The sequence below is a fragment of the Leopardus geoffroyi genome, chromosome A3 (genome assembly GCF_018350155.1).
Source record: "Leopardus geoffroyi isolate Oge1 chromosome A3, O.geoffroyi_Oge1_pat1.0, whole genome shotgun sequence".
In the NCBI taxonomy this organism is placed as follows: domain Eukaryota; kingdom Metazoa; phylum Chordata; class Mammalia; order Carnivora; family Felidae; genus Leopardus; species Leopardus geoffroyi.
In genome coordinates this window covers 132,736,666-133,018,579 of record NC_059336.1, presented here as the reverse complement: position 1 = coordinate 133,018,579, position 281,914 = coordinate 132,736,666, and the positions used below count along the sequence as shown (strand labels likewise).

General features: G+C 54.6%; 2 protein-coding genes, 2 long non-coding RNA genes and 1 other non-coding gene across 7 annotated transcripts; 3 read left to right on the top strand and 2 right to left on the bottom strand.

The window, feature by feature from the left end:
* Positions 1–55,207: 55,207 nt before the first annotated feature.
* HPCAL1 (hippocalcin like 1) lies at positions 55,208–160,320 on the top strand. 2 transcript variants are annotated; one of them, XM_045447746.1, is made up of 5 exons: positions 55,208–55,533; positions 135,461–135,546; positions 153,857–154,252; positions 156,666–156,771; positions 159,439–160,320. In XM_045447746.1, the coding sequence occupies exons 3-5, from the start codon at positions 153,875–153,877 to the stop codon at positions 159,534–159,536; spliced, it is 582 nt and encodes a 193-aa protein (XP_045303702.1). In that variant the 5' UTR covers positions 55,208–55,533; positions 135,461–135,546; positions 153,857–153,874; the 3' UTR covers positions 159,537–160,320. The 2 variants fall into 2 exon arrangements, with proteins under 2 accessions (XP_045303702.1, XP_045303703.1); XM_045447747.1 differs by lacking the exon at positions 55,208–55,533 and adding an exon at positions 74,605–74,807.
* A 9,374-nt stretch (positions 160,321–169,694) lies between these two features.
* Positions 169,695–177,219, bottom strand: ODC1 (ornithine decarboxylase 1). 2 transcript variants are annotated; one of them, XM_045447744.1, is made up of 12 exons: positions 176,805–177,219; positions 174,222–174,367; positions 174,000–174,133; positions 173,541–173,714; positions 173,190–173,362; positions 172,793–172,927; positions 172,597–172,678; positions 172,328–172,411; positions 171,385–171,547; positions 171,190–171,302; positions 170,672–170,886; positions 169,695–170,174 (listed from the first exon to the last, which is right to left on the bottom strand). In XM_045447744.1, exons 3-12 carry the CDS (start codon positions 174,099–174,101, stop codon positions 170,030–170,032), a joined length of 1,386 nt encoding a protein of 461 aa, XP_045303700.1. In that variant the 5' UTR covers positions 174,102–174,133; positions 174,222–174,367; positions 176,805–177,219; the 3' UTR covers positions 169,695–170,029. The 2 variants fall into 2 exon arrangements, with proteins under 2 accessions (XP_045303700.1, XP_045303701.1); XM_045447745.1 differs by lacking the exon at positions 174,222–174,367 and having other exon boundaries at positions 176,805–176,984.
* LOC123581776 lies at positions 175,336–175,470 on the bottom strand. Its single transcript, XR_006704006.1, has one exon. It is a non-coding gene; the product is annotated as a small nucleolar RNA SNORA42/SNORA80 family (small nucleolar RNA).
* An 87-nt stretch (positions 177,220–177,306) lies between the features above and the next one.
* On the top strand, positions 177,307–179,956 carry LOC123581600. The gene is made up of 2 exons (XR_006703847.1): positions 177,307–177,808; positions 179,506–179,956. It is a non-coding gene; the product is annotated as an uncharacterized LOC123581600 (long non-coding RNA).
* A 68,568-nt stretch (positions 179,957–248,524) lies between these two features.
* Positions 248,525–250,744, top strand: LOC123581596. Its single transcript, XR_006703846.1, has 3 exons — positions 248,525–248,993; positions 249,251–249,300; positions 249,481–250,744. It is a non-coding gene; the product is annotated as an uncharacterized LOC123581596 (long non-coding RNA).
* The last annotated feature ends 31,170 nt before the right edge of the window (positions 250,745–281,914 follow it).

Genomic DNA, 281,914 nt, shown 5'->3' with positions numbered 1-281,914 from the left:
TCTGTCCTGGGTGGTAAGCGCTCGTCAGCAGCTGTGAACTTGGAGGGACACTGCAGTTAAGTGTCAGGACCCTGGGGAGGAATCTGCATCGTGGCCATGCCATGGACCTCCTGAGCCCAGGCTTTTCTTCCGTCCAGAGGGGCGATGATAATGTCTCCTCTGCATGGAGATCGAAGGATGGTCATTGAGGTGGTGTTTTGCAAACATTAAGTAGCACAGTAAACAAATACGACCACGCTCAGCCCAGGAGGCTGCAAGGGCAAAGGGCAATGAGAGCTCAGGGTCAAGGTGTGTGTGTGTGTGTGTGTGGGCAAACGTTAGGGGTGGAGTCGAGGCCACCGAGGCCAAGAAGGGGTGCTGATAGCAGAGGCCAGACTGCTGCAGAGACCTCGGACCAGAGTCTTGAAGTTCCTACAAAGCGCCGGGCCTGGGGCGCCTGGGTGGCGCAGTCGGTTAAGCGTCCGACTTCAGCCAGGTCACGATCTCGCGGTCCGTGAGTTCGAGCCCCGCGTCGGGCTCTGGGCTGATGGCTCGGAGCCTGGACCCTGTTTCCGATTCTGTGTCTCCCTCTCTCTCTGCCCCTCCCCCGTTCATGCTCTGTCTCTCTCTGTCCCAAAAATAAATAAACGTTGAAAAAAAAAAAAAATTAAAAAAAAAAAAAGCGCCGGGCCTGACTCCCTGTCATTCGGGAGCTCACGGTGTAGGGACAGGGGGCGGAGACTGGACAAGAGACATAATAAATGAGGAGGCTGTGTCCACGACAGCGGGTGATCGGTGCTGTGGGGAAGAAGGAGAGTAGGATACAGGGGACCGAGTGCGTGCGGGGAACTCAACATTCACAGGCTTCGAGGAGAAGCTGGGGTTTCAGCAAGACCAGGAAGGACGTGAGAGGGAGAGTCTGGACCCGGGCCTCTGACTGGAGCTCGTTCCGCACGATGAGCAGGGACGCCCGTGCTCCACGCCGGTGCTCCCGGCCGTGGGCCTCCCTCCAGTGGGGCGGAGCTCAGGAGCCCCTGGAAGGGCAGGATGGGGGTGGGAGCCGAGTCAAGGCCGAAGCCCGGCCAGGAGGAGAGACGTCCTTCCCGTGACAGGTGCAACACAGCTACTCTCTTCCGGCAGGAACCAGGTCACTGAGGTCACCAGGGAAGGGGTGAATTCTCAGACCCTCCAGCAGGCCTGCAGACCCTGCTTTACCAACCTCTCAGGAAACACGACTCCACGTGCGCGCCCCTCTGGCTACTTCCTGTCTGCTGGGCTCCAGGCCAGACCCTGTCTGCTTTCCCGGGAACATCTTAGAGGGAGGCCCTGGGCTGCCGAGCAGGCCGAAGAGAGTCCTAATCCCCCTTTGACCCTGGGGCTGGGGATTCAACTTTGGGGGCCCTCGGTTCCTTCCCCACCTAAATGGGAGGTCACATCCCACCCTGTGCCATTGGGAGTTGGGGAAGGGGAAGAGGGGGCCTCTTTCCAGATAATTAGCTACCGCCTTGCCCTGTGCTTCAGGTGGATGGTTCCCAGTCTAGCCTTTTCTGGCATCGGATGGGCACTTCCCTACCTGCTGTCCTCCCTTCCACTCTTCTCCTCCTCCACCCTCCCAGGGCTCCCTGCAGCTCTAGCCACCTGCTCCCCACCCTACCCAGGAGTCCACAGGCAGGCACCTCAGCAGATCCCCCACCGGGCATTCTCCAGGGACAGCTCTCGCTAAAGATGTGGATAGGGTTCAACCAATCTTGATCTGCCCCTGGGGAGATCTCACCACTGGGGACCCACCTTCATCCACCCCCGACCCTCGACCCTGGGGACCTACCTTCATCTACCCCCCAACCATCACCCCTGGAGACCCATATCCATCCAGATGCAGAGGTCCAGGACCCCCAAGTCAGCCAGACATGGCCAGGTGCTGCCCCCCTCCCTCCTTTCCAGCCATGTCTAACTCATGGTACCCTTTGTGCAGATGGACCATCAGATGTTCTAGATGGGAGTGCTGGAAAAAGGAGGAAGGGAGCCCCTCCAGATGCAGGCCAAGCCCGTGGGGGGTGTGACGGAGCCTGGGGCCCTGTCTGTTGTAGAAGATACGTCCCGAATCCAAAGAGCATGATGTTCACAGACATCGGAAGGGTCCTGTGGAACGCGTGACTCCTGTCTGCGCTCCAGTAGAGGCCTGACGTGGGTGTGGGTAGGTCATGCGTGGCTCGGGACGGATCCCCGGGCGTGCCCCGGAAAAGTACAAAGCCATTATTTACAGGGCAGCGTGACGCCAGCTTCCTTTGACATCGATTGTTGATGGGGCTGCTGCTGCAGACATGTCTCAGGATGCCTCCGGAGGGTGACATTTATCAAATCAAGTGCTTTCTAGTTTTATTCCCCAAATACATAGACGATTCTCTTTGTAGGGAATGCCGCCGGCCCGCCGGGGCCTGCACAGCGATCTGATCAGAGAGGATGCCGTATCCGCTGACAGCAGAGGGAAAGGAGAGCAAGGCACTGGGGACCCTGCGGATGTAAAAGTGGGTGCAGCTCGTCTTTGGGTTTTTCTTTCCTGAAGGCGACGTGTCGGGGGTTGCCGAGTCCTGTCCCTGCCGGCATTACGCGCAGATCTTTGGAAATGCTCAGGCCGCTACGTGCCTCCGTGCAGCCCCACCCTTGCTTCACGGCACAGGGTACGGGGCCGGGCCGAGGTGGGAGGCATCGTCAGCCTCCCCCCTGGGGGGCACGGTGCTGTCCAGCCTGCTCAGCTGAAGGGGCTCCGCCGTGGGCCGGCACCCCCCTACCCTGCCCACAGCAGCACAGGAGCGGCCGGCCCTGTGAGCCCCACCCCAAACGCATACCCTCTCGCCACCTGTTCAAAGAAGACCTGGCCAAAGGGGGTGTGTGGGAACCAGCTTGCTGCCCCCCTCGGCTCTGGACGCACTCCTTGGGGGGCACAGAGAAACGCGTCCTGCACTCTCCCTGTGTGCCCGGCCCTATGCCCGACTCTGGTGGCCATCCCGTCCACCCCAAGGGGTAGATTTTCATCTCCTGCCTTTTCATGGGCAAGAGTGTTTCCTTAAAGCCCAAGGTCACCATCTGGTGTTGGGCAGAGCTGGGCCCGCATCCCTTCTCCGCCCCTCTATGCTGACTGAGCACATGACCTTGACACTGTTACATCTATCCTTCCTGCCCCCACACAGGGCCCACCCCCAATGTCTGCTCCCTGGGCTGGGCCCCTCGCAGGGCCAACCCTGAACCCCAGGACATGCTGAGGGGTCCTTGGCAGAACCTTGGGAAGGAGGAGCCAACTCGTCTGAGGTCCAACTCTCAGACTCCTCGCCTCTGACCTTGCGGAGGCACCCCTCTTCTCTCGGCCCCTCTGCGAGAAGGGCACCCAGAGGTGGAGATGGTCTGTCAGGCCCTTTGGCTTCTGCTCCCACAATCGCAGGGTCCTGCGATGCTCTGGGAGAGGCATGCGGCCAGTCGTTAGGGGGAAGAGATTTCCTCAGAGCAGCCTGGAACCACATCAGCAAAGCACGGCAGGGCTGCCGAGGCCTGGCCACGCCCCCCTCACTCACTGGCTCTCTGAGGTCCCCAGCAGGTGTAGCCGCCAAACCCCAATGGCAGGTGAGGCAGCGAAGGCCAGGAATGAGAGCCACGGCCACTGCCTCTTCCAAAGGGAGAGAGCACTTTCCTCCTGCCTCTACGAGCACAGGGTGGGGGAGGGCATCACAGACGTGTGGGGTCACCCGAGTCCACCCTCTCTCTGCTGGCGAGGGACTGTGGCTCAGGTGGGTCGTGACTTGTCCAGGGTGTCCCAGAGCTGGTGACAGAACCGCCCAGAAGTTTCGCCATCTTGGACGGACCTCTTTATTGCTCGTGTACATCTGTGGCTGGGTCAGTAATGCTGACGATGGGCCTATCATTCTCCCTATCATTCTCTTGGCTTTCCTAAGGCTCCCTCACTGGTCCTGAGCCCAGGAGGCCTGAGGGTCAGCCCCTCCCATCCCCCTGACCCTCCACATGCAGAGGAAGGTCAAAGGGCCTGAGCTCTGGATCAGGAGGAGGCCTGGTGCCAGGCAAGGCGAGAAAGAGCACAGCTCGTACCACAGGCCCCACAGAGGCCTTGGGGCCAGGTCTTTCTACAGCGCCCCCTGAGGGGACAGTGTGCTGGCCGGGCCTTGCTGCCTGATGAGATATCTTGGTCCCCCAAAGGAGCTGTCCTTTCTCGGTTCTCATAAAGCGTCGCAAAGCCCCCCTCCTCTGCAGCCCAGGGGTCTGCAGAGGCCCGTGTGAAGGTTTTGGGGAGGCAGCGTGGCTCCCACCCCCCCCAACCTCCCACCCCAGGGTGCTCCGCCTGCATTTTCAATACCTACTTAATTCTCTTTCAAATGGAAGGCAAAAAAATAGCAAAGAAAAGGTCCCAGAAGCTCTAAAAGGTTTTCACTGCTCAGAGCACTTAGGCGGCTGGCTGAGCGGCGAGGTGGTGGGGGGAGGGCACTCAGGGACTCAGAGTCACTGGCGGAATTTTCCATCACGGCCTCTTCCCGTAATGGAGCGTGTCCCTGTTGGGGGGGGGGGGTCCCTTGAGACAAGGGTGTCCGGGGCGTGATGCTGATGGCGGTGGCTCCCCCAGAAGGAAGAAGCCCCGCGCCAAGCTGTCTTTGGGAGTCCTTCGGCCCCTGCTTCCGTTTCCTGTGGTGCGGATCCCCAACCACCTACTGTGTGCCCTGCCTCCTGCTGGAGAGCAGGGGGATTCCAGCGCAGAGGGGTGAATCACAGGTGGGCCGGGCTCACCATGCTGGCAAGAAGCGGCAGGTGCCGCGGGCCGAGACCGTCCCCAGAGCTGTTGAGGACCTACTGTGTGCTGCCCACAGGAAGCAGGGGGCGGGGGGCCTGGGGCAGCACCCCCTGCCCCTGAGGAGCCGCGCTTTCTTGGGGGGAAGGGGTTAAAGCAAGCAGAGAGCCCACGCTGAGGCGTCATCCCGTCGGGTACCCCTTAACTCACAGGCCCTGGGCCTCACGGTGCCCCATGCACGCTCCAGCAGACCGCGGCCCAGGCTGGCTGAGAACAGTGAGAGCGACACATTGGCTCACACGCCACGGGGCAGGGGCAGGAGCGGGGCAGGTTCCCCGACCTCCCTGAGCCTCAGTGTCCTCACGTCAAATGAAGCTGGCCCCATCTCCTCCCCGGAAAGTCCGTCTGTGCAGGCAGGGGGTGCCTGGCTGGAAGGAGCTGGAAAAGGCAACTGCCTCTGTGCACACACGTACACACACGTTCGCCCACGCGCGCGTGTGCACACACAGGAGAGAATCGAGAGCTGGGAAATTAGAGGGCTGAGCAGAGGTCTTGCAGGAAAGACCAAGCACACTGAGAATGAACCTGGGGACCTGAGTCAGCATCTCCTGGTGGGGGGGGGGGAGGGGGTCGGTGGGGGGAGAGGGACTGAGAGGTGGGGAAGGAGGGCTGGGGGCCTGGAGAGTGTGGCGTGGCCCCCGCCCCGCCCGGTGAGGAGCCACCATGGACAGGCTGAGGCTCTGCGGCCGCAGGCCTCCATCCGAGCCCATTGTCCCCTGTGTGTCCCTGTCCCCTGAGCCATCCCGGAGTACGTACCCTCCCACTGCGTCCAAGTGAGGAGTATCAGATCTGGAGGGAGCGATAATCAAGCTTCCCCTTGGCCTTGGGCCCTCCCCACCTCTCCGGCCCCTGGTTCAGGGGAGGCTCAGCGGAGGTTCAGACCAGGCAGTGTTTGAGAAAACCCGGCCTGGGTGGCACCTGTAGATGCCAGTCCCTTCCGGGGTGGGAGGGGGGAGCTCAGCCGGACTGCCCCGCCCCCCTGTCCCTTAGGTCTCTGAGTGCCGGGCCGGGGAGGTTCCTGCCGCCGTGGACCCCGGCAAAACCCCTTCTTGAGGTGCCAAGTCTCGGGGAGGGGGATTGTCCTCAGCCAAGAGCGTTTCCCGGGATGGCTGCCTCGTCCCTCTTCAGCGTCTCCCCTAATCAAAAGCCCGGCCCGATATCTGCAGTTTTCATTTTCCAGAGCCGTGGCCTTGGAGCTGAATCATTATTTGCAAACACTGCCTACTCGTCGTGATCGTGGCAGGGCACGAACCGCCGCTGCTGGCAATCCGGAAGGAAGGAGGCAGAGGCCGCAAGGGGCCGGCAGTCTGCTCCCAGGGGCAGAAGGCAGGAGACCTGGTCCGCAGGCCCCGAGCAGGCTGCTGGCCACCACTAAGCACAAACGGGGCCCGGAACCGGCTGGGACGAGGGTGAGGAAGAGCGTGGGGACCCGGCCTGGAGCTTTGGGCCTGTGGGTTGATTCTCACGGCCCTGCTGGGGGTGGGGGGCTAGACCGTAGGTGAGCAAATCCACATTCCAGCCCAACTGGCCACTCAACGAAACCAGTGCCCTCAAAACCCTCCCCGACGACGAGCGCCCAGCCTCCCCCAAGTGTCTTTGCATCATTCGGGTGGCCTCTTTGGGCACAGAGATTTTATAAACCAGATCTGACGCAACCTTGTGTTTCTAAGAAATACGCCGATTCACGGGTAGCATTTACCAGCCACGGACTGGCCCCATGCCTGTGCTGAACGCGTCAACCCTGATGGCCACACCCGGCCCCGCTCAAGCCAGCCATAGTGTGAAGAAACTAAAGGGGGTTGCTGTTTCTCCAAAGTATTTTTTTTTTAAGTTTATTTATTTATTTTTATTTAAAAAAAAAATTTTTTTTTTCAACGTTTATTTATTTTTGGGACAGAGAGAGACAGAGCATGAACGGGGGAGGGGCAGAGAGAGAGGGAGACACAGAATCGGAAACAGGCTCCAGGCTCCGAGCCATCAGCCCGGAGCCTGACGCGGGGCTCGAACTCACGGACCGCGAGATCGTGACCTGGCTGAAGTTGGACGCTTAACCGACTGCGCCACCCAGGCGCCCCTATTTATTTATTTTTGAGAGAGAGAGAGCGTGTGTGAGCCAGTGGGGGAGGGGCAGAGAGACAAGGGGGGAGAGAGAGAGAATCCCAAGCAGGCCCTGGGCTGTCAGCATATAGCTTGATGCCGGGCTCGAACTCACAAGCAGTGAGATTACGACCTGAGCTAAAGCTGAACACCCAACCGGCTGAGCCACCCAGGTGGCTATTTCTCTGAGTTATTAAACAGAGTATTTAGTGTGCTGTGCGTGTTGGGGTGTGTTCAATGCTGTGATGTGCGTGGGCGGGGGAGGGGCCTCGATTCCCTTTCACGCTTCTCCACGCTGAACGGTGGGATCGACGGTCAGATTCAGCTGAATCTTGGCCTGCTCACAACAAGCCCCTCTCCGCGCCTGGTTTCCTCCGTTGTAAGCCGCGAGGTCAAAGTAGAGACCGCTCTGGCCTCTCACAGCTCTGGGCCCTTCTGAAGGACAGCCAGGCCAGCATTCACTAGCCAGGACTCCGCAGGCCATCAGCCGAGCGACTCCTCGCCAGCGATCGTGTCCCACCCCAACCCTGCCCTCAGCCCGGAGCCCCTGCCGCATGGCCAGGCCGCAGAGGCAGCCCGAAGCATCCCTCACTGCCCTGCTCTGTGAAGGTGGGTGTAGAGAAAGGGGGCGGCCCCAAGACACTGCATTCGACCTTCGCTAAAATTAGGTCCCAAGTCCCGAGGGGCAACTGAAATGAGCATGAAAAATGAGAAAACAAATTGAGGGCACTGGAGGATGTTAAAAATACGTGTCTATATTAATGGAAGCCATGAAACCAGGGCTCCAATAGGCAGTGAAATGCTGGTGTGACTGCCATTATTTTAAGAGCAGAATCAGAAGGTGCAGGGGCCGGAAGGGCCCCAGGGAGCACCCTCCCCTCCGTGTCTCTTGTTCTAAGGACAGGAAAGCTGCCCATGGAGGGCAGGGACGTGTCTGAGGTCACGAACAAAGGAGTACTAGGCCAGGCCAACACGCAGGTCCCGCCACTCCTCCAGTAGGAAGGACTCTCAGGCCCCAGCCCGCCTCTCTCTGTCCTTTGAAGGGACGGGATCCGGGAGGGAGGGAGGGAGGGAGGGAAGGATCGTCTCCTCAGCCCTTCCTGGCTCCTAAGTGCTTATCATGTAATAGGTGCCTAATAATCTTGGCGAGCTTGCATGGGGCAAAGGCCTTGGGGAGCGAGAGCCCTGCTGCTTCACCTGGCCCCCTCTGGGCCTCGGTTTCTTCATCTGTGAAATGAGCCCCAAACAACCTTAGATGGCTCCGCCTGCAAAGCGAGCCCAGGATTGCCTTCTGGCACTCTGCAGATGTCGTGCAGCCTCTATCCCCACAAAACAGCCTCTTCTAGAGGCTGGGGCCCCGCCGGATGGGAAAGAGGAAACATTCCTTGCCCCCAATAACTAAACACAGAGACCAGGAGGGCAATGGGGTGCAGAAGACCCCAGCCCCTGTAGGTTCAGGCCCACCTGGAGAGCCTGGCTCCAGGGCTCTGGGGAGACGCAGGGAGGCAGAGGGCAGAAGAGAAAAGCGGAGAAGAATGGAAAGGTGGGGGGCTGTCTCCCCCCCTGGGCCCCAACTGATTTGCCTACACACCCTGGAGGCGTATTGGGGTGATTTTCACCGCAAGCAACACGAGTCAATGCTAACTGACTTACGTGATAAAGTCAGTTTGCTACCCTGGTCTCTAGCTGAAATATTTCGTGATACAAATACAAACACAAAACCGAATGCTAAAGGAATGAACCGCTTTGTAGGTCAACCAAGGAGAGGTAGTGGCTCACCTACAGAAAGCCCAGGCGTAGCCATTTCCAGGCCTGGCTAGAGGGGTTCTGGCTGTTTCTCTGCCGGTCTCTGGGTTCTGTCCTCCCCGTGTGTTGTCACAAAAGGATGCTCTCAGCCGCTGGGATATGTGCATCCTTGCTTTCTCTCTGGGGACCCAGGGGCTTTCCCACAACCTGACTTGGAGCAGGGTCCTCGTGTGAGGCTAGGACAGTCCCCTGGGCATGGACAAGGTTGATCAAACCCGGGCGGGGCTCTCGAAGAAGCTAGAGAGCCCACAAACGAACCTGTACTTTATGGTCAGTGCCTCTGCAACAAAGGAGGCAAAAATATCCAATGGAGAAAAGACGATCCCTTCAATAAATTGCATTAAAAAAACTGGACAGCCACATGCAAAAGAATGAAACTGGACCGCTTTCTTACACCCTACACGAAAATAAACTCAAAATGGATTAAAGACCTAAATGCGAGACCCGAAGCCATAAAACTCCTAAAAGCAAACAAAGGCAGTAATAATCTCTTGGACACCAACCTTAGCAACATATTTATGGGTCTGTCTCCTCAGGCAAGGGAAACAAAAGCAAAAATAAATTACCAAGGCTACACCCGAATAAAAAGCTTTTGCACAGTGGAGGAAATCATCAACAAAACAAAATGCAGCCTAGTGAGTGGGAAAAGATATTTGCAAATGACGTCTGGTAATGGGTTAATATCTTAAAAACGTAAAGAACCTCTATAACTCAACACCAAAACACCAAATAATCCAATTAAAAATGAGCAGAGGAACTGAATAGACCTTTTTTTTTTTTTTTCAAAATGTATTTATTTATTTTGAGATAGAGGGAGAGACAAAGAGAGAGAGAGAGAGTTGTCCCAGGCATGCACCAGTGGGGAAGGAGCAGAGAGAGAGAGGGAGGGAGAGAATCCCAAGCAGGCTCCAAGCTGTCAGCGCAGAGCCTGATGTGAGCCTTGATCTCATGTACCTGAGCTGAAATCAAGAGTCGGTTGCTTAACCGACTGAGCCACCCAGGGGCCCCGACATTTTTTTTTCAAAGAAGACACGCAGATGGTCAACAGACACGCAAAAAGATGTTCAACATCACTAATCACTAAGAAAATACAAATCAAAACCACAAGGAGACGTCACCTCACGCCTGTCAGAATGGCTAGCATCAAAAAGACGAGAAGTAGCGAGTATTGGCGAGGATGTGGAGAAAAAGGAACCCTTGTGCCCTGTTGGTGGGAGTGTGGATTGGCATCTCTCCTCTGCCTAAAACCCTCCAGTGGCTTCTATCACAGAGAAAACCCAACCTCATAACCCAACCTCCTGAGAGGCGTGGGCCTGGGCTGACTCTCCCCCTTCCGGCTTCCTCTCCTGTTCCGGCCCCGTCTTCCTCCAGGACGCCCAGATCTGCCTTATCCTTAGGCGGATGGGTTTTCCCCATCACTCAGATGTCACTGTCACCTCCGTGGAGAGGCCCTCCTTGACAGGAGCCACAAAGCTGGAATGTAGGGAAGATTTGGGCCGATGCAGGGTAATTACGAGAAATAGGTCTATTGGGCAGAGATGCCCCAGGAGGTCCCATGCACCCTCTCCCACAACCCCGGTGTTAACTTCTCACACAACTATCGTGCTTGACCAAAGCCCAGAAACGGTCACCGTACAACCTCGGAGCTCATTCCGAGTTTACCGCTCACTCCCTCATGTGTGTGTGCACGTGTGCGTGGGCCTGTGCAATTGTGTTCCACGTGCAGCCCTGCATAACCATGACCCCCATCAAGATACTCACCTGCACCCTCCCACAGCCCTTTGTGGTCACAATCCGTTTTCCACCTCTAATTCTGCTGTTTCACGATCGCTACGGAACTGGAGGAAGGTAGCGTGTATCCTCTTGGGATCGGCTTTTTTCCACCAAGCATGACTTTCTTGAGTCCCGTCCACCTTGCTGTGTTTCCACGATTCATCTCTATGTATTGGCTGCACGGTATTCCACGGTATGCGTATGGCCGTTTACTTAACCATTAGCGCTCGTAAGAGCACGCGTCGTTCCCAGTTTGGGGCCGCCAGGAACGAAGAGGGGTTTTGGGGACAACCTTCTAGGCTCCCGGGCGGAGCACTGGTCGCAGCGGAGAAAAGCAGAAGCAGGGAGAACACCGTGTTTCTGCCGTGGTCCAGGGGGAAGGCGGGGGGTGGCGGAGACGGAAAAACGGTCGGATCTACGTTGCGCTTGGGGTGGAGTCAATGAGATTTGCTGACAGCGAGTCGGGAATGGGGAGGAATCTTACGGTTTGGGCAGAAAACATAGAGTAGACGGTGGTGCCCAGGGGTTTTCCATTTGTCTGAGCAGGAGGGCCAGATGGAGCTCCGTTTCTCGCCACGCGGAGGGGGATTCGCACACGTTTGCCGACTGCGCAGAGCTGGAAGGCGCTGGGAGGTGAAGGCCCGGGCTTGTGGGGGGTGGGGCCTGCGAGTTCTAGAAAGTATCCGTCTGCTTCACATCCCCTCCCCTGCTGCTATTCCCCCGCGTGGAGGGAGGTTCTCAGACTTGGGTGTGCGTGACAGCCACCTACCTGGGACATTCCAGGCCTGGCCCGAGATGCACCCCCCCCCTTTCTCCCCCCCCCCAAACAAATAAGCATTTAAAAAATTATTTAAAAAAATTTTTTTAATGTTTTATTTATTCTTGAGAGAAAGAGAGACAGAGCATGAGTGAGGGAGGGGCACAGAGAGGGAGGGAGACACAGAACCCGAATCAGGTTCCGGGCTTCGAGCTGTCGGCACAGAGCCCGACGCGGGGCTCGAACCCACAGACCGGGAGATCACGAGCGGAGCCGAAGTCGGACGCTCAACCGACTGAGCCACCCAGGTGCCCCTTGCATCCCACATTTCAAGCAGGTGATGGTCTGGCACAGCTGGGGGTGGGGGGTTGGCTGTGGGACATAAGCCCAGCAAGCAATGAGGCAGAATGCTGCGATGCCCCCAGGCCGGGGAGAGAGCTGGCTCCATAGATCAGACTCCCAGCGCCGCCTCCAAGAAAGAATATTCTTCAGAGGTTGCCCCGCGTGGGGAACGTCAGATCTTCTCCGTCACTAGCACGTGGGTCAGTGGGGAGACAGTGGGAGAAACAAGGAGGCAGAGGTCGGCAGGGGGCTACACGGCTGGGGTGGCCAGATAAAATAGAGGATGCCCAGCTAATCTCGAATTCCAGGGCACGTAGGTGCTCAGTCGGTTAAGCATCTGACTCTTGATTTCGGCTCAGGTGGTGATGTCACGGTTCGTGCGTGAGTTCGAGCCCCGCGTCGGGCTCTGTACTGACAGCTCGGAGCCTGGAGCCTGCTTGGGATTCTGTGTCTTCCTCTCTCTCTCTCTCTGCCCCTCACCCGCTCACGCTCTGTCTCTCTCTCTCTCTCTCTCTCTCTCTCATAAATAAACATTGAAAAAAAAATTTTTAAGTAACCTTAAATTTTGTTTTTTTGAATTTCAGATAAACCCCAACTAATTGTTTTGTCTATGTCCCAGATAATGCACGGACATCCTGTATTTTTATCGGCTAAATCTGGCAACCCTACGTGCAGGATACCAGCCAGGGCATCTATTGAGTACCTTTTATATACGAAAAGCTGAGTAGACACCTTCAACTATGCCCTCTGTTCTATTAGTAAATATTGATGGGGCACCTTTGGTGGGCTGGGACCACTGTAGGGAGAGACAGGAACTCAGTAGTGAGCAAAACAGGCACCAAGTCGGCCCTCCTGGCACTTGCAGCTGAGGGAGGGGGCGAGAAGTAAGTAGGCAGATAAAAATATCACGTCAGGAGGTAAAAGGGCCAAGTACAAAGTAAAGCAGACTGCTGGAGGAAGGGGGGGAGGCTCTGTCGCTGGCCTATGCAGGGCACAAGGAAGTCTACTCGGAGCAGAGATAGGCAGGAGGTGGGTGTACCTGGGGGATGCGCTGCAGGCAGCAGGAACAGCACGTGCAAAGGTCCTGGGGAGGCTGCGCTGGGAGAAGGAAAGGCGCAGAGAGGCTGGAACAGAGTGAGCAGGGGCTGGTGCTAGGGAGCAAGGTCACAGCAGGGCCCAGATAGCGTCAGTCACCATGGGGAGTTTGGCTCTGAGCGAGATGGGAGCCATAGGAGGGCTTCAAGCAAAGAAACACGGGAAGTATGGCACTGTTAGAAGGCTCACTCCTGCCTTCGATATTGGATCTCATTCAGTCCTCACGGCGGCCTTGTGCTCGCTTTACGGGTGGCCAGATGGGTGTTAGGTGCTTCGAGAAGCCAGTACAGGACAAGGACTTAGAGGCAACATCGGTTGGCCACAGGAAGGTAAGGCTTGTCTGCCAGCTGCGTGCTTGGAGTGAGAAGTGTCACTGTCATCCACGGCAAGTCACGGGAGGGACGGCCCGGCCAGGCCGCCCTCAGCCCGGCCCACGCTCACCCCCATTACAGCACGACCGGAGTGCCCTGCTCCGTCGCCCGCCTCCCCTCTGAGAGCAGCTGGGGCTCCCGAAGCAGGCCTTCCTCCCACCTTCGTGACCCCTGTGGCTTCTAGGCCCAGGAAGGGACTCTTTCTTCTTCCTTTGTTTTCTCGCGCGGATGTTGACGGAGCGGGGCTGGCGGGCACCAAGCGGTCTGCTGGCCGGCGGACGCGAGCAGACAGGAGCATCACAGAAGGTGACGTCACTGCAAAGCCGTGGACGGGGCAGGGTGGCAGAGAGCGCGAGAGGGGGGCGTAGGATGGGGAGAAGGAAAGCGTGGCCAGAGATGCAGGGGGCGGTCCAGAGTCTGTGTCGTCTGGCCGGAGGCGAGGGTGCATGTGAGTATCGTGAGACCCCAGTTCCCGGGGAGGAGGCGTCCTGTGGGCGCCAGGCTGGGCTTGAACCTGGCCGCGGGGTCCACGGCCCCTAATGGGCCACTGGGGTGTAAGTGCTCCCAGGAGAGACAGAGTCACCTTGCAGTGGCCGGCGAGGCCCAAATCTCCCAGGCTGCTTCCCGCTGCCCGCCGAGCGTTCCTTCTGTCCCCGGCTACATCCCTGTTTCCGGTCGTGCTCGGCCTGCCTGTGATCCTGGCACCCCAGCTGCCCCCAGGTGAGCCCCTCCTGCCTGTGGTCCTGGCACCTCTAACCCCCCGACTCAGGTGCCAGCCCTGCATTTGGAACCTATTCCAAAAGGTCTTTCCGGGCCCTTTTCCAGCTCGGCAGGGGCAGTCTCAGAGTCCCTGAAGCCCGATGAGCCGGCCCGCCCCGAGCACCTTCAGGTCTGGGTGCTACCCCTGAAAGGCAGAGGGGGGGGTGGTGCTCAGACTGGCCTCTTGGCCCCCCTCGCCCCCGCTCTCCGTGCTCGGCCAAGCCAGTCCTCTCCCTTATTTGGCGGGGTCACTGCTAACTGCAGTCAGGTGAGTCCCAGCAGGCGGGGGGGGGGGGGGTGGGGGGGGGCCTGTGCCCACCGGCCACCTGCTAGCAGCCCTCCCACCGGACGGGCTGGGGGCACCAGGAGGACCCAGGAAGGAGAGGTACAGAAGTGCTTGTCTTCCTTGAAAATTCTCTAGGAGGGAGCTGTTTGCCGGGCTCTGTGTGCACATGCAGGGTGTGTGTGTGTGTGTATTTAGTGTGTGTGCACGGGGCGTGTGTGTGGCGAGTGTGATGCGTGAGGTGTGCACGTGCATACGTGTGTTGACCTCCTGGTAGACACGCGTGACCCGTATAAATGGTGAACACGGTCCCCGAGCTGCAGTCCTGCGGAGCCCAGAGGTGGGGGGGAGGGGCTGTGCGGGCAGAGGTCGGGGACCCCGTCCCCTGCTCCCAGCCTCTGCCCTGGGCCCCCCACGTCGGTCCTCCCGCCCTGGCAGGAGCCACCCCAGTCATGCCCCGCGTCTGCGCTGTCCCCACATCCTGCTCCGCTGGGCTCCTTCCCTTCCCCAGACCGCAGGGCACTGCGGCTGGAAGGAAGGGCTCCCGAGTCAGGGGCTCAGAGGCTCTTTCGGGAAGGGGGTTCCCCCTGGACCTCTTCGCTTCGGACCTGAGGGGACGTGGGCTCGAGCAGGAGCTACATCCCGAGGGAAACCTCAGGAGGCTGTCTGGCAAACGGCGCGGGTTCTCTGGAACGTGCCGGAGTGACGTTACCTTCAGCCCTCCCCAGCGCTCCGCTGGCTCCTGTCGTCCCTGGGACGTCGTTTGCTGGGAAAGAAGTGAAGGCTCGGGGCAGGCAGGCAGGGGCCGCTGAGTGGGACTCGGAGCCGGTGCTGTGGGACGGGGCCCAAACTGGCCCTTCTCTCTGGCTCCCTGCAGAATCCAGATTCCTACTTGGTGACCATCGCCTTCTACGCACCCGGCGGTGAGGGCGCGCTTCCCTGGCCGAGGCCTCCTTGCGATCCGCCCGCTTTACGGAGGAGAAAACGGAAGGTGAACAAGTTAAGGACTCTTAGGGTGACGCCGAGAGGCCAAAGAAGCAGGGTCCGGTCCAGGACGGTCTGGCTCTGACTCCGACTCCTCCCAGAGTCCTCCAGACCAGGTGCGCTCCGGGAGGGCGGGAAGCGCCGGGTGGGTTTCCAGGGTGGGTGCGGGCGGGGGTGCAGGAGGGCGGTGGGGAGGACGGTGTGCACAGCCGGTCCTGGCTGGTCGGGCCCCCCTGGGGCGCGAGCCACCGTTGGTGGGTGCAGGGGGCAGGTCCGAGCAGTTACCCGGAGGGATGGATCCTTCTGGAAACGGTGCTGCATTGGTTTGCTTCTAAGAAAAAAAAAAAAAAAAATCGACCCTCGTCTTAGCCAGCTGAGCGCGTCCTTGGACAACTGGGGACTGAGCCACCACAGAGCCCCAGCGGCAGGCCACACTGCGGTCTGGCAGCCTCCGCCAGTACTCACATCACGGGACCACAGCCCACTTTCCTGCCGGAAAGCCGGCCCTACCTGGGCCGAGGAGACCCCACTCTGGAGCCGAGTGTTGGCCTCTGGGCAAGGTCGAAAGCCTCCAGTTTGCCTAGAAATAGTGTCCCCTCTACGGGGCAGGATGGAGCCCCCACCCCAGGGGAAGGGCAGGGGGCCGGGGAGGGGAGAGGCGTGACGGAGGGAGAGCACATCCAGGGCGACCCCCTCTTGGGATGGCCTGCTGTCACGTGCCCGTGAGGGACGGGAGTGGTAGGTGGCCTGGCGGGGCACCCGCTTTGTCCCTGTGCGGCCGGAGGAGGTCCGCTGATCATTGAACTTGGCCCATCCCGTGGGGAAGGCTTTGAGGCAAGAAGCCCCCATCATCCTGTGCGGCTCTGGCCCAGACGGGTCACCGTTCCCGACCAAGGCCTGGGATCCAAGATTGTCCTGTATTCGCTCAGGCTTCCTTCCTTCCTCCCTGGCCTCCCTGCCTCTCTTCCTTCCTTCCTTCCTTCCTTCCTTCCTTCCCCCTCCTTCCTTCCTTCCTTTCTTTTTCTTTCTTTCTCTTTCTTTCTTTCTTTCTTTCTCCCTTCCTCCCTCCATTCATTCTTTCTTTCTTCCCTCCTTCCTTTCTTCCTTCCTTCCTCTTTCTTTCTCCCTCCTTTCTTTCTTTCTTTCTTTCTTTCTTTCTTTCTCTCTCTCTCCCTCTGTCCCTCCCTCCCTCCCTCCATTCATTCTTTCTTCCCTCCTTCCTTTCTTCCTTCCTTCCTCTTTCTTTCTCTTTCTTTCTTTCTTTCTTTCTTTCTTTCTTTCTCCCTTCCTTCCTTCCTTCCTTCCTCCTCCCTCCTTTCTTTCTTTGTTCCTTCTTTCCTTTCCTCCTTCCCTCCTCTTTTCTTTCTTTCTTTCTTTTAAATTTAATGTATTTACTTTGAGAGAGAGAGAGAGAGAGAGAGAGAATTCCAAGCAGGCCCCACACTGTCAGTACAGAGTCTCCTGCAGGGCTTGAACTCATGAACCGTGAGATCGTGACCTGAGCCAAAACCAAGAGCTGCTCGCTTAACCGACTGAGCCACCCAAGCGCCCCAGGCTTCATTTCCTCGTTCAAAAGCCGTCTCCTGTGTGCAGCACATTTGAAGCCCTGGGGGTGGGGTCAGAGCTGGGGGTGAGGGGGTGGGCGCTGCTCACGGTGGTCATGGGAAAAAACCGAGTGCTGCTGGAACCCAGTGTTCCCCAACAGCTGTTGGGGTGAGAGAGGGCAGCTGAGGATGGGCCCCCTCCACCCCCGGTAAGAGCCCGCGGAGGGGAGGCACTGGGCCTGGAGCTGAGGGGACAGAACAGGCCCTGGGTCCCCTTGCAGAACATTCCGGAATCAGGTTAGAACGAAAGAGCAAAGATCCAGCCAGGTCCTGGAAGGAGGACGCCTGTGGCTTTGCCACCGTGAGATGAAGGCACCTTTGGGCCCTGAGGTGGAGGGATAGCGGCAGAGGGCACAGACACCCAGCCTTCCCGCCACCGTGTCTTGGGCCAGTGTTAGCCAGGGTTCTCCAGAGAAACAGAAGCAATAGGGTGTGTGCACGTGTGCGTGTGGAGAGAGAGAGCTTTTAAGGAATTGGCTCCTGTGGTTATGGAGACTGGCAAATCCCGAACCTGCGAGGTGAGCAGTTACGTTGGAAGCCGGAAGAGCCAGTGTTCGGCTGGAATCTGCAGCCTGCCCGCTGGCAGAATTCCCTCTTGCTCAGCAGAGGTCACTCTTTGTTTCATTCAGGCCTTCGACTGATCAAACGAGGCCCACCCGCCTGGTGGAGGGCAATCTGCTTTATTAAAGTTCGCCGATTTAAACGTTAAGCTCACACAAAATTCCCTCACAGAAACACCCAGAAGAATGTTTAACCAAATATCCGGGCACCATGGCCCAGCCGACTTGACACATAAAATCAACCATCACGCACCCATTAGTTGGTTGTAGCTTTGCTCTGAGACAGAACTCTGACGGAGAGGAGACAGAGCAACGTGACAGAAAGGGAACCTAATGGGCCCGATGCAGAAATGCATCCATCAGGGGGTGGCCGTCATCATGGGGGACCCTGAGAGCCAAAGGGAGGGTGTGGCCACGGTGATAACGGACCCCTCATGTGTGGCTCTTCTGGAATTCACCAGGGGCTGTTAGCTGTCTGGGGCCTTGTAACCGCCCCAGTGCCTCCCACGCCGTCTCCTGCCACCGCTGAGGCTAGCCCACCCTTGCTCCACACAAGCCTGAGCCCCACGCCCTGTCTGCGGCCCCTGTCATAGGCGATGCCCTCTGCCCAGCTTCTGGCTCCTTCCTTTCCCTGAAGCCACCTATAGGGTGCCAAGATCGAAGTCAGGACCTGCGGTGTCAGTCTGTGAACCCGGGGCACGGGGCAGTCCCAAGGCGGGCTCCCGGTGGGCAGGGACACAGCCGAGTCCGGATGCGGAGGGAGCCGGTGGGGACACAGGCCGCATGGGGCTCTCGAGATGGCCTCATGGTTTTTAGGGCCACTCGGGGCGGCGGGCTGGGCCCTGGGCCCGGTGAGGACTCAGAGGAGAGCTGTCCTGCTCCTTGTCCCTTGCCTGCCCCCAGCACCCCATCCCGGGGGTCTGTTGTCCTTGCCTAGCACTCTGCAGTCATTGTCTCCCCTCTCGGTCACTCCAAAGGCCCAAAGAGAAAATGTTTTGCCTTTCTGATCACGAGTAGCATTTGACAAGGGACGGATCGAGCCAGGCCGTGGCTTGGAGGGTGACTTTGATTCCACAGCTGGGGTACAGGAACGTGCTGGAGTCTGCGACGGACTTGTCGTCACAGGGCCGCGCCCGCAAAACCAAGAGCAGACATGTCCGGCTCCATCCACGGTGAGCATTACCGTCCCCACCCCCGCCACCTCCTCCACCGTCCCCACGCTCCCCACGCCACGCTTGTGGCCAACATCTCGGCCACCACCCGCTTGGGACATCCCGTGTTTGCTTTGCACCGTTTTGTACCCTCCTACCCCCATATCTTGTCAGATATGGCCCCGAGCGGCAAACACACCCCACAAACGACAGTGACGAGATAACGTCCGGTGACCCATGCTATGACTGGAGCCTTGCCGGAGGCACATCGCACGGCGACACCGTGGGCTGACAGTGTGGAGAGGGAAGGGGAGAGAGCCCCAGGGGCCTCGCTGTCCGGGGCCCGAAGGAGGCTGGTGGGGAGGAGTGCAGACCGGAAGTCGAAGTTCTGCTGCAGAGCGTTTTACGGACCACCCTGTCCTCACCCGCTCCGGGTCTACCCTCCGCTTGTTTTTGAACCCCACGCAGAAATGGCTCAAGGTCCCACATTGTGTTTCTGCGCCCAGCCAGGGCCTTGACAGACCCAGCAAACGCCGCCTCTTAGAACCCTCCTGGCCTCGACAGAAGAACGCGCCGCTCCCGGGGCAGGAGCCCGCGCGGCTGGTGAGCGTGTCCGGGCTCACACTCGTGAGACGCGGGTTCCCACCCAGCTCCATCGGCACCTGGGCTGCCGTCGTCTCTGGGACCTGCTCCCAACCCCCGTGCCGAGTCGCTTTCAAGAAATGTCAGGGGGCAGGGGAACCCGCGCGTCTCCTTTCTAAAAAGGACACGAGATGCCAAGGAGAAGAGCTCAGCCGCTTCCCTCAGGACCTCGCCCTCGTCCTGGGGGCCGCCACCACCAGGCTGGCCTCGGGGTGACTGCACCCTAGCGGAGGCTGTGGTTCGGCAGCGATGCGGTTTCAGCTTCTCTGAGCTGGGATGTAGGCCTCCGTGACCTTGGCTGCCTTACGAACAACACCTACACCTACCTCTCCATCCTCCCGACCCCGTCCAGGGGCAGGGAGATCCGGGCAAGACGGCTAACCCGAGGGACTTTGGCCAACTGCAACTCAAACAAGAGACCGGCCACGTTGTTGTGTATCGGTCGAGCGCGAGTTTGTTGCTCAGACGGAACTAAGTGGAAGGTATTTATTCGTGCAATAAATATTTGTGTGGCGGGTACCGTGTTTGCGTCCCGGGCGGACCGAAGTAATCCACGCTCGTCGTGTGTTCGGGACAGAGGCTTTTTTTGTAGCGTTGTTTTTAAGGGTTTTCATTGACTTGTTTTGAGAGAGAGCGCGTGCACGCGCGCACGCGTGCAGAAGCAGGGTGAGGGGACAGAGCGGCAAAACTTTATTGCTCTATTAAATTTCCCCAGGAACGCACAGACCTTCCACCAGGCAAGAGAGCCGCAGTCACGGCCGACCAGCCCCACGTTTCTGCAGAGCCCCGCGCAACTCTCGCTGCTGGTAAATCATACCACACTCGCTTTCCGTGGTTCTGATTCCCAGTCTCCTCTCTCCCCTTCGTCATTCTCCACCCCCGTTGCCCTTGGACATTTTTGTTGCTTTTGTGGTAAAACCCCGATGAATAGCGCTGTGCAAGGAACACAGGCCTTGAGTTTCTTGATCAAAAGCTATAGCATTCCAGAAAGGAAATTGGACGAGGATGAGAATCAGGAGCCCAGGCTCAGGCCTCCACCCCCCTATGGTGTCCTGGAGTTTTCTAGAAAATACCCTTCAGCCATCAATGGTAGGATCCTGTGGCTTTTCGGGTTAAAGCAGACAACGCTGGACAAGTCTTTCTGACTGGACACTTGTAGAAGACCTAGAAACCCCGATTGACTCGAGCCCTGTGGCCGGCACTGCGCCGTGCTTTGGAGATACAGGGTGAATTAAACTCAGCCATTGTCCTTGAGAAGCTAAGGACACAGGGAGGCAAGAAACATCTTAAGAACCAGGAGCCTTTCAGTTGCCTCTGGAAGAAATCTAGACCGTTCCAAAGGGAATCGTCTTTGGCCCGCATGGCTAGGGAGTGCAGAGGTGACGCAGGCCTTGAATGATCTTGCCTGGGCTCTCTCCGTCTCCGCTTCTCGGTTCTGCTCGCCTCTGCTGCCCTTGGCATGTCAGCCCCACATTCTCCTGCTTCAGACGTGTCTCAGACTGAGGAGGAAAAATGGCTGCTCCCAGCCCTACGCCAAACCCAAAAGAGAAAAGGACCCTCTCTTTCAACAGGCGTGTGTGTAACCTCCTAAGAAGGGTTGGCCGTTGGTCCTGAGCAGACGTCCACGGAATGACTGAAGTGTCGGCTGAGGGTCAGCTGATCCAGGCTGGGCTCCACTGGGCGCCTCTTCGGTCCTCGCATTTGGCTTGTCTGGGAGGTGTGGGCGCAGGCTAGCTCCCTGTGCGCACTCTCTGGCCAGGCTGAGGGGTCCCCGGGCACCCGGGGAAGCCCTTTTCACGCTGGGGGGGCAGGGGGGGTGCAAGAGGTTGAATGGAAACACGCAAGGCCTCAAGCCGCGTCTCAGAACTGGCACCCTCTTTCTCCTGCCTGGTCCCATGGTGCAATGGTCTGCGTGTGCCCCCCGACCCCACCTTGTGCCGAAATCCTAACCCTCAAGGTGATGGTAGGAGGTGGGGCTTTGGGGAGGCACTGAGATCCCGAAGGTGGAGCCCCATACGGGTCAGTGCCCTTGTAAAGAAGACCCCAGCTCCCTTCTGTAATCTCTGTGAAAGCTCAGAGAAAAGATGGCCACCTAGGAGCCAGGAAGCAAGCCCTCACCAGACCCCAAATCTGCCGGGACCTTGATCTTGGCTGTTCCAGCCTCCAGAACAGTGAGACGTAAATTGCTATTGTTTGTCAGCCCCTCAAACTGTGGTATTTCTGTTAGTGCTGCTCAAACGGACAGACACACGGCCAAACCCAAAGGATTAATATGGGAGGAGAGACTTTGGCGTCTCGTGGCAAAAGGCACGACTATAGGAGAGGTAAGGGGCGGGAGCCAGTCACACCCTGACCCCAGTTATGAATGGCCTGATGGACACACGACATCCCACTGTGACGGGTGATGTCTGGGACGTGAACCCACACGGAGGTCCCCCGGAACTGCATGGAATAGGGAGAGAGGGCAGACGGCTCTCCAGCTGGACGAGGGTGCTGGGTAGACAGGACCCCACGTCGATCGGGAAGGCAAGTCACGGCCTCCGTGGGCCATGGGGCTCTGGGAACCCGGCCTGGCCGGGGAGGCCTCCCTAGAGTGAGGCCCTCAAACTGAGGCTTGAGTGTGGGAGGAGGGGCATTCTGGCAGGGGAACCGAGTGTTCCCAAGCAGGAAGGGCACCTCCGCGCAGGAGCCCAGGGTGGTGCGGGAGGGGCGGCAGTGGGGAAGGAGACAGGGAGGCGGGCGGCGGGCAGACCCCAGAGGAGCCGGTGCCAGGGGAAGGGGGTTGATGCTTGTCCCGGAGGCACTGGAGATCCCCGGGGGGGTTGAAGGAGGGGCGTGACACGATCCCCCTAGCACGTGGGGGTGACGATGGCAGCAACGGCGGGATCCACGGGGGTGGGGGTGCTGGGGCAAGGCCCGCAGACCGGTCGGGAGACTGGAGGTGCTGAGGCTTGGATAGAGCAGAGAGGGAGTCAGTCCAGAGCCGTCAGGCACTTAAGTGGCCCAGAAACGGCTTCTCTGTGATGGGAGATGGGGGAGGTGGGGAGTCCAGAGCGATGCCCGGTGCCCTGGGCAAGGAAATGTTGCTGCCGGAACAGAGGCCCCCACGCATCTCAGGAGCCCAGCACGGAAATCTTATTTGCTGCGCAGGCGATGTTCGACTTGGGTGTCCGGGGAGTGGGGGGCGGCCGTCCTGGGCAGCTAGAGGTAAGCGGAGACTTGGAGACCCAAGCTTCTTCCACGTTGCAGAGCGACCCTTTGGCCACGTGTCTCCCCGAGGTCACCCTGCAGCCTGCCCCCCCTCTGGCCCCTTAGGAGGGAAACAGGAGAACAGAGGACGAGGACGGGAAAGTTGTTACGGGCCAGGCCGGAGAGACCCATAAACACATCTGCCTTCTGCCCCAATTCTCGAGGGGCCTGGCGGACGTCTACGTGAGCGTCTCAGTGAACGTGCTGGCAGGAGGGGTGCCATCATGGCAGGTGGGCAACCTGGAGGAGGACGATCTCTACGGGGGCTCTGAACAGAGGAAGGAGAAAGGAGATCTTCCAGGAGCCTGAGTCCGGGGAGCGCGAACTTTATTCTGGGGGCAATGGGGAGCCATTGCAGATCTTTGAGCAGGAGAGTGACCTATGCAGAAGCCTTTGAAAGGAAGACCTCCCCTGGGGTGGGAGGGGGCTGCAGGGAAGGGAAGGTAGAGGGTCTAGAGGCCAGGGCCAGGTTAAGGGAGTGTTCTCTGAGCCCACGGCACAGAGAGGGGTTTGCTTCTTGTTAATCTTGCACGGAAGCGTATTCCTTTTCTCGAAGCTATTTTTGTTTCCTGATTAAAGCCGAATCCACCGAGAAAATTTTTGTTAAGGGAAAGCTTCAGACATTAGAGCTGAGAGAGAGGAGGGCTGGTCTGGACTCAAGCTAATGGAGGTTTTCTGTTTCAGGTTTCCTTACCTTTCCTGCAAAACACATGACTGCTAATGCTTTAGCTTTCAGTGAAAGCAGAGAATAAGGGATTTAAAAAAAAGGAAATCAGGAGATTAATCTTCTTTTTCCCTAATTGAGACCTAACCTATTTTCCCTTTCATTTTGCTCCCTCATTTGTCACAGACCTCCTTTATTCTATTTTCAGAGTCTTTTGTTTGTCGGTCGCAAACCCTTCCTGAGGCCAAGGCTCGCCATCCCTACGTTGGTGCTTTGTGTCCTCTCTCCCTTGCGACCTGCTTCCAAAGCCTGATGGCTGTCAGGTGCTTTCTGGGGTGCGAGGCGAGGGGTGGGGGCAGGGCGGCCGCGGCCTCCGGATGAGCACAGCCCCGCCCTTCTCCGTCCACCACCAGCACCGCCAGCTCCAGAGGCACGTGATGCCCTCGCCTTTGTTGGAGAACCATTGGCACCCTTGTCACATGGGCCCCTACCTTCTTGGGCTCAGCAGCGTGCTGAGCGGGACGCTCGGCTCTGGTTAATCACGGCTTATCGGGCTTGAGGATGACTTCGCGGTGGAGGGTGTGTTTGTCTCCTACAGCGAAAGTCACACACTGCTACAAACCCGCCGGCTTCAAACAACGCGCGGTCAAGCGGCCGGGAGAAGAAAGTTGCAAGACACATAACAGACAAAGGACTGTTACCCGAAATACACAAAAGTCTCTTAAAACTCAACAATAAAAAAATTAATAAACAAACAACCTGATTTTAAAAAACGGGCCAGGGGCGCCTGGGTGGCTCGGTCGGTTAAGCGTCCAACTTTGGCTCAGGGCACGACCTCACGGTTCGGGGGTTCGAGCCCCGCATGGGGCTCCGTGCGGAACTCAGAACCTGGAGCCTGTTTCGGAGGCTGTGTTTCCCTCTCCCTCCGCCCCTCCCCCACTCGCGCTCTGTTTCTCTCTCTGTCTCTCAAAAATAAACAAAACATTTTTGGGGCGCCTGGGTGGCGCAGTCGGTGAAGCGTCCGACTTCAGCCAGGTCACGATCTCGCGGTGCGTGAGTTCGAGCCCCGCGTCGGGCTCTGGGCTGATGGCTCAGAGCCTGGAGCTTGTTTCCGATTCTGTGTCTCCCTCTCTCTCTGCCCCTCCCCCGTTCATGCTCTGTCTCTCTCTGTCCCAAAAATAAATGAACGTTGAAAAAAATATATATATAAAAAAAAAAATAAACAAAACATTTTTAAAAAAATTCAAAAAAGGAACGGGCCAAAGGCCCGGACAGACACCTCACCTCTTTGGTGACACCCACAGATGGCGACTCCACAGATGGAAAGACGCCCTACGTCCTCTGTCACTAGTGAGTTGCCAGCTGAAACCATGACGAGACTCTGCTACGTGCCTGTTACAGCGGTGAAGGTCCAGGACACCGATGACACCGAATGTTGACGAGGACCAGGAGCAGCAGGAACGCTCGCTCGTCGCTGGTGGGCGTGCGGGATGGAGGACAGATCGGCGGTGTCTTGTCAAACGAACCACACTCTTCCCGTGTGACCCAGCAGTCGTGCTCCTTTTCCCCCAGGGAGCCGAGAACCGACGTCCACACAGAATCCTACACACGGGTGCGTGTAGCAGCTGTGTTCCTAACTGCCAACATGTGGAAGCAACCAAGATGGCCTTCAGCAGGTGCATCGGTAAATAAACCGTGGTCCCTCCAGACGACGGAATATGATTCAGCACGGAAAGGAAATGAGCTCTCAACCCGTGACAAACACGGAGGAAATACAAATCCACGGTCCTACATGAAGTCAGCCAACCTGGAAAGGCTGCATCCTGCATGATTCCAACCGCACGGCATTCTAGAGGAGGCAAAAATCACAGAGACAGTAAAACGATCCATGGTCACTAGGGGTAGTGGGGAGAGGGGAGGGAAGGGTGAGCAGGGCACAGAGGACTTTTAGGGCAGGAGAACTACTCTGTGTAGTACGATCATGGTAACAGACAAGCCATTATACGTGTGGCCAAACCCAAACAACCGGAGACGGACCTTCATGTAAACTATGGACTTTGGGCGACACCGATGATGATGTGTCCCTCTAGGCTCATCGACTGGAACAAACACCCCACTCTGGTGGGGGATGTGGATGATGGGGAGGCGGGTGTGGGAGCAGGAGATATAGGGGGACTCTCTGTACTTCCCTCCTAATTTTGCTGTGAATCTAAAACTGTTCTAAACAATAAAGTCTATCAAAGCCAAGACACCACACATTTGTTCTGTTATGGTTCTGGAGGTCAGAAGTCCGAAGCCAGTTTCACGGAGCTTAATCCAAGGTGCTGGTGGGGCTCCTGGAGAGAGTCTGCCTCCTTGCCTTGTGGGTTCTCGGGGGCTCCGTTTCCTGTCTCGTGGCTCCTTCCTCCACCTTCAAGGGCGGCCGTGGGGCGTCTGCAAATCTCTCTCTGCTCTGTCTTTGCACCACCCTCTCCTCTCTGGCTAACCCTCCCTCTGCCTCCCCATCATAAGGCCACTTGGGGTTGTGTTTAGGACCCACTCTGATAATCCAGGAGAATATCCCCATCTCAAGATCCTTAACCACACCTGCAAAGACCCTTTTTCGAATCAGACAACATTCACAGGGTCCTGGGATGAGGACTTGCATGCTTTTGGGGGGGCCGTTCCTCAGCTGGGGCCCTGGGCTGCACAAAATCCTGACAGGGGGCCAGGCGGTCCAGAGTGCCTCCCTACGGCAAGGGCACCGCGGTCCTCGGCCCCCGCCCCATGCAGCTACTCCCTAGGGTCGGCTTAAGGCTGAACGCCTCCAGGACCCTGCTCTGCCCTTTCTAGTTCTGGCAGATCCGAGTCGGGAGCCAGAGTTTCAGGGTCGGGAAGGACCTGGGGTTGATTCCCCTTCTGGCCACAGGGGACACCATGAAGCTCAGGGTGGGTAGGACTTGCTCGCAAGTGTTCAGCGGGTCAGCGGTAGGGCAGATTTGACCCAGGACCCACACAGCCCAACTGAGGCTCCCCACTCACGCCTCCAAGTCCAAGGCCACATGCAGGCGGGATCTCCCCCAGGGAGGCCGCCACGGACCCCCGACCCGACGCCAGAGGTGCTGGCCTCTTGGGCGGTCCTTTGCCCCTGAAGCTTGTCCTCCTGGGTCCCACCGCCTTCCTCGTGGGCTCACCTCCTCTGGGGGAAGAATTCAGCTCCCCTCCTCTGAAGACACCCTGCTCAAATTGGGCGAGAATTCCTGAGCGTTCCGGCTGCCTCAGCGATGGGTGCCCAGTGGGCTCCCTTTTAAGGAAACCTAATATGGAAAAAGGCACACGAGTCGGTGAGGGCACCCCTGTTCTCGGCCTGGATTAAAACTTCATTTGGCAGTGCGATCACCTTGCAGTGTTTTCCCACAGCCCCCGTTTCCTGGTGTATGTAAAATATTCGGGTCCACGACCCTTATTAGGTGCCAGGTGCCGTGATGGGTACCCTGGTGCCCTGGGGGTCGACGGGTGCTGCCCTGGGGGTCCCGGAGAGGGAAGCAGCGGAATGATTCCCTGGTAACTAGAAGCGGGCGGGGGGGGGGGGGCCGTGTCCAGGGCAGGGAGGGGCCGGATCGGGGCCACCGAGGGGCCTCGCAGATGGAGGGCTTCCCCGGACGTCCCTGTGGCCATAGTCTCCCCAAGCCGCCTTTACGCAGGAGGGTTTCCCGACAACACCCGTCCCGCGGAGCGAGGCTCCCTGCCTGCTGGGACCATACAGCGTGTTTTTAGGGGTGCTGAGTAGCTGCCGAAACAGAGGCCCTCTGCGCAGGGCTACAGCCGGCCCTGCCCCCCAACAGATGCCCCGCGTGCCTGCCCCCCCACCCCTCGCTCTGGCCTCCACTGCTCCCAGGAATGGGCCTTTGGGAGCTAAGGTTTCTTTTCTTTTTTTTTTGTTAATGTTTATTATTTATTTTTGAGCCCAGCTTGGCCCTGGACAAGTTCACGTGCACTAGAAGGAGGAGAGAGGAGACACCCGGCTTTCCGAGGAGGCGGTGAACCCGGGGCCGGGGCTGAATGGATCTTCCTGCGGTCCGCAGGCTGGCCTCGTCGGGGGTCCGCCTCACTCCCGCCTTCGTGCCCGTCCCAGCCTTGGCTGCGTTTACGATCCGGCTCCCGTGTGCCGGCCCTTGGGCCGGGAGCGTCTGCGGGGTCCCCCGTCAATGGTCATTACGAGCCAGGGTCCCGGACACTAACTCTGAAAGGCCCCTTGCCAAAAAACGTGCCTGCAGCTGTAAACCAGCACGGAGGGAGGGACAGCCCGAGTGGAGCTGGGTGAGGGTTAGGGTTTCACAGATAGTATCACGGTGGGGGCGGGGGAATGCAGTTTGGAATCAAGGAGATGTGGTGGCCGAAGATGAGGGGTGAGGGAAGGCAGACCCCAGAGAGCGTAGGGCAAGATCGGTCCAGGGGCACCCCTGGGGATCTCCAAGACGGGCTCAAGGGGTGTGTGCAGATCAAAACTCTTCCCACAATGACAGTGAGGCATTATTTGCTTTCCTTCTTCCCATTGTCGTGAATGAGTTTTCCAGATGTGGGCACCACTGTGATAGGTTAAATGCAGAATCCTCTATGAGCAAGACGTTAAAGACATTTTCAAAAATGTAAAAGAAGGACATTTTTCTCACTATGTTTTGTTTTGAAAACCTAGGGCCTTTTTTCACTTAAAATGTTATTATGCTAACGTGTAATGGATCTTATTTATTTGAGAGGGAGCGAGAGCACGGAAAGGTGCAGAAGGGCAGAGAGAGAGAGAGAGAGAGAGAATCCTAAACAGGGGCTTAGGGGCTCAATCCCACGACCCTGGGATCATGACCTGCGCCGAAATCAAGAGTCAGACGCTCAACCGACTGAGCCACCCAGGGGCCCCTGGACCTATTTTTTTAAAAAAAATTTTTTTTTCAACGTTTATTTATTTTTGGGACAGAGAGAGACAGAGCATGAACGGGGGAGGGGCAGAGAGAGAGGGAGACACAGAATCGGAAACAGGCTCCAGGCTCTGAGCCATCAGCCCAGAGCCTGACGCGGGGCTCGAACTCACAGACCGCGAGATCGTGACCTGGCTGAAGCCGGACGCTTAACCGACTGCGCCACCCAGGCGCCCCTGGACCTATTTTAAAGCGAATTAATAAAAGTATTTCTGACACTGTTGTCCTAATTTCTAATACTGTAACCATCAATAACTATAACTCCCCTGCACAAAGCATCTTTGGGGTCCTCAATAATTTTCAAGAGCACGGAGGTGTCGTGAGACCACTTAGCTTGAGAACGCGGGTCTAGAACCGGCCCTAAAATAAAAGCTGTTGCGACGTCTTCAGAGAAGACTCTGAGCTTGGAGCTTGTAGGCTCTGGGCGCATCGCTTCGTCTGTCTGCACGTGCATCTCCTCTGCCTGGGGACGGTCATTCCAGTCCACGATCAGAGTGTGTGCGGGGGGCGAGAACGCGGCTTCAAGCCAAAAGCTGTGTGCAGATAATAACTTTATCACCTTCCACGCTGCTCCCCGTGCTTCCCTGGGGATCAGGAGCGTGTGTGGCCAGCAAAAGCCCAGCCACGGACAACTATGGAAACTGTGGAAGCATGCAGATGGGGAACCGTTTCTCTCTCTCTCTCTCTCTCTCTCTCACACACACACACACACACACACACACACACACATGCACACACTCCTCTGCTGTGGGAGGTTGCTCAGGTGCTGGCCTGTTTCTGGCCCCCCAAGCCCTCCCAAAGCCCGGTGAGCCAGGTGGGGACTTCGGGAGGCCAGGGACAGAAGGAACAGCAGCTGGCCGGTGCAGTGACCTTGGGCATGTCCTCCTTCCATGGCCTCAGTCAGCCAGCTGTGAAGTGAGAGGGTGGGAGTCTGCTCCAGGATCCGGATCCTCTCTGGGGTGGGGGTGGCCTCGCCAGGCTTCTCCGGGCTTCTCCGGGAGGGAGGTGTCCGGGGACCAAGCCCATAAGGGCCGCCCAGCTCCACCTGGCAGACGGGCCAAGGGTGTTAGCCGGGCCCTGTAAGCCATGCCAGCTGGCCTGTCTGGTGCCAGTCTCCAACCTCGGGCCAGCACAGGAGTCTTATCAGGCCGGCCCTGCCCGAGACGCCTAATCTAGAGTTTGCAGACCCAGCATCTCGGGCTGAGTGGGAAGCATTGTGGGTGCGTGCGTGTGCAAATGCCCCGCCTCTGTTTACACCAGAAGGATTTTTCTATTTTTTAATTTTTTTTTCAACGTTTATTTATTTTTGGGACAGAGAGAGACAGAGCATGAACGGGGGAGGGGCAGAGAGAGAGGGAGACACAGAATCGGAAACAGGCTCCAGGCTCTGAGCCATCAGCCCAGAGCCCGACGCGGGGCTCGAACTCACGCACCGCGAGATCGTGACCTGGCTGAAGTCGGACGCTTCACCGACTGCGCCACCCAGGCGCCCCCAGAAGGATTTTTCTAACTGGTACCTCCTTGACCTCAGGAAAAGGCAGAGCCAGAGGCCTCCCAACACATCAGCTCCTGCTTCAGGGGGAGAGTTTGTCCCTGAGACCCTCCGAGGGTGGGGAGGTTCTTTCTCAGAAGCCTGATCGCCAGGCATGTGGGCTCTAGGGGTTGTGACCATGCTCCCCTACAGAAAAGAGGCTTTGAACCCAAAGAAGACGAGAACACCAATTCGAGGGGACACGTGCGCCCCTGTGTTTACGGCAGCATTATCCATAACAGCCAAGATACGGAAGCAGCCCCAGCGTCCATCGATCGATGAATGGATAAAGAGGATGTGGTCTATATATACAATGGAGTATTACTTGGACGGAGCTAGATGGTATTTTGCTAAGCCACATAAGTCCGCGAAAGACAAATACCATCTAATTTCACCCATATGTGGAGTTTAAGAACCAAAACAAGCAAAGGGAGAAAGTGAGAAAGAGCATCAAAGCAAGAAACAGATTTTGAATTGTAGAGAACCCACTGACAGTTACCAGAGGGGAGGCGGGTGGGGAGCTGGGTGAATTGGGTGGTGGGAATTCAGGAGTGCGCTTGTCATGATGAACACTGGGTGACGTATGAAAGTGTTGAATTACTATACTGTACACCTGAAACCGATATGACACTCTATGTTAACTACCCGGAATTCAAGTAAAAACCTAAACGTCCCCCTGTGTGGCTCAGTCCATGAAGCGTCCGACTCTTGATTTTAGATCAGGTCACGGTCTCACAGTTTGGGAGATTGAACCCCACATAGGGCTTTGCACTGACAGTGTGGAGCCTGCTTGGGATTCTCTCTCCCCCTCATTCTCTGCCCCTCTCCCACTCCCCCCCCCCTCAAAATAAATAAACTTTAAAATAAATAAAAAATTACCCACAGGCAAGGGAAACAAAAGCGAAACTGAACTATTGGGACCTCATCAAAATAAAAAGCTACACGGCGAAGGAAACAATCAGCAAAACTAAAAGGCAACCAACGGAATGGGAGAAGATCTTTGCAAACGACATATCAGATAAAGGGTTAGGGTTAGTATCCAAAATCTATAAAGAACTTATCAAACGCGACATGCAAAAAACAAATAACCCAGTGAAGAAATGGGCAAAAGACATGAATAGACACTTTTCTAAAGAAGACATCCAGATGGCCAACCAACACATGAAAAAACGCTCCACATCACTCATCATCAGGGAAATGCAAATCCAAACCACAAAGAGATACCACCTCACACCTGTCAGAATGGCTCACATGAACAGCTCGGGCAGATGTTGGCGAGGATGCGGAGAGAGAGGATCTCTTTCGCATTGTTGGTGGGAATGCAGACTGGTGCAGCCACTCTGGAAAACAGGATGGAGGTGCCTCAAAAAACTAAAAATAGAACTCGCCTACGACCCAGCAATTGCACTACTAGGCATTTATCCAAGGGATACAGGCGTGCTGTTTCGAAGGGACAGGTGCGCCCCCATGTTTATAGCAGCACGATCGACAATAGCCAAAGGATGGGAAGAGCCCAAATGTCCATCGATGGATGAACGAATAAAGAAGATGTGGTCTCTATATACAATGGAGTATGACTTGGCAATCAAAAAGAATGAAGTCTTGCCATTTGCAACTACGTGGATGGAACTAGAGGGTATCATGCTAAGCGAAATTAGTCAGAGAAAGACAAATATCATATGACTTCACTCATATGAGGACTTTAAGGCACAGAACAAACACCAGGGAAGGGAGGCAAAAAGAAGGGAGACAAAACATAAGAGACTCTCAAATATGGAGAACAGAGGATTACTGGAGGGGTTGTAGGAGGGGGAATGGGCTAGATGGGTCAGGGGCATTAAGGAATCTACTCCTGAAATCATTGCTCCACTATATGCTAACTAACTTGGATGTACATTAAAAAATAAATAAAATAAAAATTAAATTTAAAAAAATGGGGGTACCTGAGTGGCTCAGTCGGTTAAGTGCCGGATTTCAGGTCAGGTCATGATCTCATGGTTCGTGGGTTCGAGCCCCGCATCAGGCTCTGTGCTGACAGCTCAGAGCCTGGAGGCTGCTTCCGATTCTGTGTCTCCCTAGCTCTCTGCCCTTCCCCCACTCGCACTCTGTCTCTCTCTCAAAAATAAACATCGAAAAAATTTTTTTAAATAAACAACAAATTAAAACTTAAAAAAATGTTTTGAGCGCATCCTATTGTGGACACCTTTATTCATTTACATACTACACACAAGTGCGTACAAGCGTTCCTGTACTAACATATTTACATAAATTATGAAACATTCCCTACAGAGAAGTTTTAAAGGGTGAATCATATACAGAGAAGTTGTGTTTTCTCACATGGGTTGTTTCCTACCCCCACCCAGGCAGATCCATCATTTTAGGACCTGAGCCACTTCTTTAAAAAAATTTTTTTAATTTGATTTTTGAGAGAGAGAGAGAGAAACAGCACAAGTAGGGGGGAGAGGGGGGCAGAGAGAGGGAGACACAGAATCCCAAACAGGCTCCGGGCTCCGAGCTGTCGGCACAGAGCCCGACGCGGGGCTCGAACCCACAAGCTGTGAGATCATGACCTGAGCCGAAGTTGGACGCTCAACTGACTGAGCCACCCAGGCACCCCGGGACCTGAGCCAATTCTGCCTGTGGACTCAGGCTTTGCTTCCTGGCTGGCAGTGTCATCCTCACCTGGCCCATACCCTGGCTGTGCCCTGCGCCCCGCCCCCGGTCAGCATTTTGCCAGGAGCTCCGGGCCCCTGCAGGAGCCCCCAGCCCGGGAACGTTTCAACCCGCCGCCTGAAGCCCGCAGTCCTGCGTGACGTCAGGGTCTGTCCCCGCCCCACTTAGAAGCCCTGCAAGAACCCGAATGAGTGGAGGCCGAGAGGATCTGCCGGACCCTGAACCCATTCTCGGTGTGCGTGTGCACGTGTGTGTGTGTGTGTGTGTGTGTGTGCGTACGCGCGCACGGCTACCCTCCCTCTGCTTCCTGTGGGTGCTTCCGCTCTGAAGTTCAGCTCCTGAGAAGGGTCACTTCGAACCCACCTTTTCCGTCCCAGACACTGGAGTCAAACACCCGCAGCAGAACCGGTGTGCGGAGACAAACTGAAGTTGCTTTGGAAGGGTGACATCCAGGGCCGGACTGCATAGACGCGGCCAGCCTGACGGCCTTCGGGACACCTGCTACGCGCGCGCGCGCGCGCGCGCGCGCGCACACACACACACACACACACACACACGCCCCTCCCCGGGCTGCTCACACAGGCAGGGGTGGGGCTCCCAGGGCCCTACTTTTCTCTTTTTCCTTCAGACTGTCTGGCCGATTCATACTTTCCTAAAGTCCTAGTGACCTCACCACCTCTTTATCGCTCCTGTGGTCGTGGCTGGGTTAAGATGTTTTTCCAACTTCCTTTTACTCTTTCCAGCTGATTTAACTTTCCACGCTCAAGGCCAAATGACACCCCAGTTACTCCCAGTTAGCAGCAACACTGGTTCGTGCCTTGAGTGCAGGGTGCTGGGTTCCGGGGGGGGGGGGGGTCCCTGGAGCCCTTTTCACAGAGGTGGGGGCTGAGGCCCTGAGAGGGGAGAGGGGCAGGGCAGGGTGGAGGGGGCGGGCTTCTCCTGCATGAGCCCACATTCGCGGCTGAAGGGCTGGGATCCCGCTTCCCTCCTAGACCCGCAGAGCTCCTCTCCCCACCCCCACCCTCTCTTGGCCAAGAAAACTCCTCATCATCCCTCAGGACCTGGCTGGGGCAGCGTTTGCTCTAGAAGCCCACTGATCTCCCCGTTTACATTGGATGCCCTTCCCTCCCATTGGGGCTGATTTCCGTCCCCTCCAAATTCATACGGTGACGCTCCAACCCTCCCCCCGCCCCAGTACCTCAGAATATGGCTGCATTGGAGGTGGGGCCTTTAAAGAGGTAATTAGGGTAAAATGAGGTCACACGAGTGGGCCCCAGTCCAACCTGACTGGTGTCCTTATAAGAGGAGATTAGGACACAGAGGAAAGACCATGTGTGGACACAGGGGAGAAGAGGGCCGTCTACAAGCCAAGGACAGAGGCCTCCAGAGAAACCAGGCCCGTTGACGCCTTGACCTTGGACTTCCTGCCTGCAGAACTGTGAGAAAATAAATGTCTGTCGTTTAAGTGCCCCCCCCCCCCCCCCCCCCGCACACACACTGTGGCATTTTGTTACCGAGTGTAACACACTCCCTTACTTCTCTCGCGTCTAGGCCTCCCTCCTCCGCCCCAGCATCAAGTTCACACACCCTCAGTCCCCTGACGTTTCCCTCACCGGATGGCCATTTCCCCGGAGAACTCCGTTCCTTCCGTGCCTGGATCTTCAGGGGTTCGAGAAACACTTCTTGGACTCAACTAGCCTCTCTTTTTTTTTTTGGTGCAAACGCACAAACTTTGTACAGCTCCTAGGTTCACCCAGGAAGTGAAGAGTGGAGCCGGGTAAGGAGACTTTTCAACCCTCTCAAGGGTTCCAGGGGCACCAAATGGTACATTAGGCTCTTTTTTTTTTTTTTTTTTGAATTTTTTTTTTTTATTTTTAAAAAAAAATTTTTTTTTTTCAATGATTTTTTTTATTTATTTTTGGGACAGAGAGAGACAGAGCATGAACGGGGGAGGGGCAGAGAGAGCGGGAGACACAGAATCGGAAACAGGCTCCAGGCTCCGAGCCATCAGCCCAGAGCCCGACGCGGGGGCTCGAACTCCCGGACCGCGAGATCGTGACCTGGCTGAAGTCGGACGCTTCACCGACTGCGCCACCCAGGCGCCCCTGAATTTTTTAACATTTATTTATTTTTGAGAGACAGAGATAGAACACGAGCGGGGGAGGAGCAGAGAGAGAGAGAGAGAGACAGAATCCGAGGCAGGCTCCAGGCTCCGAGCTGTCAGCACACAGCCCGACGCGGGGCTCGAACCCACGAACCGTGAGATCGTGACCTGAGCTGAAGTCAGTTGCTTAACCGCCTGGGCCACCTAGGTGCCCCTAGGCTCTTCTGATGGATTTCTGACGACACCCCCAGAGTGCCCCCTGCGCTCCCCTGTAGGCCTGCGTCCTTGGGCTGCTACAACTGGTTGTACATGATCACCTGCCACTTGATTATGTTCCAAACCCGTTTATGTTAGTTATGCTTGTTATTATAATGACATTGTGTAATTCAATACACATAAAAAGATAAAGGAGGAATTCAAAGAGAGGGTTTTTCTATGAACACTAAATTAAATGCTTTGAAAAAGATTCAATAAAGGTGAGTTGCTTTGAAAATATTGCTGTTGGAGGGGCGCGTGGGTGGCTCAGTCAGCTGAGCGTCCAACTCCTGATTTCGGCTCAGGTCACGATCTCACAGTTCGTGGGTTCGAGCCTCGCATCAGGCTCTGCGCTGACCGTGCACAGCCTGCTGGAGATTCTCCCTCTCCTCTCTCTGTCCTTCCCCTGCTCATGTGCTGTCTCTCAAAATAAATAAATGCATAAAGAAAACTTAAAAAAAAAAAAATGTTGCTGTTGGGGCGCCCGGGTGGCTCAGTTGGTTAAGCATCTGACTTCGGGTCAGGTCGTGATCTCACGGTTCGTGACTTCGAGCCCCACATCAGGCTTGCTGCTGACAGCACAGAGCCTGCTTTGGATCCTCTGCCTCTGAGAGATCCTCTCTCTCTGCCCCTCTGCTGCTTGTGCTCTGTCTCTCAAAACTAAATAAACATTTAAAAATAATAATAAGAGGGGCGCCTGGGTGGCTCAGCCAGTGAAGCCTCTGACTTGGGCTCAGGTCGTGATCTCACAGTCCGTGGGTTCGAGCCCTGCATCCGACCCTGTGCTGACAGCTCAGAGCCCGGAGCCTGCTTCCGATTCTGTGTCTCCCTCTCTCTCTGCCCGTTCCTTGCTTGCACTCTGTTTCTCTCTCTCTCAAAAATAAACTAAACATTGAAAAATTAAAAAAGATAATAATACTAGGGGCACCTGGGTGGGCTCAGTCAGTTAAGCATCCAGCTCTTGGTTTTGGCTCAGGTCATGATTTCTTGAGAGCCACGTCAGGTTCTGCCCTGGCAGTGTTAATCCTGCTTGGGGTTCTCTCTCTTTCCCTCTCTCTCTCTGCCCCTCCCCAACTTGTGCTGTCTCTGTCTCTCTCAAAATAAATAAATAACTATTAAAAAAAATTTTTGTTTTCATTAAAAATAATAATAATAATAATAAAATGAAAAGATTGCTGTGGAGGGGCACCCGGGTGGCTCAGTCAGTTAAACGTCTGACTCTTGACTTCGGCTCAGGTCACGATCTCACGGTTCGTGGGATCGAGCCCCGAGTCAGGCTCTGCGTTGACAGTGTGGAGCCTGCTTGGGATCCTCTCTCTCTCTCTCTCTCTCTCTTCTCTCTCTGCCCCTCCCTCACTCGTGCTTACATGCTCTTTCTCTCTCTCTCTCTCTGTCTCAAAATAAATAAATAAATAAACTTTAAATATATATATATATGTGTATATATATATATATATATATATATATATATATACACATTGCTGTTGAATGAAGGTTGGTGGGTCAGCCATTCTCCACACTGGCCCCCAAGCTGGTCGCCTCTTGGCATTCACACCTCCGCGTAGACTCCCCAGAGAAGACGGTGTCAGTGGCATCTCGTGTCTTCTGAGGTGGGGTAAGAGGCTAGGAAGCAGGAGTCAGGAGTACGGTGTGGGGGTCGCTGACGGAAGAGGGTCCCCTCACCGTCTAGCGGTGGGACCCTGCTGGGAGAAGCCTTTGCCCCTAAGTCAAGGTTGACTGGTGAATGTCCTCTTTGGGGATTTAAGTTAAAAAAAAAAAATTGAGATACGTTTGAGTTTTTAAAAATACTTTTCCGCTGTAACCAGCTTTTTGCTGAACGAAGCCAACACCAGTCCCGAAAGCTTAGGAGAGGGCGTTTCTGTGGGATTCTGTAGATACGAGTGGCTGTCTGTCCCTTTGTGCAGGGACCTGCAGGGTTGTACGTCAATCATACTTAAAACATTTGAATGGGACTTCAGGCGTCCAATCGGATGCTTTGCCCAGAAAGGGCTTGTAATAAATCCTTTGACCTCATTTGCGTCCCCGTCCCAAACAGAGAAGCAGGCTTGGCCCGGAAAGATTCCTGCAGAAACCTGTTTTCTGCGGGTGCCGCCGTCCCACCTGCCCTGCACAGCTGCTTGCTGGAGAGTTTCTTCCTCTGTGTTTTCATGAACTGAAAGAGGGTTGAGAAAGGGCCCGGCGGGTCCGGCGGCCACTGGCTCTCTGCTTTCTGCTTCCCGCTGGCATCTGCCCCACACTGCTCCTCCCCAGGCCCAACCACCTCCTCCTGGCCGCCATGCAGGTGTCCCTCCCAAAGACCCGGCTGCTGTGTGTCCAGCCTTGGGCGGGGCGTCTTGCGCATGGCCACGGCTCAGGCAGCGACCTCTCCCTTCCCCAAATCTCACCTGTCCAGTGCTTTCTCCCAGCAAATGGTGCTGCCCTCCACCAGCTTCTGCCTCTTCTCTCCCCTGCTCACCTCCGCTCGATCACCTCCCTTTCTGTTCTCGAGGCCCAAGGACCCACCAAGAGTGGTCGCCTTGGGGCCAGAAGAGCTGGATCCCGATCCCTGATCTGCCAGCCTGGAAGAGGGCCCTCCCCAAAAGCCAAATCTGCTGATACCATGACCTTGGACTTCCCAGCCTCCAGGACTGTGAGAGATAAGTCACCTAAGCCACCCACACTGTGATGCATTGTTGGAGTAGCCCAAGCTGACTACGTCAGAGACAAGCACAGGGTCTCCGGCTCATAAGAGGTTGTTCCACTAGAAAAACAGGTTAGGGGCGCCTGGGTGCCCGACTTCAGCTCTGGTCATGATCTCGCAGTTCGCCGGTTCGAGCCCCGCGTCGGGCTCTGTGCTGACGGCTGGGAGCCTGGAGCCTGCTTCCGATTCTGTGCCTCCCTCTCTCTGACCCTCCCCAGCTCGAGCTCTGTCTCTCTCTCTCTGTCAAAAATAAGTAAACATAGGGGCGCCTGGGTGGCGCAGTCGGTGAAGCGTCCGACTTCAGCCAGGTCACGATCTCGCGGTCCGTGAGTTCGAGCCCCGCGTCGGGCTCTGGGCTGATGGCTCAGAGCCTGGAGCCTGTTTCCGATTCTGTGTCTCCCTCTCTCTCTGCCCCTCCCCCGTTCATGCTCTGTCTCTCTCTGTCCCAAAAATAAAATAAAAACGTTGGGGAAAAAAAAAAAATAAGTAAACATTAAAAAAAAAAAAGAAAGAAAGGAAAATGAGGCAAAGATCAAAGAGCTGCTACTTTCTTTGGAAAGCAAAAGTCCACGGCCGTGAGGGTGAGGGGGAACCCGGAGCAGGCAAGGAAGTGGGGCGGCGGGGGGAGGGGAACACCATGCCGTTGTGCGTGACCATGACTGTGCCAGCTGCTGCTTCCCCCGTGGGCACCCGGGAGACACAGCAGCTGCTCGGCAGGCACCCCGCCTGCCGGAGAGAGAGGAGGGAGACACATCCACGCGGGCCGGTGTCTCCCAGTTTCCGCTGGTCTAGGTCACCCTACAGGGAGCTCCCCAGGCCCAGGGCATGTCACCCTGGAAAGCAGATGCCGAGTCCTGCAGGCTGGTCCTTCAGCTGAGTCCCGAGGCGAGGGTGCCTCCGGCGTGGGTAGGCACCAGGAAAGGGAGAGAAGCCGCAAGAAGCCGGGGGGCTTTGGAGGGCACAGCTGCCCTGAGCTGAACGCTAGTCTCCTCTCCTCAAGTCCTAGGCGGGCCCCCAACTCCAGCGTGGCTTTCTCCCAGGAGATGAGGCGTTTATGGAGGTCATCTGGGTTAAGTGGGGTCATGAGGGTGGGGCCCTGATCGGAGAGGACTGGTGTCCTCATAAGAAGGTGACACCAGAGAGCCCTCTCTCTCCCCCCCCCTCTCTCTCTTCTCTCTCCCTTCCCTTCCAGGTCACAGCAGAAAGGGTGTCTTCTAGCCGGGGAGAGCTTCCTCACCCAAACCAAATCTGCCGACTTGATCTTGGACTTGCAGCCCCCAAACTGTGAGGAATAAGTATCTGCTGTTTAAGTCACCCACGCTGCGGTATTTTGTTATGGCAACCTGTGATATTATGATTTTTAATAAGAATTATATATTTGGCCTCCACTCCTCCTACCCCACCGCACCCTACTTCCTGGCACAGAGCTCCTAAACCTTTGGAATTTCCTAAAGCGATAAGGGAGATAAAGCCTCTTGCAACCACACCTGAGTTTATGTTATCGAGGTGACTTTGGGAAAGCCCCTGAGGATGGGGGCTGGTTGCCAGGGAAACCAACCAAGTGATTAGAGGCTTAGCATTTTCGGTCCCCTCCCCACTCCCCCACCCCCGACCTCTGGGAGGGGACAGGGGCTGGAGATTGAGTCCAATCATCAATGGCCAATAATCTAATCGGTCGTGCCTCTCCCGGGAAGCCTCCATAAAAACCCAAAAAGAAAGGCTTCAGAGAGTTCCAGGTTGGGGAGAGTGTGGAGGTGCCGGGAGGGTGGCACGCACCTTGGAGCCGGCGTGGGACCTCCCCGCCCCTTCCCACTCACCCGGCCCTTTGCATCCCTTCCACCTGGCCGTTTCTGAGTTGCATCCTCTTATAACGAACTGATAATCTAGTAAGTAGACTGTTTCCCTGAGTTCCAGGGGCTGCTCTAGCAAAGTACTCAACCGTAAGACAGGGTCATGGGACCTGCAGTCTTTAGCCAGTCGGTCAGAAGCACAGGTGACAGCCTGGACTTGTGACTCGAGTCTGAGAGGGGTGGGGGCAGACCGGTGGGCCTGAGTCCCCAGCCGGTGGGACCTGCCTCCATCTCGAGGTCAGTAGCGTTAGAAGTGAATTGCAGGGTACTCGGTGATCCGGCGCTGTAGAATTGCTTGACGCAGGGAAAACCCATCCGTCTGGGATACAGAGTATTCCGTGGGTGGACGGCACCAAGGAGTTTTTCCGAGACACGGCCAGGTTTGCGCTCGGTACCGTGAGCAAGGGGTCAGGTTCACCTCTGCTTCCTGCACAGCCCCTGCCTGGGAGCTGCTCTGGCAAAGAGGCTCCTGCGTCTTGCGGGGGTGAGTGGGGATGAGGAGCTTCTTGGGGGGGGGGGAGCGGGGGCTGCAAGGGGGCCTTGAGATCGGCCCAAAAGCGTCCCAAGGAGGGAGTGAACGAGTTGTGTCTCTGGCCGGTCCCGCAGAGACGGAACGGTGGAGAGGAGCCCATCTGTGTGCGGCGAAGGTTCCGTGGCCTTCTCCCTGTGCGTTCCATAAGGGCCGGTGTGTAGGGAGAGGCTTGTTCTTCATGGCCAGCTGCTGGACCCCCAATCTCAAGGCCCCCTTGCAGCCCCCCCCCTCCCCAGGAAGCTCCTCATCCCCACTCACCCCCGCAAGACGCAGGAGCCTCTTTGCAAGAGCAGCTCCCAGCCTGTGTACCTGCGGGCAGGGCACCTGTCACCTGTCTTTCACCCTTGTCTTCCTCATCTTTCCACCATAAAGCTCTACACTCTTCTTGTATTCTCACCTCAGATCCTGGGAGCCTAGGTCTCCTCTCTGCAAACGTCAGGATACCTTAACTTCCAGACACTTCCTGGATATGGGGGGAAACCTTTCCATTTTCTCCCGGGAGGTGCATTCGACCCTGAAATGTGTTGGATCCTTTTGATGCAACAAAGAAAACGAAGGGGGGGGGGTGGGAAAAATTCATAGTTTCCATGTCAGACTAGGTTGTACATTTATTTCCTGTCTCACGTCATTCAGACGTTTGTTGTCGGGCTCTAACAATAAGCTGGGGGCCACGGAGGGCAATGAGACGGGTTCCTGCCCTCAGCTCTACTTGGGCAGAGGCCGGCATCCCAGAGCAGAGGTAGCACTGGTGGAAAGCTCTGGGCCCCAGTGAATCCGGGGCGACGGCCGGCTGGCCCGGCAGGGAGCGGGGGAGGCCTTCCGTGGCCCAGCTTCATGACCCTGGCCTTGAGGCACAAAGCAGGTGGTGCTTCGGCATTCAGTGGAGAAGGGAGAGCTTGGAGATAGAAGATGCCACCCGTCCCTCCCCTTTGGGAAGTCCCGGGACTCCCACGCCTCTGCGGCTCTGAGACACCTGGTGGGAGAGGGGGCCCCGTGGAGTCCCCTGCCCCCATCCAGGCCCTGCTGCCACTAGGGCGCGGGGAGCTGAGGCCTGCGATGGGTGTGCTTTGTCAGAGCCTGGCCCGGACACCGGGTTGAGTACAAAGCCACATTGTGTCCTCTGACAGGGTCTCACGGGCTCCGTGCCGCCAGCCGAAAGCAAGGACGGAGCTGAGGCGGGGCTCGCACGAGTGCGTGGATGCTTCCACACGCTCCATCAGGGGCTCGGCAGCCTTGCCTCCCCCTGAGGTCTGAGCACAGCGCCCCCGACAGACACACACACATGCACGTCTGGCGGACGACCCCCGCGGCAGCCTCAGGCCCCGGATTCTCCAGGACGGGCACCTTTTCCCACCGGCGGTCTGGGTGTCCCGATTCGGGGTTCTGAACATACAGCCACAGACCCCGTGCTGGCTTGTGCCCCAAGACCTCGGCGGGGAAGCCGATCACCTACGACCTCCATGAATGACGTGTCCCATCCCACGAACCTTCGAGAGCTTCCGTCCCACGGAGCGCTTCCTGACGGTGGACACCTTCGTCCCCCACCGCCCCCAGGGGAGGAAAGCCGCCTTCGGAAGCTGGAGACGGTCAGGAGTGAGTGCTCGGCCTCAGGGCTCGGGGCAAAAGCAGGAATTTGTATTTGTACTTGAACTTCAGTCAGTGACCCGCAGTCCTGTGTTTCCTTTGTCACCACCTTGCCTTCCCTCTTGGGAGAAGAAAAACCCGGGGGGCGCCTCTCCAGGGCCCTCCGCGGGGACACGGCAGGGCCTCGAAGGGCAGGGGCGGAACAGACACGCAGAGAGGCGCCGTGGGGTGTCCCAGGGCTATAATGAGGGGGTATAGAGGGCCACATCCCCTCCCATGGGGCACGGGCGCTGGGGAGGAGGCGTCTCAGGGGCCACAGCGGGAAGGGCTGCCTGGAGACCCAGAGCGGGAGCCACCCTGCAGAGGTAAGAGACGGCATGGTGCCTCCAGATAAGGGGCGGGACGTTCAGGGCAGAGGTCACGGTTATTTAATTCTTGAGCCAGCTTTAGAAGGAACTCGAGGCCCAATCCCTACTTCTCAGAAATAAGCAAACCCAGACTCAGGGAGGTTGTGCAACCTGCCCAAGGCCACCCAGCTGCAAGTGGTCTATTGAAAACTCAAGCGTGAAGCCTGACGCCCGGTCCGGGGCTGGCATCTCAGAAACACAGGCCCCAGGCCCTAGAAAGCACACAAAGCTCCCCGCTGGCCGGCTGGCAGGCTGGAGGAAGTGGCAAGGCTCGCAGCAGGAAGCCCGTCCCGGTGCTGAGTCACCCCGGCCCCCTGGCTGGGATGGGGCGGCAGGAAGGTGGCCGGCCAGCAGCCCCGTGGGCCTGTCCGGCTGTGTAAAATCAACCCACTCACCCTGCCTCAACTGCCTTACTGGGTGACGGCTGCTGTGTGGCCATGAGGGAGCCCCCCTCAGTGTGCTCTCGGGACCAGGGTGGGGGTGCGGGCGGGTAACCAGTTATCGCAATGCTGTGAGAGAGGAACACAGAAACCGGGGGCGCAGGCCGGAGGGTCTGGAGGGGCGCTGGTGCTGGCTGCCGGAGAGGTGCTTAGGGAGGTGACATCGAGCTTTGAGACCGGTTCGGAAGGGGGACGGGTGCCTGCTAAGTGTGGAACGCGAGGTGCGCTTTCCCAGCAGGGAGGGGTGGGTAAGGCCGGCACGTGCCGAAGCGGAAGGAATTCCAGGGTCGGCCTCTGCAGACGGGCCTGCAGGGGAGCGAGGGAGAGAGGAGGCCCGTCTTCAGGCTGCCAGGACCTTCCTGCTTGTGGCGGACCCTGAATTCTCCGCAGACGCCACCCTGATCAGGTTCTGGGTGGGTTCTTGGGCCAGGAAGGCCGGTGGGGCTCAGGGAGGGAGCCAGAGCTGGAAAGGTCTGCAGCGTTTCCATATCTTTACTGAGATCAGGAGACATAAGGTCTTGGGTGCAAATCCCACGGGAAGGTTCCTATACCCTGATGGGTAGTCTGATGGGGAGTTACCTGACTCCCCGTGGGCAGGCCCAGCCTCCACTTGTCTCTGCCTTCAGCTGGGGCGGCCAGGCCCTTGGCTTGAAGGGTCCGTGGGCCCAGTGCTCTGTTCACTCTGAGCTGGTGCAGTCTCTGACAAACCAGGACAGTCGGGGCCTCCGTGGAAGGCACTAGAAGGAGGCACAGCCCCTGAATCCCAACCAGCAAATCACCCCTCACCCAGAGCAGAGCCCGGCAACCTTCCAGCTGACCCAGCACGCTTGCAGGCTGCAGCCCCGAAAAGAGAAACAAAGCGAGGTACTTTCCCCCCTGCACAACTTTCGAGTTCCTTTTGGTCCTTCCCCACAACCGACTCGGGTGGGATGTTCCAGACCCAGGCTCCCGGGGCCGCCTCCTGCGAGCCTGGAGACCATGCTGCCCGAGATGTTCACGATAATATCTCAGGCCCCGGGGGTCCTGCTGACGGCCTGCCTGAATCCAGGGACAGTGGGCCTAGAAAGGACCATCTTCGCCCCGAGCCAACACGCAATGCTGCTCAGCCAGCCCAGGTTAGGTCAAGCCTCTCTGGCTTCAAGCAGGTTTCCCCGGGAGCGAAAATGAACTTAGGTTACTTCTCTGTTTTACTTTCCAGGAGGTGCGGAGGGCAGGCAGGTGACTGGGTTCGTTGGCTCTGTTCCTTTCTTTTCTTTTCTTTTTAAGTTTTTGAATATTTATTTTTGAGAGAGAGAGAGAGCAGGGGCAGAGGGAGAGGGGGACAGAGGATCTGAAGCGGGCTCTGTGCTGACAGGAGAGCGCCCGATGCGGGGCTGAAACTCATGAACTGTGTGACATGCGGCCTGGGCCAAAGTTGGACGCTTAACAGGCTGAGCCACCCAGGCGCCTTGGGCTCTGTTCTTTTAGCGCAGAAGGAAGAGCAAGCTACCCATACTTCATTAATTCAGTTCCTAGTTCATTAATTCCACCAGTGAGTGTTTGGAACAGCCCGTCTCTGGCACAGCCTGTCTTGACTCTGGGTATAGAAATGAAAATAGGGGCGCCTGGGTGGCTCAGTCAGTTAAGCGTCCCACTTCAACTCAGGTCATGATCTCACGGTGCACGAGTTCGAGCCCTGCATCAGGCTCTCTGCTGTCAGCGTGGAGCCTGCCTCAGATCCCGTTTCCCTCCTGCTCTCTCTCTCTCTCTCTCTCTGCCCCTCCCCCCCCACCCCACTCAAAAATAAATAAACATTAAAAAAAATATTTAAAAAAAATGGGAGGAATTTTGAGAAGTGTCTGGAGGGGCCCACACTTTCCCTTTGGCCCAGGGCTGCGGTGTCACTCAGGATGTCTGAGTAGCTTCTAAAGGCTAAACGTGTTTCGAGGTGGAGGACAGGCAGACAGGGCCTCGGCAGAGGGCTCAGCCTGTGCAAAGGCCCGGAGGCAAGAATGCTATTCACTCGACCTGCGAAAAGGATACAGGAAACTAAAATCTTTTTTTCTTTTCTTTTCTTTTCTCTTCTTTTCTTTTCTTTTCTCTTCTCTTCTCTTCTTCTCTTCTCTTTTCTCTTCTCTTTCTTTTCTTTTCTTTTTTTTTTTTTTGGTAACAACTTTACTGAGATATAATTCACATAGTATGCAATTCTCCCATGTTAGTGCACAATTCAATGGTTTCTGTCTGTTCACAGAGCTGTGCAACCATCACCAGGATCAATTTCAGAACATGTTCATCACACCAAAAAGACACCTGTCCCCTTTAGCAGAGACACCCGCCCTGCTCCCCCCTCCCCCCATTTCACTCCGATCACTGCCTCTGGCCCTAGGACAGCATGAGTTGACTGAGAAAAGAAAATAATTTTTACTTTGGATGTTTGATTCTGGCAGATCCTAAACGTGTCTCGGCAGTGCAGACACAGATGTGCGCTGACATTCTGACCTCGCGCCTTCACTGGGAAAGCCCTGAGACCTTCGCGTGGTCAGTTTTCTAGCTTGACGCTTTCTTTTTTAAGCAAACAAAATATTTTTTGTTTATTTCAACCACTTTTTCATGGACATCTTTCTAAGATATTGTGAACGTTGGCCCAACAGTGATTCTCCTCCTGTTCCTTAACAGTAGGATCCTAAATTTATTTGGAACTGCAAAGACCCCATTTAAAGACTACACATTTTCCAGCTTCCTTATGGAAAGGTGTAGCCGTATGACTAAGTTCTGGCCAATGAGATGTGACCAGAGGTGTTGTGTGGCACTTACCTCCTCTTTAGAAAGGAAGGGATGGCCCTTTTCCCTCTTCTTCTTCCTTCTGCCTGGACAAAGGATATAAATGCTGGAGCTTTTGCAGCCATTCTGAGCCATGAGGTGACTAGGAGACCAAAGATCATGGAAGGAGGAGAAACACAAAACAGACTGGGTTCCTGTCATCTGGGACTATTTTAATCCCGGACTTCCTGTCTCTGGACTACTTAAAAACAATTTTTTTTTTTTTTTATTTAAAAAAAAATTTTTTTTTTCAACGTTTTTATTTATTTTTGGTACAGAGAGAGACAGAGCATGAATGGGGGAGGGGCAGAGAGAGAGGGAGACACAGAATCGGAAACAGGCTCCAGGCTCTGAGCCATCAGCCCAGAGCCCGATGCGGGGCTCGAACTCACGGACCGCGAGATCGTGACCTGGGCTGAAGTCGGACGCTTAACCGACTGCGCCACCCAGGCGCCCCAACCCTGGGCTGCTTTTAAATGAGAAAGAACTGAATGTTCTGTCTTGCTGCAGCCAATATTTCGGGGGCCTTTATTATTGGCAGCTGATTCTAATGCAGACGTGAATAGACATAGATTACACGCAGCCTCAAAGAGAGGCCCCTAAATACATTGTAACATTGTCTTGACCACCGTTAGATATCCACGTCTTAGACTGTTCCCTAGGAAACAGATCTGGAGATGAGATTTTTCGAGCCAGAGGTTTATTAGGGAGTGCCCTTGGGGACACAGCTCTGTGGCAAATAAGGGGCACAGGGGGGAGACAGCTGGACCAGAGCCTCAGCCATCCCCACAAGGAGCTCCGAGGCTGCGTAGACCTTCAGAGATGTCCTGGGCCTGATCCCCAAGTTACCAGTTACCGGATGGGAGCTGGGCCTGGGGAGCTGTGAACCTTAGGCCACCAGGCAGCTCCTTTCGCTCAAGGGCAGTTCCCAGGGAGGGGTCAGCCAACGCTCCTTGCAGCTGAGGGACGTCTGTCTCGGCTCCGATGGGGAATCTGGAAGGAGAGTCACAGCGGCCACGAGACCATGAATTCCCGGGTTGTCCTCGAGGGTTACTTAGCTGCGTGGGAGCCGCCTGCACCTGCCTGGAAGGCCTCATGCCCCTGATGGCGCAGACGCCCGGCTTGGTGGGTCCTATAGCTCTGTCCCCCCCGGAATCCCTCCGCACATGGCCTCCTCACACCTGGGACACGGTGGCATCAGACGCGTTCTCTGCCTGTCTCCTGGGCTGACCCTTGCCGGGCTGTCTTTGCACACAGTGACTTCGGCAATGCCTCTCCGTGTCCTGGCTTACTTTGAACTTCACAGGGACTTCCCTGACCCTGCTCAAAAGACATGAAAGTTAACATCCTTCTGAGCCACTTAACCTTTCTCCACTCTGGGAACAGCTCTCCGTTTCCATGATCCTGCCTTAGTTTACCAACAAAGCCTGAGGCTCCTAGAGAATTCCGTAAGTACCTGGGCTCCACAACAACCTTCTGGGGAGGGGCGGGGGGGAGCAAGAGCTTTTCCCCCTGCTGGGTTCCAAAAGGTTGACGTTCCTGGCACTTTGACTTTTAAATTAGCTGGGCCTTCCCATAAATTAGAATCCAGACGCTTCCCAACAGACCAAATGAGGGACAAGGGATACGATTCATGTCCCCTTTTTATGAGAAATATTGCGAAATGCAGATAAATACAGAGAAAAGGAATACACGGGACACACATGCATCCGTAACAGAGTTGCCACCAGGGCGCGTTGGCTTTATATTTTTAGAAATAGTGCATGTCAGGCACTGGGGAAGCCCCTCGTAGCGCTACGATCTTTTTCCGCATCCTGCCCTGTCCCAGAAGCAATCACTAACGTGAATCTATGGGCTCTCCTGCAGTCCATTTTGATACTTTGCTATAGTTGTGTATATTTTCACAAATGTGCCTATCTTTTTTTTTTTTAATTTTTTTTTTAATGTTTTTTTTTTTTTTTTTTTTTTTTGAGACAGAGAGAGAGCATGAACGGGGGAGGGTCAGAGAGAGAGGGAGACACAGAATCGGAAGCAGGCTCCAGGCTCTGAGCCATCAGCCCAGAGCCCGACGCGGGGCTCGAACTCACGGACCGCGAGATCGTGACCTGGCTGAAGTCGGACGCTTAACCGACTGCGCCACCCAGGCGCCCCACAAATGTGCCTATCTTAAGTGAACATGAACAGGAACATACCCTTTCGTTTTCATTCCTTGCCTTTTTAAGCATTCAATGCTGTTTTTGTGGTCTATCCGCCTCGATTCAGATGTATCCAGGTGGTTGATTTTCCTGCCATTTATAGGAACTCATTGTAAGGGTATAAAATGCCTTGTGCACCCCTCCCCCTCACGCAGGACCTTGAGGATGCTTTTCTCTCCTCCTCTGTTGTGATGTGTTCATGCATATGGCTTTTTGGCTTGTGCACAGACGTTTTCTTGGGGTGGGTAACTGCAGGGGCAGTTGCTGGGCTGAAGGGTGTCTGTCTCTCCAACTTTACCAGATATCGGCAAATTGTTCAAAGCGACGGTTGCCATCACGCTCTCCCCTCGGGGCCCGTGAGACCCCCTTTCCCCACGTCTTCCTCATTACTCTGTAGCTCTTATGAACAGGGCTGCTATCCACCGTCAGGCCCAAGTCTTGGGGTGGGTATATGTTTTCCATTCTCTCGGCTATGTACCTGGGAGGAGAAACGCCAGGTCACGTGGTAAGTCTATGTTTGACTTTTAGGAGAACTGCCAAGATGCACTCCAAAGCCAACGCACCATTTTCTATTACCACCAGCCATGAACGTGGGTGGGTTCCAGATCCTCCAAATCCCCACCCACACTTGTTATTGTTCGTCTTTTTGATGACAACAGCCCCAGAGTGTGTGAAGTAATCTCACAGAGGTTTTGCTTTGTATCTCCCTGACAACGAATGACGTGGGTCATCTTTTCATGCCCTTGTTGGCCCTGTGTATATCTTCCTTAGATGTCTACCCCAGTCCCTTTCCATTTTTATTTTTTAGTTAAAAATTTTTTAGGGCGCCTGGGTGGCTCAGTCGGCCAAGCCTCCGACTTCAGCTCAGGTCACGATCTCGAAGTTTGTGAGTTCAGGCCCCGCGTCAGGCTCTGGGCTGACAGCTCAGAGCCTGGAGCCTGTTTCCGATTCTGTGTCTCCCTCTCTCTCTGACCCACCCCGTTCATGCTCTATCTCTCTCTGTCTCGAAAATAAACGTTAAAAAAAAATTAAAAATATTTTTAAAAATGTTTATTTACTTTTGAGAGAGAGAGACAGAACATGAGCAGAAGAGGGGCAGAGAGAGAGAGAGAGGGAGACACAGAATCCAAAGTGGGCTCTAGGCTCTGAGCTGTCAGCACAGAGCCCAGCGCGGGGCTTGAGCTCATGAACCACAGGATCATGACCTGAGCTGAAGTCAGACGTTTAACTGACTGAGCCACCGAGGTGCCCCTTTCCCTTTCCATTTTTAAATCGGGTTATTTGTCTTTTTGTTGTGGAGTTGTAAGAGTTCGTTATATATATGCAATAGAAGTTCCTGATTAGATATATGGTTTGCAAATATTTTCTCCCATTCTATGGGTTGTCTTTTCACTTTCTTGATGGTGCCCATTGAAGCACAAAAGTTTTAAATTTTGATGAAGTCCATCTTGTCAACTTTTTCTCTGATTGCCTGTGCATTTGGTGTCATGCTTAAGAAACCATTGCCTGATCCAAGGTCCCAAAGATTTATTCTTCTGTTTTCTTCTAAGATTTTATTTTATTAACATTTATTTATTTTTGAGAGAGAGACAGACAGAGCATGAGCGGGGGAGACAGAGCATGAGCGGGCAGAGAGCGAGGGAGACTCAGAATCCCAAGCAGGCTCCAGGCTCCGAGCTGTCGGCTCAGAGCCCGACGCGGGGCTCGAACCCACAGACCGCGAGATCATGACCTGAGCCGAAGTCGGACACTTAACTGACTGAGCCACCCAAGCACCCCTCTTCTAAGATGTTATAGCTTTAGCTCTTACATTTAGGTCTTGGATGCATTTTGAGTGAAATTTTTGTAAATGGTGTGAGGTAGGGGTTCAAATGCATTCTTGTACAAGTGACCAGCCAGTGGTTCCAGTATGACTTGTTGGGAAGACTATCCTTTCTCCCGTTGAATTGTTTCGGTACCCTTGTCAAAAATCAACTGATTATAGATGTGAGGGTTTATTTCTGGACTTTCAACCTTATTCCATTCATCTAAATAGCTACCCTTATGCCAGTACCACACTCTCTTGACTACTGTAGATTTACTGTAATGAGATAGCTTTCCCAGACGTAAATGATAAAGCACCTTTCTTCTGCCTCAGAAGACCGTCTAGGCCGGTGGTACTCGGAGTGTGGACTCCTGACCAGTGGCAGCATCGCCTGGAACGTTGTTAGAAATGCAGATTCTCAGGGAACAGCCCAGACTTTGTGAATCATAAACTCTGGGCTTCGCAATCTGTGTTTTTGCAAGCCCTTCAGGGATTCCTTTTTTTTTTTTTTAGTTTATTTTTGAGAGAGAGAGAGACAGAGCGTGAGCAGGGGAGGGGCAGAGAGAGAGGGAGACACAGAATCCGAAGCAGATTCCAGGCTCTGAGCTGTCAGCCCAGAGCCCGACACGGGGCTCGAATTCACGAACTGTGAGATCATGACCTGAGCGAAGTCTGATGCTTAACCAACCGAGCGACCCAGGCAACCCCAGGGGATTCAGTTGTACCCTGAAGTTGAGGATCCATTGCTCTATATCTGTACCATCCAGGTGACAGCCACTGGCCACATATGGCTACTAAGCACCTGAATCGTGCCGGTCCCAATCGAGACGTGCTATCAATACAGAACGCACACCGAACGTCAAAGACTTAGTATGAAGAAAAGAATGCAAAACATCTCATTCATAACTTGTAGAGTGACCGCGCGTTGAAGTAAAAGCATTTCCTCTATATTGAATTTACAAATGTGCCATTGGAGCACCTGGGTGGCTCAGTCAGTTACGCGTCCGACTTCAGCTCAGGTGATGATCTCGCAGTTCGTGAGTTCGAGCCCCGCGTCGGGCTCTGTGCTGACAGCTCAGAGCCTGGAGCCTGCTTCAGATTCTGTCTCTCTCCCTCTCTCTCTCTTTCTGTCTCTCTCTGCCCCTCCCCCACTTGCACTCTGTCTCTGTCTCTCTCTCAAAAATAAATGCACGTTTAAAAATTTTTTAAAAATAAAGAAAAAGAAACATGTGCCATTGACATTAATTTTGCCTGTGCCTTTTTACACTGAAAAATGTGCCTGGGTACGTGGGTCACCTTTTCTTTCTGTTGGGGTCTGGACCGCCGGCCAGAAGGCGAAACGGAGACACGCAGGGCTGAGGGGTGTTCCCTCCGCTGCTCGTTAGCCGCCCCACTGTTTCGGGCAGACACTCACCTACCGTCCGTGTGGGCTGGCGCGTCCCCATTTCTCAGGCACCAGGAGCCCTGTTTCCCAGAAGAGAAGCCATCCGGAGCCGAGCTGGAAAGGCAAGCAGTCTTTTCCGGTTCAGATTGGTTGGAAACCTTGGTCAAAGCCACTGTTTGTGTTTGGCTTTTGGTTTAGCAGGAGCGCTGCCCTGCCAAACAGATTCTTGGCTGCTTCCAGTGCACCCTGACCACTGCCTGGGGAGCGACCACTTCGAGGTCAGCACTCAGGTCCCCGGCAGGCACTTCCACAGTGTTCCAGGCCGTTTGCCCATCCCTGGTGCGTCTGACCTTTCCCTGCCCCGGTCGCCTGAGGGCAGCCCGACTCACTCCCGAGGAAACAGACTCCCAGAGCTTAGGTGTCCTGTTCAGGTGACACAACTAGAATGTGCCAGAACTGAGACTGGAACCCAGGTCTCCGGAGATTCGTTAGGATGCTTTCCTTTATGCATTTATACTGAGTCCGTCAGCGCAGTGCTGCTGACAATGACACTGAAGGTAACGTCCTGATCATTTATGGCGTATCTATCAAGCCATAGGCCCTTTGCATACATTGCCTCTTTTAATCCGAGGGAGACATTAACATCCACATGTTACAAATTAGGAAATCAGAGCCCTGGGTTAGGGCTCAGTCGTGATTGCTGAAGAGTATGTTCTTTTTATTTAGTCAGCTAGTTATTTGTTTTTATTTTTTTTAACTTTTTTTTTTTAATATTTATTTTTGAGAGAGAGGGAGAGAGACATAGAGTGCAAGCAGGGAAGGGGCAGAGAGGGAGACACAGAATCCGAAGCAGGCTCCAGGCTCCGAGCTGTCAGCACAGAGCCGGACGCGGAGCCCGAACCCACGAACCGTGCGATCAGGACCTGAGTCGAAGTCGGAGGCTTAACCCACTGAGCCACCCAGATGCCCCATGACCTCGTTAACCTTGATTACTTCCTATAAAGTCCGATGTCCAAATCCGGGCACATGGGGGGTGTTGGGGCTTCAATGTATGAATTTTGGAGGGACACGATTCAGTCCATGGCGGGGTAGTCGCTCGAGGAGAGGGACCCTCTCGTTCATCGGAACCCTCTGGAGCATGCAAGGACGAAGGGGAAAGGGGGATCCATGGGAATGTGCCTCTGAGTCACATTCCCTGGGTAACCGCGGGTCATAGCCTCTGCCTCAGTGGCCATCACGAACACTCGTGGGTCCCAGGGGTAAGCAAGATGGCCAATCATCCAACGTCCCCACCTCGGATCCATACTGGCCCGAGGCAGGATCCAGTAATTCCAGTCTTTCTTGCCGCTGGTGCTGCCGATAAGTTCTCTGACCGTTTCTCCTGGTTTGAGCTTCTGGAGCTGGGGGGTAGGGGGTGGGCAGCCCTAGGTGCCTCATCTAGCTGAAGGGAGCAGCCCCACTCCTCCTCTCTGTAATTACAATGACACAGAGTGACCCAATCAAAAGAGGACCTGGAAACCATGGGGCCTCACTCCCTCAAGCTTCCAGGAGCCCGGGTTTATGACCTAGAACCGTATGTATCTGAAAGAGCCTCTCCAGGAGGATACACACTCAAGTTCACTGAAGTACTACAATTTGTTTTTATAGTGTTTTTTCCAAAGCCTGTGTGGGCCCAGCACAGTGACGCTGAATCCGGCTTTTAGACCCCGCTGCCACTGATACTAACATGTGACCTTGGACATTTCCTTTCTCCAAGTATAAGTGTCTTCATCTATAAAATGTGGGAATAATCTTAAGAATGTTGGAAATAGCATATGTAAAAGTGCTTCTGAAACAGTAACGTCATAAAACTATGTCAGATATCATTATTATTTTATTTACTTTTTTTAAACGTTTATTTATTATTAAGAGACAGAGAGAGACAGAGCATGAGCATGGCAGGGGCAGAGAGAGGAGGAGACACAGAATCCGAAGCAGGCTCCAGCCTCCGAGCTGCCGGCACAGAGCCCGATGCGGGGCTCGAACTCAACGAACCGCAAGATCACGACCGGAGCTGAAGTCTGACGCGTAACCGACTGAGCCACCCGGGTGCCACGATTATGTCAGATATTATTAAGAATAATCAGAATCAGTCCCGACTTTAAGTGTTTACAGCCATGGTATGGAAGACAAATTATATACAGCGTGCACCTGTTATGTGCGGAATTGTTCCCCCATAAAGATGCTGAAGCCCTAATCTCCGGTACCTGTGAATAGAACTCTATTCGGAAACGGGGTCTTTGGCACATGATCAAATGCAGGTCATTAGAATGGGCTCTAATCCAATATGACTGGTGTTCTTATAAAAAAGGGGAAATGTGGACACAGAGGCAGACACACACGGAGGAAGACAGCCGTCTGTAAGCGAAGAAAACACCCGAGGCTACGGAAGCCAGGGGAGAGGCCCGGAACAGATTCCCCCTCAGACCCCTCGGGAGGACGCAGCTTGGCTGACATGTGGACCTTGGCCTTCCGGCATCCAGAGCTCTGAGACGGAATGTCTTTGGTTTGAGCCAGCCAGTCTGTGGCACTTCGGGATGGCAGCCCCGGGAAAGTGACAGAGCACCATACCCTGAAATTGCTTTTCGTTTTACACCAGTTTATCAAATTCAGAAGTACTTATGAAGTAACTACTGCATGCCCTCCCTCCATGAAGCTTGATAAGGCGTGACTGAAAGAGCAAAAGGAAAGGACCAGGCTGTAGCTCATTTGAAGTGAGACGCTCCTCTAGAAGTTCAGGGAAGGGAGAAACGCACAGGAGCTGAGAGGTCAGAGGGTGACGCGAAATCTGAACTGGATCCTGGGGCTAGGGAGGTTCCAGATGGGTGGGACAGAACACAGCCCAGGCAAAGGCCCGGAGGTCCACTGATAGCAAATCTGCTTTCTCACTCTCCCCGAGCTTCCTCCCCCTCCACCCTGCTTCACCCTGGGTGAAGCTTTCCCCGCCTCCTTGTCTTTCAAGGCCCCTGACCCTCTCCCCACGAGCTGATTTTGCGGGTGATCGTAGCTAGCTGTGGCTCAAATCTCAACAACTCTCATGCTTTATGTGTGTGTCTGTCTGTTGTCCTGTGACTGAGCTTTGGAAAACTGTGCTCTGATTCTGTGGCAGGAGACGTCACGATGTGCCCACCAAAACGGCCGTTTTCTCCCGGGCACAGAGGAAGACTATAATTCCAGGACCCCTTGCATCCAGGTAGCACCTCGTGACTAACTCTGGTCAGTGAATGCAGGCCAATGTGACGTATGCCTCCTTCAGGCCTGGATCCTAGTGACCGCCTCCCCCCCGCCCCGGCCCCCGACCCCCAGCTGGCACTGTCTCTTCTCTTATTGCTGGCTGGAAGTCAAGGGGTCAGCGGAGTCCTCAGAAGTCCTGAAGGAAGAATCTCCAGTTGGAAGAGATTCTGCTGGAATCTCCAGCTGGAAGGGGCTGGAGTTCCCCAATGCTCGTGACCAGCCTTCCCCGAGCCCTCCAACTGCAACCTGAGAAGTGAGCCTCACGTGTGACCCCAGCAGAACGTGACTTACCCCGTCGAACCTGGTGGATGGGCCTGGGTTTGACATGTGACCGCAGGCGTCTCACCTGTAACCCTACCCTCTGCGTGGATATACTGCATCACCGTGGCTGCTGGTCTGCTGAGAAGGAAAGAGGGTGCCCCAGCTACCAGAGTGGCTCCCTGTGACATCACCCCGGCCCCCTGCTGCTGACAGCTCAGTAATGATCGCATTTAATCCCCACAGCAGGGCTGCCTAGGAGACTAAATGCCTCTGGGGTGGTTTTGCCATTTGCTTGCCGCAAGAGGGGCCTGGGCTTCGCAAGAGGGGCCTGGGCTTCGACCACCTTGCCTGCCGGCCCACCCTGTTCCCCCCCCCCCCCCCCCGAAGCCACCCACCAGCATTCCTCTCTGCAGCCTCCTGTGTGATGGGAGTTCACTCACCACTTTTGTGGAGGAGGATTTGCGTTTTCCCCTAGAGACGCGAGAGAGACAGACTGTCTCAGCCTAACACTAACGCCCAGCTCCGCATTCATGGCTGTTTCTGTGGTTACCTTTTCTTCGGGGATGTTTGGGGTGGGTGGTGGTGGGTGGGTGTATATATTTGCTTTTCCAGGGCCCAGATCTTCAGGAGCTACTGGGAGGAGAGGCTCTGGGAAGCACAGTCCCTCACTCCCTCTCTCCCAGGCGGGTGCCTTCGGAGGGGGACTGAGGAAGTCTGCAGGACGCATGGGGTTGTCTCTCCCTGACACCCGGGCCACCGGTCCCTGAAAAAGGAGATTTCCCCCAAGTCCCTTCCTCCGCAGAGACTGAAGGCCCAGAGCACGTCTGGGAGGGAAGGGCCCGAAAAAAGCCTGCTCCTCCTCCCGTCCATTTCCTAGGTGGGGAAACCAAGGCCGGGAGTCGAAGGGACTTGCCCAAACCGCCCGCCCGGAATTGGCAAAGGCAACCAGAACTGGAACTCGGGTGTCCTCGGTTCTTCCCTGAAAGAGGCGCGGGAAGGCTGGTGCTGTCTGCCCGGGGGGGCTGGCGGGGAGGATGCCAGAGAGCCCCGGGAGATGGCCTGGGGCGACTCCAGCCTCTTCCCTTTCTGGGCCACCAGAAAGGGCTACACTTCCTGCAGAGGACTGGGGAGGCGGGGGAGTGGGCGCGGAACTGGCCCCTCCCGGTGCCGCCTCCCCGCCTCTCCCACACCCGTAGGCCAGAGGCCAAGGGTTAGGGAGGCGGAACTGGTGCTCGGCCCCGGTCCTGCCCCGAAATCCAGCCGACACGGGACCGGGTTAAGGCCTAGGCCGGGCGGAGAGTGCGCTAAAGGGCCGCGAGGGGCCGGCGCGGAAAGCTCTGAGGCCCCGGGCCGCAGGGCCAGCAAGGGGCGTGGCTAGGGACGGGGGCGCGACCCAAGCAGGGTAGGTGGGCGGGGGCAAGACGGGGGCGTGGTCGAGACGGGGGTGGGTCCGCTGGAAACTTGAGCGCCAGCCCCGGCCGCACGCTCCGCCCCCGGCCCCCGCCTCCGGGTCCCGCCTTCGAGTCCCTTCCTTCCCGGCGCTGGCAGGCGGGCCGAGGCGACCGCAGGCGGCGGACGGGCGGACCGGCGGACAGGCGGGCGCCTCCACCTCTTTCCCTCCCTCGCTGCCGGCTTCCTTTTGTTTTTCTGGGAGGCGATGAACGCAGGGCCGGCGCGGAGGCTGCGGGCGCACGGAGGCCCGCGCTCCTAGCCACCCTCCCGGCCTCGGCGCGCTCGTCCCGGGCAGCGGCCCGCGCCTGCCCCAGCGCCCGCGGCGCCGAACTTGGGCTGGGGAAGCCGGCGGACCGCGTCCTGCTGCGGAGCAGGTAGGGTAGCGAGGGGCTGCGGGCTCCGGAGAGTGCCGGCGTGTGCACTGGCGTGAGCTACGATCGGGCTCTCTGCGTGCGTGAGTGTGTGTGTGTGTGTGTGTGTGTGTGTGTGTGTGCGTGCGCGCGCGCTCGCGTGTGTGTGTTGGGGGTGCCTGTGTTTGTCTGCGTGGTGGAGTTGTGGGTGACCGAGGTCGGTGGCGTGTCCCTGGAATGGCGTGTCCTCGTGGGGATCCGTGTGTGCAGTGGGTGTGCACATTTTGGGCTGCGTTTGTGGAATTGTGTGTCCGGGCGCAGTTGCTGGTGGGGACGGGTGCGGGGCGGGTGGCTTGGGTGAGCGGCTGCGCGTGCGGCGCGGGTGGCGGGGTGGGCGTGGGCGTCCAGCCTTGCGTGCGGGGCCCTCTGTCCCCCGCCGGCCGGCGCAGTGCGGAGCTCCAGGGCCCTGGGAGACAGCTGGGATCCGAGGGAGGTAGTGCGGGCCTTTGGGGCAGCCTTGGCTGGCCCGCGGGGGTGGGGGGGGGGGCAGGTGCGCGCGGCCCACGTGGGTGGCAGGTGAGCTCCGGCCAGCGTAGGGGGCTGGCGCGGTGGCCATCCGCTCCCTCCTTACGGGCGGAAGGGCGACGGACAGAGAGCCCTGCTCCTGAGTTAGGAGCCCTGGTATCGCCGTGACCCGCACTGCGACCTGGGCCAGACACGCCACCTTCTCTGGTTGAGATTTGGTTCTGTATCAAATGGGGACAGTTCCTCCCTTGGGGTATGTCATGACATTTAAAATGAGAACGCGCTAAAGATAGGTCTTGGCCGGGTGCTTGGCACATAGTAGGTGCTAAGTTAATTGAATTAGCGTCTCTCTCTCTTTTTTAAATCCTTTTTTCCCCTTCATCGTGGGTGGGGCTATTACATCCCCCGCCCCCCGCGCGTGTTTTGTGCCTCTCTCACGGCCCTAACTTAACCGCGAAGCACCGAGATTCGAGAAAGTTTAGGCTGCTGGGTGCGCCGCCTGCTCGCCGCATCTCCCGGGCGGCGCCGCCTCGGGTGTGCAGGAGCGCGCAGCGCCCCGCAGCGAAGTCTCCAGCGCCCGAGCTGGGGGTCCCTCTCCTGGCCAAAGGCGGCGGCTGCTGGAGTCGGGAGCCTTTTTGTTCAACAAGTGCCTAGTCCCCGGGGCTGTAGCATCTCACACAGTCTGCCAGCCGGGGCGTGAAGTGGAGCTCCCCGCAGACGTGAATCTCGGGCTCCCAGGGCATCCCAGCCTGGCCTCGTCAAGCTGAAGGCCATACCCCTTTACTCTCGGCCAACACCCATTCCCCCTAGAGGAGGCTGTTTGCCAGGACGGCGAGTCCCGCCTTGGGCCTCGGCATTGGATTCCATCCGACCCTACCCCCCCCCCCCCCCCGCCCCGCCCATGCAACTGGGGTTCTGTTGGATCAGCCTTCCGCAGCAGGCCGAGGCTCAGTGGGACCCTTCCTCCTAGTCCCACACCACAATGTGTAAAATATTTAGTTTGAAACCTACTACTATGTAACATTGAACGGCAGTGGATGTGCACACCCTGTAACCACGGTGCCATCAGTGGATGTGCACACCCTCTAACCACGGTGCCATCTCGGGGAGAGCCCTGCCAACCGCAGCACAGACCCAGCAGGGCCAGCTGGCCCGCGCTGCCCTGCTGCCTTCTCCCAGAGCTGGTGATTCCTTCCCTCCATCGCCGTGGTTTCTTTCTTCCTCTCAGGACCCTCCCCAGTCAGGAAAACAAATAACCTTTCACCAGGGGAGCGGCCAGCCTCATGGTGCGTGAGGCTCTCAAAATGGAGCAGTGGCATGGACTGGGGACGGGGGCATGGGGACCATCACGGGCTGTGCGGAGGTCTGGGATGCGATTCCCGGGATCATCGGCTCTCGGTGGGTGTGCTCCGGGAAGCTGGCATCCTTTGCAGGCTTTTATGACACGGGAGCCGAAACCTCTCGTTTGCTCTGTCTTTTGCCAGCACTGACCGCCGAGGCTTCAGCGGTGATCGCAGGCCAGGGGACCTGGCTAAGCTAAGTTTTCATCTGATTTGGTGGCAGGGGCACACATAAAATGCAACCTGCTTTTTCTGTTTTCATAAAATGATTTTATATCCTAGAGGGAAAAAAGGGCCTTTCATCTGCATCCTGCTCTCTTCCCCGTAATCAGATTCAGTAATCCTGGAAAACAAAACAAAACAAAACAAACAAATCAGGCTGGCTTTCTCAGATCAGAAGATAGACTACGAGCTGGCCTGTTTGTTGTTGTGGTGGTTGTTTTGTATTTTCTGCTTTAAGCCACCCTTTATCTCAAGCAAACCAGTGTTTTGGCCCTAGATCTATTTCTGTTTCACTTTTGCGAGCGCCTGTAATTACTGAGCTCTTGAGGTTTTATTGGATAATGTGCCGGAGGGAAGGCTCAGGGGCTCTGCCTCTTGCTTGCGGTGGGATGTGGTTCGATGTGGGGCGTTTTAGCCTTGCTTGCTCCCTTTGGGTTCCGCTTTGATGCTTTTTGTAAGGTGGAAAATAGATGTCAACGTGTGATAATCGTGGGGGACACTTGGCATTGGGAATCAGAAGGCTGGAAGCTCAGACTTGTGCAGGAACAAGTCTAAACCCCAGAGGAACAGAGATTTGCCCAAACGCTGGCCGGTATCCATTCATTTCCAACAAACCCTCTAGAGGGAAACTCTTAAGAGATATAAAGGAGCTGGGACTCATTCTTCCAGAATTTATGCTAACGCTGCTCTCTGGCCACTGACTGGGCCGTGCAGAATTCGGAATGCAAGCTTTTGAACCCCAAGGAGTGGACTCACCTTTGTGCACAGCCCCCATGTGGGCTTCGTCTTTATTGAGCTCTGTCTCTACCTGGAGATGCTGCGGAGTTTGCTCTTAGTAAGGCAGAAGTACTCTCTTCCCCGGCTGGCACCCGCTACCTTCAGGGCTCCGCGTGCACGGTTACAAAGGTTGCCTTTTCCCATAAAATACCCTAGTGTGCATCTGTGCATTAGGCACTCTGTCTCCCCGTCACGCCTACGGTCCTTCCCTCAAACTTATTCTAAGACCTCGTATTGCCTCTCCTAAGCGGTAAAGTGCTCAGGTCACTGAGGAACCGGTGATAATCCTGGATAGGACTAAGGAGCCCCAGAGTGTATTTGGCACCAAAGAGTAAGCTGCTTGGCAGCTGAAATTTTATCTAGATCGGGATCAGGTTTGTGTTAGAATTTCGCATTCCAGGAAGCCCTAAACCAAGCTTGTTTGTTACGGGATAATGCTTCCAATTTGTGAGTCGCCAGCCCAGGCTTGACTGGGGGGATTAAGCGTATTTTGCTAGTGTGTCAGCCCCAAATGTCATTGTGCTTGTGGAAGGAGGGCACTTGTAGCCTTTAATGACGCTCTGTCTACTTTGGGCCTCACCATTCTCCCGCAGTCTTCGTTGGGTTTCTTTGGCGTTTTCATGCCCACCTGCGAGGCTGTGCCCTCGATGCATCTCAGACAGCTCTCGTGCTCTTTGCTTTGGGTCAAGTTTCCAACCAGGGGGTGACCGGTAATTGTATATGGAGATAGCAGAGGGGGTTCAGGAGCTGTCTCCGTGACTCTTGCTCTATGGGGGGGAAGATGTTTCTTTCAAAGTACTTTCCACCAGAAAAAAAAAAAAACAACCTAGTGGCATGGGTTTTAATGTAACTTCAGGTAATCAATACAGTTTGACAGGTGCAACATTTCTTAGGTGCTGATGAGCAAGTCTAGAGATTTTTTTTTTTTTTTCTTTTTATCATCAGAAAAGCACAGTAAATCCTTTAAGAGAACCCTGCCTTGGCCATGTCCTTTCAAGTATAATTGAATTTCAGAGGCAGAGCTTCATATCTCTGCATTTATGAGGCATGACTAACTAAAGACACTTTCGGGGAGATCTTAGGCTTTCTCCCTGTTGCAACCCTCCCCTGCCAACAGCAGGTGGGCAGAGGTGTCTTCTTGGGGCTCTTTTCATTTTTCTTTATAAGCCGAGTGCACCCCCCCCCCCACCCCCCGCACCTGCTAATCCAGCAGCTGTGTTTTCCAGATATCGGTTTCTTTTCAGCTCTTGAGGTACAGCTCAGATTGGCAGGAAACCAGGAGACGGGGTGGGGTGCTGGCCTCCGCCGTCCCTGCCTCATTGGGTAAATTTCTGAAGAGCGAGTGATGGGTCTGCGACCCTTGCCTAAGAGACAGTTCAATGTACTCCATGGATAGAACTGTCATGATTCTGCAGACAGGAGGCAGGCTTTGGGGGGTGCACGGTTCTCCTCCTGGAAGTCTTCCATGATTGCCTGAGTACCCTGTTGCCGCAGCTGAAATCGTCCCTCTCTCTGTGTCTCTTTCAGCCAGGGAGGTGTCCCTGAGTCAGGCCCCCTTCTAAGCGCTCTCCTTTAACCTGGGCTCCCAGCAGGTGAGCAAACCTGAGTTCTCCCAGTGCTCGGACCCCACGCCGTGGTGCAGGCTGCACGCAACTACACCATCAAAACCGAGCCCCGAACTTCCCCTCCACCTCCAAGCCGGTCTTTTTTTACCTGTTATGATGAAGGACTCTAGCCAGCTTGTTCATGACAGCTGGAGATCTCCTGAGTGTGTCTGAACTCTTTCCCTTTCTTTCTCTGTCCGTAAATCGGTCAGTCCTCTGTTGCCCGGGTCCCTCCTCTCGGTCCCCACGGTTCCTCTTCTGCAGAGTAGTGCTTTCTCGTCCCGTATCCTGGAGCCCGGCCTCCAGTTCCTCAGTCATCGCTGCCATCAGGTCGGTGTTGAAAACAGATTTTGTCATCTAACTCTGTGCTCCGGGCCCCCCCCCCCCCAGTTCATGCTCTTCCTTAGTCAGTGTTCTTCTGGACACCTGCCGTGTGCCTTGCTCGAGCAGGACTCTGGAAGCTGGACACAGGCTTCCTTCCGGCCACAGCCCGGCTTGGGCTGGGGGTTGGGGAGACCACCCACGTCTCCTGAGAGCCCATCTGAGGGCTTCTCAGACCTTGACAAGTGCCCCAGGGAAGCACCACGCCCCCCACCCCACCCCAACTAGGGCAAAGGGGGTCAAGGTTCTGGGGTCCGATCTTCTAAGCTGCAGTGGGAGGGGTGCAGGTGTCTGTGGGGGGGAGACGGGACTGTGAGGGGGAGGGTGGCCGGGCTGCTCCAGCGCCCGCTTTTCTTCTCTCCCACCCAGACTTCTTTATCTGCTAAACTCCTACTCATCCTTGAAAGGAAGATTTGTTTAACTAACAGCTTTATTGAGATATAATTTATATACCATGAAGCGTACCCATTTCAAACATGTCCAATTCACTACTTTTCAGTAATTTACAGAATTGCGCAAGCGTCGCCACAATCCAGTTTTAGAACCTTTGCATCACCCCAGAAAGCTCCCTTGTGCCCATTTACTGTCATTTTCTGTTCCCGCCCCTGCCCCCAGGCAGCCGCCAATGGGCTTTCTGTCTGGAGATTTGCCTTTTCTTCCTGCCTCTTGTTTTATAGATTTGGCCTAAGGACCTCTTCCTTGAGGCCTTCCTGGAGTTTTCCAGGGAGAGTTGATAGCTCCCCCAGGCTGATCAAGTGGCCGGGTGCTTGTTTCCCCGGCTGGATGGCCGGCTCTTTGGCACAGTGACTGCGACCTTCTGGCCCCCAGCCCTCCCCTCGCGCGGCGCTGGGCGCCCGGGGTGCTCCCAGGGCATGTTGTCTGTGCTTGGTGCAGTCACTTCCCTCGTGTTTCTTTTGTCAGCTCCCGAGTTAGAATTCAGTAGAGGGTTAGAATTCTAAATACAGGGCAGGCAATTATGATGTGGGGCCAGAACGTGTGAGGCAGGCGGGGTCAAACCCATTGTTTAAATGAAAGCATCCAGGATGCCCAGAGCCAAACAACTCACCCAGAGCCATCAGCAGGAAGGAGAAGAACCAAGAATTAAGCCAGGTCACTTTCTCTCCCACCCCTGTTTGGAAATCAGGGCACACCTTCCTGTGGCTTTTCCTGGAGTCCTGGTCAGTTTTTCTTGTCATTGCCTCCAAGTCATGTAAACAGACTCCTTGTAGGGTATGAATTTGCCCGACGCGGCCCACCTTCATTTGCCCCATTACTTGGCTCACGGCTGGCCAGGTAGGAGCGACTCAAGCGCGCGCGCGCGCGCGTGTGTGTGTGTGTGTGTGTGTGTGCATGCAGAGAGGTCTCCTGGGAGAGGGATAGAGAGAGGCCCCGGGAGTGCGGGAGGTGCACTTGCCTGGCTTGTGCGTTTCAGAAGAACTTCTCTCCTTGTGTCATTTTTGCCCTTTCAAGGAAAGCAGAGGAGGAGACCCCAGTTTACAGATTGCAAACTGAGTCACGGAAGCCGTATACGCAGTGTATGCAGGTGGATCGGGGTCTGGGGTGTGGACCGCCAGGTCACAAATGCTCACTCTCTCTCCCACCGATGCGCGGAACTTGCATGATAGACAGCAAGAGTGTCTCGTCTCTTTCTGGAGACTGGAGATGTTGGGGTCTGGCAGACCTGGGTTTGAGTCAGGCTCTGCTCTGTCCTTCATCAGCTGGGCGGCGCTTTGGAGCTCCAGTTTGCTCACGTGCACAAAGAGGTTCCATGGAACCGGATCACATGGAACGTGGATGTACTGGACCCAGTTGACTCTTTGGCCGGTCACACGTCTGTGGCAAGTGCGGGTGGCTGTTGCTATTTCAACATTCCTGGGTGGCTGGCGGTGCCTCCTCTGCTACTCAGTATTTCTTTTCTAATTCAGGTTTATTAGGCGTCTTTGACCCAGACCGTAGTAGCAAAGCATTTGAGGTGGGAGCCTGTGAATGTGTGTGACGTCTCCTGGAGGGGAGCCGGTGCGGTTCACGATTTGAAGTTTAGGGAGCTGCCCTTTCGGATGGCCCGGCTTCTCAGAAGCATCTCTGAGGGTCGCTGACCCACTCGTGGGGACCCCGAACGAGGGGAAGCTGCACAAAGAGATCTGCAGGATATTCCTGCAGATGAGGCCCCGATCTCTTGATCCCCTGCCTCCTTGAGCGTTGGAATCGTTTATTGAGTTTGGATGCTTGCGTGCTGGTGGGCCAATGGGCTGCCTGGGGGCTCTCGGGGACGCTGGCGGAGTTATGATTCTGTGCGGCGGTGTGTGTGTGGGTCACAGCCCTTGTTTTCTTCCCCTCCAGCAGCAAAATGCTCAAGTCTCTGCTTCCTTCCTGTGCATTTGACAGGCATCTCCAGACAACAGAATTGATGACAGCTCCCCACCCTGCCCCGTCACTCCCATACTCTCTTTGCTGTGCCGTCATCCGTTTTTGGAGGGAAGTGAGCACCGCTCAAAATCAGTCACCCGGGGTTAAAAACAAATCACTTACAACACAGTACAATTTTCTGTATTTACATGTGGTTCACATGTGGGGCTGGAGAGTCGCTCCTGCCGGTGTGAGCGTGGGATGTCTAGAAAAGGCTGCCCCAGCCGTGGGCCCGAGGCAGGGCTGTGGGTGGGCAGGACCGACGGCTCGCTCACGCTCTCTCTCAGCCCTCTCCAAGGCGTGGGGTGGCGGTGGCAGCAATAAGGCTTTATTAAAAATCCTCAGTCATGCAGTGCCAGCCGCATGCCTGGTGACGCAGCCTGGATGGTCTGGTTCAGCTTCCGAGGGTGGGAGACAAAATGGGGTGGCTGCTCTGGCTTCTTTGGGCGTCTTTCTTCTCAGTAAGTAAAGGGAGAAAGATGCTAAGGCTTGGCTGTCTCTCGGGCTGGGCTTTTGGCACCTGTGATCCATTCTTATTCTCCAGGGAGCGTCTGTCCCTCTTCTCTCTCTCTCTCTGAAGATGGGATCATGAACTGCCGCTTTTATGAGCGTACGTTCTTGGCGGTACGCTGTTAGCTGGCCTGAAAACAACATGGCCCGGCTGATTGTTTTGAGAGCGAGGCGGAAGGTGGCTTATGCATTTGGGAACTATTTTCACCATTGGTCGAGCCAGTGCGGGGAGGGGAAGATGTCGCCCAGGTAAGGGATTCCAGGTTCTCTCGGCCAGGGGCCCCCAAGCACTGGGAAGGTCTCACAGTGGCCCGGTGCTCCTTCCCCTTGCGCTTTGTCCCGGGGCCACTTGCTGGCTTCCCACGCCGTCCACATGATTATCCTCATCATCGCCGCCATCACCATCATCACCATCCTGTCTCCACACTGCTTCCCAGCCTTTGAGTGATTGCTTCCCACGTAGCCCATTTCCGTTGAGTTAGCTGTTCTTTGCTGGCAGGTTGGGGAGGGGTGCCCACTGTTAGGAGGGTAGTGAGGGGAGTTAGCACAAGATGATGATAGGCCTGGAGAACCCAAATGGGTGGGTGATGGGATGTTACTCTAAAAGAGGCCTCGTGAGACTCCCTGGTCTGGAATGTTCTTGGAAAATCCCACCTGGGATGGTTACTTTTATGTGTCAGTTTGACTTGGCTAAGGGATGCCCAGATAGCTGGTAAAACATGACCCCTGGGTGTGTCTATGAGGGTGATTCTTGGAGAGATTAGCGTTTGAGTCAGTAGACTGAGTAAAAAAAGACCGCCTCACCGATGTGTGCAGGCATCATTCAACCATCGAGGGCCCGAATAGGACAGAAAGGCGGAGGGAGGTGGGATTTACTTTGTTTGAGCTGGGAAGTCCTTGTCCTTGTCCTTGGACATCAGCGCTTCTGGTTCTCGGGCCTTCGGCCTCGGACTGAATAACACCGGCTTTCCCGGGTCTCTAGCTCGCAGTTTGGCAGACCGTGGGATTTCTCGGCCTCCAAAGCCGCGTGAGCCAATTCCAGTAAGTCTCCTCATATGTATATACCTCTTACTGGTTCTGTTTTTCTGGAGAACCTTGACTGATACACCAGCCATTCTGCAGGCCCCGGGAGAGAGTCAGTGGTACCTGTTCTGTTGAGCTCCCCTTCGCCCTTCCAGGGAAGATAAATTGCCCTTCGCTTACCCTCTTCACCGGTGCAGGTTGGAGCCTGACCTTGCTGGTTGGGCCCTGTGCTTGTCTGCCTCTCCCAGGGCAGCGGACCTCTTTGCATGCAGGACCTTGCGCATTTCTCTTCCTTGTCCCCCCCTTCCTGGCACAGAGCCTGGAACACAACGGATGCCCAGGTGTGTGGCTGGACCACCACTCTCTTCCCTCCCCTGTTGGATGGTGGGGGGGCGTTGAAGTATTTAAACCTTAACACCTTTGCCAAAGGGCCTTGCTTTGCAGGCCTGAATGTGCGATCAGCAGGTCAGCGCACTCATGCTGCTTTCTGTGCTCATCACTGATTGGCCAGTGTTTTACCTCTTCATTAAAATCATGAGACAGCGGTGTAGAAGCCATCAAGGCTTTCTGGGCTGGTGGAATGACCCCCATCTGATCATTGGTGTCCGGCTTTACCTTGGCGTGAGTGGCTTTTCCTCTCCAGATCTCAGTTTTGTTATTTGTCAAATGGGACTCAGGACCAGGTCACCTCTACAGTCTCCGTCTGCTCTACGATCCGACATAAAGCCCAGAGACAATTTTCCTAGGCCAACTGACTGCAAAAATTAAAAAAAAAAAGAACCTCTTAGAATACACAGACATCTTGGCAAGGGCCATCTTAACAGCCTGCACCAGAATTCAGAAGACGCGGGCGATGTTGAGGAAAAGATCTGTGGAGCACAGATTGGAAGGAAGGGGAAGGGTCAGAGGATACTGAAGTTGGGGAGGTGAACTCTTGTGTGTCCCATCCATCCATCCGTCCCTGCAGCACTTTCTTAGAACTTCCGGTTCCCGGGACGGCGCTCTACGCGAAGGAATGAGCTCGTAGTACAAAGGTAGTGAGTTCAGTGGAGCGCAGAAGGTTGGCCATTGGCGGTGGAGCTGTGGTCTGGGGCTCTCCATCCCGTGTCTGATTGAGAAGCTGTTTGCTTATCCCTTCAGGAAGGACACGCCCAAGGAAAACCAGTCCAGAGGAGGCGGGTGGCCCTCCTTTTTGTAAGAGTTCTTTCTGGGAGGCCCGTACCATACCGCTGATTATCTAAGAAACTGGTGGCTGAACTTCTCATTGAGATTAATCGTGAATTAGAGAGAAGTCAGAGTTAAGGGAGTATCATAGAAGACAAGTAATTGGGTTACTTTCGGACAAAAGTACCTGTGTGTGCAAACTCCTGAATTCACTGAGTTCATGAACTATTAAGAATTCTTGGAGATGAGCACATTTGTGGTCATAGGTCGGTAGGTTTTTGCTATGAAAATCAGAAGCAATTTAAACATTTCTCCTACATATAAGACGGGGAGCAAGGTATAGAACCGTCTGGACGGTGTCATTCCAATTGTGTCGCGGAGGGAAAACAAGGTCTGGGGAAACAGACGAGAAGGGAATACTCCAGGCTCTTAACAGCAGTCGAGTCTGATGGGATCACGAGTGGCTTTTCTTTCTTGCTTTTTCACATTCATCTACACTCTGACTTTTCGCCAGTGGGTGTGTATTACTCTTGGAGTTAGGGGGAAAAAAGGTTTTGAAAGGAACACCAAGAACACATTCCTCTGATAACCTTGTTTACCCTATTAATTTGCTTAGCAAACTTTCTTTTTATAGTCAGACTGGCTGGAACCCACAAGTTCCATACTTGGGATGATTTGGATTAATGGCAATTTAGCATAATACATCATTAGAGTTTGCTAATGCCATCTAAATTCAATACTAAGTAACTCTGTTAACTGGAACATGAAGAAAAATGTTCTGAGTCTTCCTAGAAATCCACCATTTCAACATGGCGGAGGGTGGAGTCTGTGGCCTAGAATATGTTTCTTCTTTTCCACTTGCTCGAATTTGGGCGTTCACTTTGTTTCTTGACCAAGAAGGAGCCTATGTGGCTCCTGCTGGGTTTACCCGGGGTAGTTTGATGAGGTGGTTTGGTGCGCTTGTACGGTTGCACCTGGTCCCAGCTTCCATTGCTGTTTCTTTGCTTTTCTCGTCACGGGTGTTCAACACAGTGGAACCTCTTCCGGAGATAATCTCCTTGCTGTTCGTGGGTCAGGCTGCTCAGTCCACTGCTTCAGTCCACGGCTGCTGTGGACTGAATAGCTTTTTCAGTTCCCCACCCCTGCCCTTCCCCCCATGACAGCCCAAGAGTAAACCTGCTGGTCTTTATCTCCGTCCAGTTGGAGGACTCATGGGGGTGATCCTTCCCCACTCCCTGTGCTGCTCCTGCCTTGGACCTTGGGTTGACTTGGGTTGACGTTGGGTTGGTGTTGGGTTGACATTGGGTTGACTGTATTTACTGGCTGGGAAGCAGGACCCTCTCAGCCCTTGTTAGGGCCATGCCGACTTTTGGTGGCATCCTTCCAGAGCTTCTCAGGCTGTCGTTCCCATCGTTTTTCAGAGGTTTAATCTGCCTGAGTCCAGGATATTGAGTCAGCAGTGGAAAGTTATGAAGTCGAGGCCAATCGTCAGAGAAATTGGCCAATATCAAGGATTAATTTCAGGGTGAATGAAGGAGAGACGTTGACGGCTGGGCTGTCTCTCCAGGCAAATAATGTTGCTGTCAGCTGTTGCCTTTGCTACAAGCTCGGGGTCCGCCGACAGTTTCTCGGGTTAGAAATTTTTCAAAATCACATCTTTATAGTCTGCCGTCCATATTTGTGATCTTGAGAAAGAAAATAATTGTCAGCAAAATTCCACACACATCTGGTAAACGATTTCAGGATCTTACCCATAAGGAAACCATATTTAAAAATTAGGATGGCTACGGTATTCGGAAATTCTTATTTTTGAAAGCTGGGTCCTCAGTTTATTGCAGGATTCCACAAAGAGGCCGGAAGGAAGCCCTCCAGTCACTGGAAGCAGGTAGGTAACCATGGAGACTGGGTGTGTCCCTGGGGTTTCCTGGGTATCCCAGTTGTCCCGGAAAAGGATACATAAGCCTGACTTCTATTTCTGAAATTGTGCGTGTGAGTTAAATTTTTCTAGACAAAGGTCATATGCTTTATTGACTCGACACTCGTGACATTTCGGACATAATTTTGCCCTCCTTTCTGGCTGCCTGATTATTAATGCTGCGTACCCCCTGCCTTTCCTGCCAGAAACATGAAACATTCAATGCACCCCGGGAGCACCTATCCATAAACAGCTGGAACAAAATCTTCTAATAAAGCTAGGGGTCCTGTCTCTAGTGGGAACGATGGTTGCTCTGTACGATTCGGCAGATTAGTCCGATGCTTATATTTTGCGTGCCAAGCTGGGCTCTGGGCCCTGGGCCCTGGGGGACGACAGGGAACAGGATGTGGGGGGGGCCCTGCCCTCGCCGAGCGCATGTCATGGTTGTGACCCATAACATGACGGCGTGAAGCCAAGGGGGGGCCCTGGACCCCTCCGCTCCTGGCTCACTTGGGCAGCCCCAGAGCCAGAAAGAGCCTTCTATGGCATGAGCGGCTGGAGGCCCATGGTGGGCACCCCTGCCAGATGCTTCTTTGTGGTCACTTCACGGGTGAAGTGACAGGCACGTCCGCTCTTTGGCCTCCCTTCTGCAACGCACTGCAGCCTCGCCACCGGATGGCCCTTTTGGCACAAGCTTGTTAACTGGCAGGGACCGGTGTGGGCTTGTCACAGCCTGAAGAGGCTGCACGGGCGGGGAGCAGACTGGACGTCGGCGATGTTGAGGAAGCGGCCGACCCCAGCCTCTGTGTACGCGGTGATTTGACCGGCAAGCTTGGTCTTTCGGCCGCAGAGGATGCTGTCATCTGAACAAGAAAACAGCCTCCGGGCCCCCGATGTCCCGGGCTTAGAGGCTTCCTGCCTTGTTGAGCTGCAGAGGGTGACCCCAGACTAGAGATGTCTCTTCTTGACGCTGGACCGACTTCTGTTCGAACACGTAGTGAACCGGCTGTTCTGTTTAAAAGGAGAAAAGGCACCTGCGTGGCCCCTCTCTCGCTCCCCTTCCTGCGTTGTAAACAGCACCCGCCGTGGCTGTCCCCATGCGGGTCCCTAGGGTCTGCTGGGAGCGCTGCCCTGGAGCATTTGTGTCTTCGTCCGAAATGGGAATTATAAAACCCCCTCCCAGGACTGTTGTGAGAAATAGCCACTGGGCCTCTTGTTTTTGTTTTATTTATTTATTTTTGAGAGAGACACAGAGAGAGCATAAACAGGGGAGAGGGGCAGAGACAGAGGGGGGGACGGGGGGGACAGAGGATCCGAAGCGGGCTCCATGCTGATAGCAGAGGGCCCGATACGGGGCTCGAACCCACCAACCGCGAGATCATGACCTGAGCCGAAGCTGGACACTTAACCGACCGAGTCACCCAGACGCCCCAGCCGTTGGACCTCTTGTAAACTCCAAAGTGCTGTATTAGTGGAGGAAGGACCACCATCACCACCATCGCGGATGTTTTTATATTCACATCCTGCAGCCCCTGACTCGTGAGCGTCTAAACAGCAGGTTTCCTTGCTGGGTCTTTACGGCTCCCCCTGGGGAAACTCTTGGGTGTTGGGCCTTGGGTTTTGGGGAAAGAGAACACTCCCCTCCACTCTCACTGTTTGCCCTCGTTTGAGGAGAGGAACTCTCCCCCACCCCCAACCTAGTGAGCACCCACACATCCTTCAAGAAGCAAGCGGGCCTGGGGCGCCTGGGTGGCGCAGTCGGTTAAGCGTCCAACTTCAGCCAGGTCACGATCTCGCGGTCCGTGAGTTCAAGCCCTGCGTCGGGCTCTGGGCTGATGGCTCAGAGCCTGGAGCCTGTTTCCGATTCTGTGTCTCCCTCTCTCTCTGCCCCTCCCCCGTTCATGCTCTGTCTCTCTCTGTCCCAAAAATAAATAAACGTTGAAAAAAAAAAATTAAAAAAAAAAAAAAAAACAAAGAAGCAAGCGGGCCTCTTACGCTGGTTGATACCTTTTCCCTGCCTGTGCCCTCGGCACCTGTACGCCGCCCTCATTGTTAGGGTGTCTTTTCGACGAAATGGCGTTAAAAAAAATAATAAGTCGGGGCGCCTGGGTGGCGCAGTCGGTTAAGCGTCCGACTTCAGCCAGGTCACGATCTCGCGGTCCGTGAGTTCGAGCCCCGCGTCGGGCTCTGGGCTGATGGCTCAGAGCCTGGAGCCTGTTTCCGATTCTGTGTCTCCCTCTCTCTCTGCCCCTCCCCCGTTCATGCTCTGTCTCTCTGTGTCCCAAAAATAAATAAAAACTTTGAAAAAAAAAAATTAAAAAAAAAAAAATAATAAGTCTTTCTTCCCAGCAGACTAGATCCTCTGGAGGGTGGAGACTGAACACGTTCCCATTCATCTTTCTAGTCCCTGTTGAGCTTTGCATTGGGCCTAGCCCTTGCCCTTGCGCTGGATGGAGGTCCGGGGGCCTTGGTGGCGAGTGGCCGAGGCAGCTCCAGGTGAGGGATCCCACGTGAGCCCCCACACGTGCACCCCTTATCCTTCCAGCCCCAGAAGTACACCACCTTCTCCGGGCTTGTCCCACACGTCACTTAGAATGAAGATGGGAAAAGCACAGGTAACCGGCACTGTCCTAAATGGCACCTTATCTCAGGTTGTGAGAATTGGCTCCCACTCATTCCTTCATTCGTTCGTTCACTCAACAGTTAGCCAGCGCCTACTATATGCCCGGGATTCTAGGCACAGGAGATGGGTCAGTGGGGAAGAAGAATCTCTTGGCGCTCCTCTTGGAAGTCACCCGGGGTTACTACCCCACACACCTTGAACTCATGCACAGAGCATTCTAATCAGATTAATTTTTATTTATTTATTTAAAAAAAAAAATTTTTTTTTTCAACGTTTATTTATTTTTGGGACAGAGAGAGACAGAGCATGCACGGGGGAGGGGCAGAGAGAGAGGGAGACACAGAATCGGAAACAGGCTCCAGGCTCCGAGCCATCAGCCCCGAGCCCGACGCGGGGCTCGAACTCCCGGACCGCGAGATCGTGACCTGGCTGAAGTCGGACGCTTCACCGACTGCGCCACCCAGGCGCCCCTAATCAGATTAATTTTTAAATGTGACGCGAGGAGAGTCCAACGGATGAACTTCAACGTGCAAAAGGTCCTCGTGTCTTCTCAGAGGGAAGAAAAGAAAAAAAACAAAACAGGAAAACTAAGCAAAACGTACTTCCAGAAAGTCAGTGAAGAATTTTTCCACCCATGCAAATGCTAACTTGCTAGCTTTCTTCGTGCTGTTGTAAGGGTCCCCGTATTAAAAACCCACCCACCCTGTTGTTCTGAAGGCTGAGCCCAAGGTGTGGAGTTATGTAAAAGCCAATTAAAATAAAGTAAATGCAACTACTGTGCCATTGTGCTGTAAATTTTGAGAACTGGATCAATCGAGGTTGTGGAAATGCCAAAGTTGTTAAGACTTTGGTTGCCATGACAACAGTGCTCCGGCGGTGAGTAGTCTGTTACCTGGGAATTCTTCTCGGCCAGGCTTTCGTGGCGACTGCATTTCTCTCTGGGCAAGGGGTGGGGTCCTCCGGAGCCAGGTCCCAGTCCCGCCAGGCCACCTGTTTCGTGACCTTGGGAAGAAAGCCGCTTCCCGTCTGCCTCGGTTTCCTCCCTTTGGGGACCGCCACTCCACGGCTGTGAGTGTGGCACAGCCACGCAGCACTTCTCGGAAATCACCGCAGTAATTTGGAGATTTCTGACGGGCCCGCTGGCTTTCAGGCTGCCTTTTGGGGAAACCAGGATGACAGGGCCGAGGGAAGGGGAAGGGACTGCCCCAGGTCCCGCTTTACCTGTCTTACCTGGCCTTAGGTGACAGTGCAGTTCTCTGTCCTCTTGGCTAATGGCCAGCTGGGACCTGCCTGCTTTGTTTCGGGGGAGGGGGTTGGGATTTAAGCCACCGGCTGCCGGGATCACATCTCCTTGGGGCTTTCAGTTCGCAGACGTGCTCTCCAGCCATCGTTTCAGTAAGCTGGCTTAGTCCGGAGCCCCAGCCTCCGGGGCCACAATTATTTTATAGGCGGGGGATTTACAGACGTTGGGATTTGCCAGCGACTCGTCCGAGGTCTCGGGGCCCTAAGGCAGGCAGGCCAGGATCGCCGTGGGCTCCTGAGTGCGGGGCAGAGACGGGGCTGTGCCCCAGGGAGGCTCCGGGGCCCACGCTTCCCCGAGGCCTTGCTCGGAGCTGGCCCCAGCACCCTCCTCCAGGCTCCAGCTGACCAGGCCTCTCAGTTCCTAGCACTGGGCTCAGCGCCGCCGTGATGTCTCTTTTGGGGTGTCCCTGCCAAGAAGCTTCCCAGGCGATACGTGCTTTTAGGACGTTGAGATCCAGAGGCGTACAGGAGGCCTCTGCTCTCTTAGCTGGGACGAGGGCCCGGGAATACCTGCTATGTGCCACCTGGCTGACGCCCCATCCTGCCCCGCGCTCCTGCTTTGCCGGCTAAATTGGGGCTAATTAGTGCCTCTGCAGGGCTGCGATGCCTGCCCTCATTCAATGAGACCGGACTGACCTTTTTCCGCTTGACGGGGCGGTGGGTCACTGGAGGTTGGTTGCTGGGAAATGATACAGCAATTGGGGAGTTTTCAACTCAGTGGGAAATAGGTCGTGGCACCGACATTATTTAACCCTCCGCAGGGCAGCCTGACTGTTCAGCTGAACGTGAGGCCCCGGAGGATGCCAAGGGCCGTGAGATCGAGGGTTGAATGGGTGCCGTGGGCCGCCCCGTGTCCCCCCTCCGCCGTGGCCAGACTCCCTCCTGGTGTGACTGCCCCTTGGGTGCTCGCCGACTGCATCGGGCCGGGAGAGACCCAGAAGGCAGAAGTTTGCTCCAGAGGACAGGTGTGTTTCCAGCCTTGCCCCGGGGGAGTGAAGTTTTTAAAAGTATTTTTTTCGTAATGTTTATTTATTTTTGAAAGAGAGAGAGGGCGGGGGCAGGGAGAGGGAGACACGGAATCCAAAGCAGGCGCCAGGCTCTGAGCTGTTGGCACAGAGCCTGATGTGGGGCTTGAACTCACGAACCGAACCTTGAGATCCTGACCCGAGCTGAAGTCAAGTGCTTAACAAACTGAGCCACCCAGGCGCCCCTAGAAGTATTTTTTTTTATGATTATTTCTGAGAGAGAGAGAGAGAGAGAGACAAAGAGAGAGAGACAGAGCATGAGTGGGGGAGGGGCGGAGAAAGAGAGGGAGACGCAGAATCCGAAGCAGGCTCCAGGCTCCGAGCTGTCAGCACAGAGCCCGACGTGGGGCTCGAACCCACGAAGCACGAGACGGTGACCTGAGCGGAAGTTGGACGCTTAACCCATGGAGCCACCCTGGGGGGAATACCGTTTAATTAACTCAGCCATATTTTCTTGGAGTTGCTTCTCCAAGTGCAGAGGAGTCTCTCCCAGCCTCACGGGGCCGCAGGCCGTGGGGCCACGAGCCCGTCACCTGGAAGGGGGGAGGTCCCTTTAGTACGTGTTGAAGGAGGCTGGTGTGTCACCTTTGTCATCCTTAGGCTCTTCAAGCAGACGGTGGGGACCCTGTGGCTGGTCCTGTTTTGCAGACTGCGACCTTTGAAACTCTTTCCCTTGACCTCCAAAGCCTTGACCAGCCACTCTTTGAGGGTGTGGGGTTGGGACCCGCCAGTGCTGGCTGGACACCTGGGCCGGGAATTAGCAGCTTCGGGGTGCGCTGGCCTGTCACCCTTTGCAGCCCCCCCTCCCCCCGCCCCGAGCCTGTGTCCCCACCCGGGAGTTAGGCGAGGCCACCGGCCCTGCCAGCTTTCTGGGTTAGGCTGTGACTCAAAGGGAGAGTGTGATGTTGGCTTGCAGCCCGCGGTGCCCCGTGTGAAGGGATTCTCTTTCCTTCTCAGCAGCCACGCTGATAAATAGGAGACGCGGCGTTTCTCCCTTTGGGGAGAATTGGGGCAGTGTCACTTAGAACCCATTCTGTCCCTTAGAGAACGCTCGCCCCCCCTCCCCCTCCCGTGCCCTTTGACGTCGGCCGGCGCTTGCTGCCGAGGGCTCGCCGCTCTCAGCCCGGGCCGCTGGCCACCGCGTCCACCCCCGTGCCCACCCTGTGTCCAGCCGGCCTGGACACTTGCCATCCCACAAACACATCGGCTTGCCCTTCTGGCCTCCGGCTCTTTGTCTTTGCCGTGTCCCTCCCTCGCCCAGCTAGAGCGAGCCTTTGGTCCCGCTGGCCGCGGACATGGCACTGAGCCCTACTTTGGCCCGTGGACCCCGGATCGTAGAGGGACGTCATGCCAGGGCCTCTCCGCGGCAGCGTCCCCAAGGAGATGCGCTGCCGGGGCATGGATGGGACTCGTTCCCCCTGCGGCCCCGGCGCCCCGTCCAGCAGGCAGAAGGGCTCCCGTCACCCGAGTCTACCTGGAACCCAGCCTCGCCTTCCCATTACTCCTGTGATTTGCAACCACGGCTCAGGGCTGGAGGGATACTGGGCACTGCTCTAGGTTAGGTCACGATTTTAAAAACGTGCATCTCGTTGGTTCTGTAAGCCCAGGGTATGTAAAGCAGCTGTACCTATCGTGGGCCTGCTCCGGGAGAGACCATGCTGGTTGCCTCGCGATGGCTGGTGGTGGGGTTAGACCCTGGCTCTGTTTCTTGGCCCTGTGAGCCCCACACAAATCCCTTGACTGCTCGGAGCCTCCGTTTCCTCGCGTGGAAATTGTACCGTCGTGAGGATTCTGTGAGCTAGGTGACGTGCCAGTGTGGCATTCGTTTTTAGCTTCTTAACAACAGGGCTCCATGGGTTTCTCTTTTCTTCTTTTTTTTTTTTTTTTTTCTGAAGTGCTTTTAAGACCGAACAGGAACGAGTTTGCTCGTCATCTGTGGGTGGAGGCACTCTCACCTTCAGCCAGGGCCTAATTTTGGCCAAGAGCCTCGTCTCGTTCTGCTTAGAGAATGGTGCTATTCAGAGCCAAAGGATAGGGGACTTACTTCTCTGGGTAGCATTCTCTCTCTGCAGATAGTGTGAACACTAATGACTCACTATATATGTATTCACAAGTGGGTGATTTATGGTTAACACCAGACCCGTAACTTTTCATTTCCTGACGGATGCTGATGTATCAGAAGCGTCATTTGTAGTGGCCTGTAAGATGCAAGATGTGTAAAAAAAAACCAAAGTTGAGGCCCGTTTCTGTCTGCGAGCTGTTCGTGTGCTTCTGGAGCTGCCTGGCCCCACGGGGCATGGCCGAGGGGCCGCCCCTTGAGCGCTCGGCTGTGTGTGTGTGGGCTCTTTGTGTGTGCATCTCCGCAGTGGGCAGGCCATGGCAAGGATCCCATCTCATAACGAGGACACTCAGGCCCAGAGAGGTTAAGTGCCTTCTCCGAGGGTTCATAGCTCCGAAGTGACAACAGGCCTTGGAACTCAGGTGGGTCTGACTCCAGCCTGGAACAGTGCCTTAGCATAGAGCGGGCGCGCAGCTAAATGTATCGTCCCAGATCTGGTTTACTCGCCCACCTGAACACTCTCTACCCCAGATGTTAGGGCCTCTAGCGGGGAGGGGTTGTTGGGGAAGATTATTAAAATGCAACCTCCTGGTCTCAGCCCGCCTCTCCGGCATCAGGGACAAATAGGGGCGCGTGATAAAGGGCCTTGAATGCGATGAAGATTGGGGATCATGACTCCCGGACAGTATCCCCGATTATCCAGCTGGACCCAGTGTCGTCACGTGAGTCCTGGGGGAGGAGCCTCCCCCAGCTGCAGTCTGATGACGATATGACTAAGAACCAGCAGAGAGATGCAGCCAAAAGCTGCGGCTGGCTTTGCAGAGGAGGACAGGGCCACCGGCCAAGAGATGTGGGCGGCCCGTGTAAGCTGGGAAAGGCAAGGCGACGGATTCTCCCTTGGAGCCTCCAGAACAGACGCAGCCCTGTGGCTCCTCCGTCCCAGGGAGACCGGTCTCTTCCTCGTTGCTTCGTACTTTCTCTCCGGCACGTCCCCCCTTCCCACCGCCCCGGCCCCTTGGTCCCAGCCCTGCCCAGGCCCCAGATTCCCGGGCTTCAGGTGGGCCTTGGGCCGGCGTGGTTCCCGGCTGCAGGAACTGTGTGTGAAAGATCCGGCTAACAAAGTGCATTGGAAGCGGGGCTGGTCCCACCCTCTCGGCCTTAGACTTGACGTGTCGCGCTTTTTCTAAATGAGGGGGTCTGTCCACGCGGGGGTGCAGGCCGCGGCTATGCCGAGCAGCGCAGGGTTCTGAGAGTCTGGCTCCTTCTCTCTCGCTCGCCGTCTCCTTCTGCCTGCACACGCACGGTCTGCAGCCCTCAGAACATTTCCTGTTATTTACATCTTGGTCCTTTTGATTTTTTTCCTTTTAAACCCAAGACTTGACTGTACGCGTTTTGTGGTGAGCTAGACATGTTTAATTTTTCCGAGTGGCCCAGTAATCTCCGAATGTGGGACGAGGGCCTTGTAACGGGAGTCGGTGAGGCCCGCTTGGCGGTCCCAGTGTAGACATGGCTGATGAGGAGGAAAGGTGATCAGTCTTGAACTTGAATGCTCTCAGTGGAATGTCCTTAGTCCTTTAAGGACAGTGCTTGAGAGCATTAGCTTTGGAGGGGCCTGGGGGGACTTGGGCCCCATGCTGTCCCTCCTGGCCTCTTACTGGTGGGTTCTTTAATCATGCCAGTCTCTGACTGGGGGTTCTTAAGCCACAGAAACGTGTCTTCTCGCGGTCCTGGGGGCTGAAGTCTGAGATGAGGGTGTCACAGCCAGGTTCGTTTCTTCTGAAGCCTCTCTCCTTGGCTCGTAGACGGCTGTCTTGCTATGGCCTCGCATGGCTGTCCCTCTGTGTGTGTGTCGCTGCCCTGATTTCCTCCTCTTATAAGGACACCAGTCAGACTGGATTCGGTCTACCCATATGACCTCATTTTAATCACTTCTGTGAAGAACTGTCTCCACGTACGGTCACATTCTGAGGTCCTGGGGTTAGGGCGTCTGCGTATGGATTTGGGGCCGTACCAGTCAGTCCGCGGTTGAGTTCCCATTCACCCGGGATTTAGAGGGCTCTCCTAATAAGGCTGGTAAGGGATTAATTTAAATGATGGTGTATTTAAGTGCTTAGCACACTCAGGAGGTGGCAGCCAGCACTAACCGGGGAACATGTGGGGGAATTTTTCTTGAGTGCCCGGCACACGACAGTCTGGGTTCTTGCTAGATGTTAACTTGCTTTCATGCGTCGCTGTCTGCGTCGTGCTTCTCCCAAAACGTGGACCCTGGTCGTCTCGCGGAGACTGTAGATCCCTGGGCCCCAGGCCAGGCATTTGGAGTCCCAAGCTGCCGGGTCAGGGCCTGGGAATTTGCACCGTAAGTGAGTACTCCAAGCACCCCAGGTACCGAGGCAGAACCGCTACGCCAAGCCTTGTCGCTTCTGCCTCGACGGTATGCTCCCGTCCACGGCCCTCTCGCCTGCCGTCTTGTCCTTATCTTCGCTCATCCTCAGCCGACTCCTGCGGGCCGGGCTGGGCCTTTCCTCCTGCTCCTTCTTGTCCTTGTTGGCACGGAGCACCATTTCCGAACCCGGAGACACTCCGGAAGCGTGTGTTGGCCGGGCGGATGTAAGAAGTGATTTTCCAGGGTTTTCCAGGGCAGGAGACGAACTCCCGGTGACTCTTTCGAGGCCGCCTCACGGCCAGCGGCCAGGCTGAGACGGGCGTCCTCCCTTCTTAGGGGTGTTCTTCAGGCCGGGCAGTGCTCGCCTCTCACCGAACGTCCCCGGACCTTTGTGAGTTCACCTACCTTGCGCCATTTGTGTCTCCTTCTTTGTCCAGGGCCCTGCCTTCTCTCCGGCTGCCTCTTCCTCCCCGCCTGATGTGTTGCTGTTGCTTCTGTGGGCTTGGAAGCAAGCTCTTCCCTTAGCTGCTCGGCCACACTGGCCACGCGGTGGTGGCCCGGGCGGAGCTTGCCGCCGTGGTGGCGAAGCGCCCTTGGCAGGGCTTGGCTTGGGGGCCGTGTGTCACCTGTTGTCAATTCAGGAGGGAGCCCCGTGACACCTGTTGTCACTTCGCGCCCTCAGGCCTCTGGCTGTTCCGTCACCCGCTGCGCACCTGGGCTCCCAGCCGGGGCCTTAGTGCGAGCCCTGCTCCGGGTGGGTGTGAGGTCCGGTGGAACCATAGGTAACTGCTTCTGCGGAGGCGAGAGGGAGGGGCGTGACGGGGGGAGGGTGAGGGGCTTTACCTACTATCTACCCCACCCCCCACCGCCACCCCGTGTCTGCATTTTATTGAGGTTCTGGGTGACGTTTCACTTTAAAATCCTTAGCCAAAGTGTCTGACCTCTAAGGCCCTTCCAGGGCTAACCTTCTTGGGCTTTGGAACAAGTCCCTTTGTGACTGCAGGTGTATTCCCTAGAGGTCACTAAGGTCAGGTAGGCCTGTCCTGGCTGTCCCTACGAGCTGTCATCGCCGCCAGGAAAGGGCAGGTGAGGTGTCATGGGGTGTGGGGGGGCCTCCCTGAGGTTGTGGGGGGCCCGGCGTTTGTCCTCCTCTTGGGCATGCCCCGGGTTCCCCTGCTGGTCACTTCCAGGCCAGACGACTGAGCCTTGGGCCGTGGCCTGGCGAGTGTAGACTAAGCCCGAGGGGCATGAGCACAGCTTTGGGGAGCAGCGTGACGTTTGGGGGTCCATTCCGGAGCCGATGGGCGATGGCAGGTGCTGGAGGCTGAGCGCCCTGGGCTCCTGTGGTGGGTCGGAAAGGGCGCCCGGTAGGAGAGAAGGCACCGCCGTCATCCTGCCCACCGAACCCGAGAGACACGTCGCAGCCCACCAGCGAGCTGTGGCTAAAAGTGTCCTACGTCTCATAACGCCTGTTGAGCTCACAGTTCAGCTTTGGGCGTGGATTTGCCCAGCAGTGCGTGGAGGAGACAGGCTGCCGTACATGGACTTCCCGTGTCGTGGGGCGAGCATCCTGAGTATGTCCCTCCTCCCAGAGCAGACGGATGGATGGACGGACAGACGGATGGGAGGGCGGAACTGCTTGTTTTGCGGAGACCGTGGTTCCTTATCTCGTGTCCTCTCCCTTCCTCCTTGCGTGGAGGATGACAAAGGGCGATTCGGGGGATGGGGGGAGGGAAGTGACGTGCCGGAGGTCACCCAGAGTTGAGGCAGCACGGGGACCAGATCCCTGTCCCCTGTCCCGTCACTGCTTCTCCCCACTCTCCTCCTCCAGCTGACTGCCTCTTTGCTTCTCTTTCTTTCTTCCTGCCCCCTCCCCGCCTCCACCCAGTGTTCTCGGGAACTCCCTCTTTGACCCCACCCGGGGGGGGGGTGGGGTCAAAGGTGGCGCAGGTGGCGGGGGGGGGGGTGGGGGGGGTCGTGTACAGTGAGTGACCCCCTGTGCTCACCAGGCCAGGCTGTGGGCTGAGGAAGAAACCATCTTGACAGGTCCCAAGCGGTGGGGGGGGCTTGACTCAGGACTAGTGCACGGGGCTGACCTCTGTCGCAGCAGGACGGAGAACACAGCAAGGACGAGTGGGGACTACAGCCAAGGAGCCGGGGGATGGGGGGGGTGGTGGAAGGTTACTCATCGGCACCTCAAGGGCGGGGGGATCCTCACTGAGGTTGTTGCTCAAGGCAGGTCAAGGACTGATACGTCAAAGGTCGGAAAAGGGGAAGGTGGCCAGGGACCGCGGGTCTAGACGTCGAGGTTGGGGGAGGGGGGCTCCCCCTAGCCTGTCGCCGGAGGCTGGGCAGTGACAGGCACGTGGGGTGCGGGGCCCCTGCACGAGCCGGGTCACGCTGGGCTTGGGCTCTAATGAGCCTCTTGGGCCTCGTGGAGGGAGACAGAGATATATGTCTCTTTTTCAAAGTTCTTTGTTCCCCTCTGATAAAAGCAGCGTGTTTTCACTGTCGTCGCAGGAAGTGGAGAGAGGCGTAAATCAGGGGGTCGAAACCAATTGCAGCCGCTCGGGTCTGTGCTCAGGGGAATTGCTTTGGCCGTTCTCCTCTTGACCTCCGCGAATGTGTGAAGCCTCCGAGTGTGGGGGGCATTCGGCTGTGCCGAGGGCCTGGGAGCCTCACGTTGGCCTCAGCAGCCTCTGGCCTCCAGCACTGGCAGCAGGAAGCCCTTCCCTCCAGGGACGGGCGCTGGACGCACAGTTCCCTGGGACCCTGCCATACAGGTGCAACTTCACCGGCCACCCCCCCCCCCCCGCCTCCCCCCCCACCAGGGCAAGGCACCACAGAGGGTGAGCTTCCCTGGGCCCATGTCTTGTCTTCCTTTTAAATGTTTGTTTTGCACAGAGAGAGACAGAGCGTGATCAGGGGAGGGGCAGAGAGAGAGGGAGAAGCAGAATACGAGGCAGACTCCAGGTCCCGAGCCATCAGCACAGAGTCCGACGCGGGGCTCGAACCCACGAGCCGTGAGATCACGACCTAAGACAAAGTCGGACTCTTAACCCACCGAGCCACCCGGGCGCCCCGATCGAGCAGGCGTTTTATCACTGTTTTATAAGTGGGTAGCTTGAGGCTCCGAGAAGTTGAGAAATTTGCCTAGGATTGCACAGCCGGTGGTGAGGAGAGACCCTGACTGACGCCTGCCCGGGCCTGGACTCTCTCTCTGCCACTCCGGCCTTCAGAGCCTGTGACTAAAACCTCCCCAGGCCCTTTGTTCTCTGCTGCCCCCAGCCCCCTGCTCCTGTGCTCCCTTTCCAGATAAGCCACGTGGCTGTTTGTGTGGTTCTCAGAGAAGCAGCAGGCCCAACGCTGGAGAGGCCCATAAGAGCCTGCCCTCTGAGGACGAGCCGGCCTGGGCTGCAGTGCTTAATCTGCATTAAGGTATCGCTGACCATCTTTGGACTTGGGGAGGGGATTTACTATTTTTAGAGAAACGTAAGGGAGCGTTTTAAATCCTGTTAGTTGGTGGAACGGAAGAGGTGTGTGTATTTATGGAGGACGGTGACTCTTTCTTAGGAGCCGTCGATTTGAGACCAGATGGATCAGTCTGCGTGATGGTTAAGTGCTGAAATCTAGGTAAACCTCACAGTGGGGCCAAACTGCATGACGGGATTCCTTCCTCGGTCCCTCTGCGAGTGTCCAGAGGAGAAGCGGGACCAGGAACAGTGCCTTGTGCTCTTGATTTCGCGGAGATTGAGGCGTCAGGCTGTCATCTCTGAGTCGGGTTATCCATCGTCCCCGGGCCGGTAGTTTGCTCATCTGTAAAATGGAAACTTCTTCCCCGCCTGCTTTCCGCGCTCGCTGTGGGAGCCCGTGAGGTTTCGCAGAAGTGTAGTGTGATTCGTAGACGCCTAGACTATAAATGGATACATCCTGCTGGGATGGCGATGGCTTGGAGCCCAAAAGACGGACGGTAACAAGTGTCGGTGAAGATGGGGAGAAATCCGAACGCTCAGTGGTGGGAATGTATGGGGAGCGGTGCAGCCGCTTTGGAAAAACAATCTGGCTGCGCTCCTCAAACAATTAAACACAGAGTCACCGCACGCCCTGCCTTCTCAGGTATGTGCCCGAGAGAATAGAAAACGCGTGTGCCCACAAAACGCGTCCGCGAACGTCCGCGGCGGCAGTATTCATAATAGCCGAGAGCGGAAACAACCCGCGTGTCTGGTGGGTGAACGGACAAAAAGAGCGTGGTCTACCCGTGCGATGGAATATTATTCAGCCGTAAAAAAGGAATGAGGTGCGGGTTCACGCTTCAACCGGATGAGCCTTGAAAGTATCATGCTGCATGAAAGATGCCAGACGCAAAAGGCGACCTGTTGTGTGCTTTCGTGTATATGAAATGGCCAAGGAGGCAGGTCTAAAGTGGCAGAAAATGCGTTAGTGGTCGCCAGGGCCGGAGGTGAGGAGGGATAGGAGAGGTGGGCACAAGGCGTGGGGTGTTTTTTTTTTGGCAGTGGTGAAAATGCACCGAATCAGACAGTGGTGACGTTTGCACAACCTTGGGAAAGCTGCTAGGAACCACAGGATTGTGTACTTGGAAAACAAAACAAAGGACATGATAACGGACAGTGTTTTGATGAGTTGTTAGGGGCAGCACGGGGACACAGAATGTGAACTTTGGAATGAAACATGAGAAAGACACAGATGGCCAGCAGGGGAGGGGCAAAAAGAGAGGGAGAATCCCAAGCAGGCTCCGAGCTGTCAGCACAGAGCCCGGCGCGGGGCTTGAACTCACGAAACTGTGAGATCGTGACCTGAGCCAGCGTCAAGAGTGGGAGACTTCAGTGACTGAGCCACCACCCCGGCGCCCCTGTGACTTTCCTCTTTTTGAGCCTCGGTCTGCCCTTTTGTGAAGCAGGGGAGTTCCCCCTTTGGGGCGGAGGACCGGCTCGGCTCGGCGATGTTTGTTTGGATCACTCGGCACCCGCGGGTGTTCATGGAGCGATATCTGTGGTTGTTCGCTCACCCTCTCTATGCCCAGCTCTGTGTGGGGGTATGACGACGGTTGACCGTGGGGCAGAACCAGGCACTGGGTCCTCTTGCAAGACTGCCTGACACCGTATACTTGGGGGGTACCGTTCAGAGAGCCCCCTCCATACCGATCTCCCTCTACTTACGATACGGTTGTGTCTCCAATAAACCCGTCGCAAGCTGAAAATATTGAGCGTTGAAAAATGGGGCGCCTGGGTGGCGCAGTCGGTTAAGCGTCCGACTTCAGCCAGGTCACGATCTCGCGGTCCGTGAGTTCGAGCCCCGCGTCGGGCTCTGGGCTGATGGCTCAGAGCCTGGAGCCTGTTTCCGATTCTGTGTCTCCCTCTCTCTCTGCCCCTCCCCCGTTCATGCTCTGTCTCTCTCTGTCCCAAAAATAAATAAACGTTGAAAAAAAAAATTAAAAAAAAAAAAAAAGAAAATGCATTTAACCCACCTAACCTACCAAACATCCTGGCTTAGCCTCGCCTGCCTGGAAGGTGCTCAGAATGCTTCCATTAGCTTCTAGTTGGTAAAATCATCTAACACAAAGCCTCTTGTGTAATCAGGGGTTGGCCCTCTCACGTAGTTTACGGAATGCTGTCCTGAGAGTGAGAAACAGAACGGCCATACGGGTGCAGAACGGTTGTCGGGGTATCGGCTGTCTACCCTCGCGACCGCGGGGCCGCCCCGGGAGCTGCGGCCGTGGCCCAGCATCACGAGAGTCACATCCTGCCCGTCGCCAGCCCCGGAAAAGATCCAAATTCAAGATCCGAGGTACGGTGTCTACGGAACGCTTCTCGCTCTCGCCCCACTGCGAAGTCGGAGGTTGTTAGCTGTGTCGTGGGAAGTCGGGGACCGTCTGTATTCCAGCTGCGCAGCGTACCCACGAGGTGGCCGGGGCAGGGAACGGTGTCGCCGCTGGACGGAGAAAACAGCGATGCGCAGGGGTAGTAGCAGAGGCGGCCTGAAGTGTGGCCGCCGCGGTGAAGCGCCCGTGTTTGCTCGTTCATCTGAGAATAGCGAGGAAGACAAAAGCTGCTGTTTATTGAGCACTTACTACGTGCCAGCCGCTGGTGTCTGAGATGCCCTCGCTTTAATTCTCACGGCAGCCCCGCGGCCTGCCGAAACGGCTAGGGCCGGACCGAGGGGGTGTGTCCCAGGAAACACTGGGTGTGAGCAGGGAGCGTGGCGGGAACAAGATGTGCCACGCGCGGGGCGTCCGAAGCTGGGTGACGGCTACCTGCCATTCACCGTGCTGGTCTCTCTGTTGTGTATGTACTGGGAATTTTTTATAAGAAAAAGGTGAGAGGGGTGCCTGGGTGGCTCAGTCGGTGAAGCGTCCGACTTCGGCTCAGGTCACGATCTCGCGGTCCGTGAGTTCGAGCCCCGCGTCGGGCTCTGGGCTGACGGCTCAGAGCCTGGAGCCTGTTTCCGATTCTGTGTCTCCTTCTCTCTCTGCTCCTCCCCCGTTCATGCTCTGTCTCTCTCTGTCTCAAAAATAAATAAACGTTAAAAAAAAATTCTTTTTTTTTTTTTAAAAGAAAAAGGTGAGAAACCAAGGCAGTGCGGTAAGGCGCGGTTATCTCCATTTTACGGAAAGGGGGGGAATGGAGATACAGCGTGCGGGTTTACCCCGCAAGCCTCAAGAGAGCTCGCCACACCCTTCTGGAAGGTGAGGCTTAGCAACCAGGCTCTCCCCTGAGCCAGTGGTCCTCTGGGGGTTACTTGAGACCGGTTCTTTCTGCTGCCAGAACCCTTGAGGGCCAGGGCTCCTGTGTCCCCAGCCTGATACCCCTCTTTCCTGTCGCAGGAGATCTAGGCCTGATAGGTGTGGGGGAGGGGCTGGAGAGCTGAAAGGCTGCTGGTTCCCTGTGCCCCTAAATGCGGGAGAGGGGGGATACTTGGTTGTTCTGGGCTCCATGATGTTGGGGGCTCATTCATTAGATTATGTTGATCTGGGACCCCTGGGTGGCTCAGCGGGTTAAGCGCTTGACTTCAGCTCTGGTCATGATCTCACGGTTCGTGAGTTCGAGCCCCGCATCGGGCTCTGTGCTGACGGCTCGGAGCCTGGAGCCTGCTTCGGATTCCGTGTCTCCCTCTCTCTCTGCCCCTCCCCCGCTTGTGCTTTGTCTCTGTCTCTCTCTCTCTCTCTCTCTCTCTCAAAAATAAATAAATGTTAAAAAAAAAAAAAAAAGAGTAGCTGTTATGTTGTAGGGCCTGTCGCTAAAAACTGCACAATCTCTGTAAAGGATAATGTTTTCCAGGGGCTGGCAGAGAAACGTTCTGGTCGTTAGGGTGTCTTTAATACTGGATAACTCAGAATATCGCTTGCAACGTAAGGGAGGCCAATTTGAGAGGCCAGCCGTAGGTGGGCACGGGAGGCCCCAGCAGGGATGACACCCCATGTGTCCCGCAGAGGCGCTCGCTCAGAGAGGACTGAGTTCGCTGGGCCCATGCTGCTGCTCCCAAGGCTTTGCTTTTACGCTCTCGCTCCAGATGCCCGGGGAGGCTCCTTTGGGACTTGGTCTGTTTGAGAAGAAACTTCTGAGGCCTCCAGGGCCCTGCAAGATTACACCTGACCCTGATTCCACCCTGCCGTCCCTTTTCCTCCTCTGTACCTGTGTGCCTGTCCTACTTACTGTCCTCTGGGCAAGAAAGAGCTTTTATAATCATGATGGTTGTACTACATTAACCTTCAGACTTCTGTTCTCTGGGCTAAATCATCTCCCCCCCCTCCCCCCCCCCCACCCACCCCAAACATCTGTTAGAAATTCTAGATGCTATATTGGGTATGTAATAAACTTCAAATCAATTACATGTGATGGCCCACTAAACTATAATGCACCTAGAGGCAGGTTTTCAGCAGAGTTATGCTTTAAATGGAATGTCCTGGGCCATTTTTCTTATGGCCTGGGTTGACGACCCAGGGGTCCGGGTTTATAATGGAAATTATGGCAGACATTGAACCATATGCATGCTGTCAGGCCCTCTCTTTTGGGCTTGGTTGTGATTGCGGGGTGAGGGCTTGTGCGGTCCGGGGTCTTTCAACAGGGACTCTCCTAGATACACTGGCAGTTGCCCAAAGGCTCCAGAAACCTGAACGGGAGCCGTTGGCTTTGTTAAAATCGGGAAGTGATTCTGCGGCTGCCTCGGTGGTGTTACAACTTCTGAGGGAGGGTGGGGCCCGGCGGCGAGACAGCAGGGGCTGGTGGGGCCCAGCGCTTCCTGATAGAGGCCACCGTCTTAGAGGCTCTGCACCTTCCCAGTTACCCTGGAGAAAATTCAGATATTTTGAAAAGAGCCGGAAGCTTGGAGTTTAAGGAAGGGGTCCTTCATTTCAAAGTGGTGCTGTTTCATTCAGATGGCAGCTTAGAAGATTGAAGATGGGATTTCAGGGACGCCTGGGTGGCTCCGTCGGTTAAGCGTCTGACTCTTGATTTCAGCTCGGGTCGTGGTCGTGGTCTCGCGGTTTGTGAGTTCGAGCCCCGCGTCGCGCTCTCCGCTGTGTCAGTGCCTGCTTGGAATTCTCTCTCCCTCTCCCTTTGCCCCTGCTCCACCCATGTGCGGGCGCTCTCTCTCTCACTGTCTCAAAATAGATAAATAAGTTTTAAAAATTAAACAAACAAAAAAAGATGGGATTTCATTGCTGGTGAGGAGTCCCTAACTTCACATTGAATGAGTATGGGGGGGGGGTGGGTGGGCAGCTCTGTGCTGCGTTGCCCCAGGGGGCTCACTGCATTCTCTCCTGGCTCCCTGGAATGTTAGGGTCCTACATCCCGTGTGCAAGGCCAGACCCAGAGCTCTGGATCACCGGATAAGGCGGTAAAGAACGCAGTCCCTGGCCTCTAGCCTGGGATCCTGGAGCCTGTCCATAAATCACCCTGTCCGCAGGGATAAGTACCCAGAGAGTTCCAGAAGGGACTAATTAACCTGGCCTGAGGGGCGGTTACGGGAGGCCTCACAGGGAGGTATGCTTGCCTGGGCTTTTAAGGATGCTAGACTTTTGGCATGGGAAGAAATCGGGGTGAGTACATTCCAGGCATAAGGAACAGCATATGCTAAGGCGTCTGGGCTGTAAAGAGCCGGATATGTTTAAGCCACTCGAGAAGCTCCTTTCTGTGGCTCTCCTTCTTTTTCTAGTTGAGTTTTGTTTTGTCACCGGTCAAGGAGAGACGCAATCTGTTCCTGGGCTGGGCCGGCTGCCCTCCAGAGGCTGGGCCAGAACGTTCTGGCCCGCCTCTGACGATTCTGTCTGTCTGTCCTGTGGCCTGAATCCAAGGCTGTGGAGTGTAAGTGGCCATGTCATTTCTCCTCTCGATGTCCTCCAACCCCCTTACGGGCGGGCCGGTGCTTGAGCTAGGGCGTGGCTGAGCCACGCAGCAGAAACACAGGCTTTGGTGACGGCCAGCTACCGATCAGGGTTCCCGATCAGGGACCTGTTTCCTTCTCCCTCCTAAGGTCAGGGTTGAGAATGGCAGACTTTTAGGACAAATTAAAAAAAAAATTTTTTTAATTCCTCTTTGCACCCTCTCCCCTAGTGTGTCCATCCTTCCAAAGACTGTTCTCCCTGGAGTGGAGGAACACACTCCAGTAACCACAGAGGTCTGTCTGACTCCCTAAAACATGCTACGCTCATTACTCAACACCCCCTTCCCTTGCCCCTCCACTGAGAAGGCCCATCCTCAGAGTAGTGGCTCTCTTCTGGAGCAAGTTGAATGCAACCCGCTGGCAATTCTCACTAGCGTGTGAAGGACTGATGGCACCATATCTCCCCCGAGGACTCCTGGGTGGTGGGCGAGCCCTCCTAGCGTCTGCCCGCTGACTTCCGCGTAAGCTATTCCTGCTGTCCCCAAGGTTGTTCTTTCTTTTGCTTCCGGATTTGGAGGTTTCTTGAAGTCTGTAGCATTTTCAGGGGGAGCGGTGGCTTTGGGTAGGGGGATCTGATGAATGGGCTCGCAAGCTGCAGTTGCCTTTGGCCGTAGACCCCGGACTGAGCGAGGCCGCTGCTGGCTCAGAGAGATCCAGCTAAACATCCTTGCCGAGGGGTGTTCGGATTGGCCCCGGATGGCTCTTCTCTTGTTGAGAGGCGGGGAAGGGGTCGATGGAGAGGGGAGGGACCAGAGAAGAGAAGAAAAGGGTCAGTCTGCAGCCTGTCCGTGTCACCAGTGCGGGCTGGACAAACGGCCGTGGGCCGCACTCTTCCTGAGCGAGTAATTTGAGAGCAAGCCTCGGCTCAGGAAGCCCCGGGCTCCTCCGCTCTGGGTTATTGAGAACATTAGCCAGCCAGCCCTTTGAAGTGCAAACCCAGCAACTGCAGAGCGCCCTGACCTGCCGGGTTTTTTTTTTTTTTTTTTTTTTTTTAACTAGGTTATTGAGCTGTCGAAGGACCAGGGATGAAGGGTCTCTTATTAAAAAGTAAACAAGAGACAAAAAAGGCAGAACAAGTCAAGCAGAAGACTGAGTGTTGCGGTGAACTCATCAACCCCGCGGCTTTGATCTTGGAGGATGAGGAAGACACGATCTTTGATGTTCGCTCCCTCCAGGGCCGTCGCTGTGCCAGCCGTCCCCGCGCTGCGCCTCCGAGCCGGGGGATTAATTATGTAACAGAGCTCCGATCCCCGCGCCAGGAAGGGGGCCTGGAAGGCTCTGCCCGGGTGCCCCCAGGTGCCTTGGGATTAGCCTGAGGCCCGTTTATCTGGGAAGCGCGAACAAACGCACATCTGTTCAGCGGGTGCACTGAGCGACGTTTCTTAAATTCTACCGTTATTGTCTTTACGGAACCCCAGAATAGCTTCCTGGATATCACTCTTCAGGGCCCTGCAACGGAGCCGTGCTCAAACACATTAAGAAAAGTATCAGGGCATCCACGGCCACTATTCTACCATCTGGCGGCTCAGAAATATTTTATAATCAAATGAGTAAGACGGACAAGCATCTCGCTTGCCATGCGTCTGCGGCCCGCCTCCCCCCTTCCCTCTCCTCCCAGGGCGCGTTCTCTGCTGTCTTTGGCAGACGCTAGAGAAGCCTTTTCCCGGGTGTGAGGACGCCCACGGGCTCAGCTTTGGCCGTGTCCTGGCCGGGCGACCTTGGTCTGTCCCTTTGTAACATGGAGGCCCTTGTGCTCAGGGCTGCTAGGCGGCTCGAAGTGACACTGATACGTGTGTCCTACCACGAGGCTGTACCCGCTGCTTGCGTTAGACTTTTAAGAAGTTGCGTACTTGAACTTTTCCGGAATATAAATGCGGTTATACGCATGTCTGCCGTAGGCTATTTAGAAAATAAGGTAGAAACGCGTTGGGGTAACGGGGCAACCGAGCTGAGAACCACAGCCCCCCAGATGGGTGTTTCTTTGCATCGATTAGGTGTGGGGAGAGTGTTGAGCGTCTCAAGCACAAGTGTGTGTGTGGTTGAGCCTTGAACAAAATGGGTTTGGACTGCTCACGGGCCGGTACGCTTGTGGGCGGGTTTTCTTCATAAATACAGGACAGCAATGTCAAATGTATGTTCTCTTGTGATTTTCTTCATAACATTTGCTTTTTCTCTAGCTTACTTGATTGTAAGAATCCAGTACGTAAGGGGAAGGCACCTGGGTGGCTCGGTTGGTTAGGTGTCTGATCTTGATTGTGGCTCAGGTCACGATCTCGCGGTTCGTGAGTTCGAGCCCAAGCCCCCCTCCCCGTCAGGCTTAGACACTGTGCTGACGGCGTGGAGCCTGCTAGGGATTCTCTCTCTCTCTCTCTCTCTCTCTCTCTCTCTCTCTCTTTCTCTGCTTCTCCCTCACTCATGCATGCACACGCACGCTCTCCCTCTCTCTCTCCCCCTCCAAAATAAATAAGCTTAAAATAATATAGTATATGATACATACAGCATACAAAATATGTGTTAATTGACTGTTTATGGTATAGTAGGTTTTCCAGTAGGCAATTAATAGTTGCGTTTTGGGGGCGTCAAAAGTTTTACACAGATTTTTGACTCTTGGGAGGTGGGGGTCAGCACTGCTAACCCCTGCATTTTTCAGGGGACATCTGTCCTGTATTTCCAGCAGGATCATGTAAAAATGAGAACACGGCAATCCTTTTTTTTTTTTTAATTTTTTTCAACGTTTATTTTATTTTTGGGACAGAGAGAGACAGAGCATGAACGGGGGAGGGGCAGAGAGAGAGGGAGACACAGAATCGGAAACAGGCTCCAGGCTCTGAGCCATCAGCCCAGAGCCCGACGCGGGGCTCGAACTCACGGACCGCGAGATCGTGACCTGGGCTGAAGTCGGACGCTTAACCGACTGCGCCACCCAGGCGCCCCCACGGCAATCCTTTTAAGTCCCTCCACCCCCACCCAATACATCCACAGGCACCGTCCCTGCCCCCCTCCCTGTTTCTCTCCTCATTGGAGACCGGGCCACTCCGATGACATTTGACTTTAAACCTTTGTTTCTCTCCCCCTCTCCACGACCCCCACCCACCCACCCACCCAGACCGTTTTCTTTTTTTTTTTTTTTAATTTTTTTTAACATTTATTTATTTTTGAGAAACAGAGTGAGACAAAGCGTGAGCAGGTGAGGGGCAGAGAGAGGAGACACAGAATCTGAAGCAGTCTCCAGGCTCTGAGCAAGCATTCAGCACAGAGCCTGATGCGGGGCTCGAACCCACGAACTGTGAGATCATGACCTGAGCCGAAGTCGGACGCTTAACCGACTGAGCCACCCAGGCGCCCCACCCAGGCCATTTTCTAAAGGGATTTATGTTCGTAAAGTGGTGCAGACTTTTTTCATCCTGAGAGAAACAGAGCCCTCACAGAGAAGCCCGAGTATTGCATTGCTGGAATTCATTTTCAGAAGTTTCTTGAACCCCTGCCTCAGGACCCCTGGGATCCACTGTGTACCTGAAACCCAGAGCCCTGGCCACATCCACTTGCTTTCAGCTCCCAATCCCTTCATGTCTGTGTCCCCATGGATGCAGACGGGGTCTAGCTTAGCAAACTGTATTTCAAACATATGAGTAAGTAATCATGAGAATGTGGGGGTGTGGGCATCGGGGAGGGGTTGCCCATTTCAGCAGCCTCTGCTCTTCCGGAAGCCCCGGGCTATAAGAGAAGGACCAGCGTCCCGATAAACTGCTCTTAAGGGCACCATTCATTCCATTATTAGATGCCTACTGTCAACCTGGTGCAGTGCTGGGATGGAAAAGCCAGGGTGGTGGTGGAGGAATTTAGGTCCAGAGTCGCACCTCTTGGCCCTCTTCTGTGTGTAGCAAAGCAGAAACACCGCGTTTCTTTAAAACTGCTCTGAACACTGGCCTTCTCCCAGGAAACCGAGATTTGCCTGGTGTAAGGTTGCTTGAACCTTCTTCCAAAAGCAAGCCAGCCTTTCCAGCAGATGAACCAAAGAGCTCCGTGGAGGGGCCTGTCTCAGCTTCAGCCAAATTAAGGAGTCGATATCAGCGTTTATTAACTCTCAAAGAAAATGGCAATACACTCGAGCCAGGGAGTTCTGATTAGCCTGGCGTCCTGTATCGTTCCTTTTCCATATTTCTTGTTTACCTTCGTAGCCTCGGGGCACTTCGTTGGCCCCAGAGACCGCACTGCCGGCCGGGGCCGTGTGGCATTTCTAGAACCTTTCCCTTTGTCAGCAGGGAGTAGTAGAATCTGAATCTTAAAAAGGACATTTTAGTACACACTTTCCCTGCTGTAAAAGCAATACATTCTCGTTAGGGCGTCTTGAAAAAACTACGTGGTAAAAAGGAGATAACGACAACAACAAAAATGACACCTCATCACACCTGCCCAGGTAACCACCATTGTATCTGTGGACCAGAAGAAGCCTCCTTCTGGTGCCATCAGCCCTGGCCGTGACTTGCTTGGCTGAAAAAAAGATTAGTAAAGAGGAGATCGTGAAAGTGATGCAGACATACCTTGAACATTTTAACCTAAAACATACAGTCATTCCCCCCGCTCCGTCTCCTGGTTTAAGGCCACGGCCTTTCTTGGTTTACGGATCTACTGGATGATGTCCACATTATCTTTTTTGTATGACCCTTTAATGCAACTCCCCCCCCCCCCCGCCCCCGATTCTCACTTTCTGTTTCTATCGAGTGAAACAGGGACTGAGAACCCACTACTTTGCAGATTTTCATATACCCCTAATATCATACGATGATTTTTGTCCACGTCTAGTTTAACAGTGATCTTCCCTAAACGTCCAACACTTGTTTCATAAAAACAATTCCTTTTTGACTCCTCTTCCAGTGGTTTACATAAACTTTAATTAAGTTGCGTAATTACGTAAGTACAACCTGGGTAGGCAGGTTTGAGGACACGCACAGCTGAATCTTCGTGAACTCACAGAGCAGCCCATCCAACGGTTGGGGAAGGCCCTGTTTCTCACAGGGAAGGCTGAGCCCGTCCCTTAGTCCGGGGGCCCTTCAGGGAAGGCACCTGTGCTCGTTTTGCATCTAGAACAGTTTGTGTGATTCTTCACTACTTAGAGAAGTCTCGTAATGTTACCAACTCCAGACTGAACAGTTTGAACTTAAACGCACAACAGCTAATGTTCGACTTAAGGGTGAGATGCTCAACGCTTTCTCTCTAAGATCAGGAATGAGACTAGGTTGGCCGTCATTGCCACTTTGATTCAACATTGCGGTGGAGATCCTAGCCACAGCCGGCAGTAAGGCAAACAGTGCAAACGGACAAATCTCAAACAAAACCCACAAACACCCACGAGTAAATAAAGGACATCGAGATTGGGACGTAAGAATTAAAACTGTTTGCCGATGAGATGATCTTACATAGAGACCATGCGAAGGAATAGCAGAGCTTATGAACAATTTCAGTAAGGTTGTGGGATACAAGACCGATAGAAAAAATGAATTACATTTCTGTATACTTCTGCATTTCTATATACTTGCAGTGAAAATTAAGAAAAAAAATCAATCCATTTGCAGTAGCATCAAGAAAGAATAGAATGCTTAGGAATGAATTTAACAGAGTGCAAGACTTCTCCTCTGAAAATGACAACGTACTTGAAAGAAATTAACAACCTAAGTAAATGGAAAGACATCCCATGTTCATGTATCAGAAAGCTTAATATTGTTAAGATGGCTTTGCTCCCAAATTAATTTACAGATTCCACACAACTCCCTTTGAAAATTCCAGCTGAATTCTTTGCAGAAATTGACAAGCTGATTGTAAAACTCATATGGAACCTCAAGGAACCTGGAACAGCCAAAACAGTCTTGAAAAAGAGACACCAAGTAGCAGGGCTTATACTTCCTGATTTCAGAACTTATTACAAAGCAATAGTAGTCAATGCAGTGTGGTACTGGCACAAAGATAGTCATACAGATCAGTGGAATAGAATTCAAAATCCAGAAATAAACCCTCACATTTCCAGTCAATTGATTCGCAAAAGTAGCAAGTAATTCAGTAGAGAAAGAATAGCCTTTTCAACAAATGGTACTGGTACAACTGAATAGTCCCATGTAAAGGAATGAAGTTGGACCCCTACCTCACACCATTTATAAACATTAACTCAAAGTAGATCAAAAACCTAAATGTAAGAGCTAAAGCTATAAAACTCTTAGGAGAAAAATAGGTGTAAATCTTTTCCTTGAATTGGGCAATTGTTTCTTGAAGGTGATACCAAAAGCATAAATGACCAAAGGAAAAAATAAGTAAATTGGACTTCATCAAAACCAGAAAATTTCGTGCTTCCTAGGACACCATCAAGAAAGCGAAGAGACGGCCCACAAAATGGAACACAATATTTGCAAGTCATATGTATTCTATGCTTGTATCTAGAATAAAGAGCTCTTAGAACTCAGTATTAAAAAAACAACCAATTAAAAGATGGACAAAGGCCTTGAATAGACATTCTCCAAAGAAGATAACCAAGAGGTCACTGAAAACTATAGAAAGCTTATGAAAGGAATTGAAGAAGACACACAAAAAAATGGAAAAAGATTCCATGCTCCTGGATAGGAAGAACAAATATTGCTAAAATGTCAATACTACCCAAGGCAATCTACACATTCAGTGCAATCCCTATCGAAATAACACCAGCATTCTTCACAGGGTTAGAACAAACAATCCTAAAAGACCCCAAATAGCCAAAGCAATCCTGAAAAAGAAAACCAAAGCTGGAGGCATCACAATCCCAGATGTATTACAAGGCTGTAATCATGAGGGCAGTATGGTATTGGCACCAAAACAGACACTCAGATCAGTGGAACAGAATAGAGAACCCAGAAATGGACCCACAAACGTATGACCAACTAATCTTTGACAAAGCAGGAAAGAATATCTAACAGAATAAAGACAATCTCTTCAGCAAATGGTGCTAGGAAAACTGGACAGCGACATGCAGAAGAATGAAGCTGGACCACTTTCTTACACATACCCAAAGATAAACTCAAAATGGATGAAAGACCGCAAGGTAAGACAGGAAGCCATCACAATCCTAGAGGAGAAAGCAGGCAAAAACCTCTTCGACCTCGGCTGCAGCAACTTCTTACTCAGCATGTCTCCAGAGGCAAGGGAAACAAAAACAAAAATGAACTGTTGGGACCTCAACCAAGATAAAAAGCTTCTGCACAGCGAAGGAAACAATCAGCAAAACTAAAAGGCAACCTACGGAATGAGGGAAGATAATTTGCAAGTGACGCATCAGATAAAGGGTTAGTATCCAAAATCCATAAAGAACTTACCCAGCTCAACACCCAAAAAACAAATAATCCGGTGAAGAAATGGGCAAAGACTTGAATAGACACTTCTCCAAAGAAGACATCCAGATGGCCAACCGACACATGAAAAAATGCTCCACATCACTCATCATCAGGGAAATACAAATCAAAACCACAATGAGATACCACCTCACACCTGTCAGAATGGCTAACAACTCAGGCAACAACAGATGTTGGCGAGGATGCGGAGAGAGAGGATCTCCTTTGCTGGTGGGAATGCAAACTGGTCTGGCAGCCACTCTGAAAAACAGTATGGAGTATCCTCAAAAAATGAAAAATAGAACTACCCTATGACCCAGCAATTGCACTACTAGGCATTTATCCAAGGGATACGGGTGTGCTGTTTCGAAGGGACACATGCACCCCCATGTTTATAGCAGCACGATCCACAATAGCCAAAGTATGGAAAGAGCCCAGATGTCCATCAGTGGACAAATGGATAAAGAAGATGTCGTTAATATATACAATGGAGTATTACTCGGCCATCAAAAAGAATGAAATCTTGCCATTTACAACCACGTGGATGGAACTAGAGGGTATCATGCTAAGCGAAATTAGTCGGAGAAAGACAAATATTGTATGACTTCACTCATATGAGGACTTTAAGGCACAGAACAGATGAACACAAGGAAAGGGAAACAAAAATAATATAAAAACAGGGAGGGGGACAAGACAGAAGAGGCTCATAAATATGGAGAACAAACTGAGGGTTACTGGAGGGGTTGTGGGAGGGGGGATGGGCTGAATGGGTCAAGGGCATTAAGGAAGACACTTGTTGGGATGAGCACTGGGTGTTACACATAGGGGATAAATCTACTCCTGGAATCTACTTCTGAAATCATTATCGCAATACATGCCAACTAACTTGGATGTAAATTTAAAAAGAAGATCTCCAAGGGGCCAGTAAGCACATGAAACGATGCTCAACATCACCAGTCATCAGGGAGATGCAAATCAAAACCACAAGATAGAACTTCGCACCCACTACGATTTCTAGAATCAACAAGTCAGATAAATGAAAGTGTTGGTGAGGAATCAGAGAAATTGGAACCCTTGCACACAGCTGGTAGGAATGTAAATGGTGTGGCTCCTTTGGAAAATTGTCGGGCAGTTTCTCACAAGCTTAAACAGAAAGCTACCATATGACACAGTAATTCTGCTCCTGGGTATATATACCCCAAGAAAAAGAAAACTTACATCCATGTGAAACTTGTACGTAAATGTGGAAACAACCCAAATGTCCATCAACTGATGACCGAGGAAACAAAATGTGATGAATCCGTACGATGGAATATTATTTGGCGATGAACAGGGAAGACTGCCACACGCTACAATACAGAAGCAGCTTGAAAACAATATGCTGAGTGGATGGAGTGAGCCACGAAAGACCACGGATTGTGGGATTTCATTTATATGAAGGGTCCAGAATGGCAAATCTGTGCAGTCAGAAAGTGGATTCGTGGTTGCCCGGGGCTTGCTGGGGCTGGGGCTGGGGGCTTGGGGGAGGGAGATGGGGAGTGACTGTTCGTAGGTGTGGGGCTTCTCTTGGGGGCGATGGAAGTGTTCTAAAATTAATGGTGGTGATGGCACAACTTTGTGCAACTACGGCGTTGAATACTTGAGATCTGTGAGTTGCGTGTGAATTCTAGCTCAATAAAGCTGTTATTTTCTTTTTTCTTTTTTTTTTTTTTAATGTTTTTAAAGTTTATTTATTTTTGAGAGAGACAGAGACAGAATGGGAGTGGGTTAGGGGCAGAGAGAGAGGGAGACACAGAAGCAGAAGCAGGCTCCAGGTTCCGAGCTGTCAGCGCAGAGCCTGATGCCGGGCTCGAACTCACGAACTGTGAGATCATGACCTGAGCCGAGGTCGGACGCTCAACCGACTGAGCCACCCAGGCGCCCCAAATCTCTTTCTCTTTCTTAATGGGCTGATTTCCCACTAGGTTTGTGTATGATTCTAAAGTAATTATCCTGGAAGCAATTGACTTCATCCCCCATCAGCTGGTTCCATTGGCACAGTTCATGCATGCTGGGGCAAGACCTGGGCCTGCCCCTTCCTCTCTGGTCCTCTGGGGACGTCCGGGATCTGGTTTCAGTATTCAGGGGTCATGAGAGCTCAGGCCTCCACGGAGAGGTGGGGAAGGAGCTCGAGGCCTGGCGTTCCCCGCGGGAACACCGTTGGAGTCTCCCCGCTCTGCCGGGCCTTCTGCCCAGACATGGAACGTTCCAGCTTTCTGCGCTCTCTGGAGCAGAATGAAAAGAATCCGCTAGTCTGTCTGACCAGCTAGGACGTTCTTGAAAGGCAGGTGCCATTCTTGACCTTTAAAAAAAAAAAAAAAAATTGTGAGCAGGTTAGACACTTAACCCTTTCTGATCTGAACTGGTCCCTGAAAACAAAGACTTCAGGAAGATTCTGTTGCGTCATTTCTGCAGACAGAGGGTGGTTGCATGTGTGGTTGGCCAGGTTAAGATGAAGGCAGAGATTGTGAGCCCACTACCCTGGGCCGGGAGGAAGTGAGTGAGGACACATTCCTCTGCCTTGCAGTTGGTTTGCTGAGAGACGGTGGAAAGGTCACTTCGCCTTTCTTCAACCTCAGTTTCCTCATCCGTCAAATGGGGACTTTTTCTGCTCCGCCAGCCTCAAAGGTTTGTTTGAGAACCAACAGAGGCCTGTGCACGTGTGTCGGGCATGAGACCGTGAGGTCAGGGTCACCTCCCATGGCCTGTCAGGTGCCCCGCATTCCCTTGCCTTCACCATGGGCGTCCTGGGGCTGCAGCCACCTCCGTGTCACCCTCAGGGGTAGCCGAGGACCTGGGGGTGTCACCCTGGTACTTCATGTGGGAGGCAGAGGCTTAGAGGGGTGAGGCTGGGGGGGGGGGAGGTGAAGAGAAGCCTGAGGGAAAGTCAGTTTTTCGGACCCAAAGAAGGGTAGGGGCTCCCGGACTTTAGGAATCTGTGAACTGGCTTAAAAAGAAATCAGGGCCAATATAAGGTTGCTACCTTTCACTTTTGTCGAATAAGGACATAAAACCTTCTCGTCTCCATTATGATTATTGGATGATAGAAGGGACGTTTAAAAATTGTTTTAAATGTTTATTTTTGAGAGAGAGAGTGCAAGTGGGGGAGGGGCAGAGAGCGAGAAGGAGACACAGAATCCGAAGGAGGCTCCAGGCTCCGAGCTGTCAGCCCAGAGCCCGACGCGGGGCTCGACCCCACGGACCGCGAGATCATGACCTGAGCCGAAGTCGGACGCTCAACCGACTGAGCCACCCAGGCGCCCCGAGAGTTTTTAGTCTAAGCACCCACCCGATGCTTGGATTCCTTTTACTGTGGTTTTGTGAAGCCATCTTCCATCTGCTCTCGGCTTGCATTCTTCCAGCGACGGGGTGCTCGCCCCCTCCCCCAGCAGCAGCGCATTCCAACGTCACGCAGATCTTTTCCTTATCGCTCTGCGGCCTTCGGTCCCCGAGCTTCAGCTCACAGATCTTTGTGTGCACCCCCTCAGGCTCAGCGGGCTTCTGCTCCTTCTCCCCATGCGTAGCCCTTCAGCCCTGCACTCAGTCTGGTTCTCATCACTTCCCTCCATCGGTCCACAGATGTTTCCTGTGGGCCTCCCACTGCCAGGCAGTGAAAGCCCTCTTGGGAACCTCCCCGAACCTCCCAGCACCTTCGTCCTCCCTTCACTGGAAGCCACCACTCCACTACTCCACTCTCTGACCTTCTCGGAGATTCTGAGGTCGGGCCGCCTTACAGGTTCCCTTGCCACGGTGTCCTGGAGGCATCACTGTCCTCCTTGTGCGGAGGAGGAAACTGAGGCTCGCCGGGTCCCCGCGCGGCCGGAGGCCAAGGCACCGCGGCTCCACGCCAGGTCTTGGCTGCGAGCCTCTGGCTGTTTCCGTGGCCTCGCACTGTCAAGGCGGGGACGGGCTTCTCACTACTCAGAACCCCCTTGTGCCTCTCTCTGGGTTCTTGCATGGCTCCAGGGGCTGGAGAATGTGGACGGGGGCTTGGTGCCCAGGAGCCCTAGGTTTTCCAAGAGCTTCTGATCCTAAATGTGCAGCTTCACGCCCAGCCCTGGTATGGGAACTTGTGATGCGGTGTGTGTTTTGCGAACTCTTGTCACCTCCTTATAGCTCTTCAGCCGACGAGCCCGCTGAGTCTCCCCCATGTACCAGGCACGGTGTTAATTGCTCCAGAGAACACGATGAGGAAGACAGTGACCTTGTGCCCCAGGAGCCCACAGACTAGTAGAAGGTCAGGAGGCAGATGGGCATGTGCACCCAGCCTTCTGGAAGCCCGGGGCAGCAAGCGGTGGGACCTTCCTGGCCTGGGTGGTGGCGACAAAGGGAGAGGGCATTTGGATTGGGCTTTGAAGGGTGCATAAGAGTTCGCAGGGCAGCCACACAATGAACTGATCACTAAAAAGTAAGTGAGGAGTGGGGGTGCCTGGGTGGCTCAGTCGGTTAAGCATCTGACTCTTGATTTTGGCTCAGGTCATGATCTCACAGTTGATGGTGGGTTCGAGCCCCGCATTGGGCTCTGTGCTGGCAGTGTGGAGCCTGCTTGGGATTCTCTCTCCCTTTCTCCTGCTCATGCTCTCTCCCTCTCTCTCTCAGAATAAAAAAAAAAAAAAAAAAAAAACAACTTAAAAAAAAGTAAGGAGCAATAATGGGGGTTCAGTCATGACAACTTTTCCTGGAGACTGCGACTTTGTTAGTATGTACAGAAACACTGCAGGATTGGCTGCGAAAAATCAATAACTCTCTCCGACTCCCTTTGTCATCTGCTTCCTGCCCGGGGCTCCAGGAGATCGAGAAGCTAGTGTTGCAAAGGCACGGGAAGATTTAATTCCGCGTTAGACGTACACATTTTTGCTAAGTAGATAAATAATGACCTTATTAAGGTTTCTTTTGGCTCTGTGTCGGGGGCCCACAGCCCATTGCTCGCAGGGTCTCAGAAATCGGCGTCTGTTTTCTCTTATTTGGACAGGAGCCTCTGGCTGAGGTGCTGAGCCGTCTTGGAGAGTTCTCTTCCCCGCAGAGCATTAGTCACGAAACAGTAATTTACCGCAGGAATCGCACAAGAGTGGGATGATACTGATTTGTGGGCCTTTTGGCAAAACGTACTCGTTCACAACTGGCCAGAGAAGCAGCCTGAAGACGTTCTGGGCGAAGCGTGACGAGGTCCTGCCCTGCTCTCCGAATGGGGGGAGGGGGGAGAGCTGGAGAGAGGGCTATGGGCTGGAGGGGGGGGCGGTGCGGGAGATACTTAGAGAGCGAGAGACAGAGAGAAAGAAGGTGGGGAGGGAACAGGGGAGGGAGGGAGACGGGCCGGTGCGTACCTGGCCTTTTTCTCTCCTTGGGAAGCATCCTTGGGGGTCCGGCCCCCTGGCCTGGGATCCCGAGGACCCCTGCCTCGCATCTGTGAAGGGACACGGGGTCTCGCAGGTGCAGGGGCTCAGCCCTCTCTCTCTCGCGTGGGGCTCCCCGGCCAGAGTTCCAGCTCTGATGACGGAGGCTCCTGCAGGGTTTGGAAGCCCGCTCCCCCCTCCCTGGCCGAGTTGGTTAAATCGCGTGCGTGGAGGGCTCCCTCCTGCCCTCCCTCCGCACCACCCAGCCACCCAGCGTTAGTGAGCATTCATCCAGCCCCAAACCCTGTGACAGGTGCTGCGGAAGAAAACGCACCTCGGTGTGCGTGTGCATCAGCGTGCCCCCCGCTGGTGTAGGGGGGGGGTGGGGGGGGTCAGTCCTGACGTTGCTCACACCTTTGACATGCTCAGTCTGCACCAAGCCCTTTTCTTTGTTTATTCATTCACTCACTTGCCCTTCTGATTCCAGCAACAGCCCCGTGAGACAGGTATTGTTGTTGTCTTTGTTTTGTACGTAAATTGACGCCCAGCAAGGTTCGGTAACTTCCCTAGAGACACACAGCTCCTAAGATGGTGGGATACCTCTTCTAGCCTGAGGGGTCTGGGGGGACGGCTTGAATTAGGGCCTGGAAGGACAGCGGAGGAGAAGCTTGAGGGAGGGAGGGGCACGCCAGGACAGTGGAGGGCAGCGGGAAGGGCTGCCCTGTGCCCAGCACCCAGAAGCCGCATCGCATACCGTCTCTTTTGTCCTGCAGCCCGTCGGAAAGGCCAAGTGACTGGTCCAAGGTGTGAAGGTAGGACGGGGACCCAGCTCTGTGTGGCTCCACAGCACGTGCGTGCCCTCAACGCCACACCACCCCGGGGCTTGGCCAGCGGGCGGGGGCACCCCGGGGTCGGTGGCACAAAGCGGGCAGTGGCTGCTGTACCGGAAAACCCTCACCATTGTTCTTTCAGCATCTCCCACGGGGTTCTGGGCCCCCCCCCCCCCCCCGCCTTCCCCCAGCTCCGGCTCCTGCCCTGCACTCGTGTGGGCCTCTCCCTGCACACCCCTCCAGCCTGAGCACGTTCACGGCTTCACACCGGCGCTGGCTACCATCCCGCGGACCCTAGCTGGGCATCCTCATCCGCAAAGCGGTTTTAAAACAGTGGTCTCTTGACTTGTGGGCTGGGCAGCCCGTGCTCCCTCGAGGGGCCCGTGCCATCCATCCCGGGAGCCGCGTCCGAAGGTCTAGGGTGGTGGATCGGGACGGGAGGAGGTGTGCTGGGAACGCACGAGCCCAGGCAGCTCGGGGGGAGGGGGGAGGGGAGCGCCTCGGCAGCCGATGGCCACGTGGTGAAATTCACAGCTCCCAGTGTAGCCCGCAGTCGCGCCCGGTCTTTGGCTCAGCTCCTTCTCGTACATACAGGCATCCTCCTTACGACGTCGCAGCGTTTCCTTCTCTTGCTTCTTTCTTCCTCTGCGGCGGGAGCCGTGTGCCTCGAGGCCCGAGTCTCAGCCCTTCTGTGATGCTGCTGTGGCCGGGAGGCCGCGTCTGTGCCAATAAATGACCCCAGACGGGTGGGGGAGGGAGGCTCAGCGCCGCACGGTTGGTTCTGGCCCTGATCGGTTTCACACCGCGCTCGGCTCGCGCTGCGTTTCCTCCAAGGGGAGTGTTTTAGGAAGAGCAGAGATGCCTCTTGGCGTCTTTACGAGATCACCCCCAGAACCAGGATGCTCTCTTCAGCGTCGCCACCTTCCCTCCCCACGCCGTGTCTGCAGAGCAATTGCATTTACTCCCGTTGTTTCCCCCACCTGCGGTGTTGAGAGGAAAGTCAAGCGACCGTGTTTTTCTCCTCCGCGCAGGCCCAGCCCCACCAGGACAAGCGACAGGGCTGTCCTCCTTTCACGCTTCAGGCGCAGGCCACCTGTCAGCGGCTTGCTGTGTGCGGCTCTGGTGGAAGGAACCTCTCTCCGGGGCCACAGGGATTGGCAGCAAGAATAGAAGAGTGTTTGGCTCCAGTTTCTGGCTCAGTGTGGCCCCGATGGCGATGACCCTGGTCCCACTTCGTAAACGGGGGACAGATGTGATGCCAGGCTGTCGGGATCGCTGGGTTGAGCCCTATTTTTTTTTTTTTTTTTTTTTTAAGTAGAAAGTAGGAGGAGAGAAACAGGAATAAATCAGTACCGTAACCATCGCAAGAGCCTTCTCCTATGGTCTTGGGAAATTCCGGGGGACCCGGGGAGAGGCCAGATAGCGGCAAAGGTGCAGACTGGCTGACAAGGGGCTCCAAGCGGCCCTCAGCATGGAGTCCAGCGTCCAAGGCGATCTGGCGCCCCTGGCCTCCTGCCTGCACACTCACTGGGCTGCTTCTTACCTGGCTTCTCCCACGTCTGTTTTCCTTTGTAGCCCCTGCGGGCGAGATACTGCAGAGCAGTGGCTGAGAAGCTGAAACCATTGTTCCAGTGCCTCCTGTCCCCGTCCCGATGGCCGGCATGGCAGTGGTGAGGTCAGAGAGCTGGCACGGGGGACTTTTCTCCTGTCCTCTGCCTCTCGGGGAGCCACTAAGCCTTGGCGAGCGGGGCCGCGTCTCCCTGGCCCTCTTCTCTGGTGGAGCCTCTCACCTCTAGCCCTGGGGCGTGGGACGATGGTTCTAGACCGTGAACCACGACCCCATCTTCCAGGCCCGCTGGGTGGCTGGGGCTTCGGCCTCCAAACCCAGACAAACCACAGCTCTCGTTCCCTGCCTCCCGTGACCCTGACTTTCACATCACTGCCTGATGGGCGGATGGTCAAGCCGGCTCCTCTCTGCTCTGAGTAAGGTGCCCCCTTTCCCGGAGTCCAGCACCCCCAGCAGCGGTGGGCGGTTTTATTTCCATGTGTATCGATGCATTAACACACACAGGAATGCTCCTCTTCCAAGAAGACTGGGTTGCCTGCCGTCTTCACCCAGCTTGGGAGACCCTGAATTTGCCTTTTTACCCGCTTCCTCACTGCCCGTGAGTTTGCACTATGGGCCGAGTGGCCCCACCTTTCACTTACTCGTTGTTCCTTCTTTATCTGACATTCCACCCGGTCTCGTGCTGGGGGGTGTGGGACACCAGCAAGGGCTCCCGGTCTCCAGAGGGCGGTCAGACCCCTAACGGGTGGGTGCACTGATGGAGGAGGCGTGGGGAGAGGGGAGAGGCCCTAATTCCCCACCTGGGGGGGCGGGGGGACAGTGTTGGGGAGGCGTCCCCGGAAGGAACCCTGGGAGCCACCAGGGAGGAGTGTGTGGGCCGGAAGGGGCTTCGGGCTTAGGCAGCCTCATCCAGGGGGTGGAGTTCCCCACATGCCCAGGATCGGGGGGCCGGACCCGTGAGCCAAGGGCTTTGGAGATGACCTGACTGCCCTGTTTCATGAGAGACTTTTTCACAAAGCTACTGAGTGGCCAGCTGTGGAAGACTAAACAATGGAAAGCAAAACCAAAAATAAAACACTATCCTTTCACTGAACTTGCCTTTGGAAAACAAATATTATGTGACAGGAGACCAGCCGTCTTCCTAGTACCAGAGCTGAGGCCCGAGCACATTCCAGAAGAGTTCTTTGGGATCCTTTCCCCTCCTCCCCCCACCTCCTCTCTCTTCCTTTTCCTCTCCTCTCCTCTTCCCCCCTTCCTCCCTTCTTTTCTCTCTCTCTCTTTCTACCTTTGCGATTTCTTTTTTTTTTTTTTTTAATGTTTATTTTGAGAGAGAGAGAGAGAGAGAGCAGGGAAAGGGGCAGAGAGAGAGGGAGACAGAGGATCTCAAGCAGGCCCTAAGAGGCCAGCAGGGAGCCCAATGCGGGGCTCAAACGCGCAAACTGTGAGATCATGACCTGAGCTGAAATCACTTGTCGGATGCTTAACCGACTGAGCCACCCACGCGCCCTTGCCTTTGAACTTTCTTAATTGTACTTTTCATCAGCATGTAATTAATTCCCCTGTCCACCAGCATCCCCACAGTAGAGATGCCCGGGAGCCTGTAACGTGCTGTGCGTTTGCTAAGTGCTGGGGATATGTGCGAACCGGAACTCTATTTCTAGAATACTATCTGTGGGACTCCCCCCGGAAAACCCGGTCTGGCCACCCCAGGGCCCTGTCACATCTCCCTGAAATTTGAATCAGTTTCCCTAACTAATTGCCTTCAACTTATCAGGAGAGGGAATCTCTAACCAAAGTCCTTGACCAGCCCCAGCTGTCTGGGGGTTTGTCTTGTGTCCTCATTGGTGCAGCGAAGCCGTCACGTTCGGGGACCTGGGGTGACCGACTCCCCGATTATTTTAAACGAATTCCCTAAGCTGTATACACAGCACTGACGCTGTGACTAAAGCCCTTCCCATTCTGTAACGGTCACTCTAGCGCATTGGCAGGGTAGGATTTCTCTGACGGTGACTGTTGCCTTTTCGCAATAACATGGATAACAATTGAAACGTTGTTATCAATAACATTGGTTGACATTGATAAGCTCTCGACAGCTTGCCGAGTGCCTTCGTATACTTTAGCTAACTCGATTCTCATGAGAGTCCTATGAACTGGGGTTACGACGTCTCTCTTATAATGAGGAAACCGAGGCTCAGAGAGGTTAGGGGATGTGTTCAAGGTCACACAGCTAGTAAGTGGTAGAGCGGGGTCCTAGTGCTGGTGTGACCTGTTTTGCCCGAATTTGAGTTGCTCAACCAAGGAGTCTTTCTGGAGTGTTTGCTGTGTGCTGGCCTTCTGGAGGAGAGCAGGTGCAGGGGCGGGATAGGCAGGAGCACGTAATGCTTGGGTGGCGGGAGGGAGCATGGCATCCGCGGGGGCTTAGGTCTACATTGTGGGCGGAGTGTGATGGTCGGAGCACCGAGTCGTGGAGAGGACAGGGAAGGACCGTTTCTGCTTGTCCCTCTGTCTCCTTATCTAGACGAGTCTTCGTCCCTGCAGGAAAGAAAGGTGAGCCGTGGGGATGGAGGGAGGCCGAGGCCTTCACCATGTCCTGTCGTGACGTTCTGCCAGCTGGCAGCCTGACGAGGGACGTATCTGCAGACACGGGATCCCATTCCTGCCCCCGTGGGAGAGGAGGGAGGGCAGGCCCCGAGGCCGTGCGGACTGCACGCTGCGTGCAGAGGGACTGGCATGTTCCTTTCCCCGGCCTGGACTCTGAAGTTGGTCCTGCGTCCGAAGGAAGTGCCCAATAATGGGACTGGTTTGAACCGTGGCTTTTGCACAGCCGTGGCCTGTATTAGAGAAGATACGGCCAGATAATTGCTGAGCAGAGGAGAATCTTTAAGGGCAGTATGGCTGGGGAATCTCAGGCTCAGAGAGGGCAAGCGGTTTTCCCAGAGTCACACAGCCCCAGGCTCGTTCTATCCTGTGCTGTGCCTAATTGTTTTTGCTGAAACAGACTAGAAGACGAGAAGGTGTTTATTTTTTATAAAAGCAGCGGCGAGCGGAGCAGCAGAGAAATAGGTTTCTACTACAGCTGTTCTCCTGAGGTCACTGTTGACACCGTGACGAGGAGTATTTCTGACCCTGGAGACCTGCAGTGTGAAGCAAGCAAGCGTGGGCGGCTGGAGGTTTGCACCCCAGCAACCCCTTTCCTGCTGCCCCCCAAATTTGGGTGCTGCTAGAGAGACTTGGGACTTTTTTTTGGCTGTGCTTAGGAGCTTAGAAGTTTACGGGGGAGTGTGGGAGGGACTTTTAGGAGGCGCGGCCCATATGCAAGACCCCTACGTGGGGCATTCCAGTTGTGTGACACGTGCAGGGGCGTCCTGATGTTTCTGGAAGGTATGGCCCACCTGCCATCGGAACCACGAAGCAGCTGGCAGGCTGGGTTCTCCCAGGCCTACTGATCAGAATCTCCAGGGCGGGACCGGGAATCTGCATTAAAAAAAAAATTTTTTTTTTAAGGTTTATTTCTGAGACAGAGAGAGACAGAGCATGAGCGGGGGAGGGGCAGAGAGAGAGGGAGACACAGGATCCAAAGGAGGCTCCAGGCTCTGAGCCGTCAGCCCAGAGCCCGACGCGGGGCTCGAACCCACAACCTGCGAGATCATGACCTGAGCCGAAGCCGGACGCTTAACCCCCTGAGCCACCCAGGCGCCCCGGAATCTGCATTTTAAACAGGCTCTGAGGTCAGCGGCATTATGCGCTGACCCCCCTGCACCCCCCCGGCCCAGAGCCAGGATGTGGTTCAGATCTCGAGCCAGCCTCCCTGGGCGGCCTGACCTCCAGTGAGCTGTTTCCTCCCCCGCCCCCCCCCGAGCCTCGGGTTTCTGGTCTGAAAGGTGGATATGCCACCCCTGCCGTTTTAGGTCACAGTTGCCCGACATGGAGACAGTGTTAGTGCCCAGCAAGTGGTGGCCTTTACTGGGTCTGCCAAGCAGCGGGCAGGGCAGGGGGTGATTCGGGGCCCCGAGAGGGTGCCGGTGTCCGGCCAGGATTGGCAGGGGCCTCCTGCCGGAGTGTGGGCCTCTGGGAGTGAGGAGGAGACTGCGCTTAGGGCCTCAAGGCTGCCGTCGGGGGAAGAGCCTGTGGTGAGACTTAGAAATGGCGCCTTCTTTGCCTTTGGCCCAGACGCACAGGCTCCAGAGGGCGCCCAGGACGGGTGTCCAAGCTGGGCCCAGGCCCACGTGCTTGCCTTTGAGCCCGGGCTCCCCTAGAAGACTGTTGCCGTTTTCCCGAGCGGTGACGGTGGCCCAGCACTCTGAGCACCGGGGAGGAGGGGCCGGTGACCTGGAAAGGGGGGGGGGGTCGCCAGGGAGACAGAGGCTGGGAGTGTGTGTGTGCATGGGCTGGGGGGACACTGGGGAGACGGCTCAGATAAGTCCCGTGGGAGGCACCCGTGGGGCCATCGGCTGATCCCCTTTCCTGTTGACTGGTTTTTAAGGAACTTCCTTTCCCTCCCCTGACTTCTTGCAGACGGGTCTCTTCCTACCAGGCCGGGGCGGTGCAGCACCCCCTTGAAAGAAGAGCCGTTTGAGGGACGCAGGGCCCTTCCTGCCCCCTCACGTGTTTCCAGTGCTTGTCTTTTTGTAGCTGGGGCCTGGACACAGGAAAGCCAGCCATATCCTGAGCCAGACGCTCTATGGGAGGCCACCCGGCTGTCACTGGGCGCGTGCATGCTGGTTCTCCTCCGACCAGCGGCCTGAAAAATGACCCCGACTCCCCGGGAGCTGGATGTGAGGGATTTGTGCCCCCTTCCCCCACAGCACACACACACACACACACACACACACACGCACACACATGCACACACACACACACACACACACACACACTCTCACAGACCCAGCCCCCAGAGGCAGTCATGGACAGAGCTGCCCCCATCCTCCAGGACTTGGTCATCCACGTGGTTTACAGGCGAGGAAACTGAGGTCTCGGAACTAGAACTCACGTCCCCGAGCCCTGCGCTGGCTCCTCTCAGATGCTGTTCCAGGACAGCAGGATCTGGGCTATCTCAGTGGGCTACCCTACCTCCTGTGCACCTGCTCCGGGACCGTGTGTGTGTGTGTGGGGGGGGTACTTATGAGCGACCGAGCCCAACTCTGGGCATATGCTTGGAAATAAATGCACCCTCCAGTGCCAAGATGCCTGGGGTGGGGTGGGGGGGTGTCTGCCATGTGAACAGACAGCCTGTGGTCCACGCAGGGGGGTGGGGCAGAGCTGATGTGGGCCTGGGGAGGGACAGGCAGGTTCCTCGGGGACGGCTGTTTCTGGGGGTTGCAACCAGGAGCCACTGCTTCTCTTCCCACCTGATCTGGATGGTTCTTCACCCCTCCTGCATCTCACGGTGTGCCCCACCCCGCCCCCCAGTCTTCACCTCCCTCCCCTGCTGCCCCTGCCGCGCTGTGCGGGTCACACCCCCCAACCCTCATCAGGCTCCCGCTCATCTGAGTGGCCTCTTGTCCCCGCCTCACAAACAAGCCCCCGGAAGGTGGAGTGGGAGGAGAATACGGAGCGGTCCGTCTGGACCAGCCTCCCGAGTCTTCTGCTTTCTGGAAGAACAGTCTCCCTGTAGAAGTGGCTCGCCTGCTGGATGCCAGTCCCCACCCTCTGTGTCCTGCAGCCCGGCCACGGAGCCCAAGCCAGACTGGAACGTGGACCGGGCAGGGACTGTCCGGCACCAGGAGAACTGGCCATGCCAGGCTCGAGGAGAGGGCCCCTCCTGGCACCCTCCTCCCCAGCCCATCCGCAGCCGCATTCTCTCACCTCGGGGCTCAGGGGTCGCCTCTGGAAGCCTCCGATGCCCGCCCCGCCTGCCTCGGGCTCCCCTCACTGGCCGCTGGCCTGGTTTCCGCTCCCTGGTGTGGACACCACTGTGCGCACCTCTGAGCATCCTTGGCCTTGGTGCGAACACCATGGTTTGACTGTCAGACGGAGGACGTTGGAGGCCGCGGGAGCCCCGAGTATATATCTCACACAGCGCCCTTGTTTGAAGGGGGATGCATCGGCCTGGGACTTTCGGGGTGGGGGGGGGGGTCAGGCAGCTGCAGGGCAGACGCCGGGTCCCTCAGTGTGGGAGGATGGGGTGTTCAGCCAGGCGAGGGGTGCCCGGGGCCACGCAGAGCGTTTCTGGCTCTGGGGCCCCCGAGTCGCAATGGGGAGTCCGAAGGAGACGATTCTGCCTGGCTCTTTCCAGTTGTTTCTCTGGTTTTCCTGTCATCTGCTGGGGCCTTGAGGGGAATTTGTCCCTGCCTGTGCTGCACTCATTATAGGAGATATTTAATCCACGGGGGGCGGGCAGATAGGAGTGTCATTCTCAGGGGGTGCTTTGTTGTCACAATGTAAACTAAAATTTTAGAGGGTGTCTGGGTGACTCGGTCGGTTGAGCGTCCGACTTCGGCTCAGGTCGTGATCTCCTGATTCACGAGTTCCAGCCCCGCGTCGGGCTCTGTGCTGACAGCTCGGAGCCTGGAACCTGCTTTGGATTCTGTGTCTCCCTCTCTCTCTGCCCCTCCCCTGCTCACGCGCTGGCTCTCTCCGTCTCAAAAATAAACGTTAAAAAAAAAAAATAGTGGGGCGCCTGGGTGGCGCAGTCGGTTAAGCGTCCGACTTCAGCCAGGTCACGATCTCGCGGTCCGTGAGTTCGAGCCCCGCGTCGGGCTCTGGGCTGATGGCTCGGAGCCTGGAGCCTGTTTCCGATTCTGTGGCTCCCTCTCTCTGTGCCCCTCCCCCGTTCATGCTCTGTCTCTCTCTGTCCCAAAAATAAATAAACGTTGAAAAAAAAAATTTTTTTTAAAAAATAGTGTAAGCTAAAATTTTAGTATCCCTTATGGAAAATTCATAAACTTTAGAAAGAAACCAGTAAGGCAACCGTAATAATCCCCATAATCCCACGCGTCAGTTCTGGTATAAAAGTTAGGCTTCCTGGCGCAAACGAGTCAAAGCGCCAGAAAAGCCCCTGTCCCATACCGCAGTCCCCCAGCTGAAGCCCCCTCAGAAAACCGTGGCGCTGTCATCCCAGTGAGCCCTGTGTTGGGTGGGGGGTGTCTGCATGGCCTTCCGTGGGCTGGAGCAGCCCTCCGCCTCTCACCCGGGACCACGCGCTGCGTGGGATCCTCAAGCCTCGGATGGCCTTTACCGTCTCTACCGTGGGACTGTGTACACGCACCGCATGTGCACGTGTGTGCATGCGGGCGTCTGTGTGTGCAGGTGCGTGTGTACCCGTGTGCACGCACGCGCATCAGTGCGTGTATGTATGGAAGTGCCTGTGGGGGGCATGCATATATCTGTGTGCGTGCTTGCGTAAGTGTGCGCGTGTGCGCGTGTGTGCACACATGCATGTCAGCGTGTGCATGTGGGTTGTGATGACAGACGGGCGTCCACGTTGACCCGAGTGGGGGGGCGGGTTCTCTGGTCCTCCTCCTCTCAAGGGGTCGGTGAGCTTCGGTGACACTGGCGGCCTCGCTTGGGAGCCTCCTGACGCCCCCCAGACGCAGCGAGCCCTCCTTCCTCGAGCCCAGTGCAGTTTGTTAGCATGTCTCGCGTAGCACGCCTCCCGTGGTGTTGTCGGCGGTCACTGGTGGCCGTGGGCTGCCTCCCGCCGGCCGCGGCCTCCCCCACAACGCCAGGCTCCAGGGCTCGGGGGTCAGTGGCTGCGCGTCTGGGCTTGAACGACGATGTGCTTACGGAGCTTCGCCACCGCCTGCCCCAGCGGCTCCGAATGACAGTTCAGGAATTGAATTACCTTTCGGTTCTTGCAGAATCCAGGAGTAGATCATTTGATTGTGTCTGTTGGAAGTCATGGCCGCAACCGGCTTCATTTTCTTAGCCAACATCTCTCCCGAGTGGGGAGCGACGGCAGAGGAATGCCATCACGGACTGGATTTTCCCACAGGCATGTCTCCCGAGCTGGTGGCGGCCCGTGCTTTCCCCCCAGGCTGGGGGAGGCTGGCACTGGAGGCCGCCTCCGGGCAGGACCCAGAGCGGCACTGCCACTCGGTGCGTGGGTGTCCTGCCTGTCCCCGCGGCCTGCTGAAGATGCGGCTGCTGGGAGAGCTTTCTCCAGCCCTGTGGGGTCGGGGGAGGGAGCCGTCTCGTCTGCCTGGGAAAGTCATGTAATGCCCGTGCCTCATTTCCGTGCCCCCTCTGGCCTTTGAGGGGCGTGTCTCCTCCGAGGGGCTCACTCTTTGCCCAGGCGTCAGCAGCCGTGGCTAGCTACTCTTCCCTCGACCCGTCCGGAATTTCTCTCTGGCTTTCCCAGCCTCACGGTATCGGGAGGATCTTCTAGAAATCTCCAGATGCCCTTCCTGCTGGGCGTCTGCCTTCCTGCCGGCCGAGTGCTTAGTGGTTGCAGGGCCAGGAGGCTGGGGGCTGGGTGAGGGCGGCCACTTGCCCTGTGCTCCCATTTGGGTTCTTTGTGGTGTGAATGGAGACTGCGGAGAGGTGGGGACCGTGGGTCCCCATCCAGCAAGGGGCAGGGAGTGGGTTCCAACCCCAGCGTGCTTCCTTCCCCTGCTACTTGCAGAAACAAGGGAATTTTCCTAAGGAACGGCTGCTCCAGGAAGCCAGCTGTCAGCCCCCTCCGGCTCTTCCTGTCCACCCCGCCCACCCCTGCTCTAGCCTGGTCCTTCTCTCTCCGCCCCTCCGTCCGCCCAGGCCGATGGCCGGGTCTCCGGATTTCATCTCCCGCTAGGGCTCCGGCCCCCGTGTTGGGCATGGAGCTGCCTGGGGACAACCAGGCTTCTTCCCCAGGAAATGGGAATCGGGCCAAACACAGAAGTCAGATAGTTGATGAAAAGGTGCTTCGGTGTGTGGTTGTTTTGACAAGTAGTTCTAGAGGCGTGTGCCCTTGGGCCTCTGGTTGCCTTATAGTTCAGCTCCGCGTGACTTGAATTCCAATTCGCGAGCACCGCTTGGTGCTGGAGATGGTTCCAGAACTGCAGGCGCCCCGCGCCACTCCCCCCCCCCCCAGCCCCCCGGGAGGAGCTCACAGGGCAGGGCAGTAGGGCTCTGGTGTGGCGGGAACCCTCGGAGAGGTCCCTGAGGCCTTGTGGGAGGAATTTTGTCATCGGAAACTGTTCCTTATTAAAATCAAGTAATAATGAATATGCTGTGTTTGGATCCACCAGGGAGAGTTGAAAGCGAGCTAAAAGGAAACGTGAATTCAACCAGGCCAGGATGACTTCTCCCGTAAGAAGTTCAGCTGATGGTTTTGAAGGAAGAAAAGCCTCTGGCCTCATCAGGCCACCCCCAGCGTGTCCTTGAAACCTTCTCGCTCCTTGAAATGTGCTTCTTAACCTTTTGGAAAAAAACAACTTTCTCCTGCTATATATAGCCCTTATCTGGAGGTGCAGACACAGACCGGTCCCCTTGTCTTCAGCAAACTGCTGGGTTGGGCCCCGGGGGTGGTGGGGACTCAGGTATTGGCTTTGGCATTCTGCCCACGTGCAGCTAAACACTGGGCTTTGGGCCCTTGGTGGAGATCGCTGGGAACCCTCTCCCGCTTCCATTCCCGAATTTCTCCCTCCCCTTAGACGTGACCACTTTCCCTTTCCAAACAACGCCCCAGGTGACTCCGTAGAGCCCAGTGGAGGATAGAGGGCCAGCATGCGTGCGTCCCCTTGTGCCCACAGATGCTTGGCGGGGGCAGTCCTTGGGTTAGGATTTCGGCCTGGCGTGTTTCTGGCCCGTCTTGTATATTGTTCCCCATCCGTGGAAGCTCCAGGCCCTCGGGCAGAGCTGGACTGTCTCGGGAGGAAGTTAGTCTGATGCTGACAGGTAGGGGCTCCAAGGAGCGTGGGAGGCGCTGGCCTCGGGGCGGGTCCAAGCAGGGTCCCAGACGTAGGACGGAGGGGTTGACTGTGAGTGGCCCTTCGACAGGCAGCCTGTGATGCCTGGACGCTGAGGTCGGGACATGAGGTGACCACTGGCGCTGGCCTTGAGCCGGGCACAGGGGTCTGCCTGGGGATGTGATCCAGGGGCACCCGAAAAGGCCCGCCGATGCCCCCTCGGCTGCCGAAGGATCCCAAGGGTGAGTTCCTCTGTCAGGGGGCACCCTGTTCCCGGGGGGCTGGAAGGGCGGGCTCACAGGTGGCGGCCACGTCGAGCGAGGATTCCAGGGTTCCAGTTCTGACCTTGCCGCTAGCTTTGGTCTTCGTCCCTGTGGTCCTCGGTTTCCCCACCCGTAAGGCGAAGGGGCCCATCTGAGGCTGTGTTACGGGGCCGACCCCTTTGCCAGTGGGGACTCCAGCTGGTACCTCTAGGGACCCGGTGGTGAGCCAACGAGAGGATCAGGGGAAGGGGTGTTACCCGGGGCCCTGGATGGCCCCAGTGGCGGCCTGAAACTGGTAAGGCAGGGCTAGGCGATTGCATGAGGCGCGTGTGGCCCCGCTGTTTGCATTCGGGGGGGTTGTGGGTATGGCGGGCTCCCGGGTGGGGCAGGAAAACCAGTCTGAGTACCTATCAGCCCCTGGAGCTGGGCAGACAGGCAGAGCCGCTGTCCACGTCTGCCCCGAGCCCGACCCGTGTTATGGTTCTCCTCGGGGTCAAGCTTTTCTTAGCAATCCATTCACCTTGTTCACTTTGTGGCTCTGTGACCTCTGAATGCAGTTTCCCCTGGGCCTTGAGGCCCCGTGTAGCTCACTGGTTTTGGTGCAGGCAGGGGTGGTCTTGGGCGGGATGGCCTCGCTGGGGAAGGCAGTCCTGGGGTTCCGACCCCCCCCCCCCCCACGCCACTGCCCTCAGCCCCGGCCCAGGGCTCAGCAGGGAGAGGGAACCGTGGAGAGGTCACGTCTTTCTTCCTATGGCTGCTGGGTATTAGCCTTCGTTTCCGGACAGGCTTCCACTCCATGCTCCCCTGTAGGGTCTCTCTGTTCACCCAGAGACCACCTGGGCGGCCAGGTGAGGTGCCCGGGAAGTCCCCTCCGTCAGGCCTGGGGGAGGGGGGTCTCACTCCCAAGGGGGCGCCGTGCCCTGTAGGGCAGGGGCCTGGCTTCCCACAGTGCCGCTTTACTGCCCCTGTGGCCCCGTGCCCGGGTTTGATCCTGGTCCCCCCTGGAGACCTCGGTGCACAGGCCGGCCGCCCCCTCCTCGGGCCGAGACTGGGTCTGCGGGCGCTTTGGACCTTTCTCTCTTCCTGCTTCACCGTCTTGGTTTCCTCTGCCTGATGAGCTTTCAAGACGAAGGACTGCACCGTGGCCGTCTTCCTTCTCTTACGCGAAAGCTGCTGACATGTCGGGGGGACGGTGGATGGCCTCAGTCTAGCGCCACCAGCGGTTGTGAGTTTACTTCTGCTTTATGTCTGTTTCTGGTCATTCGCCAAAGATCAGCGAAACCACATCTCCTCCGTGTGAGCCACACAGGAGAGCGGGGTGACGCCGTGCGTGCTGCTGGCCGAGGGGGGAGGAGGAAGCTCGTGAGAGGCACGTCATCGGGGTGCAGTCGGATGCCACTTGAGGGTGCCGAGAGCCCATTCCACATCCTTCATCCACTGTTAAGCACCTGTTGTGTTCCAGGCACTGGGTCCACCGTGGGGCATACGTGACGGGTAAGGCCTGATGCCCGGGGAGCCTCCAGTTTGGAGGCGGAAAGACAGGTGGCTGGGACAGCAGGGGCCCCGTCCCTCCCTGGCCCAGAAGCCAAGGCTGGTCCTGGAGAAGGCGGCCAACTCCAGGGTTCCCTGCCCTGCCTCTGGAGGCCCCCTGGGCGCCCCCCCTCCCTGCCCTACAACTCGTTGGTGCCCTCCTCAGTGAGCAGAACACAGTGCTACAGGGGCTCCCCCAGAACAGGAGTGCTTAACCCTCCAGGAAGAAGGTCTTGAACAGGTGTGCCATTGGACGCCCCAGAGCAACAGCCACGAGCCAGGCCTGAGTGGCCAAGGATGCCCCGGGAAGGAGAATCGCCTGTGGGCCAGTGGGCTAGCAGGCCCTGGGGGTGGAGGGGGGCTGGAAAGCAAGATTCCCTGCCTGGAAGGGGAGGCAGATGAGGAAACTGAGGCCCAGGATGGAGGGGCTTGTCCAGGAAGGGGCAGAACGGGGCCCCCGAGCAAGTTCTCCGTTCACAGCAACACGGGGCAGCGTCTCCATGTATAAGACATTGTGGTGGGCGGAGGCCCGGAAGCATCGTCGTCATCATCTGACTGATAATAGAAAAATGAAAGTTTAAAGTGATCTAAAGTGACGGGTGACAGGAGTGTTCCTAGAAACCGGAGATTGGGTGTAGGTTGGAGCGGGTCTCGGTGTAGATGAGGATCATCACAAAATCCCCCGGAGCTGGTGGGTTTTGAATGTTTCAGAACATTTCAGGCCTCCTTGGGAAACTGGCTCTGCTCCCCCCCCCCCCGGCCCTTGGCCTTCTGGAACCAGAGGGGCCTCCTAGGCCAGTGTGTCTGCATCCTGGGGCAAGCCGGGAGCCCTGGCCTGGCCTGTCGGCACCACCCCAGAGATCTGGGATGCCCTTACTCTGGGAGACCCGGCCACTGCACTCGGGGTCGCTCTGTTTTGTCCCCAAGTTGCTTATCTGAGTCAAACCTTGGGACTTCATAGTCCAGACCCAGCTTACCTGGGCTCTTTCGGAATTGACTCTGTGTCCATTTTAGCCTCAAGGTCTGTGTTTTCCCCTTGGGCCTCTAGCAGAATCCAGCTTGGACGGGTCCTCAAGTCCCCAAGTCTCCTAACTGGCTATTACAGGAGCTTGGGGCAGCCAGGTTGGCCTAGCAAACCTGCCTGTTCCCCAGGATTCCAGGCCTCCCTCCCTTCTTCCCCTTCCTTCTTCTCTTCCTTCCCACCTTCCCTCCCTCCTTCCTTCCCGTCCTTCCCTCTTTCAGGGTGTCCTAGATCTCCCCCCTGGCTCACTGGGCCATGACTTTGAGGTCAGTGGGGCAGAACACCGGAGCCCAGGGGACACTGGACGGCATAAAACCCTTACTTTAATTAGAAAAGTTATGTAACAATATATCAGAAAGTTGGCGAGATATAGGACAAAAAACAAACAAACAAACAAAAACAACCCTGATCGTGGCCTTCCAATACAGGCGCTCACCTCTGCGTGTTCCCTTTGGATCTTTTGGTCTTTGTCACAAAGGGTGGCTCCTGGCTTCCAGGGGTGCCTGCTGACTGTTCTTTCGGTCTTTCCGATTGCATCCGGGAGCTCATTCACATTTTTACGGAGTGCAGGATGCAGAAGTGGAAACCTGCGCTGCCCTCGGGGGGCTGACCACCCAGACCGCGGGCACACTTGGAATTGAGCGCAGCTTCTGGCGCGGCCTGAAGGCGGGTCTGTGCTGGGTGTGGGTGAAGTGTGGCTTTGAAGCAGACCTGCCCTGAAGGGGCGTGCGGGGAGAGGGACACGGGTGTTTAATTCAAAGACGAAACGTAGGACAGGAGTTCAAGTAGAGGCAGGCGCAGAGCGTTGAGGCACGTGGGTGTTGGGCGGAAAGGGAAAGAATGCTTTTGACTGGATGGTTCTGGAGAAGGCTTCTTGGAACAGCCTCTTGGAAGGGACTGGGAACTGAGTGTCCCTTGCAGGAGGATTTGGACAGCGAGGAGGCGGGCAGACCTTTCCTGCCCGATGGCACAGAGGTGGCGTGCTGACCGCGTCTGCTCCACGGGAGCGGAAGCTCCATGGGACGGGGGCTTTGTTGGTCCGTTCCCCACACAGAATAAGTTGCCTTAAAGTGTTGAATGGGAGGATGTGCGCGCAGGCAGGTGTCTATGTAACAGACGAGATTCATGGGCTAACTGCGCAAGGGTGGTCTTTGGGGGAGATCTGGGCCCCGCGGGAAATCAGGATCTCTTCCCTCGTTGGCTGTCTTTAGGGAAGAAAATCCGACCAGAACGAAGAGGTGGAGGCTGTGGGTAGAGAAGAATTCCTTTCCATAACCCTGGCATGGGACGCCCTGCAGGTACATATTCCTAGAGATGTCATTTCACACGTGAGGTCCTTCCCGATCTCCTGTTCGGGGGCCTGTTCTGTTCACGCAGCAACACTCTGTCCTCTGTAGAATTCACCAGGCTGGATGCAATCAATAAGGAGCTTCTCCTGCCTGGACATTCTGTTGCTCGTCCTAGGGCTGGGGGTCTCGGGGGCTTCTCTCGTGCCCGGAAACTGTGTCAGAGCCGCCACGACTGCTTATTAGTATATGATTTTCAAAGGTCCCCTTCTTCTGCTGGAAACGTCACATTGGTCGGTTCACAACGATATACCTTTGTCCAAATTCACTGAACTGTATACATAAAAAGGATTAATTTTAGCATATGTAAATTGCACCTTAAAGAACTTGCCTTTACAAGAAAAGATCCCATTCTTAATGCTGATAAAGCATATGAAAATACCCAGGCCGAGCATTAAGGGGAAATGTGCCCGATGTAGATGAAGAAAAAAACCCGTCATTTAAATATTTTGCTATTGGTATTTTTCTCCTTATTGCAAAAGATATACATGTGAATTCAGCAGGTGTCTCATGAATGCCCACTACGTGCCAGGCATTGTTTTAGGCTCCCAGGGGGAAAAAAAAAGACCCTCCTCCTTCAAGGAGAAGGCCTTTAGTGGGGGACAGATAATAAACATGATAATCAAGCAAATTCCTTCAGGTTGGGAAGGAGTTGAGCAGGGTAATGGGGGAGTGGGGGTGTTGGAGGGAGGGGCTTTCAATTTGAGATAAGTCAGTGGTGGCAGACCTCATTAAGGTGACATTTGAGGGGCGCCTGGGTGGCTCAGTCGGTTAAGCGGCCGGCTTCGGCTCAGGCCAGGATCTCTCCGTCTGTGAGTTCGAGCCCCGCGTCGGGCTCTGTGCCGACAGCTTGGAGCCTAGAACCTGCTTCAGATTCTGGGTCTCCCTCTCTCTCTGCCCTTCCCTCACTCACACTCTGTCTCTGTCTCTGTCTTTGTCTCTCTGTCTCTCTCTCAAAAATAAATAAATGTTCAAAAAGGAAAAAAAAAAGGTGACATTTGAGCCAGTGTGGGGACAGCTGTCAGGGAGGGTGGTCCGGCCAGAGCCAACACAAGACCCAAGATCGGAGTGGGCCTGGCAGGCGCCAGGAGGGGCTTGGAGACCAATTTTGGAAACAAACCCTCCTCGCTGGGCAGGGCAGCCCGGATCCCACCTTCTTACAGTTTCTAGTCTCGTGACTGCCAGAAAATGCCTGTCTCGTTCCAGTTTGCTATAACGAGACTGTATTTTTTTATATGTGCTGTCGTAACCTGTGTAATGTAACTTACTGAATACATCCCACCACGTTATTAAAATCATCCTTTGTGGCCCGATTTTGCGGGCTTTGGCCCTTGTTTCATTCTTGGGCGTGCACTACTCATTGAACCGACACCCTGCTGTTCACCGCTGGGTCCTTCTAGAAGGCACTGTGGAGAGGTGGGGTGAGCTGGACAGCATAGGTTGTACCCACCCACCCTGCATGGCCGGGAGACGCGGCCGAGCTGAGTCACAGCTAAAAGCATGGTGCCCGTGGGTCCAGACGTGCTGGGCCCTTGGGATTTATTCTGCCTTTCCCGCTGCCTTTGCACTTCCCCCAGGCAGGTGTAAGGATAGCACTTGAGACTGTCACTGCCGTCCTGCTCCCGGGGGGTGTGTTTCCCGACACCGAGGATTCTGGCGCCCGAGTGCCCGCCACGCTGGATCCCGCTCCCCGTCGGCGGGCACGTCCCCTTCCGGTCCTGTCGCGTGCCACTCTGAATGCTCTGCAGTCCTCCTGGCCCACATCCCAGCCCGCCTGCAGGAAGCTTCCCTCCGGCTCGGCTCGCATCATCCCTCCAGCCTCCCAGGACGTGGTGCTTGGACGGTATCGGGCAGACGCCCACCTCTCTCCCTTCTCCCGTTCAGCCCAAGCGCCGGGTTGGGCACCGAGGTACCAAAGGGATTCTGCGGAGGCTCTGTTCTGGAAAGCTGTCAGCTCAGTCGTGGACGATAACCAGATCATGCAGAGAGCATCCCAAGTCCCTTCTGGAGGGCAGCGTGCAGGGGAGAGAGTGTCTGAGCAGCTTGCAGGGGTGGGGGTGCCGCTGGAGAGGAGACACAGGCCCAGCAGGCCTCCTCGCTTTGGGCCCAAGGCCTTCGCTGAGCCAGCTGGCCATTTCCTGGCCCGTGGCCTCGTGTCAGCTGGGCTGTTGGGGCCAGGATGACACTGGCTCTTTTGGGGGTAACTTGTTTGGGTCCAGGGCTCTCCGTGATGGTTTGTGACCTGGCGGGATCCTGCGGGTGGATGCAGTGGTCTGAATTCCCCGGCAGATTCCAGTGTGAGCGCCGCGCCTGCCTTGCCCAGGGCAAAGTCCCGGAAGAAGGTGTCACCGGAGCGTCTATGCGGGGGCGCTGCCGTGGGCAGGGCGGGGGTGGATGGGTGTTTGCTGTTTGCGTCCTCAGTACGACCAGCCCCCAGGCTTTTTCCAGCCGCGCCAGCCCTGCTGGGACAAGCCCGTGGGCTCCTGGCTGCAGGCCTCTCTGACTGTGATCTCCCCGGGCGCCTTTCACACGGGAGCTGGGGGCTCTGCCCGCAGCTGCCCCCTGACTGTGTTGTGTCAGGGGAGTGCCTGGGGCCTAGGGCCTGAGGCCCCCACTGCCTGGGTGCGGGAGCTTCTCGGAAAGTCCCCGGCGAGGCTGCTCCCCACAGCCCACCCCTCTGCATTTCCTCTGTCTCTGTCTCCCTCTGCGTGTCTCACTCATTTGCATCTGTCTCTGTTTAAATGTCACCTCCTCCAAGAAGTCTTCCCGGATCCTTAGGTAGGGCTGTAGGCCTCTCAGAGCACATGCCTGCCAGCATCCTGCACTGGCTTTTCTCATGGCATGTGTCGCGTTGCCCTGTAACCTCCTGGGCCACTCATGTGACCTCCTCGAAGGCAGGAATTGTTCCGGAACACATAAGACAGTGCCCGCCGTCTGCTAAGAGTTCAGTTAAATGTGTTCCGAGTAAGTGAACGGATGCCCAAATAGCACTTCGGTTCCAGCTCAGAGACCATCACCCTGACAAGCAGGTCAAATGTGGGAGCCACTCGGCGTCTTGCTTGGCCCAGGTCACCTGGGTCACTGTATGTGCAAGACAGAGGCAGCCCCCGTCCGCGTGGGGGCTAACGGGCCAATGGGAAGGCCAGGCGGGGGGTCTGCTGCATCTGTCTGAGGTGTCTGGGGCCCCTGAGGTGGGCCCTACCTGGGAGGTGCATCTAACTGTGAAATACCAGGTCGACCCCCGACCCAAGCAAACAGCCCCTCGTGGCTCCTTAAAAGATTCCTTGAAGGTTGAACGTTGCCCTTTGAACAGCAACGCAGGCCTGAGTCGGCTGAGCCCGGGGGGAAGTCTTCCCCAGGGTTCCCTCGAATCTCCCTTCTCGCTCACACCAGCCTCCCACCTTCCCCGGCCCAGGTTTCCAGGTAGGGAGGGTAAAGTGACACCGCGGATGTGAGACCCTCTCCAGACCGTAACGCACACTGTAGGGAGTGGATTGTTCCGTCCCCCTCATGGTTTGCCACCCGGTGTAGACTCATCCTGCCGGGCAGGGCTAAGGGACTGCCTTTGTCAGCCTGCCCCTCCTCTGCGGAACTTGGCGGGGGTTGGGGGGTGTGGGCTGACACTTCGAGGTTCCCTGTGCCAACGAAACCTAAGGTCAGCAGAGCTCTCTGATAGAACATTTGTGACTTCCGTCTGCAGAAAAGACCCCGTCTTGTGGGATCTTAAAAAAAAAGGGGGGGGGGCGGTTCCCAGAAGTAAACGGCCCCAAGCCAAGGGTCAGCTAGAGCAGAGGCCCCGGGTGGCATTCCTTGCCCCGCGAGGGTCGAGTGTAGCCTGTGGGTGCCTGCTGTCCCTGCCGAGGGCGGTCTCCACCAGCCAGCCGCAAAGGCCACACAGCAGGCCCCTTGACACTCAAGGCTCTAGGAACAACCGAAACTCGGGTTTCCTAGAGCCCCTCCCTGTTGAAGAGAAGCGAGGGGGGTGTGGGCTGGCCTGTGCAAGACGTTCGGGAGCGGTGGGAGCGTGGGGTGGCTCTGCGCCCTGCCGGACCTCCGGTCCCCTATTTGGGAAGGAAGGGCGGGTGCTGCCTTCAGGGAGCTTCTCGCTCGCTCGGGGCAGGGCTGTGTCACCAGTTGTGAGGCAAACAAAGACGTGACCGACAGGGGGATGCATTTGTGTCAGGGGCTCTGCCCTCCGTACTGTTGACAGTCTGGCTGCGTAATTCTTTGTTGAGGTGGGGAGGGCTCAGTCTTGGAGGGTTTGCAACGTCCTGGGTGCCAGGGGACGACCCCCCGCGCCCCCGCTGTAATAAAAAATCCGCCGGCCCTTCTGGATGTCCCAGGGGAGCAAAATCCCCGCCAGTTGAGAACCCCTGAATTATGTGCGTACGTGTGCATGCACACACACACACACACACACACACACACACACGTGCATGCCTTTTTGTGAGTTGTTCTGGATGCGCAAGCCTGCTCGAGGGCCAGTATCAGCTTCCTGTTACTTGCCCACACACCTAAAAACAAATTTCCCTTCCATAAACAGCCAGATGGGCGACCACTGACCTCTACTCTCAGAGGGCAGAGGAGAGGAGAGGAGGGGGTCCCCACTTCGTTCCCCGCAAAGAGCTGGAAACCTTGTACAGACCCGGTTATGGAAGGACAGGGACAGAGGGACGAAGGCCGCCTGCTCATATCACACGGGACAACTAACTCTGCAAAGAGAAAGCTTTCACACCTCACGCAGACCTTGAGGCTCTGGGCCAGGCTGGGCCCCAGGTCGGCGGGTGGGGGCGGTGGGGAGGACGATCTCAGTCCCTCTACTGTCCCTTCCCTTGTGGGCCCCAGACGCAGATCAGCAGATCCCAGCAACCTGGAGGGGTGTAAACGCCAGCACCGCCTGGAGTTCGGGGCCTCCCTGAGGGAGGGACCAGGCTGGGGTTCCCCCCACCCCCCGCCGCCAAGGGAGGGGGGTTCTCTGGGCACCCAGGGGGCGTTCTAGAACGGCAAGCAAATAGCTTGTCGGTGGGCCACAGCCTGGGACTGAGACAAACCTCACGGGCTCTCCTTCCCAAATGTGACGCGAGCTGAGCGGACTGGAATCAAAGGTATAAAATCGGAGGCAAGGGGTATGCAAAGACCCAGCTGTGAGCGGCCTCTGCCGAGCACCAGTGCGTGAAAGTGCTTTGCAAATGTTCTTTGTTGCCATCCCCCAAAAACCCAGCAGAGCACCTGGGGCCCCAGAGGCGAGAACCTGACCTGGGGCTGCCCAGCCGCGCGAAGCTAGAAGCTAGAAGCTAGAAGCTAGAAGCTAACCGAGTTGTGATTGATCCCGGTGACTCCTCCCGGTGGCCTCGGCTCAGAAATGCAGTGTCCCAGGCTGAGCCCTGGAGACCGTGTGGACCCGGGAATCTGCATGCTAGCAAGCAGGCCAACTCTAGGCTTGTGTCCCTGCCGGGGACGGTGACTCAGACCCCGGAGGGGAGCTGTCAGGAGGCTGTGGGTAAAAGGCCAGTCCTTGGGCGCAGACGCGCTCTGCACAGCAGCCCTGCGTCGCCCGGGCCGGGCCGGGCCGGGCTGTGATTTTCCATCTGATGCTGGGCTGATGTCACTCGTGGCTGCAGAATGGAAAGCAGCAGCGTGGGCTGGTCTCGGGCGAGAGCTGTCTGCAGGGGGTGACGGCAGAATCCGGTGTCTGGTCCGCAGAGCAGTGTCCCTATTAGGGTTCACTGAGCCTTTGGGCTGCTCGCCGTGCGGTGGCTGTTGCAGGACCCCGGGGGCTGCTCGTTTGTGGGGAATGAATAATTAATTTGCGTTTTCGGAGGACTCATCCCTTCACCGCAGATACGGCAGCCAAGCTCGGCATGCTCCGTGGGCTCCTGAGTGAGCGGCTTTAGCGGGAGAACTTGCCTTAGTCCCCGCGGCCCTGGGCACCTGTTTCCAGGCTGTTGGTTGCAGACTGCGTTTCAGGAGAGCCAGACCTTCCCCCTCTCTGGATGCTTTCTTTTCTGTCCGTGGGGAAATGACACTCTCTCTGCTGGCCTTGGGGTCTCAAGTCCACCGGAAACTAGGACACTAATACCCACAGGGCAGTGGAGTTCTGTCTCGGTGGGGCTTCGTTTCCGGTTTCCCGGTGTGGCCGGCAGCAAGCTGTGTGTGGTCACAACCCCCCTGGAAAAGGTCCGGTTGTCACAAGTGCCCGGGCCCGGGTCGTTCACCCCCGCTGCCCCCGGAGGTGTCTCCCGGACCCCAGCCTTCACACTGCCTCCCTTCCTGCCCAGCCTGTCCAAGCTGTCCTTCCTCCAATCCATTGCCAGAGAGCCCACCATGGCTCCCTACTGCCCAAAGCAAGGTGAAGCCCGATGTTCAAAGCCCTCCGTGGCCCGGCTCTGGCATTCCTCTGCAGCCACACCTCACACCTCTCCCTCCTCTGAGCTGCCAGCCCCCAGATGCTTCAGGAAACGTTGACCGAGAGCCCACAGCACCCCTGGGGCTGTGCAGGTGGCTTGCTGGGAGACGGAGCACGGCTGGGCCTTGCGTCTAGAGGGGCCAGGAGCCCCAGCAGGTGGGTTACAGGCAGGCCACACAGACCTCTGGGGCCCCAGGAGCGGTGGGGAGCAGGGAGGCTTTGTGGGAGGGAGTCTCAGAATTTCTGGCATCTTTAACCTGCCACACCTGGTGGGACTGGGGCCCGACTGTCAGGCCTCGAATGCCAAACCACGAGGGTCTGGGGGGTGTGGGATCACCGGGGGCTTCAGTTGAGGGGGGAGAAGCCGGCCTCCGGAGCCCGGCCTGAGGAGACCCCTCTGCAGGCAGGCAGCCTGGCCCGGAGCCCCTCTGTCCACCCACCCTTCCTGCCTGGGCACCGACCCCACCTCGGGCCCCGCCCTTTGCACTGCCTTCCAGTTTCATTTGCTTCATTGCACTTAGATACTTGATGGTGCGGCTTTCCTTGCTCCTTTATCAATCCCCGAGGGCAAAGTTTGGTCTCTGGGCTCCATGTGGGGGATGGGGAAGCAGAGCCTGCAGGCCAGGTGGCCTCAGTGGGTGCCCGCGCTGCCTGGCTGTGGGACCTTGGGAACGTGGCCTGCTGTTGGTTTCTGAGCCTCAGTTTCCCCATCTGTCGTCCCCCAAGAGTGGGACGAGGTGTGGATGTGCCCAGAGGTCCTGAGGCAGAGACTTGCATGCTGCGTTTAGACTCCAAGTTCACGCGTACGGCCTTGAAGAGCGCCCATGTGATTCATTGCTTTCTGTGGTTCTCGACGCTCAAGAGCAGGAAGCAGGCCCAGAAGGAGATGACGTGCCCAGGGCCACACAGCGGCACATCAGAGTCCGAATGTGACATGCTTTGGGCCACTTGCCCGTGAAGGGGTGCTCAGTACCCCTCCACTCCGCTGCCCCTGGTGCTCTGAGAATCTGCTGTCCTGGTGGCCTCCAGGCGGGCCCAGGGACACCCTGTCAGGGAGGAGGTCTCCCGTCCTCTGCCACCCAGCCGTGGCCACAGTGGTTGAGAGAAGAGGAGACTTTAGGGTGGCAGGTGCAATAAGGGTGCCCCTCATGCCCCCCCCCCCACCTGAGCCGAGGTGCACCTGTGCTACAAGGCACAGCCCATGTGTCACCTGGTGACACCTTCCTTGGATCCTGCTTACAATGACACGCCCCCTTCCCCTCGCCCTACCTCACTTACAGTATGTGGCATGATCCACGCACAAGGGCAGGGCTCTGGGTCTGTGAGCTCTCTGCACCTGGGTGGCCATCGGCTACCGGGCCGCTGGGTGAGTGGACGGAGGGACGCATGGCAGAGAGGCAGGTGGCCTGGACAGAGGCTGCTCCCACTTCCAGTCGAGGACCAGGCTCCTTCCTGGAAGGAACGGCTGCCTTGAGTGGGCAGCCCTGGTCGGACAGCAAGTGGGACAGTTACTGTCCCGAGTTGGGGTCGGTAGCCCATGCTCTCCTCCTCTTCCTGGCCCTGTGGCTCCAGGCAAGACCCTCAACTTCTCTGGGCCTCGGTGTCCTCATGCATGAAGTGGGGAAAGCCTGAGCCCTTGGCCGCCGTTTGCCGTTCACCCACTGTGGAATTCCTATGCTCTCCTGCCCCACCAGCTTTCGAGGACAAGGACGATATTGACAGCTTGTCCCAAACCTTTTCTATTTCCTCCAACATCATTCTTTTTTTTTTTTTTTTTAAGTTTTACGTATTTATTTTGAGAGAGAGAGAGAAGATCCCAAGCAGGCTCTGCACTGTCAACACAGAGCCCGACGTGGGGCTCGAACCCGTGAACCGCGAGATCATGACCTGAGCCGAAACCAAGAGCCGAAATCAAATTGACTGAGCCACCCAGGCGCCCCCTACCAACATCATTATTAACAGAGCACTCAGAACATTTAAGGCAGAGAGTCCTGTGGCCCAGCTCAGGGGACGGCTGACCAGCAAGGGGACACGCAGCCTGACCACCTGGAACCTGAGTCCCCCTGGGAGGTTGGGCTGGCTCCTCCCCGGCGCCGTACTCTTGGGCGAGGCCCTGCTTGCCCAACTGCAGAATCGACAAGATGCATGGGTTTCCCTCTCCTTTTTCTTTGTTACTCTTCTCTGCAGCTGAACCTTTTCCCTCCCGAGTGAAATCGTGGGCGGAGGTCGATGTACGGGGCAGGCGAGGTGGCCCTGCGGGGTGGAGGGAGGCCTGGCTGCTGGGGCCCAGGCTTTCTAGGGGCCCCTCTGCTGCAGAGATGCAAGGCTTGTTCCCGGGCTGAGACTGCGGACAGTGGGTGTGTCTGTGGGCACAATGTGCCCCCAAATAGAAACTGTGGATCAAGTTCGGGTTTCTGCTCTCCACCTCCCTGGGGCGCACTTGTGTTTCTCCTGTGTTTCCCCTGTGGCTGCCTCATTGTTGTGATGTTGGCAAAGGCTTGCTTTTGCTTCCTTCTCTGTCCAGAACAGGATGCGCCTCAGACGCTGAGAGGAATACCAGTGCAGCGTTTCTATGGCCTCTGGTCCAGGGGTCGGTGGCATCGGAGGGGGGCGAGGGGGGGGGCATGGGGGAGGCAGGTGGCAGCGGCCAGGACTCAGGAGGTTCCAAGCATTTTGTGAATGGTCAATGAGCCATTTTATTTTCTTTCCGGGAGAGTCAGGAGCAAACAAACCTGAATTTTATGTCTTAAGACAATGCAGCACGTTGGAGGGCTGGAGAATCTCAGAGACCTCACTTCTCTGCTGCCTCTTAGTCCAAGGTTCTTATCCCCTCCTTTTCCCCCGTGCCTGGTATCTCTGGTTTTCAAAATTCTTCTGCAACAACTGTGCTTAAAATGAAATGCAATTTTTTCTTTCTTTCTCTTTTTATTTTTTTTTAACCAAAAGGCTCAGGTAGGAAAATCAAAAGACCCCTAAATGCTAAGCAGTTTGGAATAGGAAAAAGTCTGAAATTCCAGCTGGATCCATTTTCTGAAATGTATTTCGTGTAATCTCGCCCCACGGTTACACAGTGAAAATAAGATTTCCCCAGCTGCACACACCGGGGGGAGTCAGGCATATTGTTATCCTCCCTTAAAGATTTAGCACAGAAATCTTAGTCACAAATATTGCAGTTAAATAAATCAGTCGTATGTTAAAGGAATCCTGCAGTCAGGAAACCAATTTAACTTTGTGAAAGGAAGTCATTTGCACATTTACGTGACCGCGGGGCATCTCTTACCTGTTACATTTTGTAAGGCACAGCACCCCAGACGAATTTTCCTTGGAAGACAGTTTTGGGAAGGCTGTCTCTAATGAAAGAAGGAAGATGAGGACATTTAAAGGTCCTTCAGCAGAACAGTGAAACCTGGAGGAAGGTGAGATTCCGTCTTACTTACTTTCTGAAGAAGAGCAAGCATCTTCCATCAGTTCAGACTCTGTCGAAAGGGCTAGAAAAACTGTTTCAAAGTGGGTTAAAGCACAGAAGGGAATTTAAAATTTTTTGATGTTTATTTCTGAGAGAGAGAGAGAGAGAGAGCGGGGGAGGGGCAGAGAGAAGGGAGACAGAATCCGAAGCAGGCTCCAGGCTCTGAGCTGTCTGCACAGAGCCCGACGTGGGGCTCGAACCCATGAATTGTGCGATCGTGACCTGAGCCGAAGTCAGACGCTTAACCGGCTGAGCCACCCAGGCGCCCCAAAAGCAAAGAAGGGAATTTAATATTTCACAACACCGAGGAGTCCCGGGTGGACTGGGTTAGGACACTGCCAAGGTACCTGCACCCCCACGCTGCCCCCTGTTCTCGGGGGGCCCCGTGTGCTGTCTGGAAGGTCATCCCCTGGGGCAGGGCAGCTGATGGCGGTGGGAATCTCCAGCCATCCCTGTTGTCGGGACAGATGGCCGTGGGAGAGAGGGAGAGAGCTCCCTCTGTGGTGGAAAGACGAAGGGGCCCCGCTTTGGGTCCAGCAAGTTGGGAATGGGGGCAGCGTGGACCCTTAAGAGGAAATGAGGAATGTTGCTGTTAGAAGACAGAATGGATGCTGGGGGGCAGGGACACACAACCAAAATGCCAGAACGATCTCTAGGGCGTTTCCCTGGTCCGTTTTCCTTCGTGCTGGGGGTGCTGGGAGTCAGGGGTGGGGAACAACTCTTAGAACATGCGCTAAAGATCTGAACGCTGACCCTGAGAGAGGCAGACAGGAGGAGTGGGTTCCTCTACTGCACCGGACAAGTTCGAGAGAGACCCATTGTTGGCGGGTAGACAGGAAGGCAGAGGCTCTTAGAAGAAAGAGTATGTCTGGCTGCTGAACCCCCTTGGGTTGGAATGTGGCCTTGGTCATTGGCATGAGTGGGAACCCCCTGAGGGCGACCCCAGCCCTCCTCCTTCTCCTTCCAGCTCTCTGAGAATCTCTGTCTCTACACATGATCACACGACCCCTGGCCTCTGTGGCTTGGTCCTAAGATGCTCCTTATTTCTGGTGCCAGCTGAGAGGTGGCACAGAGCCCGAGGTGGTCGTCCCAGTGCCTCCAATTCTCCCCACCCACGGCAGTCGTGGCATGCAGCTTCGATCTGTGCGTGTGAATTCCTTTTTTAACCCTGACCCCCTTCATCCATTCTCTCGGCCCCCCCACCCACCCCCACCCCGCCATTTGTGTTTTGTGACCGGAAGGTAAGCCCTTGGAAGGCAGGGTGCTTGACAACAGTCGGGTGTCCCCAGTGCCCGGCACAGAGTCGCCCCTTGTGACGTTCAGTCTAGTTGCTGAGTGGCTGGAATCGTGGGGCATGCAGGCTGGGCGCTGGAGACGCAGGGTCCTTATCCTGTGAAAATTCACGTCGCTGGGGGCCTCCGCGGACGTGCTCGGGTGGGGAAGATGAGGTGCCGAGGGGTTGGCCAGCCTGGCGGAGGTCGGGGCCTGAAGTGGCCTGCTCTCTTCCCGTTGTTCCGCAAGTGACCGGTCCCGCACGGAGCGTTCACTGGAGCCTCCCCCAGACTGGACTGCGCGCACATCCTGGGGGGCTGCCCCCCGCTCCCTGCAGTGGGTTGGATCTCCCCCCGACTCCAGAGAGATCCAGAGAGCTTGTGTCCACGCGTTCCCCACCCCCCGCAATCTGGCACACACCTGAGCGTCCCCCAGGGGGCCGTGGGCTCCTCAGAAGTGGGACTGTCGTCCCTGCACCTAACCCTCGTGTGGGGCACTCAGCATGCGAGTCGAGTGCGTGCTGTGTCGGGGGTGGGGGCCTCCGAGGCCGTTGTGCAGCGTATTCCTGGGGGCCATGTCCCCAGATTTGAGGCCGCCGGGTTCTGGTGTGGGGGGGTGAGGGGAGCTGAGGCACCAGCAGTGGGAAGTGTGCTCCCGTGGGTCTGCTCTTTGCCCTGCTGCTCTCGGGGGTACGGAAGTACCCGAGACACTGACTTAGGGTCCTTTTTTAAAAATGTTAACAGCTAGGGAGGGGCCCCTGGGCGGCTCGGCTCAGGTGGTGAAGCGTCCGACTTCCGCTCAGGTCACGATCTCCCAGCGCATGAGTTCGGCCCGGCATCGGGGTCGGTGCTGATGGCTCAGAGCCTGGAGCTGCTTCAGATTCTGCATCTGGCTCTCCCCTGCCCCTCCCCCGCTCGTGCTCTGTCTCTCTCTGTCTCTCAAAAATAAATAAATGTTTAAAAACAATTTTAGATATCAACAGCTTTATTGAGATGTAACTCAACATGCCATGTAATTCACCCATTTAAAGTATGCAATGCAGGGGCGCCTGGGTGGCTCAGTCAGTTAAGCGTCTGACTTCAGCTCTGGTCATAGCCTCATAATTTGTGGGTTCGAGCCCCGCATCGGGCTCTGTGCTGGGCAGCTCAGAGCCTGGAGTCTGCTTCAGATTCTCTCTCTCTCTCTCTCTCTCTCTCCCTCTCTCTGTCTCTCTGCCCCTCCCCCCTCATACTCTGTCCCTCAAAAATGAATAAACGTTTAAAAAAATGCAATGCAGTGGTTTTTAGTGCATTTACACATATGTGCAACCATCACTGCAGTCAATTTTAGAATATTTCTATCATCCTGAAAGGAAACCCCATACCCTTTAGCTACCCCCTTCCTATCCTCCCATCCCCCAGCCCTGAGAAACCACAAATCTACCTTCTGTCTCTATAGATTTCTTGTTCTGGACATCTTATATAATGGAATCAGGCCATATTTATCCTTTTGTGTCTGGTCTCTTCGCTTAGCGTAGTAGTTCGGGGTTCATCTGTGTTGTGACATGTGCCAATACTTTGTTTCTTTTCATGGCTGAATAATATTCTACGGTAGAAATATAACCACATTTTGTTCTCATGCGTGTGTTGACGGACATTTGTGTTGTTCCCACCTTTTGGATATTATGAACAGTGCTGCTGAGAACGTTGCGTAAGAGTCTGTGTGTGGCCGTATGTTTTCATAGCTCTTGGGCGTATACTCAGGAACTGAGTTTCCGGGTTACCGGAACATATGATAAACCATGTGATAAACATATGATAACCGTATGTTTAATCATTTGAGAAACGGCCAGACTGCTTTCAAAGCACTGAATTCCCAACAGCAATGTGGGTTTTGATTCTCCAAATCCTTGTCGGCACTTGTATCGGTCTGACTTTTTGATTCCAGAAATCTTAGTGGGTACCAAGCGGTATCTTATTGTGCTTTTGATTTGTATTTCCCCAATAACTAATGATGTTGAGCACCTTTTCGTGTGTTTTATTGGTCCTTTATATATCTTCTTCAGATAAATGTGTATTCGCATCCTTTGCCCATACTTTAGTTGGGTTATACGTCTTTCTATTGAATTGTAAGAGTTCTTTATATATTCTAGATACAAATGCTTTATCAGTAAACTTATTTGCAAATATTTTCACCCATTTTGTGGGCTGTCTTTTTGTTTTCTTGTCTGTGTCCCCGAAGGACAAGTCGTCCTATTTATCTTATCTGGTTGTTTGGGCTTTTGGTGTCCTAGCTAAGAATCCTTTGCCAAATCCAAAATTAATGAAGATTTAGCCCTATGTGTTTTTTTTTTCCTAAGAGCTTTATAGATTTAGCTTTTACATTGAGTTCTCTGACCCATTTTGAGTTAATTTTTGTATACGATGTGAGGTGGGGGCCCAGCTTCATTCTTTTGTGTGTGGCTTATCCAGTTTTGTCCCAGCACCATTTGTTGAGAAGATATTCTTTCCCTATCTTGGCACACTTATTCAACATCAGCTGACCAAAGATGTGTGAGTTTATTTATGGATTCCTGGTTCTGTTTCATTGATCTGTATGTCTGTCCTTGGGCCAGTACTACACCATCTTGGTTATTATTTTTTTTTTTTTCAATGTTTATTTATTTTTGGGACAGAGAGAGACAGAGCATGAACGGGGGAGGGGCAGAGAGAGAGGGAGACACAGAATCGGAAACAGGCTCCAGGCTCTGAGCCATCAGCCCAGAGCCTGACGCGGGGCTCGAACTCACGGACCGCAAGATCGTGACCTGGCTGAAGTCGGACGCTTAACCGACTGCGCCACCCAGGCGCCCCCCATCTTGGTTATTATTGATTTGTAGTAAGTTTTGAAATTGAGATGTGAGTCCTTATGTTGTCCTCCTTCAGGATTGTTCTGGCTATCCTGGGTCCTCTGCCATTCCATATGAAATTTATTTTTTTTTTTTTAATTTTTATTTAGAGAGAGACAGGTGCACAAATGGGGACCAGCAGGTAGATAGAGAGAATTCCAAGCAGGCCCCATGCTGTCAGTGTGGAGCCCGATGTGGGGCTCAAACCCACTAACCGTGAGATCATGACCTGATCTGAAACCCAAGAGTCGGACACTTAACCAACAGAGCCACCCAGGCACCCCCGCATCCATATGAAATTTAGAATCAGCTTGTCAATTTCTGCAAAGAAGTAAGCTGGGATTCTGATGGGGGGATGTCCTGAATCTCTAGATAAGTTTGGGGAGTGTTGCCATTTTAACGATGTTAGGTCTTCTGATCCATGAACATGGGATATTTCCCCAATTATTTAGATTTTCTTTTTTTTTCTACAGTATTTTGTAGCTTTCCAAGTATAAGTTCTGTACTTCTCTTGTTAAATTCGTTCCTGTTCTATTCTTTTTGATGCTCTTGCTAATGGAATTGTTTTCTTTTTTTAAAAAAATTTAAATGTTTATTTATTTTTGAGTGAGAGAAAGAGAGACAGCAAGCAGGGGAGGGGCAGAGAGAGGGAGACACAGAATCCAAACCAGGCTCCAGGCCCTGAGCCGTCAGCACAGAGCCCAACGCGGGGCTCGGACTCACAGACCGTGAGATCACGACCTGTGCCGAAGTCGGACGCTTAAACGACTGAGCCACCCAGGCGCCCCTGGAATTGTTTTCTTAATTCCATTTTTGGATTTTTCATTGCAAATGTATAGAAATACAGCTGAGTTTTGTATATCGATCTTATCTTATTAATGTAGTACATCATATCAATAACATGAAAAGCAAAAATCAGCAATCTTGCTGAACTGTTCATTTTTCTAGTGGAACCTTTAGGATCTTCTATATATAAGGTAATGGCATCTGCAAATAGAGATAGTTTTGTGTCTTCTTTTCTAATCTCACACTGCTTTCCCTTGCCTTATTGTCCTGTTTAGAGCCTCTAATATACTGCCGAATAGCAATGGTCACAGTGGGCATCGTTGTCTCACTCCTGATCGTAGGGAGAAGCATCTAGTCCTTTACCATTGACTATGATGTTAGCTGTGAGGTTTTTTTTTTTTTTTTTTTTTTTTTTAATGTTTACTTTGTTTTATTTTTGAGAGCGAGCGAGCAGGGAAGGGGCAGAGAGAGAGAGAGAGGGAGAGAGACACAATTCCAAGCAGACTCTGCACGGTCAGCACAGAACCCCACATGGGGCTCGAACCCATGAACCGTGAGATCATGACCTGAGATGAGATCAAAAGTCAGGTGCTTAACCACTGAGCCACCCAGGCACCCTAGCTGTGAGGTGTTTTTTTTTTTTTTTTTTTTTTTTTTTTTTATATATATATATTTTTACAGATAACTCTAGTTCCCTTCTACTCCTGGATTATTTAGTGTTTTTATTATGAAACCGTGTTGGATTTTGTCAAGTACTTTTTCTGTGTCACTGGAGAAAAGCCTGTGATTTTTGCTTTTTATTTTATTGATAGGATGTACTACAGGAGTTGATTTTCAGATGGTAAACCAACCTTGCATTCCTGAGATAAATCCCACTTGGTCATGACGTATAATTCTTTTTATTCTTTATGTTGCTGGATTTGGTATGCTAGTATCTTGTTGATTTTTTTGGGGGGAGGGGGTTACATTCATGTCCATTAGGGCCACTGATCTCTATCTTTCTTCTCTTGTGAAGTTTGTCTGCTTTTGATGTCCGGGCCAGTATCTGCTTTATAGGACAAGTTGGGAAGTGTTCCCTCTTTTTCTGTTTTTTTTGGATGAGTTTGTGAGAATTGGTATTGATTCTTGAAATGTTTATAGAAGTGGGCAGTGAAGCCATCTGGGTCTGGGCTTTCCTGTGCGCGAGTAATATTTTGATTACGAATTCAAGCTCTTGCCTGCTTATAGGCATTTCGGATTGTCTCTTTCTTTCAGATCTTCCAGATTTTTCTGGAGTAGGTTTTGGTCGCGTATGTCTCTCTAGTGGCTTAGCTCCTGATGATCATGTTCTTTGTGGCCGTTCAGTGCTTGTTGACATTGACTGGGTTCTCCCTACGTGCCAGGCATCTTTCTGTGCATTAGCTCATGCAGTTTTTATACACCGTTGATCAACTAGGTAGCGTTATTACCATCTCCACTCCACATACCTAGAAACTGAGGCAGAGAGAAGTTCACTAGTGGATCAGGGTCACACAGCCAGGCAGTAGAGGGAACAGTAGAGCTAGGATTGGAGCCCGGGTGGGGGCGCCTGGGTGGCTCAGTCGGTTGAGCGTCCAACTTCGGCTCAGGTCACGATCTCGCGGTCTGTGGGTTCGAGCCCCGCATCGGGCTCTGTGCTGACAGCTCAGAGCCTGGAGCCTGCTTCCGATTCTGTGTCTCCCTCTCTCTCTGACCCTCCGCCATTCATGCTCTGTCTCTCTCTGTCTCAAAAATAAATAGACATTAAAAAAAAAAGGATTGGAGCCCGGGTGGTCTGGCCACACAGCCGTCTATGCTGTCCCTCTCCCTGCTCTCCCGAGGCCCTTCTGTGTGCTAGAAGCTGGGAGGACAAGAATAGGTCAGGCCTGGTCATTGCCCAGGTCACCGCCCAGAGACCCCAATCTACGAGAAGGAGGTATCTTATGTCTGACGTGAGCAAGGGGCTGGGGAAGTTCTATGTCTCCTCTCTCCCAAGTGCTCAGCAGAAGGGCCTCCCAGAGAACCTTAACCCAGGATGCTGGTGCCCCACCCGGCACGAGTTTGGAGCCGGGGGATCGTGCCCAGTACGTCTGGATCCCCCAGGCCTCTGCAGTTAGCTCTCCCGGAGAGGAAGAGGCAGACCGCTTGGAGCGCAATCGCTAGGCAGAAATCAGGAGCGACCAGACATCACTCCGCATAATTATTTCTGCATAATGACTTCTGCTACTTGATTCAGTCTTGGGCGACGACTGTAATCTTTGTCTGTCACGGGAAAGCTGGCGGCCGGGGAGCCCCTGTGGCTTAGCGATAGAGCCAGGAGGAAATTTGCAATTGAGTTCCTGGAGTGTTCCCAAGCAGCTGGGGAGCCAGAGCCCTCAAGGACTCTGGACTGGTGGACCCTCCTTCTGCTGGGAAGCCTGGTGTCGGAGCTGGCCCAGCCTCTGAGGGCATGCAGGCCACAGGCTTTTGTCACGGCTGGGGGAAACGGAATGGCAGAGATGACAGGGCGTGGCCAAGTCACAGGGCCGCTCAGCGGCAGAGGCCCGCCGGAACCGGACTTCTTCCCTGCTCTCCTGCCACCCAGTACTTTCCCCGGGAGAGCTGGCGCGTGTCCCAGTGAGACAGGAGCAACTGTGGTAGAAGGCGTCTGTGTGGATTGGAGATGTTCTCGTCTGGCATTCGGGGCACGGGGCTCGTCACCGAGCGCGTTGGCTGTTCAGGACTGACTCTGGGAGGCTGGAAATGGCGGGGCCTTTGTAGCCCACAGCCAGCTGACCTGCACCCAGGCGAGGTGTGGTGGCATTGATCACGCGGTGTGGCCGTGGTGTGTGTCCTGGAGGGCAGGGTCCCGCGGAGAGGGGTGTGGGCTGGGGGAGCGCCTACTCGGGCTCCAGAGCCCCCCTGACCGGCGGGGGCTCGCTCACTGCATTCCCACAGTCTCCTATAAGCCCCTGTAATTCATGAGGGCGTCTGGAAAGCACAGAGCATGGGTTTAGGGATTGGCGTTTTGGGCAGCCATCCTGCTTCGGCTCGTGGAACCGTGGCCAGGGTCCCTGAGTGTGTTTGCTCCTCTTGTCAACCGAGGGTGAGAATGGGCTTTCCCTGCTAGGACCGTTAAAAGGGCAGGATGATAAAATGATGACTGGACACAAAGCTTCTAGCACATCCTGCCGCCAGCCGTTTACAGGGTTTCACAAAGGTGACTTTGGGGAGGACCTTTGACCCCATCTGGGGCTTGACCTCCTTGAGTGTCAAAGCCGGCTTCCCGGGTGCAAGATAACTTCGCTCAGATCGTCGATTTGAAAGTGTCTTTTAAAACTATGGGACGTGGGGCGCCTGGGTGGCTCAGTCGGTTGAGCGGCCAACTTCGTCTCCGGTCACGATCTCACGGTTCGTGGGTTCGAGCCCCGCGGCGGGCTCTGTGCTGACCGCTCGGAGCCTGGAGCCTGCTTCGGATTCTGTCTCCCTCTTTCTCTGCCCCTTCCCTGCTCACACGCTGTCTCAATCTCAAAAATAAATAAAGAATTGGGGCGCCTGGGTGGCGCAGTCGGTTAAGCGTCCGACTTCGGCTCAGGTCACGATCTCGCGGTCCGTGAGTTGGAGCCCCGCGTCGGGCTCTGGGCTGACGGCTCAGAGCCTGGAGCCCGCTTCCGATTCTGTGTCTCCCTCTCTCTCTGCCCCTCCCCTGTTCATGCTCTGTCTCTCTCTGTCTCAAAAATAGATAAAAAAACGTCAAAAAAATTTTTTAAAGAAAAAAAATAAAGTCTCTTTTAACAAATTCACACTATATAATGAAATAAAGTATATACACAAAGTACCGTGTGTGTGTGTGTGTGTGTGTGTGTGTGTGTGTGTGGTGCTCTCTAAAAGCACAGTGACCTTCCAGTGAGAATTTCTGATGGGAAGACGACGTATGGCTTTTCTCTTCCATGTCTTAAATCCCAGCCCTGAACTTAAATAATGTAATCGGCACGTACGTTCTGTATCGCTGCGACAGGGTAGAATTTTAATGGAGCGAAGTGCGCTCTGCTTTCAATAATGTCCATGTGATGAGTTTGGGGGCACTCACTGGTCAAACACCGATTATTTACTGGGCGCCTGTTGCGTACCGGCAGCACGGAAGTGAAGACAGTGCCTTCCCGCCCTCCTGGAGCTCACGGTCCATTGGGAGCAGACCCAGCCCTTTATTTCGCAGGAGCAAAGGAGCGAGGGGGGCCCCCCGGGTACCTGCACGGCCCGGGGGCCCTGTTTTCTGGGGGTGAAGGAGCTACTTGGCTCCGGTCCTCGGGACCACTGCAGCGAGGGCGTATAAACGGTGACCATTGTAGGAGAGGACCGTGCGTTCTGAGAAAATAGCTGAGAAACGTGTTTGGATCGGGAAGACAAATGGGCTGGCAGGTGCGGAGACGGCGTGAGAGGGCACTGGAGATCGAGAAGGAGCCAGCCGGGGCGGGGGGAAGGCCGTGTGGCCCCGGGTGGGAGAGCCCGGGACTGCCTGGGCTCCGGTCTCGCTCTGCCACAGTTTCCCCATCTGTACCGCAGGGTTACTAATGATGCCCACCTCATAGGTTGATGGGAGGATTAATAGGTTATTGCAAATAGATTATGCACAGAAAGCTTTTCGTACGGCACCTGGCAGCGGGCAGTGGTAACCACGAGGATTTTATAATTACACTTCATCTTTATGTACAGGGTGCAGCCGAAAGGGGTGAAGGAGGAGGTCGGCCGTCAGTTAGCCACGCATGCAGGGTGTTTGTAATGTGCGAGAAACTGGTGGTGGTGGTTGAAGGCGGGGATTGGTCGGGGCACCCAGGATGCCCGTGGTGCGTGGGCGTGTCTTCCCATCGTGACCCCGTGACTCCGGGAACCGTTGGCTAGAGGTTGGCGATGCCATCTGACCTTTCTTGCGTGCAGGACGGGAGCTTGGCTGGTGGAGCCCCCGTGAGCCCACCCCGTGCACAACCCTCAGGGCCCTTACGGTGACCCTGTGGGCCAGAGCGTCGGGTCGGGCCGCAGGCGGCGTGGTGACGGGCCGCAGTGACCCAGTGATGCAGCCAGAGCCCGAGCCCCGGGTGTGCAGACCACAGAGGCCGTGGCCAAGGGCCACACCCGGCGTTTGCGCCAGGCTTGTGATAGCCGGTGGCCTCACCCAAGGGGTGGCCGGGGTCCCACTGGGAGACTCGTCCCATCAGTATGGTGGGGACTTTCCTCCCTCCCAGTGCTCGTGGCCCCTGGCCTCAGTGGCTCCCAGGAACCCAGGGCTTTCCTGTGCTTAGTGTGGGGCTTGCAAAAGCTATAGTTCCCCCCGGTAAGTGCACAGAAGCAACCGGAAAGGCAGTGGGCTCTGGGCCAGGGGTGTCTGCACCCTAAGTGACCTGTTGTTCCTCCCTTCCAGGGCATGGTCTAGCGGCCCAGACAAGGACGTGGAACCAGCCCCCGGAGTTTCTGGTCCCGGCTGTCTCCGCCTCCGCTTGGCCTTGGGTAAGTCACTTTGGGAGGCCGCGTGGGTCTGGAAGCAGGTGAGGACGGGCGGGCGGGGAGGGGGGGGGTTCTACCACTCTGTGGGGTCCTGCCTGCGGCTGGCGGACGGGGATTTCACCCAGCTCAGTGGGAAGAGCAGGGAAGACCAGAAGTCGGGGAGCAGGGGACAGCCTGCCCAGGACACCCGAGGTGGTCAGGAACCTGAGGCTCTGAGATGGAAAGAACCTACCCAGGTCCCGTGATCAGCTCAGCTCTCGCCCTAAGCTGGCCCGTCTTTCTCGTAGGTCCTTTGACCTCGGGTGCTTTGATTTGGGAATGTATCCAGTGACGGGAATAGGGCATTCCCGAAAGCTCCCACCTCCTAGGTCCTGCCCACCTCCCCCTCCCACAGAGGGGAAAGAGCTGCCTTCCCAGGGCCCCGGGGCCGAGCCTCCCCACCCCCACCTCCCTTCGCCCCCAGCCCTCCCCATGGTCTCACTGGGGCCTCTGAAAGCTTGGTGCAAATGCTGCCCCCTTCTCTGGCCCCACCTGTGTCCTTCCAGGCTTTTCTCTGCCCTCTCGTGGACTTCCCCCAGCCCCTCCACTCTGCCGCCCTTCCCGCCTCCCCAAAAGACCGACCACGGGAACCCCTTTCTCGCCCACAGCCCCGTGATCCTCTTGTCCGCCAGCACGGCAAGGCCCTGACCAGGCCCGGCCCCCCAGACCCGGAGCCCAGCTGCTCTCCCCTCAGTCAGGGGGTCAAGTCCACAGTAATTAGCATGACCTGCCAACTCTTGGTCTCTTTGAAATCCACCACCCTCCTGGCCCCATCTCAGGCCACCGCCTGCTTTGGGTTCTAGGCAGGATCCCGGGGAAGCAAAATGCCTGTAATGTTCGAACGCCGTCCTGACCCCAGGGCTGCACCTGTTACCTGTCCTCTGTCCTCTAGAGGCACTCTGGAGGGCTCCTGTGCCACCTGTTGGCTCCCCCGCCAGGAGGTGCTGGCTGGGCACTGAACAAGCCCTCCCGAGGGCCCAGGACCCCGCAGCCTCTGCTGTGGCGTCTGTCGCTCTTGCCGGGCTCCGTGTTCGGCCCTGTTCCCGAGTGAGGAAGTAGGTGGTGAGTGGGAGAAAGGCCTCTGGCTTTGGGTTTGTGTCCTCCAGATCCTACTGGGTGCATTTAACAGCCTCCCCAAGTCCAAGTCTCCTCTGTAAGACGATTAGTCACACCTCCCTCTTGGGGTAGTTGTTAGAGTGGAGGCCGGCAGGGGTGGGGGTTGGGGGGGAGCCTCAGCTGCCTCACAGCCTGTCTTCCTCTTCCTTCTCCCCGGCTTCTGGTAATTATGACAGTGTCTGTCATTAGTCATCGGCCCTGCCCTGCCCTGCCCTGCCCTGCCCACCCCAGTGCTGTGAGCATCAGTGGAGGCCAGGGGTGTGGGGTCTGTTGCCAAAGACAGAAGGAGGCAGCACGGGGGAGGGGCCAGGCCCAGCCCGGGAGAGCCCACCTTCTAGATCCTAGAAGCATGTAATTCTCACCTTCCCACCCAGAAGGAATCCCCTTTAACGCTCAGCCGTGAGGCTAAGATTTGGACCCCAGACCTATTGAAGTGTGCGTATTTCCACCCTAATAAAGCCCCTTAAGGTTGCTGGGTGCCCAGCACGAGAGCCGGCGTGCCCGAGGGGGGCAGCAAGGCCGGGAGGCAGGTGCCAGGCTGCTGCTTCCCTTTGAGCGGACATGAGCGTTAGCAGGTCAGACCGGCAGACTCCCAGCAGCCCCCGAACGTTGTCGCGTTGTCGCTTTCAGACCAGGCCCAGACATCCCCACACTTCTCCTTGCTGACTGTCCCCCGAGGAAGCCTGCATCCCCCGGGTGGTGGCGGGGGGGGGGGGGGCTCCGCCTCGCTTGTGTGGATGTTGGGGGTGTGCCCTCTGCCTTGGTCTTCCTGAGGGAGGAGTGTTTCTCCCACCACCCTGCCCTTCCTTCTCTCATCCGTCCTGTTCCCCCTTGTGAACGTGCTCCCAGGGTTGGGACCATGCTCCTGGGGGTTGGGACCGTGTTCCCTGGGATTGGGACCGTGCTTCTGGGGTTGGGACCGGAGCCCCAGGCGGGGCCTCTGCCTCAGGGGATAGATTAGTGTGGAAGGTGCTGCCTTCACCAGCTTCCCCTCCTTCCTTCCTCAGCTCTACGGGAGCTGCAAGATGGGAGGGGGAAAATCTGGCTCTGTGCTCCCTGGACGTTGCCTGTGTGCAGGCACGCCTCGGAGACCCTGCAGATTCGGTTCCAGAGCACCGCAGTCAGGCAAATATCCCAATAAAGCAAGTCAATGAATGTTGTGGTTTCCCAGTGCATATGAAAGTTATGTTTATACAATACTGTAGTCTACTGAGTGTGAAATAGCATTAGGTCTAAAAAAACCCACCAGTGTATATACCTTAATTTAAAACTACCGGGGCACCTGGGTGGCTCAGTCGGTTAAGCATCCGACTTCGGCTCAGGTCATGATCTCGAGGTCTGTGAGTTCGAGCCCCGCATCGGGCTCTGTGCCGACAGCTCAGAGGCTGGAGCCTGCTTCGGAGTCTGTGTCTCGCCCTCTCTCTGACCCTCCCCCACGTGCTCTCTTTCTCTTTCAGAAATAAATAAACGTTCAAAAAAATTAAAAGAATACTTCATTACTGGAGCCCCTGGGTGACTCAGTCGGTTAAGTGTCCGGCTCTTGATTTCAGCTCAGGTCATGATCTCACGGGTCGTGAGATTGAGCCCCGCGTGAGCTCTGCTATCCAGCCTGCTGGAGATGCTCTCTCTACCTCTGTAAAAACACAAACAGAAAAGAAAGAAAACACAAGAAAAAAAAAAAACAAGAAAATATTGCTAAAAAAATGCTAATCATCCTCTAAGCTTTCAGGGAGTTGTAATCAGTGATCACAGATCACCGTAACAAATATCATAATAAGGAAGCAGTTTGTCCTTTAAGTAGTGACACGGCCCCCCCCCTCCCCGCCCCTGCGAAAATTTCATGGTTGCTGCTCACAGAGATTTGGTTCACCACAGTTCTTCTGGAAGATGTTAGGTTACCTGGGGCATGGAGATTTGGGATTTTGCAGAAGAGGACGGGAGAGCGTGATCCCGGGCTAACCTCCCCTCTGGGTGTTGGGCTTGTCGCCCCCCTAAAGTGTTGCCTAGTCTGCGGGTTCCAGCTGGGTCCCGCGGAGAGCCGTTCTCCAGGCCTTTCTGAGGTAGCGGCCGCTGCAGTTTGGAGGCAGGACGCTAGGAAAGGGGAAATCCTTCCTGTGTTGCCAGTTGAGGGTTATTTTTACAGGGACTTGGGATGACTTTGCAATATCACTTCCCGTGGGCGTCCCCTTCACCCCTCAACCACAGGGGCAGACCCTGCATGACCAGCGTTGTGGGCAAATGCCGGCGACAGTGCGTGCACCTGCACAGACACACACACACACACACACACACACATCGTGAGCCTGCAGACTTGGCTTGGCATTCTGATGGGGGCGGCGGGGGCGGGGGGTGTGATGGGGGCGGCTGTTGTCCTGGCCCGAATCAGCATTGCCAGCACCGGGCAGGAACTCACTGCCCGTCGGCATCTCTGAGCCTCTGCCGCGGGTAGGTCTCTCGTTGCGTCGTGGAGAGGAAAGGCAGAGACAAGTAGGAAGGGGGCCGTCCCTGCCAGTGAGTCTGTGCTCAGCGCCCAAAGGGCGGGACACAGAGGGAGCCTCTGCAGTGAATGAATGGATGGGTGGTCGAGCCATGTCCCCACGATCTCGCTGCTTGCTGGCACCTGGGCTGGGGCCCCCTGAGCTCGGTCCGAGCCCACACAGGGCCCCCCTTCTCCGCGACACAGGCGTCTCAGGGCGGCCCTCACCGATCCTCTCTTCCCAAGGCCCGGATTTCCGGATCAGCCCAGACTGCACGTGTTCTGTCCTGTGGCCCCCTTGACGATTCCTGGACCTGACAGGCCGTATGTGTAGGTTTCTAGCTGAGAAGGACGCCCTGGGAACATACTTAACAAAGGTTTGCTCTGGTGGCTGTGCCTGGGGCCTTATAGCGTGTCCAGGAGACTGGCTCTTTCTCTGAAGTTAGAGACGAGCTGGGTCGGAAAGTCACGGACGGGAAATTTGGAGGCCTGGAATGCCAGGATGATGGACTCCGTGGGCCGCAGATCACTGTGGAAGGGCTGGGCCTGGGGAGGACCTGGGGGGGGGGGGGGGCGCGGTCTCAGCCGGACCTTCTGACCTCCCTCCCCGACTTGCTTCTTCTCCCCAAGTGCCAAGCACCGTGTCCTTCCTGTGTTTTATGCACCGTGCTAATCGGTTGTGGGCTTATTCCCAGCCGTGCCCTGGGTGAATGGAATTCAACGCTGTGTCCCCGGGGGTTGAGGGCAGGAGAGGACGTGGGCCGCAGCCCGAACACTCAAGTCTGTCGATTCCTCCCGGAACGCTGCCTTCTTTTGCGCCCCCTTATCCGTCCGGCACGGGAGCTCGGTGTCCGGCTAGTGTGGGAGCTGACTCGGCCTAGAAAAGAGGGAAGGCATCCGTGCCTTGCCTTCCCAACCGGACAATAAGCAGCACGAAAGCCTCTTCTCCTTCTGCGTATCTCCAGCACTTAGCGCTGTGTTTTTCACCTGCTGCGTGCCCTGTGAACGCAGGCTGATCGACACTGGCTGTGTGTGAGTTTGTACCTTGGTCTCAACTCTCCCTGCCCAATCTATGGCTTCTGTGGTGCTGTGATTTAAAGAGTAAAACCGGCAGGGGTGCCTGGGTGGCTCGGTCGGTTGAGCGTCCGACTTCAGCTCAGGTCGTGATCTCACGGTCCGTGAGTTCAAGCCCCGCGTCGGGCTCGGTGCTGACAGCTCGGAGCCTGGAGCCTGCTTCGGATTCTGTGTCTCCCTCTCTCTCTCCGCCCCTCCCCTGCTCCTGCTCTGTCTCTCTCTCTCTCTCAAAAGTGAATAAATCTGAAAAAAAACCTTTTCTTTTAAAGAGTAAAAATGGCAAAGGGCAGCTTCTGTGAGCTGTCTGCACTCCTGATTATACACACACTCTCCAATGACAACCGAAGGCTGCAGCCGCCGTGGCCACCGAGGGGCAGCCGGCCCGTCACCATTTGTGAGCCTCGTGTGTGAGCCGGGCTGATGCCATTGATGTTGAGAATGACTTACTGTTTTTATTTCTTCCCAAAGACATTAAACACGGATCAAATAGCATATGAGATGATGATTCACTGGCAGATTCCTTCCAAGTTTAAAAACAACAAAAAAAAAAAAAAAGAAAAAGAAAAAGAAAAAAAATTTTGGTTTAGTGAGCTGAGCCCTGAGTGGTACCAAACCAGCATTTGGTGGCAGCCGTGTCCCCAGGAGCTCTGCCGTGGGGAGGGACCTACATCCCAGCGAAGCGAGCGGACTTCCCAGCTGCTGCAGACGCGTCCACTGGGGCTCAAACATGCCTCGGGGTCCACACAGCCCCAAGTCCTGATTCCCAGACAGGAAAGCAAGGCTGTGAGACACATGACCTTCCGGGCCTCTGACTCCGCTCCGAGGCTGGGAGTGAGCGCCGTGCTAATAACAATGAACTTCTCTGCTCATACACATGCCGGCTTGCCTCCCTCACAGCGCTGGGTCGGGCCTTACCCTTTTCCTGAAAACGAATTCAGAGGCACCTTTTGAGACGTTTTTTGACCCGGACTTGACAAATTTGAACTGCCCTTCGAGTCATTAGTCTGAATTCCTAGGATTTGATGGCATTTTTTTTCTTCTGCCCCCGAGCTGCCCCACCTCCCCACACCCTACCTTTGTTAATCTATCCACTGGTTCCATATTGTTCTGCACTGTTCAGTACTGTGATGTTATTGGTGCCATATGTTATATGGTTATTATGTCACTGCTCATGAAGGGGCCTCACGGCTCTGGAGGCCTGTCCCCAGCTTGCCCTGGCAGAGCGCGGCTCTGGCATGTTCTTCCTGGGAGGCTCACGGCGGCTCCCTGTTGACGTCCTCAGGTTCCCGTGTGCAGTGAGGTCCCGGTGTGCAGTCTAAACCGGGTGAGGGTCCAGGCGTGGTGGAGGGAGGGAGGGAGTGAATGGTAAACGCGGCCCATGCTCTTTTCTCTAAGATAAGAACGAGCCCAGGAGGGAAGCCCTCGTGGTCCCAAACACCGATGTGCTGGAAAGGCTGTCGCCAGCACCCCCCACCCCTGCCCAACCAGGCCCGTGTTCTCCTCCACTGGGAGCCGGCGAACAGACTGAGGCTTTGCACAATCAGTGGGGGGAGGTGGGGGCACACCAGTATGGATGGCGGGGGGGGGGGGAGGGGGGGGCGTGGTATATACATAATGTATGCGCCGTGGGGTGTGGAGGGGTGCGGTGTGGGGGTGTGTTGGGAGTGCACACCCTGTCCTGCGCAGATCTGAGCCGCCCAGCCTCCTCGGAACACTGGGGCTTGCTCTGGGCGAATTCCAGAACTCTCCTTCCGCACCTGCTGCTTCCCCGTCCTTGAGGGGCGCGTCCTGTGCAGAAACCGTCTCCTCCATGCACCACGGGCCCGAACCAGGCAGAAGCCACAACTGAGTCCCCGGGAGACACCTGGCCCGTAGAGAAGAGCCCAGCCTCTCCCTCAGGGGCTCCCCCTCCCCCCGGGGGGCTCGCAGTGTCCCACGGCCGGCAGGGAAGGAGCAGCCCCCACTGGGGCTCTGCCCTGCTGTCATAGGCCTGTCCTTTTCTTCTGTCCTTTTCTTCTCAATTTCTCTGAAGAACAGGAGTTGGAATTTCACTGACCCGGACCCGCACCGGTTGTGTCTGGGCCGCTGGGATCCCGGGTTTTCACGCTCGGTGCTGGGCCCGCGGGCGAGAAGTGGCCGCAAGAAGGGCAGGCCGCCCACGAGCCCCGGCCGGCCTTGGCTTCGGCCTCCAGCCCGCTTCTGTTCGATACTGCAATTAAGCTCATTAAGCGCGTCACCCGTTTCTCTTCTCCTCCAAGCTGTGACGTTACCTCCCGGTATTTGTGGGATGCTTTCCAGTTGTCGGTCCTTTCACACCCTTCAGTTTCCCATTATCTTCACGGCTACCACAGCAGCGGGTACGGACTGTTCCTCAGGAAACTGAGGCCCAGAGAAGTTATGAGAACAGCGGAGGCCGTAAGGGAGGCCGGGGAGCCCGGCAGGAGCCCAGGCTGGCTATTTTCTGCACACCTGCTGCCCCGCGTGGCCCTTTTGTGCATGGTCACCTCCCACCGGGCATTCTGGTCCCGTGGCCAGAGGAACGCGCGGAGACTGGGCCTGGCCCAGGGCACCCTCTGCCTCCCAAGAGCTGCGCCGCTGACCCGGGTGTGCGGACACTGCCCCCTAGGATCCGTTTCCCTCCTGGGGGGTGTTGTCCGCCCTGGTGTTCCGACACCTGGCACAGAGGGGAAACGGAAACGTTTGCCGGGGTGAGGGAAACAATCCAGAAATTTCACCGCCCACGCCAGCCCGGCGGTGAGCGGTCTGTCCCCATAAGCCTCAAAACTCACACAGGGATGGTCATACGTGGCAGTTTTGGCTTTCAGAAAAATCACACGGTCTTGTTTTGGATCCTGCCTAGAGTCCTTTTTCTGTTGTTAGCAGATTCTACAAGGGGGAGGATTGTTCTCTTGGGCATTTCCTCTTCCTCTCCTCTCTTCCTTCTTTCCCCAGAGGCTCATTCCACTAACCTACCTTCCTCCGCGGGGCAAGCAGTTCAAAGGGCTCCTCCCCGGGAGGCTCAAGTGGCAGTGATGTTGGGTCGAGGCGGGGGCGCCGCCACTCAGGTGACCCCCGCTGGAGGGCGGCAGTAAGGCCCCTGGGCCACCTACCGAGCTGGGGGCATGTTCACGGGGGAGGGAGGAGATGGGCACCGGGTTGGTGAAGGGAGCCCCTGGCCTGACACACCCGAGGCGGGCCCTCTACTCTGCTGTGGCTGTGCCTGTGCCAGTAAATGGAACTTTCCGAGATACCAAGTCTGAATTATGGAATGTCCCTTCTTGGAGCTTGAGGCCTAAGCAAGAGAGCACTTTACCATCCTGTTCCATGATACGTTCCTTCCCGAATCCCGGATACTGGCAAAGTCACAAAATATTAGAGCAAGAGGGTCCTAGAAGAAACCCATTCACTCACTCGTCGGCTCATTCACTCGGGCATCGTGCCAGGCCCTTGGAACGACACATAACCATTACTTCAAATCTATTTATTGAGCACCAGTCGTGTGCCAGGCCCTGTTCTGGGCAACAGAACAGGGGGTGGGGGGCCAATGTATGTATTTGAGATGGGTTCCTTGGAGGAGGCACCCCCAAGAAGATGCAAAGACGTGAATGTTGAGGGGGTGCGCCTTGAGACCAGGTGTAGGGAACAGCAAAGGCAAAGGCCTTGGGGCCAGAACATGGTTTGGCATGAACGAAGTATTCTCTTTCCTCAATAAGCTCACAATCTAATGAAGGAAGGACACAAGGAAACGGTGTTGCACACGCTGAGGTCATATTAGAAATAGGTTAAAAAATGGGAAGGGGGTGCAGAGGGAAGAGCAATTTTCGGGGCCCAGGACATACATCCCTGAATAAGGAGCGTCTGAGTTGGGCTTTGCTGGTTGAGTAGAAGTTTGCTGGGCAGCCGAGGCCACGAAGCAGTGTTTTCGGAGGCACACAGTATATAGGGAGGGACACACACAGTTCCTCTTCCTGTTGCATTAGCAGCTTCTTCGAGGGACGGAACATTCTCTTGGGGATTTTTCTCTCCTTTCCCCCATTTCTCCCCCCCAACCCCCACCCCGCCCCGTCTCCCAGCCCACATTTAGGGCATTCCAATCTCCGCTAAGTGGAAAGGAAGGTTCAGGACCGGAAGGGGAGTTCTCTGCCTTGGCCAGCTCCCTCCCTCCCTCCCTCCTTTTATTTTTTAAAGCTTTAGGAAGCCCTGGGGAGTTAAGCTGCTGGCAATGGGTACAGAAGTCAGGAGGGTTTTTGGTTCTCAATCAAGTTCAGTTCTCAATCAAGGTCACGGGTCTGGAGCCCATCCAGCTGGTAAAACCGGATGCCGCAGGTTTTCAGGAAGTCCTCTGAAAATGAGCTCCTGGAAGTCAGTGAGCTCAATCTGGATCTGGGCACACCCCGTTAACTGTCCGCTCCCAAGGGTGCCTGTCACTGACCGCCTCTTCCCCCAGATGTCGCCCAGGGGCTTCTGTTCTCCCAGAAGTGGAGAAGGACCACCCCCTTTCTGCCACTCCTTCTCCTTCACCTTAAGGACCTAGGCCGTCATTGCAGCTGGCCTCTAGGAGAGGTCTTGAAACTGCTGCAAATAGAAACTTGTGTCCTTGGGAATGAGATGTGAATGCCGTGGGCACTCTTTCTTTTGTGGGCACCTGGGAGTGAAACAAACAGACCCCTCCCAGCTGGGTGGCAGTTTGCAATGGGCCTGTAAACAGGGTGCTAACGGGCTTCAAGGGTTCTTGTTTGGTGGCCCCAGATCTACTGTCTGAAGGAGCTACCCAGTGATGGCAGCCACTAGAAATACAGAATCAGCCACATCCATATGTAATGTTAACTTTCCTGGTAGGCCACGTTAAAAACGTAAAAAGGAACAGATGAGATTCACGTTACCAACACGATTCATTTAACTCACGATATCTCAGACGGTCTCGTTTATCATTCCACATGGAATCGGGATAGAAAAATGACTCTGAGATATTTTACATTATTTTTTATGTATTAAGTTGTCAGAACCCAGTGTGTATTTGATACTCTTAGGGCACATTTACGAATTCAGACGGGCCACATCTTACGTGCTCAATAGGCACATGTGGCTGGTGGTTACTTTGTTGGACGTGTCTCGCTTATGGACAGAGAGACTGAGACACCCCCCCCCCCCGCCCCCCGGCGACGTGGAGGTGGCTTGGTGTGGGGGGCGGGGTCGGGAAGGCGGGGTCTCCATTTCGGTCCGAGGATCCTGCCTGCCTGCGCCCTCTAGCGTCCGCCCAGCCGCGTTGCAGCCCGAGCCGCCCCAAAGCGCGCCGCTCCCTTGCTTTGGTTCTGACAGCGGTCACAGACCCCTTGGGACAGGACTGGCCCCTCCCCAGAGCAGCTGCGCTAGAAGCCAAGGCTGCATGCGGCTTGCCTCTGACCCGCTTACTTGGAGACAAGAAGGACGGATTCTCGGCATTAGCCCGTTTGTTAATGGGTCACCAGGAGAAAGAACCAGGTGTTATGCTGCATGGGAAACGGCACAAATCGCCTGTTTTCCGCTTGTCCCTCCAGCCCCTGCTTTCCTGATCTACCCCAGACAGAGGAAGCAGTCATCCCCAAAAGCCCTCTGGTCCCTTGAAGTTCAGATTCGCAGCAGACGCCCTCCCAGCCTCACCCTGAGCGTTGGCCTTTTGTAAGGACTTGGTTCCTCCAGCCTTTCCCCGTCTGTCCCTCTCCAAGTGTTTGTAAATCTGCGTGGCCCAGTGAGCTCTGGAGATCTCACTTGATGAAAGCATTTTAAAGCAATGGATGAAATGTGACCCACACCACCAGCCAGCGTGGAGCTGTGATTAATGGCACATTCAAGCCCTTGGTTCCCAAGAGCCTCACCAGGCGGTTGGTAGAACTCTGCCATTAAAAAGGCTTTAATTTGCTGGCAGGACCTACTTCGGGTTAAATATTTTCCTAGGGTTCCCCAGCTACATGCGTGCTTTTTTTTTTTTTTTTAATTTAGCACATTAAAAACAATAGCAGAGTCACCGAGAGCCAGAGAGATGGGCGTAAGCGCTACATGAACCCCCTCCCCGTTCCTTCATTACCGTGAATTAAAATGTCATCTTTGACATGCTCGAAAAGCCGTTGCCTGTCTGATCCAAGCCCTGCGTGGCCACGAGGCTTTTCAAGCCAAGTGAGAGGTGGCTCTGATCCCAAATTGATCACCCTTCCTGGCACGTCCGTTCTTCACCCCATCCGTCAGTGGAGAGGAGAGTGAGATTTTCTGGTCTACCGATGAGGGTTGGGTGTTTGTTTGCCTGGCCACCGGGGCCGGGGGAGGGAGGGGACGTTGCTGCTGGGAAATGGGGGTGATGGCTTTGTCTTTGCAGAAACGCTGGCTTTTTGTCGTCTGTCTTTCCAGCCGGCCAGTCGTCAATGAGGTTGGTGCCTTGGCTTAATTAGTAAGAGAGAGGTCACCGTGCACACAGGGTTCCGCTGTCCCTGGTCCCTGCGAGGCCGCTTGCTTTGGGCTGAGAGCCTCCAGGAGAGAGCTAAAACGAGGCTCTTGGTATTAACCGTTTCGTCCGAGTTTTTGGCAAGCACACGTGAGCCGGTCCAGTGAGGGACTGGCAGTGCACGGGGAGATTTATTTCGTATTCATGGGCTTACTTCGTGGCGGAGTGGATGCCAGCCGGGGGCACCGTGGCGGCCTCCATCACCGCCCGTGGACCTGGGCAATAAAAGGGCCCGGGGAAGGTCACAGACGAGCACGTGCCCCATGGAAGCCTCACTTCTTTGTCTCTGAGACGGAGATGACGTTGCCTTCTCCCGGCCTGGCCAAGCATGACCCCCACCTTCCCAGTGCCCTAGTATCTGGTGTGTGCTCCCTAGAGGTGGCCTGAGTTTGTTTGTTTACATTTATTTATCTTTGAGAGAGAAAGAGAGAGGAGAACGCAAGCAGGGGAAGGGCAGAGAGAAGGAGACAGAGGATCCAAAGCAGGTTCCTCGCTGTGAGTGCAGAGCCCGATACGGGGCTTGAACTCACGAACCGTCAGGTCATGACCTGAGCCGAAATCAAGAGTCGGCCGCTTAGGGGCGCCTGGGTGGCGCAGTCGGTTAAGCGTCCGACTTCAGCCAGGTCACGATCTCGCGGTCCGTGAGTTCGAGCCCCGCGTCGGGCTCTGGGCTGATGGCTCAGAGCCTGGAGCCTGTTTCCGATTCTGTGTCTCCCTCTCTCTGCCCCTCCCCCGTTCATGCTCTGTCTCTCTCTGTCCCAAAAATAAATAAACGTTGAAAAAAAAAAAAAAAAAAGAGTCGGCCGCTTAACTGACGGAGCCACCCAGGTGCCCCGAGGTGGCCTAAGTTTTGATTCCACATGCTGTCTTCCTAGGCAAACTGTCTTGTCCCCTCCATGGAAAAGGAGTGATTCCTCCCTGGAGCATCCCTCTACCCCGTCATGTTACACCTTGTGCCCCATCCATAGGTGCCTGTGCCATAAGCAGCCCAGAGCGCTGAGAACCAGGGTGCACATTCAGAGGGCCAGATGGGCTGGAACAGACCGCACGCACACCCCCCCCCCCCCCCCCCCCGTGCACCCAGCCTGGCACCAGGCCCCGAGAACAGGCTGAGAGCCGGGGCGGCCTGCACTCCTGGGCTTGGGATTTGGGGGAGCAGGGCACCGGCTGGTGGACACGTGTGGGCAAGCATCCCCGCCATGAAATGGCTCAGGACACGGTGTGGGGTGTGATGAGGCACACAGATCTGTAGACCACACGTTTCCAGATTCCTCCAGGGAATTCTGTACCACCTTCCCGGACTCGATGCCTTTCTTCGGAGAGGGTCACCTCTTGGGAGGAGAGCTTTCCCTACCCCAGCTGCAGGCACAGGAATCTTCAGCCTGGACCTCTAGACCCAGGGGTCTTAGACTATCAGAGCGGGAAGGAGCCCTAGTCCTGGAAGGAGGCCCCCCTCACACCACACTGTCCTGATACTCAGGAAGCACATGGAGAAGGAGGGGCTGGGAGTCCGGATTCTCAGTCTTGGGTGTCACCCGAAGGTGACACACTGGGGAAGGGTCTGGCCAAGCACGAAGTTGCTCCCCAGGCACATCACCGTGCCCTCTGCCCGTGACCTTCTAGCTTTGGGTTGACCGGCCTCGTCCCTCTCCCGGATCTGGTACCTTCCTTTCCATAAACACCTGTTACCTCGGGCAGAGGAGGTGCGAGGAATTTGGCATTTCTGTGGGGTCTGTGAGTGTATACATCACACACGCGTTTTGAGGCAAACGGATAGCATTGTTCGGAGGGGCGATTTGGTGTTCAGGGAGGTGAGTGGGTCCTAAAGGGACCCGATCCTGAGCCCTCAGAGCCTAGCACTTCACAGAAGCCCGCTTGTTTCCCTGGCGAAAAGGGCGGGGTTGCTAATCAGGGCAAAGGATGTGCCATTAACGACCCAAGGTGGCTGTTTGTGACCGTGTTGCCCTGCCCTGGACCCGCCTCCCCTGGGCTGCCCGCAGCAAGATGTGGGGCCTGAGCCGAGTGCTCCCTTCGCCTCCCGGGCCTCTAGGGCTGGTTCCCCGCTGGTAAGGTGGGACTGATCTACGCGAAGGGTCTGACAGTAAGCCAGCTGTCCCACAGTCCAAGGACCTTCTGGTTGTCCCTGCTGCTGGTGGTCAGGAGTGAGGTTGGGGGAACCGCAGGGCTTTCATAACAAAGTAACAAGGACCGGGCAGCTTCAAGAGCAGGAATTGATTTTCTCACGGCCCCAGAGGCCAGAAGTCTGAGATCAAGGTGTCAGAAGGTTCAGTTCCTTCCGAGGCCTCTCCTTGGCTTGGAGACGGCTGTCTTGCTGTGACCTCACGCGGCCTTCCCTCCGTCTGTGTCCCAAGCCCCTCTTGTAAGGACACCGGGCAGATTGGATTAGGACGCACCCCAGTGACCTCATTTTACCTTAATTATCTCTTAAAGGCCCGGTCTCGGAATATAGTCCCATTCCCAGGTGAATTCGGGTCACACGGGTCTAGAGCAGCGGCTGTCCCGTCCTGCTCGCGCTGGTCCTCCCTGGCCACACACCGCATTACGCCGTCCCCTGTGAGGACGTCAGGGGCGGGGGAAGCGAGGGAAGCAGGTGCAGACGAAGCCACCCGAGGTGCCGCCCGCTGTGCGCGTGGGGGGGAGGCCCGTGTTCTCCACCCTCCGGATTCTGGCCGGGAGACCTCCCCAGTTTACGAGGAGCATGGAAAAGATGAAGGTTTAACAGCAGCTGAACTGATGAGGGAAATGGAAGATGAGCCCTTTTTCAAGCACAGGTAACACCGGGCCGGAAGTGTGTGAAGTCTTGGCCGGGGGGCGGGGGTAGGTCACGGCTGGGAGCCCTGGGTCGGGTGCTGCTCCGAGGCCCATCACCCACCTCCTTGCTCTGCAGACACAGAGAGGTGGGGCTGCCTTGGAGAAGCCACCCAGTGAGTCACCCCACCCTGGGAGTCGCAGGCGACCTGCCGGGCCACCAGCTTAAAAGTTCTGCAGGCCAGAGTTTGCCATTCAGAAGTCCTGAGTGACAGGATATGGAGGAGGCCGGGAGGCTGTTTAAACAGAATGGACAGGGGCGCCTGGGCGGCTCAGTCGGTTAAGCGTCCGACTTCGGCTCAGGTCACGATTTCGCGGTCTGTGAGTTCGAGCCCCGCGTCGGGCTCTGTGCTGACAGCTCGGAGCCCGGAGCCTGCTTCGGATCCTGGGTCTCCCTCTCTCTCTCTGACCCTCCCCCCTTCGTGCCCTGTCTCTCTCTGTCTCAAAAATAAATAAACGTTAAAAAAAAATTTTTTTAATTAAAAAAACAGAACGGACGGAGGCAGGCGTGCGGTGAGCAGGTTACTAAAGGGATCCTGACGGGAGCAGGGAGAATTCGCTGGGGACAGCACAGAGGGCGTCCACGGCTCTGAGCTCCGAGGGCCCTGCCTGCTGCCTGGTTTGCCCGCTCGGTGGCTGGTGTAGCTTCATCAGAGTCATCCTCGGGGGCCCCCACGCGGCACCAGGGGCCTCCCGGACTCGAGTTTCCCCCGTGTGTGTACGCGTGCGTGTGCAAGAACACGGCACCCAGGAGGCCGGCGTGGGCACGAGGCACCTCAGTGAGGGGACCAGCCTCAGGGGACGGGTGTCGGGGTCACACCCGGGGCTGCCTGGATCTGGTCCCCGCCTTGGAGTGCCAGGCGAGCCCGTGGATGGACAGATGGACGGGCAGGGAAGGATGGGCACCTGGCCCGAGGCCCAGGCGGCTTCTCCTGTGCCCTCAGCTCCCATCCTTGGGTCTGGTGGGCAAGGGGCTTCATCTGTGGGGCTGAGGGGTGCCTGACCCAGCAGAGCCATGCACACGTGCCCCCCCCCCCACCCCCCGGTGTCTGTCAGCTCAGGCTGCCCTAACAAGGTCCCACAGATCAAGCAGCTTAAACAGCAGGAACGTATTCCCTCACAGCCCTGGAGGCTGGGAGTCAAGGTGTGGGCAGGGACCTCTGAAAGCTGTAGGGAAGCATCTGTTCTGGCTTCTGGAAACCTCCGGTGTTCCTGGGCTTGTGGATGGCTCTGTCTTCTCCACATGGCTTCCTTCTGTACTGTCTGTATCCAACTGTCACCTTTTTCTAAGGACACCCCAGTAATCTCATCCTAATTTCCTACGTCCCTGTTTCCAAATAATGTTATATTCACAGGTCCTAGGGCTTAAAACCTCAACATCTTTTTTGGTTTGTTTGTTTGTTTGTTTGTTTGTTTTGTTGGGGGAGTCAACCATAACGTGAGGGCGCCTGAGGAGACAGACCTGCCATGCTGAGCCGTCCCGGGCATCCTGTGCTCACAGTTCTGGGGCACGGGGCCCTGCCCGCCCGGCAGGGCTCTCTGGGCACAGAGCCATCCTGGTGTGCCGTCATCAGGCCCTCCAGGGTGACACCTGGAAGGACCCAGGAGCTCGTGTGGCTGGGGCCCCAAGAGCGATCGTAAAAAACGCAGAATCCAGAGGGAGCCCACATCTCCAAAGCTGGCTTAGAGCTTTTCCCAACAGGACAGAGATGTGAACGGGTGTCTTGATTGTCTGTCTTCTTCTGTCAGACATTTTGGTGTCTGAGGTTTCGATGTTCACTTTTTTGTTTTTTTTTTAACGTAGAAACCACAATGGTCGTGGAAAACATCTGAATTTCCAAAAGGACCGCAAGTCGGCTATATGTTAGCACCCGAACTTTTGGGGGGCCTCCCAGAGCGTGCTAGGAGGCCCACGCCACCCCAATCCCTGGGGTGGGTCAGAGAGCTGGCCAGCGGAGGCACGGGAGATCCCCCATCTGGACCCTGTGGCCTCGTTCTAGAACGCACTGCAATTGGCGAGGTGACCTCATGTGGACTCGGGTGGGGCAGAAGCAGAGCCCCCTGCATTGGTCCTGCCCTTGACATTGGTTCTCCTAACCAGGAAGCCGACAGCCAACTTACTCAGGAACTTGCCGGTGTCCACTTTTTAGGGCCAACCTCTAGGTAAGAAAACAGAAAGAGACAGTAAACCCTGACTGTCAAAATACCAGTGCCCACGACAGAAGCTGATAAGGAAGGAAGGAGCGGCGGGGCTGATAGCTTGATCTTGTGGAGAGAGGACCAAGAGCCAAGGTGCTTGACCAAGAAATAGAGGTTTGGTTATTTTTATTTTTGTATATTTAGCTTTCGGATAGAAAAGACATGCACAGAGTTTGGCATTTAAAAATTTCTGCAGGGGGCGCCTGGGTGGCGCAGTCGGTTAAGCGTCCGACTTCAGCCAGGTCACGATCTCGCGGTCCGTGGGTTCGAGCCCCGCGTCGGGCTCTGGGCTGATGGCTCAGAGCCTGGAGCCTGCTTCCGATTCTGTGTCTCCCTCTCTCTCTGCCCCTCCCCGTTCATGCTCTGTCTCTCTCTGTCCCAAAAATAAATAAGTGTTGAAAAAAATTAAAAAAAAAAAAAAATTTCTGCAAAAGGATTTACGGTAAAAACTCCCCGTCCGGCTCTTGGCTGCCAGCCGTCTCTCTCTTTGGCCAGTGTTATGTCCTAAATAGGTCCTTTTCTTTTTAGAAATAGTGTTTTCTTTTTTCACAAATGGTAGCAAACTACGTAGCTGCTCTGAACTTTCTCCTTTCACTTAAAAATGCATCTGGAGGGGCGCCTGGGCGGCTCCGTCGGTGAAGCGTCCGACTTCGGCTCAGGTCACGAGCTCATGGTTTGTGAATTCGAGCCCACGTCGGGCTCTGTGCTGACAGCTCGGAGCCTGGAGCCTGCTTTGGATTCTGCGTCTCCCTCTCTCTCTGCCCCTTGCCCCGCTCACTCCCTGTCTCTCTCTGTTTCAAAAATAAATAAACATTAAAAAAAAATTTTTTTTTAACGCGTCTTGATCGCTGCTTCTCAGTACATGATGACGGAGGCCTGGGTTAGTATTACAGACAGCGGCTCAGGAAGCAGCAGCGTGCACGGGCTGTTCGCACAGGTCGAAGTTATCTTTAGCGACGTTCCTCAAAATGGGATCGCTGGGCGTTTGCAGTTTTGAAAGACATTGCCAAACCGCCCTCCATAGGAGTTCGGAAGGGAACTTGAAGTGTATAATTTAGAGTTATAAAGATAACAAGTAAAAACAGGGATATGTGTCATAAAGCCAATAAAGCCCAGGAGGGGACGAAGGAGGAAATGCCCGGGGAGACGAGATGAACCACATCTGTTACCCTTCCTGATGGGGATTCGGTGCGTACTCTTTAGAGCTTACAAACACACAAGCCGTTCAGAGTGGTCCCCTCTGGGACTGGGGCAGGAGACATCTTCCTCTCACTGTGTTTTCCTACGTGCTCGAAAAATGATGAAGCCATGTTCATGTGTTACTGCCAGAGGCAGCAAATAAAATGAGGCCGTGAGGTGACAGCTGTGTCCGTGTCTAATAATGACACCACCCCAGGACCAGTCTTCTGTGCAGGCTGGGTGGGAAACCGCTGTGGGGAGCAGGTTCTGTGCTCCCACGGGTGCCTGGTCGCTTACGGGTGACATTTGAGAATCGAGGACTGTCCCGGGCCCCTTCTGGTTCCACCCCGCCCCCCGCCCCCCGCCCCCTGTCCCCGGGAGTTTCTCAGAGGCAAAACAGAGAGGGGACTCCTGAAAAGTTTCTGGACACCTGTTCTGAGGGGAAAGCCGGAAGGTGGTGCCTGAGAGAGGAAAGAAAGAACTATTCAGACCCCAGGGTCCCGGGGTGCGCTCCACGTGGCAGGACCTTCGTCAGGAGGGTGAGGACTGAATCCTCAACTCTTGTGCAGACCCAGTGGACACCTGATAGGCGCCTCATTCCGCTGATTTTAAGTTGCGGTCCCCCCCTACACACACACACACACACACACACAGAGTCATTTCCACATTCCGGAAGTCAGAATGTGTCTTTCGCTGCAAGCATGGGGCCGCTCGGCTTTGCCAGGGGTGCGGGACTCATGGTCCACCTTCCTGCAGGGTGTCCTAGACGGGCCGAGACCTCCCACGCTCGGCGGTGGCCTCTCCAGCCCTCCGCGCGCGACACGCAGCGGGAGTTTCTCGGCCCCCCCACGGTGGCTGCAGACGGCGGTGGGGGGGGGGGCGGGGACGGGCCCCGGGTGCCCCCGGCTGATGGCCCTGTCTTGCAGGTGTAGCCACCGGCCACCATGGGCAAGCAGAACAGCAAGCTGCGGCCCGAGGTGCTGCAGGACCTGCGTGAGAACACGGAGTTCACCGACCACGAGCTGCAGGAGTGGTACAAGGGCTTCCTCAAGGACTGCCCCACCGGCCACCTGACCGTGGACGAGTTCAAGAAGATCTACGCCAACTTCTTCCCCTACGGCGACGCCTCCAAGTTCGCCGAGCACGTCTTCCGCACCTTCGACACCAACGGGGACGGCACCATCGACTTCCGGGAGTTCATCATCGCGCTGAGCGTCACCTCGCGGGGCAAGCTGGAGCAGAAGCTCAAGTGGGCCTTCAGCATGTACGACCTGGACGGCAACGGCTACATCAGCCGCAGCGAGATGCTGGAGATCGTGCAGGTATGGCTCCGCGCCACGCCGGGCCCGCCCCCCACGCGTGTGGCGGTCGCCGCGGCGTCGGGTCATTCTCGGCCGGGGCGCCCCCTCCCCCATCCCGCACCGTGCGCTTTTGAAGGTGCCCGGCTGTCACCTAACCGGGCGGGGCCTTGCAATAGGAATGATAAGAGCCCGGGTTTCTTGATCACTTGCTTGTATGCGTCAGGCCCGGGGCCTAAGGGCTCTGAGCTGTTTCTTCACGACCCTGTGCGCCAGCGCCCTTCTCTGCATTTCACAAAATCTGAGCCTCGGAGAGGTGATGCCCTAAGAAAGGACAGAGCTGAAAATTACAATTGAGGGGTCCCTTGATACTTGCGGAAGGCGCCTGCTAGGAGACCTTTTCGAATCCCCGTATTCGAGAATGCAACCGGCAGCTTGTAATGTCCCCGGGAACGCGCGGTTGTGAAGCAGAACCGAAGCGTTAGTGGCCCTGGAATAAGTCAGACGCAGGAGGAACACCTCTTCATGAGACCTTCTCGCCTCCCCTTCGCGCCTGTCAGGAGCTCTGGCAGGTGAGGCCGTTTTCCAGAAAGAAACCAAGTTTTGTTCACTTCGCCAGAGGGACCCCGGAGCTGCTCCTTCCTGGTGCCCCCCTGTGCCCCCGGGTCTCCTGGAGCCTGGGGGAGCCGGTTCTAGAATTCCTCAGAAGAGGCGTCCTCTACATGGAAGGAAGCAGCTTCTTGGCTCAGGAACGACGTCTTGAGCAAAGAGCATCAAACCGGCCACGAGTGGCCTGATCGACCCATGTCTCAAATAGGTGGTCTTCACAAAGAATAAATCGACACAGGTTTGGGGAACTCTGTGGTCCATTCGTCACTTCCGGTCCGTAGCTATAAGGGGTGGGAGAAGTAAGAAATCTGGCTCCCTGGAATGTCTTCATCCCGCCCTACCCGTCAGCCCTTTGGCAACCAGGCATGCCCTTCCCCTGTCCCCTCGCATAGCTCCTCAGTTTGCCAGGTGGGATACGTATCCCTACATCTTTCTCAGGACGGACTGGTGTTTTGAATCTAAGAAAAAAAAATGTTGTTTCATGTTTATTTATTTTTGAGAGAGAGAAAGAGGGAGACAGAGTGTCAGCAGGGGAGGGGCAGAGAGCGAGGGAGACGCAGAATCCGAAGCAGGCTCCGGGCTCTGAGCTGTCAGCACAGGGCCCGACGAGGGGCTGGAACCCACGAACTGCGAGATCCTGACCTGAGCCGAAGTCGGATGCTTAACCGGCTGAGCCTCCCAGGCGCCCCAGAAGGGACTGCTGTTTTAAGTCCTTCGGAAGCCTACCTACCAAGTCCTTGGAGGCGCTTGGTGCTGCCTTTGGCTCTGCACTTGGGCAGGAGGGGTGGCCCGGGCCCAGGAGGGTGTCCTGTCTCAGGAAGATGCACACCCGTGTGGCACAGCTCACCTGGGCCGTGAGGCTGGTGGGAGACGGGACCAGGCCAGGCCTGCCCCTGCCCTGAAAACAGAGAGGGGGCAAGGAGCAGGGGAACATAATACGTATGGGAAAACTCACTCAGGACCATTCTTTTTGGGGGTTTGTTTTTGTGTTTTTAATGCCCTGCTTTTAAGTTATAATAAGTCTCAGACTTTTGCTGTTCTCGGTCTGTTGTTTCAGGAATGGGGGTATCAGTCAGGCCACTTGCACGGAAGCCCCTGCCTCCTTGCATGTTACTCTGATGGCCGCTGGCATCCTCGTGGCCCCTCCACACGCACGCCTGTGCCCACCACGGCACGGGGACGCGTGTCCAGGCTGGGCCCCCGGGACGGAGACACACAGGGATGGCCCGTGGTGGGGGCGAGCCCACGGATGGCAGTGCTCTAAAGAGAAGGTCTTCTGTCCTTCTGGAGAGACCCGTGTCACCTCGCTGCTGCCCCCTTCTGGGGCTGGTTTTCTCCCCATGGGTTTCAGGGACTAAATCTTTCCTGTTCTAGACTGAGGTATGACACACAGTAAGATGCTCGCAGCTTTCTGTGTAGCATGTGGATCGTGTACATATATGTCTGTGTGCCCACCACCCTCGGTGAGTTACGGAGGTGAGTTCCCAGCCCCCCCGGAAGGCTCCCTCAAGGGCCTCCCCGGGCACTGTCCCACCTCCCACCCTAGACAGCCCCCCAGTCTCAGCCCCCTGTCACGGTGGAGTTGTTTTGCCTGCCCTTGAACTTCACGTAAATGGGTCTGGCTTCCTTTGCTCAGCATGCCGTCTGTGATAGTTACCGTGGAACATTCTAGAAACGTTCCTCTGGAAAGCTGAGGAAGGGTCCCGAAGGCTGCTACATCCCGACCTCTTCGCGCCTTGCCGTGAGCCGCGTGGAAGCTCACGCCGGCCCCATCTGCCCAGAAATATTCCAGAATCTCCGAGCACATCTTCCGCGTGTCTCTTTGCAGGCTATATACAAGATGGTGTCCTCCGTGATGAAAATGCCCGAGGACGAGTCCACCCCGGAGAAACGAACGGACAAGATCTTCCGGCAGATGGACACCAACAACGACGGTAAGGAGTGGGCGCGTGTGTGTGCGCGCGGGTGTCTGTGCAGGGCGGCTGAGGGCAAAGATGTGGTTGGCCCCTTCTGCGGCTTCCCGGGCCTCTCCCAGCCCACCCCTGGCCTCGTGCAGCTGTACTGAGGGAAGAGGCAGGATTCAGAGTCAGAGAGACCCGGTCCCGCATCCTGGCTCTGTCCTCAAGGCCTGTCCTATCCCCCCGCCCCTGAGCCATAGTGCCCTCACTTCTCAAATGAGGGAGACCGTCAGCCCCGTCGGCGTGTCCCAGGGAGGGGGAGGCACCCGGGGGGCAGGTGCATCAAGGGGCCCGGATGGTGGGAAACCTTTGCTTTGCTGTCATCCTGCGCTGCCAGGCTCCCCGGTGCCCCGTGGCAGGGTCCCTGGGGCCATACTGCAGCAGGACTGGTGGGGACAGATGGGCAGTGGTGGTGGCCGTACGGGGCGGACATGCTCCATGTATTGTCCTCTGCCTCAGCACTGAGGTTCGGTAGGATCCATGCAGGGGGGAGGCAGCCCTGCAAGGGCGGGTCCGTGCCTCTTGCCGGCCCTGTCATCCTGGAGGTTAAAAGTCAGTGAATGCGTGAAGGGGTGCTCGGTAAACTCTCAAGCGCTTTTGGCACATGAGTCAGAGGACTGAGCCAGCCCAGGCATGACGTTTACGGTGTGACCGCAGGCGGCAGAGAGCACCCTGGACACATCGGACGGCAAGGGAAGTTTCCCAAACGCGTCCACCTGTCAGACAAGACCGCCTTGTGTCTGGCATTGCCCTTGTGCTCACTTAAAACCCGTCTTGCACCCTCCAGGGTAGCGAGGCACAGGCTCCAGATGCCCACAGACCTGCACGGAGTCTTGGGCTCGCCCGAGCCTTGGTTTTCTCCTCTGGGAAATGGGGTTGATAAATTCAGGCTCGGGCGGTGGTGAGGATTCAATGGGACGATGCCCAGGAAGCTCTTAGTGTCGCCCTTGGGCCCCTCTCCCCTGCCGGGACCCACGCACCCGTTCCGGGCCCAGCTGGGCCCGCACCGTGCGCCTTCCCTGCTTGTTGGTGAACCTGAGTCCGTGCACCGTGGGGCCGTGCACCTCTGTGAGCCCCTGTCCGTCTGTCCCTGGGGCCTGGGGAGGGAAGGAAGAGTGGGTGTTGGAGGGATCAGGGCGAAAGCAGGGGTGCCCAGCCCTTGAGCTGGGGGGCCCTGCACTCTGTCTTATTTTCCGGCCACCCCGGGGGTCAGTGGTGCCCACGGGTTTTCTCCAGCACCACCCTGTCTTGTCCACACACCCCCCGATCCAGCCATACGTGTGAACGGAGACTGGCCGCGTGCCAGGAACGCCCCGACCACTGCCGGACGGACCCAGAGACGCAGATCATGCTCAGGAACCCCCAGAGCCCCTGAGGGCTCCCCTCAGCCCCTCACCCGCCCTGCTGTCTGCCAGGAGGAAGGGGCTGTGCTTTTAGAAGCTTCCCCGCCCCCCCACCCCCACCCCGGAGCCATCAGATGGTGGGGGAGTGGCCGGTAAAAGTCCCCACCAGCCATCAGGAGAGTAAGAAAACACAGTCGTCCTCCGTGTAAGCAGAGGGTCCTGGACGGCTTCTCCTCCTCTGAAGGGGGTGCTTCCCAGCCCAGCCTGGAGCCTAGAGGCTGGTTAGTCTCCCCAAGGGGAGTCTCCCCAAGTCCTACTGGGGACCCGCCAAGACAGGGTGTTCCTCTCCGGCAGGGGGCTGGCAGGCAGGTGGTCTCGGCCTGGGAGGCTGGATCCTCGCCTCCGGACCCCTCACTTGGCTTCCTGGAAGCCGCTCGCGGAGTGTGTGTCCTCTGGGTCAGGTCGGGGCTGGAGATCCCTGCCCGTGGTGGCATGGCACGGGCCACGAGCTCCTTACTCCCTTTACTGCTGTCCTGCGGGGTACGTATCACGGCCTCACAGCCGCAGACTGCCCAAGCATCAGCCGGCAGAGCACAGCCAGCTTCACCCCGACGTCCTTGCCCATGTGCGTCCTGGGAGAGGGGGGCAGTGACCGTGGGGGTCGCGGTTTCTCCGGAACTCACTGAGGTTGTCAAACCCACGTTCCTATCTCTTCGTCCCAACAGTGGCAGGTTCGGCGGTGCGGGAGGGACAGAGGGTGGGGGAGGGCCGGCTGGACGCTTGGCAAGGCGGGTCTCCTCGAGTCCCCCACCCCAAAGGGTGACAGTACAGCAGCAACCAGCCGGTCTGCCGGCCAAGCGGAGGCCGGGCAGTGCCCGGGGGCCCCCGGCTGCCCTCCACCCACCCACCCACCCAGCTGTGCTCCCCTCGCCTCTGAAGTACTTATGGGTGGGAGGTGGAGCCCGTGTTCTTTCCGCACAGCTCACGGCTTGCTTACGTAAAGCCTGGGGTGACTGCTAGAAGGATTTAAATGGCCCCACAAGCCCCAGCTCCCGTCTTACTGGATATGCCCCTTCAGCTGCCCCGTGCTTTGCAGTGAGCGGTGAAAGCAAATCGGGAGTTTCCGGGAGCGCCTGCGAAGGGAGCGGAGCCTCCCTTGGGCCCCGCTTCGAGAAGGTGCGAGACTTAGACCAGAGGGGGCCTCCCGGACCCGGGAGCCGTCTCGGTGACCTCTGGAAGCGCGAGGGGCACCGGGCACTGGCTCACCCCCTCCCCGTGTCTCCTCTCTGCCGTCCCACAGGCAAACTGTCCCTGGAAGAGTTCATTAAAGGTGCCAAGAGCGACCCCTCCATCGTCCGCTTGTTACAGTGTGACCCCAGCAGCGCCAGTCAGTTCTGAGGGACCCGGCGTCCGGAAGGTTGCAGAGAAACACAGGCTCTGCCTCGCCGTTTCAGCTTTGCTTGCAAAAGTGGATGCCTCTCCTCCACCACTCCTGCTCTCCCGGCCGGGGCCCCGGGCGGCACGCGGCACCTGCCCGGCCTGGCGGCTGCGCCTCCCCCCTCCCCCCCGGCCCGGCCCCCAGGGCGCCGCCCGGGCAGGTGTCTACACGCGGGGCTCATAGTTCTCGGTCCCGGGGTGCCTCCCCGCCCCGGGGAGCCCAGGGCACGCGGCTGAGGACACTGATGGGACTTCCCAAGACGGAGACAAGGCGGGCTCATCCATCTCGCGATCGCGGGTGACCGTGGGAAAGCCGGGGACAAGAACGGAGGGAGAGGAGACGGGCAAGCCCTCCCCCGTGCATGGCTCCACCTCGCTCGTCCGTGGCCTCCGATCAGAGCTGCTCGCACGTACGCATCCTATGGCCTCCTTTCTTTTGATATATAAATTATGCCCATGGTGAGGTGCAATGTCCCGTGTAGGTCCCGTATTTCATGCCTCCGTTGCCTGTGAAGCGTGGTTCCCTCGTGGCCTGTGATCTCCCCTCCCGCCCCCCGCCCCCGGCCCCGAACCTGGTTATCTTGTGGTATTTATGCGCTCTCCATCCGCCCGTGTCAAAGGAAATGCATGCGTGCCCCGTGCTGTGGAGACCCTCCCGTCCACGTAGTGAACACAGGCGTCTGTGCAAGGGCTGTCCTCCCGTTGATTGGTCTGGCATTTCCTGTATTAAAATGATCAAATAAACAGAGTCCTTGGAGTTGTCTGTTGGCCCCCGAGAGCCCCCCTTGGCTGCCCGCGGCGCTCCGCACTCGGCTCCAGGTAGATTCAGCGGGTGCAGCTGCCGTTGGTGAACTGGGCCCCGCTGGTGTCCCCGCAGCTGCCACTGTGTCTGTAAATCCTGTGCAGCCTGTTCAGTATCTGCCCAATGCCAAGAAATGTCCGTGGAAATACAAGAGGACTGGTCCCGGCGGGGTTGACCGCCTTCCCCTCCCCCCCCCAACCCCTGGCGTCTCCCACCCCCGTTTAATCAACACAGGCCCGGCGAGGGCACGGAGGGGACCAGGGGCATCGGCACCGGCCGTGAGGGAGACCTGCCTTCTCAGCCTATGACCAGAGGGACACATGCGGTCCCAGCAGGAGAAAACCGAGCCCAAGGTGATTCCACCTGACTCACAGGTCGAGAAGTCCAAAGGCTGTAGGCTTGTCTAATTTCAGCAGCCTGGGCCCCCCACGTTCCCTCGACCTTCCCCACCACCCCGCCCCCCAGTCTCACACTCGCGTTTGTCCTCGCACTTGTCTCCTTGGGGTCCCCACGGTACGGCTCACACGGCATCCCACAGGCAGGAAGAGAAGCAGGCCTGTCTTCTCTTCTTCCTGGAGAGGGGGGAGAACTTTCCAGAATCCTCCCCGCCACCCCTCCCCTTCTCGCCAGCTTCGCCTCTCATTGGCTGAAACCCAGGTCCGTGCCTTGGCAGGGGGCATGAAGTGGCTGTGACCGGCCAGGCAGGACACACCCTTGGCTCTCAGAGGAGGGCCCACCGTGTCCTTCAGGAACAGGACCGGAGTTCTGTTTCCAAGATGGGCACCCGCAGTGTCCGTCACACCTGCCCGTGGGCTGCGGGGCCTCTCCGAGCCTCAGCGTCTCCCCCTGTGGAAGGGGCGAAATGGAGAAGGGGGTAGGAGCTCGGAGCCTGCCTCACAGGCTGTCGGGGACCGGGGCTGTTTTGTTGGCTTTAGTCATCTTTTAAGATACGTGCCTCCGTGTGGAAACCATGAGCGGCCTGTAAGGTGCCTTCTGGGCCGGTGGCATTACCAGATCCCAGTTCGTGGTGAATCTCCCTATGTGCCCACAGCTCTGGACCTTGGTGGGCGGCACTCTCCAGGGGTGGGGGTGGAGGGAGGGAGGCCAGGTGACTTGGGATGGGTCCAGCTTGCTGCCCAAGGGCAAGGTGGGGCCTTGATGACTCTGCCGGGCCCAGAGGAATCTCCCCTCCCAGTGAGGGTCTTGGATTTTACAAAAAAGGTTAAGTCGGTAACTGCTTGTTGGGGAGAGTTTCCGCGCTAGGGTGACATAATGGGAAGGATTGCCGTAGCGGGATCGTCCAGAGAAGTAGAACCCACAGGAGAGCTGCGCGCGCACGCGCACGTGCACACGCACGGATTTACGATAAGGAATTGGCTCACAGAAGAGCCCCGGGAGGTGTTAAGCGGGAGCGCCACCCCGGAGAGCTGATGGACCTGACGGCCAGAGGTCAACATCCCAGCTCAAGACTTGCAGAGCGAAATTTCCCTTACGGAGTCTTTTGGGTCAGTCAGCCCTTCAACGAACTGGGCGAGGCCCACCCACGTTGGGAAGGGCCATCCGCTTTGTTCGGTCTCCTACCTGAAATGTTTGTCTCATCCAGAAAGGCCCACGTAGACACGGCCAGAATAGTGTTTAAGCAAATATCTGGGTACCCATGACCCGGTCCCACTGGCACAGAAAATTAACCATCCCAAGGGCTTCTGTCCAAATGTGGACGATGTGGTTCTGGGGGTCCTAGTGGACCCTGCTCCAGCAGGAGCTCGCAGAAGTCAGTGGGGCAGTTCTGTGGGCGAGGGGAGTCGCCCCAGAGATGGTCTCCAGATGCCAGGGAGCTCAGCTCATCGGAGGGGGAGAGAACCCAGAAGTGAATTCAAAGCTGTCTGGTCCGAGCCACCTCCCCAGCAGGAATCCTCTGGCTTGGAGCAAGTTCTTCCAGAGCTGCTTGCTAGAAGGTTCCTCCTCCTGCCCCTCCCTACATTGCAAATTATAGGCCTGGGCCTGCCCCCTTCTTCCCTGCACCCCACCCTCCTACAAGGGTCTCGCCCCGCCTTCTCCTTGCCCCGGGGAGCCCAGACCCTCTGCCCTCCTGCATGGGCACCTCACGGTTAAAGCTCCTCGGGAGTTTCTTCTGTATCCCTTAGACTCTAGACTGCAGAGCTAATAACGTTATGTGTCTAAAGCAGGCCTTCGAGAAAATGGCCCCGGTCTAGTCTGCGTTTTCCATGACTCTGTGGGACCCCTGTGGTCCCGCCCGGAAAACACAGGATCCCAATGTGCCCCAGAGGCTGCGTGAAGGGTGTGGCTCAGCCCTCCATCCTTCGTGTGGACCGAGCACCCCTGGCCCAGGGTGATATCTCCGTGGAACTTTTCCAGTTTTTCTGACACGCCGGCTCAGTGTCCTGTGCTCGCGGACTAAATACAGCGATAGGAACAACTCCTGATACGGGAAAATGTTTAGAATCTAAGGAAGGAAGCCCTGGGGTGTGGAGGGGATGGTGGGGCGGGGTGGGGGGAGCCGTGTCCGAGGCTGCTCATCTGGGCAGGTCGTGATCAACCCCCATGAGGGTGGTACTATCACCCCCTCACTCCGAACCCTGGGTTTTTATGAAGGCAGCCTCAGACTTTATCTCTTTGGGTAGGCTGGCCTCCTCTGTGGGAACCGGCATAAGTCGCCAAACCACGAGCCCCGTTTGCCGAGGGCTTCCTAGGACAGAGACTGCTCAGTGTATTGATTTCAACCTCCCAGCCACATGCAACGTAGCACATGGTACAAACGGGCCACCTGGGGTTTAGAGAAGTGACTTGGTCCAGAAAGGGGGTGGCGGATTTGGGACCGGAACCCAGGTGAAGCTCCCAAGGGCCCAAGTTGTGTGTATCTCCTCCCAGTTAGAGAATGGCCGTCAGGTAGCTGACTGGTCCATGCTTCCTTGTCAGCCCTCTGCAGCCACCTTCAGGGCCCCAAGCATCTGGGGAAAAGTCCCTGGGTCCCTAAGGGGGCCACATTTGTGGCCGATCCCCGCCACGGCCTGTGTCCTCCCAGCGGGCCTGTTCTCAGGGCCTGGCCCTGTACTGGGCACCGCCGGGGGCCATCAGCTTCGTTCCCGACACTTGGTGGGCCCGCGCTGGACGGCCAACACTGGCTTCCAGTCTGATCGCAGCTCCCCGAGGAGGGGACAGAAGCCACCAGCCTTCTGACAGGGAGACCGCAGGCCCACGAAAGGTATTCTGGGGGAAGGGGAGCTTGTGCGTGAGTTCTTCCTGTCCCTGACCTTCCCCAGAGCCCCCCTGCCCTGGGCTAAGGGCCAGCAGTGAACAAAGCCCAGTCTGCCCGGAGGAGCTCACTGGCCAGAGGGGAGACTCAGGCATCCAAGAGGAGAGCCCTCAGGCTACATGCACTGGGGCATCTTCATGGAGTCTAGTGCCTTGGTGCAGCCCTCTCCTGGGCCTGGGGACATCCAGAAGGCCTCTCAGAGGAGAAGGGGTGAGGGCGGAGTAGATGTTGGAGACACAGTGGTGCAGGAACACTGCGAGCCTGGGCCTGGAGGGAGGTGTGTTTAAGGAGCAGACACGCCCAAGGGTGAGCTGGGGACACGGCCCGGCAGGACACTGCCAGGGCCAGGGTCCAGAGGAGCCGCGCGGGGCCGGGGTGAGTGCAGTCTGACTGGCGCAGGGTCCTGGGAAGGAAAGTCCGCTGCCCCTGGAGGGTAAAGAGTAGGGCTCTCCCCCTCCGTCACCTCTGGGCTCTTTCTAGCAGCTTCTAAGACTGCTTTGGGGGCTGGGGGGCTCCCTGGGCTCAGACTCTGAGGCTGGCCAGGCCACCTGACTCCTGCAGTTCACGAAAGGGCACGCTAGGGCCCATCCTGGCCTCTGGGCTGGGTGTCCCCACAGCTCATAGCTCGAGCGCGCGCGCGCGCACACACACACACACACACACACACACACACACTGCGCGCATGCCCAGGTCCTGGCACCGCTGTCCCGCTCTCACAGCGCCGTTCTGTTTACAAGGGCCTCTCTCGCGCTCCTGCCCCACCTGCCCGCGAGACGAGACCCCGGGAAGGGAATGGACAGGCCCCACAGACCCCCCACGGGCTCCCAAGACTCTACTAGCAGCAACAGCCAGGCCCCTCAGCCCGTGGGGTCCCAGGACGTCAGTAGCAGAATCAGAACTAGCCAGATCCCGACCCCCGACGGTGCCCCTTGCACTGTGTGCGTGTCTGGGGAAGGACCAGTGACGTGGCCTGTGCCTGAGTGTCTGCCCACGGGGATTTGGCGAGGTCCAGTTTGGAGTGTCTGTCCTCTGTGGAGGGGTCGTGGACACACATCCAGGCACGTCCCGGGCAGAGATGTGGCATCCAGAGTCTGGTCCGTCTGGCCTGGGACTGTGTTGGCAAGCGGGTGGCTCCTGAAGAGGTGGGGGAGGCCGTGTGGAAGCCCCGGCAGCTCATTCGGGGTGGGGGGAGATCCACCTTGTCCGTGGCCCTCAGCCTGGCTCAGCTCTGCCGTTGTTCCTGTCCCCAGGTTGGGTGACAGCGGCCTCCCTGCCTCCTCCTCCTGGAATTTCACGCCCACCCACACACCAGGCCCTTCCTCTGACTACATGCAAATGTCCCTTCCTCCCGAAAGCCACCCCGCCTCTCCCCAGATAGTCCCTACAGCCCCCCCATACTCCCCTCACTCACAGCGCCGTTCCCCTTATATTGTCGTTTCATTTCCTTCCGGTCACCTTTGCCCCTGGATGCCCAGCACAGGATTAGCTGCCCAGGAGGAGACCAACGGGAATCAGCCCGTGGCCCCTCCGACCCCCTGCAGCTGCACCACGAGGGCCCTGGACACAGAGGCCGAGGTTCAAGTCCCAGCGTGGCCACCAATGAGCCATGTGACGTCAGACAAGGTCCTCCCTGTCTTCTCCTGTAACACAGGGTGACCTGGACCCTGCGTGTTGGCAGGAGGAGGGGCCCTGGGGCAGGGGGCAGCTATCTACTCTTCAGACTCCCCAGCTCAGAGCAGTGGCCGCCAGTGTCTCCTTGATCCCGCAGATGTGGGGCCGTGAGGCCAGGGCCGAGGTTAGGACGAGACACCCCCAAGGGGGCAGCTCTGGCGTGGGAAGGACACGGACCTGGGACTGTGCGAAGACGCGGAGGGGGTGACACTGATGCGTGGAGACCCACGGGACCTGGATCCTGGCTTCGAGGACAGCTCAGTGGGTGGGGGCCCCAGAGAACATTGCCCCGCCTCTTCCCACACCCACCTGTATGGCCCGCAGGGCTAGGGCAGGAGGGGCACCTCGGTAGGTGGCTGGGGGTGTAACCCATCCCGGACAGGCCGGGGCAGCAAGGACAGGCTGCAGGGCCCCGTGGGCTGTTCACCAGGCTGGCGCGACTGAGGCAGGAGGGGTGGGGCGGTGGCTGGGCCGGGAGACGGGCTTCACCTACTGGGGCAGTGGCTGTGGACAAGGCTGGCTGGAGCCCCTTTCCCCAGCGTTTGTTGAGTGACTGAATGACCTGACAGCTTGGTCTCAGTGCCCAAGTGGGCCGAGGAACCTCCAACACAAGGCGCTGCTGCCCCCTGGTGGCTGCGGCCGGGAGGGCTGTCTCAGGCTCCGGCGTGCGGATCCCCAAGGCCTCCCAGCCTGGTTTCAGAGCCGCTTGGGCCTGCTTTACACCACTTTCTGTCCCCGTTCCACTGGACAGATAAGGGGACACAGGCTCAGAGGAGCACCTTTCTGCGTGGGCCACACAGCATACAGAGGCTGAGGCCGGGCTCCTGATACCCAGGACTCGGGAGGCCCAGTTAAATTTCAATTTCAGATAAACAGATACGCGCCCCACGCCATCAGCTTCCGTGTTTATTTGCGGAGTCCGGCGACGCTACTTGTCCAGCCAGGGAGCAGAGTGTGCACAGTCCCCGGGGGGCCGGTCGGAAGCTTCGGGGGCCTGGCCACCTCACAGGCCACCTCTGGTCATGACCCTCCCCATTCTAGGGTTAGCAGTGAGGGTGGAAAAAAAATCCTCCCCCAGAAACAGCAGCAAGGATTTCTCAGAGGTTTTCCACCCGTGCACTACATTCTGGGCTTTGTAATAAGGGCCGGTGAGGGACTCGAAAGCCTCCCTTTCACGGGGAGAGGCCACAGTTGGGGCCGTGTCCATGCAGCTCCGGGTGCCCACCTGAGCAGGCCTCTGGAGCCAGAGGCGCTGCTGCCCTAGGCGGGAAAGGAGACCGAGGCAGCGGGCGACAGGGACAGCGGTGTCCCCACCGCTGCAGGGAGAGAGGAGGATCATTCCTGCCATGGCTCTTTTCAATAAGTGACCAGGAGCCAGACTGGCCAGGGAAGCAGAGACCTATTTACTCTTAGATCCTCTGGACTCGCTGGCTTCCCTTGGACGAGTCACTTGGCCTCTCTGGGCTTCAAATCCAGCAACTTATGTGTAGGCTAGGAAAAGCGCCCCAAGCGGATGCGGGAGTCACATGTCCTGCCTCTGTCCACAGCCGTGGGACTGGAGCCACTCATTTCTGAGCCCCTTTTCTCACCTGGGAGACTTGTGATTTCTTTAAAATCAGCGCAGACACGTGTGAAGGCACCTGTGCAGTCTCCATCCCGCTCCTCAGGCCCCGATTATCCTACCACCAGTTTGTGGGCTCTTCTGAAAAGCCACTGTGCCCATCTGCGTGTGCGCAGCCACACACAGAGTTGGGTGGGGGTGTGCTTTGGGATGGCTTTCAACGGCGGCACGCTGCCCGCTGCCCCCCACCCTGCTCCCTCTCTCTAGCTGGGAGATGGGCCCCTGTAGGCCTACGGTCCTTCCGGCAGCCACCGGCCCGTTCCACTGATCTTCGGCGCCCTCCTGGACACGCGGGTTGTGTCCCACACGTGCTGTTACAACGCACAGTGAAAAGCCTGTAAGAGGGTTTGTCGGCAAATTCTTAGAATTGCCTGGTGAGATAGCGTGGCTTGTTTCTCACATTGCCAAACTGCCTCCTCACGATCCCCCTTCCGTCTAGCGTGTCAGTGCACCTAAGCCGGCGACCCAGGCTCGTCTGGCACATTAACATCATCTCTCGCGCTTGAGGACCTCATGCCCAAAGGCTTTTTTCTGTGGACCCAGGTTCGTGCCTTGCCTACGTCCTGTCGTCTCGTCCCTTTATTTATCGCAGCTCTTCCGGTATGAAGAAAGGTAGCCCCGTTCCTGTGGTTCCCATCGGTCCCGTTATCTCTTTGACTTCAAATGTCTTCTCGCTTGGTGGTCTAACCCGCTACGACGGTCACCTAGGACGTGCCGTGGAAGGAGTGAGTCGGGGAGACTCTTGCTTTTTTCAGGTGGGTGCCCCGTTTCCGGAGCGTGCGGCGGGCCCGGCGATCCGTATTCCTTAGATGCTCCCTCAATGAACAGAATGCAGAGCCAGAGACCATTGCCTTGGACCCTGGACTTTAGACCAACAGCTGGAAACCCCTGGGTCCCTCCCCACGGAAGGCCTGTCTGGTCTCCAGCACCTTCAGGAGGGAAAATTCACCTGTTGCCTTGGTGGAGGCCCAGAGCCACTGTCCTCACTGACCTCACGCTGCAAGTCTAGAAACATCCAGTTTCTGTGAATGACTAGCTAGTGCCACCTTTAAGCCCTGCACGGCGAACCGGGACCCGAGAGGGTCTCTGGAGGAGTGTTCACACACACCCGGCACCTGAGAGTTCCGTCCTGACTAAACTCACTTGCCTCCTCCCGGGTGTAAGGACGAGTGAAGACCGTTGGGCCCGGGGCCAGGCCCCGTCACCCTCCAGACCCGAGCGCGGCCCTGGCAGAGCCCAGGAACTCGGGGGGTCACGAGCAGCTTCAGCAGGCTGCCAGGAGTCGGGCTGAGGCTGCTGTGTGGGCGGAACGGACGACCCGCGCCCGGTTCTGTCCCCACCGGCCAGTTGGCTGGACTGCATTTTACCTCGCTGCTAAGAGCAGTTTCCAAGTCCCTGGCATACTTTGAGGAAGTACGCTCTCCCCCTTTCTCTCTTCCGTCCAAGTTCACTGCTACCACTACAAGGTCATCATTCCTTCCTGTTGAAGTAGAAAAGACCTGATGTCCCGAGCTCCCAGGCTCGGTGACTAGTCCCATTTCTCAACGCCAACTCCTCTGCCACGAACACCCTGAAGAATCACAAGAGGATGTGCTCACAGAAGCGGGACAAAGTGTCGACGGAAGAGGCTTCTCCCTCCCCTCGGCCCCAACTCCAGCCAGACCTGCATCTCATACACAGCCCCTGAGAGGTATCACTCACATCTGACAACTAAAATATGTTCGCGGGCCTAAGAAGGGAGATGAGAGCTGGCGACGAGCCCAGCCCAAGTCTGGCCGAGCAGCCGAGGAAGAGGCAACGGCAACCACAGCGACGCAGTGCCCATGTGCAACTCGGGTCCTGGGGGAAGGTGGCTTTTTAGGAAAACAGAAGCCATTCCCCTCAAATCCTTTGGCAGATGTACTCACACAGCAGGAGCTGGCGGGCTCGGCTTCCTCTTCTCCCCGAGAGGAGCCGCAGCCTTCCCATCTGGACTTCCTGTGCGCCTCCAGACACGCGGCGCCGCTCGGGGACCGGTGGGGGCCGGTGGCTTACCAGAGTCAGGCCTCCCCTCCCCACGTACAGCTACTTGGGGGTTACACTGCAGGAGAGCCTGCTGTCCTTTTTGGGGCAGGAGGGGTTGGAGTTGAGGAAGAGAACATAAAAGCCAGCGGACGAGGTCAAAGAAGGCAGAACTCTACAACGCGGGATAATCGTCGTCGAATTTATTAAAGTAAGTTGACTGCCAAACGTTGTACCACTTTCCTAACGCGTAGCTACACAGCTTGTCCTGGGAGAGAAGACGGGCGGGAAGGAAAGGTGGGGCCCGAAGGCAGCACGCAAGGGGTTTCACAGGCCGTCCTTCCCTGGGCACAAGCCCTGACGCGACAATCAGTCAACCAGGGGCTCTGGGCCCTCCTCCACCAGCCACTTCTGTGGCCACTCGGGGGTCTGACCCGGGCCAGCAGCAGAGGGCACGGCCTGTCTCGTGCACGCTTCTCCTTCCGCCTGCACATGGGCCGGGTCCACTGTTCTTTATGCAAATGCGCGGCCAGCTTTCTACAAAACTCACGTACTTGAAAGAAAAACGCTCAACAGGACGAAGGGAATTTTGATGGCTTTGCAAAATACTGAGAACCACGGGTTCGGTTCCCAAGTCCTCGGCGACAACCTTCTCGGCAGTGGGGCAAAGCATCGGTCCCCCCCCTCACAACACACACTCGGGATGAGCCGTTTGGAATGGACATGGTGTAAAAACTCCCCAATGCCCGATTATTTCAAGATACTTTATTTTTAAAACCGGTCACAGCACTAAGCTTTCGGCCCGTTCTGCCGACGCACAAGCTACAAACGCTTGCTCAGCAGCTGAGGGGCACTCTTTAGTAGCATGTTTGAAAAGTGAATAAAAATCCGTATAAAACAAATATTCAAATAGTTTCCATAGGAACACAGATAAGTGACCCCAACTCCTAGTCTTCCGTATTGTTGCATCCGTGCCAACCCTACTTGCAAAGACATTTCGAAACTAGCGGTAATTAAGTTAGACGGTCCCCCCCAATCCCAGAATTCAAGCTAAACTCCCGAGTGAGCGGCTCCAGGAGCGGCACCTACACGTTAATGCTGGCCGAGGCGCAGGCGGCCGGGGGGCGCTTCATCCCACTCTCCCGGGCGCAGGACACGGGCAGCGCGCTCGCGTCCTGCTCCTCCGCTTCGGGCGGGAAGTCGTGGTTCTGGATCTGCTGCATCCGTTGCCTGAGACAGAAGTGGCACAGTCAGAAACCCCGATCACCGACCCGGGCAGCCTCGCCACGAGAATAACTTCTTTACGAGCCCATTTACTTCCTCGGTTACTATGTCATCAGGAGGCAAGTCAACGTATTTCTAAGGCAAGCATTTCTTCACAACCATTCTCTTGGTAACAGGGAAACCACAGGCCGTACACACCTGTCAAAATATTCTGGTCATACAGAAATACCCTAACTGCTCTTTTTTGAAATAGTTACACCTTTGCAAAAATCTGAAAGGAAATACAGATCGGTATTAGGAGGATTTTCTTTCCGTTTGTATTTTCCAAATTCTGGAAAGCACATACTCTTAACACAGGCAGAAAATAAGCTGTTTTTAAAAACACTGTATTTAAATCTAAATAGAATGATTTCTTACTCAACCAGACAAGAGCCAGTAAAAACCCAAGAAGAAATCTATTCTTACGAGACCCACATACATGCACGGAGACTCTGGTCACTAACCATGTCGGCCCCGACATCACGTAGTAGATGGTTGGCCTCTGGAACCCATTGAAAGTAGAAGCAGCAGCAACAGTGTAAGCACCCATGTTTTCAAAGAGCATCCAATCGCCCACGTGCATCTCGGGCAAGTCACAGCGCTCAACGATGCGATCAAGGCCGTCACATGTTGGTCCCCATATGCTGGTTGAGTAGTATTTCTCATCTGGTTTGGGTCTCTGCGATTAAGACAGAAAAATATACCTAGTTACACTTGTTAGGACCAAACATCTTTCTTTCACTGGTGTATGTGTTATATTCAAAAGCTACAGGGGCGCCTGAGTGGCTCAGTCGGTTAAGCGTCCGACTCTTGATTTTGGCTCAGGTCATGATCTCGCGGGTCCGTGGGCTCAAGCCCCACGCTGGGCTCCGCCATGACACCGCAGAGACTGCTTGGGATTCTCTCCCTCCCTCCCTGCCCCTTCCCCACACGCCCTCTCTCAAAACGAGTAAAAGAAACTTAAAAAAAAAAAAAAAGGTACCTTCTGCAAAAGGGGCTTCACGTGTGCATGATCATAAAGGATGCAATTAAATGATCCATACACTCCGTCATTCACGTAATACATAAAGGTTTGTTCACTTGATTCATCTTCATCTGGAAAGGCAGACTGGTCTCAGTTACCACGTTTTGTACCAACGCACAGTTATGCATGCAGGGATTCAACCTTTATACGCACCATCAGAGCCCGTCTGTTCCTTTACTACGAGCTTTTTGGCAATGATATTAACTGCAAGCGTGAAAGCGGACGCGACGTAGTATCTGCCGGGCTCAGCTATGACTCGCACCCCCGAGTCTGCCGGGAAGTACTTGTCCAGGGCGGGGTTGATAACACTGGTGATCTAGGAGAGAGAGACAAGAACGGTCATCATCAAGGGGAACTCGCATGGAAGAGCAAAAACCAGTGCTCTGGGAAGTAACAGAATAAAAAAAGGTGAAAGCAGCCACCAGCAGGGAGGTTTAGGATCGAGCAACAACGGCAAGAGAACAGACATCTCCCTAAAAACCAGCCTGCGTGTCCCGTGGTTTCATCTGGATTCCCCCCCGGACACTCCCCTATCCTTTAGAAGATGTTATGGGTTATGAGTCTATAAATTTATTACTGCTTACTAAGGTTTCAAGGGGCCTGAATACTTTAATCTATCCAATACATGCCAATAGGATAAAACTGTCCTGCCTGTCTCATAAAATTTTTACAAGGTGGGCCTATTTCACAAACTCAACCACCCTGTAATGGTCCAATTAACAGTACGTCCACTTTAACTTCCTAAGTGACTAAACAATTAACATGTCTAAAGAGAAACACAAAACTGAGAAAAAGCACATTTGGGGTAATGATGGACCAAAGTGTGCGTGCTCACTTTCCACAGCAACATTTCCTAACATAATCAACTATTTCCCAAGATCTTGGGGGAAACGGACTCATTTTGGCTTACAAAACCAAAGGATATTAAATACAATTTTAAATAGCACAGAACTTACTGAAAATATTAATACTAAAACATTGTTTTTATGTTTGTACAATTTCTTTTGATATCAGTTAAAACAACTTACAGTTTCAAAACACTCCAAAATGGAACTTGTGAAAATAGCTATGAATATTACAGTTTTATTATAATTACCTCTTCAAATTTAAGCTTTACATCCTCAGATCCAGGAAAGCCGCCACCGATATCAAGCAGACACATGTTGAAACCAACCTCAGCCTAGAGTCAAGAACATTCGGTCAATCGAGTAGTCAGATTGACACCAAGTCTTAAAATTGTATGCAGATGGATTTAAGCCTCTGGAATATGGGGGGACTTCCGCAGGTTAATTCTAGAATGAAGTCTAGTCACTGTTAGCCCTGCCCCCTCCTCCCACCCCCACACTTGGGTTTACATATACTCACCCCCATGTCAAAGACACAGCGGGCGTCAGAGATGGCCTGCACGAAGGTCTCGGGATCGGTACAGCCACTTCCCACGTGGAAGCTGGGGCAAAGAAAGGATATATGATTTCTTGCTATTTCTGAAAAGAACGATCTACAGAAGACCTATGAAAGGCGCACTAAGATCTTAGCATCTATGCCACCACCAAGAGCTCACCTGACACCGATGACATCAATATTTAGCTCCCTCGCCCGTTCCAAAAGAAGCCTGCTGGTTTTGAGTGTGGCACCAAATTTAACACTGAGGCGACAGACTGCCTTGGAATCATCGGTGGCAATCCGCAAAACCAACCTAGGAGCAGGAAGATCGTATGAAAAATTTCCCGTGACAGAAGACCGCTTACAGCCACGGTTCAAACAAGGCTCTGTGGCTCAGATATCCTGTGGTTTGAGCTTCACACGGTTTCACTCGAGAAGTTTTCCGGTTTTCGACTCTGCCCGACCCAGCACACTTTTATACTTTACTAAGGTACAGAAATCTCAAAACCGGAAATCTGAGTTTGACAACCTGCAGACCCCATACCTGACCCTGCCCTCAAAACGGAGTAACTCACTTTGCCTTTGGGTGAGCTCTGGCAACTTTCATCAACTCCACTTCACTGTCGAAAGTCATCATCTGGACTCCGTTATTGGCAGCATACTTAATCTGAGACACTTGTTTACAAGGATTTGCATAGATGATCCTCTCCGGAGGCACCCCGAGACTCTGCACCAGTTGGATTTCAGTCTGAAAAAGAATAGATCATGCATTATATACACACGGCTAATCGACGAAAGAAAAGAAAAACATGGCAGCTTGCGCACTACGATCTGCTGCCCAAGAAACACACAACTTTGATCTGTCCTGCTGGGAACACCAGCGCCATTTTATAGAAGGACTTTGGAGCCCTGCCGCTTTTGCTTACCTTGCTGGCACAGTCGAATCCTGTCCCAATGGCAGCTAGGGTCTTCACTATGGTTCTGCTATCATTGCATTTAACTGCATAAAAGGGGGTGACCCGAGGAAGAGCTTTTAACCATCTCAGATGTTTCTTTAGAATGTCTCCCAGATCCGCGACATAGAAGGCATCCTTATCATCCTGCAGAAAAGAGTGTTTGCAGGGGACTCAGCAGCAGCCTAATAATACATCCCACATGCGGCCCCTCTTCTCTCCCATCGTTCTCAGTGAACCCTCATCTTTTTACTCCCGTCACTGACACGAATATCACCATTACCACTGGGTGATCCACAGCTAATAAATCCCAAATTCCCTAACCAGACATTTGAGTTCCATTACGTTTCCTTAAGGTTCCCACTCAAGTTCCCCACTCATCTGCCCAGCATTTTCAAAGCTGCACTGCCAGCATGGACTTGATATACTTACAGAAGAGGAAACTTCATTGATTTTTTGGTCCAGAATGTCCTTGGCAGTAAAGCCTTCATCGAGGAAATGGCAGTCAAACTCTGCATTACTAAAGCTGTTCATGGTTTCTTGATGTTCCTCCGAAACGTAACAAACTGCAAACGGGGTGGAGAAATTCACTCAGAATTCACTGCGACACTTAATAATTCTTAACAATAGCCTGCAGCAACCACGGATACTTACGTGGAAAACTAAGAGACGGAATTTAAAGAAATTATTGCCAGCTTTTCACAAAGGCAATTCTCCGGGATCCCAAGCCCCCCTGAGGAAGGGCGTGCCCTCGGTGCAGCAGTGGAAAAGTTCTGATGAACACAGAATTCGCCGTCTCCCTTGGGAACACATCAAATTGAAACATCAGACACGGACTGCACACACACACAGGAAGCCGGGCTACTCCAGCACCCCCGCAGACAGCTCGCTCCCTGGATTCGGGAATCGCATTATTCCAGGTGGAAGTCACATGACCCCACAAACCTCTACACCATCCAAGTGGACACCAGATTCAACACTAGCCTTTTTCAAGCCCCACGCTAAAATTCCATATGCAGTACTGCACATCCCAAAATAAGCATTTCAAGTATTTATGCTAAAAAACCTACAGAAAGCCGGTTTCAGAATCTTCACTTAGTTCACAAACGTGGACAAAATTTTATAGTGGTCAGTTTACTTGACTTCAGAGATGCTTTAGCTTTTTAGAAGCTTAAAACAGTGTTATGCTAATTATGGAAAGGCACCCTAGAAACATCTTGTATTTCCTATTTTCACTAAGTCTTGCACCAGAGTAACTTAGTGACTGACTAAAAGGCATCGTGAAGTGTCTAAGGCTCAACTTACGTTGTGCTCTTAAGTTTCCTAAAAACGTTGTGAATTTTTATGCTGTTTTATTTTCATACCAGGCGTGTGTGTGTGTGTGTTTTTTTTTTTTTTTTAAAGTGCAATCTTCCTATCAAGAAAATGCACTACGGCTGCTGTATCTGATCAGAAATCAGCATTCTGGAGTCAGGGTTGGCTCTTGTCCAGTGAGCACAACTCTGGCAACCTCTTCTGTCCTCACAGGCACCCTAACACTTGCTTAGCTACCGACAATAATCACATGGAAGTTCATTTTTGGCTAACTTTACGAATAACAAAAATAAAGAAGCGTACGTGGATTATGAATAAGCAAAAGTAAAGCTCGTCACAGTCTGAGCCACTGTCCTTGGCCTTCATGAAATGGGACACTGGTAAAGGAGTGATCTTAAAATTAAATTACCGATTTTAACCTATTTAATTGCTGCTAGGCAGGGGACTTTGTTGTCACTGTGCGACCCGCTTCAGTGCCTGCAGCCTACGGCACGGAGGCCAGGCAATGGTTCGGGGCCACGGTTGGCTCTGGCATGGGGCACTATGAGAGGCCCAGGGGGACGAGCCTGCCATAAATCCAAACCCATGCATGGTAGGACTTGTTTTAAGACTTGATCTAATGTAACGTGACTTTCTGGCACTATCAGCCTCCTACGTGGCCCAAAGCACCCCTAGAGGCAGGCAGGGGACTAAGGGGACAGCAAACCCTTTTCGGCTGTGTAAATAACACACAGCGTAGGCCACTCAGGGGCAGACAGGGTTATTCGGTTAGGGCCTATCTTTAAGGCAATGTTCAAGCCTACACCTGGGAAGTTTTCATTACTTTGCACTATGTCACTATTCAGTACCTTCTAAAGGTTTACTTTCATAACTTGCAACATAAAGAAATCCCACCTTCCGGTGTTTGTATAGCTAAGCTCCTTAAAATGATGAGTCAATTAGCACAAGATCGCACTTTTCTGCTACGAAATTCTTTGCTGCCAACTGGGAAGTATTACAAGAGACAGAGACTGATTTAAAGGAACGGAAAACGTTTCACAAGTCAACTCAATTATGCCCAATTTCGGGTTTACGTGAAGTCAACACATTCTTTGTCCTCCCCAGACGTTTCAAGAGGCAGTGCTCTCCATACGTTCCCCAATTACTTGGGATTCTCAAACAACCACCATCAGCTTTCTTTTGAAAACCGGAGGGCTGCCTCCTAACTGCATGTCTGCTCGCCTGACCTGGGATCTTACACATTCTAGGCTTTTCTTCAATCGCGAAGTCCAAGATTCCTTAAACGGACAATCGCAACTCACAGCGAACGGAGACTTTATCGCCACAGTTACTACAAGGCTCTCTTAGCTCCAGCAACTCCGGCGAATTTCGAGATCGGGTCATTTCCTCTGCACGCGAAAACTAAGGGATACAAAATTCCAGGACAACGAGGCAAAACGGTTTGCCTCATCCTAATAAAAGTGAGAGGAGCGATGGGAGCCCGAGACCTGCACGGGCTCGCTCATCTCTCTCCTGCACCTGCTGCCGGGCTTGCCACGCGCGTCTTAAAAAAGAATAGCGGTTGAAGGAACCCCGGGCCTTCCTATCAGCTTCCGGCTCTGAACACTCACTGACGTGGTTCGGAAGAGGTGAAACGCAGTCCCCTCCAGCCCAGGCTGCCCTAAGCCGGGGCCATCGCGGGCAGGACGGGCCGCGGCGAGGGTGGCCGCACCGGGCCAGGGGGTCGGCGCCCCCCTTCACGGGGGAAACCAGGCCCCGGAGGGCAGCGACCACCAGGCTCAGGGACCCGCAGCCGGCTCTGCGACCACGTGTCCCTCACCGATTCAGGCGCAGGGTCGGTCCCCCGGCCTCCGGCCCGGCGCGCAGGGACACGTGGCCGTCCCCCCCTCCTGCCTCCCAACCGCCCACACGCGCCCCTCTCACCTTAGAGCGCACCGGCGCCGCGGGCCAGCCCCATGGAGATGCCGCCGCCGAGCGCGCAGGACCGCCGGCCGCCCCCGTCAGCCGCCCGCCCGCCGCCTCGCTCCCTCCCGCGGAGGACCGCCGGCCCGAGGTGGCGCCGGAGCTCTGGCAGAGGGGCGGCGGCGGCGGAGGCTGAGGGGACTGACAAAGCCGACTGGCCGCCGCTCCGCTATTTATAGCGCCGCGCGTGTCGTCATGGAGACGCACCAGCTCAAACCAGCCGCGATCGGTTCCGTCCGGGCGTCCCCCGAGGAAGGGGGCGGAGCGCGGTGGCTGCGGCCAACCCGCGGCCGGACGGAGGGGCGGGGGGCGCGGGCAGTTGTACGTCAGCAGCTCCGAGCGCCACCCGGCCCGCCCCCGGCCTCGCGCCCCTCCCGACCCTGCGGCGCACTTGCGCACGCGCATTACGCCGCAGGAAGACTCCAGCGGCCTCGCACCCCTCCCGGCCCTGAGGGAGGCACGCGCACGCGCACGCGCACGACGCCGCGGGGCGCCCCCGGCGGCCCCACGCCCTCCCCGGCCCTGCGGCGGGACCGCGCACGCGCACCACGCCGCAGGTCCCGGGATCTCTCCTGGCGCCCGCCGTCCGCCTGGGTCTCAACCTCGGGGGCGGGAGCCTGTCCCGCGCAATTGCGAGACCTGCTGCTGGCCGACGCCGACTTTCAGCATCTGCGCCGGGCAGAACTGTTCTTCCACTTGGCCCTTTATAAAGGCCGTGCGCCCTAGAGCAGAGAAAGGAGCTCGCGGGCGCGAGCGGGCCACGTGGACCCCGCCGGGCGGACTCTGGCCCCTTCTGCCGGGGCCCCTCCAGTTCTAGGGACGGGACCTGTAACGATCCTGGCTCCGCTCCAAGAACGGGACACAGACGCAGACAGGGGCAAGGTGCATGCCGAGGGTCACCTGGCAAGTTGGTGGCGCCGCTTCAGGCCCTTCCTGAGCCAATAAACCGTGCCTGACCTATCCAGGTGTGTTCGACTAGGTGGCGGGGAGCAATGGCCACGCCAAGACCCTTGTTCGGTGGTCAGCTAGAGGCTTGTCTAAGGGCCGAAGGGGAAGGGGGAGGAGGTAGAGCGTCCGGAAGTCACCGAGCCCCCCCCCCCCCACTGCCCTTTACCATATTGGATGGCACTCATCAATGACTAGACAGCTCCAAGGGCAGCTGCGATTGCCTCGCGTTCAAGTCTCCACAGTGAATACATAAAGGCAAAAGGCTTAGGAAATTGGTTGTCCTTTAGAGCGCACGTGGCCTCTGGTGGAGGACTGTGCGTCTCCATTGTGGGACACCCCACACCGCTGGCCCCAGGGAGAGGAAGGAATTGGGGGTACCAGAGGGTTGCCAGTGAGGATTTAAAAAACATTGAAAATAGCCCAGGTCACAGTTGGTGCAGAGGGACCCCAGAGGAGCTCAGTGCTCTAGCCTGTTCCTGGCCCCAACTTGCTGTGTGACCTTGGGTAAATTCCGTCCCTTCTCTGGGCAGGAGGTTTGACTAGATGACCCAAAGATATTTATAGCTGCAAAACCCTGAGGCATTTTGAAAACCTTTGTCCTGTCCCCTAGGCCTGGGACCCACCTCGCTCAACTTTATTTCCATATGGTCCTTGAGCAGCCACTGGGAGGGTGCCTGGCAAATTGGACTAGAGAAGGGAGGAGGGGGTTTATCCCCACCCTAACAAGCTTAATTCCTATGGAGGGATGAGATTACTCCCCCTTCAGAGAACATTCCAGCCCAGACACTTCAGAATCCTGATGAACATTTGTCCCCCCTCTGTGAAGAAACATTTTATCCCAATGCCACAGTTTTCCTCACATTCCACAAGTCTCCAATGCCCAGGCCAAGAGGGGAACAGCGTCCACACTCCCAGCTTTCCTTGGCCCGTCAGTCAGCCGGTCATTGCCAGGCGAACATTGTGCTGGCTCTCTCGCCTCCTCCGGGATGTCTCCACACCTGGGATCCTGGTAACAGCCTGGAGGGAAGGACAGTCCGCCCACGTCTTGCCACTTCCCTGCCGCTCTGAGCTTCTGATTCTCTAGCTTGGGGCCAGATCTAGGGTCCCGTTTCAGCTTAGTGGTGTGATTGTATTTTAGATTTCGAGGTATTCACTGAAACATAGAGGCAAGTTCTTGACTGAGGAAGGAGGGTAGCCTGTCCCTCTGCTGTTCATATGTGCCACTCACACCCAGGTCGCCCATCGTGTGGGCCAGCCCTCTCCAAACGTGCAAACTCCTGCCAACGTTCTGTACTCTCCTCTGGGGAGGCCACGTCTTTCCCGGATGATCCATCTGACCCAGATAGGGAAACAGAAGCAAGGGAAGGAGGCCGTGCTGCTTCCTTGAGGGCTGGCCCAGCTGGCTGCAGGCAAACTCTTGGAGAGGGCCTTGGCCCTGGGTCTGGGAGTCAGCAGGGACTGAGTCATGAAACCCGGCTACGAACCTGGATTTGAGAAGATAAATCGATGGTGACTAAACCTGGCCTTATTCATATGCGTGGCATTAATGTCTTTGCGTATTTTCAGTAGACTGTCCTCTCCCCACCCCCCCACCCCCCCCCCCCCCCGCCATTTCTTTCCTTAGACAAAAAGCCAAAGATCCTTGTAAACTATGTGATGGCCAACTACTAAAAGTTACACTAACGTGAAGGTGAGGTTTTTGCGTTTGGTGCAGAAGCGGTAATGGAAGCAAACAGACAGCAAAAACCACGTTGGACGCGCCAGTAAGATCTGTGTCTTTAGTCATCCCACCCACCTGAGTTCCAGGGTCCATTCCAATTTTGTAGCTACCCTCCCCACTGAGCTCATTCTGGAGCCCTGGGCTTCCCTTCCCTCCGGGTCTCAGGCTCTTTCTGTAAAACACTCTGTGGCTGGACTGAAATAGACATGCAAACTCTTGCACCCTGATGTTCTAAGAATTTCTGACTTCTCTTACACTGAGGCCTATGTATAAATACACTGTACACAATTTTTGAACCAAAAATGAGGACGTGTCTGAAGAAGGAGGTATTTTTTCCGTAATTATTTACATGAAAGGGCTTATACAGTCATATAGTGATTACAAATGTAAACGGTAACCTTCGCTGGAGATAATTAAGTGACATTAAAAGGCAACACTCCGCAAAGATTTATGTATCCATGTGGTCGATACTGGAATATTAGACAGTGAAAACTTCCTGGAAAATGGGTTTGTGTTCTGTCCACATGTCCAAGGTGGTATGCCATTGCACCAAATTTCTCCCAGAAGCACAGTCAGACCATGGAGGGAGGCCCAGGACATCCATGAGGACGTGTGGACTTTGAGAGGTTAGGACCTGTCCTGCTAGGGTGCCATAACCCAGGACACCTGGGAACCGGTCATGGGGCACTCTTCCCATGTGGGTTGTTTGACCAAAAATAATTTTCCGAAGCTCAGGCACTCACCAACACTCCGGCCGTGCCCTGGAATTGTTTTAGGTGTTTCCAAACTCCCAGTCCGCCCTCCGAGGTGGAAAGCGCGCTGCCCTTGCCAATATCCAAATGATGTGCCTCAGGCGCAGAGAGCTTCCGGATGGCCCTCCTCGCTGTGAGCAACAGGCTCATCAGAGAAAGGGGGGCATCTCCAAAGGTATCTGTCAGGAGCCAAAGACACCCATGTGGAAGTCCCAGGACGTCTGTTGTTTTATAAGTGTTGCATCACGGCCCCACCTTGCCCCCGCCCTGGTGTGGCTCCCTTGGGAAGTTGCCAGGACAGAGGCCATCTGGCAGGAACTGGGCCAGGGCCTTCTGGAGCCCAGAAGGTAAGTCGGTAACCACATAGTACATTGCAGAGAAAAGGTGGCCTCCGTCCAGATGTTAAGAGCAGGCGTTCGCTCGACTGGCAAATTGATTTTAGAAATGTTTATTTTAAAAAAAGTTTTTTAAGTAGGCTCCGTGCGCAGCATGGGGCTTGAACTCATGACCCTGAGATCAAGAGTCGGACACTTAACCGACTGAAACTGGCCGAGTGATTTTAGCAATGCTTTGCTTCCCACAGCCTGCCTTTTGAGTGGCCTGGAGACAGAGCCCCGGTACCTGTGCCCTGAGCCAGCGTTCAGATGTGCGGCCTCCCTAACACGGGGACTGACAGCAGAACAGAAGGTTCATCTAAAAGCTTCCCTTCGTTTATCTAAAATTCTTTGCTGGTGGCCTTTGGCTCAGTGGGTAAAGTCCGACCGCCTTAGCCTGGCTCCGGGGACCCTCTGGGGTCTGCCCTGCTCACCTTCCCAGTCCCATCTCCTGCACTCCAGCCCTCCTAACCCTGCCCCGGACCCTGCCTGCCTGTCATCACAGCATGCATCCCACAGTATGGGCACCTTGGTCTTGTCCCCCCCCCCCCCCCCCCCCCGTCTCTTCCTACTCCCTTTGAAGTCAGGGCCACAATTATCTTCATATGTCCGGCTTCTAGCCAAGTACCCGGCACACAAAAGTCACTCCGTATTGTTAGGTTGGAAGGAGGGGTGCCCTGAGAAATCTGTGACTTGTGGCCACGTGACTGATACGCTCACGGGAAATTCTCCCCGTGTGCTCTCTAAAGTCAGAGGGAGAAAAGATTCTGAATATTCTTCCTTTGGTCATTCATTCATTCATTCAGTGCGTGTTTACATCGAGTGTCTCCTACATGCAGTTGATGTACTGGGTGAGGGAGAAGCCTCTGGCTGCAGCTCTGGGCTGGCTGGGGTCTTGGGGACCAGTGGGGAACTACCAAGGGCCTGTCCCACCCACCGCCTCTTCTGTCTGATTTTCTCCTGGGCTCCTGCTGACTGCCTCTGACCCCACCTGTCACGGCACGTCTGCTGGGTTTTGCCACTGCCCCACCTCTGCGACGCCCCAGAGTCCGCAAGAGTTCTCCCTCTTGTGGCAGGGAACAGCATGTGGGGGGCCCTTGCCCAAGGTAGGCCTTCTGGAAAGTGTGCACTCTGCCTGGAGGCGGTGTGAGCTCCACATCCCTGCCAAGTCAGGCCCCAGACTGAAGGGCCAACAGTATCATGCTGGACCGAGCCCCAGGGGCCCCGGGCGTAAGGCAGCCCATTTCTGGGCTCATCAGGAGAGGCTGCAGGAACACCTGAAGGGGCTGCGTGTTTTCCCCCTTCGAGCAACCTGGGAGCCCTCATTCGAGGCCAGGCCCCCTCCTGCTGCCAAGGAGGAGATGAGCCAAGGAGCTCGCCGTCCAGAGGGAAGGTCACATCCCAGGCTGGTGCTATGCATCTCTGGTCACCAGGCTAGTAGCCACACGAGGCACCACCATGGGCACCCAAGGACAAAGGCATGAGCTGGCTCTGGGTCTTAGAGACAGAGGAGCCTGGGCTCGTAAAGGCTCGGCCAGGGCTGGACTGAACTGGGGAGGGGCCAAGGGCACCCTGGGTAAGAGCGTGTAGAGAGGCAGCCATCCATGTGCCATGCGCCCAGCTTCACTCGGGGAGAGAACCACGGGCTATGATGAGGCTCACTCTGGGGACAGCCTCTGACCCCCACCCCCCCACCCAGGGCCACTCCTCACTCCTTTGTTGTGCAGATAGTTCAGCACCGGCCTCAATCTGCAGTTCCCATCAGCCCAACCGAACCCTTGCTGACATCAGGACCCAGTGATCTAGGAGGGGGGAGGGCAGGAGGGCAGGCTAGCCGCCCACGTGCAGGCATTAAGCCTTCCCCTTTGGCACACCAGGCCCTGCGTCTTTCGGGGTCCCAACAGGCAGTTCAGTGGGGTGAATTTAACACGGGAGCTAGTTACAGAGACGACAGAATATCTACTAGCTGTAGAAACAGCAGCACCCGTAGGGCTGGGCATCAAAGGGAAGAAGGACCCCCAGCGGAGCTGTGGCCACCTGGGGGGCCGTCCAGTGGGAAATGGAACCCCAGAGGGGCATGACCAGAGGGGAAGCAGCCAATGCTGGAGACATTGCTTGAAGCAGAGAGATGAGAGGAGAAGGATCCAGCTGCTTCCGCCCTCCACTCTCTCACTGGGGCCTCCCAACTGGAGCTGGCCGGTGATTTTTCAGGGCTCAGCCCGCATCCCTATCCACCTGCAAAGCAGAGCCAGGCCCCTGCCGGGTGAGAGGGTGTGAGATCAAGCAGGCTGATGACAGGCACACCTCCCTCTCCAAATGCCTGTCAAAATCTTCCTCCTGCTGGGCCGGAGGACGTTTCCTAAGAAGAGTTCCAGTAAAGCACAGGGTTACGTTTCCTATTGGCCTGAGCAACAGAGAAAACTAATCGTCTCACCTACCAAGAATTCTCCAGGAAAGGAGGCTGCAGTCTCATTCCCTCAGAAACTCACGAACAGCACTGAAGACCAGGTTCTGTTGGTCTGTCTCACTTCCGTGCCCGGGGTGTGGGCCCAGCTTCCCTCAGGGCTCCAGTGGCTGCCCTGGCTCTAGAAATCAGATGCAGATAAAGCAAAGGCTCATGGGAAAGCAATGCTCCTCTCATCTGCTGCCTCTTCCCGGGCGCACCTGAAAACGCTCTCTGGTTTGGGGCCACCTGAAGGACCCGGGTCTGGAGGAGGCTGGAAGGCCCCGGAAGGGCCCAGCTGGGAGCCGAGCCTGGAAGAGTCAGAACCAGCCAGACGAGAAAAAAAGAGAAGCGGCACAGATCGGATGTTACCAAGGCAGCTGTTCCAACGTGGCAGAACCACCTTTCAAGACGTGAAGTGGAATCTGGGCTTCCCGGTGGCTTATTTTCAGCCCACGGAATGTGACGGAGGCTGGGCAGCTTCTATCTGGCGTGCTGGGATGCTGGCCTTTGGAGCCCTAGGTCACCTTGAAAGATGGGAGGCTTCCCCGAGGCCACCATGCCGCGGGAACCCCAGGCCAGCCGAAGAGTCCCCACGCAGGTGTTCTGCTCACAGCCAAGCTGAGCTCCCGGCGCGCGGAAAGCTAACGCCAACACCTACAGTCCAGCCCCAAGCCAGGGAGTCACTCAGCCACCAAAACTTCCCCGTTGAGGACCCCAGACATCACGAAGCAGAGGCAAACCCATCCCCACCGCCCATGACCCATCGACTCTGCAGGCGTAAGAAATGGTTGTTTTAACCTGCTAAAGTTTGGGATACTGTGTTACCTAGCCAGATTAAACTAAAAGAAGCAGCTATAATATTCTTTTTTTTTTTTTTTTTTCAATCTTTTAACATTTATTTGAGAGACAGAGACAGATCATGAACAGGGGAGGGGCAGAGAGAGAAAATCCGAGGCAGGCCCCCATCTCGGAGCTGTCAACACAGACGCGGGGCTTGAACCCACGAACCACGAGATCATGACCTGAGCCCAAGTCGGATCCTTAACTGATTGAGCCACCCAGGCGCCCCATCAGCTATAATACTCTTACCAAAAAAGTTCTGAGCGGGGCCTGCATACCCTGGCCAGCAGCACTCTCCGGAAGAGCCCAGCTGTGGGATTAAATACGTCATAACACAGGGGTCAGAGAGTGAGCTCTGGAGACAGAGTGCAATGGGTCTGAATCCCAGCCCTCCCTGGCAAGTCAGTTCATCTCCCTGAATCTCAGTTTTTTTCTTCTCTCAATGGGGAAAATAACAGAAGGCACCCCTTGGGGTTGCCACGGAGGTTAAGTGAGATAATTTACACGCAGCACCAATCTATTGTATTTGACGCCTGAAACGGAAAACTTCAACACCCCCCCCCCATACAACAAAATTGTTTTCCGTTTATCACTTCTGTAAAAAACCGCCAGCAATTATTATTTTCTTGATTTGTTCTTTAGGCTTAAAACAAAAAGATACATCTTAAATTTTTTAATTAAGTTTTTTTTTATTTTTATCTTTAAAAATTTTATTTTTTATTTTATTTTTATTTTTTGAGAGACAGAGAAAGCGTGAGTGGGGGAGGGGCAGAGAGCAAGGGAGAGAGACAATCCCAAGCAGGCTCCACGGTGCCAGCACCAGAGTCCGACGCGGGGCTTGAACTCAGGAAACCGTGAGATCACCACCTGAGCTGAAACTGAGAGTTGGACACTTCGCTGACTGAGCCACCCAGGCACCCCCCCCTCCCCCCGCCACAAATAGTTTTAAAAGAAGAAACTTCAGTTCTACAGATATTACTCAAATTAAGCATCTCGCGTATGAACTAAAATTGTTACCTACCAAATGCAAATGTTTTATCTTGCAGTTAGCATTTCCATGGCTTAAACTTTCCACGTCGGAACTACTTAGGGGATGACAGCATTGAAATCAGTGGAGCTCTGTCCCTTTGCATTCACACACTTGTGATATTGTTGGTTTCAACTCTGTCACGAGAGCTGGAGACATGAATTTTTCCCCGGCCGAACTCAAAGGCAGGGTGGCAACTGGCTGGGACTTAGAGTGTCCAAAGCAGAAAAGTCCCTGGTGATCGGGGACCGGTTAGCCTACCGAAGGGCTGCAAACCATAAGGGACAGAACAAACATATGTAGCCGAGTCTGTGTGAATCAGGAACCAGCTGGAGAACTAAGAATTTTCCGAATTAATCTGGGTGCAGAAGAGGATGCTGTGAACGGGCAAGCAGTGACATCATGGAGTTTCACGTACGGCGCGTTGTTAAAATTCAATCATGACCGCAAGCAATTGTTTAGAACAAAGGATTTTTTTCGGGGAGGAGTATTTCATCTGGGACATTGTATAGAGTTGATGGGCTGGGTGATAATGACAAGCAGAGCAGCTTCCGGTTGGTTTTATTATCGTTTTCAAATCACCTGCAGAGACAATGCAGGTCCTTACTGCCTGTACCTGGGGCAGTCGTTGGGTCGTCCCGCCTGTCTCAAACCACAGTGCCTGGTGAGCAGAAATGTTAGGTCTCATTACAGCTAGCCCTGGGCTCTCGGGGAAGTCTTTCCACCTCTGTTATTTTGTAGGGTTGTCGGACATAGGAATTTGCATGGTTGTTGGTTACAGGATTATTCCATAAATTACAAGGTGCCTCGCTCAGCCCTGACATTTGGGAGGGGCTCAACACCAAACAGTCGAAAACTCTCCTATCTGCCTCCGTATCTACCCCGTTCCCTCTTCTGGAATGCCTTACCCTTAGATCTTGGCTGATTGAAACTTGCCTCATCTCAAATGGGTGAAGCCCTCGGTCGCTACATTCCTGCAGATCTGTTTGCTCCTGCCGTCTCCTGGGTCTCTCGGCCACATCTGGTCTCGTCTGGTGTCCGCTTCTTGGACAAGGTAGAGTATCAGCATTCAGGTGGGTGTGCTGTCCTGTCACCCCATGAAATTGCATGCTCCTTGGACAATGAGGCCACGTGTTCCCTTTGCTGCGTCCATTTAGAAACCAAACGCCCTAATAAGGTCCTCATTCCCAATGTTTGGGGTCCCATTCCATGCAGATTCTTGGCGCTGAGTTTAGGATAGACATGCGGTCCCAGGTGACATGTAAGTTGGGTGTAAATCCTGGTTTGCCTGAGACAGTTGTTCCCATGTGATGAGTGATAGCGTCCCCTTCACTCTCAGCGGGTCCTGGTTTGGCTGAGAAGTCTCATCGTCTCCTCCCTCCAGATGGCCTCGTCGCCTTGTCTCCCAGCCCCTTTGGTTGGCACAATTTCCTCTTTCACCGTCTGTCTCCAGAAGGCACCTGCGTGGACCTCGGGGCCGGGCTATATACCCATCTCTGCAATTCGGGGACACCTGTTGCCAGTGTCCTTTCTGATGAGTCTGAGCCAATGGCCTGGGCGCTGTTACTGGGCTTTCAACCCACAGCAGCACTTCGAGGGTGAAAGCAAGACACGAGCAGGAGGAGGGGAGATGCCACCGGCTGCTGAGACCTTCTGAACTGATTCAGGCTGCGGGTGTGACAGAGGCTATCTCACGTAGCGAGAAGTACAAACCGGTTACTACCCTTACTGAATGCAATCTCTCAATAACTGTGAGAAGCCTTCAACGTGTTGTCCCCTTTTGTTTAGTGAACCCACTTGTAGGACTCCATCTATCCACGGATACGCTCTAAAAAGCAGATGAAGTTTTATTCACAAAGGTATTCACGGAAATGTCATTTATAATACCCAACACTGGAAACGCTTCGAAGATCCAACATAAACGGAACGGTGATAAAATTAGGCTGTAGCCATAGGACAAAAAAGTACTCAAGCTTTACAATTGTATTTATGCACGTTTTCTAACGATTTGGAGAAAAGTGCTGTGTTATAAAGTGAGAACAGATCTACAAAATTGTGTGTCCAGGATGAATTTTTTTTCATTTTGTATCGTGGTAAAGAATATACATCACAAGGCCCACCATTCTAACCATTTTTAAGTGGACAATCCGGTGGCATTACGCATAGTCTGCAAGGTTGTACGACCATCACTGTTCTCCATTTCCAGAACTTTTTCACCGTCCCAAATAAAACAGCCATTTTATGTAAATACATGTGAATAGATGGGATCTTTATTCTTTTTTTTGATGTTGTTCTGTGTAATCAAACTTTTAGTCAATAAGTGAATTACCTTGTTGATTTAAAACATATTTAAAATGCTGCCTACTGGGAGCGACACCATTTTTATCTTCAAAATAACATTATTAAGGGCTGCCTACAATGCTTGGAATGATTTTTGGATACTTGCTACAGTGAAATTGATCGAGAGTAAAGGAGCGTAAGTTCAGATCTCCTCCATCATCCTTAGGACATGTGCACGTATTTGAGTATGGTTGCCTGTTTACTTGGCGTCTTCCCCGCCAGACTGAGCCTGGAGAGCGGGCTCGCGGCTCGTATGCTGTATTCCCAGCGTGGTGAGCAGGGTCTAGTTTTAGTAAATGTTGAAAGGAGGACACTGGAAACTTTATGTCCATCTTAGGCACGGAAGTGAGGCTTTTTAGCCTGACGCGGGGCTCGATCCCGTGAACCAAGAGATCCTGATCTGAGCGGAAAACCAGTAAGATGCTTAAATGACTGAGACACCCAGGCGCCCGTTTTTGGTTTTGTTTTGTTTTTTTTTTAAACCAAAAGTCCTATACTCTGTGACTCTCCGTAGTTCAGCGGACCCATTCATTGTACAAATATTCACCGAACACTTTGTGCAGCAGACCCTATTTTAGACCCTTGGACGCTATAAATCTGGGTTCAGGTCTCGAACTTTGATCCCTTAAAAGATCATAGAGATGTTCGCTGTTTTCTCTTTTCTGACTGTCCTGAGGATGTTCCAAGTTACCGCGCGCCAGGTTGTACCAGAGAGGCAGCTACCCCCTCCTGCTCCACCGTCTCCAGAGCGCCCCGTGCCTTCCACGGTCTTGGAATAAATCCACCCTCGGGCTCAGGCGATGGATACCTGACCCAAACCTGCCGGGCCAGATTCCCTCTGCCTGGAGCACTGACGCATGTCCCGTGCACCAGAGCAATAGGGCCCTGAGTCTGGTCGGCGAGGATCAACTGTGGGACACACTCAAGTCCACATGCACAGAAGAACGACCTCGTGGCTGAGAAGTCAGGGTGAAAGGAACATGGGAGGGGAACTGGGACCACCCGGCCTGGCATGTGGCCACTCCCAGCCCCATCAGGGCAGAACTGCCTCCTCCAGGTTTCATGTGACTTCCCCGAATTCTTAGAATAAACCTCCCCTGCTTTGTCAAGGTCAGCTTGGCTCCTTGACAGCCACCCTGCCCTGGAAATAAACAGGAACATTTTCTTGGAAGAACATGATATGACTTAATACCGATCTCTTCATGGGTACATTTCTAGGCCCGAAGATACACACCAAGTGCGAAATAAGAGACTGCCTGTAATTCGTTCGTGTCCCAGCGTGTCCCCCGCTATGTGAGGTCTGCACTACAACTTGTTCTGTGCAGACCCGCTTTGGTACTGTGATGTGCCTGGTAAATTTCTCCCGCTAGGATGGCATCGCTGTCCTCAGGTCCAGATTTTCTAACCACATCTAGACCTGCAGACTCTCTCGCGTGCTCGTGGGGTTCAGGTCCTTCTGATGGGTTCCCTGGGTCTGTGTGATCTGCTCTCCGCCTCCACTCCCGCCAACGACGCCCACTTTCTAGGCCTGTACCATTGATGGCGCAATGATGGAAGCGTTCCGTGGTTCTGCTGTCCGGGAGGGCGGCCACTTGCCACCTGTGGCTCTTGAAACGTGGCTGGAGTGACTGAGAAATGAAATTTGTAAGTGTATTTCATTTTAGTTAGCTTACGCTCTTAAACGGCCATGCCCGGCTGGCGGCTGCCATGTTGGACCCTGACGCTCCAGGCGAAAGCTATAAATGGTGATTTGAGATGGACAAATAGCAACGTAGCCAACGGCATTTGCATTTGGAAGACCACCCGAACCTACCAGGCCCATGACCCCCTTTCATCCTGTCTCTCCAGGAACTGTGTTCTCAGGACAGGACTCTGGCCTAGGACAGGATATTCCTTGGAAAGTCTGTCAACTCAGCACTTCAGAAGCAAGTGGGAACGGCTCCCCAAGCCACAAGCTGGGCATCCTCCTCTCTGACCTTCCTTTGGAAGAAAGCACCCCTGTGACTCTCTGGTGAGGTGTCATACATTGCCGGAGCCTGAGAGCCACCCCATGACATAATTTTAACTTTAAAACCACTTTTTTCATGCTGCTGGACAAAGGCAATTCTTCCTGCTTATAAAACCAAACCCCTTATTACACTAAATTGACTCTCATCTAACCACTACTTTTGTGAAACACACGCTGGCCTGGATGAAGGATCCGGAAGGATGCTGGGTTGCAGATTTGAAGCACAGGGGAAGTGTATGTGTCACCGTCACACCTTTGTGAAGTCACACATGGACAACTCCCAGTGACATCACTGAATGACGCTCACAGAGCAGCCTTGTGGCCCGCTGACTGCGCGGGGAGATGGCTCTTACGGCTTAATTGCACGTGTGCACTTGGGCCTGGGGAGGGAGCATTACAGCACCCTGACCCGCACCCTGCCGAGTTAGGGTTAGCCAAGTTGCCTCCCTGTTCCCAGCCTCACTCTTCCGGTCTATAAAATGGGAGCGGGGGATGACTGGCCGACGAGCCCCAAGGTCTTTAGAATGCTGACTTTCAGGGGCGCCTGGGTGGCGCAGTCGGTTAAGCGTCCGACTTCAGCCAGGTCACGATCTCGCGGTCCGTGAGTTCGAGCCCCGCGTCGGGCTCTGGGCTGATGGCTCAGAGCCTGGAGCCTGTTTCCGATTCTGTGTCTCCCTCTCTCTCTGCCCCTCCCCCGTTCATGCTCTGTCTCTCTCTGTCCCAAAAAGAAATAAACGTTGAAAAAGAAAAAAAAAAATAGAATGCTGACTTTCTCCAGGTCTAGAGTGAAGCAGAGGGAGGAAAAAGATCCGCCCGGGGAAGTGAGTGGCCAAGTTGAGCAGGAGCTCCAGCCTTTTGTTCACAAAAGTACTTTCCGCCCTTTGCAAACGCCAGCTTCCCGACCCACGTTCACGGAGAAGTAAACCAGCAAACGTAGATTAGGTGAACGGAACGCCCGCAACCTTAGCCGGAGAAGAAGGTTGTGAGGCAGACAAGCTTGGTTGGGTTCTGTGACCAGACTCGCCACTGAAGAGTTGTGTGACCTTGGGCAAGTCACAAATTCTGTGTGCCTCTGCTTCCTTGCGCCTAAAGGGAGGATAACAAGATCCTATCGTACAGGCTTATCCCTCTTCGATTACTTAATCTCTGCCTTTAATTCACACACAACGACTGATAACGTGAGCATCAGCCACAGTTGATATTTGGGTGCTGAGACCACGCCAGTGTTTCTGTATCGAAATAATTCTGCAGTTTGGAGCCTTCTGACTGCTCAGCCCCTCCCTGGGGACCTTCCCTTCCCCGCACCTTCCCTCCATGATTCAGCAAAGAAGGAGCCGATGCCTGTCCCTCCTGACTCTGCTGTCCTCTGATTGCTCACTGTCTGTGTCATACCGGTTGTCCATTTTTTTTTTTTTTAAATTAAGAAGACTTTATTGTTCAGAACGGTTTTAGGTTTACAGAAAAATCGGGCCTAAAATACAGAGTTCTCATACACCTGCCCCTCTCCCTCTGTCATTAACATCTTGCGTGGATGAGGTATGTTTGTTATAACTGATGAATCCGTATTGAACAATCACTACGTTATCGTTAACTCAAGTCCATTGTCTACATTAGGGCTCACTTCTTACGTGGTGCAGCTGTTAACTATTTTTAACGTCGCCCTCAGTGTTAACACTGGGCAAAGCTTCGTGGGCAGATGCATGCCAGACGCTCACCCTTATGGGTGCTTTCCACACATCCTCATTGACTCCCCATGTTTTATTTTAATCAAAAAGAGAAGAGGGGCGCGTGGGTGGCTCAGTCAGTTAAGCATCTGACTTCGGCTCAGGTCATGATCTTGCAGTCCGTGAATTCGAGCCCCGTGTGGGCCTCTGTGCTGACAGCTCAGAGCCTGGAGCCTGCTTTGGATTCTGTCTTTCTCTCTCTCTGCCCCCATTCTGCTCACACTCTCTTCTCTCTCTCTCTGTCTCTCTCTCAAAAATAAAACTAATAAGAACATTAAAAAAAGGGAAGATAAAAATGTTCTTTGTTTGACAAGTCTGCTGGCATAAAATGGAGTGTCTTAGTTGAACATTAGAATTATCTGGGGAGCTTTCAAAATACGCCAATGCCCAGACCCCAACCTCGACTATTAAAGCGGAAAGTTTTGAGGGGAGCGGTGCCCAAACATGACTCTTAAAGCCCTGAGGTGATCCTAATGTGCAGCCAGGGACAAGGATTACTGCTTCCCAGCCCTGCCCTTCAGATGGAGGCCTGAAGTCCCGCAGGAGCACTGGGGCCTTGGTAGAAATTCAGACTCTCAGGCCCCCACCCTGGACCTAGTGAATAGTGAATCAGAACCTGTGGGGTGGTTTGTTTTTTTTTTCATTTTTTTATGTTTATTTATTTTTGAGACAGACAGACGGAGCATGAGCAGGGGAGGGGCAAAGAGAGAGGGAGACACAAGATCTGAGGCAGGCTCCAGGCTCCGAGCCATCAGCACAGAGCCCGATGCAGGGCTCAAACCTACAAAGCATGAAATCGTGACCTGAGCCAAAGTCAGACGCTTAACCAACGGAGCCACCCAGGCTCCCCTCAGAACCTGTGTTTTAACAAGACCCAGGTGATCTGTGGGCACCCAGATGTTGGAGAAGCAAAGATCCAGAGTAGGATTCTTGGTCTTTTGGAAGATAGGCTCCTGTGTGAATATGATGAGTGAGGTCATGTGACCCTTCCTACAAATCAGGGCCTTCCCACCCCTCGTAACCCACCCATAGGATGGGTAATGAGCCTCTGCTTTAGGTCTACATGTTTGAACCCTTAAAAATTGTCCAAGGTCTACATGAAAAAATTACATGTGCTATGATATCATCTCTGTATGCAGCTACATGTATACTTGCACAGAAAGAGCATATTTTTGAATTTAAAAAAAATTATGAGAAGCTTGTCTTACTTTTATTTTACTTGACTCTTTTTTTTTTTTTAATTTTTTTTTTTTAAATTTTTTTTTTTTCAACGTTTATTTATTTTTGGGACAGAGAGAGACAGAGCATGAACGGGGGAGGGGCAGAGAGAGAGGGAGACACAGAATCGGAAACAGGCTCCAGGCTCCGAGCCATCAGCCCAGAGCCCGACGCGGGGCTCGAACTCCCGGACCGCGAGATCGTGACCTGGCTGAAGTCGGACGCTCAACCGACTGCGCCACCCAGGCACCCCTTGACTCATCTTTTTAAAAAATGTTTACTTATTTTTGGGAGAGAGAGAGAGACAGAGACAGAGAGAGTGAACTGGGGAGCGGCAGAGAGAGAGGGAGACACAAAATCCAAAGCAGGCTCCAGGCTCCCAGCTGGTAGCACAGAGCCCCAAGCGGGACTCGAACCCACGAGTCGTGAGATCATGACCTGAGCCAAAGTCGGACGCTTAACCGAGTGAGCCACCCCCACCCCCCCGAGGTGTCCCTGACTCATCTTTTTGAGTTCACCTTGTTTAGATGGAGAGGGGCACCATTCAGCAGCAGAGGATCGAAGCATTTGCATGCTTATTAATTTTGTCATCAAGAAAACAATAAGACCCCGGAAGAGCCTGCACCCTGAAGCCATCTGGCTGCACCCTCTGTTTACTCAGTTGCTTGACATTTACCTAGTGCTTCCAGTTCATAAAATGCTTTCATGGGCTGGGGCACCAGAGAGCTCGGTTGGTTAAGCGTCCGACTTCTGCTCGGGTCGCCATCTCATGGCTCGTGGGTTCGAGCCCTCTGTTGGGCTCTGTGCTGCCAGCTGAGAGCCTGGAGCCTGCTTCGGAGTCTGTGTCTCCCCCTCTCTCCGTCCCTCCCCTGCTCTTGGGCTCTGTCTTTCTCTCTCAACAATAAATAAACATTAAAGGAAACAGTTGCTCTCGTGGGCTTGATCGTCTTTAACTCTTGTCCCAGCTCAGCGAGGCAAGAGCCCGGTTTGAGGTAAGGAAACAAAAGCTCAGGGAAGTCCCACGCTTCATAGCAGGACGTGAATCCGGGCCTCCTGGTCTCGGTAACTGCCAACAGACGTGCGTCTTTAGATCTGCGGCTGAACTACACGGTGGAGGCCCGGTAAATATGCATGGGGCTGAATTCAGGGTAGGGGAAGCTGCTCTCCGGTTCCCCAATCCTGAGTTCGGGAAGGTTCCTGCGATGAATGGTAGTAGCAGAAATGACCAGGCACCAAGGCATCTTTTGCCTCCGGTGACCCCCACCTTTATCCACCCCGTCAATGAATGCGGGCCAGCTTTCAGATCTGGCCGCAGTCTGCCGGGATGGGCTGTCAAAAGGCTTCACTGCGCCTGCCCGCCCCACCAGCCCCGCTTGGGGCCAAGGGTGAGAGTCAGTCTAGGGGCTGAGGGCCCGTGAGGTTCGAGATGCTGGTGCCGAGGCGAGGCTGCTCAAGGGCCCCAGGCGGGAGGCTTGTGGCTCAGCGCCCTCGGCTGTCTTGCGTGTAACGACCCACAGCCACGGTCCGCCAGAGAGAGAGATGCAGGGCACGGGTTGCTCTCACCGCCAAGTAAAATCTTAACATACAGCCCCATCTTCGTCTTCTTCTTCTTCTTTTTTTTTTTTTTGGTTTAACGTTTATTTATTTATTTTTGAGAGAGAGAGAGAGGGTGGGTGCAGAGAGAGAGAGAATCCCAAGCCCGCTCTGCACTGTCAGCGCCGAGCCCGACTCAGGGCTTGAACCTGCAAACCGTGAGATCATGACCTGAGCTGAAGTCAGACGCTGAACCGACTGATCCACCGAGGCGCCCTACAGCCCCCTCTCCTAAGGTCCCGAAGTGAGGGTCCTGCACAGGAGGGAAAAACAGTAGACAGGCCACCCGCAGGCTGCAAAGGGCACCACCTGTCTTCGGATGTGGGCCCCATTTCCTCCTAACCTACATCAACGGCACATCTCCTTGGCGGTGATCGCCTGGCCATTCCTATCCGTGGAGGAACATCACACTTCTGTACTGAGGGCCTCTGCGCGTCTAACGGGAAGGACACCTCTTTGAGGGGAGGACAGGGTCCACTGCTGCGCCCTCGGCACCTTGCTAAGTGTCCCCTCACGTGTGATGGAGAAATGAGTCCTGCGTGATGACAGGGGCAGGGGCGTCCCTGGAATGGCACAGAGCCTCTGCTTCAGAAGTGCTGCCATCTAGCAGGGGAGGTAAGCTGTGCACAACCCGGGGTGGAATGGACAAGGACAGAGGTCCCTGGGCTTTGGCCCCAGCGGCAAGCACGGAGAACAGCTTCACAAAGGAGGGGAAGTCCCTCGAGAGCAGCAATAAGTAACACGCCTTATCAGGTGCCACGATATTCCCACCCACCTGGCCAGGGCCCGGGCCTGCTTACCAGCCGGGGAAATGGCCAGCGGGGCGGGGAGGTCGGGCCGGCAGAGCCTTGGGGTCAGGCTTTCTGCTGAGGGGACACAGCCATCGCAGGGAGGCAGGGCTTTGGACCAGCTGATCATTGACCTGCAATATCTAAGAGACCTTTCTGTGATGCTCTAAGCCTTCCTTCTTTTCCGCCACTGGTGAGAATGAGGCCACGTGAGCAATTGGAGGTGTGTGTGTGTGTGTGTGTGTGTGTGTGCACGCGTGCACGTCAGCGGGGAAGAAAACCTGGTCCAGACGTAGTGACCATTCCGGTTCAAGGGTTTGTTGTTGTTGTTGTTGTTGTTGTTGTTTAAAGACGTCTGGTAAAGTACACCTAACAACATTTACCATCTTAGGGTTACAAGTCGACAGCATTCAGTACATTCGCAGTGTTGCACTACCAACACCACTATTTTCCAGAACTTTCTCATCTGCCCTACAGGAAACCCGACAACCACTAGGCAGCCTGGCAGACGTAATGAGAATTACCTGTGACAAGAGACAGGGGAGTCCCGGGCTCACGGCGACAAACCTCTCCCAGCCAACTGCGACCACCCCTCCGGCTCACCGGTCAGTGGATGCAAAATGGCTTAGACCCCGGGAAGGGGCAGCCTGGGCCAGGTCAGGCCGGAGGGGGCTCTGAGCCTGCCACCCCCACCCCCAGGTGTCCTGGTCCCTCAGTTCTAAACCACACACACCCCCCTCGCCCGCTGTCCCTGCTCCTAGGAACATGAGTCCTAGAGACTCAAGCCCGGAGAATTCAGTATGTGTTACCGTCATTATTAACCCCAGGGTGGAGGGGTTCCAGATGATCTTAATTTTTCCCTTCATATTTCTCTGGAGCTTTTAGCGTCCAGCTGACCAAGACCTTGAGTGTGACCGGGGAAGACTGTCTCATGACCAATTAAGATTCAGCAGGTGAGCCTAAAAGAACAAAGAGGGGCCCACAGGTGAAGGAGAGAGAGAAAGGTAGGGGCTGGTATTGTAGAACTCGTTTAAACCTTAGATGTTGTTGTATAACGGCTCTTTTTTTTTTCTTTTAGTTTTCTTAATGTTTATTAATTTTTGAGAGAGAGACAGGGACAGAGTGCAAGTGGGGGAGGGGCAGAGAGGGAGGGAGACTCAGAATCCAAAGCAGGATCCAGGCTCTGAGCTGTCAGCACAGAGCCCGACGTGGGGCTCGAACCACAAACCGGGAGATCATGACCTGAGCTGAAGTCGGACGCTCAACCGACTGAGCCACCCAGGTGCCCCAGTAATTTTTATTTATTTATTTTTTTTTTAATTTTTTTTTTTTTCTCAACGTTTTTATTTATTTTTGGGACAGAGAGAGACAGAGCATGAACGGGGGAGGGGCAGAGAGAGAGGGAGACACAGAATCGGAAACAGGCTCCAGGCTCTGAGCCATCAGCCCAGAGCCCGATGCGGGGCTCGAACTCCTGGACCGCGAGATCGTGACCTGGCTGAAGTCGGACGCCCAACCGACTGCGCCACCCAGGCGCCCCAGTAATTTTTATTTTTAAAGAGCTAATCCAATAGGAAACCGTGTTAGGTTTTCTCAGAGCTGCCACCCCTGAGAGAAGCCTGAATGTTCAGGCCGTGGGACTGTACCCGGGCGCCTGCCGCTGGCCGAGTGGCACTGGGGAGGGGCTCCTGGTTTCCCGAGGCTCTGCTTGTGGCTGGGACACGGTCAGGGCAGAAGGGACCCTGGGGCGTCAGGGCCTCAAGGCCTGGAGCTCACTGAGTCCGACCTTCCACCTCAGGGAGGAGGGCCTGAGTCTCCGGATCCAGAAGCGGGAAAAGCAGCCCCCGCCGTGGGTGAGAGTCCAAAGTGGTCACGGGGGACTGCAGGGAGCGGCTATCGTGACCGCTGCTGGGTATGGCAGTGACCTGGGTGAGGTATGCCGGGCCCTCAAGAGTCTGAGCCAGGATGTTGGCAAAGCCAACAAGGAAAAGAACGGGGTGGCACTGGTGTGAGTCAGGCAGCTCCACGACGGTGGAATGTCGGCAGTGGCCAGGCAAGAAGAGGAGGGGAGAGGGGACATTAGTGAGCGCCTGCTATATGCCAGGCCGGGTGCCGTGGGCTTTTGTATTCCTTTACTCATTTAATCCTTGCAACGGCTCCTTCTCCTGACGAGGAAACCGAGATGTGCCAGGGTTGGGACTCGCCCAAGATTAACCATAAGTGAGTACAGAACCAGAATTCAAATCCAGGCTTGTCCAACTTCAGCCGTCGCGTTGGAGGAAAGTGAAGTATCCTGAGCCGTTCTCAGTGTCTCGAGCCCGAGGGAAGGAGTTTTGCGGCCGTGGCGAGGGGCCATTGAGTCAGGAAGACAATAGAAGCCGTCTGCTGGGCACCCTCTGGAAAGGGTCTCCGGAGGAACCGTGCCCTTGGTGAAATCTTGCGTCTAGCCGGTCCTTCCCTATTAATCCCCGCATCCAAGAAGAGAAGCCGCCAGCTTGACCTGGCTGACAACAACACAGAAGCTCTTCACCCGCCTACGGAGTCCGTTGTAGGATCGACAGCTTTCCCTGCGACACAGCTGGACATCAGCCGTCAGCTGGTTGAGTGACAACATCATCCGTCTTTGAGCCAGAACCCGGCTGGCATTCCGGTCCTCCTGTGTGACCTTGGCTCTCCCATTTCACCATCTGAGCCTCGGCTGTCCTCATCCGTGTAGTGGGGGGTGACCACATCACGCATCGGATCGCCGTAAGATATAGAGGAGTTGGCACGGACGGGGAGGATCGTGCCCGGGACACGGCGTGCGCTTGGTTGAGTCCAAACGTGAGGGAACTGTGAGTCTCCTGGCAGAGACAATTTTGTGGCAGGAGGGTTCCGATCGGGGAAGGGGGTCAGCCGGCTGTGCCCAGTACCGAAGATAGGCCAGTACCCGGGGGCGACACATGAGTCAGCCTCAATAATTCCCCATAACGCCTGTAAGGCGAACAACATGTATTTAACGTGGGCACGGCAATCGCTTGAGGTCCCCCCATCAATCACGCCCTGGGGCCCAGGGAGACCAGCGGGGCAGCCCCCAGTGGGCCAAGTAAGGCCTGAGACAGCCGTTTTGTGGTCTTGCTCAGGCTTAGCTACTAAATGCTTTGGGGCCTTCGGCAAATTACTTAACTTCTCAATGTCTCAGCTCTCCTTATCTGTAAAATGGGGATAATAATACTTACCTACCTCACGGGGCTTGTTGCAAGAATTAATTAAAGTTTATGAAGGGCTTTGAGATTCCCGGATAAAAGGCCCTACAAAAGTACAAAGTATTATTATCGTAATCTAGTAGACTATAAAAGATAATTTTGCAGGAAAAGGCAAAATTTTAATTTCCATACAAGCAGAAACAAAGGCAGATATAGTCACAGAAAGTAAAAAAAAAAAAAAAGAAAAGAAAAGCCTAGAAGATAATTTATATAATTTTTAAAAATTATAACACGTCTGCTCCCTGCCAATAATCAATGCAGCACGATAATTACAGATTTCAGTCAGAGGCCAGCAAATAATGACAGTAAGTGTCTCTGATGCGTGTGCTGGGCCTTGGGTTGGGGATTCTCTCTTGGCATCCCACGACAACCCCACGAGGTGAATCGCATCACCCTAGTTTGACACGTTGGCGAGAACTCCAGGACAAACTCCGGAACCCTCTCCTGGCCTTGGCCACTGCTCCTGATGCTTGAGCTCTGAAGAGGGCTTGGTGACATTCTGATTCCCCTTGGTGGATGGAACTCAGGCGGATCTGAGATGTAACCACAGAGGGAAACTGAGGCAGGCCCGGATCCGGTTCTCTGACGGGAAAACAGAGCTGTTGCCAGTCTGCAGTCTAGTTCATGTTCAAACGCCCATCCCCGGCGAAAGCCACCCAGCCCGCACCTCTAGGCTTCTTTCTTCCTAAGAAAAAAAGAAAGACCGTCTCCTCTTGCCTCTGAGCTGTGTCGGGAAGAGTCAATTACCTTCTTTTAAAAACATTAATAGATGATAAATAGATAGATAGGGCTTTCAGATGAGAGGCCTGTGTGTGGAGAGTTCTATATGGCTGGTTCTTTCATCTCGACTTGAAGCCTTTCCACGTGTGCAATTAAGCCCCTGGCTGGCGAGCCCTGGAGCGGACAGGCAGGCCACCCCAGGACCCCGGGCTGGTTCTCCACTCGGGGAAGCGGAGGCAGAGTGGGGTAGCCATGGGCCTGGGGTCTGAGGAGCCCTAGATTGACTCCGGCGTGGCCCCCATGTGCTGTGAGATCTGGGAAGAGAGCTGAGCCCCCGGTTGATCAGTCAGTGCATGTAAAGCACCCGATACCGAAAAAGAAAGTGTTATTCTTTTGTACATTAGAGGCGCAGAGAAATGGGAGGTTGCAAGGTGGGCAGAATCGTCATAGAATTTAACCGCTTCTCTGGCGTATGAATTGAGGCCCGATCATTATAAAAGGAACGGGCATCCATAGGAAAAACAAGGATGTATCTGCTTTGCCCATTCCAGGTCCTGTATGTCTGGGGCGAGGTCTCTGCTGGGCAGGGAGGAGCTGTCTGATAAAGGACAAGGAGGGACACGTAAAATGGGACCCTGCCCCACTGGGGGCAGACCTCTGAAGCAGGCGTTGAGGTCACAGCTTACCAAAGCTGCTTCCTCTGGGCAACAGGTGGGGAAGGGGCCAGTCATTTCGTGTTACTCTTTTCAAATGTCAGCTTCGCCACTCATTCTCTGTGACTTCAGGAGTCCTTGGATTTCTCTGGGTGTTTCCTTATCTGGAAAACAGGGGCCCCCTCCCCTCCCTACAGAGTGTCGTGACCGCACAAGGGAGCTCAGTGCCCACCTAGAGGTGCCTGGCCACCAGCCACGCCCCAGCCTGGGCCAGCTCCTTGCTAAATGTACTTTTAATAATCTTCCTTCCTTGGCTCCCTCCAGGGAATCTATGAGGTGAAGGGTTAACATCTTCAGTTTACCTTCCAGAAATAACTTCCTTCTTACGAAAAAAGAGAGCGAGATAAAATCTGAGATGTAATGGGACAGAGATGAAACCCCTTGCCTGGTATCCAAAGTGCTCAGAGCAGCCCTTCCGGCCAGGATTTGAGCAGGAAACATGGCCTTAGAGAATACCTGGCAATCGGAACCTTGGAGACTCTCTGTCATCTCCCGCAAGTGCTGGCATTCCCGGGCGGGCGGGTGACTAAGAGTCGGGGAGGGACAGACACCTGGAGAGCTGGCCAATGGGGCGGCAATCCCACCAAATATGGGCACTCAGAGTCGGCCACGGTCTCTGCAGGTTCAGACCCCCAAGGCAGGGCTGGCCCAGATGGGTGAGAAAGGAAATCCTTTCCCCTGATTCTTGGAATTTGAGGAGTTAACTAAGCACTGGAGGGACTTTTGAGACAGTCTAATTTACAGATAAGGAAGCTGGGACTTAGAGAGGCCCCGGGGACTTTCCTGAGCTACCCAAGTGGGGTTCACGCTCTTCCTGGACAGGCAAGGTCAGGGTCCCCTGTTCCATTTCTCACAGACTCTATAATTCAGGTGGGCTCCCGGGCCTTGGCTTTCCCATCTGCAAAGTTGGGATCCCAACAGCTCCCGTGACTGTCCCGCAGGATTGTGGAGAGGCCAGATCGGTCACGAGAATAGAAATTACGGCTGGTGAAGCCACTGAGGGCAGTGAGGGCTGTAGGAAATTATCGATCAGCAGAGAGAGGGGCTGGAGGCCAGGCTTTGGGGCCTCCGGCGTTTCTGGGCCTGCTTTTGGAGAAATGGCCCGAGAAGGGCTGCTGGGGCCTTGTCAGGGTTTTGTCACCTTTCTCTCATCTCCGCTGAAGGTTCTCGTTCATTCCCCAGGCCGAATCCAGGCGGCCACCCAGCCCTGAGCCGACACAGGCCCTGTTCCTGATGAGGAAGCAGGTCGGGGAGGTAACCCTGCTCCCTGACCCGCACCCACTCCCCCTCCCACCCCCCCACACTGGCTTTCCATTGGCTGGTGTCCCACCTTTGGGTGGCTGCCTCCTAAAGGCCATATTAGAAGATGAAGTTCATAGTGCGCCCGCCCACCGTGTGCGGGGAAATGTTCACCCCAAGCTTTAGCAACCTCACCCAGTCCTGCCATGGCACCTGTAGAGGGGATCCCCGTTTGACAGATGAGGGCACTGAAGCTCGGTGCTGTCAGGTGACTCATCTAAGGCCACACAGCCCAGAACGGCAGAGCCTTCGGTGTCTCAGACCCCTACATGCTGGGCTCAGGGGACAAGACGAGCGTCCTTATCTGTCGGAATGAAAGGGTTGTAGATGCTGATTTTGGAAATGAAAACATCCTTCATATTCTGCTAAGGAAGAGATCTTCAACATGCACTGAGAAATAGGGGCGCCGGGACGGCTCAGTCGGTTAAGCATCCGACTTCGGCTCAGGTCATGATCTGGCGGTTGACGAGTTCGAGCCCCACGTCGGGCTCTGTGCTGACAGCTCGGAGCCTGGAACCTGCTTCAGATTCTGTCTCCCTCTCTCTCTGCTCCTCCCCCACTCATGCTCTGTCTCTCTCTGTCTCAAAAATAAATATAAACATAAAAAAGATTAACAAAAACCTAAATAAACATTAAAAATTTTTTTTAAAAAGATGTATTTAGAAATAGAAGCATGATACAGAAGCAGATCCCAGTTTAAAAGTTATATGTATAAATAATAAAACAAAATAAATATTATGTGTATATATATGATACATCTATATACACATACACACGATATGATATAGACGCCCATTCAGTATATAGACTCAAAAGATATATTCCCTAATTTTTCCCAAAGAATCAATACAAGAGTGAGGCAGACATTCATTTTAAAGGGGTGCCCTGTTAGCCGAGGGTGAGGCCAGGGCCAGAGAGGAGACAGGTGTGGAGGCCAGACCTCTCCAAATGCGCCTTGCATCACTGTGCTAATTTTGGAAACTGCACAGATGTCTATAATTTTAAAAAACCAAGTAACAAAGAACAGCAAAACCATCCAGAAAACATAAAGCACGCTGGTTAAATAAACATTTGCACGTCAGCTCGGTGACATAAAGGCCCAGAGAAGAATGATTTCCGTGGACACTCCCGTGCTGGTGACAATACTCACCCAAAGGACCCACCCAGGGGTCTAGACTGCATTTGGGGGCCGCCCCCATAGGGCTCAGGGAGACACCGTTACTCTAAAACGATTGCCTGTGGGACCACGTGTGGTAGGATCAACGTGGGTAATTCTCAGAGTAAGAAAAAGGAGACTCAGATTGCATGCTTCTTAAGACCGCGGCACAAATGTTTCTGGGCTTGTGTCCCCTGGGGAGACTCCAGAGGATTTGGCCCAACTCTGCTCCCCACCAGCCCCTGGCTCTTTGTCACTGCCTTGGCTAGTTCTATACTCGCAGGGGGGACAGACGGCTTGGTTTGGAACTGTTTTCTTGCTCCGAGAAAACCAACTGGAACCCTTCAGGAGGTGATCATTAACTGTCCCTTTGGTGCTGTCACTTGGTGGTCTAGAACCTGAAGGTGCTCAGCTAGCAGACTGACACTGAGCTTGTCCTTAGGTTAATGCTGCACGGAAGCCACATCTGAGGCGAAACCGTTCCGGCACATTCCAGCAAAGAGCTGCCTTGGTCGACGGTCCCCCGAACAGCATTGTTTTCATGCTCTGATCTCTGCCGTCTGTGGCTTGGGCTTGTCGCTCTGACTGCACCAGACGTGATCATTTATGATGTCCACGAACCTGCTTTGTGTTGGGAACGTTTACGATGTCTCCCCACTTTCTCCGTGCCAAGACCTCGTGAAGTAGGGATTCTTGACTCAGTTTTCCCAGGGGACCTGGGGGAGCGCAAGGGCGCTAAGTGACCCCGCCCTGGACCCAGCCAGGCAATGGCGTGGCCAGAGACCGAGTCTGGCCCCACTGACCCCAAGGCCCATGAGTGCCTGAGCCCTGAGTGCCTGTCACAGAGAGAATAGTCTCCCTGCTCTTTCTAAATGTATAAGACGGGCTGTGAATGACTTCAGCCAACAGCAAAAGGACTTAGTAGCGGGTTGGAATCTCCTGTCCTGAGAATGGCCCTGTCCTACGGTGGCAGAAGAGAGAAGCGTAGACACAGTAAGATTAGTGGCCATTTATTAAGCCCCGCTTAATAATAGTGGCCATTTATTAAGCCCCATTAGCTCAGTGTATCTCCACCATACAAATGGGATAGGGCTTCTCTGAACTCTACCAGAGGGGGAAACCGAGGCTCTGCATGGGAATGAGGAGACACAACTCCAGATTACCCTGCCGTCGGGCTGCTGAGAATTCTAATTTCAATCTCTGTCTTAGCCCAACCGTGGTAGGGTCCCCTCCCTCAGGAAAACAAAAAACAAAAAACAAAAAACCCTCAAGGTAACCTGGCGATGCGCGTTCATGACAACATCCCTCATGACCTTGTAACATGAGACCGCTTTAAACTTTTTTTTTTAACGTTTATTTATTTTTGAGAGACAGAGAGAGACAGAGCACAAGTGGGGGAGGGGCAGAGAGAGAGGGAGACACAGAATCCAAGGCAGCCTCCAAGTCCGAGCCGTCAGCACAGAGCCCGATGCGGGGCTCGAACTCACAGACTGTGAGATCGTGACCTGAGCCGAAGTCGGACCCTTAACCGACTGAGCCACCCTGGTGGCCCCGAGTATCGAGGCCACTTAATCAGACTACATGTTTGTGTGTTACCATATATGGGAGACAAGGAAGTTAGAAAATATATAAAATACCACGTGGCATTCGGCGCTCAGTTCTTCGGGTACGAACCCCACTGAGAGGTCGCGGAGGTTGAGAAACCTGCTGTGGCCCAGATCGTTTCTCTTCCTGCTTGTTAGCGTTCCAGAACCCTTCGTTTTCAAGGGCAGGGAAGCCAAGCTGCTCTTCAAAGTTTCCAGAGCGTCTCCATTGGCAGGAGCCAGGTCAGTGACAGGGGACCCGTGTCTTTCGTCTCTCCAAGAGGGTTGGAGGCTGGAAGCCGGTGTTTGGAAAGAAAACATGTGAGGCCAATTATTCACATGGGCTTCTCCTCTGAGAATCTGCTCTCCTCTGAACTTCAAACATCTTGACCAATACTAATTGAGCGGCAACGCACCTCGGGAAGATTCTATCAGCCCCCAAACCAATTAGTTTAACTCTGGGCAAGTTTACCAAACATTCTTCTTTGATCAAAGAATTTATTTTTTTCAAAGGGTATGATCCTCTACCCATATGTTTTCTTTTGACATTAATTGATAGACCAACAAGGAAGAGGAAAAAAAAAAAAAAAAGTCCCATTTTTTAAGATGGCATCGGTGTTTCAGAGTCAGGTTGAAAATGCTGTATTTTTCACTGTTGTTTCTGTGAGTAGGTCCGGAGAGAGAGGGAGAATCTTGGGGTTTTGAGGGACCCGGGAAGCACTCGAGGAGCAGAATCCCCAAGTCCCAGGCTCTGGCAAAGGAGAAAAGATGCCAAGTCCCTTCTGGGCCAGGACAAAATGGAGCCCACCGCAGGGCTGGCTGGTTGATGGCCTTTGTTTGAATGACTTTCTATTCACTGAGTGGCCCCACCTGTTGTCAAGCCCATTGCTGGGTACGGGGGCTGCCATGAAGGAAGGAAGTTCCATCTGTGCCCTCAAGTTCACAGTCCAGTGGGCATGACACAAAACCCAACAAACAATGATGGTGCCTTTGTGTCTCTATGTGCTGTAGACCCACCCCACTGCTGGATGGGTCTGAACCTCCTGCCTTCCCTCCTCTTCTGAACATCTGTACCTGCTGGTTCTTTTCCTGGTGAGATCTACTCATCCTTCCAGACCCAATGGCAGTGTAACTCACCCAAGAAGCCTCCTCTGTCCCAAGTTGAGCCACCAACCTGCCCAGGCTCCTTGGGCTTCTCTCTACCAGGGCACTGGGCCTTTGTTTGCTTTTCTCTCCCTACTCCCTCCCCTCAAGTGTGAGCATCTTCAGCTGGGACCCTAGGTTCTTTGTGTATCTTCAATGCATGGAAGATATTGGATAAGTATTGAATGAATGAATGAATGAATGAATGAATGAAGTTGGTGTATGTAGGCACAAGGGCAACAAGAAATAATGGTGAAGTGGGGACACCTGGGTGGCTCAGTCGGTTAAGCATCCGACGTTTTTTTTTTTTTTTTTTTAGTTTTTTTAAAAATATAATTTATGGTCAAATTGGTTTCCATACAGCACCCAGTGCTCATCCCAACAAGTGCCCTCCTCGATGCCCATCGCCCACTTTCCCCTCTCCCTTGCTTCCCCCCCATCAGCCCTCAGTTTGTTCTCAGTCCTTAAGGGTCTCTTATGGTTTGCCTCCCTCCCTCTCTGTAACTTTTTTTCCCCCTCCCCTCCCCCATGGTCTTCTGTTAAATTTCTCAAGATCCACATATGAGTGAAAACGTATGGTATCTGTCTTTCTCTGACTTCTTTCACTCAGCATAATACCCTCCAGTTCCATCTACGTTGCTGCAAATGGCCAGATTTCATTCTTTCTCATTGCCAAGTAGTATTCCATTGTATATAGAAACCACATCTTCTTTATCCACTCGACAGTTGATGGACATTTAGGCTCTTTCCGTAAGTTGGCTATTGTTGAAAGTGCTGCTATAAATATTGGGGTACTTGTGCCCCTATGAACCAGCACTCCTGTATCCCTTGGGTAAGTTCCTAGCAGTTCTATTGCTGGGTCATAGGGTAGGTCTATTTTAATTTTTTGAGGAACCTCCACACTGTTTTCCAGAGCGGCTGCACCAGTTTGCATTCCCACCAGCAGTGCAAGAGAAGCAGCCGACTCTTGCTTTCGGTTCCGGTCATGATCTCACTGTGCACGAGTTCGAGCCCCGCATCGGGCTCTGCGCTGTCCGTGAGGAGCCTACTTGGGATTTTCTGTCTCCCTTTCTCTCTGTTCCTCCCTTGCTCATGCTCTCTCTCTCTCTCTCTCTCTCAAAAATAAATAACTAAAACTTAAAAAAAAAGTAAGGGTGAGGTAATGCTGAGGTAGATAAAGGAAAGCTTTGTAGCTGATGCTTTGTCATGACTGCTGCTGTGGTTCTGGTATTTTCCCTCTAGAACAATGCTGACAGGCATCCAATCAAATAAATTAATATTCCCTTTCCACCATGAAAGACTCATTTCGTGGGAACAAGTCCACACAGCAGTGTGTGGGTGTGTGCCCCACACATCAACCCCACCAGAAACCATAACGTGTTTGCCTGTGTCTTCCTGTTAGCAAGACATGGGGAGTGTTCCGCTCTCCCTTCTCATGATGGCCGTTGACCTCGGTCTGACCTCACCACTCTGTAATGGCGGGAAAATAAAGACGAGGTGGGAAATCAGGCGAGATGAAAGGGAAATGTTTATTAAATGTGAATACATGCGTTATTATAAGACAAAACACCCGAGTTACCACTACGTAAAGGTCATACACTGTGTGCCTGTGGAATAGTCTCCTGGAACTTTCCATTAAAAAAAAAGATGACAATTTTTTTGTAAACAGAAAAATGGAGATTCTCTTCTCTTCAAGATAGTAGAAATAAGTTTGTCTGGTTGTAGGCAAGTTGGATTTAGAGCTAACAGTGATGGCCACATAAACTCCCTCATATAGATTTTGAGCCACCACTTGATTAAAGTTGATATTTGAATTTTTGAAGAAGAACAATCATTACTAAGTAGTTCTGGGGCCTGTAACTCTAGTCACTGTAGCATCAGTAGATGTGTTCACTTGAAAACGTTTATCAGTGGGGCACCTGGGGGGCTCAGTAGGTTGAGCGTCCGACTTTGGCTCCAGTCACGATCTCACGGCTCGTGAGTTCGAGCCCCACGTCGGGCTCTGTGCTGTCGGCACAGAGCCTGCTTCAGATCCTCTGTCCCCCTTTCTTTCGGCCCTCCCCTGCTTGTTCTCTCTCTCCCTCAAAATAAATAAATAAACTTAAAAAAAAAAGAAAAAGAAAACATTTACAGGCAGTTTCAAGATGGCAAAATGGCCCACAAATGTTGCCTATGGCCAATCATGATAACCCTTTAGTAGCATAAAGCGATCTAAAGCCTATCAGTCCCTGTGAAGGTTATGGGAGAGCCGAGAAAGAGAGACAGACACAAATGCGCGGTGTCGTGGCAACGAATCCATCCCTTGGTTTGGTCAACCAATGAGCACTGACGTGGTTTTCAACAACTACAAGGTTCGCCGAGTACTTGCGAAGTACCACGCCCTGTGCTAAGTACCTGAGATAACTCCCTCGGCAGACACCCATGAGGGGTGTGTCCCGATCACCGGCTAACAAATGAGAAAGTGCCATGAAGCACCGCCTGGGCTTACCCAGCTCGTAAGCCACAAAGCTGAGATGGGAACCTAGGGGAACTTGTCCGCGAGGGGTGCGCTCCCGGGAGAGCGTGGGAGCGGTGCCTGGCAAACGGGCTGTTCCTGTGTTCAGAGCCAGGAGGACTCTGTTCTGCACAGACGCTCTTTGAGGAAGGAGACAGCAGAGGCACATGGCCGTTGCTCTTCCAGAATCCACAGGGGACTGGAGTCAGGTTCTCACTCAGCCCAGATCGGAAGGGGCCAGGAGAACGAGGGCTACACAACACTCCTCACACCTCCTTCCCAGGTAAGAGCTTTTCACTTGCCCCCTCAATGGCCCCCCCACCAATTTGATTCCCTCACACGCTCTCCCGGCCCCTCGCCTCAGCTGGGAGAACTCCTGCCTTTCCTCCCAGATCTTGCCCAGTCGCTCCAAAGTCTCCTCCGAGTCCCCTGCTCGCTCTGAGGACTGACAGATGGGGACCATTATTATTTTTTTTTTACCGTTCAAGGTGTATAGAGAAGGAGGACTTGATCTCTGTTCAGCGTTCTGTGTCTGTGCCTACATTTTAGCCAAAACTCTCTGGCTCCCGGAGTCAGAAATTTAGTCACGTAACAGAATGACGGTAGTTGCTGGAACGATACAGGGTGTGCAAAATGGCCACAGTTCTTCCAAGCTCCTTCCATGAAGAGATGGGGCCCCTTCTTTCCTCCTTGAACCCGGGCCGACCTTGGTAGAAGCAACATGGTGAGTTCTGTGCCTGGACCTCAAGAGGCTTTTACAGCTTCTGCTCTTGAGCTGGGAACCCTCTTGCCACCACGACTGAGGTAGCTTGCTGGAGGACAAGAGACATGTGGACAGAGGCCCAGACATGTGAGTGACCCCGAGCCAGAACAGCCAAGCTCAGCTCGGCCCAGAAGGACAACCTCGTTGAGCCCAGCTCAAATCACTGGCACACAGAATCATGAGCTAAATAAAATCGTTGTCTTAAGCCAGTCCACCTTGGGGATATTTGTTACACAGCAATAGGTAACTGGTGCATAGGGCAAGCTCATGGACGCAAAACCCAGTTCATGGGAGCTGAAGCTGGGGCTGGAAGCTATTCTCTCGATCTCTCTCCAGGTATATGTGGTGACTCTTACTGCACACCTACCCATTCTCTTCTATCGCTCTCGGCAATCCTGCCTCCTCAGCCCCAGATGGCCACCCCAGCCCCGGTGCAACGTGACCCCTCAGTGCAAAAACCTGCAATCACCGAATGACTGGTCCTGGTGTCTTCTCAGCTCACACCCACCTTGAACCCAGCTGGCCTGGCTCACCTGCCAATGGATAAGCTCCCCATGTCAGCGGGTCCTTGTGGGCAGCAGGCATTGTAGGGGGGGAGGTGGTCCAAGAAAGGGTTCATGGTGGGACAAATATTGCATTTCATAATGCGTCAGAGGGAGAGACAAGTTGAGATTTTTCATCACTGCTTTATTGCCAAAGAAGCTATGAGAGGAATATACTGACCGGCTCTGAGTCATATTAAGCGTAAGCTGATAAGCTTATACCTCCCAGTTTCCGCTTGCTAAGTGTTAGAGGAAAAGCTTCCATGCTGGGTCTTTCGTGTCAGATGTGGCAAATCTCACTGGACTTCCCCTGTGCCCAGGCCAAGGGAAAAGGCCCAAAACACACCATCCCCACCCTTTGGTTTATTTTTCTTTTTGGGTAGTAATTTCTCCTTTTCCTTTTTTTCTGCCAGCCCTCCGTGCCCCTTCCAACTCCACCTATAACAACTCTCCATGATGTCTATGCTAACAACCTAGTGCATATTCTCTTTGCTAGCTTTGTCATTGTGAAGAATTATCTCAGTTAATAAAAATTGCACATCCTATAATATTAGAGGTTTGAGAATCTTTTTTTTTTTTTTTTACATTTTTTTAACAATTATTTATTATTGAGAGACAGAGAAAGACAGAGCGTGAGCAGGGGAAGGGCTGAAAGAGGGGGAGACACAGAATACGAAGCAGGTTCCAGGCTTTGAGCTGTCAGCACAGAGCCCGATGCAGGGCTTGAACTCATAAACCGAGAGAGCATGACCTGAGCCAAAGTCGGACGCTTAACCGACTGAGCCCCCCCAGGTGCCCAGAGGTTTGAGAATCTTTAAAAAAAAACGTGTTAGTCATTTGGATTTGTTCATCAATGAATTGCTTCTGTATCTTCTTGATCCGTTTCTTTACTGGGCAATTGTCTCTCATCAATTTGTAAGAACTCTTTCTATATAATAGATACTAAGCCCCTGTCTGTTCTCTGAATTGCAAACATATATAATTAGCAAATTGTTTAAGATATTTTTTGCTATAAACAATTTAAATGGTTTAATATTGACAAATGAGTCTTCCCCCTGCCCCCCCCCTTTTAATAGCTTCTGAGTTTCTATTCTTGGAAAAGTTTTCTTATTGCTAAATTATTATGTAGTCTCCTAAAAAAGAAAATATATAAAATCTTTCTTCTGAGATTTTTATTGTCATATATATATATACACATATACACACACATTTAAATGTTTAATTATTTTTGAGAAAGAGAGAGCGTGCAAAAAGGGGAGGTTGGGTGGGGGGACAGAGGATCTGAAGCAGGCTTTGTGCTGACAGCAGAGAACCTGATGTGGGGCTTGAGCTCACAAACCATGAGATCATGACCTGATCTGAAGTCAGACACTCAACGGAGACTGAGAGCCACCCAGGCGCCCCTTTCTTTTTATATTTAAGTCTTTGGCTGAAATGAATTGTTGTATAAGTTATAAGATTGAAGATCAGTTTATCTTTTCCCATCAGTAAAAGATGATTTTTCCATGTAGTACATATTTTAAAATTTTTTTAATGTTTATTTTTGAGAGAGAGAGGGACAGAGTGTAAGGGGGAAGGGGTGGAGAGAGAGGGAGACACAGAATCCAAAGCAGGCTCCAGGCTCTGAGCTGTCAGCCCAGAGCCCAATGCAGGGCTCAAACCTACGAACTGTGAGATCACGACCTGAGCCAAAGTCGGACATTTAACTGACTGAGCCACCCAGGTGCCCCTCCATGTAATATATTTTTAAACTTACTGCTTTCTGCTTTCTATTTCTACTTTCTCTATTTTGTTCTAGATGTAATTTTCTCTTCCTATGCCAATACTATATTTATTTGAATTGAGTGGCTTTCTGGTATGTCTTGGTCTGGTAATGCAAATTCCTCTAATTATTCTTAAAAAAAAATTGGTATTCTGAAGACTTTATTTTCCCAAATAAACCTTATAATCATTTTATACAACTCTCTGTCCTTAAAAAGAAAAAAAACAATAACTCTGTTGGGAGTCTTTTTGGAATTGGATTAATATACATTAATTAACTTTAAATATATATTATATCTTCTCATCCAGGAATAGGATATGGCTTTCCTTTTGTTCATGTCCTGGTTTATGTGATTTGATAATATTTTATTGTTTTTATGTAAAATATTTTTCTTTTCTTTTTTTAAAATGTTTTAAAATGTTTTATTTATTCTTGAGAGAGAGAGAGAGAGAGACAGAGCATGAGCGAGGGAGGGGCATAGAGAGAGAGGGACACAGAATCCGAAGCAGGCTCCAGGCTCTGAGCTGTCAGCACGGAGCCTGACGCGGGGCTCAAACTCACCAACTGTGAGATCATGACCTGAGCCAAAGTCGGATGCTCAACTGACTGAGCCACCCGGGAGCCCATAAAATAATTTTCTTTTTAGCATATTGTATTTCTAAATATTCAAAAGTTTTATGTGTTATTGTGATATCTTTTTTTCCATTTCTAGTTACTTAAAGGTAGAATAGACACTATCGATGTTTGTATATTTATCTTGTATCTAGCTATTTAGCAAGCACTTTTTAATTCTAGTCACTTTGCTAATTTGGGGGTTTCTAAGTATATAGTCGTATCGTCAACAACAATAGACAAATTCATTCCTTGTTTTCTGACATTCAAATCAGTTTCATAGTGTTGTTATCTTATTGCACTGGCTGGAACCACCAAGACCATGTTCAAAAATAATAATGGTGGTAGTATCATCATTGCTTAGTTCCTGATTTAATTGAACATAGTTCTAAAGGTTTAGAAAACTATTCTCCATTTTAGAAAACTATTCTCTGTTGGTTCTCGGTGAATGGTACTTTTTCTAAAGTTTCCATGTCTATTGTTTAGAATTTTTAAGGAAAGGATGCTTGTCAAATGCTTTTTAGGCTCAATTAATGTGTGTGTGTGTGTGTGTGTGTGTGTGTGTGTGTGTGATTTTTATTCTTTAAATTGCTCAAACTTTGTTTTTCAGGAAGAGACTTTCATGCTTAGAAATTTACACAGGCATATAGTCTGTTTCTCATTCTTTCTGTTTCAATTCATTTCTATGGTTTAACAGAGACAAAAATCAAGCAAAAACATCATTTTCAAAGACTAATGTCATGGGAAGAAAATTGTGAAATGACTTAAAGTGGAGAAAAATCTAGGATGCAAAACCCTATACAGCAAGTTCCCTGTTCCTTAAAAGAAACACCTATCTATACAAGAAGAAATTCAGGAAGGAAACACATAATGTTAGTAGAAATATGGATGGTTTTTATATCGTTCCTGGTAGTTCTCTGTCCACTCAAGATTTTCTACAGTACATTTGGCATGCTGTTATAATCAGGAGGAAGACCACATTTTAATTTTGAGGTGACAATGGCAAGACTTTATGTCTCCTTAGATGAAAACAGCACCCAGGGTGCTCACAGTACAGCTTTGTTGGAGCTCAGTGAAGGATTGAGGCTCAAAGATTCTGCATGGTTCAGGGGCATACCATGCATGCCTCATTACCTCCCAACGGTTTCCTTATAGAGACCTACGTTACAATATTTTATTTAATGCAAAGTTCCTGCTCCTTCCAGCACTTGTTGAACCTCTAACCCAGGACAGTGCCACTTGATAAGAGGCTTTCTGCCACCCAGCCTGGAGTGGCGGGGCCAAGTCTGAAATGGGGTCCAGGAGACCAGCCCAGTCTTGTCTTGTCTCTGTCCTTTTCCTGCTGTGTGACCTTGGAAAAGTCGCTCAGTGTCTCGGAGCCATAAAATAGCTCCTCGCCCATAAGATGGGGACAATCATACCTGATTCCTCATACAGTTGGTTGTGTGGACCAAAATCCAAAAGAGACTATACAGGTGGGACTACCATCCAGTGTAGCACAAGCCCAGGGGATTGTTCTTGCCTCCACAGAGAGAGCTCTTTGCCATCGTGAACAACCTGATTGCAAAACAATTCTACCTAATTGGATTTATCTGAGTAGGTCAAATAATAATAATAATTACTGAGAGTGGTAATCATATCAAGAACAGCTCACCATGCTTCTATTACATAAGCTGAGCTTCTCTCCAACGCCCCGATTTGAAAGCCTCTCCCATTCACCTACTTGTGACTCAGGGATCCCAGATCAATCCTGTGCTTGGAGAAAGGCTCTCAGCCTTGTCATCCTTGCTTTGGTCTCTTCACACCCAACCACAAAGTAACTATGAGCAGATTGCTCAACCTGCTTTGAAACACATATTGTCACTGCTTTCCATACAGATGAGGGGTTTTAAGAAGGCCAAAGTGGCGAATGAGGCCATGGTGTCATCTGTTCTTTCAGCCAAAGTGCGTTTAAAGCACCCCTCCCCCACCCAACACAGATTCACCTCGGGGAGCCCTCAGAGATCCCTTTCCACCACAGTCCCTGATGCCCCTGTTCCCGAACCTGGTTCTTTTCTCCAGCTCCCCAGGGAGTCAGTGGCGGGGTGGGGGTGGGTAGAGAGGGTCCTGGACCCCTAATGGAGCTCCTGCACCCAATCTGGGCCTCACTCCCCTTTAGTAAGCCTCACCACTGATGAGACCCCGCTCCAGTCCAACGTTTCATCCTGTGACATTTGGTTCTAAGGGAAATCTCAGCTGGTCCCCAAGGGGGCAAGGAGGGAGCTTGCTTCAGGGAGGGTCGGGGGCCCACAGAGGGCCTGGCGCTGTGCTTGAGCGACCCTCCCTTTAGTTCCGTCTGCAAAGCCTTCTCGCCCACCAGAACTGAGGAGAACTGGTAGAGGCCTCTCTTCTCCTATATTTCAAGGGGAAAATGACTGCTTACAACTTTTCAGAGAAACGAAATCAAGCCACCTTCCCAGGGAAGCCTTGGTCATTGGCCCGTTTTCACCCATTGTGCTGGAACTCAGGGACCCTGCCATTCTGGACACTCTGGCCTTTAGCTTGGGAAACTTTTTCTTGAATTATTTTGTCAACGGCTTCCTCTCCTCTTCTTCTCTTTCCGGAGGGTATTCTAGTCTCTTCTATTTTAATTGGGCCTCCTGCACAAGACTGTTCGTTTTCTTGTTTTTCTTCTCCAGAAACTTCACGTACCGTTTCGCTTTACTTCCTGGGAAAGTTCCTCAACTGAATTTTCCAGTCCTTCTATCGAGCATTTTATTACTGCTTCCTTCATGAGTGGAATTAATATTCCTTTCAGGATTTCAATATGAATGATTTTTTTCTTCTCCTTACATAGACTGTGTTTTCTGGCTTGTTTGCTGGTGTCTCTGTAGAACCAGGTCCCGGGTCCTTGGCTGTCTGAAGTGCTGAAATGGCAATTAGAAGCGCTGGGCACGTAGGCAGGGCTATAGGGTCATTGCCCTAGGCCTTTCTGGGGGGGACGGTGTGCCCAACATGTCTGTATCTTTAGGTCTTTATTTTGGTACTGATAGAAATTCCAAAAGGCAGCCAGGTATGAAGATACAATTAGGTTTTTCCACTAACTTCTTCCATTTGAGAGCATGGCCTCAGGGTCACACTGTCTAGTGAGGAGACATAAGGGACAGCAGGACTTGCCTTGTAGGCAGTGGCCCAGGACACCAGGTCTAAGAAGTGTGGTGGCCCGGACGCCCCCGACTGAGGCTGCTTCGAGGCAGTTTTGTGTGGCCTGCACACCAGCCTCAATGTGGGGGACATTCTTAGGGTGCTTCCGGCAACGCTGACCCAGGATCCCCCTCTGGCGAGGAGGACGTGCTCCCCCCTCTCCTCACGGGCCTCCCTGCTCTTGCTGACAGACCCTCTCCCCAATCCACCGGCCCCTCCACCTCCTCAAGGTACTTCACAGCCTCAACGCTGCCTCGCCCCTGCCAGCTCCTGTGGGGACCTGGCCGAGGGCTCCGGGCACCGGCTGGCTTCGCTCCGTGCCGTGGAGGGCGAGCCAGGCCACCCAGCCTGCTCGAGGCTGGGGCAGAGAAAGGGCAAGTCCAAGAGGAGCTTTTAGCATCCGGCTGACCAAGACCTTGAATGTGACCGGGGAAGACTGTCTCATGACCAATTAAGATTCAGCAGGTGAGCCTAAAAGAACAAAGAGGGGCCCACAGGTGAAGGAGAGAGAGAAAGGTAGGGGCTGGTATTGTAGAACTCGTTTAAACCTTAGATGTTGTTGTATAACGGCTCTTTTTTTTCTTTTAATTTTCTTAATGTTTATTAATTTTTGAGAGAGAGACAGGGACAGAGTGCCAGTGGGGGAGGGGCAGAGAGAGAAGGAGACCCAGAATCCAAAGCAGGCTCCAGGCTCCGAGCTGTCAGCACGGAGCCCGACGTGGGGCTTGAACCCACAAACCGGGAGATCATGACCTGAGCTGAAGTCGGACGCTCAACCGACTGCGCCACCCAGGCGCCCCAGTAATTTTTATTTTTAAAGAGCTAATCCAATAGGAAACCGTGTTAGGTTTTCTCAGAGCTGCCACCCCTGAGAGAAGCCTGAATGTTCAGGCCGTGGGACTGTACCCGGGCGCCTGCCGCTGGCCGAGTGGCACTGGGGAGGGGCTCCTGGTTTCCCGAGGCTCTGCTTGTGGCTGGGACACGGTCAGGGCAGAAGGGACCCTGGGGCGTCAGGGCCTCAAGGCCTGGAGCTCACTGAGTCCGACCTTCCGCCTCAGGGAGGAGGGCCTGAGTCTCCGGATCCAGAAGCGGGAAAAGCAGCCCCCGCCGTGGGTGAGAGTCCAAAGTGGTCACGGGGGACTGCAGGGAGCGGCTATCGTGACTGCTGCTGGGTATGGCAGTGACCTGGGTGAGCCCCAGCCAATCCTTCATTGAACATGGGAGAGCAGATTCACACAAAACACACTCAGTTTATAAAATTCCAATTTCCGTAGTGCTCTCGGAAAGACAGATACCCCAGAACGTAGGACCAGATCAAGTATGCTAACTGCACCTACTGTGGAATTTCCGTTGGGTGAGTAAAATCACCCCAGCAACATAGGGTGAGGATCCAGGCTCTTCTCTCAGTCAAAAGAGGATGTGCCGTATCCATCCAGTGTCGACCCCGACCGGGTGTTGGCGACCCGGCCAGTGGGGTTTTTCTAGATGGCCTAACTCAGTGAGAACCTCCCGAGTGAGGAGCGTGGGCAGAAGCTCAGACGATTCACCACTTGATTCCCCAAGGAATCTTTCATTCATTCGGGCTCTGGGTCTAGTTTAGAGCCTATCCAGGGTCTTCTGTTCTGACTGGTCTTGTTTCTGCCCTACCGGGAAGCTTCCGATGACTTCTGCCCCCCGAGATGCTGTATCTCAGAAACCGCGCTCTTAATATCCTCCTGAGTCTCTCCTGAGACTGAGTCATGGTTCTTTCTATTTGCAATTCCTATCCGAAGATGCTACATGTTGCCTGCAGGCGTTGGAAGGCGCCACTCACACCAAGCATTTAATTTAAAGACTTAACCCCCAGGAGAAGAGAGTATTATTATTATTATTATTATTTATCACATTTAAAGTGTTCCATCTCTGAGCCGCTGGGTACTCATAAAGTGAACAATGCTCTTATTTAGGCACCCTAGTTAGAGCTAAATGTCCTGAGTCGTCAGTTTGAAGCAGGCTATGGAATCAGAGAGGAGGGATGGGGATCTCCAATAATGCTCAGAGTGCTTGGTTTCCAAAGACAGAGGGATTTTAACTCACAGACGTGCCATAGGGTCCGCGGTGTCCAGGAGCTTCCCCAATTGCACTCTTTGGTGGCATTCATAGCCGTCTAGTTCCGGAACAAGGGAGCTGCCTTGTTCTGCAAACATTAACAGAAGCCTGGAGTCAGACCCCGGAGACAGAGAGCTGGCTGAGCCTGGGTTAATGCCCCCAACCCGTTCTCAGTGTCCTGGAGGAGGCAGATGAGTCCATAGTGAGGATCAGCACGCTGGACACCTAGAAACAGGGGAGTTGCTGGAGGTCAGCAATGGTATTCTAGGGGGCCAAGGGGGTCCCGAGAGGAACAGTCCTCTTTCCCTGCCACACGGGCCCTGTGCTCAGGGTTCTCGGCCCCACACCGTCAGAGAGACCTGGGCTAACGGGAGCACTTTCAGACGACCAGTGAGGAGGCCGAGGGGCTTATAACCGTGTCTTATGTGTCACCTGGAAGGACTGCAGTTTTTCGGCAGGAAGGGAAGGTTGAATGGGGCCAGCGGGAGAGGGAGAACATTGTTGAAAGAAATTAAAGCAGACTTAAATAACTAGAAAGGCATTGCCACTTGATGGACTGGATGATTTAATATTGTTAAGAAGGCAACACTTCTTCCCACATTGATCTATAGATTCAATACAATCCCTATCAGAATGCCAGATGGGGTTTTTTTTTTTGGGGGGGGGGAGAAATCGATAAGCTGATCGTCAAACTCATATGGAAATTCCAGGGACCCAGAATGGGCCAAAACAATATTGATAAGGAAGAACAAAGTTGGAGGACTCACACTTCCTAATGTCTTTCTTTCTTTTTTAATTTTTTTTTTTTTACATTTATTTATTTCTGAGAAACAAAGTGAGACAAAGTGTGAGCGGGGCAGGGGCAGAGAGAGAAGGAGACACAGGATCTGAAGCAGGCTCCAGGCTCTGAGCCATCAGCACAGAACCCGACGTGGGGCTCGAACTCACGAGCTGTGAGATCATGACCTGAGCCGAAGTCGGACGCTCAACCGACTGAGCCACCCGGGTGCTCCCATGCTTCCCAATTTCAAAGCTTACCACAAAGCTACTAGTGTGGATCTAGCATAAGGACAGATGTATCAATGGAATAAAACTGAGAATCTAGAAATAAACTTAGGTACATTAGCAATTGATGTTCTTTTTTTTTTAATTTGTTTTAATGTTTATTTTTGAAAGAGAGAGACAGAGTGCAAGCAGGAGAGGGCCAGACAGAGAGGGAGACACAGAATCCAAAGCAGGCTCCAGGCTCTGAGCCATCAGCACAGAGCCCCATGCAGGGCTGGAACCCACAAACCGTGAGATCATGACCTGAGCTGAAGTTGGACGCTCAACCGACTGAGCCACCCAGGTGCCCCAGCAATTGGTTTTTAATAATGGTTGCAAGACGATTCCATGGGGGAAAGAATAATCTTTTCAACAAATGGTGCTGACACAGATGGATAGCTGATGTGAAAGCAAGAAGTTGGACCCCTATCTCACACCACATACAGAAAATCACTCAAAACGATCAAAGCTTTTTAAATGTAAGAGTTGAAGCTATAAAACTCTTTTAAAAAAAAGATATAAATCTTCGTGAGCTTAGATTAGGCAATGGCTTCTTAAATGTAACACCAAAACACAAGAGGCAAAAAAAAAAAAAAAAAAAGATAAATTAAATTTCATCAAAATTAAAATTTGCCGGGGGGAGGCTCCTGGCTGGCTCACTTGGTGGAGCATGTAACTCTTGATCTCAGGGTTGTGAGTTCAAGGCCCACATTGGGAGTAGAGATTACTTTACAAAAAATACAGCATTAAAAAATTAAAATTTCTTTTTCAAATCATCATGTTGTACTCTTTAAATATCTTACGATTTAATTGCCGACCATACATCAATAGAGCTGGAAAAATAAGATTTTTGTGTGTCCAAGGATACGATCAAGAAAGTAAAAAAAAAAACAAAAAAACAAAAAAACAAACAAACCCACAGAATGACAGAAAATATTCACAAATCATATATTTTATAAGGGTCTAGTGCCCAGAATATATAAAGAGTTCTTACAGCTCGACAATAAAAAGATAAATAATCGAATTTTAAAAATTGGCCAATGCTTTGAATAGACGTTTCTCTGCAGAAGATACATGAATGGCTAGTAAGCGCGTGAAAAGAGGTGCAACATAATTAGCCACTGGGTAAGTGGAAATCGAAACCACAATGCCATACATACCGCTTCACACCCACTAGGATGGCCATAATTTAATAAATAGATGCTAGAAGGCAGCAGGCACAGGTTTGTGTTTAAATATCTGGAGGGCTGGCGGGTGGATGAGGGCTCAACGCAAGACCAGTCAGACCTCCTGGGGTGATTTACTAAATCCTGGGTGATTTACTAAGGATTTGCTAAAATCCTTACAAGAAGAAAACCTCTCGGTGTGAGCTGTTGTAAGACAGTACTGACCGTAAGGCAGGGAGCCCCTTAGCCCTAAAGGATTTAACAAAGCAGGGGTTGATCCCCTTCCTGGCTGAACCGCTAGAGAGATTATTCAAGCACGTTAGGAGGGCAGCTCGGACCCGATGGCTATACGAGTCCTTTCTGACCCTAAGACACTATCATTTCATGACACAGTACAAGAACCCCTCATGAGCATATATAGAGTAGGTGCTCAGAGGATCCGTCTGGATCCGTCTGCCGGATCCAGCTGATCAGGAGTCACCGTCCTAGACCCTAAGGCTTGTGCTAAACCCTTCAATTGCAAGGAAGCAGGTGGTCTCATCCTGGAAACAGCCTGACTTTTCGGTTAAGAGACAATGACTTCCTTTCCCCTGGGCTGGCACTTCGAGACCCAAATAACCATAGAAGAAGGTTTTCTTGCCGAACGCGGGGCCCTGGGTGAGAGCCACCAGCGGCCGCTTCAGGAACCTGTATCCGACCTGCGCTGGGCCCCACATCAGCCCTCACTGGAAGCATCTACTTCAGCAGCTGGCCCGTGTCTGCACTGCTCACGGGCTATTTGCGCAACCCGGGCGATGACGCTGAGAAAGGGCGCATGCAGAGACAGCAGGCTTTCTATAGATCACATCCTGGAAAGAGGGGAAGCCCCGGGAGAGAGGATGATTACTTAACAGGATGTGTTCATCGTCCCACTGATTCACCTGGAAACCATTCAGGGCACCGTCAAGGCTAAGCCGTGTTTACCTTTGCAGAACGTGGGACAGAGCCGCGGACTCGGGCGAGCTCTGAGGACACCCGCGTGGCAAACGAGGCCCCGGGAGCTGGTGGTGAGCTACAACCCCAGGAAGACCACGGTGGCTTTTCGCGGTGGGATCACGGGGACTGACCCTTGACGCACTAAGACTTACTCAGGGAAGGAAGTGTGGCAGAACCCCGCATGGACGGAGGCCAGCACCGTCAAGTAAGAGTCACGCTCCCCTTACGCACACACGTATCCTACCATATGCAGAAATACCCACGTGTGTGACCTTGCCCGAGCGTGGGAATGACCCAACACGTTTGTGCCCATTTCACTGAGGAGAAAGCTGAGGATTGGCGGAGCTCTGATAAGAAGCCGGGTCTTCAGACACTTTCTATGCTCCTCCTCTGGGTCGCGGGGGTCTGTGGTGTGAACAGTCCACGGCCGTGTGATTGGGTCCAGGCTGGCATTGGCCTCGTGGGCGTGCCTGTGGTCAGGACGAGCCCCCTGCAGAAGGACGAGGCTGTATCCGAGAAACTTAGCCCACCCCAAATATCCCAGCTCCCTCCCACTTCCTCCTTCTTTGCACGATTCACTTACTCCATCAGGAGGTCTAGGACCTGGCCTGCTGTGTGCTACTCGATCCGCGGTGCTTCGGCTGTAGTGCCTGCTCAACCCCGGCGGAAGTCTCCGGCGACGAGCAAATGCCGTGTCTTGCTGACCCCCATCCAACACGGAGACTGCTCCCAGACCCTCTCTCCCTCTTGGTTCCCATGCCCCTCCTTCCTGTCCCACTCACCCTTTATGTTGAGATGCCCTTGACGTGACCCACACCCTTCCCACTTGCGAGATTCCTCTTGAGGGACCCAGCAGCTTTGGCCGTCACCTCCCGGCTCACGATGCCGACCTCCGTTTCCAGCCATGGCTGAACTTGACGCACTAGGAAATATCAATGACAGGTCCCTCGGGAGCCGAATTTGGGCCTGGGGTCCACCCACTCCCCCTGCCTTCCTCCCCAGTGTTCAGATTCTGCAAATCATCCCGGCCAGAATCAAGGGGGGCGGGGGTCCAGAGCGACGCGCCCACCTCCTTCTGATCAAAGCCTCGCCCTGCTGATTTTCCGCTCGTGTGTTATCAGCCCCTCGCAGGAGCCTCCCGGCCGGTCCTTGGGTCCCCTGAATCTTCTCCTCATGCTTGTGAAATGAACTTTCTGAAACATCTCTTGCTCCAACTCCTTCTCCTACCTGGCAGAAGCCCCAAGGCTCTTCTGTCTCCAGACGAGTGCCCAGAGACACAGCCAGCCACAGCTATCGCCTGCTGCCCGCCACCTGCCTGGCTTTGTTATCTGTCGCTCATGGCGTCACAAGACACTCTCCCCAGAACTGCTTGGGGCCCACTGTGCACCCTGCATGTTCGCCCAGGCTGTCCTCGCTGCTGAAACGCTCTTCCTTGCCTTGACCTTGGCTTCAGGCCTACAGCAGACCTCATTCCTTAGGAAGGCCCCCTTGCGTGCTCATCTCGAATAAATGACCTGCCGACGTGTCTTTCTCCCATCACGTGGCAACACCGGGGGGGTGGGGCCTCCGTTCCTCATCTTCGACTCCCCAGCCGGCCACAGAATCAGTCCTCAGTAGAAAAACCGTCACTCCATCTGTCCCGTGTCAGTCGACGTGAGTGTGCTGAACCAACCCGAGCGTCGGCCTGACTCACAGACTGATTTTTATTTAACCGTTTTGTTATGAAAAAATACCAAACCCCACACCAAGTGAACAGAAGGGTGTAAGGACCCCCGCGTGCCCCTCGCCTCGCTTGAACAGGTGCCATCTTTGTTTTGTCCTTCTTGCCACCAGCTGTCCCCCCCCCCAACTTGATTATTTTTTTTAATTCAAAATTATGCCTTTTTTTTTTTTTTCTATCTGTTCTCCACATGACCGTATGCCATGGGAAAGAGCGTTTACGTTTGGCCACTCGGCGAATAGCAGAAGAAAAGAATATCGAGCGTTATTTCAGCAGTCCCGGGACCCGTTTCATAAACAAGCCCTGGTTCTGCCTCGGGCGCACGGTGACCAGGGCTCCATAGCGTTCTCTCATTTAACTTGACACGCCGTGTGAAGCAGGTGCCCTCACATCACTATCCCGGTTTCACAGCTCAGGAAACAGACTCAGAGATGTCAGAGATGCGCTCAGGGTTACAGCTGGTCAGTGGCCGAGCGGACTCCCAAACCGAATTGCAATCCCTACGCGGTCCTTTGGCATCATTTAGGCCAACGGCCATCTGAAGCTGTCCCCTGGTCGGTGAGTTGGGACCGAAGCCCGGATCCCACGGAGCCCTGGGCAAGCATTCTGAGCCGCCTCACCCCAGGAGACACAGAGGCTGCTCATGCCACACTCCCCATAATGATGGTGGTGAGAATAGGAGCCGACGATGCCAAGGCAAGACGGGGCCCGCCAGCTGTTTAGGGAGGCAGGAGGGAGTTACCGTCATGATGCATCACGGGCCGGGGCCGGGGCTGGGGCGTTGTCCAGCGTGCTGGGTGGGTGACAGGCAGGCGGCTGAGCGGGCTGTGATGTAACAGGGCTGCTGCGGCTGCTGGCTGGCAGGGCGACTGACTAACTTTCCTCTTCTATCGACGGCCTGTAATCGCCTCCACTGAGAGAGAGGGTGGGAGGGGCGGGCCCGTCGCCCAGACAGCCGGCCGGGCGGGCGCGGAACCTCAGCCCCGCCACCCATCAGCCTCCCTGTGCAGCCGCCGCTCACCTTGTCCTGGCCCCGAGCGCGGCGTAGAAAGAGAAAGAAACGCCAGGCAGACCCAGAAAGCAGAGCGTGTGCGTGTAACGGGCCGGATAGGCAGCAGGGTTTCCTGGTTTTGACCTAGAGGAGGAGGCGAGGGAAGGAAGTGATCATATACTGAGTACCGACTGGGTGCCTCGTGCGACGTAAGCACCTGTACTGTCCCCGTGAGTCTTCACAACGGCCTGGTGCGATGGGTACCGTTTGTTCCTTGGTTCATTCGCTCAAACATTTCGGGGTACCTCCTCGGGGTCACCGTTCACGCGGTTTTACAGACGAGGGAAGTGAGGCTCAGAGATGCTCTGAGTCCCCACGCGAGGCTGGAGCTGGGGTTAGGGCCGCGTCCCCTGTGCTACGGGAGGGAGCGCATCTCCGGGAAGATGCGGCCTCCATCAGGCACTCGGCCTGGCGAGTCGACCCCTTGGCCAGGAACCCCTGGATCTGCCCCTAAGATCCCGTGGCCGGTGGGCGGGACAGCGCTGGGATCTCATCTCTCACTCTCTTGAGCCCCACCACCCCCCTCTGCCAGCAAAGGGCTCACGGCGGCGGTCACCTTAATGGACCCTCTGGCAAACTCTATGAACTAAACAAGATGTGTCTGGTCTTAAAAAGGAGACAGAAGACCTCTTGTGGAGCAGCGAGCAGGCTTTGAGCCCAGGAGGGCCGGGGGCTGGAGCGGGGGGCTGGGCGCCCTCGGTGGAAGGGACAGGCGTAGACGACGGGTTCTGGGCCCACGCAGGCGGGGGCATGAATGACACTCCACGTAGAAGTGACTGCAGCTCTGGGCGGCCCACGTGAGTCCTAGTTTTCCGGCAGCTGGAATGTTCCGTGGAAAAGGATAGAGATTGGTCCGGGCTGCCCTGAAGATGTACGCGTATCAACCACTAAGGGAAAAATTTAAGAAGTCTCCAATAAGAGCCATTGAGAAGTAGAAGGGGCTGCCTTACCTGTAGTGAGGTCCCCATCATGGGAGGTGTTCAAGCAAGGGCAGGCTAGCCACCTGTTCAGGCCACCTTAGCGTGGATTGCATAACGTCAAGGGGACTTTCCAAGGGCAAAACTCAAGGATTCTGATTTGTTTGACAAACCCATTTAGGTGACAGCATCTAGTCATTGTGCCAGAATTCCTTACTATACAAGTGAGAATCCGGCCCAGCCGGGAGCCTGGAGATCAGGGCCAGGCGCCTGGAGAAGGAAGGGAAGGATGGCTGGAGGGAGGTGTGGCTGCAGGTGCATATGGGGCAACCAGGGCCCTGGGACTGTCCCTCCTAGCTGTTCCCCCAAGCTGCCTGGTTTGCACGTTTCTCTGGGCGCCCGGAGAAGGTCCTCGGCACTGCCAGTGGGGGCAGAATCGGGAGACCAGGGGCGCCCGAGTGAGGCCCAAGCGCCCCAGCCGGTCTACGCTCGTCACTACAATAGGGATGCTCCCTGGCCCCCCAAGATTCTGAGCGCCCAACACGGCCGGGCAGAAAGTGCCCTGTGTATGCGGATAGAATTCCTACGCATCACAACGTGAATAAATGAAAATCACGCACAGCACTGCTATGCCCTTGGGTGCCTCAGTCTCAGAGTCACTCAAAATGGCCAGGCCCTCCCCCGAAGTCTCTTACACCAGCAGGGGTGGGAGCTGGGCCCCAGGGACTTCGTGGAGAGAATCGCCAGAGTAAAAATTTGTCAAATATGGCGCTGGTGCCTTTTTTCTATAAAGTGGTGTGGATTTCAGTTTACGTTTTGGGAAAGGCTGCAAATGGTAAGGCAAAAAAAAAAAAAAAAAAATCACTAGGTCACGATGATTTAATTTGGATATCTTTATACTGCAAATACAGTTAACTTTTTGAGCTGGGCTAACTCCTATCGAGTTCGCACGTGTACGGATCGCTCACACACAACTCTCTACAGCGACTCTTTCTCTTTTCTGGTCAGTAGAGCTCTTCGTGTTGGAAGGGGGTCGTACTTAGTCGTGGACGTGACAGATTTCTCTGCCATAGCCAGGGTCTTGGAAGACTGGCAGGGGTCCTTCCGGGGCTCTGGGGCAGCCCCAGGGGACCAGGGAAGAAGTCACGTCAGCTGTGGCCCCACCGGGAAGTGTTGTTTTTAAAATCTGTTTCAGATCTTGAGGATCCCATAGAAGACTGCCATTGAGTAAGTTTGTGGTTGAAAAGGTTGGGATTCTTCTGGTCCAAAGTGCTCGTTTTGCTAATGAAGAAGCCACAACTGCGGGAGGAGAAAGTTCTCTGGCCACAAGCATACACACACCCACACCGTGCATATCACACGCACACACCAGCACACACGGTCCCCCACATCGCACAACCACACACATTGCACACACACACACACACACCATACCCTCTGGGCACCCCAAGACTCGGTGCCCCATCTGCACGGGTGGACAATAGCATCCAAGAGCAGGGCCGGTAAGGGGGTCGCCCAGCACGGTGCCTGGTGCTGGCTTTGGTCCCGGTGCTGCGGCTGCCAACGTCCCTGAACTTCGGTCTGCCTCAGTTTTCCCATCTGTAAAGTGGGAGCAACAGCAGGGACACCTCCCTCCCGGGGCTGCGGTGAACCTTAACTGAGATCATTCATGTGAAGAGCTTCGGGGAGCGCCGAGCACAGCGCTCAGTAAAAGTTAATTATTATTATTTGGCACGGGGCCTGTTACCTATTAGCTGTTCAATTAACTTTCCTCTCCTTCCCAGCCCCGAGGACTTGCGAACCCAGGAGGCTGCCGGGCCCGGGCGCTGAGCACCCCCTTAGTCAGAACCCTGAGTGGAGACTGAGAACCTGCGCGCTCCTCCCTCCCTCCGGGGCAGTAACGTCTCCCGGTTGCCGCAGACCTGGCAGCGCCCCAGGCCGCAGGAGCCAGTGCCTCCTCCTTCCCGGCCCCACTTCGCTGTCGGCGAAGACAGACCATCAGACGGAGACACCACGCGGGGCAGAGGCCCTGCCTTTGCCCCCACCGTGTGAGACTTCGCCTCCAGCTCCCGGGCCCTGCTGTCTGGCCTGCCCTCATGCTTCTCTGCTCTCTCCCTGGTCTTCTCGGATAAGACGCCCGAGCCTGCTTCAGGCGCGGGTGCATCCAGCTGTGGGCGCCTTGTGGCTAGCGGGAAGTGGGGTCTGGGGCGCCGCACCCCTCTGGGCCCACAGATTTGGGGTCCAGGCCTGGTCTCTGACCCTCGTGCTGGATGTGGACTGGGAAATGGGAATAAGGGCAGGACCCCTGAGCCCTGTTGCTTGATGCACCCAAAGAGTTGACCAGGAGGAGTAGGGCCGGGTCCGCCTCCCTCAAAGACTCCTGAAAAGTGAGGTCCCTGGCACTGGGCCAGGCCGGGATGGAACGTGAGCCCACAGCTGGACCCTGTCCACGTGGGAGACTCTGGGGAGGGCAGGAGCCACAGATGGGCTGCCACGGCACCCCCAGGAGGAACACTGGAGCCCTCCATGGGCACAGCAGTCCCCAAGATGCCCAAGGCTCCCCAGGGGGGCCAACCCGTCCCCCACCCTGAGCTCCCGCCAGTTCTGCAGGAAGAGGGCTGGGACAGGTCCGGAGAGGTGGCCGCGGCCTCGAGGCCAGGGCCGGGTCCTTCTGCCACATGGAGAGATCCGTCCCGTCCTCCACCGAGGAACCCCCTCCGCTCCTGCGCGCCCGCCCAGCATGCGTCCTCACACGGCCCGGCAAGGTGAAGACAGACACCCCTCTGGGCTGTCCCCCTCGTCACCCAGCCTCCTTGGTCTTTTCTGGACCCTCTCACGTCATCAGTTTCCCCAGTCTGGAAACTTCTTATGGCCCTCTCTCCCATCGGCCACTGCGCGGCCACCCCTTCCCTTCACACCGCCCGCACACGCCCCTGCCGGCCCTTCCTCATCTGCGTGCTCTGCCCCCAGACACAGGGCTCCCCCGGGCCCCAGGCCTACTCTCTGGCCTTGCCGCACCATTGCTGGCCTGAGATTCTCCCCCTCGGGCTTCAGCGGCACCGCTCTGTCCGGCTGACCCGTCCGCTCTGTCCGGCCGCCCACGCCAGCCCTTCTCCTCGATGCGCCCCTGAAAGACCGGTGTTCCCAGAGAGCCCAGATACCCCCAGGTCTCAGATGCCACCTGGACCCCAGTGACTTCCAAGTCTGGCCTTTTTTCAGACCTCTCTCCAAATCTCCCCCAAGCCCTGGACCCACAGATTGCTTCACAGCCAACATCTCAACTCACTATTGCTACGCTGGGAGGAAACCTGCAGGCACCCCTTCCTGGTCCCCTCCTTCCACACCGCCCTTGGGCCTGCCCTTCCTCCCATCTGCCCCAGTGCAGGCCTCTCCATGTGGCTCCTGTCCTTGACTCAGCTTCCATTGCGAACCGTGGAATAACCCAGAAAGAGCCGAATCACAGCGAGAGCTCACTCTCTGTGCATAAGACCACAGCTCTTCCGAATGCCTCTGCAGCCCGGCCCCTGGCCTCCGGGCCCACCTGCCCCTCCCCTCCCGTGTCCACACGGAACCCCTGCTTCTCCACGCCACCTCTTTGCATAGGCTATCCCCTCTGCCTCGGATGTCCTTCCTGCCCCGCCTGCATGGAGCTCTCCTTGCCTTTCTTCAAGCCTCCCTCCTTGCAGGACCCCCGCTCTGGGAGGCCCAGTGAGACACTGTGTATCCTTTGGGCCCCTCTCCAGGGGTCTCTTGGCCTCTCTCCCCTGTGGCGTCCACCCCAGCACTAGGTCCCCTGCACACAGTCTGTGTCCTTCCCTGTCGGAGGGCTCCCAGAGGGGGCGGCGTGTCTGAGCCCGCTCTGTGTCCCCAGCCCAGGCCCGGCCCAGCACGCGGGGGCCGAGCTGTGACCAGCGGTCCAGAATCGCGGCTGCAGCTGGAAGTGGAGGTCCAGAGAGGGAACCGGGGGTCGGGCGGCAGGAAGAATTACCCTCCGTTCGCAATTAGGAGCCTGAGAACTTGGTCAAACCTGCCCAGGGCGGCAGTTAGCGTTCCGATTAATTAGTGAACTCTGTAAAGCACTTTGAACATGAAACGCACTATATAAATGCTAAGTATTATTATTAAAAAGTAAGAAGTTCTCTAATACGCCAGGCGGGAGAGCCCCAGGCTAGTCTAAATAAATGAACGAATGCAGAAAATTAAGCAATTAGAAGGTGATGTTTCAGGATTTGCGAAAAACCCAAAGTACCAAATGGCTGTGCTCTGCGCCGGGCTCGGCGGCCGCCCTCCCGGCTGGAACGCGCGCTGCTCCGCACTCGCCAGGGGTCTGGTCCCCCGTCCCCCGGTTGGCTGGCGAGTAGACCTCGGGACGCCTCAGGACCCGCTGGGCCAAGTTGAGAAGGCGACTCGCAGGGGGGCCCGGGTCTAGGAAGAACTGCTGGGCTTGGGCCGACCGGCTGGTTGAGCGACCTTGGGCAGGTTGGCATGTACTTCCGAGCCTCAGTTTCCCTGCCTGTAAAGTGGAAGGGCACGGGCAACTCCGGCACCCACACCACCCTCGCCCCTACTCAGTCACTGGAAGGTTCTGAACGGAGGCAGTCCGAAAGCTCGAGGCTCCAGTTCCGCCTCCAACCTCCCTAGCTAGGTGACCCCAGGCAGGACACGTGCTCCCCTGAGCCTCAGTTTCCTCATCTGCCACATGGGGATAGTAACGTCCCCCTCGTAGGACTGTTGTAGCTAAGAAATGAAGATTAGATACCGAAGCACCTGGAAAGCTGTGCAGGGCAGGCCAGTTAGGAGGGTTTGCTTGCTGTCTCGTCCTTCAAGCTTGAAATAGTGACTCCATTTTATTTCATGGTTTTTAATGTTTGTTTATTTTTGAGACAGAGAGAGACAGAGCATGAACGGGGGAGGGGCAGAGAGAGGGAGACACAGAATCCGAAGCGGGTTCCAGGCTCCGAGCTGTCAGCACAGAGCCCGACGCGGGGCTCGAACTCCCGGACTGTGAGATCGTGACCTGAGCCGAAGTCGGCCGCTCATCCGACCGCGCCCCCCAGGCGCCCCAATAGTGACTCCAGTTTAGAGTTCTCCCTTCTCTTTCTAGAGCTCTTCTCTTTCTCGAGCCAGGGTTCAAATCCCCGACATGCACTGACAAGCTCTGTGACTCTGGGCTCTTCCCCCCTTTGCCTCCGTTTGCTTCTCTGTAAAATGGACGCGACGATGTACAGGTTCACCCAGCAGTTTGCATACACCTGCAGCTGATCAGAGGAAGCTGGCCAGAGTCCCGGGGTGGCCTTGCCCATTTTGAGCCCCCTTTCTGGCCAGCGTGGCTTTCCTAAGGTGTCGTGTGCCCAGGTGGGTCCCTAGATTCCCCGGGGCTCTGGAAGAGGGAGAAAACCTGCCTTCTAGGAGCGACTGCCCTGGGTGGGCCCTGGGCCTTCAGCAGCCAGGGAAGCAGGCAGCCTTACCCAGGGCCGGGCGTCAGGGACGGGCACCGAGGACCGCTGCTACCAGCGCCGTCCCTGCATGCCCACCGCCGGGCCCGGCTCCTGGCTCAGGCCTTGGCCTCATGGCTGTTGGGGATCCAACCTCTACTTGCCCCCACCCCCGCTCCCTGCCCCCGCTCCCCTCGCCTTTCCCCCTGTAGGCTCAGCACCATGGCTGATGCAGAATATTGTTCCCCCAGGGGCCCCTAAGACCCTCCCATGAGCATCACCTACGAGGCAGGCCGGCAGGGGACCCCACGGAACAGAAGAGGAAACGGAGGCTCAGTGAGGCGGCACGTCAGGTGTGGTGGCTCCCCATCATCCACCCCTGCACGGTGCCTGCGGCTCGTAGACCTCTGTGGCTGCCAGAGCTGAAGGGCCACCGCAGAAGAGATTCCCAGGCTGGGACTCTGGGCACGGCAGGACTCTGAGGGACAGCTGTCACACACGGGCACTAGGTCTGGTGAAGCGGAGGGCTGCACACAGCTTCTGGCTGGCCTGGTTCCCCCACACCTGGGCAAGCCGGTCACCTGCCCAGCCCAGCAGTGGGCCCCGTCTTCAAAGGAAGAAAAATGGCAGAAATCCCGAGGAGCAGATTTAACTGGGGACTTTCCCAGAACTTCCGAGTTGAGTTACCGAATTTAGATCCAAGAGACTCAGGGAGCTGTGGAGCCCTCGCCGCTCACTTCGTCCAGTGCTTTCCCAGTCCACTGAAAACACAGATTCCTGGGCCCTGCCACAGCCCCCCGGATCAGGGCCTCCGGGGCTAGAACCCGGAATCCGACCTGTAACAAAATTCTCAGAGGAGGGACCGTCGCTACTCTCTGGGGACTCGCCATCTAGCCTGAGCCCTCTGTCTTACAGAGCAGCACCCCAAAGCCCCAAGAGGATGCATAGCCCTGCGGGAGGCACACAGCTGATGTCCAGCAAGGCTCCTGCTGTCCCACGCTGGCCCCTGTGACCTACCCACCTGCACCCCTCCTGCCGGGCCCCCTCGGACAGTGAGGAGGCACCAAAGACAGGGGACGGATGAAGGCAGCCCTGTGTTCAGGAGGTCCACGGCACTTCTGGGAGCTGGCCCACAGCCCAGCACTCTTGAATTCATAAACATTACTAATGACCTAGTGTAAGCCAAGGACTGGGCCCAGACACAGCCAGGGAAGGTGGCTCTTTCTTTTTTTTTCTAAGTTTATTTATTTGTTGTTGAGAGAGAGAGTGAGCGTGAGCAGGGGAGGGGCAGAGAGAGAAGGAGAGAGAGAATCCCAAGCAGGCTTCGTGCTGTCAGCACAGAGCCTGACGTGGGGCTTGAACGCACGAACCACGACGTCGTGACCTGAGCCGAAATCAAGAGTCGGATGCGTGAGCGACTGAGGCTCCCAGGCGCCCCGGGGAGCGCTGCTCTTAAAGAGGTGAGTCTGAAGGGCCTGGTTGGGTGGGCAGAGCTTTACAACAAGGCGGCAGGAGACGTTCTAGTAAGGCAGGGCGGAGCTGTGGCGAGAGAATGCCTCTCCACGTTCTGTACGAGCCGGCGGCTGGCGTGGTTACGGCACAGGTGTGTGGGGGAGAGCCAGGTGCTGGGAGGGCCAAGGGCACCGGAACCCCCCCCCCCCCACGAGGGCAGGCTTCGTGTTTTCACCACTGCTGTGTCCCAGTACTTAGAAAACTGCCTGGCACATAGTAGGTACTCCTATTTGTTGCCTAAATGAATGAAAAAAGAACAGAGCTGGAAAGTTCAGTTGGGGCCGTCTATGGACGGCCGTGGAACACCAGGCTAAAGAATTTCTGGTTCGTTCCTTCCTTGCAGACCAATGGCGACTTGCCAGGTGTGGGGTGAACCAACCTCATCGTGCTCAAATCGCTCTGGTGGCCGATGTGTGGTGCTTACCAAGCGTGTGCTGATCTGAATGGCTGACCCAGGCCCTGACCCTGAGGGAGCCACGTGGCTCTTAGGAGTCACGCACCAGCTCCAGATTCCCACTGCAGAAACCGAGGTAGAAAAATCTCTGGGAAGTGCTGATTCAGCGTGGCCAACAAGCACCAGTCTGCAGGCCCTGAGACCAGACCTGGGAGAGGACGGCTTTCTCCTTCTCTCCACTCACCCCCAACCTAAAGCGGCTTGAGGAGGCTATGCTCAGATTCAGGCCTGCTGCAGCCCTCAGGGTCCCCACTGTCACTGAGCCCCCAGAAAACCAGGGCCAGGACTCCTACTTAACCATTTGTTAACAGACGTGCAGTCACGTAAATGCTCTCGTCCCAGACAAGAGAGCATAACTTGGTGAAGACCTTCCAGAAAGGAATTAGTAGTCACCTGCTTTGACCCAGGAAATCTACTCCTGAGAAACTACCCTCAAAAAATAATTAGATGTTGTAACACCTGGGTGTGCCAATTTTAGCTCAGGTCACGATCTGGCGGCCCGTGAGTTTGAGCCCCTCATCGGGCTCTGTGCTGATAGCTCGGAGCCTGGAGCCTGCTTCGGATTCTGTGTCTCCCTCTCTCTCTGCCCCTCCCTCGTTTGTGCTCTGGCTCTCTCTTTCTCTCTCTCTCAAAAAGAAATAAACATTAAAAAATAATAATTCGATGGAAGTGGAAAGATGTTCATCTAGGCCTTGTTCAAGGTCACGAGAAACTAGAAAAGCATTCAAATGTTCAGCAGTAGGGCAATCACTGACTAGCATAGTATAATATTAAGCACCCACAAAAACTGAGTTTCAAGGAATGTTTAATGAGGGGCAAAGATTTGTGACAATGTTAAGGAAAAGAATGGGAAACAAAACTGTACAAATCAAACTACATTTACAAATACATGCATCAGTGGGATGTCTGGGTGGCTCAGTCAGTTAAGCATCCGACTCTTGATTTTGGCTCAGGTCATGATCTCATGGTTCACGGGATCGAGCCCCAAGTCTGGCTCTGCACTGACAGCTTGAAGCCTGCTTGAGATTCTTTCTCTCCCTCTCTCTCTCTGCTCCTGCCCCCCTCAAGTACTTATTCGTGCACATGCTAGCTCTCTCTCTCAAAAATAAACTTCATGGGGTGCCTGGGTGGCGCAGTCGGTTAAGCGTCCGACTTCAGCCAGGTCACGATCTCGCGGTCCGTGAGTTCGAGCCCCGCGTCGGGCTCTGGGCTGATGGCTCAGAGCCTGGAGCCTGTTTCCGATTCTGTGTCTCCCTCTCTCTCTGCCCCTCCCCCGTTCATGCTCTGTCTCTCTCTGTCCCAAAAATAAATAAACGTTGAAAAAAAAAAATTAAAAAAAAAATAAAAAAAAAACTTCATATATATATATGTCTGTATAAATATACATTAATATATGTATGCAAATACACACACACATATATATATACATATATATATGTGTACATACACACACACACACACACACACATACACACACATCAGGGGCACCTGGGTGGCTCAGTCGGTTAAGCATCTAACTCTAGATCTCGGCTCAAGTCTTGATCTTGGGGTTGTGAGTCTGGCCCTGTGTTGGGCTCTGCACTGGGTAAGGAGCTTACTTTAAAAAGAAAAAGAAAAATATATATTTGTATATACATCAAGTGAGGATTAAAGTGGACTCCATGAAATAAAAACAAAAAGAACAGATGTAAAACCAACACTTAATCTTTGAAATGGTCAACATTGATCATTTGCTGTGCCGACCAAGAGAAAAAGGGAAGTGTTACAACTTACCAAAATCAAGAATGAAAGAGGGGACATCACTACAGACTCCACCAAAATTATAATATTGTAAGGGAATACCATGGAAAATTTTATGCCAACAGACAGTTAAGAGGGAAAAGACAAACACAAATTTCTAGAAACACAAACGACCAAAACTGACTCAAGAAGAAAGAGATCACCTAAATAGACTTGTACCAGCAAAGAAAGTGAATTTGTAATTTGAAAAACCTCCCACGAAGAAAAGGCCAGGCCCAGAGGGCTTCACATTTAAAGAAGAAATAACACCCATCTGCCACAAACTCTTCCAGAAAATAGAAGAGGAGGGAAGATTTAACAACTTATTCTGTGAGGCCAGAATTAACCCTGATGCCGAAACCAGACAAGGACATCACAAGAAAATAAAACTACAGACCAATATTTCTTATGAATACAGCTACAAAAATTCTCAAAAAAAATTCTAGTAAACTTAACCCAACAACATATAAAAAGAATTATACACCATGACCAACTGGGATTTATCGCAGGAATGCAAGAAAAAAATCAATTAATGTAACACATCATATCAGTAGAATAAAAACCAAAACCACACAATCAGTAGGCGCAGAGAAATGTATCTGAGAAAATCTAATAGTCATTCATGATAAAAGCTCTCAGTAAAGAAGTAACAGAAGGAAACGTTCTCAACCTACTTTACCAAAAACCTATAGCTAACATGATAATTCATGGTCAAAGGCTTTCCCCCTGAGGGTGGTAACAAGGCAAGAATGCTCACTCTCACCATTTTATTCATCTTTCTACTGGAGGTTTTGTCCAGTGCAATCAAGCAAGAAAATGAAACAAAAGGCATCTAGATCGGAAGGAGAAAAGCAAAACTGTCTGCGTAAGCAGACAACACGACTGTGAAGACAGAAAATCCTAAGAAACGCACAAACACACACTCACTACTAGAAGTTATAAACAAGCAAGGTGACAGCTTAAAGCTCAATGATGAAGATCCATTGACAATCCAACAATGAGGGATGCCTGGGTGGCTCGGTCGATTAGGAGTCCGGCTCTTGGTTTCAGCTCAGGTCATGATCTCATGGTTTGCGAGTTTGAGCCCCGTGTTGGGCTCTGTGCTGACAGTGTGGAGCCTGCTTGGGATTCTCTCTGCCCTTCCCCTACTCAGGCGTGTGTGTGTGTGTGTGCACTTTCTCTCTCTCTCTCTCACACACACACACACACGCACACACTCAAAATAATAAATAAATATAAACAATCCAACAACAAAATTATAAAAGTTGGGTGCCTGGATGGCTCGTTGGTTAAGCATCCGACTGTTGGTTTCAGCTCAGGTCATGATCTCATGGTTTGGGAGTTCGAGCCCCACAAGGGGCTCTGTGCTGACAGTGTGGGGCCCGCTTGGGATTCTCTCTCTCTCTCTCTCTCTCTCTCCCTCTCTCTCTGCCCCTCTCACACACTCTCTCTCAAAATAAATAAATAAACTTTAGAAAATAGAAAAATTCCAGGGGCACTTGAGTGGCTCAGTCGGTTGAGCGTCTGACTTTAGCTCAGGTCACGATCCCACCGCTCGTGGATTTGAGCCCCGCGTCAGGCTCTGTGCTGACAGTTCAGAGTCTGGAGTCTGCTTTGGATTCTGTGCCTCCTCTCTCTGCCCGTCCCCCACTTATGCTCTCTCTCTGTCTCTCAAAAATAAATAAAATGTAAAAAATAAATAAATAAATAAATAAATAAAACTACAAAAGCAATGTCACTCACAATGGCATCAAAAATCATAAAATATTTGGGAATAAATCAAACAAAAGATGCACAAGTCCTATACACCAAACACACCCCTGAAAGAAACTAAAGATTTAAATGAACGGGAAGATGGTCTATGTTCACAGGTTGGAGGGCCCAGGGTTGGTAAGTTGGCAATTCTCTTCGAAGTGAACTGTATGCACAATGCAGTCCCTATCAAAATCCCAGCAGGCCAGTTTTGCAGAAATTGACAAGCTAATCCTAAAGTTTATATTCTGGAAAGAGCCCAGACTAGCCAAAACTATTTTGAAAAAGAAAAGGCCGGAGGACTCACGCTTCCTGATTTTAAAACTTATTACAAATAAGTTACGATGATTAAGACAATATAGGACTTGCACACACACACACAGAGAACAGTGGAACGGAATCAGGAACCCAGAAATAAACTCTTACATGTGTGGTCAATTGATTTTCAGTGAAGATGCTAAAGAAATTCAATGGTGGGAAAGACCGGTTTTTCAACAAATGGCGCTGGAAAAATATCCACGTGCCAAAAGATGAATTTAGATCCTTACTTCACATCGTGCACAGAAAATAATTCAAAATAGATCCTAGACACAAGTATAAGAGCTTCAACTACAAAAATTTGAGGAATATGGGCACCTGGGTGGCTCAGTCAGTTACGCGTCTAACTTCCGCTCAGGTCATGATCGCACGGTTTGTGAGTTCGAGCCCCGCGTGGGGCTCTGCACTGACAGCTCGGAGCCTGGAGCCCGCTTCGGATTCCGTGTCTCCCTCTCTCCCTGCCCCTCCCCTGCTCACACTCTGTCTTTCTCTGTATCTCGAAAATAAACACTAAAAAAAATTCTAAAACAATTTTTTAGGAATAAACATAGGATAAAACCTTTGTGATCTTGGGCTGGGCAAATAGTTCTTAGATACGACACCAAAAAGCACAAGTGGTCAAAGACAAAACCTGCTGGACTGACTTCCTCAAAATCAAAAACTTTTGTGCTTCAAACGACGCCACTAGGAAGATGAAAAGACAAGCCACAGGCTGGGCGAAAGCGTTTGTCAATCCTACACCTGACATGGGACGCGGACCCGGAACACATAAAGAGCTCTCCCAACTCAACAAAAAGACGAAACAACCCAATGTGAAAATTGGCAAAATATTTGAGGAGACGCTTCACCAAATAAGATACACAAACAGCTCATGAGGCGTTAGGGGAACGCGGATTAAAACCGCTTCACGCTGAGACATCACTTCACGCTGACTAGAATGGCCACAGTTTTCAAAACCTGCGGTAAATACAAGTGTATGTGGCCGCTGGGAACATAAACTGGAAACGCTTCCTCAAAAGAACTGCTTGTTGGTCTCTTAAAAAGTTACACACATGGGGCGCCTGGGTGGCGCAGTCGGTTAAGCGTCCGACTTCAGCCAGGTCACGATCTCGCGGTCCGTGAGTTCGAGCCCCGCGTCGGGCTCTGGGCTGATGGCTCAGAGCCTGGAGCCTGTTTCCGATTCTGTGTCTCCCTCTCTCTCTGCCCCTCTCCCGTTCATGCTCTGTCTCTCTCTGTCCCAAAAATAAATAAACGTTGAAAAAAAAAAATTAAAAAAAAAAAAAAGTTACACACAATTTTCCCACACAGCCCAGGGTTTCCCCCGTGAAAATGTGCTCGAGGGAAATGAAAAGATACGGCTGTACCAAAAGTGGTACATGAATGTTCACGGCGGCGTTATTCATAGTGGCCCAAATGGAGAAAATCTAAATGCTCTTCGAACCCCAACGTTCTCTGTCCATACGTGGGGGTGATAATATTCAACAATAAAAGGGAACGAACTGCTGATTCCTGCTTACAACATGGGTGAACCTCAAAACGTTATGCTGAGTGCAATACACCAGATTCAGAAGACGCCAGACGGTATAATTCCATTTATACAAAATGTCCGGAAAAGATGGTAAGCAGATCGCGGCTGCCTGGGGGACAGGAGTAGAAGGGGGGAGTGATAGCAAACGGACACGAGAGATCCTTTGAGGTGATGGAAATGCCCTACGCTTGGTGGTTGCACAGCTCTGTAAATTTACTGAAAAGTTTTGAATTGTGCAGTGAGGGCAGGTAACTTTCATTGTATGTGAATTATATCTCCATGAAGCCGTTAAAAAATGTAGTCACGAGGGGCACCTGGGTGGCTCTGTCGGTTGAGCATCTGACTCTTGATTTCGGCTCCGGTCATGATCTCATGGTTCGTGAGATTGAGCCCCATGCTGGGCTCTGTGCTGACAGCTCAGAGCCTGCTTGGGCGTCTCTCTCTCTCCCTCTCTCTCTCTCTGCCCCTCCCTCCCTTTCAAAATAAATAAACCTAAAAAAAAAGAAAAGAAGACAAAGACTGAAAGAGTACGTACCAAAATGATAAGTTCTTTTGTGTTTGGGCAATAGGGTCCAATAGATAATTAAATAGATAATCCAATAGATAATTAAAAAAATTTTTTTCAATGTTTATTTATTTTTGAGAGACAGAGACAGAGCATGAGCCGGGGAGGGCCAGAGAGAGAGAGGGAGACAGAGAATCTGAAGCAGGCTCCAAGCTCCGAGCCATCAGCACAGAGCCTGACGGGGGGCTTGAACCTACAAACCGTGAGATCACGACCTGAGCTGAAGTTGGACACCCAATCGACTGAGCCACCCAGGCCCCCCCTTTCTAAAAAATTATTTTTTCAATCACAAATGATTTGTATTTCCTCCTTTATTCTTTTCTGTATTTTCTAAAAGTTCTAGAATGGGCCCACAGCTCTTGCTTAATCAGCAAGTGTGTGTGTGTGTGTGTGTGTGTGTGTGTGTGTGTGTGTGTAGTCCAATGTGAGGCAAAACTTGCTGTTTGCTTTGGTGAGAGAAGCTGTCATTTTACTGTCGCCAGATCCTTCTCCAGCAGGAAAAGCAAGCACGTGTCCTGTATTCTGGGCAGAGGCCCCAGAGTCAGCCTGCACAGTTACACGCACAGAGGAGTCACAGGCCATTCCTGGATGTAATCCTTGAAACCCAGAGTGCAAGGGTCGCAGCAGAGGTGAGGGGGTGGGCAAATTCATAAACAGCGGGAGAGGCCTCCTGGAAGAAAAGAGAGGCCTTGACCTCTTCGCTTTCACATTTTTTAAGAGAAAGTTTCACCGACTGTACCCTGTATCACAAAAGCACAAATTCCAAGTGAACAACTCAATGCACTTTCACAAGGTGAAACTGACGCCTGGAGCAAGAGACAGAATATTCCAGAAGCCACCTTGTGCCCCGCCCAGTCACTAACTCCCCCGAGGGTAACCTGCCTTCTGACTTCTTACGAGGCAAAGCCCTCCTCATTGTCTCCAAACTCCGTATGTGTTAACAACATGCACCACGCTGTCCGGGGCCCAGCTGCACACTCGTGGCCTCGCACACGCCGGTAGGAGAATCGGCAATTTGGTCTGGTTGCCATGCCCTATTGCATCACTGGAATACACTTCAGCTCTGGGGCAGACGTTGGGGTGACTTGCAGCTTGACTCCTGCGAGTACTCTTCCCCCCTTCTGTGCACGTGTGGGTACGCTGCCGTGGGCATGTCCTCGGAGCGGAATTGCCGGACCAGTGGCCAGCGTCTGTTTAGCATCAGTAGATGGGGCTAAACCACTCCCCAGAGTGATTGTGCCCATTTTCACCTCCCATCAGCAGTGATGACAGTTCTGGCCGTCCTGCCTTGTTGCCAACACCAGGTATTGTCTGTCTTAGCCAAGTAGCCGCCGTGTCGGGTGTGCAGTGCCATATTGTGGGTTTTTTTTTTAATGTTTATTTTTGAGAGAGAGAGCAGGGGAGAGGCAGAAAGAGAGAGGGAGAGAGAAAGAATCCCAAGCAGGCTCCACACTGTCAGCATGGAGCCTGATGCAGGGCTCAAACTCATCAACTGTGAGCTCTTGAGTCTGATGCTTAACTTACCGAGCCACCCAGGTGCCCCCCACATTCTGGTTTTGTTGCATATGCCCATGGCTGCTGAAGTAGGGCACAATTTCATTTGTCTACTGGCCATTGGATTTAGTCTTTGGTGAAGACCCCGTTCAAGTTCTTTGACCATTTTTCTGTTGGCTTGTCTGATTATTAGTGGTTTGTGAGGATTTAAAAAATATATTCTGAGTACATGTATTTTCTCAGAAGTATGTATGGCAGGTAACTTCTACCCTGTGGCTGGCCTTCATCCTCTCACAATGGTGAATGGCAACTTAACTGATGAATGGCAGTTCGTAATTTTCGTAAAGTCCTACTCACTAGTTTCTTCTCTTTATGGTTAGCACTTTCTGTGCTTTGCCTAAGAAATCTTTGTTAATCTAGGTATTTATCCAAAGGATTCAAAAATGCTGATTCAAAGGGGCACGTGCACCCCAATGTTTATAGCAGCACTATAGACAATAGCCAAAGTATGGAAAGAGCCCGAATGTCCATCAACGGATGGATGGATAAAGAACATGTGGTGTATATACACAGTGAAATATTACTCAGCGATCACAAAGAATGAAATCTTGCCATTTGCAACAACGTGGGTGGGACTAGAGCATATTACGCTAAGTGAAATAAGTCAGAGAAAGATAAATATCATATGATTTCACTCACATGTAGAACTTAAGAAATAAAACAGATAAACCTAGGGGAGAAGGGAAGGAAAAATAAGATAAAAACAAAGAGAGAGGCAAACCATAAGAGACTCTTAAATACGGAGAACAAACTGAGGGTTGCTGGAGGGAGGTGGGGGGGGGATGGGCTAGAAAGGTGATGGGCATTAAGGAGGACACTTGTCGGGATGAGCGCTGGGTGTTGTATGTAAGTGATGAATCACTAAATTCTGCTCCTGAAACCAATATCACATCATACATGAACTAACTTGGATGTAAATAAATTTTTTTAAAAAAAGAAAGAAATCTTTGCTAATCCCAAGACCATGAGGATGCTCCCCTATTCTCTCTTCTAGAGGCTTTGTTGTTTCCCCTTTCCTATTTAGTCTCCAGTCCACCTGGAATCGATTTCTGGAAGCGTGTGGGATGAGGCCAGGGAGGTTCAACATCCCCAGACCCTCCGAGGGTGGGAGAGACTTCTCTACAGCTGGAGGCAGAAGGTCTGGCCCTTTTGCACCGAGTCCCTGAGGCTCTGGGGCAACTGCTCAGCTGACTAATTTAAATACTGAAAGGAGAAGTGGCTGAGGAAGTGGGTCACAGCAGTAACATACACAAACAAGCGAATCATTTTTTCAGGCCATCAAAATAGCGTGTTTTCACGCAGCGTAGCCGGAACTTCGGCAGAAGAGGCATTCTCCACGCCCGGCCTATCGAGTGAACAGCTGCTTTGGAAAATGCTATTCTGGGCGAGTTTCCACTACGCAGCACAGGCCAGACCTCCCTCAAAGTGCTCCTTGTCAGTGTTGAGTAAAAGGCTGCCTTCCAGAACTTTCCACATGGTCTACCAAGGAAGCGACCGAGAAATTGAAGCCTTGCTCTCCTTTGAACAAAAGCCTTCTTCCGAGAGCTGTACTTGCCCTTGTCCCACGTCAACTCTTATGATCTACTAAAAAGGGGGAGATCCTACCCAGTGCATAGTCACTGGGGGCAGCGGGAGAGTAGGGTCATTCCATTCATTCTCTCCTCTCCCACCACCTGGGGGCCCACCTTTCCCTTAGGTCACAAAAGCCCAGAGGAGACGTTCTATTCTGGTAGAAAGTGGGTAGGTCTTAGAATGGATTTTCCTGGGATGATTCTTCCCTCTGTCATTTCCTGCCAACTATGAGACTCTGGGCATGTTCCTAATCCCTAGCCTCAGCTCTCTCATCTGTGAAATGGGGATGATGCCTATCTCAAAGAGTTGTAACGGGGATGAATCAGTATAACGAATTTCAAGAGCCCAAGTGCCATTTTGGAACATGGCAGGCACTTGATAATATTAGTTATTATTCCATTTTAGGCTGTCATCTCTCCTGGGTGTAGGTGTGGAGCCCACCCGTTAGAACAGTCCAGAGACAGTGTGTGGGACTTTGGCCCAGCCTTCTTTAGAAATTCACATCACTTGCAAAGTTCCATTGTGAAATATCGAAACATTGATGTGGAAGAAAGGAAGACAAAGCCCAGACTCTGAATCAACCGGTAGGTGTAGCGTTTTGGAGACTCAACGGGAGGGTGGGCCCGGTGACTCACCACAGTGATCCTTTTACTTTTCCTAGTGACCAATCTGATTTTTCCATTACACGGCAATGATTCACCATTTGCTGTCGCAGTTATGTAACTGGGTTGTTTTGATTTAGGGTGCCCGCATCTATATTTCTATGTCACCATGGGAAGCTTTAAGAACGTTCTTTTTCACACGCTCTGTCACATGCTATCACGAACAGTTGTTGAGTGCCATCCCCGAGAATGAAATAACCTGCTTCCGTGTTCTCCAAGAAGTGGGCAGGCAAGTGGCGGATGGGACCTTGAACTGGGCGTCGGGTGACCCTGGCCCAGGTTGGCCTTACCTAGGACCTCCCTTGTGTGTCCTTGACCTTCTCTGGCCTCAGATTCCCCACCTGAAAATGAGACACAAGTGTTGATATTCCAAAATTTACAAGATGGAATTGTTCTCCATGCGCTTTGCTGGACGAGAGTTCCCAGAGTGTTTGCTATCAGATCCTAAGTGCAAGACACTACACAGGAGGACGTGGGGACTAAGCTAAAGGGCCGGGTGGGGTAAACAAGGAATTTATGCTAGCATTCTTAATAATAAATCAATCCAGCCTTGGAGGATGGGGTTTCCATCATTTCCTGCATCTCTCTTGTACAATACATAACAAACAGAAGGCAGATCAGGAGGGATAACACCTCATCTGTCATTCTGGTCCTGGTGCTCAGCACACCTGTGCCAGAAGAGAAGGAATGAACTTCACAGAGGCCATTATTGCACATGCACTTGCTTGGTTCACCCCCTACCGTGTCCCAGGGTGGGCTGAGATCAGCCCTTTGGACATGTCATTGGGCTACCCTGTAAGAGACGGGGCTGTGCTGAGCACTCAGAGTCCAAATATCCTCACTCTTTATTTTTCCTCCTTGGCATTTGTCGGGCTTCTTAAATCTGTGGATTGACATCTTTCATCGGTTCTGAATAATTCTGAGACATTATCTCTTCAAATAATAGTCTAGCCCCCTTCTCTCTTGCTTTTCCTTTGGGAATTACAACTAAATGTGGTTGGACATTCTCACTCTGTCCTGCCCGTCCCTGAACCTCTTTTTCATGATTTTCATCTTTTTGGTTCTCTGTGCTCTCATTCAACCATTTCTTCTGACCCATATTCCAGTTCACTGATTCTCTCTTTATCTATATTTAATCTATTAAATCCATTTCCTGAATTTTATATTTCAGTTATTGTAGTTTTCATGTCTATAAAAAAGATCTATTGGATTTTTTTTTTAATCAGCCAGGTCAGTTTTTTTTATATAGTTTTGTTTCCTGCAGATATTTTTAAGTTTATATTTTATTTCTTTTAACATAATACACAGATTTATGATTTGTTTCCTATTATTCCGATATATGAAGTATTTGGGGGTCAGCTTAGCTATTTTTTCCGCTTATTCTTGCTCTTGTTGCCTTATTTCCTTTCATGCTTTTATTTTATTTTATTTTTTATTTTTTAAAATTTACATCCAAATTAGTTAGCATATAGTGCAACAAGGATTTCAGGAGTAGATTCCATAATGCCCCTGACCCATTTAGTCCATTCCCCCTCCCACGACCCCTCCTGTAACCCTCTGTTTGGCCTCCATAGTTATGAGTCTGTTCTGTTTTGTCCCCCTCCCTGTTTTTATATTATTTTTTTAATTATATTATATATTATATTTATTATATTATTATATATTATATATTATAATTATTATATTTAATTATATTACTTTCCCTTCCCTTATGTTCATCTGTTTTGTCTCTCAAAGTCCTCATATGAGTGAAGTCATATGATTTTTGTCTTTCTCTGACTGGCTAATTTCGCTTAGCATAATACCCTCCAGTTCCATCCACATAGGTGCAAATGGCAAGATTTCATTCTTTTTGATTGCTGAGTAATACTCCATCGCATATATATACCACATCTTCTTTATCCATTCATCCATCGATGGACATTTGGGCTCTTTCCATACTTTGGCTATTGTTGATAGTGCTGCTACAAACATGGGGATGCACGTGTCCCTTCGAAACAACACACTTGTATCCCTTGGATAAATTCCTAGTAGTGCAATTGCTGGGTCGTAGGGTAGTTCTATTTTTAGTTTTTTGAGGAACGTCCATCCTGTTCTCCGGAGTGGCTGCACCAGCTTGCATTCCCATCCTTTCATGCTTTTTCTATTTTATTTAGTGTGCTTACTGCTTTTGGGAAATCACCTAGTGGGAATTTTTTGAGATTGGGATGGACATGACTTCTTCTGGAAAGGGTTTACACTTGCTTCTGCCACACACTAGGAACACTCTCCAGAATCACCTTCATGTACACTTGCTTCTTGAAGTTTTTTGGACCTTTCAGGTAATGTGAGTTTGGGCTACCCACCTGCGCGAGGGTTAGCATGTGGTTATAACTTCCCACAACTGAGCTTCCCCCCCCCCCACCCCGCCCCGCAATATCCTCAGTGTCAAGGAACCGTTCCTTGTAGTCTGTACAGTGCGGGAGAGGGGAAGATTTTCTTCTGGTTCACACTAATCCTCGGTGGGTGGTCCTTTAGAGTTCTAGGATGATGGGCTCATGATCTGCTAGTAGGGTCCCTACCTTACATGGATCCTGGGCTTTGAATTTTGGACTCTAGGCAAATTTTTTTCTTCTAAGTATAGAGATGAATCTACTGGTATTACACTAAATCTCAGAAAATTATAAAAGGAGACAAAACTCCTTGAAATGAAACATATGGCATTCTTTCTGCTGCACCAGATATCGTACTTGCCTGGGTTAAAGATCCTAGAACTAGAACGGCTCCAGAACCAGCTTTAGAGAATTTGAGGGGATGTGAGACATACAAGTGAATCAGTTAGGGATGCTTTCAGCTGCAAATAGTAGAGACCTAACAGACAGGGACTTATTTTTCTTATATAACAGAAGTCTAGGGGTAGACAGTTGGGGATATTGGGTCATCTGCTCAAGAATGCCTTTGCGGGGGGCACCTGGGTGGCTCAGCTGGTTTAGCGTCTGACTTCAGCTCAGGTCACGTTCTCATGGTTTGTGGATTCGAGCCCCACGTCGGGCTCTGTGCTGACAGCCTGGAGCCTGGAGGCCGCTTTGGATTCTGGGTCTCCCTCTCTCTCTGCCCCTCCCCCACTCACACTCTGTCTGTCTCTCTCTCTCTCAAAAATAAATAAATATTTATAAAGACTGACCTTGGGGTAGGGGGACAGTCCAAGCTCTTTCTATATATCCCCTCATGTGTGTCAACTTTTCTTCATGTTGATCATCTCATTGTCATAAAATGGCTGCCATAACTCTAGACATCATACCCATATTTAAGGCAAGAAAACAGAGAAGAGATGAAGTCATATCTGCCTGTTTTACCAGGGAGACCAAACTTTCCCAGCAGACACCCCACCCACCCTGTGCATCTCACTGCCCAAGATGCAGTCACGTGACGTGCCCTAGCTATGAGGAGCCTTAACCAACCAAGCATCCAAATGGAGTCAGATTATCATGATTACTTAAACCAACCTTGGTTCTCTCGTTGGACTGAGCGCCCTCTTGCTCTGAAGACAATCAGGACTATATTAGACAGGAAGAAGGGGAGGCCAGGGGACGGGGGTGGGAGGGACAATCTAGTGCTCGTCATGCTTGGAGCTCACTGTGCCCACCGCCCACCTTCCAGCAAAACAGCACAAAGTCAACCTGCTGATCCGAGAGCCTGCTGTGTGTGGGCGGGGGGAGCCCCCAGAAGTGGCTTCTAAGCTGGAGGACAGATCTCCTGATCACAGCTGTTGTTTTTTAAATCCCCAAAATGTCTGGGAGAGATGATTGTCCTTGAGAAAAAATTTCCACTTGGATGCAGATAAAGGCGGGTCGGGGGAGTCCAGATGTGGCCAATGTGGAGAAAGCATGCGATTTCCAAGCCAGGCCCTCTGGGTGACGAAACCCATCAGGGGTTGCCCTTTTCGTGCCAGAAGGAGGTGTAGACAGTGACACTGGAACCCGGGGAGCTGCCTCCTACTTCACAATCCCTCTGGCAAGTTACACCCAAGCATTTCCTCTCCTCACATAAACATCGGATCGGGCAAGGATCCAAGGGGGCGCGTTTGCCACACTTTGAAGGTGAAGTCTGATAGGCATCCGGGGCTGTCTTCCTCTTCCGGGTAGACAGAGGACCTGGCCTGTCTTGTACAGAATTTACAGCTCGACCACTCCTCAGAGACCTAAATCTGAAGCCCACTGGGAGGATATCCAACAACGTCTTCCTGCTTCTATTTTCCCAACATGGGCTAAAGATCTCTGGTCTTAAGTCCCGGGGGTGCTGGTGAGTGATAGACAGGGCTTCCTGGGGTGGGTGTGTCACAGGAGGAGGGTGTAGAAGAACAGACACCCATCCCTTCGGGGATATTCTGGGGAGGAGGGTGCAGGCTTTTTCTGTGCCGGCCATGCTTTTCTTTTTGTTTCCCTTCTGTATCACACACTCCCCAGACCCAGGACCTTTGCACGTGCTACTCTGCCTTAAATGTTACCTCCCAGCACAGCTTGATTTAGATACGGCCACAAAGGCTTCAGATCTCGGTGTGGACCTCAGTTCCTTAAAGAATCTCCTGATCAGGCGGCGGTTCCTCCTGTTTGCATCGAGAGAACACCTTGCACTTCTCCTTCGGAACACTTGTCTCCCTTCCAATGCCGTATTTACTACCCAGCTTCCTCATCGGGTGGCATCCCATTCAAGGGCTAGAACTGCATCTGTTCTATTTCCTGTTGCATTATCAGCGCCCGAAATGCATGTGGTGGACTCTGAGCATACGTTTGTTGGATGAATGAATGAAAAATCAAAATCCACAAGTGGAGGGATAGTTAATGACATGTGAAAACACCCACCTGTTAGAGAAACAACCAACAAATAGATGAAGCCGTACAAAATTATACGGGCAACATGAGACCATTTTAGGGAAAAATGCCCTTAGGAAAATCCCGGGAACAAAATGGAAAGAGCTACAATAAGACGTTAACCGCGACGAACTCTGAATTCTTGGCTACGTGGGGAACTCTCCGCAATCCCCAACTTCTCTGACATGTACTTTTCTGCCTCCCAAATGAAAAAGATGTAAGTCCTTCAACAGACAGACTCCAAGAAGACGTGAGTTAACCTTGGGAAGGATTTGCTCGAGGTCAGAGCTGCTCTGGCAGGGGGAGCATCGGTCAGCGAGGGTGTGGGAGGAGTGCCGGGAGCCCGAGTGGTGGCCGCAGTGACATCTCTGGTCCCCGGGCCACAGAGACTCTTCTCGACAGCAGGCCCCACGCGGTCACTTCTGGCCAGGGCCCAGAGCCGAGGCCTCCACAGGGGAGCACGGGGCACGCCCAAGGCGGGCTATTTCCCACAGCGCCGATGGCGGCAAGTCCAAAGTCAAGGTCCCAGCAGGTGCAGTGAGAGCCCTCTTCCTGGCTTGCTTCCTTCCTGGCCGGCCGCCTTCTTGCTGTCCTCACATGGCAGAGCGAGAACCATGGTCCGTCTTCCTCTTCTCCTAAAGGCACTAATCCCGTCATGGGGGGCCCGCCTTCATGACTTCGTCTAAACCTAATTACTCCCAAAGGTTCTACCTCCTAATACCATCACATCGGGGTCTAGGGCTCCCACATATGAATTTGGTGGGGGGGGGGCTGGGGGGGGGACACAACATTCGGTCCATTACAACCTGCATTTGTACCTTGCCTGCAGGAGAAATCTCATGGTTGGATGCCATCCACCCCCCCAGACAGGAATACCTCCCAAGTACGTGACCTACAGACTCATTCACGTCTTCCTGCCTGTCTTCCCGGGGACACTGTCTTTGAGTTCCGTCATCAGCTTACCCTGTTCATTAACTCACTCATTCATTCATTGAGTAAAAGATAATATAAGGGGAAATGCTGTGGTCCTAGATTGTGAGGCCCCAGAGCAGGGCCATATCCTGGTCATCATTTTACTGCCCACCCCCCCCCCCCCGCCCCCTGCCGCCTTCCTCGGGGCCTGAGGGCACACGAGGACCCCCACGGTGGGTGGGGGAGGGAGACAGAGCAGTCCTGGCCTGAGAAACAGCCTCACGCATCAATGGGCACACAGAGGCAGGCCTGGGACACAGGAGCAGAACCAGATAATGAGGGGCCCTGAACGCCGAGCCTCTGGCTCGGAGAGCAGTGGATTGCTCCTTTGAGCGGGGAAGTCCCTGGTCCGAATGACTTTGGAAAGCGCCCTCTGGGAGCCCAGAGAAGGAAGGGCTGGAGAAGGGGAGACTCACTCTTTGGGTTGTTCTCTGTGTCCATCTCCTAGTGAGTGTTTGAACCCAGCACCACACAAAGCCTGGCCGGCAGCGGGCGCTCAGCAGAGGGGAGAAGAACGAGGCCCACCCAGGCGCCTCCTGTGTAGAGCCACGAACACCTGCCCCCATCAGGGTTGCCCCCCACCCTGCTTCCTGTGAAAGGGGACATCTTGGAGCACCTGGGAAGGGAGGCGGGAGGTCGGGCCCTGCTGGAGGGACACTCCGGGTCCGAGTCTTAAATGCTGCTTAGGCGTTAAGCCAAGCAGAGGGAGGAGGTGCCGGACCAGGCACCGAGGGGCTTCTGGAACGAAGGCCCATGTGCAAAAACAGTGTGAGGGAGATGCAGCCTCCTTCTTGCTGGAGGAAGGCCAGAGCTGAGACTGAGGGACGCACAGGGCCCCATCAGGCGGCCACACGCACCCCGAGAAGGAGCAGGGGCTTTGTCTCAGTGGGACCGGGGCACTGGGGCTGAGCGGGCCTTCCAGAAGGGTCCACGTTGATGGATTTGCAACGTGACTGGGCCCCCCAGGCGGTGGTGTGGAGGCAGAACAGAGACTAGGCTGTGGCAATGACCTGGGTAGGGGGGAGCCGGAGGTGAGAAAGGGGGAGGAAAGGATCCCCCCCGGAAATTTAGGAAGCGGACTGGGAGGAGCAGGTGATGACGTAAGATGGTCGGGGTGGGGGGAGGGGGCGTGTTCGGGGTGCTGCTGGCCCCAGGCCCCAGGCAGCTCTTAGATGTCGGCCATCAGCACTGTCGGTGTGAAAGGTGCCAGCAGGTGTGCCCGGGATGCACCTGTCCTCTCTAGGCTCCCTCCAGCCCCGCCCCTCCCTGCTCGGCTCAGGTGATGCTGGAGGGGGGACCCTGCAAACTATCTTGTCCACACTGTGGGCTCTGCTGTTGGGGCCTGGAAGGTGGCAGGAAGGGACCTCCTGTCCATTTCCCATTTGGGTCCACAATGCCCGGCAGAAGTCGGTCCTGTAACCCCCAAGCCCCCCCTGCCCCCATTCTGCTGACCGCATCCCTTCCCCTCGGTGGTGGGGTGGGGGGGGAGGGTCCCCATCTCACACATTCACGATTCCCCGCAGGGTTTGGGGTTGTTCCCTAACCAGCCGTGACCTGCCAGTTAGAAGGGGCCTTTGCGCACAGGTTCTGAAGTGAGTTGGGGGTCGGGAGGTGGGAGGTGACGACCAAGAATGTAGATGGCTCTTCTAAAAATTAGGAAGAGAGAGGAAAGGGAGGGATGCATGGGGGTGGGTGGGGCAGGATCGTGAACATGTTGCCTGTTTTCTCATCTTCCGTTTGTTTTGAGGCAGGGAGAGTTGGTGCGGGGCCGGGACGTGCCAGCCTTGGGGCCCCCACGCCTCTCCCTCTGCCAGGGGCACCCCCCCACACACCTCACCCATCTGTTCAGTGCCACACCCTCCGGCAGTCCCCAGCACCCGCCCCCTGCCCTGCTCTGCCCGGTCTCTCCCCTGCGGCCCTTTCTCAGTGTTTCATGGGGGCCTGGCCCCTGGAATGGAACCCACCCAGGCAAGGATGTTTCTGTTTTGTTTATGCTGTGTCCCCAGCCCGCAGACGTGGCCTGGCACCCGTGGGTGCCCCACTGAGGTTTGTTGACCGAAGAGTCAGTGAAGAAATGAATGATGAGGGAGTGAGCTAATGGGGCCTCTGCCCTGGAGCAGTGGGGAGTCAGTGCTCTGGAGGGGCTGAGGGGTGGGGAGGAAGGGGTGTGGGGGCCAGGCAGGGGCTGCAGGGGAACTGGGAAGGGGGCTTTGAGACCACAGGGGCCGGCAGGGGGAGCGCGGGGGGAGTGGGCAGAAGGGGGGGGGTGGAAACAAAGGCGCAGGGGAGACAGACCCCTACACTGAGGGGGTGTTTGTATGGGGTGGTGGGAGCCTGGAGTAGAGGTGAAGTCCATTCCCAGAGGGCCTCAATGTCAAATCGAAGGGTTGAAATTAAGGGGTGTAGAACTACGGAAGTTTCTTTTTTTTTTAAAGAATATATTTTTTTGGGGGGCGCCTGGGTGGCGCAGTCGGTTAAGCGTCCGACTTCAGCCAGGTCACGATCTCGCGGTCCGTGAGTTCGAGCCCCGCGTCGGGCTCTGGGCTGATGGCTCAGAGCCTGGAGCCTGTTTCCGATTCTGTGTCTCCCTCTCTCTCTGCCCCTCCCCCGTTCATGCTTTGTCTCTCTCTGTCCCAAAAATAAATAAACGTTGAAAAAAAAAAAATTAAAAAAAAAAAAAGAATATATTTTTTTTTTCTGAGTGGTCTTTTTTCTTTTTTTTTTTGGAGCGGTCTTGAGCGTACCGAAAACATGGCCCAAAATGTAGAGTTCCCAAATTCCCGCCGCCCCCCCCCCCAACCGATTTCTCCTCTGATTAATGCAGGGCATTGGCACCTTACGTTTGTTACAACTGATGAACTAATGTTGATGCATTATTGACTCAAGTGCACAGGTCAAGCTTAGAGCCACTCTTGGTGTCGTACCTTCCAGGCATCTGGCAGCCGGGTATGTATCACGTACCCACCACGACAGCATCCTACGGAGTATTCACTGCCCTGAAACTCCTCTGTGCTCCGTTCATCCCGCCCCACCCCACCCCCTGGCACCCACTGACCTTTTTTCTGTTTCCGCGGTTCTGCACTTTCCAGAATGTCACATACTTGGAATCATACAGTAGTACCATTGAGGACTTCTGAATGGAGAGATTTTCGGAGGGCGGCTGGGGCAGTGGGCCATAGAAGGGACGGGAAAGGGAGAAGCTGGAGGCAGAGAGACTGATTAGGAGCTTGCTGGACAGTGCAGGTGACAAGAGCCTTGACGGGGGAGGCACTGGAGTGGGAGGGGTGGGTGCAGCCGGTCTGGTGGGAGGGGTGCAAGGCGGCGAGCTGTGGCCCCCCCCTCGCCCCGGATGCCTGGCCCGCGGGCCTGTTAGATAAAGGGGCGGGTGGTCACCGGGTCCTGGGAGGCTCCGGACTTGATGCTTCTGCCGTGTTTGTTGAGAACCTGCCGCATGCCAGGCCCCGGAATGCACTGCCTCGTTTTGTTACCCTGTTTTACAGACGAGGAAACTGAGGCCCGGAGAGGCCCAGGAAGTTGCTCCCGCCCGCAAGTGAGTGAAGCCAGCATTCAACCTGCTGAGCCTGGGCCCACCCTCCGCGTACCGCAGCCCGGTCTGTCGTGGTCGGGCCTCAGCATGCGGGAGAGACAGTCACGGGGAGGGACAGCAGGGCAGGGGTTATGGGGCCCAAGGGAGAACCGAGAGTGAGTTCAGGCTTCCCTGCTCCCACAGCCACCCTGCATCTTGGCCACATGGAGAAGCCCTCCCCAGACGTTCACCCGGCCCTTCTGCCGGGGCCACCCCCTGCCCCCTGTCCCCGCGCCCCCTGAATCGAGGCTGGCTCTGTCTTGCAAATAAAGCAATAATGACCCCTGTGACGCTGGCTGGGGGGTGAGCGGCGGGAACGCGGCAGGCGGGGCCGGCAGAGGTGAGAACTGGGGGTCCCGGTCGAGATCCCTAGGCAGGGGCCTCCAGGTGAGCTCTCCAAACGCCACCCTTGGATGGGCCTTGTTCCCCTCGAGCGGGATAGCGTTTATTCTTCCCTCGGGAACAGTCACCAGGGCCGGGGGAACGTTGCGCAACGAGACTGCCAGCCAGGTCCCCTCCGCTCCTCCGTTTCTGTGGCTCTTGCCAGTTTACCCACTGCTAATAACAGTAGGTCTGCTGTGCGGAGGGCCAACCTGTGCTGGCCTGCACCTCGCACAGTCATCACCTGCATTTCAGACCGGCGAAAACCGGGGCACTTGCCCGGAGTCACCTGGAGAGTCAGTGGAGCGATCAGAATCGGAACCCAGGGCCGTCCAAGGAAAGCACCCTTCCCCTCTGCCACGCGGTCGTCCCTCGGCCACCCGGGAGCCCGTACACCCGAGGGGGCACCCTGCCAGTGTCGCTGGCCTGACACGCGCGGGCAGGACTTGAGTGTGTGTCTTCCCCCCCGGTCCAGAAAACCAGCCTGTCCGAGCTCCCCACCTAAGACAGAAGGCGACTGGTGCTCTGAGGGTCCACCATAGACATTCACACGCACCCAGCGCTTTTCCCTAAGTGCTTTCCACGGTCGATCTCATTTGAGCCTCAGGTCAACCATTATCCACTTTGAAGATGAGGCGTTCTAAAGGCCAAGCCCCTGGCCCAAGACCACAGGACAGCAAGGAGGACGATGACCCAGGTCTGACTTCTCGTCCTGACCTCCTTCCACCCTACGCCACCAGCCCCGGGTCGGTCCCCTGGGGAGCGGTGTCCCAACAGAATGAGCTTCCAGAATCCCAGCTGGAGTGCAGCCTTGGCCGGGCTGTGGCCACACTGCCACCCGACAAGCCCAGGGGCCCATCCCAACGCGACTCAGGTCCGTGCCGAGACGGCTGCAGGGACCGGTCGTGCAAAGGTGAGGGCACCATCCGAGGCCCAGAGGGCTGGCTCCGGGGGTGGGGGCTGGGCTTTCTTCCCTCTCGTGGCGCCTGGGTTCCCCATCTGGCTTTCAGCTCCAAGTCAAAATGTGTCTGAGCTATAAACCTTTGAAGATGCAGGTTCTTAATGAAAACGCCGAGAGAAGCCAATTAGAGTGGCAGGAACAGTAATCACTATAATAAGGATAATTGAGTTGGATTTATTAAAGCTGACGACGGGATTTTTTTTTCCCCCGTAAGTGAAGAAAATAATTTACTGATATTAAAACATGATTTCAGTTTTCCTTCACACCCCTGGGAAATGGCATGGTTTCTGGAACTTCAGCTCAAATGTGAGGGTGGCAGAAAACAAGACAAAGCCACCTTAAGTGACTTCACTTCCTCAGGTGGATTCCTCTTGACGAAGGCGCAGGCCAATGAACCCCGAGTTTGGGAGGCAGGGAGGTACACAACGGAGTAGTCAGACCCTATCATTTGCTAGCTGTGTGACTTAACCAACCAGTCCCTCAGCCTCTTTGAGCCTTAGTTTCCTCATCTGTAGAACGGGATAATAATACTAACACTCCAGGGTTGTTGGGGAAATTAAATTAAGCTAAATTACATTAAATTTAATTAAAGAAGGTATATAATACGTCTGGCAAGTGGTGGGCACTCAATAAATGTTAACAATCTTCCCTAATAGTAGGGAGCTATCCATGGAAAGAGCCCAGGGCTCTAAAAGGCCTGCCATGGCCTTTTGGTTTTTTTAACAAGATAAAAATTTCTTTTTCTGTCATGTAAAGTTCTACAGGCAAGCAGTCCTGGGCTGACTGAGTGATGTCACAATCTGCAGGGATATAGTCCCTATCTTTCTTACCGTCTTCGCCACCCTTGCAGGATGCGCTCACCTCCTGGCCCAACATGGCTGCCAAGCTCCAGCCACATGTCTTATTTCCAGCTTAGGGGCGCCTGGGTGGCTCAGTCGGTTAAGCGTCCGACTTCGGCTCAGGTCATGATCTCACGGTCCGTGAGTTCGAGCCCCACATCGGGCTCTGTGCTGACAGCTCAGAGCCTGGAGCCTGCTTCGGATTCTGTGTCTCCCTCTCTCTGCCCCTCCCCTGCTCACTCTCTCTCTCTCTCTCTTAGAAACAAATAAACATTAAAAAGAAAAAAGGAGCACAGTGGGGTCCTCTGCCTCTCTTTAAAGGGCGCTTCTTGGAGTTACACACAACGCTTTAGCTTATAGACCTTCAGACAGAATTTGTCACATAGCCCCACCCGGCAACAAGGAATTCTGAAGAATGTAGTTTTTATTCCAGCACCTGTGTGTCCAGATAGAATCAGGGTCTTTTTGCTAAGGAAGAAGGTGGAGAAAATAGGGGAAAATAGGCCATCTCTGCCCGGTCAGGCCTTTATCACGTAGGTTGCTGGAATAATGCACATAAAACTCCCAACAGCGTCTACACTGTATCAGGGCAGAGCCGGCTCTCACCTGCTCTCTCTACTAGAAAATAGGACGGCCGTCTGGAAGGATCTCTTCTCCATTACAGGCCAGTGCCTCCAAATCTCTTCCGCCTGACTTGCTTGGCCCAGGCCAGAGGCGTGAGACCAGCCGGCCGAGAGGCGGAAAGTAGTGAAATGCGGGGACAAAGTGGCATTTTTATGCACATATTCAGCTGGCAGTGGGGATTTACCATGTGTCGGACACCATGGATAATTTAGCGTCTCTAGAAATTTAGGCTTAAATCAAGTGAATTAATCATTTTTGCTTCTGGGTAATGTATATTGCTGTGGGAGAGTCCCCAGAATATTATATGCAGTTAAAAAAAAAAAAAACCCAGAGAGCGGGTGGGGGACCGGAGAAAAATTAAGACAAAAAACAAAAAACAAACCAAAACGCACAAACCAGCAGGGGCGCCTGGGTAGCTCAGTCGGTTAAGCGTCTGATTCTTGGTTTTGGCTCAGGTCAGGATCTCGAGGTTCGTGAGTTTGAGCCCTGCATTGGGCTCTGAGCTGAGCCTGTAGCCTGCTTGGGATTCTCTCTCCCTCCCTCTCTCTCTGCTCCTCCTCCGCTCTCTCTCTCTCAAAATAAATACACTTAAAACAACATACTTATATTAGCGTTCGGATAATGGTATCCAGGCCACGGCCAGGTGGGGCGGCTGGGGCCTGGGCTGACTTTCAGGCTTGGGGCAAACCCCAGGGGACCCAACTATGCCTTGGGCCAGCTGGACAAAGAACACAGCGGCTCGGGTCATGGGAGGCCGGGCACGGGGAGAGCGTCCCTCTGCCAGGTTCTTATGAAAGAGCCCTCCCCTGGGGTGATGCACCCGTAAGCCAACTGAAATCTCAGATATCTCAGATGCGGACCCTTAGCAAGCGAAACGTTGCTGTAAGTGATTTTTCCATTTTTCGAGATCACGGGGCTGTGCTCTGCTGTCTCTCAGCTGTGTGGGTATGGCTTCTCCTTTACCCTTGGCACAGGGCCTCGGGGGCAGATCTGCTGGGCAGCCTGACCCCAGTGGGGTGGAACCCCCTGGGTTCTGGTTCCAGCTCCGGGCCTCAGTCTCCCCACCTGTATCATGGAAGGGCGGGGCTGTGCCGCCCGGTTCTTCCTGCTGAGCCCGCGCAGACACTGGCCGGCCTGTCACTAGGATCAGAGTCACTAGGTTCAGAGACAGATCCACTGGCCAGGTTCGCTGCGGGGTGGCCAGTCGCCTCCCCTTAATCCCTTCTTACTAACCTCCCTCCAACTTCGAAGAACACACTTCCTTCCCCACAGCCAATTCCCGGGGTCTGGGTCTCCACACACCCGAGGACGGCACGGCAGGACAGAGGGGGGCCCCACTGGAGCTTGGTGAGTCAGGGGGGCCCGGAGGGCGTGGAGGGGGAGGAGGGACCGATCACAGAGATCCCACAGGGCAGGAGCGCCGAGTGAGGCTGGGCCACCCAGTCTGTGAAGTGGGTGGCCCGCACCCCGTGACCAGCTCAGGGTGTAGACGGCTCCTTGCCACCAGGAGGGAGAGACGTCCTTCTCCAGCAGGGGCACAGCTGGGCGGCCCAGGCCTCAGGAAGCTTCCTCCGCTCTGTGGCCATAACCGCTGATGCACGGACACAGACGGGGAAAGGGGATGATAAGGACAAAACGACACTTCTGAAAAAGCGAGCCGAGGGCACGAGCCCCCCCCCCCCCCCCCCGCCGTGCAGGGTGGGGGGGAAGGCATGTGGGAATAGGGAGGCCACCTGACGGCTTCGTGGTCGTAAATCATAAGCTCCAAGCTCCTAAGCCTCTTAGATCTGCAGCACGGTGTAGGATAACGTCAAGGTCCTCATGGGCTTGTGGATGCGTCTGTGACGGCCTGGTTAGGGCAGGGTGGGCCCGGGGGTCTCCCCACACCCTGACCTGCGTGTGCACGCTCTTCTGGCTCTCCCTCCTCCCTCTTGCGCACACCCTCCTCCCCTTGGTCTTGCCCCCTCCCTCTCCTCTCCTCTCCTCCTGCAAACTCTCTGATGCCACCTGTCCTCCCTCAGGTCAAATTCCCTTCTTCCCCGACTTTCCAGCCCAGAACGCTGGGGCCACGGCCAGCCTCCCCTCCTCCCAGGGATATAATGGCTACATTATGCAGCCTGTACCGGTGCTCACCTCCTCCCGTGCAGCTAGGAACGTCCCTCAGCCTCACTGCCTCTCTTCCCTCTAATTTACTTACGATGTTCCTGCCACAATCATTTTCTCCTGTGCTCACCCAGCGGGCTGGCTCCCTCAGACGCACAGTCCAGCCTTTACCTGGCCCAGGCCCTCCTGGCCGTGCTGCCCCGCGTTCTGGGCCCCATCCTGCCCTCTCGGCCGTCCCTGGTCTCCAGCTGCCCCGAGCCCTGCTGGTCGGTCCTGCATTTTCCCAGGGGTCTCTTTCCAAACACAGGGGCGTTTCCCTGTGCTTCTCTGCCTTCCGGACGGCCCCTGACCCCGTCGTTTCCCAGGAAGCTAACGAAGTCATCGGGGGGTATTCCCCTAATGTGCATTTTTTTTCTTAAATGGGGCTCCCCAAATTAAGTTTCAGACACCACAACACCCAGATCTGCCCTGTCGTGTGTGTGTGTGTGTGTGTGTGTGTGTGTGTGTGTGAATTTCAAGAACATCGCCTGGGGAGGGTTCTGTTGACCAATATCTCAACTCCGTTTCAGTGCCCTGTGCTACAGGTAAGGGGCTGAGCTTCCCAGAGGCTCAGAGAACCAGGCCTGTACTAAGGGTGTGTTTTTTCCTCTCTCTCTTCCCCTCCCTCCTTCCCTCCCTCCAAATACAGGGCTTGGTTGGACCCAGTGGGGCCAAGGCACAAACCAGCTCACAGATGGCTGTCTTTACCCTCCCCCAGGACCCTACAGGAGTCTCCTGCCTCCTGGCAACATTTCCCCTGGGAAGCCTGTCGTTTGCATTTTTATTGCTTTTCTCTAATCACAAAAGGAGCATTTGTGTTCCATCATAGTGTTCTTTGAGGCAGCAGATTGGGCCCTTCTTTCTAGTTTGAACAGAAAGGTATTTATCATGGAGTGTTAGCCAGGATACCCAGTTTCCGGATGGCCAGTGAGCCAAGTTTGGACGGATCCAGCCTCGCCGTGGATGAGGCCCACGAGGCTGCTTGGGATTTCCCCTTCTCGCTGCCTTTGGGGCCAGACCTACGGCGGACAGCCCACCGGCCACGCAGAGCGAGTCTTAAACCGGGCTCAGACTTCTCCTCCTGAGTCCTCTGGGGCCCGGGCCGAACTGTGTCCCCCTCCCCCCCAAAGCTACATTGACGTTCTAAGGCCCGGTGCTTCAGAACGTGACCTCATTTGGAAACAAGGTCATTACTGATGTAGTCAGGGAAGATGAGGCCACCCTGGAGTGGTATGGGAGGTGACCCATAATCCACACATCACGCGACGACAGAGGCAGGGACCGGAGGGATGCATCTGGAAGTCAAGGATCGCCAAGGCTTGCCAGCGACCCCCAGAAGCCGGTAGAGGCCAGGGAGGACGCCCCCTACAGGATTCAGAGGGAGCACGGCTCTGCCAGCCTCTTGACCTCAGACTTCTGCCCTCCAGAACCGTGAGACGATAAATCTGGTTGTTGTGAGTCACCTCGTTTGAGGTACTTGGTACCGCGGCCCTGGGAAACTGACGCAACTGGCCGTAGGGCGTCCCCCCTGTAGGACGTGGCGTCATCTCGGCCACAGGCAGTCACGCAGCAGGAGTCAGAGCACAGGAACAAGAACCATCTGCTTGTTCAACTTACCTGTGCCTTTGGGACCTTCCCAAGGCAGGTCTCATAAACACGACCTCCCCTGGCGATTGAATGGCCACACCCAGTCTATGGCTTGATGGCTCAGAACACATCCAGTCCAAGGGGTCTAGCTGAAGTTCACCATTACTCGGTGTCTTCCATGGCCACAGTCAGCCTAGGATCCGCTTTTGCAACGAAGAGCCGTTATTTGCTGTTCGAAGTGGGGCTTTGCTCTGGAGCGGGGCGTCTGCGCTGTGATTCCTTCATCGGGGCTGGCCTGGGTCCTCCGGGTCCGTCACGGACACTTAGGGCACCCTGGCTCCATCAGGGCCCAAGCTCCCCGCACTGAGGCCTGAAGCGGCTAGAAAGATCTCGCTGGCCCTCGCCACAAAGCCTACGGTGTGGCCATTCACTTAGTGCAACAGAGCAGCCCATGGAAATGCAATATCTGTCGTCTCCAAACTCCGCAGGGACTCACCATGCTCTGTGCCCCTTTCTCCGTAGAGCACAAAGTTCATCTCACAGGGGACTTTGCTCAGGCGGGGTGGGGGGGGGGGGGGTTGTCATACCCTCGGGCACACAGGTGACTTCCGGACATGTACAGATGGTACTCTGTGCTCCCCCATTGTCGGTGGCCTTCAGCGTGATGTCCTCATTGTCATGGTCCCGCCCGATGGCGTCTGCAACAACGAGGGATTCAAGTCTTTGGGGACTAAACTATGGCAAGGAGCCAAGGAGCAACCCTGCAGCGACAGGAAACCGCAGACCCACCAGGTGACAACGGGACCTCTGCCTGTTGGGTTGGAGGAGGGCCTTTCCCATCGATAACTGCCCAAAGGTGCCGCTGCTGGCTATTTGCTCCAGCAAAAAGGCCCCAGGGGTGGGGGGCGGGGAACAGGAGCGGTCGGCCCGCTGTCATCCTCCGGGACCCTTAGGTCTCTGCAAAGCCCAGGGTGCTAGAATTTAAATCACTGTCTCCTTTTTTGAGGCTTGATGATCAAACCGGTGTCTCTGAGTTCAGTAGGCACGTGGTAGGGCTTTGATACTTTTTATAAGGAGAGGGAGCTTTGGAGGAGGAGGAGGAGAGGAGGAGAGGAGACATCCACTCAGCTGGTTTCCACTGTGACAATCCTTGTCCTGTGAGCCTCGGATCCGCTGGTCCATGTATAACGGAACCATTCAAAAATTTGTTTTATTACTGACCCCCATGAACCAGTGTCCGGACCGGTGCGCCATAGTCACCAGACCCTACTAACTAGTCCTTGGTCGTTAGAGCTCAGGACCAGTGTCTGGCAATGCCCCCCAAGTCTTGGTTCTTCTTGGTCCACTCCACGGTTGCTCATTATGGCCATAGGCCCCCTTGGGGAAGGGGGGTGGGCAGTTTGCGGCATTTACCTGTAGTGTCATCTCGGGGAACCTCCCCTCGGTGATTCTAAGGGCTCTCGGGTCTGGGAAGTGGGTGAAACACCTGACTTTCCACCATGATGAATCAGGCCAGGTCTCTGCTTGTCAAGCTGGACGTTTCTTTCGTCGTACAAATCAACGAGGACATTAGCGACAGTCTTTCTTAGGTCCCAGGAACCCTGTGATCGGTTGAAGACCTCTGCAGGGCAGCGCCTTGGAGGGCCATGTGGGTCCTGCTGCCTGTCTCAGGGACACACCCACCTGGCCCCTTCAGGGACCCCAACATTCCCTCTGAAATCAGAGAGCCCATCTCAGTGGGGACAGATCCCGGGCTATCTCGGCAGCCCCGGGGAGGGGGCGGGAGGAGGGATATTGACTTCCTCTCTCTTCAAAGATGCTGGTCGGCTAACTTTGACAGCTAGACTCAGACAGGTAAAGGGACTGTGTCCTCGGGGGAATGGCGGGGGCGGGGGAGGGGCTGCACAGGACAAGTCTGCCCACCATTTATTCCCCTGATGTGTTTGGACTCTTTGCTTCACATTAGTGTGAAAACTCAACTTCCTTTATCTTGGGCCAACACCGGATCCAGGTTAACAGCCAACCACTGAGCCAACAGCCTCACCCGGCTCACCCGGACTCCAGATTTTTGCGAAGTGCAACTATATTTAATGAGATCAACCCAATCTAGCATTCGATTTCTTTCTTCCTAGTCTAAATATTCTCAAATCCGTTCTCGCATATACTCCTCGAGACTGGGATTAAATACATTGGCACATGTTGGGGGCTTTGGTAGGAGTTTGGTACCCTTTCTGTGTCCTGAAGACTGGTCTCCCTCATCTTGCCTGGTGACCCTCTTGCTGTCTAAAGGCAGCAAGAGTGGGCGGGTAAGGAGGAGACAGAAGGTGGAGCTTTATCAGCTGGGGCGGGGGGAGGGGGGTGATTCGCGGGCTCTGGGGGCTTGGGCATCCCAGCAAAGCAAACATTCCCAAAAGTGCCCGTGCAATTCCCAAGGTTCCCACACTTTCCCTCAAGACGTCCGGAGGGCTACGAAATCACTCTGTGTTCAAGTCAGACTCTGTTCAGTTGTTTTTTTTTTTTTAAGTTTATTTTGAGAGAGAGAGAGAGAGAGAGAGAGAGAATCCCAGGCAGGCTCCGCACTGTCAGCACCGAGCCCGATGTGGGACTTGAACTCACGAGCCGTGAGATCATGACCTGAGCCGAAGTCAAGGGTCCGACGCTTAACCCGCTGAGCCACCCAGGTGCCTTTGGCCTGTGCTCAGTTTTGAGTCACATTAGCCAAGGCTACAGAGACAAGCTCTCTGATTCTGTTAACATGTCTCGAGCCCGTTATTTCTTTCTTCCAACTCTTGACACAATTAGGAGCTGCCAGCCCACACAGCTCAGGCCCTTCACCACGGTTCACCCCAGTGGCCGCGTGGCCAGCCTCCCCTGGACTCCGGAGGCCTCCATTCCAGGTGAGCCCAGGACATGAGCTCGGTCACCATGTCTCCTCTGTGGGTCACGCTTCCCTCTTGAAATGCCAACGGGGTCTGCCCTGCCCGAGACCCTGATGGCAAGGGTAACCACCGCCAGATTCCTCACTTCTTGAGGGTCTCCTCGGGGTGCCCGGTTGCAGGCAAGAGGGCCCACGGTAGCTCAGGCTGTGAGACTTACAGCTTCCGAGAGGAACGGACAGCCAGGTTCAATGCCACTGGCCAGGAATAACACGCTTGGGAGAGACACTTAAGGGTTTCCAGAAACCCGCCTGCAGCCCTGCTTGTCACCCCCGTTCATAACGTAGGCACAGGCCATGGCCCCAACCCAACGCTCAAGTCCCAGGAGGCGAGGCCCGGCACATGGCCGCTCTCTCGTGTTCCTCTTGCTGCCTTTCCAGTCTCGTCAGCGGGAGGGCAAAGACGCAGACCCAGACGGGCCCTTGAAGCGGTCGGATAGCCCTGGAAGGTCGGGGGGCGGGACCCATCCCAGCTGGGGACCACAGAGGAGAGTGTGGATGGGACGGGGAGAGCTGTGTTGGACACGCGACGATGCAGAGAGAGAGAGAGAGAGCTTCCGGCGGGGACCCAGCCCTGCAGAGGCCTGGGGACCGGGTCGCACGCGGGCAGGCGTGCTGGGTGCCCTTGGGGCCTCTCCACGGCGGAAAGCACCCAGCCGTCCCAGAGCCCACGTCCTCCTCACCCTTCTGTCTGTTGCAATCCTCTGTGTCTTTCCCGGTGACTGGACACGGGGCCTGGTCGTTCCCTCGTCCGTCACAGATCGTAGACTGTCTCCAGGAGAGTCGCACCGAGGGTGCAGATTCAGGATTCAGCCATCGCCTTACTCGCCCTTTGAGCGTGTGGTACGAGTTCAGGAGACCCCAGAGCCTCATCCCCTGCCGCTGCTTCTCTGAGCCTTCCCATTCCCCTGTCCCTCCCCCCAGGCGTCCCCTGTGCTTCTGTCGGGGCGGGGGGGGGGGGGGGGCGCCCAGGGGCTTCTGTCAGACAAGCTGCTGCTTGCTCGCCCCCAGCTGCCCAGGGCCCTCTCTTCCGTCCCATTTTCGCACGGCTTCAAAAGTGCTTGTTTGGACGAGGCCAGGCACCTGCAACAGCGTCTCCGGGGTTAGACACACGCGGGTTCAAAATCTGGCTCTGTCTCCGCCCACGGGCTCTGTCACCTCAGGCGAGTGACTCAACCCGAGTCCCAGTCGCCTCACCTAGGAAAGGGGCGAGTATAATACCTACCGTAGGACGGCTGTGAACAAGAAATGAGCTGCACCCCTGAAGTCACGGGCCAGTCGCGGCCCAACCATGGCTCCGGCGGCAGCAATAATAATAACACGTCAAAGGCCAGCACCGGGTTGGATTGTCTCATCCGGTCCCCGGAGTGGCTCTAGGCCCTCTGCGCTGATGGAGACACTGAGGCTCAAGTGGCTTCTCCAGGGGGAAGCTTGGACTCTGATGCAGGCGGTGTGGCCCCGGGGCCTCCGCTCAAACTACCACCCTGTAACTTCTTTTCTTTCCAGACCCAGGGGAAACCTCCAATCGCAGAAGCGCGTTGGGGTCCCTCCTGGCATCGTGCGGCCAACACCTGCAAACCGTCCCCGGTCCCTGCCCTGTTCCACCTGGGCCGGCCCTTGCTCCCCGTGGAAGCCCGGGAACGAGGGCCCCCACCGCCTCCTGGCGGATCCTCTGCGCGGTCACAGAGCCCACGCCGCACTTGGCGTCTGCAGCCCACGGGGGCTTGGTGTCCTTCCTAAGGCCTTAGACTCCCAGCCGCGATGCACCGCCTCGGAGAGGCAGGGCATTTCCTGGCGGCCGCCTGGCAGTCGGCCCGGCCTTTAAATCAGTTGACGTTCTCTACGGCCCCGGGAGACAGGGCAGGATGCTATCCCAGCTCGCACGTGGGGAACCCAAGGCCTCTGCCAAAGTCACTCCGCTGGCAAGAACCTAGGGCCCTTCCTGCCTCTCGCCGGTCAGCTGGCATCTGGTGGCAAGACGGGGCGCGCTTCCCTGCCCAGGCCTTGTGTTGGAATCACCAGGGAACAGATTGCACACCCACTAGATCAGGGTCTCCGGGGTGGGGCCCATACCCTGCTGTTGCTTTTTCAATACCCAGGGGGTTCCCGTGTGCGGCCTCCGTCATGGCCACTGCCATTCCCGCTGTGGTCGGTGGGGGGGTGGGGCTTTCCCCCGAATCACCCACCATCATGAAGATTTAGGAACGCATTGTGCGAGTGGAGGACGTCTCTGGAAGAACCGGGGAAAATTCAGGGCTGGAGATCGTTTTGAAATCCTGAGTTCACCTGGGGACACCGGGCTCTGTCTCGCCAGCTCAGAAACGGCCGAGCAAGACAAGACACATAAGCGCTCAGGGCTTTGATGAGGAACCGGAATATTTATACAAGAAACAACAACCGAAAAAGGGAAAAAGCAAAAAGCATCCAGACTGAGACTGCTGTGTGCGCTTTTGCTCCAACAGCAGCCCTGGGGCCCGGGGTGGGGGGGGGGGGGTCCTATTTCTGGAATGCGTCTCCTTGTCTCGTGCTGTTGCTGTTTCAGCAGGAATGTTCTGGACGCAGGCAGGCTTTCTGTCGCCCTTGCTCTGGTCTGTGTGCTAACACCTACGCTGGGGCCTCCTTCGCATACAAGTGATGAATGTCAGGCCCAAGGAGGCTCCCTGGGTCCTTGCTGCCTGCCTACCCAGGCCCTCGCCGAGGAGTTTGGGGTTCAAGCAGGGTGACACCGCTCGACTCTCGTCTGGAGTCTGCAGAGAACCCCTGAGTTGCGCCCTGCAGGCTCCCGGGCCCCTGGCACTTTCATGGAGCACATCTGTGGCCTTGCTGGCGGTACGCGCAGGGTCCGGAGCTGTCTGCCTCTGCTGGGGTCACTCTCTGCACGTCTTCAGGGCCGAGAGCCACCCTGTCAACCTCCCCTGTTCTGGGAAGGGCGAGTCCCCGACCTGGCCCAGTCACCAGAGGCGGATTAAAGTGCTGGGTGTAGACCTCTGGCCCTGAGGACAGCCAGAAACACGAACCTCATCCCCCTCTGCAGAGCCCCTTGGGGCACAGACCTCCTGGCTTGGTCCCCGGCGCCATTCCGTCCCCCACTGCCCCCCACAACGTCTGTTCCTAAAGGTTTGCTTTATAGTCATTCACAGGTACGTAGGCAACATTCCTCCCAGAAATTCGGGCACGTCCCCCTCCTGCCTTATAAATGCTTTACCACCTGCTGTGGGAAGACTCAGTTTCTGCTCCCGAAAGACTGGAAACGATGCCCCCCAGACAACCGGGTGCGATGACATCATACTGCGACATGGGTCGCAGCCACCGGCGTCCTTCCTCAAACGTTCCCAACAAGGCAGACAGGCCAGCACTTGTGGCCACCTGAGGCACCTCTCTCACCTCTGACTCTGCACTTTGGCCCCGGATGGACCTCGGTTCAACTCTGAGCCCCGGGCTCTGACCTCCTGGGGGGGGCCCCCCCCGTGAGCGCCAGGAGCCCCCAGGAGACAGATTTCATGCCCTGAGCTGCTGAAGCCGAAAAGAAAGCTGGCATGGGGGACTAAGAATGAGAACCAGGATGGGGAGGGGGGTCCAGAAAAGAGAAGGGCCTGGCAGGAAGGCCAGACGGCAGCTGACTCGGTTACAGGCCACGGTCGTCGGGGGGCCCTGCCCAGCTTCATGGCTACGGCTGCAAACAGGTGTCTCCTCCCTCCGGGCCCTCCCTCCAAGGCACGTTCTGGCATCCACGCCTCCTTGCCAGCTGTCCTGGACGTTGGTGGCCTTGCTCATTCGCTGGCCCCCCGGACCCGTGGCAGGAGCTCTGAGGGAGCCCCAGTCCCCTCCGTCTCCTACCTCGGTCAGCTGGGCAGTGTTCCCGCCTGTCACTTCTGCTTCCCTCCTGGTGGGTGATGTAAGGTCAGGCCTGCTCTTGCAAGGAGAAGGTCAGAAAGAGCTTGCTCGCGCCAAGGATGGGGTGACGGGGCTGGAAAAGAATGAGAAATTTAGCTAACAGTCAACTCTGCGAACAGTCCAGCCTCCCGCACCCGCCCCCCACCCCCACCCCACCTCCCAGAGGCTGCAGAAAAAGGCCCGGGGCCAGCAGTGACTCAGTGACTTTCAGCCCTCCTGACTGTGGCAGCTCGAGCCGGGGAGAAGGTTCAGAAGGCAGAGGCCTCAGCTCGTACCCGGAGATGCTGACCCAGGGGACTTGGGGGGCCTGGAATCTGCATTTCTGGGCAGCCCGCAGGGCTTGGGGACAGTGGCTCATCTCTGGCCACAGGCTGCAACACTGGGCAAGGGAGAGACCTGACCAGGTCTGATGCCCACCCTGCCCAGGCCCAGTGAGCCTGACCCCTGCCCTTTAGAGAGGGCACTGACAGCCCAGAGGCCACCCGGGAGGGAGTGACCACAACGAGGCTGTCGTCATAGGCCATCACACAGGGCCCGGAGTCGGTTTAACGCTCCGCTGCTGCCGTTCCGAAACATGTAATGATTTCTGAACAAGGGCCCTACGTTTTTATTTTGCACACGTGATAGATAATAGAAAATACGTATATTGGTCTCTGCCCCTGGTTCTTGGCCCAGAGCTCCTAAAACCTTTGCGATGCCCTGAGTGATAAGAGCATTTAGGAGCATTTCTGTTCCAATATTTGCTCTTTGACCGCAGTCTGACACAGAGCTCCTAAATCCCTCGGAATTTCCTGGGTAATAGCAGTGTCTTTGTTCTAACGAGGTGAGTCCCGGCGGGCTGCGGGAGGGGACTGGTCACCAGAGGACCAAGCCGTGATTAAAAGGCTGGAATTTCCAGCCTCACCTTCCATTCTCCGTAGAGAGGACAGGGGCTGGGATGGAGTGAATGATCCATCATGCCTAGGTGATGAAGCCTCTCTAAAAAGCCCTCAAGTGTGGGGGACCCAAGGCTTCCAGACTGGTGGCTCGTGGAGGTGCTGGGGGTGTACTGGGCACGGAGTGAAGCCCTTTCCCACATAACCCTGCCCTGTCCACCTCTTCCGACTGGAAGTTCACCTGTCTCCTTTGTCCAATCCTTTTAGAAAAAAATGAGTAAACAGTAAATCATCTGTTTTCGTGAGTTCTTTTTTTTAAATAATTTTTTTATTCATTTGAGAGAGAGAGAGAGAGAGAGTGTGTGTATGTGTGTGTGTGAGCAGGGGAGGGGCAGAGAGAGAGGGAGACACAGAATCCGAAGCGGGCTCCAGGCTCTGAGCCATCAGCACAGAGCCCGATGCGGGGCTCGAACCCACGGACCGTGAGATCGTGACCTGAGCCGAAGCCGGACGCCCAACCGACAGAGACACCCAGGCGCCCCTGTTTTCGTGACTTCTGAGAGCCTCTCGAGTAAATTAATCGAAGGAGGAGGTCGTGGGAACCTGCAATTCACAGCCAGACGGTCGGAAGCACAGATGCCGATCCGGACTTGCCATGGATGTCTGAAGTTGGCTGGGGGGAGGTCGGGGGCTGTCCCGTGGGACTGAGCCCCTAACCTGTGGGATCTGACGCTGTCTCCAGGTGGATGGTGTCAGAATTCAGTTCAATCCTAGGACATCCGGCTGGTGTCGAGGAATCACCCGATGCGGGACGAACCCCACACCTCTGGTGTCAGAATGTTGGGGGTAGCAGCAGTGTGCAAGGAAGAGACGCAGGAGCATCGGGGGGGAGGGTCTTTCCTAAATTATTAAAATCTCTCCAAATTACACAACTGGTCCCAAGCCAGGGGGGTGAGTGCCCTCGTCAACACCGGCACCTGCTGCCTGGCTGGTGTGTTAACGTGGAGGACATGGGACACACATAGAGAAGGAAGTGGCCGTCAAACATCCGGAGGGCTGGCAGAGAAAATGAACGATCTGGCTTCTCGAAGGACACTCAACCCTGAGGGTCGGACCGAGGCTGCTGGCTGGTTTCCAGGGGGAGGAGGCCGACTGAACATCAGAGCATCTGCCCGTGGCTTTGCTTCTCCACCACGGGGGCTGCGCTCCAGGCAGGAGACCCCGGGGCCTGGATTTGCTGCCTGGAGTGACCCTCCTGGCACTTTGAACCTCGGTCCAGGGACACGAGTCGTCTGGCGAGTGCACTGAGAGACCACCACTGGGCACCCAGCGGGAGGGATGACAGGCCAGGTCTCCTGAGCGCTCACCAGCCCTCTGCCCGGGTTCATAAACACAAGAAGCCTGATCACCTGATTTTTTTGTGTTTATGATTGTCATCTTGCACATGCGATCTTCCCCATGTGGGAAAGTGGCTCCCAGAGCGGGCTGGGCTGGACGGGGCTGGGCTGGGCCACGGCACCCAGGCCTCGAAGCGTGCCCTCTCATCAGCGGTCTGGGCTGGCATCTCATATCTGGCACCATTGCACCCTGGGACCTAGATAGAGAGGCGCCTCGGGCCCGACTCCTCCTCGGCCATTAAAGGCAGAGCTGGCCTCCCCCACCCCCCAACCCCAGTCCCAGCGATGGCTCGTTCATGAATCCATATTTGCTGGGTACTTCGTGCAGCTCTTTGCTTAGTCCTGGTTCGACGGGCAGTCCAGAGAAAAAAGAAAAGGGCCTTCACTATCACAACCTTGGAAGACACGCAAACAATGGAGCCTCGTTGTTTGGAAAGTCCTTGCCCTGGAACCTAATACTCTTTTGGCTTTTAGCTTTGATCTTGCATCTGGAAAAACCTTTACTCCTTACCCTGGTGTCAGCGACCAGGAGCTCGGGCAGAGTATTTGAGAAGAGAGGCCACGCAGGCCAGCCGGATCTTGGGGAAGGGGATTCTTGGAACGACAGTGACCTCCTTCCTTCGTTTCCTGATTGAGTTGGTGCTGGTTTGCCTGGGGCCATTTTAGCCCCAAAGTCCCCCAGTCACACCAGGCCTATAGCCTGCAGAGAGGGGCTCAGGGAGCTCAGAGCAGGTGGGTGGCTTGCCCCGAGGACACGGCTCAGGGGCCCCTCTTCCCCTCCCACCCGGCCCTCCCGGGCAAAGCCAGCTTGGAGGCATCAGCCCCACAGCCGGTGCGAGTTCAGCATAACAGATTCTGTTAGTCTCAGTAGAGACTCAGAAATAAAATCCGTCTGATACTAGGTCAGGAATAGATGAGGAAACAAATAAGCAGAATGGAGAGTTCATAAACGCTTCCGGGTATAATCACTCGGGCACTCGCTGTCCAGTAAAGATGGCCCCGTGGAAACCAGGGGAAACTGACTCCTCATACGTGTAAAATGAAGCGGGCTCTTGTACTTCAGAGCACACCTTACATAGCAGACTCCATGATGAAGTAATTACTTTAATTACGAACCTGATGCAGGCGTACCTCGTTTTATTGTGCAGACACCGTGTTCTTTACGAATCGGAGTTTGGTGTTAACCCTGCGTCGAGTCTCTGGGCTCCGCTTTCTTTTAAAAAATTTTTTTTCAACGTTTTATTTATTTTTGGGACAGAGAGAGAGAGACAGAGCATGAACGGGGGAGGGGCAGAGAGAGAGGGAGACACAGAATCGGAAACAGGCTCCAGGCTCTGAGCGTCAGCCCAGAGCCTGACGCGGGGCTCGAACTCACGGACCGCGAGATCGTGACCTGGCTGAAGTCGGACGCTGAACCGACTGCGCCACCCAGGCGCCCCTGGGCTCCGCTTTCCCAACAACGTTTGTTCGCGTTGTGCCTTTGTGTCCCATGTTGGTCGCGAAATAGTTGGTAAATATTTCAGACTTTCTCGCGATTAGTCTATTCGGTATGGCGATCAGTGATCTGTTTATGCGGCCAGTGGTTATGACTCACTGAGAGCTCATATGACGGCCAGCATATTTTGGCAATAGAGTACTTTTTCATTAAGGTCTGCACGTTGTTTTGTTTTGTTTTGTTTTGTTTTGTTTTGTTTTAGACACAGTGCTATTATACGCTGAAGAGACCATAGTAAAAGGTACACATAACTTTTATATTCACTGGGGGGCCAAAAAAATTCGTTTGACTCACTTTATTGCAATATTGGCTTTTTTGCAATAATGTGGAACTGAACCCACAGTATTTCTGAGATATGCGTGCAGAAGGAAAATGTCATAGGAAAGCTATGTAACCTAGAGATTGGAAAACGCTTCCTAAACAAGACCCCAAAAGCACAGACTACAAGGGAAAGAATGATAAAAGGATTCTGTTTCCCGAGTCCCACCCCCTCTGCTGACCATAGACACCTTTTACCAACCCCCCCGTCCTCCCCACCCCCACCGCTCAGACACCTTCCTTTTCGGGCACGTCCCATCTCCCAGCCCCGGACTCCACACATCCCCACAGTGTCCTGTGCACCGGTGGCTGTGTCCCACCTCCTGGGACAAGCCTCAAAGCCCTCGAGATTCTGAGTAAGAGAGTGTCTTGTTATTCATGGTGATGAGGGAGTCCTGAGAGTTCATGGTAACAGATGACTCAGGAGGGGGCCTGGCCACACCACAAAGACCAACCGAGTGATTAGAGTGTTGGGGCTTAAGCCACACGGTATCACAGCGGACAGGTTGAGGTCAATCCCATAGCCAATGGTTCAAGCAATTGTGCCTAGGTAATTAGATCCCAGGAAAAATGCCGGACCCCAAAGCTCGAGTGAGCGTTCCCAGTGGACAATGTCACAGTCGAATGCCACGACCCCAGTGACCGTGGGGGCTCCTTACTCCGAACCCTCTGGACTTCTATACCCTCTACCCTCTTCCTTTGGCCAGGTTTAATTTTTATCTTTAGCTATAATACAACTGTAACCATAAAGTATAACCCTTGCCTGAGTTCTGTGAGTCATTGTAGGGAATTGTCAAGCCTGAGGGGACCCACGGGGACTGCCAAATTTGTAGCCAGCGGCTCTGAAATGTCGGCGGTCCTAGGGATCCCTGAGCTTGTGGTTGGTGTCTTAGGTGAGATCCATCTTGTGGAGGACGGGCCCTCAACCTTGAGTTTGGCTGACCCCGGGGAGCTCCCGTTCCTGGGGTGATGTCCCCACAGTTACAGTGCCCAGCCCCCCGCCCCCAGCTGGCTCCCTGCCTCTGGTGTCATCTTCTCTCCAGATCTTCCTCCAAACTGCTGTCACAGAGATCCCCCCAAAACTCAAATATTACCTGACACCTCCCTTCAGCCCTTCACTGGCTCCCATTATGCCCCAGGAGGAGAGTCAAGAGGCCGTGGCCCCCACACAAGACCTGTGACCTGGCCTCTTGCTGACCACTCTTTCGCCCAGCTCAACCTCAGGAAATTTCTTTCTGGGCCTCACCCGACTCCTTCGAATTTCCTGAAGCTTTTTTTTTTTTTTAATTTTTTTTTTTCAACGTTTATTTATTTTTGGGACAGGGAGAGACAGAGCATGAACGGGGGAGGGGCAGAGAGAGAGGGAGACACAGAATCGGAAACAGGCTCCAGGCTCTGAGCCATCAGCCCAGAGCCCAACGCGGGGCTCGAACTCACGGACCGCGAGATGGTGACCTGGCTGAAGTCGGACGCTCAACCGACTGCGCCACCCAGGCGCCCCTGAAGCTTTTTGTCCTAACATTGGTCATCTCCGCCTTGACCTTCAGAACTCAGCTCACGTATCACCTCCTCCTCAAAGTTTATCGTTGACCCTTTTCCTGAGACTCACCACTAACGTAGGTGACACCGGCCATCACCCTGTGATACTTACACCTGAGAGTAGAATTATCTGCCCTTGTGGACTGAGGACTGAACTGTGGGCTTTCAGAGCAACTGTCTCTTTGTACTTCTCATAGCCTCGGAAACCCAGAAAGCTCCCCGTCCATGCTTGTGGGATGAATCACTCAGCCTCGAGAATCCTCACTGACTCAGTTATCCCAAGAGAGTAAGATTTGCAAATATTCATTTCTCAAATTGACACTGTTGGGAGGTTACTCCTGCGTGCAAAGCCCAGGGAGCCCTCACCCACATTGTGCATCACATTTTGTCTCTTTTTAGCATTGTGTGACCTTTGCGGATCACTCGTAGTCAGAAGAGTCATTATGGACATATGGATTACACATCGTCTGATTTTAACTAACGTACCTGTCTTCAGGGGCGCCTGGGTGGCTCAGTCGGTTGAACATCTGACGTCAGCTCAGGTCATGATCTCACGGTCCGTGGGTTCAAGCTCTGCGTCGGGCTCTGTGCTGGCAGCTCGGAGCCTGGAGCCTGCTTCAGATTCTGTGGCTCCCTCTCTCTCTGCCCCTCCCCCGCTCACACTCTGTCTCTCTCTGTCTCTCAAAAATAAATAAACGTTAAAAGAAAAAATCAAAGTAACTGTCTTCAAATGGAGAAGCGACTTTAAAATGATTCAGGAAAAAAATCCTACAATTGAAAATAATCCTAATACATAAGCCCAAGTACTGTATTTGTCCCCAGTTCCTGGCACAGATCTCCTAAAACCCTGGTATCCCTGGGGCGATAAGAGTGTGTTTTGTATATATGCTAGTGAGGGGTCTCAAAAGTGCTAGAAAGTTCCAAGGTGGGTTCTGGTCAACAGAAAGATCCAGCCACTATTAGGGGGTTTGAACTTTCAATCCCTCCAGAGAAGGGAGAGGGGCTGGAGATTAAGTTCCAGTCCCGGTGGCCAACAATTCGATCAATCATACCTATGTAATGAAGCCTCCATTAAAAACCCCTAAATGATGGGGCTTGATGAATACATTCACATTCCGGGAGGGTGGCACACTTCCGTGTCATGGGAACAAGGCTTCCAAGCTTCAGGCCCCTCCAGATCTGGAGTTAAGTGTCCGACTTCGGCCCAGGTCATGATCTCACAGTTGGTGGGTTCGAGTCCCGCATCGGGCTCTGTGCTGATGGCTCGGAGCCTGGAGCCTGCTTCAGGTTCTGTGTCTCCCTCTGTCTCTGCTCCTCCCCCGCTCGTGCTCTGTCTCTCTCTCTCTCTCAAAAATAGATAAAAACATTAAAGAAAAAAAGCCTAAGAGGTATCACCAGCAGGCAAACACTTAAATGGGCTACAAAATGGAATAGCAGGTGACAACCAACACAAATATATTCCTTCGCCAACAAACACATTTTCCAACAGGAAAATGCCTAGAAAACACTAGTGGAGATTTGAGCGATCATGAAACCATTTATTCAGTGGGAAGCATGCTGTACAATTGAATAAAACCACAGATACTGTTACTATATCTGGAAAAGATCACATTTCAATAAACGACTTACACAAAGAACTACTTTTTTTTCCTTTTTTATGAGCCCCTAAAGGAAGGCGTTTTCTCAACCGTAAGTGACCTCCTTGAAACAATGTGTTTATTGAAAAGCTCTGTGAGCTACTGAAGCTGCCTTCGGCTTGGAATTTTTTCTTTTAAAGAAAGAATTCGGGATCAGGTTACAAAGAGAGTGAGGCAGGGAACTCACTCCTTTTGTCCTTGAGGAAGGCAACGAGGTTAATGCAAAGAAACGCACGCAGATACAGGTGGTTACTTTGAAAAAGATAAAACCTTTAAACAGAGTAGGATCTCGTCCAGCTTTTGCGATGACAAGAGTGCAGAAAATCTTCTGTTCCCGGAAGATCTAAGCGTGATCTTGTGACAGAACAGTTAAAAGGCCCATTGAGCTGAAAACAAACAAAAAACAAGTGTCCCAATTTATTGCCCCTTTGTCTGATGCACTTGCCTGGTAGGTGTCTAAGACGCGGCTGCACAGGCACACCCTCTGGGCCTTCGGGGCAGAAGTTAAGAAATTGCTTTATATTGTCCCGTTGAGCATTTCGGAAACTACGTTTGAAAAGGAGACTGTCGTGTGATTTTTTTGGTGGAGGGTCCCCTGGCAATGTGTCAACTACAGAACTTTCGTATCGGCGTGCTTTAAAAACCTGGGAACACAGACACCTGAGTGGCTCAGCCGGTCGTGCGTTGACTCTGGATTTCAGCTCAGGTCATGATCCCAGGGTCTTGGGATCGAGCCCCATGTCCGCCTCTGCACCGAGCATAGAGCCTGCTTAAGATTCTCTCTCGCCCTCTGCCCCTCTTGTGCTCATGGTCTCTCTCTCTCTCTCTCTAAAATAAAAATTAATTGATTTATTAATTAATTAAAATAAAACTTGGGGGAACATAGTTCTTTAACCTATTTAAAAACTGTACCAATGAAGAGGTCTGAACACAGTCATTAAAAATATAGAATCTTTGGGGCGCCTGGGTGGCTCAGTCGGTTGAGCGAGCGTCCAACTTCAGCTCAGGTCATGATCTCACAGCTCGTGAGTTCGAGCCCCACATCGGGCTCGGTGCTGACAGCTCGGAGCCTGGAGCCTGCTTCGGATTCTGGGTCTCCCTCTCTCTCTGTCCCTAACCCACTCGCATTCTGTCTCTGTCTCTCTCAAAAATAAATAAACATTAAAAAAAAAAAAAATAGAATCTTCTGGTTAGTTTGCACAAAAAGATGACAACAGGGAAGATGGAAAGCTATTAGCCAGATTTTAACAACAGAAATCTTTGCCTGATTGGTGGATTTCAAGGAGAAACACGATTTTGTCTGAGTAAACGATGAGGTTCTTCGTTCACGTATCCTTTGTTTTTTCTTATCATTGCTGTATTTCATTGCTTAGTGAAGAAATAACGTGTTCAAGATTCATTTGTGCTGCGCGTGCGTAACTACACCTTCCAAATGGAGCCTCCTCCCGACCCCACCATGAGCTTGGCTGTTCCAGCCAGGCAGGGCTATTGTCTCCCAATTATGCCCGACGCTTGCCCGTCTCTGATTTGTTGCTCATTCCATTTCTCCCTTCTGGAGAGTTCTTCCTTTGGTCTTCCCTACTCCCGCCCTGCTCATGCCTGAAAGCTCAGCTCAAATCCGACTTGCTTCGGGAAGCACTTCTGGGCATTGCCTTTCGTGTGCACCTCGCTTCTCAGCCAGACAGCCGGCTCCTGAAGGAAGACTTGGCATGACGTTTCCCTGGCCCCTCTGACGAGCTCCACACCGGGCCAGGCGCCTCGCGGGTGCCGGAGAAGTAAATGAAAATGCGTGAAGCGTAGTATAATTTGTCCTAAGCATCCCCGGCACTTTGGGATCAGTTCAGTAGGCACTTCCGGTGCCTGCCAGCCCAGTTGGGGTAGACACGGCTCAGCTTTGGAGACCCAGAGGCGCCCGTTCCCAGCTGGGCCACTCGTGGGCTGTGGGAGCTTGGTCAGCCTCAGTTTCTTCATCTATGAAATGGGCAGGCGCTACGGGGGCTCACCAGGGTCAGTGTGAGCCGCGTCTTACACAGTATCTAGTGCGAAGTACACCCTGGGTGAGGTACCAAGGTACTGTCTCAAGGCCCGGGGGCACCCTCCCCCTCCCCACCCTGACTTGGGGTCCTTCCCACGAAGCCAGCCCCAGAGCTCTGTGGTTTCAGCCTCTTCTTGTGGGAGCCCAGCTCAGCGGTTCCAGTAACACACTGAGTGTGGAAATCGAGATATTCTCTCGAGTCCTTTCTCCGTTAGATGTCCCCGTAGCTCTTCCCGGGCTCCCTGACCATTGTCACTACCTGGCATCATCCCCCACCAAACCACATGCCCACCACTGCTGCCAGACTCTTTATTTTGGAGAGGTAAAGGACTGGAAACCAGACTGAGTGCGGGGCTGGGCTCCTGGTCACGGGGGGATAAGGGAGCGTGCTGACACCGGGGACCCACCAGGCGCCCCGGAGGACCGGGGTGTCCCAACGCCTTTCAGTCAGAAGCGCTGGCTGCCTGCTTCCGTTCTGACATTCCCCCGAGAGCCGTGCCCTCACGGCATCTGGAATTCCCGAAGCTTCTCTCACCCGTGACCCCTCGTCCGGCAGACCCCACGGTCGGCAAAGAGTCCCATTCCCCACGAAGGCTGCGAATGGGCGTTCCTGGGTTTTATCTTTCATTGTTAATGGCTTCTTTTTTAAGAATCGATTTTAGGGGCTCCCGGGGGGCTCAGTCGGTTAAGAGTCTGGCTCTTGGTCTCGTCCCAGGTTGGGATCTCACGGTTCGTGAGTTCGAGCCTCACATCGGGCTCTGTGCTGACAGGGTGAAGCCTGCTTGGGATTCTCTCTCCCCCTCTCTCTCTCTGCCCCGCCCTCCTCTCTCAAAATAAATACGTAAACGTAAAAAAAAAAAAAAAGAATTGATTTTAAATGTTTCTCTTCATCTGTTGCTTTTTAAAAGTGTGGATCTATTTTGAGAGAGACAGAGAGTGCGAGTTGGGCAGAGGCAGAGAGAGAGGGAGGGAATCCCAAGCAGGCTCCGTGCTGTTCGCGCACATCTCGACGAGGGGCTTGGTCTCAAGAACCGGGAGACCGTGACCTGGGCCGAAATCAAGAGCCAGACGCTTAACTGAGCCACCCAGGCGCTCCTTAAATGTTTCCTTTTCAATGACGGAAGTAGCAAACGGGCTGTGAAAACCTAAGAGCAATGCAGATGTGCATAAAGGAAGATATCAAATGTTCCCCTGCCACCCCTACCAGAAAGAAATTGTCGCTGTCAGAAAAAGAACCGCTTCTCGCCCACTTCTAGAGCCCACCCCCCGGCAGCCGGCCTCACGATTCCTGACACTCTGTCCCCTGCCACCCCTCCCATTGCACGTGTCCCCAGCAAGGGTGGTTTCCGGCTGGTGCGGCCCTCCAGCTCCAGGGTCCCGATGACATACCGGAAGGCCTGCCCCACCACCAGGGTCTGCCCTGAGCCGGACAGCTGACCCCGGCCCTTCCTTCCTGGAGGTTTTTCCTCCCCCGTCCTCGGGCTTGCACACGGCCTCCGTCAAAGGCTTCATTCAGCAGCCGCTGGAGGGAAATTCCTGTCTGGAAAGACTGGATCTAAGAAGTGACGTCAGCCAGACCTGTCATGGGCATCACTTGGGCCCAGGGGGAGCGCGTCATCCCTCAAAAAGGGCCCGTCGGGAGCCTAAAAGAGGTACTTTTTAGCACGAACACGGGAAGTGTTATCGGACAAGGCAGGAAGTCGCCGCACGGATTTTGTCACTCCCCGGCTAGCAGGACTTGAAAAGGTCGGATCAAATCACATCAAATCAAAACATGTTCTATGTGCCACGTGCTGAAAAGAATACAAAGAAATGTACAACGCAGTCTCTCCCTGCAAGGAAATTCAAAGGTGTGGATATTGTTGTCGACTGAACGTATTAGTCATTCCACTTGGCATCACGACGCAGAGAGATCCAAAGCGGCATCCTCCAACGTTCCGGAAGTCCAGACCAGCTGGGAGCTCCACAAAATCACCGAGATCTGTGCTCTAACGGGCTTTCCGAGGCTCATCCCTGGCGTGTATCCTTTTTTCCTCACAGCCCAAAATGGCTGCTGGAATCTGGTCATTGCGCTAAAATTCCAGCCTTTGGGGAAGAGGCAGGAGATTGGAAGGGACAGTCCCTTCTTAAGAAACAGTGACTCCCAGAAGTGGCATTTATCACTTCTGCCGTGTTGCCCTTGTCCAGAACCGAGTGACGTGGCCACACCTAGCTCCAGGAAGGCTGGGAAATATAGTCTATTCCAGCGGTCATGTGCTAGCATGTAGGATTCCTGTTGGGAGAAGGGGAGGAGAGGTGTGGGGTCTGCAACACCAAAGCCTAGAGGAAACAGTGGTGGTTTGGAGATCACTGGTGTCGGGGAGATGCTGGGCTCATAGGTCCTTCCACGCCGTGTCTAATGCGCCCCACGGGGCCCGTATGCTTCAGTCAGTTATAAAGATTCTTAGAATCTCTGCTCGAAAGGCCCTGGAGGCCCACTGGTTCCCACACCTTCGGCCCCGGTGATGACGAACATAGTTTCCTGTCATGCATTTGCCCCTTTTCTGTTTGAACGGCCCCCTCGACAGGCAGTCATTACCTTCCGAGGCACTTGGCATTTCTTTGACTTAACTGGTTCTCCTTCCGTTTGAACTTAAACCCGCTGGCAACTTGTAGGAGGTAGTGATCAATGCAACAGCCTGAAGGAGCTCAGGTTCTGTGCCAGTTTTGGGGGGACCCCTCTGACGGGACTCCTGATGTGTGCACAGTAGTGCTGGGCCTGGGGGGTGGGGTATGTGCCCTGTGGGTGAGCAGGGCGGGCGCCCCGAGAGGAGAGAGCCAACCACCGTTAGCACTCAAACCCTTTCTCCAGCCCCAGAGTAAGCTGTGCAAAAATCCAACACGGTTGCTCCGTCCTGAGGGTAGTGGACGGGCAGGGACCGCCCCCCCAGCTGGGTCCCCCAGGCCCCCACATTACCAGAGGCAGTGGGGAGCCCCCAGGCCCCCCCTGAAATGACACTGCCCTTGTTCCATCGGGAACAACAGCTCTATAGGCCATGGGGACAAAAAGGTCCCGGTGGGTAGGACGCCAGTCCTCAGGCATTTGCAAGCCGGAGGCTGGGTCCCGGGCCTGTGGCGGGCAGGCCGCGTTCCCCAAGGCCTCGCCGTGACCCCAGGGTCAGGCGGCCTGCGTGCGCCCTGTGGCTTTTTCCATATTTACTCCTGAGTGTCCTTCAAACAATGAAGAGGAAATACTCCCAAGCCCAGCTGTCCAGGATACACGTGTCTGCAGCCTTTTTCCAGCGACAGAGCTGCGGCTCGATGGGGGGGGGGGGGGGGGGGGGGGTTGTGGGGGGGGCCTGCTGGTCACGGGAAGGAAGCCCCACCCGCGGGACCAGGAAGCAATAATGTGGCATCACTGATTTCACGGCCGCTTTATTCTCCAGGCCATGAAAGAGAGGCATCGTGTCCTTCCTCAAACACTACACCTGCGGCAGGCCCCCCGGGGCGGCCTCGGCTTCCCTTTGAACGAAGTCGGCCTTGGTCCCACCCCAGCTTTGAGGTGTTGGGACTCCCTCCTGCCCGGGGACCCTTTATTGCAGCCTGATTTGTAAGGCAAGCCTCCCTCAGGCACTCGATCTCTCCTGCCACTACCCCTGAGGGCCACGGGCAAGATCACAAAAGCCACGCGAGCCTGGGGGGGGGGGGGGGACCATGGTGGAGCCCCCTGGGCCCAGGGAGGCAGGGACGAGAGGAGCAGAAGCACCTTCGTGGGCCTCAGCCTTCCTTTTCCAAAGCGGGGGGCTCCCGTCAGGGCCGCCAGGACACAGCACCACACCCCGAGAGGCTCGACAACAGAGATTTATCGTCACAGTTCTGGAGGCCGGAAGTCAGTGGCCTTGGTACCTTCCGAGGCTGCGAAGGGGGGGATCTGTTCCGGCCTCTCCCCCCGCCGCTGGTGGTTTGTTGGCAATCCTTGGTGGTCCTGGGCTCGCGGAAGCATCACGGGGACGCCTGCCTGCCTTCATCTTCGCACGGAGCTCGCCCCGTGTACGTGTCTGTGTCCCAATCTCCCCTCTTTACGAGGACAGTTGGGGCCACCCTAATAGCCTCATGTTGACCGGATCATCTGAGTGACCGTATTTCCAAATACGGTCACACTGGTAGGTACTGCAGGTTAGGACATCCACGTGTGGATTTTAGGGGACACAACCCCCAACAGAAGATGCACTACGGGTCCCCAGTCCCATGTGAATTTCAGCGTGTCCCACGCAGGAGTTGGGACAGACTCACATTAAAAAAGTATTTGTTGTTTATCTGAAATTCAGATCTCACTAAAGCATCCTATACCCTCCTGTCATCCCTCCCTCCCTCCCTCCCTCCCCCCCCTCGCAACTGGCAAACCTTACGTTAAGCAGACCCCCCCTATGAAAATTCAGATACCCTCAACAGAAAAGTGGGCTGATTCTTTTCTTTATGAAAAGATTAATCATGAGATGCCTTTAAATAGCAAATCCCAGGGCGCCTGGGTGGCTCCGTCGGTTGGGCGTCCGACTTGGGCTCAGGTCATGATCTCGCGGTTTGTGAGTTCGAGCCCCGCGTCGGGCTCTGTGCTGACAGCTCGGAACCCGGAGCCCGCTTCGGATTCTGTGTCTCCTTCTCTCTCTGCCCCTCCCCCACTTGTGCTCTGTCTCTCTCTGTCTCTCAAAAATAAACGAATGTCAAAAAAAATAAATAAATAAATAGCAAATGCCTCTGGAGACATCAGGCAATTAGAGTTAAGGACCAGTATCTGCACAGACAAGGCAGAAACCCTGTGTCTGATCCCCATCTAACGCTGGGACAAGGAGGGTCAGCATGGGGAGTAGGAGGCTGGACCCCTGCCGGATTTGCACTCCTGGGCGTGTGGGCGTATTAGGGGCAAGCCAGGTGGGTGAGCAAGAGACCCCCACCTCCAAGCCCCGGTCCTAGGACCATCTTGGCCCAGTCACCTGCTCTCTGAGCCTCGGTCCCGTCGGGGAAGCGCACATCTCCTTCGTTCAGAGGAGAGAGCTGGGGACCTCAGCCCATCTGATGGGAGGCTGGAGGCCGGAGCCTCCCTTCAGCAGGACGGTGCGTGGGGAACCGGGGCCTGCATCTGGCAGGCTCACCTGGACGCCCCCCCCCCCCCCCAGGTACCCACAGTCATGAAGAGGGAGCCGGTGTGGCCGCAGCCTGCTGGCACTCCAAGATTTCTCCACTGAGATGCTCAGAGGCAAAGCAAAGTGCACCTGTAACGAGCCTGTTTGGCTCCTTTATTTTTTAAACATATATGTACATATATGTTTATTTATTTTTGCAAGACAGAGAGAGAGAGTCAGAGCACGAGCAGGGGAGGAGCAGGGAGAAAGGGAGACCCAGACTCCGAAGCAGGCTCCAGGCTCCGAGCTGTCAGCCCGGAGCCCGGCGCAGGGGGTCAGACTCACAAACCACGAGATCATGACCTGAGCCAAAGTTAGACGCTTAAGCAACTGAGCCACCCAGGCGCCCCCGAGCCTGTTTGGTTCTTGAAGTCCAGACTTTCTCTTGTGGCCAACAGCCCGCCAGGGATAGTGGCAGGAAAGTTATCCAAACAAACGGTGTCAGGTGTGGTTAGAACGTGGCCCAAGTTCTTGTGTGCCGAGGAGACGGGCTCGACCACAGCTATGATATGAAATTATGGTGTCGATCTCAGGGGAATTAGGCGACGTGACTCTCCAGCAATTAGGTGAGGGGCAATTAGCAGGACCAGGCAGAGATTTGGGGGGAACGGGGTCCTGGCACCTACGCCTGGTGGCTCGGGGCCCGGCCCAGCCCCGTCCTGCTGATGTAGCAGGGCTGGGCACAGGGACGGAACTGACATCACTTCTGGAACTGTGGACACTCCATCACAGCTCCCGAGCTGTGTTAAGCTCCGCACTCCAGATCAGGAGCGGGGCCCACCACGTTTGACTTGCCTCTTCCGTCTGACGTGCCACTCACTACCTCTTGCTCGCCAGCTCCCGTGGAGTCTGCGGTGTTCGCCCCCAGAAGAACTCAAATCCAAGCAGTGACAAGGAGGGCACGAGTCCCTGGAGCCTGGCCGGGGGTGGCGAACGCCCATGAGACGAGGAATTGGGCCGTCTGCACGATTTGAGGAATGTGACAAATAAATCGGGTCTGACTCGGCGGGGTAAGTCGACCGTGTCCTTCAAACGCATCACACCTTGTGTCATAATCCTGGCGTGGGTTTTGCTCTCCTTTTCCATCAGTATTATTTAAAACCCCCGCTACTTGCTTCCCCGGATGATGCGGCTGCTTCCACAGGGACCCATCCAGTAGACAAAGTTCTTGACCCTGGAGCTGAAGGGCACCGATGAGTCAGCGCGCAGGGAGGCACCCGGGGTGCAGGAAGCAGCTGATCAGGCATGAAGGAGGCAACCTGAGCGCTCAGGGAGGGAGCTGGGGGGTGTTCCTGAGCGGCAAGCCTGAGCCCCAGGTGTGATGGACAGAGCAGGGCAGGGACACCCTGTCCTCAGGCGGCTGGAGCCACGGCTGCCCTCGGTTGACTTCAAAGGAACTCAAAGCAGGGACTCAAACAGCTCCCCGTGTTCAGAGCAGCGTTGTTCGTTCGCATCGGCCGAACTACGAAAGCAAGCCTCGTGTCCGTCCACGGATGACCGGAGAAGCCCGATGTGCGCGCGCATACAATGGACTAGAAGTCAGCCTGAGAAATGAAATCTGGGTACATGCTACCACGGCACGGGTAAACCTTGACAACGTTATGGTGAGCGAAGTAAGCCGGACACAAAAGGGCAACTATTGTGCGATCCCCCCTCCCCCACCCTTGCATGAGCTACCAGGAATTGTCAGCTTCCCGGGGACAGAAAGTAGAATCAAGGTTTCCAGGGGCGGATGGGGGGGGGGGGTGGAGAGCTAGCACTTCCTGGGCACAGCGTTTCTGTGTGGGATGACGAGCCACTGAACTGTGTGCCCACAAACGGTTACAATAGCAGAGTCCCTCTCCCCCACGGAAGGGACAGGCGTGGTTTTTTTTACTGGTATAAAGAATGCTATTCTCAGTTCAGCACATGCTTCAGGGAGCCGAGTGAGCCGGAGCCCAGGCCGGGGAAAGAGAGAGACAAGGACGGAGTGTGAGGCTGGCCCTGGGGCTCCCCGCCCCCCGCCCTGGGCCGCTCGCTCCTTGGGGTGCGGACGTTGCCAGAGTGGAAGACAGGGAGGGAAACTCAAGTTGACTCATCTGCAGGATGTCCAGATCCGGATAGGACCTCCAAACTTGGCAACCTCGGAGGAAATGATCGTAATTTTGTTTTTTTTTTTTTTTTAGACTCTCGTGACACCTAGACGCTCGGCCGGGACTCTGTTTCCTATTTCAAGACTTTTCCAAACGGTTGTGTTTGTGGAGACCTTCACAAACACACGTCCAGGGGAAGGAACCAGAAGGAACGGGGCTTCTCCAGGCCTGCTGTTCAATTCCCTGGGCTCGAAACCCTCCTCAGGTGTTGAGCCGGAAGGGAGTTGTGGGGACGAGCTCAGGGCAGGAAGCGTTGGGGCTCAGAAACTTTCTGAGATCTGACTCCAGTAACTAAAAAATAGTCAAATGGAATGCGGATCAAGAGGGCTTTCCCGAGCGTCTGGGCCTCGGCAAGACTCCGCTCACCCTGAGCGAAAGACAGTTGGGGGCTCCTACTCTCTGGCTGTTTTGATGCAGCCCTTCCGAGAAGATCTAGAAATAAACGCATGGCTCGTTCCCATTCTCTTATGTTCAGTGGGCACCTGAGGAGCCCTCCCGCGTGGCTGGCAGTGGAGGCCGAGAACCGGAGCGGTGAGGCCTGGCCTCCGGCCTCCGAATTTCCAGTAATTTCCCCTTCTCCTCTTGTGGTATTTGCAGGACTAAGGATGCCGCTCCGACCTGCCCAGGGCCCTGACAGGGAAGGATGAGGACAGGTGTCCAGAGGGGGCCCCGCCTGCCCTCTCCTGAAAGATCAGCCCCCGCTCCTTTGCCCCCACGTGCTGGGAGGCCAGCCGTCGCGAAGGCCGCCCTCCAGGGTCCTTCCGGCCCGAGGAGGACGCACAGACTGAGCCTCCACAAGCCACTGACCGTTTTGCCTTAATTTGTTGCTTTCTGGTCTTTTCTTTAGACTTAATTCTTAAAAGTTAGACTGAATTTTTTTTGGAGCAGTTTTAGATTTAAAAAATTTTTTTTTAATGTTTATTTTTATTTTTGACAGAGAGAGAGAGAGAGACAGAGCATGAGTGGGGGAGGGGCAGAGAGAGAGGGAGACACAGAATCCGAAGCAGGTTCCGGGCTCTAAGCCGTCAGCCCAGAGCCCGACGCGGGGCTCGAACTCACGAGCCGCGAGATCACGACCCGAGCCGAACCGACCGAGCCACCCAGGTGCCCCTGAGCGGTTTTAGATTTACAGAAAAAAGCAAGAATAGAGAGTATAGGGAGCTTGCTTGTTCCCAGCACCCAGCTTCCACCCTCACGGACAGATTAGTTTGGAACATGTGTTACGATTCGTGAACCAAGGTTTCCTTGATTTTTCCCTGCCGTCCTTTCCCTGTCCTAGGATCCCACCTAGGACACGGTTACGTCCGGTCTTCCCGTCTCCCTGGCTGGGGCAGCCTCCCGGGACTGTGGTCTACCTCGTTAGCCGGGACCCCACACAGCACCCAGAGCTGTGCTCTGCCCTTCGAGTGCTCGGCCGGGGATGAAGGGAAGGGGCTGAAGCAGGAACCTGCCCTCTCTCCAAGCAAATGTCAAAACGCCAATAAACTATGTGAGTTCAAGTGACTCAACACCGTTGTCTTTGGAAGGACAGGGATCAGCGATGGGGGGGGGAGGGTGGATTTCGCTTTCCTTGTTACATTTCTGTAATGTTGGATCGAGTCTTTTTAAATAATCAGCATGTGGGGCGCCTGGGTGGCGCAGTCGGTTAAGCGGCCGACTTCAGCCAGGTCACGATCTCGCGGTCCGTGAGTTCGAGCCCCGCGTCGGGCTCTGGGCTGATGGCTCAGAGCCTGGAGCCTGTTTCCGATTCTGTGTCTCCCTCTCTCTCTGCCCCTCCCCCGTTCATGCTCTGTCTCTCTCTGTCCCCAAAATAAATAAACGTTGAAAAAAAAAAATTTAAATAATCAGCATGAATGCCTCTTCCAATTCGAAACAATAAAATAGTGGCACCTGAGTGGCTCAGTCCGTTCCGCGTCCGACTCTTGATTTCGGCTCAGGTCACGATCTTGCCCTGAGTTCGAGCCCTGAGTCAGGCTCTGTGCTGACAGTGTGGAGCCTGCTTGGGATTCCCTCTCTCCCAAGGAGAGATTCCCTCTCTCCTTCTCTCTCTCTGCTCCTCCCCGCTCGTGCTCGATCTCTCCTCCAGAAAATAAATAAGTAAACTTTTTGAAAAATAAAAAAAGAAACAATAAAATAAAGTCCAGCAGTGAGGCGGGGCCGCCCGCTCGTCATCTCAGCGCGGCAGGCGGACGTGGACATTTTCCCACACGGAGAGGCCGGTGTCTACCTAGGATGAGCAGGGTACGAGACGGGCCCAGAGCCACCCCGTTTCCTCCTAAGGCATGTCGGGCCCCCGGCCCCCGCCTCTGAAAAGAACTGAAGTTGGGCTGATGAGCAACCCCCCCGGAGAAGGCAAGGCGAGGAGGTGATCGGGAAAGCAGGGGGTTGAATTGGCCAAGCCACCTTGGGTTCAAGAGCTGCCCAGCACCTTCGCTCCAGGAAGGGAGGCGCGGGTCCTCGGGGCGCCCAGGACCCACAGGAAGCCCTTGGCCGCCTCCTGGTGCTGTTGCTGGCCGACCCTCATTCCTGGGCTGGCCCCCCGTGCCTGGAGTTTTAGGACCGCCCCATGCGGCCATGGCCTTGTCCTGTCCTGTCTCTCCAGGCAGAACTGGAGCCAGGGCCCCGGTC

Coding starts and splice junctions, on each gene's coding strand:
- ODC1 (XM_045447744.1), bottom strand. CDS start 174,101: ATGAACAGCTTTAGTAATGCAGAGTTTGACTGCCATTTCCTCGATGAA. Junction 173,363..173,540: donor GATTCGACTGTGCCAGCAAG/GTAAGCAAAAGC, acceptor ATTCTTTTTCAG/ACTGAAATCCAACTGGTGCA. Junction 172,928..173,189: donor AGAGCTCACCCAAAGGCAAA/GTGAGTTACTCC, acceptor TCCTGCTCCTAG/GTTGGTTTTGCGGATTGCCA.
- HPCAL1 (XM_045447746.1), top strand. CDS start 153,875: ATGGGCAAGCAGAACAGCAAGCTGCGGCCCGAGGTGCTGCAGGACCTG. Junction 154,253..156,665: donor AGATGCTGGAGATCGTGCAG/GTATGGCTCCGC, acceptor GTCTCTTTGCAG/GCTATATACAAGATGGTGTC. Junction 156,772..159,438: donor GATGGACACCAACAACGACG/GTAAGGAGTGGG, acceptor GCCGTCCCACAG/GCAAACTGTCCCTGGAAGAG.